This window comes from Myxocyprinus asiaticus, chromosome 25 (assembly GCF_019703515.2).
Source record: "Myxocyprinus asiaticus isolate MX2 ecotype Aquarium Trade chromosome 25, UBuf_Myxa_2, whole genome shotgun sequence".
Classification (NCBI taxonomy): domain Eukaryota; kingdom Metazoa; phylum Chordata; class Actinopteri; order Cypriniformes; family Catostomidae; genus Myxocyprinus; species Myxocyprinus asiaticus.
The window spans coordinates 42,318,656-42,607,013 of NC_059368.1; the positions used below are offsets into that span (position 1 = coordinate 42,318,656).

The 288,358-nt window shown below is 41.4% G+C and overlaps 3 protein-coding genes and 1 long non-coding RNA gene across 7 annotated transcripts; 2 read left to right on the forward strand and 2 right to left on the reverse strand.

Moving 5' to 3' along the window:
* The first annotated feature begins 1,655 nt into the window (after window positions 1-1,655).
* On the forward strand, window positions 1,656-51,036 carry LOC127415891 (uncharacterized). Its single transcript, XR_007893008.1, has 3 exons — window positions 1,656-1,824; window positions 49,234-49,360; window positions 50,841-51,036. It is a non-coding gene; the product is annotated as an uncharacterized LOC127415891 (long non-coding RNA).
* Window positions 51,037-72,835: 21,799 nt separating this feature from the next.
* Window positions 72,836-74,965, reverse strand: LOC127415853 (uncharacterized). Its single transcript, XM_051654851.1, has 3 exons — window positions 74,917-74,965; window positions 74,462-74,533; window positions 72,836-74,168 (listed from the first exon to the last, which is right to left on the reverse strand). Exons 2-3 carry the CDS (start codon window positions 74,518-74,520, stop codon window positions 73,100-73,102), a joined length of 1,128 nt encoding a protein of 375 aa, XP_051510811.1. The 5' UTR covers window positions 74,521-74,533; window positions 74,917-74,965; the 3' UTR covers window positions 72,836-73,099.
* A 4,147-nt stretch (window positions 74,966-79,112) lies between these two features.
* Window positions 79,113-210,880, reverse strand: prkg3 (protein kinase cGMP-dependent 3). 3 transcript variants are annotated; one of them, XM_051654760.1, is made up of 23 exons: window positions 210,839-210,862; window positions 210,641-210,689; window positions 183,311-183,402; window positions 183,131-183,193; window positions 172,698-172,824; window positions 170,709-170,875; window positions 153,279-153,392; window positions 151,738-151,843; window positions 143,404-143,467; window positions 143,199-143,276; window positions 140,928-141,016; window positions 136,381-136,446; window positions 136,150-136,197; window positions 131,824-131,865; window positions 119,154-119,265; window positions 118,895-119,031; window positions 118,691-118,780; window positions 116,858-116,999; window positions 109,025-109,188; window positions 107,606-107,722; window positions 89,052-89,114; window positions 80,805-80,880; window positions 79,115-80,257 (listed from the first exon to the last, which is right to left on the reverse strand). In XM_051654760.1, the coding sequence occupies exons 3-23, from the start codon at window positions 183,396-183,398 to the stop codon at window positions 80,171-80,173; spliced, it is 2,040 nt and encodes a 679-aa protein (XP_051510720.1). In that variant the 5' UTR covers window positions 183,399-183,402; window positions 210,641-210,689; window positions 210,839-210,862; the 3' UTR covers window positions 79,115-80,170. The 3 variants fall into 3 exon arrangements, with proteins under 3 accessions (XP_051510722.1, XP_051510720.1, XP_051510721.1); XM_051654761.1 differs by lacking the exon at window positions 210,641-210,689 and having other exon boundaries at window positions 210,839-210,880; XM_051654762.1 differs by lacking the exon at window positions 80,805-80,880 and having other exon boundaries at window positions 79,113-80,257; window positions 210,641-210,849.
* Window positions 210,881-274,494: 63,614 nt separating this feature from the next.
* nrl (neural retina leucine zipper) lies at window positions 274,495-284,289 on the forward strand. 2 transcript variants are annotated; one of them, XM_051654839.1, is made up of 5 exons: window positions 274,495-274,601; window positions 277,007-277,806; window positions 279,545-279,826; window positions 282,019-282,234; window positions 283,698-284,289. In XM_051654839.1, exons 2-5 carry the CDS (start codon window positions 277,210-277,212, stop codon window positions 283,845-283,847), a joined length of 1,245 nt encoding a protein of 414 aa, XP_051510799.1. In that variant the 5' UTR covers window positions 274,495-274,601; window positions 277,007-277,209; the 3' UTR covers window positions 283,848-284,289. The 2 variants fall into 2 exon arrangements, with proteins under 2 accessions (XP_051510799.1, XP_051510800.1); XM_051654840.1 differs by having other exon boundaries at window positions 274,522-274,601; window positions 277,013-277,806.
* Window positions 284,290-288,358: the final 4,069 nt, after the last annotated feature.

Here is a 288,358-nt window from a genome sequence, read left to right on the forward strand (position 1 = left end):
CCAAATCCTGCTGGAAAATGAAATCAGCATCTTTAAAAAGCTGGTCAGCAGAAGGAAGCATGAAGTGCTCCAAAATTTCTTGGTAAACGGGTGCAGCGACTTTGGTTTTCAAAAAACACAATGGACCAACACCAGCAGATGACATTGCACCCCAAATCATCACAGACTGTGGAAACTTAACACTGGACTTCAAGCAACTTGGGCTATGAGCTTCTCCACCCTTCCTCCAGACTCTAGGACCTTGGTTTCCAAATGAAATACAAAACTTGCTCTCATCTGAAAAGAGGACTTTGGAACACTGGGCAACAGTCCAGTTCTTCTTCTCCTTAGCCCAGGTAAGACGCCTCTGACGTTGTCTGTGGTTCAGGAGTGGCTTAGCAAGAGGAATACGACAACTGTAGCCAAATTCCTTGACATGTCTGTGTGTGGTGGCTCTTGATGCCTTGACCCCAGCCTCAGTCCATTCCTTGTGAAGTTCACCCAAATTCTTGAATCGATTTTGCTTGACAATCGTAAGGCTGCGGTTCTCTCGGTTGGTTGTGCATCTTTTTCTTCCACACTTTTTCCTTGCACTCAACTTTCTGTTAACATGCTTGGATACAGCACTCTGTGAACAGCCAGCTTCTTTGGCAATGAATGTTTGTGGCTTACCCTCCTTGTGAAGGGTGTCAATGATTGTCTTCTGGACAACTGTCAGATCAGCAGTCTTCCCCATGATTGTGTAGCCTAGTGAACCAAACTGAGAGACCATTTTGAAGGCTCAGGAAACCTTTGCAGGTGTTTTGGGTTGATTAGCTGATTGGCATGTCACCATATTCTAATTTTTTGAGATAGTGAATTGGTGGGTTTTTGTTAAATGTGAGCCAAAATCATCACAATTAAAAGAACCAAAGACTTAAACTACTTCAGTCTGTGTGCACTGAATTTATTTAATACACGAGTTTCACAATTTGAGTTGAATTACTGAAATAAATGAACTTTTCCACAACATTCTAATTTATTGAGATGCACCTGTATGTATGATTCTCACAATACCACTAATAACAGCAATAACAGTTTAACCTTCAATAACTGCGGCTTCATGCAGTTGCTTTATAATTAGTGATTTGTGTTACAACAATATTATAAATATGGTAAACTAATCATAGATATTAATGATTTCTCACTGGAGCAATTTTTGAGCTGGTGGTGGATAAATCTCTCTCATTTTAGAACATATATCTGCTGTGTGTGATACTCTCATGGTGTTTACTGGCTGCCAGTATGTAGGGGTGTCGGACAGGGAGTAATAGTATATCTGAGTAACAGCGACCCTGGCTGGAGGAGGGGCCATATAAAGACTAGATTGATAGTCCCTGATATTATCATGAAAATGTTATATATAGCAATAACATTCTATTGATAGGAATTGAACGTTATTGTCTATGAGTTTTATTGTCAATTGACAAAAAAAATTTTTTTAAATAAAAAATAAAAAATGTTGAAAACAGAGCAATCACTGACGGAACTGTATGTGTATTGAACGCAACTTATTTTTTCACATTAGCGCCATAACACTTTCTACGGCAAGCCCCGAGGGGATAAATGCACAATCACACACATACAAAGGGAAAAGTTACTTTATGACTCGCATCCTTATTCAGTCTGTTATGATTGTTTATGTTCATGCGGTACTGCTGTTGTTATTTTGCCAATCTCCACGTGACATGGAAGCAGAGAGAAAGTTAGAATGAGCCGGTATGTCTCCCAAATGCCATTCTGAAACTGTGTGTGTGTTTGACAGAGCTCCGGCTGAAGAGAACGAGACCTCAAGCACAATATTCGGTAGGTGTGTGACACTTTCGGCCAAAATCAAGTTGTTCTGAACCGGCTAGTGAGATGCCGGCTTTAATATACTGTAAAAAGAATAATTGTAGACCTATTTGTTGACTGCGCTGTCTTGCGTGACGTCGCAGAAATAGAAACCATTCCAAAAATAGAAAGCCCTGTCGCTCGACGTGTGTTGCGGCTGGTTAGGACATGGTGTAACAATCAAAATGGCGAATAAATAAAACAAACATAATTATTCACCAGTTGCACGTTAACGTTATTAGCAACTGCATCATTAGATGTTTTTTTAAAACAACTATTTTAAATAAAACAAAAAATATAAATTTTATATTGGTTTAATAATATTTTAGGTTAATATTGGACCCTGTGTAAATGTCAGTTAGCAAATTTAGACTTGCTAAAACTACTTGAGAGCAGTAATGCCTCACAATAGACTGAACAACCAGGCACTTCTCTGATTTCAGAGATCTTATGGTGAGCCAACAAGAAAACTTCATTTATACATAATTTATTTTGTTAGCAGGCATTGTTTTGTTTTGTTTTTTCACTTATTTATTGCTTGGTTTTAAGCAGTGGTTCTCAACTGGATTTGCTTCAGGACCCAGATTTGACACTGGACATCAAATGGCGATCCACCATAGTAAAAAACATAACCTGTACTTAATGTATCCTGGGTTGCATTTTCTTTTATCTTGCATAGTTTTGTTCATGGTTTTCCAGTATAATTGCATGCATCGTGATATTTTTGTTGTTGACAAAAAAAGTTATCTTCCTTCTTTTAAAAGTTTATGAGCATATTGATGAGTCCATTATATTTATTATCCAGTTTATTTCCTAATATCAAACATCATTCTAACAGAACATATATTACACAGGAGGAAAACTTTATTCAGAATTTGTCCACAAGTCTACTACTGTAAAATCGTGAAATATTTTTGTATGGGTGTAATTTTAAAAACAACTTTATTTTGGCGCATAGCAGTGTTGCTCTGTTCCATCTCACTGCAGTTTATAATGTCGGGGCTGCCTGTTTGAGAGGTTTGACTTCCTCCATAGCGATTTAAACTAGAACAATTCTCACTAGAATTCAAATGGGTGTTGAGGCGTGGCGGGCAAGCATTGCGCGCCAGAGATACAGTGTATCAGAGAGCAGGTCATTGGCGCGAGTTGTTCCATTACACTCGCGTGAAAAACAAGCTTTAATCGCACCGCGAAAATATCGCATTGCAGATGAGAAGCCTTTTGCGTGTATAAAGCTCTGAAATTTTACTTAGGCGGCTGGCGAAATAGTTTCAATGGGAGAATCATGCATGTTCTTTCCCTGTTGTCCACGACCCAGTCCGAACAGACCTGTGACCCACTTTTGTGTCGCGACCCACCAGTTGAGTGGTCAGATGAGAAAAAGGGAGGAAGAAGCAGTAAAATCCTCCTCATGGTTTGAGCAGCTGCAGCCCCACCCCGAAAATTCATCTGACCAAGGTAGACTGTTTGTGGTCACTGCCTGACCACAAACAGTCTACCTTGGTCAGATGAATGTTAAAGGGACAGTCCACCCAAAAATTAAAATTCTCTCATTATCTGCTCACCCTCATGATATCCCAGGTGTGTATGACTTTCTTTCTTCACCAGAACACATTTGAAGAAAACTAAAACAATATATCTTAGCTCAGAAGGTCCTTAAAATGCAAGTGGATGGTGATCCGATTATTGAAGCTCCAAAAATCACAGACAGGCATCATAAATGTCATCGATATGACTCCAGCAGTTAAATGAATGTCTTCTAAAATGATACGGTCGCTTTTGGTGTGAAAAAAAGATCAGTACTTTTTAACTCTAAATCATCGCTTCCGGTAAGATTCACAAGAGGGTGGAGTCCAAGCAGTCTCTCGTGTGATGTATTCATGTTGCCAAGATACCAACGTAATCTCACATTATCCACACGGTTGAGACATCCAGGATAAGCACACAAACGCACCATTGTGAGTAAAGAAACAGGTAAATACAGATCTAATCCAAATCCAACCAAGCTACTGTACAGCGTTCCTCCTCTCTTGTAAACAGTGCTGCTCTTCCAGCTGTGACTCACGTGCCCCAGTTCTCGCGTGTTTCAAATGGCAATGCCATTATGTCAAACGCACTTACTGCTGCAGAACGGAAGCATGATTTAGAGCAGGGGTCGGCAGCCTTTTTGACATGGAGTGCCATTTTTTATTTTCCTGATCAGTGGCTGTGCCGACACATGCAAATGTTTGCGTCCACTTGTGAAAATGTTTCTTTTTTGCATTTTTCTAATTTAATCATTTATTTTTCATTACAAATTATATTAACAGCATAACAGTTTGAGTGAAAATTTGGTGCAAAACCCAATGATTATGATATAATCATGATTCTACATGTGAATTTTCACAGAGCATCTTGTGAAAGTGCTTTAATGAAAGAAAACCTGTCCTTTTGAGTTACAGTTAATGTCACAAATTTGCTTATTTGATTACTGATCATGAAATTGCGTGGAATCTTAAATATTTCTTAATAATCATGTAATCACTAGTATGCAAACAACAGCGAGAGAGGAGCAGGCTATTTTATTTATATGATGTTTTTTGCACCTGCATTCCATTACATTACATTTACATTTATGCATTTGGCAGACACTTTTATCCAAAGCGACTTACAGTGCACTTATTACAGGGACAATCCCCCTGGAGCAACCTGGAGTTAAGTGCCTTGCTCAAGGACACAATGGTGGTGGCTGTGGGGATCGAACTGGCAGCCTTCTGATTACCAGTTATGTGCTTTAGTCCACTATGCCACCACCACTCCATTCCAATCTACATCTTGATGTAATCCTTCCTTATGATCACACAGCATGTTTTCTTCAGCTGAATGGGATGCTAAACACTTATAAATTGTGACGAGAATCGCACTGCGCGTGTAAGTCATTCACGCATCACAAGCCGATCAACTATTTAGCCCTTTTCGGTGAATCTCACTTGCAAAATCCTAAAACTTTATTTCCAGGTTTAATTTATATTTTGAATAGACTTGAAAAGATTTTTAAATCCCATGATGTGGGTTTATGTTTTCTCTTTTAATCGTTTAATGCAATTTTGAGTGTGACCATAGTTTAAGGAAGGTTTACCTTATTATTAATTTCCTTATTACATCACGTGTTGTTCTGAAAGCAAAAAGAAACAAATGAAATACAGAATGTAGGCTGTCATCCGCGCAGCCTGACTGAAGCAAAGCGGACGCGCTGACTTGCGCCATTAACCAAAAGTGAAGTGCTGCCAGCTCGTGATGCACGTATGACTTGCACGAGTCAGTTGGGTATACTGCAGTCTCGTCACATTTTAACTTTTTATTTAGCCTCCCATTCAGCTCATGAAAACAAACTGCATGATCATGAGGAAGGATTACATCAAGATGTAGATTGGAATGCAGGTGCGGAGTTTAAATAAATAAAATAGTCTACTCCTCTCTCGCTGTTGCTGGCGTGCCACTGATTACCCCTCATTGGCACACGTGCCATAGGTTGCTGTCCCCTGATTTAGAGTTTTAAAAAGTGCTAAATATTTATCTTTTTCACACCAAAATTAGAATACATTAATTTAACAGCTGGATTCTTATGGATGACGTTTATGCTGACTGTCTTTGATTTTTGGAGCTTCAAAAATCGGATCACCATCCACTTGCATTTTAAGGACCTACTGAGCTAAGATATTTTTCACATTTTCTTCAAATGTGTTCTGGTGAAGAAAGAAACACAGACCTGGGATATCATAAGGGTGAGTAAATAATGAGAGAGTTCATTCATTTTTGGGTGAACTATCCCTTTAACATGTTGTTCCAGAGCAGCTTTAGGCTGGAGACAGTGAACCAGAGGCATTTACAGTATATAACTTCAGCTAACTTCCTCGAAGCTTGTGAATGAGTGAAGCTTTATTAATTAATTAATTATTTTATTTATTTATGTCTTCTGTTAAAGCAGCTGTTTTAACACACAATATAAGCTGTTATTATCAATACAAATATGTATATATATAACCCTTTAAACAAAGAGTAATACACTTGTGCTAGATGAATTTGCAAATTTTAAATCATTTCTGCAAAACTCTTTTATTAAGACACGATAAACCTCGCAAACATTGCAAAGTCTAGCAAATATTTTTTCTTATAAGCACTTATTTTAGCATATTTACAGCCTGTTATCTTCTAAACTATGTTAAAACACCAGACGAATTAATGATAAGCTATAAAACTGTCAATTGTACACAATGTGCAGTGAACAAGGAAAGGCATAAGGGATAAAATAGTGTTTTTTAAACAACATTTTTAAAATACATAGTATTAAAAGCATGCAATTTCTGATCTTTGAGCAGCATTTCTGAGACAAAAGTGAGTGGGACATTTTATTTTTAGTTTCAGTCATATTTAAATATTAATTACATAAATGACACCTCACAGATGTAACATTTTTTAAAAAGTGTTTTATATTTGTAGATTTCATCAAAGGTACCTTACGTATCCACAGCGGTCCAGGCTAAGCCTCCGAATATCCACTGACCCTAGAAACGTCCCTAGTATGGAACACTGAGGATTTCTTATGTGCTTCAAGAAGGTCAGGTGTTGGCCCTATACTTAATATACATGCAATGCCGATGCCACTACCGTAGTAGAAAAACACTAAGCTGCGTCTGAAATCGCTCTCTTCAGTATTTCCTATATAGTGGATGTCTGTGAGTGCCCTATATCAGGCAAGGAGTGAATGGAATGAGTGAGTGAATTCGGATGCTGACGTATAAACGGAGCGTTGGAGAGTGCTGGAGATGACACAGAAACAACTTCGTCACATATGTACTTTTATCTTGCATGTAGGATAATAATAAACATAATAACAACAAGAAAAATAATTGTTACTCTTATAAAATAATATACAATAAATCTTAATTCTGTTTTTCATGTTTAACCCATTAATATCCATTTTCACAATGATTAAAATATTAATACTGCTAAAAAATGCCAAAAACAATAAAAACATTTGGTCAAGCGTACGTTATTGTATTTCTTTTTAATATTTTACCATCTTGACACTCTCCCATCCAAACTCGGCAGCATTTCTTAGTGCCGAGAAGACATGACGTGCTCATGGCGCCCTCATGCGACTGTAATACAGTACTAAAGTTATTAATAACAACATCCATTGGTTATTAGTGTGCAGTCTTCTGAGCTAGCAATAATATCACCTCAGTGAATTAGTGAAGAAAGAAATCACTTAGCATTTTAATGGCAAAATAAAAAACTATCAGATATTTAATCTAAATAAATAATAAATTGTTCAATATATCTGTATGATTTAGGATTGCTATATTTTATTATGTTATTTTGAATCAAGTTTTGATATATCAAAAAGTAAAACACTACAGCTAGCATGAAATAAAACATTGCAGGAATTAAATGAAGCTGTGAACTGGCGTCTCTTGCTCTCTCTCTCCCACTCACACTCTCTCACGTCAGTCCTCCCCGCATTGGATTATGGGCAAGATAGCGTTGACGAGTGTACATCAGCTGTACACTCGAAATCAGAATGCATTGTGGGTGAGAATGAGTGAACAAATGTAGGGAACGAATTCGGAAACTGATACAAAATGGCTGACACCCAGTGGATGGGGCGATTTCAAACACAGCTTTAATTTCTTTCATTTGTTGGAGTTTTTTTATTTATTTTTTTCTGGCCAGTTTTTCACCAAGTTTTTCTCTGTCCAGTTAATACAAAGCCCATTCTTTCCACAGTACAATCCATTTGCCCCAATCTGGGTTCAAAAGCTATGTCTAAATGTGAAAGCCACGCTTCCTCATTATCATAAAGGATAAAGAAATAATTACATAAATAAATGGATTAGGAAATAAATAACATAGAAAGAACTAAAGAAAAGTAAATAAGCAAGGATATAATACAAAAATAAATACAGAAAGAAATGTAAGACTAAATAAAAAAATAAATGTTAATAATAAATGCATAAATAAATAGATGTAAGAATAGTTAAGTGTAATAAATATTTACAGAAATTAATAAAGAAGTAAATGAATAAAAAATATATAAATTTAGGACTAATTGTGTGGAAAATTATAAAGCATTTACTAATTTTGTAGCTTTGGTTCCTTCAGAAAACTAGAATGTAACATTTAACACACATTAAAGCAGACATGACACAAGGCATTAAATTACATCAGCTAATCAGTAAATTATATCTAATAAATTGGATTCAATAAGACAATGTATTCACATGACATTGGATATTACATCACCTAATTAATATTTATGAGATAGGCAAGGGAAGGGGAGGGGGGCCGGGAAACCAACTGTGAAAGCACCCTTAAACAATTAAATAATTTTCAGTGAAATAAGGTGTTTAACCTTCAGAAAATGTCAATTGTCAGTTGTCACACTCAGGGGGTCAAACTACATATTCAGACTACATGAGTGTTTTTGCAACCCCGTTACCATAATGTAGGACTCTAAATATAAGTATTTGTGTGATTTTGTTATTTTCTAGCAATAAATATTAAATCAGTTTATATAATAATTAAAACGAGCTAATGTTGGTTTTACGTTATTGATAATAAATATTGTTTTATAGTTATTGATAAACTTATATTTCCCATGCCATAAGATTTCCCATGTTATATATATATATATATAATATTATTATTATTTTTTTTTTTTTTATAACTTTGGTAAAAGAGTTGAATGGTTAAGCTTGATGAATGCAGTTAACCATACAATTTGTAAAAAAAACAAAAAAAACAAAAAACGGAATGAGATTACTTCCCGTCTTCCTGTCACATTGTAGAAAGGGGTTTTAAGGGGATATACAGACATTTGAGGTGTTTAAAACTTAAATACTTTAAACATGTTAATTGAATGTTAGATAATGTTCTGTTTATCTAACATAACCAATAGTTCTCACTACAATTAACATGAGATTTGTGGCTCTAATGCTTTAAATAAAAGGAATGTGACACTAAAGTGTATCCTATTTATATACTGTATACATGTCTACATATACATATACATGTATGCATCAAGTCAAGTTATTTTTTATATAGCACTTTTCACACTACACATAATTTCAAAGCAGCTTTACAGAAGGTCATGCCTTGATGTCTTTAACATATGTATACATGATGGTTTCTGTTCTAATGGCCCATAACTGCTCAGCTCAATATAGCTGTATTATTCTGCTTAGTGGCATATTAAAGGCAGTAGGGTACTATGGGGCTAAAGGCTTGATGAGGTAAAAGGCTCCGTTGATTTTATTTTCTCCCAAAACACTAAATAGTATCAAAAACTACCACAGGACTTTCCTGAACACCTGTTTGTCACTATGCACTGCAAAATGTTCCTGTTCCATGAGATCATTGTGTGTAATGTCTAAAGTTTGAATTTAAGTTCATTTGATCTAACATTTAATAACATTTACATCATTTTAAAAATTATGTCGCTAATGAATAATTTGTTACACAAATTGTGCCCTATAACTATTGCCCCGGAATCTACAGGATATCACTATAAACCCCCTGGGAGCCTTTTACACCATAAATTATGTAGCTCCATTAATATATATATATATATATATATATATATATATATATATATATATATATATATATATATATATATACAGTGGTGTGAAAAAGTGTTTGCCCCCTTCCTGATTTCTTATTTTTTTGCATGTTTGTCACACTTAAATGTTTCAGATCATCAAACAAGTTTAAATATTAGTCAAAGATAACACAAGTAAACACAAAATGCAGTTTTTAAATGAAGGTTGTTATTATTAAGGGAAAACAAAATCCAAACCTACATGGCCCTGTGTGAAAATGTGATTGCCCCCTAAACCTAATAACTGGTTGGGCCACCCTTAGCAGCAACAACTGCAATCAAGCGTTTGCGATAACTTGCAATGAGTCTTTTACAGCACTGTGGAGGAATTTTGGCCCACTCATCTTTGCAGAATTGTTGCAATTCAGCCACATTGGAGGGTTTTCGAGCATAAACTGGCTTTTTAAGGTCATGCCACAGCATCTCAATAGGATTTAGGTCAGGACTTTGACTAGGCCACTCCAAAGTCTTCATTTTGTTTTTCTTCAGCCATTCAGAGGTGGACTTGTTGGTGTGTTTTGGATCATTGTCCTGCTGCAGAACCCAAGTTCGCTTCAGCTTGAGGTCACGAACAGATGGCCAGACATTCTCCTTCAGGATTTTTTGGTAGACAGCAGAATTCATGGTTCCATTTATCACAGCAAGTCTTCCAGGTCCTGAAGCAGCAAAACAGCCCCAGACCATCACACATTTTACTGTTGGTAGGATGTTCTTTTTCTGAAATGCGGTGTTACTTTTACGCCAGATGTAATGGGACACACACCTTCCAAAAAGTTCAACTTTTGTCTCGTCAGTCCACAGAGTATTTTTTCTGGCAAAAATGAGACGAGCCTTAATGTTCTTTTTGCTCAGCAGTGGTTTTCGTCTTGGAACTCTGCCATGCAGGCCATTTTTGCCCAGTCTCTTTCTTATGGTGGAGTCATGAATACTGACCTTAACTGAGGCAAGTGAGGCCTGCAGTTCTTTGGATGTTGTTGTGGGGTCTTTTGTGACCTCTTGGATGAGTCGTTGCTGCGCTCTTGGGGTAATTTTGGTCGGCCGGCCACTCCTGGGAAGGTTCACCACTGTTCCATGTTTTTGCCATTTGTGGATAATGGCTCTCACTGTGGTTCTCTGGAGTCCCAAAGCTTTAGAAATGGCTTTATAACCTTTTCCAGACTGATAGATCTCAATTACTTTCTTTCTCATTTGTTCCTGAATTTCTTTGGATCTCAGCATGATGTCTAGCTTTTGAAGATCTTTTGGTCTACTTAACTTTGTCAGGCAGGTCCTGTTTAAGTGATTTCTTGATTGAGAACAGGTGTGGCAGTAATCAGGCCTGGGTGTGGCTAGAGAAATTGAACTCAGGTGTGATAAACCACAGTTAAGTTATGTTTTAACAGGTGGGGCAAACACTTTTTCACACAGGGCCATGTAGGTTTGGATTTTGTTTTCCCTTAATAATAACAACCTTCATTTAAAAACTGCATTTTGTGTTTACTTGTGTTATCTTTGACTAATATTTAAACTTGTTTGATGATCTGAAACATTTAAGTGACAAACATGCAAAAAAATAAGAAATCAGGAAGGGGCAAACACTTTTTCACACCACTGTATTTCTTGAATCTTGAGACACTTTGTGACCAGACAAAAATCTACATTTTCTAAAGGTGTGCCTTTAGCCCCATTGTACCCTAACCTTTGATATTCCAATCACTGACCTGAAGAGGAGAGATCTTACAGTTGCCATGGAGATACGAGAACACCAGTTCAACAGACACTACTGCAAGCTGCGAGGTCGCTATGGTTACCAAGCCATGAAAGTCAATTCTGTCCTTCTCGAACCCTCTTGACATCTTAAGGTATTGACGAGACACCGGCAAATCAAGATTGTTTACCAATTAAACATGCCAAAGAATTTAAAGTCTCCAAAGATGCTCACATGCACTCTCAAGGAGGCAGAAATGTATTTTTCTCCTTTAGAGTAGTGGTTCTTAACTGGTGGGTCAAGATCCAAAAATAGGTTGCAGGTCTGCTTGATAAAGGCACAGACAGCAGGGGAAAACAGTAATCATGTAATCATTGTAAGAATAGAAAAACAAATAGGTTAAAAGGTGTCTAAAATGAAGGAGAACACACTTCCAATTTCTTTTGTTGTTGACATCAAAGGCTGTGTGTCCAATCAAATTCTACAGTATTTTGCTTGCAAAATCAATGGTCACTTGGTAGAATAAAGTAAAAATATATCTGCGAGCAGTGATGACGGGCCCAAGCATTTATCTAAATCACACATTGCACACAGAAGATGTGAGACACTGCTGTTTCCCATTTTTTTGCCATTAATTTAATGCCTCGCTTTGGCAACACCGTTCGATATTTCAAAATCTGTTTGCAATTTAGCATCTTCAATATCTTGGCATAATGTTGTCTAAATGTGGTGACAGTCTCATGAATCCCCTAGGAGGAGTATTTAAAAGTTCAGAGAATGCAATATTCAAAAAACCTAAAATGGATGACTTCCTGTTGCGTGGATCTAATAATTATAATTCTGAAAGTTGTCCAGCTTGATGAGAACTATATATGTACTAATTTTGGTGACTGTAGGTGAAAATGGGGGTGCTACAGAGACCGTCTTACATGCCCATTTTAAACCTGTTAACTGTCACTGGCCAACAGGTGGGCCATTTGAATGTGGCTATAAAAAAAATGCTTTGTTTTATATAAAAAACTCCAGCGTTCACAAACTTGGTGTCAAATTAAAGCTTAAAAACTCAACTTTCATCTTCTGAGGTATATTTTGCAATTAGAACATTACAGTGAAAACATTTAAAAATGTTAAGAGTGCATTTTTAAAACATGCGACATGTGAGCGACAGTACTTATGTTTCATGTTCTCTGCTTATGATCCAATCCAATGATTGAAGAAAAAACAGCATGCATTTCATTGTGAGGGTCCACTGATGAAAATGCAACAACCACATCAGATTGGTTAAGTAACATTATTACCTTCTAGCTTAAATTCTGTTAATATTTTTGAATCTGTGATTTAGCAGCTTTATTCACCTGAAATGTCCACTAACATTATGCCAGTTGTTTTTAACGGAAGTGTATTATACAAGATAAGCTTTTATGTATATAAATATGTTTGATGCTATTTGTTAAAATACATTTATACATAATATAAATGTGAATATCTATCAGGGGCGTTACGGTTCTCGGTAAAAAAACAAACCGCCCACGGTTTGGTAAGCATTTGCTCCGTGGTTCATCTCTAGTTTAATAACGCATCTGGATCATACACTTTGGCAAAGAAAATAAAGCACCAAATTGACATGCGCAGTTGTAACCTCCGCTAATGCACCTTTATGGCTCTGTAGATGGACACACTTTGCTTGTGTTTCATGTGGGTTAACTTTCTACAGGGAGAAGTTGTCCTATTAACTGTAAGTTTGTTAAATCAGTTGATGATTCACTGTTCTGCACTCATTAGTGTGAAGCTGAAAATGGCAAGCTGAGAAAACAAGCCACAAGATAAAAGCCCCTGCATCATTCAAGTCTCCTGTCTGGGAACTTTTTCATTTTGCGGTCAATCAAAACAGCAATGGTCAAAAAACCTTTACAAAACAGGCACTGTTTGCAGACATTGCTTGACGTGAGTGCCGTATACTGGTAATACATCGATGTTTGATTATTTATTTATGCTGACATAGCATGCGGTGCGCACAGAGCCGCAGGTGAGCCCGAAACTGCACACAGACACAGTCCCTTCCATCTTTAAACAGGCACTCGCTGCTAGTTTGGACAAACATGAAAAACCTAAAGTGCTCGGGGTGTTCATTGCCAAAGTTATGTTGCCCTTACTCTGTTGATGAAGATGTGGGATTTCCACGTATGATTAAAACACTCATGTTGCATTACGACATCTCTTCTAGCATACATTTATACAGCAAGGTTATTCATCCTATAGTGATGTACAACTTCTGAATATATGTTGAGTTGAATATGAAATGCACATTATGTTGATGCATAAATGCAGGAATTAAGTTAAATGTTGTGTTAGTTAAGCATTTTTTGTTAGTTAAGGACACTAACGAAAATTAACCATGGTTTTATTCAGTAATTTTATTCAGTAATACTGTAGTAGCCATGACTGAAGTAACAATGACTGCTGTCACCATTGTTTTCTTGGCAGAAATCATAGTTTTGATACAATTAACCATTGTTTTACAATAGTAACTGTAATTTCCATATAGTAACCTTGATTTTAGTATAGTATTGTAACCATGACAGTAACTATGTTAATTTTGTGGTTACTATGATTTTACTACAAAAACCATTTACTGCTGTAAAACCATAGTGATTTGTAGTGAGGGCAAATCCCTTGGAAGTGCCTGTTACCAAATAGAATATATTGATTTTGGGTTTGGCAGTAATATTTATTTTTCTGTACATAACAAATACTGAACCGTACTAAAACAGTGACCCTAAAACCGTGTGTAGAGCCGAGGAGGGCGGGGCCGGGCTGGAATGACGCACGCCCGGTCCCCAATCAGCCTGATGGGGCGCACGAGGGATAAAGGCAGACGGGGACGACAGTTCGAGAGAGAGAGAGAATTACAGGCAGCTGTACTGTGTGTTTATGGTTGTGTGTTTTTGGTTAAGTTGTTTATTAAATTATTATTTAAGTTGTCAAGCCGGTTCTCGCCTCCTCCTTTCCACTGAACCCCCTTACACTGGTGCCGAAACCCGGGAACGCAGAGGGGTCGGGAGAAGACCGCCGTCCGTGGGGGGAGGAGGGAAGTGACTCCCCGACTGCCTGGAGTGGTAGGGCCGCTGCCAGGGGCGGAGGAGTGTCCCAACGGGACGCCGGGAACGCGGAGGGGCGTTCTGTCCGCTGGGGGTCGGAGGTCTGACTCCGGTCCGCCCGGGGAGGAGCGGCTGCTGTCCGCCTGAGAGGGTGGAGGAGTGATCGAGGACCACGCGACGGCACATCAGAGAACCGGCGAGTTTCTTTTTCTCTCTCTCCTCTCTCTCTCTCTGTCGCTCCGTGTTGGCCTTTCCCTCGCCTATTTTGTTTTGTTTTGTCTCCTCCCAGGTTGAGGAAGGCGGGGATGACCTGCCGGCAGTCGGGGTGCAAGTCACGCCCCCCCCCCCCCCCCCGGAGAGGAAGGGGGGATGTACGTCATGCCGGGGACGAGAGAGAGAGAGAGAGAGAGAATTACAGGCAGCTGTACTGTGTGTTTATGGTTGTGTGTTTTTGGTTAAGTTGTTTATTAAATTATTATTTAAGTTGTCAAGCCGGTTCTCACCTCCTCCTTTCCACTGAACCCCCTTACACCGTGATACAAACAGAACCGTGAGAAATTTGAAGTGTTACACCTCTACTATCTATCTATCTATCTATCTATCTATATTGTTGCAAGCAGGGCATGGCAGAGCGGTGTCAGGGCAGAGCAAGGCCGGAAAGATAAGTGGTAAACGATTTCCACCTGTTTGTACACCGGTCTTGGGTTCCAGGGAGGAGCGGCGGGAGTATTTAAGGCGAGAAGACAGCAGCAGACGGGGAGAGACAGACGCATGGAGCTGTGTGTGACTGTGCCACAGTGACTGCTGAAAAGCAAGGCTGTTGAGTGTTGTTGAATGTGTTTGTTTATTGTGCAGAAAAGCACTTTTATGTTTTGATGAACACTGAAAAGTGTGGCATTAAAGTCTTATGTGGATTGTTCACCCGGCTCCCGCTCCCTCTATAGGACAGGCAGAGGTCTGCTATATATATCTCACACACACTCAACCACAGTGTATATATATATATATATATATATATATATATATATATATATATATATATATATATATATATATATATGCAAAATGAATGAATCTTTATTCAAGTCATTTCGTACATTTGAGCAGAATTATATTAAAATGTTACATTTTCAATAGCACAAATCATCATTATATACCTCTGTAATTGTGCTAATTACATTTGAAATGCAATTACATGTAAATATTTTAGTGCATAATAACTGAATATGCAGTTAGCAACCAAAAATATAAAACAAAAATAGCATACATTTAGGTGAAAGCTGTGGGTATTGAAAGACCCTTAATTATTTTTGTATTGTAATTTTCTGCTTCGGAGAATTAAATAAAACTTATCTAAGTTTAAAATAGACGTACAATAAATCTGTACTAATACAGCCGTGGCCTGTGCAATAAATTGTTTCGTCAGGGTACACATTTACTTATCAAAACATGATCCGACACTGAATGCAAGCAGCCTAATTTACCCTTAGAAAACTCCTGATGTTGCTATAACAATGCAAAAAGCACTTACCAATTTGCTTGAACTGAAAAGCAGCCTTTCCTGTTTAATTAATCAATCGCACGATCATGCAGAACATCTCAGGTTTGTAAATCCATAAGGACTCTTTCTCAACTACAGTACCAGCAGTGAGTGGCAGACTCGTCAGTAAGCTCTCGCACTCTTCGCTTTCAATTTTTTTTTAATTTATTTTTTTATTGAAGAAAATATCAAAACAAACAATACAAATACAATACAACATTTCAAATGCTAGGGGGAGGTATAAACAATATTATAAGAATACTTTAAAGAGTGTACATGCTTGTAAATTTAGAATAGCTTTTTGTTTCTTCGAGGGCAGTATTGACTCAATATAATGCTTCACTTCATTTTTAAATACTATAAAACATGTTTTTTCCCTGAAAATTTACATTTATGAATGTGAAATTTAGCCATTAAAATATATATATATATATATATATATATATATATATATATATATATATATATATATTTTATAAAATAAGTGCAGGTTTGTTTATCTTTGGAGTTTACAATAATATTTAAAAGAACATCTTTCCACTGTAATGTAACATTTTCATCAACATTTCCAACAATAAAATCAAGTACATTTTGCCAAAAAAAAAAAAAAAAAGACACATAAGGGCAGTGCCAAAATAAATGAACAGCTGTCTCTGGCTTCTGCTTGCAAAAGCTAAAACTTACATCTATGTCTTTTTTAAACTTGGCTAAATAATGTTTAGCAGGGTATATTCTGTGAAGGAGTTTAAAAGATACTTCTTTAACCTTGTTTGTTAAGAAATAGTGAATGGACAGAAGCCAATCATCACTCACAAACTGACTCCAGTATGCAATTATATTTGGTCTCGAAACAACATCCTTCTGGAAAAGGGCTCTTATTGATCTGTTATAATTATTACAACGACAGGAGAAATGTCCTGGTTACTTTCGTAAACTCCGTTCCCTGATGGAGGGAACGAGACGTTGTGTTGCTGTAGTGACACTAGGGGTCACTCTTGGGAGCCCCAAACACCTCTGATCTTTGAAAAAAGGCCAATTTGCATGCCACTCCCCCGGACATATGGGTATAAAAGAAGCTGGTATGCAACCACTCATTCAGGTTTTGTGCTGAGGAGCCGAGACAAAGTCCCGGTCATTTCAGCGGGTAGTTCAGTATTGTGGCAGGAGGGACACAGCGTCTCGTTCCATCCATCAGGGAACGGAGAGTACGAAAGTAACCAGGACGTTCCCTAATCTGTCACTCACTCGATGTTGTGTCGATGTAGTGACACTAGGGGTCCCAATAGGAAACGCCACAATAAGCTGAACTGTATTACATGGACTGGCGGTGCGAGATGGGCAGACTACTGTGTGCCTCGTAGCCAGCGCACCAGGCCATCACGTAACCTCCCCCAATGCTCTTATGAGCATCAAGCGGTCCTTCAGGAACAAGTCGACTGCCCAAAAAATAGGGACAGGCTAGCCCAGTCGTGGCCTCTTTTGTTTACCGACTGGGGCCATAAGTGTCTACTTTGGGGGGTGTCACTCCCAAGGGGAAGACACTGCGGGGGGGGGGGGGGGGGTATTTTGAGTGGAAATATGTCACATGGTCTTACCGAGTCTTGTCGGAAGTATGTCATGTGGAGAAGTCCCATGGTAGGTCCTACCTGAGAGGGGAGGAACTCTACAAACACAGTGACCGGGGCAGAGGAACCTCTGCCCAAGGAAGACACAGTTTACCAACAGGGAAACGATTTAGCGGCAGATATACATCACATGGGGCCACCTATGGAGAACCAGCACATGTGGAGCACCTACCCCAGTACAGGGCTTAGTTAACACATGTATTGGGCCGTCAGCAAGTTTCTTCGCAAACTCGTCTGCCACAGGGCTAAGGAGGAAAGTCATCCAGGGATCACCACTTTGTGAACACTACTAGGAGTCAACAGCGCACATCTTCACCTCAAATGAGGGAAAGGCACTATGCGTTAACGGTACACCCGGCCAGCTGTCCCGGAACTTACCTGTTCGAACCTGACAAAACACGGGACGCAACCGGCTCAACCTGGAGATTGTAGAACCTCGCAAAGGTGTCGGGTGTTGCCCAGCCCGCTGCTCTGCAGATGTCTGCTAGAGATGTGCCATTGGTCAGGGCCCAGGAGGCCGCCACACTCCTGGTAGAATGGGCTTATAGCCCCACGGGGGGTGGCACATGCTGAGCGTGATGTGCCATCATGATGGCCTCAATGACACAGTGGGCGATCCTCTGTTTGGAGACTGCGCTTCCTTTCCGCTGTCCGCCAAAGCAGACAAAGGGCTGCTCGGAGTTTCTAAAGCTCTGCGTGCGATCCAAATAGATGCGTAAATTGCGCACCGGACACAGCAACGCCAAGGCTGGGTCTGCCTCCTCCTGGGGCAGCGCTTGCAGGTTCACCACCTGATCCCTAAATGGGGTCGTGGGAATCTAGGGCACATAGCCCGGTCGGGGTCTCAGGATCACGTGAGAGTAGCCCAGACCGAACTCCAGGCACGTTTCGCTGACAGAGAACGCCTGCAGGTCCCCTACCCTCTTGATGGAAGTGAGCGCAGTCAGGAGGGCAGTCTTCAGAGAGAGCGCCTTTAGCTCGGCTGACTCCAACGGCTAGAAGGGAGCTCCCCGTAGTCCCCGAAGGACTACAGAGAGATCCCATGAGGGAATGAGGCGCAGTCTTGGGGGGTTTAACCTCCTAGCGCCTCTCAGGAACCTGATGATCAAGTCGTGCTTCCCCATATACTTACCATCCACTGCATCGTGATGTGCCGAAATGGCAGCTACATACACCTTCAAGGTGGAGGGGGACAGCCGCCCCCTCCAACCTCTCCTGCTTGAAGGAAAGCACCGATCCGACTGCGCATCTCTGGGGGTCTTCGCATCGGGAAGAACACCACTTAGCAAACAGATGCCACTTCAAGGCATACAGGTGCCTTGTAGAGGGAGCCCTAACCTGAGTGATTGTGTCTACCATCGCGGGTGGTAGGCCACTTAGGTCTTCCGTGTCCCGTCCAGGGGCCAGACATGGAGATTCCAAAGGTCTGGTCGCGGGTGCCAGATGGTGCCCCATCCCTGAGAAAGAAGGTCCTTCCTCAGGGTAATTCGCCAGGGGTGGGGGGGTGGCTGTCGCGAGGAGTGTGAGGTCCAAGAACCACGTCTGGGTGGGCCAGTAGGGTGCTATGAGGACGACCTGCTCCTCTTCCTCCCTGACCTTGCGCAACTCAAGGCAGTTGATGTGCCAACGTAGCCGCGGGCCAGTCCAGGAGCTGGCGGCTGCGTACCCGTTGCATATGGTGCCCCAGCCCGTCTTGGAGGTGTCTGTCATAACCATGACGCACCTGGAGACCTGTTCTAGGGGAACCCCTGCCCGTAGAAATGTCAGGTCGGTCCAAGGGCTGAAGAGGCGGCGACAGATTGGCGTGACGACCACGCAATGTGTCCTGTGGCGCCATGCCCATCTCGGGACTCGAATCTGAAGCCTGTGCTGAAGTGTTCTCATGTGCATCAACCCGAGTGGAGTGGCCACCGCTGAGGATGCCATATGCCCCAGGAGCCTCTGAAAGAGTTTCAGTGGAACAGCTGTCTTCTGCCTGAACGCCTTCAGACAGTTCAGCACAGACTGTGCATGCTCGTTCGTGAGGCGCGCCGTCATCGAGACTGAGTCCAACTCCAAGCCAAGAAAAGAGATGCTCTGAACCGGGGAGAGCTTGCTCTTTTCTCAGTTGACCCGATGCCCCATCCGGCTGAGGTGCCTGAGCACCAGGTCCCTGTGTGCACACAGTAACTCTTGAGAGTGAGCTAGGATCAGCCAGTCGTCGAGGTAGTTGAAGCTGCGAATGCCCAATTCCCTTAGCGGGGCAAGGGCTGCCTCTGCGACCTTCGTGAAGACGCGAGGGGACAAGGACAGGCCGAAGGTGAGGACCTTGTACTGGTACGCCGGCCCTCGAAAGCAAACTGCAGGAAGGGTCTGTGTCGAGGTAAAACCGAGATGTGGAAGTACGCGTCCTTCAGGTCTACCGCCGCAAACCAATCTTGATGCCGGATGCTCACTAGAATCCGTTTTTGCGTCAGCATCTTGAACGGGAGTCTGTGCAAAGCCCGGTTCAGTACTCGCAGGTCCAAGATTGGCCGCATCCCACTGCCTTCGGTACGATGAAGTAGGGGCTGTAAAACCCCTTCTTCATCTCGGCTGGAGGGACAGGCTCTATCACACCCTTCCGTAGAAGGGTAGCGATTTCCACGTGCAAGGTAGCAGCGTTCTCGCCCTTCACCGAAGTGAAGCGGAGGGCGCTGAACCTGGGCGGACGCCTGGCGAACTGAATCGCATAGCCGAGTCGGACGGTCCGGATCAGCCATCGCGACGGGTTGGAAAGCGCGCGCCACGTGTCCAAGCTCCGGGTGAGGGGGACCAAGGGGACAATCTCATCCGAAGTACCGGCGGGTGGGGCCTCGCGGCGGGGCGGAACCTGAGGTGCCACGTCGAGGGGGCTTGAGCCCTGTGGCCGTGCCGAGTCAAGGGACATCAAAGCACTTACCTGGCTCCTGATACCCACCATAGGATCGGTCGGGGAGGGGGAAGTATATCATCCCTGCAGTCCGTCAGAACCATCCTGGTGTGGGCATGCTTGTGCCGCAGCTGGGCGCGCAGGGGCGGGGGGCCGCCGCTGGAGCACCAAACCTGCCGAAATGGAATGGTGGACGTGGTTGTTATGACGGCCGTGCGCACCGGATATGTGACCCAGGGAACAAGAAAACTGCTCTTTTGTTGAACTTTGGGTAATTAAATGAACATGTGGCGAAATTAAATGAAAACGAAACAAATGATTCTTCTCCTGGCCCTCCACCGGGGGATAGAGTGGTCTGTTTACCAGCTCCAGAGCAGTGGGTCTCCTCTTCCCTGGGTCACCTGTCTCAGGGGCACTTTGAAGCCTTTCTTGGGTTCTTGGCGGCCGGCCGTGAGATGGGTGGTGTCTGCTTCCTGCGGTGGGCTCCACGCTGGGGCTGGGCTGTGGGCCAAGGCGGAGCCGGTGCTGTTGCTGCAGGAGTATGCCCTTGGCGATGAGCAGACGGGTGTGGGGTCTTGAGCCGTTCCGGGGCAGGCTATATTGAATGGCCTCTGTCTGCTGCTTCATCGCCGAGAACTGCTGGGCAAAGTCCTCGACGGTGTGCCGAACAGGCCAACCTGGGAGATGGGGGTGTCAAGGAACCGTGCCTTGTCAGCCTCTCTCATCTCGACCAGGTTGAGCAAAAGGTGGCATTCCTGGACTACCAGGGTGGACATCATCCACCCGAGAGACCGCGCCGTGACCTTCGTCGCCCAGAGAGCGAGCTTGGTCGTCGAGCGCAGTTCCTGCATCAATCCCAGGTCAGAACTACCCTCGTGCAGTTCTTTCAGTGCCTTGGCTTGGTGTACCTGCAGGAGAGCCATGGCATGCAGGGCGGAGGCGGCTTATCCAGCGGCGCCACAGGCCTTAGCCATCAGAGACGACATGAATCTACAGGCCCTGGACGGGATCTTCGTGCGCCCGCGCCAGGTGGTGGTGCTCTACGGGCACGAGTGCACCGCGAGCACCTTATCCACCTGGAGGATCCCCGAATAGCCCCTGGCCGCCCCACCATCAAGGGTAGTGAGGGCGGGGGAGCTGAGAGACCGGGATCGGGTCGTTAAAGGTGCCCTCCATGATCTTGTCAACTCCTCATGCAGCTGTGGGAAGAAAGGAACCAGGGCCGGGTGCAGCCGTGATCGGCGCTCTGAGCCGAGGGACAAATCGTCGAGCCACAAGGGTTCAGGGGAAAGTGGAGGGTTGCACTCTAACCCGACACTCGCGGCTGCCCTGGTAAGCATGTCGGCCTGCGACTGGGCGACCATACCCGAGGGAGAAAGCCCAGCCGAAGCCTCCGCATTGGACTGAACGAGCCCACTCTCCGATGCTGCGCTCGAAAGCTCATCGTATTCCCGGGACTCGCCCTGAGACGAGCCGGCGGTCTCATCCGAGAGCCTGACTGGGGCAAGCGAGCGTGCTGACAAATGGGAGGTCCCGGTGGAGGTGCTCCCATTGCGGTCCCCAAATCGCCTCCAGTGCTAACCGCCGCGGCCTCATACCCGTAGGTAGAAGGACCGAGGCGGGGAGTCACTGGGGTGGCTTGCTGTCTTATGAAGGCAAGCCGGTACCGCAAGGTTGCCATGGTCATGTTCTCGCAATGAGGACAAGACCCATCCACAAACGATGTCTCCACGTGGGCAGCGCCCAGACACGTAAGACAGCGATCGTGGCTGTCAGAAGCCGAGAGATAACGAGTGCAACCAGGAATAACACACAAACGGAAAGCATCTTTAAAAAGATGTTCCATGTGTGCCACTCTTTTAGTGAAGAAAACATACTCTTTTAGAATATACTCTTTTTGTTGTTTGTTTGTTTCTGCCAAAGCACCCAGGGGTGTTCTCTGCACTGCACCGGTGCAGAGGGGGAGAAGCCGCTGAAATGCGGCGTAAGAATCCAGCAGAGGAGGTGAAAGAAAATTGTGGAGAATTCAGCTCAATGAATAGAACCGCTTGGCTCCAAAGAGAAAATCTAAATGAGTGGTTGCATACCAGCTCCTTTAATACCCGTATGTCCGGGGGAGTGTCATGCAAATTCCACTCGCCAATTCCCATTGGCCTTTTTTCAAAGATCAGAGGTGTTTGGGGCTCCCAAGAGTGACCCCTAGTGTCACTACATCAACACATCGTTGAGTGAGTGACAGATAGGGAACATATTTTACCTACAAGGAAGTGATTTGGTGAGAGGGTTTCTTCGCTTTCAAATTACCTACATCACTTAAAGCATGATTGCGTCACTCAAGTTGAGCCAGAAGGCAAGTGGACTGGAACATATCCTAAAGACCACATCCACAAGAACAAATAAACCTGATTGGCTGTTGAAGCTGACAATCTGACTTTAGATGCCTATTCACTGCAGTGTTGAGGGATTCTGTGGAATTCTGAAGGCCTGACAGGGTGGAGCTCAAACTCACGCGCTGCATCGGGCATGCGATTTGTGAAACAGTTGTAACATTTTCTTGTAAGCATCAAGGAATAAATTCTGATTGGATACATTTTTATTTTTTGCTATTCGTTTGTAGATGAATTATGAGTGGAAAGCGATTGAAAATACACAGGCAAAAAGGTCAGTCAGAATGAAAGGATTAAAAAATATTTATTAAGCATGTTATGCAGCAGAGAAGGCTTTGCTGGCCCTGAGAAATCGCCACTGGCCATATACGAACAAATACAATTAGAGTTCATATATTTGAGCGATTATGTACACATTTAAATTCCACAAGTGTTTAAAAAACAAGATACATATGAAAATTGTCATTATTTGGTCATTAGAGCCCAACCAATGTGGGATTTTTGAGACCGATACCGATTTTAGAGAGGGAAAATTCACTGATTACCGATATGGTGGCCAATATGTTACATTTTTGAGCTGGAATGAAAACAGACCTTTTCTATGTGGATTTTTCACCGATTTTGCACCGATATGACTATGTAAAGGTACTCAGAAGGCTGCTTTCTTAAATATTTTTATCAAAGAATATTTGACATTATTATTATCCATTGTCAACAAATTCTAGAAATGAACACTGAGAAAATAAAGAATAAATAAAAATACAATAAATAGCTTAATAAACATCAGTACTGTATGTTTAGTATCAGTCAAACGCTGACTGTTTAAATAAAGATTAAATAAAAATAAAATAGCTAAATAAACATCATTACTGTTTAGTATCAGTCAAATGCTGACCATTAAAATAAAGAATAAATAAAAATAAAATAAATAATATAAATCAAAATCAAATCACTTTTATTGTCACACAGCCATATACACAAGTGCAATGGTGTGTGAAATTCTTGGGTGCAGTTCCGATCAACATAGCAGTCGTGACAGTGATGAGACATATACCAATTTACAATAACATCAAATTAACACAACACAATTTAAAGTCTAATATACACATAATTACACACAACCCAATATACAAATAATAACATACACTGTACAGTATACAATACACACAATATAGAATACACATTATACAATAAAAAAAGTATATATAGTATATATAGAATGTACAGTAGGTTGTATTGTACTGTTTTGACATTCAGGCTGTCGGTTGATAGTAAGTTGTTAAGAGAGAATATAATATAATAATAATATAATTTATGATAGTCTGGTGTGAGATATAAGAGTAAGAGTAATAAAGTGCAGTGCTGATGTATTTTGATCGTGGGAGATCAAGAGTTCAAAAGTCTGATTGCTTGGGGGAAGAAGCTATCATGGAGTCGGCTGGTGCGGGTCCTGATGCTGCGATATCGCCTGCCTGATGGTAGCAGTGAGAACAGCCCATGGCTCGGGTGGCTGGAGTCTCTGATGATCCTCCGAGCTTTTTTCACACACCGCCTGGTATATATGTCCTGGAGGGAGGGAAGCTCACCTCCGATGATGTGTCTGGCAGTTCGCACCACCCTTTGCAGTGATTTGCGGTTGTGGGCTGTGCTATTGCCGTACCAGGCGGAGATGCAGCCAGTCAGGATGCTCTCTACAGTGCAAGTGTAGAACCGTGTGAGGATGTGGCGGTTCATTCCAAACTTCCTCAGCCATCTCAGGAAGAAGAGGCGCTGATGAGCCTTCTTCACAATGACTTCAGTGTGGATGGACCATGTGAGTTCCTCAGTGATGTGGACACCCAGGAACTTGAAGCTGCTGACTCTCTCCACTGGTGCTCCATTGATGGTGATGGGACTGTGTTCTCTGTCTTCTGAAGTCCACCACAAGCTCCTTTGTCTCCTTTGTTGAGGGAGAGGTTGTGCTCCTGACACCAATGTGTCAGAGTGTGCACCTCCTCTCTGTAGGCTGTTTCATCATTGTCAGTGATCAGACCTACCACCGTCATGTCATCAGCAAACTTAATGATGGCATTGGAGCTATGTGTTGCCACACAGTCATGTGTGTACAAGGAATACAAGAGTGGGCTGAGAACACAGCCCTGTGGGGCTCCAGTGTTGAGGGTCAGTGATGAGGAGATGTTGCTGCCTATTCTAACCACCTGGCGTCTGCTTGACAGGAAGTCCAGGATCCAGCTGCACAGTGAGCTGTTTAAGCCCAGAGCCCGGAGTTTCTCATCTAGCTTGGAGGGCACTATGGTTTTGAATGCTGAGCTGTAGTCTACAAACAGCATTCTCACATAAGTGTTCTTTTGTTCCAGGTGGGAGAGAGCAGTGTGTATTGTAAATGCAATGGCATCATCAGTGGAGCGGTTGTTGTGGTAAGCAAACTGCAGTGGGTCTAGAGAGAGAGGCAGCACAGAGCAGATGTAATCTCTGATTAGTCTCTCAAAGCATTTGCTGATGATGGGGGTCAGAGCAACAGGATGCCAGTCATTTAAGCAAGTGATTTTTGATTGCTTTGGAACAGGCACAATGGTGGACATTTTAAAGCATGTGGGGACTACAGACAAAGAGAGGGAAAGGTTGAAAATATCCGTAAAAACACCAGCCAGTTGGTTCGCGCATGCTCTGATGACGCGGCCCGGAATGCCGTCTGGACCCGTGGCTTTGCGGATATTCACCCATCGGAAGGATCAAGTTACATCCGCTACAGAGACGGAGAGTGGACTATCCTCTGTAGCTTCGGTCGCGAGAGCTCTCTAGTTTTGCGGAGGGCATAACTGGCTTGTTTATGCTTCTCCGCGTTCCCGGAATTAAAAGCGGAGGTCCGTACATTAAGTGCCGTTCGAACATCGCTATTAATCCATGGCTTCTGGTTCGGATAGATTCGTATTGTTCTGGTCGGAACGATGTCCTCTATGCACTTTCTGATGAAAAACATTACGCTATCAGCGTAAAGCTCAATGTCGTCATCGGAGGCGGACCAGAACATCTCCCAGTATACCGGTGGACCGGAACATGTCCCATATAAAATCAGTGTTTATATGGAGACCAACTGGTCCTCAGTATCTTCTGTGGGCATGGCTTGGGAGGCACTTAAGGTGATTCTTAGGGGTCGGATCATACAGTATGTCCCATTTACCAAAAAATCCAAAGCACGAGAACTCGTGGAGTTGGAAGGGAATATTAAAAGTGCCGAGGCAGAGCTGAAGCACCGAATGTCGTCTGACCTGATTGAAATACAGATATAATACTATTTTGTCGCGGAAAGTGGAGTTTTGGTTATTCAGGGCAAGACAGTCATACTTTGAGTCAGGGGACAAAGCAGGGAAGCTTTTGACTAGATATATAAAGCAGAGAGAGTCTTTTTCTACCATTCCCTCAGTGAAATCTGCTGGTGGTGAAATTTTTTCCTCGGTCATTGATATTAATAATGCCTTTGAAGAATTCTATCTTGATCTCTATAGTTCCACATCTTCATCTACTGATGAAGATATTAGAAAATGTGTGGAACCATTAGAACTCCCTAAATTGACGATATCTTGATTCTGAGATAACATTGGAGGAGCTTGACAAGGCCTTACCTACAGGCAAGGCTAAGCAAAAAGGTGTTTGATATGGTAGAATGGGATTATCTTTTTAAGATTTTGGAAATGTATGGGTTCGGGAGTACATTTATTGGTTGGATTAAGTTTATAGACACCCTGTAGCAGCGGTACAAACAAATTGATTAATTTCAGATTACTTTTGTCTTGCCCTGGAACCATTAGCAGCCACGATAAGAAAGGAGGATGATTTTCCAGGGGTGATGGTGGGAGGTGTGGTGCATAAGCTTCTGCTTTATGCAGATGATATTTTATTATTTGTCTCTGACCCTACTAGATGTATGCCTTGCCTCCATAGAATTATTAATTCCTTTTCCAAGTTCTCAGGATACAAAGTCAATTGGTCTAAATCCGAAGCTTTGGCTCTGACAGCGTACTGTCCGGTAACGGCCTTCCAGCCAGGCACCTTCCAGTGGCCCAAACAGGGCATTAAGCATTTGGGTATTTTATTCCCAGCAAATTTGTCTGATTTAGTTAGAGTTAATTTTGACCCTTTAATAAAAAGGTTTTTGAGTGATGTGGACAGGTGGGCTTCATTACATTTATCGATAATTGGGAAGGTTAATGTTATTAAAATGAACTGTATTCCAAAATTCAACTACCTGCTACAGTCACTCCCTATAGATGTTCTCCTCTCTTATTTCAAGCAATTTAATAGCATAGCGAAGTCCTTCATTTGGAATGGTAAACGTCCCAGACTACATTTCTACAAATTACTTAGGCCAATTGACAAAGGTGGGCTAGGCCAACCCAAGATTTTGTTTTATTATTATGCGTTCGGCTTATTGGTCGCTTCCACCTGAAAGCTTATTGGTCGCTTCCACCTGAAAGAGCCCCTCCCTGGTTTTCTATTGAACAGGAAGTCCTTGCCCCTGTTTCTCCATTGCAAAGCCTTTCTATCAAACTAACCAGAGAAATCAAGTCACACCCCATTATCTCCATTTGCATGCGATTTGGACACGAGTAGCCAGAGTATTTAATTCAGACATTCATTTAAATGTTGCCTCAAGCATATGGCTGAACCCCAAATTATGTATCAACAAGTCCCTTTCTGTTGGTCAAATTGGATTGTGAGGGAGGTTACTACACTCAGCAACCTGTATGAGAGTGGAGTGTTGAGATCTTTTGAGAATTTGGGTCATCATTTTGGGATTCCCAGATCTAAGTTTTATAGGAATTTACAGCTGCGCCACATGCTCTGTACTGTTTTTGGGAGTAGCACACACCCCCCTAAAGTGGCAGATACTTTGGAGAGGGGATTACTGCTTTTGGAAAAGGTCACGAGGCATCAGTGTATTACTCCCTGCTAATTCAGAGTCTGAGGGATGGAGCTTTAATTTCTATAAAGAGATTACGGGAGAAAGATTTGAACTTGGTATTGGAGGAAGGAGTGTGGACTAGGATTCTAAAAAATGTCAAGTCTGCATCTAGAGATGCAAGGGTTCACCTTATGCAATTTAAGATTTTACATAGATTTTATTGGACCTCCTCTAGATTGTATAGGCTTGGTCTTAAAGACACACCCACCTGCTGGCGATGCTAATCAGAAGTTGGAGACACAACCCATGTCTTTTGGGGATGTGTTAAGATCCAAGATTTTTGGTTAAAGGTTCAGAATTATTTGTGTGACGTTTTGGGCACTCAAATTTTACTTTGCCTCAGACTTTGTATTTTGGACGATGGGGCAGTTATAAATTTGGGGGACAAATATATAAAAAATTGGGTTCTGACTACCATGATGATTGGCAGACAAATTATTTTAAGGGGTTGGAAGTCAGACAGAGCAGCACCATGTCCTGAGTGGTGTGCGGAGATGGGGAGGGTGGCGGCTTTTGAGGAGATGACAGATGGAAGGCTGGGGTTAGGGGACTTGTTTTTTAGGAAGTGGGGAAGGTATTTGGCGGTTTTGGGGGACTCTCGGGGAAGGGATGAGGAGAGAGAAGTTTAGTTTAACAATGCATGTTTATTATATATATATATATATATATATATATATATATATATATATATATATATATATATATATATATATATATTTAAAAAAAATTTTTTTGTGTGTATGTGTGTATTGTTTTATGCGACCACATGGGTGTTCTTTGGGGTTGGTGTTTGGGGAGGGATATTAGTGAGGGTTAAAATTTGATTTGGTGTGTATTTGTTGTGTTTTTCTCTGTGTTATTTTCTTTGAATCAAAAAAACTTTAATAAAAAAAAAAAAAAAAAAAAAAAAAAGGATTGTCTTTTATTTCCTCACTTCTATAGCCGTGGACCGTTTGACTGACAGTCAGGCAGCTTATATGGGTGTACTTTACATGCTCTTGTGGTAATACAGCTTATGTGAGTGTGCTTTGAGAGCTCTCGTGGTAATACAGATGCTTGTCTAAACAGTCAAAGACTCAAATACACTTCAAAATCCCACCAAAATGCCCATCTTAGCGAGGTATTAATGTAAACACAGTCAGTTATGTCGAGTGAATGTAAACAGTGGGACAAAAGTGGATTTGTATCAGAGGGAAACACTGATTTAGTCAACTTCATCTCTTTCCCATTGTGACGAGGCAGGCGAGGAATGAGGATCTAAATGCAGCTTTAATAAAACAAAGTAACTCAGAATATAAAGAAACAAAACACAGGGAACCAAGCACAAAGCATAAAACAATACAAGTGAAGACTGACAAAGAAACCAGGGGAAACAAGGGCTTAAATACACAAGGGAAAACAGGGAAAACTAATCTTGAAAATAAACTACAAAGGACTGCAAAACTAACAGGAAACAGGAACGGGGAACTAAACAAGAATTTCAACATAAGTCAAGGCAAAAACAGGGAATACATGACAGAGCCCCCCTTTAAGGAGAGGATTCCAGACGCTCCATAAAAAAAAAAAAATTGTCCATAGGGTGTGGGGGGAAGGGAGAAACAGGCATTTCAAGGGGGGAAGGGGGAAACAGGCATTTCAAGGGGGCGCAAGGGGAGCAGAGGAACAAGGCAAAGTCAGGGAGGCTTGAGACCAAGTTGGAGCCGGAGGGATTGAGAGCAAGGACGACGCTGCAGGCTCGGAGGACCAAGCTGGAGCCAGAGGTTCAGAGGGCTGAGGTGGAGCTGGAGACCAAAGAGGCCAGAGCAGATCAGGCGGACGGCCAGGAGACCAGAGCAGATCAGGCGGATGGCCAGGAGACTAAGGAGACCACCTCAGGGTAGGGACTGGGTCAGGAGTCCTGGTAGGTGGCCACAGGGTCGAGACAGGGTCAGGAGGCCTGGGAGGCGGCCACAGGGTCGAGACAGGATCAGGAGGCCTGGGAGGCGGCCATAGGGCCGAGACAGGTCAGGAGGTCTGGGAGGCAGCCACAGGGCCGAGACAGGGTCAGGCGGCGGAGCCGCTGGAGGAGGGGTGGGCAGAACCGCTGTAAGAGGAGTCTCTGGGGGAGGCTCGAGGGGCGGAACCATGGAAGGCAGAGCCGGGGGAGGCTCGAGGGGCGGTGCCATGGAAGGCGTAGCCGGGGGAGGCTCGACGAGAGTTGGCAGGGACTGGGAACAGACCTCCGTCATTGTGAGCACTGGCAGCGACTGGGAACAGACCACCGTGGTCGTGAGCACTGGCAGTGACTGGGAACAGACCTCCGTGGTCGTGAGCACTGGCAGCGACTGGGAACGGACCTTGTTGTAGAGCGTCAGTAAGAAAAATCTCAAAGTCAGGAGTTCCAAGAGTCAAAGGTTAGAGTTTATTGAGCAAAACCAACAAAACCGAGATGTCAGCTGAGATCTGACTTTCTTGGTCCAAACCCTCATTCTTTGTACAGTTTCTTGTCTGATATTACCTCATGTGTACGCCCCTTCATTATTTTTTGGTTGTCATGGATACTGTTCACCACCATTATCTCACAAGGCCTTTGATTTCTTTTTAATGGTGGACACCTGGCTTTAGTCTATTTTTAAAAATAACCTTTTAATTAAAGTAGTATAAAAAACATGACAATCTGAGCATAATACGGTCACTTTGACCACTAGTTGTTTTCATCTTTATCTTCAGCTGTGTTTCCCAAAGTCCATAGCATCATTATTTCTGTTACAGCTGAGTGCGCTGTGAGGTTTTTTGCAGCATCAGCACTTTTAGTAACCTCATATGCTCTCTTCTGGATCACACAAAGTCTAGTAACCTAACATGCCCTCTCCTGGGTCACACAAAGTTCAGTAACCTCATATGCCTTCTCCTGGGTTACACAAAGTCCTGGCTATTCTATATTAGTACTTTTCTATGTTTGATATAAAAATACTCTATGATATAGAAAAATGTACTATATATTCCCTCCTTTGAGACTTATTAAAAGTCTCACTTCTATCACCCTTTTCCCAGAGTGCAACCTCACAAGCCAGTCTCCTTCATTCCTTCCAAATGACCAATATTGCTCACACATTCCTCTAACAATGACTGCTCTTATGGAACTGCACTCTGGGGGTGAAATAAGACCAAACATCTCTCCTTATTTTACTAGAAGGAAGTAAAATATTTCATCTCCCTAGCTAAGTTCTTTTCTGGAGGGTAACAGCAATCAGATTCATGTATAAAGCATGTGTGTGCAAAGTTAGCCTTGCGTTATGTGGAATACCTCAGTGATTAAACTTATTTCAGTAGGTTAACATATTACAGTGATTACACAATATCAGTAGACTATTTCAGCATATGATATGTCCCACGGTGCCAGAGGAACTCACAGACATTTCCGGTAGCCTGGAGTGCTATCTGGTGGTGTTGGAGCAGAGGGTTTTTAAACCTCCAGTAGATTCTTGCTCTTGCTGCTAAGCACTGAGGTGCTCATCGATCCTTACTTCATTTTGTGGTGTTTATCCTCTGGCCCTCCAGTGGTACTTCCAGTGTTTTTAAAGTTTAAACATGCATACTATATTTCATTCAACAGCAATTTACTTGGCTAATAGTACCTTCAGAGATGATTTGAACAATAAATAATACTTTTAAAACATTTAAGAAGTTAATATATAATCAAAATAAACCCTCTTATCATTTCCTTTTAATTCTGTTTACATTACCTCATAACATGAATAATGATCTACTGCAAACCTTCATCATTCCCTTGCATTCACATAGCTTGATTAAACAACAAACATCATTTAAAAGAAAATAATAGTTTCAGGAAGGGGTATATGCCAAAATAATAAACATAATACCCTCTAACTTCCTGCCTAATTTTGTTATAAAAGAAAATACAATGAGTATATTGACTCCCTTGCTATCCAAAAACAAGAGAAAATTGAAAATAAGAGTTACAAAATTCCCTACCATTCTTGTGTCATTTCGAGGTTTTTTCTAGAATTCATCCAAGTCATCCAGTTCGGGGCCTGTGGAGTATATAGTGGCCCCAATGTCAATTCCAGATGGCTTTACAGACACATTGATCATCTGTTTGGCTGCAGCATTGGCCATCATTGATCTGAGGAGAGGCACAACACAAAAAACAACAACACAAAAATAACAACAGCTACAGCTATTATTATTCCTACTTTAGTAAGCCATTCTCCCCAGGATCCAAATAGGTTGTCAAACCATTTTCCAATATGTTGATCTCTCTCTGCATTGGTAGTCAATTCTTCTCATGGACTTTTCAGCTTTTTCATTGCTGTGGTAAAGGATCCATCAGGAGCTGTATTATTTGGAATATAAATACAGTCAGTTTGGAGTCAGCTCCAAACATTACACAGACACTGCCAATAGCCAGTTTAGTGCTTGTCTATTTTGCCATGTCATTTTACTTGTTCCAGCTAACTGGTCACCTAAAGCCTTTAATGCTTCATCAGTGTAATTAATAAATCTCTGCTGATTATAATAAATGTAATTGATCCATTCTGCATTCTTATTGGGAGTTATCCATACAAATATAGACTCTAAGCCTGATTTTATTTCATCTCCAGCTTTAAATTCCTATTGTATTCCTCTTGGTTGAACAATTGCATCTGTTATTACATTAGGGTCAGGCTGATATGCTCTTTTCACTCCATGTTTGTTTTGAACAGTTTTTCTAGATTCAGTCTGGATTTCAGATTCTTCTGGGTCCCATGTCAATATAGTTATTTCTTGCACTAGTCTTACTCTGGTGCATATCCCTTTCCAATTTACTGGTAATGTAGGCCGCAATCATTTTCCACCACAAACCCAAAAATAGCCTGCTATGGCTACTGTTTGTTCTGCATATATTTTTATTACTGGGGAGACTAGAGTCTGGTTCTTACAATTTATAAGGCAATTTCCCGTGAGTTTGCCCACACACCTTGTAGCTTCTAGTTGAGATGATATGCCAAATCTTGGAATGACCTCTCTGGTCAAAAATGTTATCACAGTTTGAGCTCCCTGGTCTGCTGATGGTACTGTCTCTACCCATCTACTAAATCTGTCTGTTATCACCAACATGTATCTTTTTCCTCTTATTGATCTAGTCATGTCCACATAATCCATCACCAGATGTTTAAATGGTCCTTCTGGTACTGGTATGTGACCTATTGGTGCCGATGCACCCTTACTGACATTGTTTTGGGCACAAATTTCACATTCAGCCAAAAATTCATCTACCATGGCCTGTAGATATGGGGACCAATCTCGCTGTCTTTTTATTTTCCTAATTACCTACCCCCTTGTGCAATGATCAAAACAATGTGCATCTGAGATTAAAATTGTAAGGATCAAATCATATGGCCTTCATGGGATCGCCATACACCATTGACATCTCTACTTGCACCTCTTTGTTGCCATATCCCATGTTCAAAAAGGCCAGCTTGATGTTGCATTCGTGCAATGTCATCTAATTTTGGTTTGGGCTGAAGCAAAACTGACACAGCATTACTGCTATTTGGCATCCTGAGGCCTTTTTGGCATGTAAGTCTGCAGCATTATTTCCTTGAATAACAAAATCATTGCCTTTTTTATGCGCTTGACACTTGATGATAGCCAATTTCTTTGGATACATCATGGCTGAAATGAGCTTTATTATTTGGCCACCATGCTGAATTGGTGTTTCATCAGTCTTTTTGAACCCTCTTTGTTTCCAGACTGCTCCAAATAAATGGCATACTCCATGTGCATATGCCAAATCTGTATAAATATTAACAGTTTGATTTTTATTATTATTAAGAGACAAGCCTCAGTCAGTGCTTTCAATTCAGCCAATTGTGCTGAGCATGGCTGCTCACAATGCTGCATCACAATTGGAAGAAAATTCTTGTCATCTTTTTTGACAGCATACCTGGCATGATTTCCTAGATGGTCTCTGAAACATGACCCATCCACAAAATAATCTGCTTCTGCCTCTATTATTGGTGTTGATTCTAGATCTGGCCTTAGACGAGTGAAAGCTAGAGAGTCTATGACGCATTCATGAGGTGTTCCCTCCACTTCTAGAGGAGTGAAATTGGCTGGATTTATGTTGTACATCGTTTTATGGCGATATCTGGGTAAGTTAGCAGTGTTGAATATGTCAAACATCTTGCTTGAGTTAAAACAAATCTACCTTGTTCTAATAGCTCTGTTACTTTGTGATGTGTGTAAATTATATCCCATCATCACAATGGAAGCTTTGTCATATGCAAAATACACTGCTGCAAGTCCTTGATAGCATGGCGGGTAGCCTTGTGCTACATTGTCCAACTTGGTGCTATAATAAGCTATTGGTTGCTTTTTTCTTCCACAACAGGTCTCCTGCATTAAGACTGCTGATGCTTATCCGTCTCTTCTATCTGCTACATACAAATGAAATGGTTTAGTATAGTCTGGGGTTGCTAACACTGGAGCTGTCTGAGGTTCTTTTTCAATGATTCAAAGGCTATTAAAGCATCTATATCCCATGTTAGTCGAGCTCGGAGATTTTGATGCCCTGTCTGTTTCATCAGTGCTCTTAAGGGAGCTGTTTTAATCGTGTAATCTTCTATACTAAAACCTGTCATGCCTAAAAAGGTCATCATTTGTCCCACTGTTTGTGGTTGGGGTGCTTTACTTATGCCCTCCAATTGGCTTGGTGATAGAGCTTTAGTGTTATGCGCAATGATTCATCCTAAGTACTCTACCTGTGGTAAGCAGTACTGCAGTTTCTCTTTTAAGACTTTGAGGCCCCCTTCAGCTAATTTAGTGAGCACTTTGATAGAATCTTGGTGACATTGTTCTAATGTTGTTGAACAAATCAACAGATCATCTACATATTGTATCAACACCAAAATTGTTGTTTCAATCATTATACCAATTTTAGCCAACCTTACACCCTATTTCTTAAACAATTCCATTTAGATTGTTATAAACAAACAAGACAAGCAATCTTAATCTTTAGTCACCACCATGTTTTTCCATTCATCATTACTATTAAAATGTGCATGAGTTCAATAAAAGAATAAGTAAAAGTAATGAATCATCTTCCAATCTAAATTAATTATGATACAAACATTCCCAGGTTTGTTTCATACTTCTTTAATAAGTCAGGCACTCCCTTGTCAGCAACGGCTCTCAAAACTTTACCCCCAAAACCAATCTATAAATAATCTTCTACACAGGGTATGATCCCCTGATGGCACAGTGACAGAATGCCTGGTATTTAACACTGTGATAAGTTGTTTTAGTAAAGCGGTTATTAAAATGCAGTCAGGCTGAGTGGAACTCACAATTTTCTGGCAGGTCTCTTCTAGGAATCCCTGTTGATGCTTCGGACCTAAGAGCATTCATCCACTTCCTTAAAGCCATATCAAACCTTCTTGGTCAGGTTTCCAGGGCGGTGATGCCCTGCCTTAGGTTGCCCCCCCCCTTTTTTTTCCATTGGAGAGTCTTACCCATCATTGGGTCATCACCTCTTGCCACTGGTCTCGATACCACTCAGTCCTATTGGCCAATCCTTAATAATTTGGTATCAGTAAACAGATATTTTCTTTTCAGGGAGTATCACCAGAGAACCGTCACAGCCAATGGAACCATCTACCACTGCTTAAACATGGAGACATTCAAAAACGGTTAAATTCAAAAAGCATTATTCAAAATTCAACAATCTATTAAAATTGTCCAAATAAAGTGAAATAACAATGCTAAAATTGAACTCATTTACAGATCATTAATTTCCATTCAGTTTGTATTTCTGCTACTTTAGCAAACATCACAAAAGACCATGTATCATGGTGGGGACTTACATCAGAATAAAACAAAATAAAGGGTAGCCTCTGTCAAGCTTCTAGGAAGCTTAATTTAAAAATATCACCTTAATTAAATAATAGTCTCTAGATTGTTTTAAACCTATATTAAGTGTGTCAGATCAACTTTCAACTGAATCTCTTGTCTATAGTATAAACACTTAACTTTAGATTGCCCTCTGAATATATAAAATCTTTAATCATAATAAGGAAAGCTGTTTGAACCTCTCCTTCAGATCACTGTATCTAACATTATTGTCAAATCATATCATTTTCCATATAAAATCAAATCAAAATAAAATAAAATAAAACAACTTAGAGATGTGCCTTTAAAATCTGCTTTTGTGTTTCGGTTTCAAGCTGACACTTGTCAAACTTAGCCTGAGAGTGAGAGTGAGAGATGGGCAGGGGGAAAATTAGGAGGGGGGACATTCCACTCCCTCAAGCTGTTTCTGATCTCATTACAGCTATTCCTTCTTTTTTCATTTTAGTATCTCACAATAATATATTTAAGTTATACTTCAACATTGAAAATAGTAATAATAACTCTCTTATGTTTACTTTCTCCTTTTCCTTACTCTCTCAGGAGAAGGAACTTCCATTCTATCTTAATAAAATAACATTAATCAAGTTTGTAAACTAACAGAAAACAATTAAACTTTTAAACAAGATGAAGTAGTAAAGAGGCACAATGGAAATTCAAACAAATCTCTTTTCTTGTGTCTTGAAATAATTGATCAGTAAAATACACTAGCCTTTTTAATTTCTCATGTCTCTTATTTTTTATTTCTTAATGTTTCAGCATCATTTAACAATAAGATTTTTTAGTTATTATTCTCTTATACTTATCAGCATTTCTTAACAAATTATTCAGTTAAATAGCAGAACCAAAATGCACAGTGCAGGAATTGTACGCCTCTAAAATGATACTTTCATAGATTAACTATGGCAAAAAAAAAAAAAAAAATAGTAGTAATAGAAAAAGACACTCAATCCTTTGTAGCATCCACTAACCCTTTTTTTTTTTTTTTTTTTTTTTAAATTGAGGGTACTCTCTGGAAAATTTGGGGGAGTAACCAGTCCAATAGGTAACTCTAACTTCACCGTCAAGTTTGTAATATTTACTCTTCAAATCAATAAATCAGTGGTTTGCTGCTGGATTTAAATTTAGACCCTCAGAACAATTTAGACATGGGTTTTGAACCCATTGATGGCAATCTGGTTAGTCATATAAGACTGAAATCAATTTATCCAGAGAAATGTTAATCCACATTAGAAATGGCAAATCAGAATGATTACCAGCAGTAATGAGAGCAGGAGGACCAATCAGATAATAGCCCACATCATTTTCAGTCTTCTTTTTCTCTGGACTTCCACATGCATTATTAGCAATAAATTACCTCACCCAGCCATCTGCAATGGTGAGAGACTAGTTCCAGAATGAGTTAGTGAAACAACATATACATAATTATGACAAAAGTAAGGGAAAAACATAGTTAGTATCAAAGACACACACAGAATAGACTCATGAATATGAAGTTATTAACATGCATAATTGAGGAAGTTATGATGTTCAATTTAATCTTAATGTTTCTCCATGGATTTCACCCGCCACCACCGACCAATTTTTCCTTAGCATTTTCAAGAATTTTTTTACAATCAAATACATCAAAGATATTTCTTATTTTTTAATTAAAAAAACTTCTATCACGAATAACATTTTCCATTTTATGCATTTTAAAAAAAGAAAACTTCTATTTTATTAGATATCAGAGCATCTGAGCAAAACTGTTTACAACAGTTGCTTAGCTCTGCCTCCTTATTGGAGGTTGTGACTTTATTTTTCATTTTTATGAATAGTCACAGATCAAACCCAAGGAAAAAGCATCACAATGTTGGCAAGGCTGCCACACATAAAAATCAGAAAACCAGGTATTAAGAGCACAACTTCAGCAGACTGGAACTGCAGAGAACATGAAATGATCCAAATCATTCTTAAATTTATTTTCCTTTAATTTTAGTCTCAAAGACAGCTTCTCAGTGTACCCATGACCAACCAATGCCTACAATGTGCATCTAAAACAAGAAAATAAAAGGAAAAAAAAATCTAATCTTAACTAAAAGAATCTGCTAACTTATATTTTCTAAATTCGGGGCGCCCCTGTCTGAGTGGAGACACCAAGAGAAACGAGTTTTCTGCAGACTATTATTTGCGCTCCATCCTTACAGAGTATGGGGTATAACCCCTCCCGCTCACTCAATCTCTCCATCAGACAGTCCCTAACAAAATAATAAACTCTACCTATCTTAGTTTTGTTGGTTGATCAAGTCTACGCCGATAAAGCCACAACTCACATGTAAATTTGTTCTCCAGACATACTTAAACACATAGGAAATCAAAAATAAAACAAACTATCATGGGTTCTTACATTTAGATATCAAGACTTTCAGTGTTTAATTTAATGTTGTTCAGAATTTTATTCTCTCATAAACTGGACCAGACAGAATGTAAAATAGACACATGAATGTTGTAGGGCTTTACCGGTTGTTTAGATCAGTGTTACTATCAGACATAATTAATCATTATTTCTTTAGTTATTAATTCATATTTAAATTAATTAATTGAATCTAACTCGTTAAAACCTCATATGGGGCTCCAGTAAATGTAGTGCGCTATGTTTAGGAGCGGGTTTGGTTATTAGCAATAATAAATAATTATCAAAGATAATTATTAATTATTAAAATCAATAGAACATTGATGAGAATCAATGTTAGCTTTTTTAACCCTTTAAATCAACAATTATCAAAGATAATCACCAATCATTAACATCTATGATACATTAATTAAAATTAATTAATGTATCCTTCAAAATCAACAATCATCAAAGATAACATTCAATTATCAAAAATCTATAGAATATTAATAAGGATTAACATTGACTGGGCACCACTCTGGAATCAGGGACTAATAACCAGATAGTATAACAGTCTCAATATTAGATTGTTTTCTTAGGAAAATCGACATCCAAAGAATATACATTTTCAGGAAGAAAACAATGAATGAAAGCTTGAATCCGAGCACTGACATCCCATCAGCATGACACAGGTGTATGTACAACACTTCTCTTTGTAATATAACAAAGTTTATTTATGCAGTAATATCAATTAATAATTAATACAATGCAGTCAATAAACTTCCGACTTACAACTACAAACTAAACTGTGATATGATTAGATATGGAAATCAAAATAATCCTATAACACATGAGGGTGTGTGTGTGAGAGTGTGTGTGTGTGTGTGTGTGTATGTGTGTGTGTGTTAGTATGAGAGAGAGAGAGAATTAAGTGACGGCCCCAAAGCCGATTTCACGATCGTGGGAGAGAAAGCAGCTGTTAGTTTATCACTCAGAGACATGGTAGATGGCTCGTAAACCGTCCCACGGTCTTTGATTCTTTAATGGATAAACTCAATTTGCCGGTCTCACCCGCGATGGCGGAAATGCACAACAGTCCAATGTGGTTGGACTACAATACAGCAAATCAAATTCGTGATAATTAATACCCTGAGTATTAATAATGAGCGGACATGGCGGTCCGTAAACTGTACAAGCAATAACCTTGATACACAGGAATAACACACTATAATATTCTATCTCTGCCCAGACGTAAACCTCTTACTTGAAATGTACGAGGACGTAGAATGTGTGTTCATCCGTCCTTTAACTCCGACTCGGTTCCTCGAGGCTCGGGTGATGACGGGAGGCCGTTTCCTCACTCTGTTGGCGGGTGGTACGGCTGCTGATTCTCGGCGGGCTGGCGGAGAAATCAGCGACGTCGACTTGGTTGAAGATGGAAGAGAAATCTTTTATCTCTTCACTTCTGCAGGCAAACAGATGAAGATGCGGATTGCTCGGCGGTCTCCTTCGGATCCGTTAGAGTTTTCGGTGCAACACAGAGTAATCTCAACTCGTTCAGCGAGATGGAGATTGTATGGCCACAGTTTCAAGTCGGACGTTACTTCCTTGTGCCACAATGCTGCACCTGAGAGCAGCAATGAGCTGCGTCTACGCACAGCGAGCAAAGTAGCTGGAAGCAAATCCCGGAAGCATTTCAGAGGTATTTCTACTTCTGATGATGTCATGGTTGAGGTGCGTTCTGTCGTGTGCCTCATCCAATAGGAGTTGAGAGTTCGATCCTTTAATGAGCAAGGCATCATGGGATTTGTAGTCTGTTTTGGACTCCCTTTGTTTGATTTTGGCGCGGTTTTTATCAGTAAGATTTATGACTTATGTGGGAGCCTGAGTTAGGTTTTACGACTGTGTTAGGCCTGCCTTTGTCTTCTATCTGAATACATGAGGCCCAACAATGTGACGTTTTCACATTTAAGGTTTGCCTCTCATACTCAAGTTACAAAATAGAATTTGGTTTTGGAAATGTTTTCTTAGTTACACCTTTTTTCCTCTTTCCCATTTCTTTAAGATTTTATTAATCAATTTTTACACAGTGAATTTCCACTGGAGTGCTTGCCATAATTATACCTTATTGTAATGTGACTACACTTATCTTCAATACAACTTTTGTTTAAAATCCAATTATTTAGTTGACTTTAGTTTAAAGTAATACACTGGACTCAAAACTTTATTATTTGTACAGATAATGTGATATGAACCTTAACTCTAAGCACAGATATACCACTTGCTCTTTCTCAGTTTAGTTAATCTTATATTACGCTTCCTTCATGGCATGAAAAGAACAGCCCAAGGCTGAATCTTGTCCAGCCAGCTAAGAGTTAACTTTTTGCTTTTATTCACACTTTTACAAACAATCACACTTTACAGTCACTTCACACACACACACTTTCAGACACAGATACAAACATTCTCACAAACACAGAAACTTTCACACTTTTTACAAACATAAGGCCTTTGTAAACACAGAGCTCTCAAAAAATACAATAAAATTCTAAAACACAACTATGACTTCAGCCCCTCCTTTCGCTCTCCTTCTCTGTCACATACTCTCAATCCTGTCCTCATTTACTCCCACTGTGGAAGAGAGAAACAGGTGCTTTTCTTTATTAATGATTCTCTCCAAAAATGATTACTAATTCCCTGTGTTTCTATTAATAATCTATTTCTTTTTTCGATTAGTCTCCTTTCAAATTCGGTAACTGCCTGCCTCCACATTAGGATTTCTGTTTGAGGAGGAAAACAGAGATGAGAAAGAAAAGGCTTCTCTTTTTTTCTCTGCCTGCTCACGTAGCCCTCCCTTTCTCACTCCTTCTGCTCTCAGTCACCAGCCCTCCCTCTCTCGCTCCCTCGGTCTGTTCATTCATGGTTCCCTGCACTCACACAATCAGCCTTGCGGTCTTCACTCTCACTGTGTGTGTGTGTGTGTGTGTGTGTGTGTGTGTGTGTGTGTGAGAGAGAGAGAGAGAGAGAGAAACAGAGGTTTTTCCTTACTATTAATTATGTCTGTCAACAATTGTGTTTCTCATCCAAATCACTCTAACTACAACTTGAACGGTGTTCAGACAAGCAACAAAAACAATGTCTCAAACATTTTAGTGCTTTAAATACGTTTTTGACATCTATTCATAATTTCCTCATTCATTTTAGAACCATTGAATATTAAACCTCATGTCTCTGTTGCTTTACAGTACAGTTCTTATGAGAAAAACTATATAGACACATATCAGCACACTCATCCACACACTCACAGCCTAATTTCACACACACACAACATAACATATTGCAGTCAGCATAAACAAGCACAATACAATTAACATAAACATCTTGTCCAACACAACCAACATTCAACGGCAATGCAGATACTTAGTACACAACTTAACACATCACACAACCAATATACGTATTTACATCAACTTATTCAACATATACATGTTTACACTATTCAGCACATACTTTTAAATATCAGATGTCTTAACTATCACTATGCCCCTCTTGGGTGACCACGCCTCTTGCGTGCCTGCCAATTCAGCCCAAAACGCAGTGCTATTTTGAGAACAAGGCCAACCATCAATATGGGCTCCCTGTCTCAGCCAGGTCAAAGGCCATCCATCCTTGTGGGCTCCTTATCATTTACTGGTGTCACTGCACCTTGCGGTATCCGCAGGATTTCACTACTCCCCACTTGGGAGACCTACCAATGCAGCCCATTCCCCTTCTAAGAATGCGGTATCCGTAGGATTTTCAAACTTGCCCATTCAGCCCTCCCAGGGGTGCAAGCAGTGCCATCCATCAAATTGTGCGCTCACCGCTTCTTTACCAGCTATGGGGACTCTGTCTATGCAGGCTCCCCTTCTATGCTGGCGCCCCCCTGAGAGCGGTATCCGCTAAGTTTTGTGTGCACATCAACTTATTTAAAAAACATATTTACATTTGCTTGCATACTTTTTGAAACCTGGAACCCAATTCTCCTTTTCATCTAATTAGTCATTTAAATCAGTTAGAGACTGGAAAGGCCTTTATAGAGTTACCACCTGGGTCAAAACTTGCAACAGACTGCACAAAAACACCATTTAAGCAAAACACTTACCTCAGTTTTTGGCACCAGTGAATCTGATCATTCAGTGCAAGCAAGCCCACAGCAGTTCCCCTTGGACCTGTGCCAGTCCCTTCGTGGTCGCCAGAATATGTTGTGGAGCATCAGTAAGAAAACTCTCAAAGTCAGGAGTTCCAGGAATCAAAGGTTAGAGTTTATTGAGCAAAACCAACAAACCCGAGATGTCAGCTGAGATCTGACTTTCTTGGTCCAAACCCTCATTCTTGATACAGTTTCTTGTCTGATATTATCTCATGTGTACGCCCCTTCATTATTTTTTGGTTGTCATGGATACTGTTCGCCACCATTATCTCACAAGGCCTTTGATTTCTTTTTAATGGTGGACACCTGGCTTTAGTCTATTTTTAAAAATAACTTTTTAATTAAAGTAGTATAAAAACATGACAATCTGAGCATAATACGGTCACTTTGACCACTAGTTGTTTTCATCTTTATCTTCAGCTGTGTTTCCCAAGATTCATAACATCATTATTTCTGTCACAGCTGAACTTTTATCTTCAGCTGTGTTTCCCAAAGTCCATAGCATCATTATTTCTGTTACAGCTGAGTGCGCTGTGAGGTTTTTTGCAGCATCAGCACTTTTAGTAACCTCATATGCTCTCTTCTGGGTCACACAAAGTCTAGTAACCTGGGGAACGACCTCCGTGGTCGTGAGCACTGGCAGCGACTGGGGAACGACCTCCGTGGTCGTGAGCACTGGCAGCGACTGGGGAACGACCTCCGTGGTCGTGAGCACTGGCAGAGACTGGGGAATGACCTCCGTGGTCGTGAGCACTGGCAGCGACTGGACAGAAGGTGTCCTTTTCCTTCTCCTTTTCTGGACAGCTGGGAGCATAGTCACGGGAGCGGTTGAGGCCACAGACATTGGCTCTGGGATGGTTGAGGCCACAGGCGTGAGTGCGGACTCATTGGCCGAGACGTAGGATCGAGTGCGATTGATAGAACCTGCCTCCGGATCAAATGCTTTTCTACACTCGACATTCACCGTGACCAAATCACTGCGCTGGGATCATCATTCATATTCATTTTTATCTATTATTTTAAGTAGTATTAAAGGAAATATTAAGAGTGGAAACAGGAAATCAGATGGGAAAAAGAGTGTGACAAAACGTGGATTGGAACCGCGGTCGCTAGGACATCAGTATACATTCACACTCCGTCTTTGTCATATATTTCTGTGGTTCCAGCAGACTTTTGGGGTGAAAATAGCTGGCCTGTGTGGCAGATGCTATTTACAAAGGGGTGCAAATAGACACTCTGAAATATTTGACAGACAGACAGGCAGGCAGGCAGGCAGACAGACAGATAGATAGATCCTAGACCCTATTTAGGAAGTCTTCAGCCCCCCTAAAACAGTGGAGATGATAGTGGACTTTAGGAGGAATACCCCAACATTGACCCCGCTCACCATTCTAAACAGCACTGTGGCAGCAGTGGAGTCATGCAGGTTCCTGGGCACTACCATCTCACAGGACCTGAAGTGGGACACCCACATTGACTCCACTGTGAAAAAGGCCCAGCAGAGGTTGTACTTCCTTCGCCAGCTGAGGAAGTTCAACCTGCCACAGGCGCTGCTGATTCAGTTCTACTCAGCAGTCACTGAGTCTTTCATCTGCATTTCAATAACTGTCTGGTTTGGTTCAGCTACGAAATCGGACATCAGAAGACTACAAAGGATAGTTCGGACTGCTGAGAGGATTATTGGTTGCCCCCTGCCCTCCCTTCAAGAACTGTACACTTCCAGAGTGAGGAAAAGGGCTGGAAAAATCACTCTGGACCACACTCACCCAGCCCACTTCCTTTTTGAACTGTTGCCTTCTGAACGGCGCTACAGAGCACTGAGCACCAGAATCGTCAAGCACAGGAACAGTTTTTTTCCTCAGACTATCCATCTCATGAACAGTTAAAACTGCCCCATTGAGGAATAATTATGTGCAATACACAGCTTAGTCTATTTATATTTATCCATCATATCCTACCTCTTCTGCCATACATTCCCTTGCATCTGTATATAACAGATTTGTATTTGTACATACATATATATATATATATATATATATATATATATATATATATATATATATATATATATATAAACACACACACACAGTTGAAGTCACAAGTGTACAAACACCTAAGCCAGGGTTGGGAGGGTTACTTTTGAAATGTATTCCACTACAGATTACAGAATATATTCTGTACAATTTCAGCATGTATAATAAATCTAACTGATCTTGTTTTAAGGATTTTTAGATATTTTTGCAGGAAAACAATACAAAAATTGTTATCAAGAATATGATTTTTGCCCTAATATCAAAGGTCTTACTAGAAAAAAAGAAAGTATGATCCAACGTGAATTTTCTTGATAAACAAATATGATCGTGCCTGGTAACGTAAATGCAAAATGGCTAGAAATAGCATTTTAGCTTAGCGTGAAGCTGACAATTTACACTTACTTCCAAACTTACTTCAAACTTACTTCTCTGTCTGCTCATATGAATGTAACACATCATAAGAAAGTGTTTCACCGCTGTTCAAATGCACATTGGATCGCATCATTTATATCTATAAATGTTTTCCACCTGAAAGAACTAAATATTAAATGAAACAAATGCCAATAAAATGCAAAGTAATCTCTTCAGTAATCAAAATACTTTTTGAATGCAACTGCATTCTAATTACCAATGATTTAAATTGTAACTGTAGTGGAATACAGTTACTTATATTTTGTATTTTAAATATGTAATCCCATTACATGTATTCTGTTACTCCCCAACCCTGACCTTAGCCAAATTCATTTAAACAAGTCCTGACATTTAATCGTGGAAAATATTGTCTGTCTTAGGTCAGTTAGGATCACTACTTTTTTTAAGAATGTGAAATGTCAAGATAATAGTAGAGAGAATTATTTATTTCAGCTTTAATTTCTTTCATCACATTCCCAGTGGGTAAGAAGTTTACATACACTTTGTTAGCATTTGGTAGCATTGCCTTTAAATTGTTTAAGTTGGGTCAAATGTTTTGGGTAGCCTTCCACAAGCTTCTTACAATATGTTGCTGGAATTTTGGCCCATTCCTCCAGACATAAGTGGTGTAACTGAGTCATGTTTGCAGGCCTCCTTGCTCGCACACGTTTTTTCAGTTCTGCCCACAAATTTTCTATCAGATTGAGGTCAGGGCCACTGACCTCAATTGATGGCCACTCCAATACATTGACTTTGTTGTCCTTAAGCCATTTTGCAACAACTTTGGAGGTATGCTTGGGGTCATTCTCCATTTGGAAGACCCATTTGCAACTGAGCTTTAACTTCCTGGCTGAAGTCTTGAGATGTTGCTTCAATATATCCACATAATTATGTGAAGTGCACCAGTCCCTTCTGCAGCAAAGCACCCCCACAATATGATTCTGCCACCCCCATGCTTCATGTTTGGGATGGTGTTCTATGGCTTGCAAGCCTCACCCTTTTCTCTCCAAACATAACAATGGTCATTATGGCCAAACAGTTACATTTTTGTTTCATTAGACCAGAGGACATTTCTCCAAAAAGTAAGATCTTTGTCCCCATGTGCACTTGAAACTGTAGTCTGGCATTTTTATGGCGGTTTTGTAGCAGTGGATTTTTCCTTGCTGAGAAGCCTTTCAGGTTATATCAATATAGGACCCGTTTTACTGTGGATATAGATACTTGGGTACCTGTTTCCTCCAGCATCTTCACAAGGTCCTTTGCTGTTGTTCTGGGATTGATTTGCACTTTTCACACCAAACTACATTAATCTCTAGGAGATAGAATGCGTCTCCTTCCTGAGCGGTATGATGGCTGCGTGGTCCCATGGTGTTTATACTTGCATACCATTGTTTGTACAGATGAACGTAGTATCTTAAGGCGTTTGGAAATTGCTCCCAAGGATGAACTAGTCTTGTGGAGGTCCACAGATTTTTTTCTGAGGTCTTGCTGATTTCTTTTGATTTTCCCATGATGTCAAAAAAGAGTTTGAAGGTAGGCCTTAAAATACATCCACAGGTACACCTCCAATTCAGTACAACTCCAATCAGAAGCTGTTTTTGTGTGCCGTGTAGTTTGGGCTTTTGAACTTAAAATGTTGAAATATTCTTGTCTGCTATGTGCAACGTGACATAGTAGTTGCAAAACTGACATACATTTGATTGATATTGTAGCATGTTTAAAGATTATGTGCAGTATTCTAATGTTATGAATGCACTGATGATGTAAATGCACTAAGTTTGATTGTGCCTTTGTTTTGGAATCATAATGGGATAGCCACCCTTCTGGGAGATTCGTTGTGTGTGCATGTGAGAGAGAAATAAGAGAAAGATTTTGAGAGAGAATTGTTCGTTAGCTTCATGTAGCCTGTTACCTGTTGTTTGGTCAAGAATAAATTTCACTATTGCTCACATTCATAAACAGTGATTGATACAGTCAGGGCCGTAGCTAATGGGGTGAAAGGTGGTAACAATTCTAGGGGCCCACAGGTCCAGTGGGGCCCACAACAAATTTTAGACTGCATTTTTTATATGAAAGGGGCCCAGAACAATATAGAGTCAGGGGGCCCAGAATTCCCTGCTGCAGCCTTGGTTACAGTATTATAGTAGCATATGTTATATTACAAGGTGACGTTATGCTTGGAAATTTTGTTTTTGTTTTGTTTTGTTGCAGAAACCTGCTCAAACTCATTAAAAATCGGTTATGAGGATACCCACTACTCAGTGTATTAAAGGAATAGTTCACCCAAAAATGAAAATTTGCTGATAATTTACTCACCTTCAGGCCATCCAAGATGGATGAGTTTCTTACTTCTTCAAAACAGAATTTAAGACTTTTAGGATTTCATTTCAGGCCTCCTCCTCTAAACAATGCAAGTGAATGTACTCCATTTTTTGAATGTCCAAAATGTATATTTAGGGTGCATCAAAATTGTCCACACAACTCCATTCGACAAATAAAGTTCTTCTGAACCCAAACGATTGATTATTTTGAGAAACAAAACAATACTTACATACTTTTTAACTACAAATGTTCACTTCCGTACATCTCTGTGACGCGTGCTCATGAGAGGGATGACATAAGCTCGTTGGTAAGGTCACGCGTCACGTGGAGGAGGAGTCAGGAAGTGCGTCATTGTTTATATTGTTGTTTTTTTTTTATTATTATTATTATTTGGATATTTTTTTAATTTAATTTTATATTGTTTTGAAATTGTTTTGGTTTGTGAATGTCACTTGGTCTGTGCTCTGTGCAAGTTTCTATTGTAAACAATGACACACTTCCTGCCTCCTCTTCCAAACCAAAACAATTTCAAAACAATATAAAATTAAATTAAAAAAAATATCCAAATAATAATAATAATTAAAAAAAAACCAATATAAACAATGACGTGCTTCCTGACTCCTACACGTGACGCGTGACCTTACCAACGAGCTTATGTCATCCCTCTCATGAGCACGCATCACAGAGATGTACGGAAGTGAACATTTGTAGTTAAAAAGTACGTAAGTATTGTTTTGTTCCTCAAAATAATCAATCGTTTGGGTTCAGAACTTTATTTGTCGAATGGAGTCGTGTGGACTATTTTGATGCATCCTAAATATACATTTTGGACATTCAAAAAATGGAGTACATTGGCCCTTCATATAGACTTTATTGAAAATCATAATAATTTTTTAGGCTAGTATTGCCTTTTTTTGTAGAGTTTGATAAAAAAAAAGTCTTGCTCAGCAGTTCAAAGTACAATAGATACGCTTTGTTGACATTTGTGGGGAAATGCGTATGATGCTTAAACTCTGCAGTGCTGAACTCTCTTAGTAGAATTGTTGAGACGCAAATTTTAATAAGTGATAATTCGACTTTTTCCGATCGTGAATAACTCTGCTTTTTCAAAGGGTAAAGACCATAATTTGGCTCCATCTACTGGCGCAAAAGCGCAATTTGTAAACTGGACAATGAACGAATCAATGAACTAATCTGAACGAATATTTTTGGTGAACAGATTAAAAAGACTCGTCACTGAGATTAATCAAAATCACTACAGGATAGTAAACCTATTACAAATCCTTTGAGCCAATGGATGAATCCACTGATGTAAGATGAAGTAGGCTTAAAAATTTAACATTTCACTCAGATTTTTAAGTTTTTTGTTAGCCTACAAAAAAAAAAAAAAAAACTTGGAAGTTCTGTTGAAATGACTGGACCTCAAATCTGTATGATTTGTCTGTAACCATATACAAGGATATAATAAAAACAATGCATGGAAAGAAAGTGAGTGCAACACAAGGCGCTGAGGCACTGATGCGTACAGGCAGATCTTTTTCCCTAGAAATGAGAGTTTGCCTATTTGCATGTTAATAAAATATAATAAGCAGAATTTATAGAGAGAGAGAAAAAAAAAAGAAAAAAGTATGAATGCAGAAAGACGTAGCCTACATCCCTCAGGAAAAGATGCTGTGGGTTCCACGCCGATATACATTTACAGTAATTTGCTGTATTTAGTTACAATTTGTTATTGTATTAATAAGATAAAAAGTAATTTACTGTAATAAATGAGTGACAACACAGAAATGTCCCACGATGCAATGCATATTACAGTTAAATACTGTATGATTATTTGATAGTAATTTACTGGTCATTTTAAAGTTATATACCCTTAAAAACTATAGTAAGGGTGTATTCTTGTGTCATTTGGGAGCACAAGCTTCAACCGGGCTTCCCTCGCTATCAGCACTCCAGAGATGGGATAGTGCAGAGCTGCTGATCACTTGATATCATGCCGGCTTCCCTTGATGATCACAAGGCTTACCTCAATATCATTGCGTAGACCTCAAAACTTAAGACCCATTTGGATTCAGAAAATGTCTATTTTAAAGCACTATTGAGGAAGTCAAACCTCTCAAACAGCTGGACAACCCCAACATTCTATTTAGCACTGACGAGGGAAAAAGGCAACACTGCATGCGGAAAAATAAAGTTTTTTTTGTTGTTTTTTTTAATTACACATCACCCTTGCTTACATTTGTCAAGATTTTACAGTAATAACATTAACTGTAGTATTTTGACATAAATGTTTTAAATAATTTATTATAAATTTTTATTACAACGTGGCAGGTTTACTTCGAATGGTGCCAAGAACAAAAAACATCCAGTGAGCGGCAGTTCTGTGGACGGAAGCGCCTTGTTGATGAAAGAGTTCAACAGAGAATGGCCAGACTGGTTCAAAATGACAAAGTCTATGGTAACTCAGATAACTGCTCTTTACAATTGTGGTGAGAAGAATATCATCTCAGAATGCTATTCTGAGATGCGGGTTGGCGCTGTTTTGGTGGCACGAGGGGGACCTACACAATATTAGGCAGGTGGTTTTAATGTTGTGGCTGATCGGTGTATAAAAACAAGAATCCAACCGCATGACACGCTAGCTAACAGTGACTGGCTACACACAAAATGGCAACCAACTGCACTTCCACTAGTCAACCGGAAATTCTGCCCACCTAGCGAAATACAGTGGACTCACTGAAAATATTGTGGATAGGCCTATATTTAAAAAAATTAGTGTATAAAGTGTATAAATACATAATGATTTAAACTAAAGTTTACAATGTCATTACATTGATCTGTCTTTTCATCAACCAATCACTGCACTGCTGATCATGCTTTCGAGTATTGACACATGTGCCCTTTTCAGTAAACACAGCAGCACACAATTATCCAATTACAACCCGATCTCATGAGAATTCATCACAATAGTACAAGGTGGTGAATTTGTACCAATTTGTATGAGTTAAACACTTACCAATGAGAGACGATTTCCTTTGTGTCCTTGTTTTTCCCGATATAGCATTTGTCCTTGTTAATCCAAAACATCCTTAAACCTAACCATATAGTGTAAAACCTTACTCTACCCAGACATAAACATAACCATGATATTAATGTTAAAAGCCCTGATGTGTAATACAGAAGAAAGCGACACTTCCAGGTTCCGAATGTGTGTTCGTGAAGCGTACAGATGAATCGGTACGAATTTGCAACTTTGTAGTATTGTGACAAATTTTAATGGTACTATGGATGTTGCAACTATCTCAGACAACTCAATCTAGATATTGTAGTCAAATCCACATGTGTGTTTGAAGAACCAAATTAGCTAGAGAGGAAATATCATGATTAGAAGTTCTGGAATTATTGTTTCATTGATTGATTGATTGATTGATTGATAACATATCACATATCATCTCTGATGTATTATGCAATGCATGAAAAATGGACCACTGGCTTCAAAAAACTGGAACAGAAGCACAGGAAGCACAATAGAAAGCTGTCGAAAAAGTGGAACCAACCCAACAAGGAAAAAACAGCTAAACCACAAATCGTAGCCTCACGATACAATATGATAAGATTTGATCAAATAAAATAAAAACAGTGCCCTCAAATGTTCCACTTAAACTTTATTGCAACATAAATTAAATGTATTTTAAATCTTAAATGACACAACAGTGTCTGACATTAGAAACAAAAAGTAGAGCTCTGTAATAAACTTTAACCACAGCACTGCATTTCTCAACAGATTGCAATGTCACAAACTCACAAACTAATCTCACAGAATTTTCTTGTTTTTCTTGAGAAAAATCTTATATGACACTACAGTGTCTGACACTAGCAACATAAAGTAGAGCTCTGTAATAAAGTAATTTTAACCACAGCTCTGCATTTCTCAACAGATTGTAATGTCAGAAATTCTGGGCCATAAACACCCTAAACAGCTCAGCCATGGCAGACATCTTCTCATGTGGAGCCGATGTGAACGGCTTTATTATTATTATTGACAAACAATCATGCCCAATAACATGACAATGATCACTTACTATGTCAATATATACTGTATGTCAATATGCAAAGTATATTAATTAAAAATAAAATCACCCCAGACAAACAAGTCAAGTACTTTTTATTTGTATAGCGCTTTTCACAACACACATCGTTTCAAAGCAGCTTTACAGAAAATCGTGCTTTATCAGAAAATGAAACTGTAATATCGAAACTCAGCAAAAAAAGAAACGTCCTCACACTTTCAACTGCTTTTATTTTCAGAATGAGCTTTATTCAGAATCAGATATATATCCTCTCATAATATATATATTATATATATATCCAATAATCCTCTCAACAGTCCGAACTGTCCTTTGTAGTCTTCTGATGTCTGATTTCGTAGCTGAACCAAACCAGACAGTTATTGAAGTGCAGAGGACAGACTCAATGACTGCTGAGTAGAACTGGATCAGCAGTGCCTGTGGCAGGTTGCATTTCCTCAGCTGGCGAAGGAAGTACAACCTCTGCTGGGCCTTTTTCACAATGGAGTCAATGTGGGTCTCCCACTTCAGGTCCTGTGAGATGGTAGTACCCAGGAACCTGAATGACTTCACTGCTGCCACAGTGCTGTTTAGAATGGTGAGGGGGGTCAGTGTTGGGGTGTTCCTCCTAAAGTCCACAATCATTTCCACCATTTTGAGTGTGTTCAGCTCAAGGATGTTTTGACTGCACCAGACAGCCAGCTGTTTAACCTCCCTTCTGTATGCAGACTCATCGTCATCTTGGATGAGGCCGATGACAGTGGTGTGTTGGGCCTCATGTATTCAGATAGAAGACAAAGGCAGGCCTAACAGTCATAAAAACATTCCTCAAGCCCCCTTCTTCTAATTCGTAAATTTTACTGATAAAAATCGCGCCAAAATCAAACAAAGGGAGTCCAAAACAGACTACAGATCCATGAAGCCTTGCCCTCTAAAGGATCGAGCTCTCAACTCCTATTGGATGAGGCACACCACAGAATGTCCCTCAAACATGACATCATCAGGACTTCAAATAATTCTAAAATGCTTCCAGAGTTGCTTCCAGTGACTTAGTTCACCGAATACGGACGTAGCTTTTTGCTGCTCTCCGGTGCAACCTCGTGGCTTAAGGAAGTAATGTCCGACTTGAAACTGTAGCCATACAATCTCCATCTCGCTGGACGAGTTGAGATTACTCTGTGTTCCACCCTCTAACGGATCCAAAGGAGACCGCCGAGCAATTCGCATCTACATCCGTTGGCCTACAGAAGTGAAGAGATTAAAGATTTCTCTTCCATCTTCAATCAAGTCGACATTTCTGAGTTCTCCGCCAGCCCGCCGAGAATCAACAGCCGTACCGGCCACCGACAGCGCGAGGAAACGGCCCCCGTCATCACCCGAGCCTCAAGGAATCGGGTCAAAGTTAAAGGACGGAGGAAAACACATTCTACCTGTGTCCTCATGTGATTCAAGTAAGAGGTTTACGTCTGGGCAGAGATAGAATATTATAGCGTGTTATTCTTGTGCTTCAAGGTTTTTGCTTGTACAGTTTACGGACCGCCATGTCCGCTAATTATTAATACTCAGGGTATTAATTATCACAAATTTGTTTTGCTGTATTGTGGTCCAACCAAATTGGATTGTTGTGCATTTTCGCCATCGAGGGTGAGACAGCAACTGAGTTCGTCCATTAGAGTCAAATAACACAGGACTTTTACGAGCCCCGCTCGTAAAACCGCGTCTCTGAGTGATGAACACGGCTGCTTTATCTCCAGCTATCGCGAAATCAGCTTTCGGGCTGTCACTTAATAATCTCTATCTCTCTCTCTCTCTCTCTCTCTCTCTCTCTCTCTCTCACTAACCACACTGACACACACACACACACTGATACACACACACCTTATGTGTTATAGGATTCTTTTTATTTCCATATCTAATCATATCACTGTTTAGTTGTAGTTGTAAGTCGGAAGTTTATTGACTGCATTGTATTAATTGATATTACTGCATAAATAAACTTTGTTTATATTACAAAGAGAAGTGTTTTGGTTTGTTTTGCATACACCTGTGTCATGCTGACGGGATGTCAGTGCTCGGATTCAAACCTTCATTCATTGTTTTTTTTCCCGAAAATCGATATTCTTCGGATGTCGATTTTCCTAAGAAAACAATCTAATATTGAGACTTATTTAATATTCGGTTATTAGTCCCAGATTTCAGGGTGGTGCCCCGTCAGTGTTAATCCTTATTAATATTCTATTAATTTTTGATAATTGATTGAATTTGAATGATCAATAAGCTAGTGTTAATTTTAATGTTTCATCGATGTTAACAATTAACGATTATCTTTGATAAGTGTTGATTTTAAAGGATTAAAAAAAGCTAACATTGATTCTCATCAATGTTCTATTGATTTTAATAATTAATAATTATCTTTGATAATTATTAATTATTGCTAATAACCAAACTTGCTCCTAAACGTAGCACACTACATTTACTGGAGTCCCATATGAGGTTTTAATGAGTTAGATCCAATTAATTAACTTAAATATTGATTAATAACTACAGAAATAATTATTAATTATTTCTGATAGTAACACTGATCTAAACAACCAGTAAAGCCCTACAGGTGTCATCTGCAAACTTCAGGAGCTTGACAGAGGGGTCCTTGGCGATGCAGTCATTGGTGTAGAGGGAGAAAAGTAGTGGGGAGAGCACACATCCCTGGGGGGCACCAGTGCTGATTGTACAGGTGCTAGAAGTGAGTTTCCCCTGTCTCACAAGCTGCTGCCTGTCCGTCAGAAAGCTGGTAATCCACTGACGGATAGACAAGGGAACAGAGAGTTGGTGTAATTTATTCTGGAGTATAGCTGAGATGATGGTGTTGAAAGCCGAACTGAAGTCCACAAAAAGGATCCTTGCATATGTCCCTGGTCTGTCCAGATGTTGCAGGATATGATGCAATCCCATGTTGACTGCATCATCCACAGACCTGTTTGCTCGATAAGATCAGAATACTTGCCATCACCCAAGGAAGCTAATGACACAAGTCTCATGACAATAGGCCAAATAAATCAAAAGTTATAAGTATTTATTTGTATCTTTTGACCACTATGTGGCACTGTCCCCAAAATTTTTGAGTACCTTTAGGCCATGGCCCCAATGACACAAAATACATTTTGGAATGATACGCAAATGCATATACTACAATTAAAGACAAAATTCAAAATGGCCAATGCCCACTATGGCTGACATAGGAAATTTGGGTATCATCTGACTCTGTATGCCTCATGATTTTAGATCAAACTATTCAGAAGCTATGCAATGTCCCTAGATGATACACGGTACATTTCAAACCAGTCGGACAAACAGTTCAAATCAAATCAAATCAAATCACATTTATTGTCACACAGCCATATACACAAGTGCAATGGGTGTGAAATTCTTGGGTGCAGTTCCGATCAATATAGCAGTCGTGACAGTGATGAGACATATACCAATTTACAATTACATCAAATTAATACAACACAATTTAAAGTCTATGTGGAGCCGAGGAGGGCGGGGCCGGGTTGGAATGAGACACACCCGGTCCCCAATCAGCCTGATGGGGCGTGCGAGGGATAAAGGCAGCCGGGGACGACAGTTCGGGAGAGAGAGAATTACAGACAGCTGTGCTGTGTTTTTAGTTGTGTGTTTTTGGTTGGGTTTTTGTTTAATAAATTGTTATTTAAGTTGTCAAGCCGGTTCTCGCCTCCTCCTTTCCTCTAAACCCCCTTACACTGGTGCCGAAACCAGGGAAGGAGGAGGGATTCCCGTCGCAGAGTCCTCGACACTGCCGTCCACCCAGGGGAGCGCCGCTGCCGTCCGACGGTGGACGGAGTAGCCCGACTACCCGGACGCGGGGAACGGCCGCCGTCCGCGAGGCGAGTGGGGACGGGACTCCACGACCGCCTGGAGCGAGGGAGCCGCTGCCGGGGGCGGAGGAGTGCCCTGCTGTCCCCCGGGAACGCGGAGGGGTCGAGAGAAGACCGCCGTCCGCGGGGGGGAGGAGGGAAGTGACTCCCCGACCGCCTGGAGTGGTAGGGCCGCTGCCAGGGGCGGAGGAGAGTCCCCACGGGACGCCGGGAACGTGGAGGGGCGTTCTGTCCGCTGGGGGTCGGAGGTCTGACTCCGGTCCGCCCGGGGAGGAGCGGCTGCAGTCCGCCTGAGAGGGTGGAGTAGTGATCGAGGACCATGTGACGGCGCATCAGAGAACCGGTGAGTTTCTTTTTCTCTCTCTCCTCTCTCTCTCTCTGCCGCTCCGTGTTGGCCTTTCCCTCGCCATTTTGTGTTGTTGTTTTTTCTCCTCCCAGGTCGAGGAAGGCGGGGAGGACCCGCCGGCAGTCGGGGCATAAGGCATGCCCCCCCACCCGGAGAGGAAGGGTGAGGGGGGATGTACGTCATGCCGGGGGCTCCCCGGCCTGAGGCAACGCCGGGAGGAGTGTGGAGCCGAGGAGGGCGGGGCCGGGTTGGAATGAGACACACCCGGTCCCCAATCAGCCTGATGGGGCGTGCGAGGGATAAAGGCGGCCGGGGACGACAGTTCGGGAGAGAGAGAATTACAGACAGCTGTGCTGTGTTTTTAGTTGTGTGTTTTTGGTTGGGTTTTTGTTTAATAAATTGTTATTTAAGTTGTCAAGCCGGTTCTCGCCTCCTCCTTTCCTCTAAACCCCCTTACAGTCTAATATACACATAATTACACACAACAATATACAAATAATAACATACACTGTACAGTATACAATATGCACAATATAGGTACACATTATTCAATAAAAAGAAAAAAGTATATATAGTAGTATATATAGAATGTACAATAGGCTGTATTGTACTGTACTGACATTCAGGCTGTCGGTTGATAGTAAGTTGTTAAGAGAGAATATAATATAATAATAATATAATTCAAATCAAATTACTCTTATATCTGTGTGAGATATAAGAGTAAGAGTAATAAAGTGCAGAGCTGATGTATTTTTGATCGTGGGAGATCAAGAGTTCATAAGTCTGATTGCTTGGGGGAAGAAGCTATCATGGAGTCGGCTGGTGCGGGTCCTGATGCTGCGATATCGCCTGCCTGATGGTAGCAGTGAGAACAGCCCATGGCTCGGGTGGCTGGAGTCTCTGATGATCCTCCAAGCTTTTTTCACACACCGCCTTGTATATATTTCCTGGAGGGAGGGAAGCTCACCTCCGTTGATGTGTCTGGCAGTTCGCACCACCCTTTGCAGTGCTTTGCGGTTGTGGGCTGTGCTATTGCCGTACCAGGCGGAGATGCAGCCAGTCAGGATGCTCTCTACAGTGCAGGTGTAGAACTGTGTGAGGATGTGGCGGTTCATTCCAAACTTCCTCAGCTGTCTCAGGAAGAAGAGGCGCCGATGAGCCTTCTTCACAACGACTTCAGTGTGGATGGACCATGTGAGTTCCTCAGTGATGTGGACACCCAGGAACTTGAAGCCGCTGACTCTCTCCACTGGTGCTCCATTGATGGTGATGGGACTGTGTTTCTGTCTTTTCTTTTGAAGTCCACCACAAGCTCCTTTGTCTTACTGACATTGAGGGAGAGGTTGTGCTCCTGACACCAGTGTGTCAGAGTGTGCACCTCCTCTCTGTAGGCTGTTTCATCATTGTCAGTGATCAGACTTACCACCGTCGTGTCATCAGCAAACTTAATGATGGCATTGGAGCTATGTGTTGCCACACAGTCATGTGTGTACAGGGAATACAGGAGTGGGCTGAGAACACAGCCCTATGGGGCTCCAGTGTTGAGGGTCAGTGATGAGGAGATGTTGCTACCTATTCTAACCACCTGGCGTCTGCTTGACAGGAAGTCCAGGATCCAGCTGCACAGCGAGCTGTTTAAGCCCAGAGCCCGGAGTTTCTCATCTAGCTTGGAGGGCACTATGGTGCTGAATGCTGAGCTGTAGTCTACAAACAGCATTCTCACATAAGTGTTCTTTTTTTTCCAGGTGGGAGAGAGCAGTGTGTAGTGCAGATGCAATGCATCATCAGTGGAGCGGTTGTTGCAGTAAGCAAACTGCAATGGTTTAGGACGAGTTTGAAAAAGAAGTTACTGTATAAGCAAAAATAGCAATTTTTCACATGTCCTGACCACCAGGTGGCACTATGCCGAAACACTGCGTGTACCCTCAGGTCATGCTTGTGATGACATATATCAAGTTTTGTGTCAATACGCTAAAGGGTTGCGAAGATAAAGCCTCATGTCTATTTTGGCATGTTTGCAATGAAATTCGTTGAAGCATTATATGAGTAAGTTTAAGTATATCATAATAAATCTCATAAAATTTTGTCAAGAGTGTCTCTAGATGTTATGTGTTAAATTTCAAGCGAATCGGACATACGGTCTAGGAGTAGTTAGAAAAAGTAGGTTTTTCTGAAAATTCGAAATGCCGGATAATCAAGTGGGCGGAGCTGAAAAACTATGCGATGTTTCCTTATCGGACATGACCTAAGGAATCAGAGAAAATAAGGAGTTTGTTTTTAGGACTTACGGTTCAAAAGTTATCCACCTTTTTCCTGGGGGTCTTACTGAGGAAACGAATGTTGGTGGGACTTCCGCCGGAAGTCTACAGAATTCCCTATCTCTGGCGGCAGTCATTTTAAGACCCTGTTTACAGCTGGTAATAAGACACATTTCAGATGATCTGATTGCAAAGGTCAGAGCTAAATGTAGTTGTAATCGGGGTGCAAAATGTTTTGTGATTGGATCACAAAAACCACATACAGAGGTAGTCAAAATCCACATTGCATTTGAGGTTTAAAACGGCGTCCTGATGCATCCCGGACAGCAGCAAAGCACCACCTCTCACCAGTCAATCACCCGCCAAACAGATGTTTAAACTTACGTGCGGATTTGAAAGGAAATATCCGTCCGATCGGAAAACATGAAAAAGCGATTACATACCCAAATATGAGAACTTCACAGCTCTTCCTCAGTATGGCTGTCTGATTTGAACATGCAGGGTGACAAGATGACAAGCACACTCATCTGAAGCTGAGCTAACACAGGTACCCCACTAAAACAACCAATAATTTTGTTCTAAATGCTGCGTTTGTGCTTAGATTAAATTTCAACTGCACCTGGGAGAAACAGCATGCCGGTTTTGTTCACGCTTTCACTCTTTATGACTTTTTTGCAGTTTATTATCGTTCAGTAACACACTGATATAGTGACTGATGTATGTCCATACACGCTCTCCTCAAAATCCCAACACCCCAATGAAAGAATGAATGGACGTACACCGCAACAACAGCTGTGTTTACTTGACAATGGAAGTAACGCCCATATTTCTCGCTAAGCATAACGGGATGTAGGAAAAAGGTGGATAGACTGAAATGACAGTGAAAATTTTAGCTCTTGGTGGTGCTAAAGGGTTTGAGAGACCCCAAATTTGGGTCAGTTACATTTGAGAGTGTCCTCTTTCAGTGTGCCAAATTTCACAACTTTCCTATGTACGGTCCTATGGGATGCCATAGACTTTTGGCGGAAGAATAATATTAAGAACACTAACAGCTACAGTAGGCAGGGGCATCGCACCTTCGGTGCTTGGCCCCCAATTATTGTAGAGATGATGCACAAAACTGATACAATACCTCTTTCTCAGTATTCACATTCTCTCTGGTGAGGTCATCATATGCTCTGAGCCTTAAAGCAGCATCCAGGTGAAGCAATGATTTGAACCATGGATCCAAAGCAGTAATCCTATGTAGGAAATCTTAAAGATGTGGGTGCATATCTTGGTTCTAGGCTGTTTCTGATGGCTTTCTTAACATCTCTTAATGCTGGACTGTCTCCATCACAGGCTGCCATGGATTTCAGGATCATTGTTTTTAAAGGCACTGATGGACACTGATGGGGTGGTCTCGGTGCACAACAGTGTTGTCACTATCTTCAGGGCTTCAACCAGCCTCAGATCATTGTCTGACAATGCTACAATGTCTTTGGCATTTTTCCACACAGCTTATCTGTCAATGAAGTGTAAACAGCAGCCTGCTGCTCAAGACTGACCATGTCATGATTTGAGTTCCACCTAATGGAGACATCATTTACTGTACAAGATTGTGGGCTGGAAGTTGCTGCATCTCCTGTTTTGTCTTCAAGACATGGGGCTGTTGTGCTTTTACACACACAAAAAAGAGCTCTCTGACCAGATTCTCACTAGTGTGACTCTCAACAAGGCATGTGTGAAGCACAGAGCCTTTCATTTTACATTCTGATGTGAGGTAGTTTGCTGTTATCGTCAGGTATTCTCTGTGGCACTAGATGCCCAACTGTCAGTAGTAAGAGCCACAGCTAACATTTATGACACTTTGTTTACTTTATGTCTGACTGTAGGGGTGAAAATCACAACTGGCGATACAAAATTATATAGATATCTAGGTAACAATACAGTAAAATTGTGATTATTTTTGGTGTATTGTGATTCTAAACTGCAATATATTATAATATTTTACTCACTGTTTCTCAATCTTTTTCACAGGACATCAGAGATTGTTACCAATACACCAAATGCATTGTTAAATTAATATAAAAGTTCTTGAAATAATGTGGATGTGAACCATTTATTTGTGAACATAATACTGACCCTCGAATAAGTCTTTATACAATTTTTCCCTCACGTTTTTGGTTTTTTCACATTGTAAACTCAGCAAAAAGAGCAACGTCCCTTTTTCAGGACATTGTATTTTAAAGATGATTTTGTAAAAATCCAAATAACTTTACAGATCTTTATTGTAAAGGGTTTAAACAATGTTTTCCATGCTTGTTCAATGAACCATAAACTTTAATGAACATGCACCTGTGGAACGGTCGTTAAGACACTAACAGCTTACAGACGGTAGGCAATTAAGGTCACAGTTATAAAAATTTAGGACACTAAAGAGACCTTTCTACTAACTCTGAAAAACACCAAAAGAAAGATGCCAAGGGTCCCTGCTCATCTGCGTGAACGTGCCTTAGGCATGCTGCATGGAGGCATGAGGGCTACAGATGTGGCCAGGGCAATAAATTGCAATGTCCGTACTGTGAGATGCCTAAGACAGAATTACAGGGAGACAGGAAGGACAGCTGATCGCCCTCGCAGTGGCAGACCACGTGTAAAAACACCTGCACAGGATCGGTACATCCGAATATCACACCTGCGGGACAGGTACAGGATGGCAACAACAACTGCCTGATTTACACCAGGAATGCACAATCCCTCCATCAGTGCTCAGACTGTCCGCAATAGGCTGAGAGAGGCTGGACTGAGGGCTTGTAGGCCTGTTGTAAGGCAGGTCCTTACCAGACATCACAGGTAACAATGTCGCCTATGGGCACAAACCCACCTTCGCTGGACCAGACAGGACTGGCAAAAAGTGCTCTTCACTGACGAGTCACAGTTTTGTCTCACCAGGGGTGATGGTCGGACTTGCATTTATCGTCGAAGGAATGAGCATTACACATAGGCCTGTACTCTGGAGCGGGATCGATTTGGAGGTGGATGGTCCGTCTTGGTCTGGGGCGGTGTGTCACAGCATCATCGGACTAAGCTTGTTGTCACTGCAGGCAATCTCAAGGCTGTGCGTTACAGGGAAGACATCCTCCTCCCTCATGTGGTACCCCTCCTGCAGGCTCATCCTGACATGACACTCCAGCATGACAATGCCACCAGGCATACTGTTCGTTCTGTGCATGATTTCCTGCAAGACAGGAATGTCAGTGTTCTGCCATGGCCAACGAAGAGCCCGGATCTCAATCCTATTGAGCACATCTGGGACCTGTTGGATCGGAGGGTGAGGGCTAGGGCCATTTCCCCCAGAAATGTCCGGGAACTTGCAAGTGCCTTGGTGGAAGAGTGGGGTAACATCTCACAGCAAGAACTGGCAAATCTGGAGCAGTCCATGAGAAGGAGATGCACTGCAGTATTTAATGCAGGTGGCCACACCAGATACTGACTGTTACTTTTGGGTAAAATTTGGGTAATTTTTGGGTAACTTTGTTCATGTGTTCTGGTAGTCACATGTCTGTGAAACTTGTTCAGTTTATGTCTTAGTTGAAATTTTTTATGTTCATACAAATATCTACACGTTAAAGCGCAACTATTATGGTTCCCTATCTGTCACTCACTCGACGTTGGTGTCGATGTAGTGACACTAGGGGTCACTCTTGGGAACCCGAGACACCTCTGGTCTTTGATAAAAGGCCAATGAAAATTGGCGAGTGGTATTTGCATGCCACTCCCCCGAACATACGGGTATAAAAGGAGCTGGTATGCAACCACTCATTCAGATTTTCTCTTCGGAGCCGAACGGTCATGCTCATTGAGCTGAATACTACTGTTCATTCACCTGCTGGATCTGACGGCGCATTTCAGCGGCTTCTCCCTCCTCTGCACTGGTGCACTGCAGAGAACGCCCCTGGGCGCTTCGGCAGAAAAACTAGAGAGTATATTTTCTGAAAGAGCATTTTTCCCCTCTAAAAGAGTATATATTTCTCTAAAAGAGCGCACACACGGAACGTCTTTTTAAAGACGCGTCTTTTTAAAGATGATTTTCCGATTGTGTGTTATTCCTGGTTGTGCTCGTTATCTCTCGCCTTCTAACGGTCACGATCACTGTCTTTCGTGTCTGGGCACTGCTCACACGGAGACAGCGTTCGTGGATGGTCACATTCTCATTGCGAGAATGTGTCCATGGCAACGTTGCGGTTGCGGCTCGCCTTCGTAAGGAAGCGAGCCACCCCAGAGGCTCCCGCCTCGGTCCTTTTACCCACGGGTTTGAGGCCAGCGCGGCTAGCACTGGGGGCGATTTGGGGACCCCAATGGGACCGTCTCCGCCGGGTATCCCCCGCGGACCTCCCATTCCCCAGCACGCTCGTCTGCCCCGATCGGGCTTCCGGGTGAGTCCGCCGGCTCGTCTCACGGCGAGTTCGACCTCTTATTCGGAGCCCGCGAAAGTGATGAGCTCTCGAGCGCAGCATCGGAGAGCGGGCTCGTCCAGTTGGAAGCCTCGGCTGGGCTCCTCCCTTCGGGGTCGATCGCCCAGTCACAGGCTGACGCGGAGATGACGACATGCTTTCCCGGACAGCCGCGAGCGTCGGTTAGAGTGGATTTCACCGCTCTTCCCTGAACCCTCGCGGCTCTGTGATTGGTTCCTGGGCTCGCGGCGCCGCTCAAAGCCACGCCCCGCCCCGTTCCTTTCTTCCCGGAAGTGCATGAAGAGCTGACAAGGTCGCGGGAGGCACCTTTTACTGCCCGGTCCCGATCTTTTCAGCTTCCCCGCTCTCACTACCCTCGATGGTGGGGCGGCCAAGGGTTATTCGGCAATCCCCCGGTGGATAAAGGCGCTCGCGGTGCACCTATGCCCGCAGAGCGCCGCCACCTGGCATGGGTGCCCAAAGCCCCCGTCCAAGGCCTGTAGGTTTACGTCATCTCTGACGGTCAAAGCCTACGGCGCTGCTGGACAAGCCGCCTCCGCCCTGCACGCCATGGCTCTCCTGCAAGTGCGCCAAGGCGCTAAAGGAACTGCACAAGGGTAGTTCCGCCCCGGGATTGATGCAGGTACTGCGCTCGGCGACCGACCTCGCTCTCCAAGCGACGGAGGTCACGGCGCGGTCTCCCGGGCGGACGATGGCCACACTAGTGGTCCAGGAGCGCCACCTTTGGCTCAACCTGGTCGAGATGGGTGAGGCCGACAGGACACGATTCCTTGCTGCCCCCATTTTCCAGGCGGGCCTATTCGGCGACACTGTCGAGGACTTTGCCCAGCAGTTCTCGATGGTAGAGCAGTAGATGGATGCTAGCCGGCTTGTCCTGCCCCGGCGTGGCTCAAGATCCCCCCATCTACTCATCGCCGAGGGCGTCCCCCTGCGGTGACTGCACCGGCTCCGCCGCAGCCCGCCCCTCCGGCCCGGCCCCGGCGTGGAGCCCACCGCAGGAAGCCGACGCCACCCGTCTCACAGCCGGCACCGAAGAACCCACGGAGGTCTTCGAAGCGCCCCTGAGACGGGCGACCCAGGGACAACGAAACCCGCTGCTCTGGAGCTGGTAAGCAGATCTTCTTTTTGTTACCTTTTGCATTTAATTGCGCTGCATGCCCAAGTGGCTGCAGTACTCAAGAGCTCCGCAAGAGTGGTTTCCTTGTTCCCTGGGTCACATATTCGGTGTGTACGGCTGGCATCACGACCACCGTCCACCACTCCATTTGGCAGGTTGGCGCTCCAGCGGCGGTCTCCCGCCCTGAGCGCCCAGCTGTGGCACAAATCCGCCCCCGATGTGACAGTCTCCACGGGTCATGAGGACAGGCCTCTTCCTCCCCCGTCCCAGGCTGTTCCGGGGGTGGTCACAAGGAGCCAGGTAAGTGCTTCGATGTCCTCGGACTCAGCACGGCCACGATGTGGTGTGGCACCTCAAGCTCCGCCCCGCCGCGAGGCCCCACCCGCCGGTACATCCGATGACGTTGTCCCTTTGGTCCCTCTTGCGCGGAACTCGGGTGCATGGCTTGCGCTTTCCAGTCCGTTGCGAGGGCTGGTCCGGACCGTCCGACTCGGCTGCACGATTCACTTCGCTGGGCATCCGCCCAGGTCCAGCGGTGTCCACTTCACCTTGGTGAAAGATGGAAACGCTGCTACCTTGCGCGGAGATCGCTACCCTCCTACGGAAGGACGCGATAGAACCTGTCCCTCCAGCCGAGATGAAGAAGGGGTTTTACAGCCCCTACTTCATTGTACCAAAAAAAGGCAGTGAGTTGCAGCCAATCTTGGACCTGCGAGTACTGAACCGGGCCTTACACAGACTCCCGTTCAAGATGCTGACGCAAAGACGCATTCTAGCGAGCGTCCGGCATCAAGATTGGTTCGCGGCGGTAGACCCGAAGGATGCGTACTTTCACGTCTCGATCCTTCCTCGACACAGACCCTTCCTGCGGTTTGCGTTCGAGGGTCAGGCGTATCGGTACAAGTCCTCCCTTTCGGCCTGTCCCTGTCTCCTCGCATCTTTACAAAGATCGCAGAGGCTGCCCTTGCCCCGTTAAGGGAGGTGGGCATTCGCATTCTCAACTATCTCGACGACTGGCTAATCCTAGCTCACTCTCGAGACGGGTTATGCGCACACAGGGACCTGGTGCTCTCACACCTCAGCCGACTAGGGCTTCGGGTCAGCTGGGAAAAGAGCAAGCTCCTCCCGGTTCAGAGCATCTCTTTTCTCGGTTTGGAGTTGGACTCAGTCTCCTTGACGGCGCACCTTACGAACGAGCGCGCCCAGTCGGTGCTGGCCTGTTTGAAGGCGTTCAAACAGAAAACAGCGGTTCCACTGAAACATTTTCAGAGGCTCATATGGCGTCCTCGGCGGTGGCCACCCCGCTCGGGTGGATGCATATGAGACCACTTCAGCACTGGCTCCAGACTCGAGTCCCGAGACGGGCATGGCGCCACGGGACACACCGCGTGGCCATTACGTCGGTCTGTCACCGTCTTTTCAGCCCTTGGACCGACCTCTCATTTCCACGAGCAGGTGTTCCGCTAGAACTGGTCTCCAGGCGCGTCATGGTCACGACAGACGCCTCCAAAATGGGCTGGGGCGCTTTTGGCAACGGGCACGCAGCCGCCGGCCTCTAGACGGGTCCGCAGCTGCATTGGCACATCAACTGCCTCGAGTTACTGGCAATTCTGCTCGCCCTGCGGAGGTTCCGGCCGTTGATCCAGGGCAAGCACGTGCTAGTTCGGACAGACCTGTATGCCTTTAAGTGGTGTCTGTTCGCTAAGTGGTGTTCTTCCCATCAGGAAGACCCCCAGAGGTGCGCAGTCAGATCAGTGCTTTCCTTCCTGCAAGAGAGGTTGGAAGGGAGGCTGTCCCCTTCCACCTTGAAAGTGTACGTTGCTGCCATAGCAGCACACCATGATGCAGTCGACGGTGAGTCCTTAGGGAAGCATGATCTGATCATCAGGTTCCTAAGAGGTGCCAGGAGGCTGAATCCCTCCAGGCCACTCCAGGCCACGCCTTGTTCCCTCATCGGACCTCTGTAGTTTTTCAGGGTCTACAGAGAGCCCCCTTTGAGTTTTGCAGTCAGCCGGGCTTAAGGCACTCTCCTTGAAGACTGCCCTCCTGACTGCGCTCACTTCCATCAAGAGGGTAGGTGACCTGCAAGCGTTCTCTGTCAGCGAAACGTGCCTGGAGTTCGGTCCGGGGTATTCTCACGTGATCCTGAGACCCCCGACCGGGCTATGTGCCCAAGGTTCCCACCACTCCTTTTAGAGACCAGGTGGTGAACCTGCAAGCGCTGCCCCAGGAGGAGGCAGACCCAGCCCTGGCGTTGCTGTGTCCGGTGCGCGCTTTGCGCATCTATTTGGATCGCACGCAGAGCTTTAGACTTTCTGAGCAGCTCTTTGTCTGCTTCGGTGCACAGCGGAAAGGAAGCGCTGTCTCCAAGCAGAGGATCGCCCACTGGCTCATTGACGCCATAACTATGGCATGTCTCGCCTAAAACATGCCGCCCCCGGTAGGGCTACGAGCCCATTCTACTCGTGGTGTAGCGGCTTCTTGGGCCCTGGCCAGAGGTGCCTCTCTAACAGACATTGCAGAGCAGCGGGCTGGGCAACACCCAACACCTTTGCAAGGTTCTACAACCTCCGGGTGGAACCGGTTTCGTCCCAGGTAGTGGCACGCAACACAAGCGGATAAGCCCGGAATAGCCGGCCGGGTGTATCGCTTGCACATAGCGCCTTCCACCTCCTTTTGAGCTGAAGACGTGCGCTGTTAATTCCCAGTAGTGTTCACAAAAGTTGTTCCCTGGTTGACTTCCTCCGAGTCCTGTGGCAGTCGAGTTTTCGGAGAGACTCGCTGCCGGCCCAGTACACGCGCTAACTAAGAGCCCGGTTCTGGGGTAGGTGCTCCGCATGTGGCGGTTCCCTGTAAGGCTAACCCCATGCGATCTATATCTTCCGCTAGTTCGTTTCCCTACTGGCAAACTGCGTCTTCCTTGGGCAGAGCCCCTCAGTCTCCATGTTGTAGTAACTCCTCCCCCATTGGGCAGGATCTACCTTGAAGGCTCTCCACATGGTTGGAAAGACCATGTGATGTATTCTTCCACTTAAATATCCCCCCTCACTTGGGGCGAGGTGTGGTCTCTGCGGTGTCCTCCCCTTGGGAGGGACACCCCCGACTAGACCTGGCGGCCCAGTCGGATAATCCCCCTTCTTTTTTAGGGAGTGGAAAAAGAGAAGGGGAAAGAGGCCATGACTGGGTTAAGCCTGTCTCTATCTCTGGGTAGTCGACTTGTCCCCAAAAAGGGCCGCTCGACACTCATAACTGTGTTGGGGGAGGTTACGTGTCGACCTGGTGTGCTGGCTATGAGGCACACAGCAAGTCTGCCCACCACACACCGCCAGTTCACGTAACACAGTTCAGCCTTGTGGCGTTTTGTATAGGGACCCCTAGTGTCACTACATCGACACCAACGTCGAGTGAGTGACAGATAGGGAACGTCATGGTTACTGGTGTAACCTCCGTTCCCTGATGGAGGGAACGAGACGTTGGTCCCTCCTGCCACAACGCTGAACTACCCGCTGAAATGGCCGGACCTTATATCGGCTCCTCAGCGTAAAACCTGAATGAGTGGTTGCATACCAGCTCCTTTTATACCCGTATGTTCAGGGGAGTGGCATGCAAATACCACTCGCCAATTTTCATTGGCCTTTTATCAAAGACCAGAGGTGTCTCGGGCTCCCAAGAGTGACCCCTAGTGTCACTACATCGACACCAACGTCTCGTTCCCTCCATCAGTGAACGGAGGTTACACCAGTAACCATGACGTTTTTAAACATGCCTAATTTTGTTTGAATTTTGCCTAATTCATAATTTATATTGCAGCATTACCTTTTTTTTTTTTTCAGTGTCAAAAACGACTGGTTCAATGATCCATTCTAAAGGATTCATTCTAAACTCCTCCTTTCAGAGAGCCTACACTGCTGTGATTGGTCAGATGTCCCAGTCTGTTGTGATTGGTCTACCGCTTAGTGTAGTGTTTGAGGGCGGGTCAAAGCTGTTCGCGAGCAGCCAATGAAGACCAGAGGCGGGTTTTTTGTTACCATATTACATAGGTTAGTACTGGAAGTAAGTCTGGAATTACTAACGACTCGTTTCAGGTGTTCAGAATCGGTTCTTTCTTTTGGGAGTCAATAACTCTATTTGTCGTGCACTTTGATTTTTGAAACTTTGCAGACTTTTTTACATTCACAAACAGCTATATAACACACTACATGAAAGGTCTTATTTGAAAAACCATAATAGGTGCTCTTTAAGTTTGCTGAAAATAAAAGCAGTTGAAAGTGAGAGGATGTTTCTTTTTTCGAGTTTATATGGACCTGGAATGTGGAATAGATTCTTTAGTGGACTTCTTTTGTGTTTATATTAGTTGTGATAGATTACATTACTTAGTCAATTTAAATATTACTGTAATTTATTATATATTATTGTAGTTGTTATTATTGTTATTAATAATAATAATAATAGTTATATTATACTTTAAAGCCCCCAGGCTTTTATTTTTGCAGAAACTGAAGGAAGAACTTGAGTTTCTGTCTGTGTGCTAGTTCACAGTAGTTATAATATGCTTCTTAATAGGTGAAATGCTTCTCTGGTGCTGTCTCAATTGCATATTTTAAGCGACCCAAACTATCAAGCATCTACATCTGAGATGGAGTTCAGTGGAGTGCTTACATATTGCGAATCATGAGCCGTGCACGAGTGTGCTGTGTGTGTATGTCAACAACAGAGAAGCGCTCATTCACTGAAGTGCACTGCGCATGCAGCTGTGCATTTACCTTTTAAACGCATCCTTTTGCGATTCACAAAACTATTGTATGGCTTCAAGCAGTGGCGAATTCTCAGGGCCAGCAAAGCCTTCTCTGCTGGCATAACATGCCAAATAAATAAATATTTTTCATCCTTTCTTTCTCAATCACCTTTTTGCCTATGTATTTTTAATCGCTTTCCACTCTTAATTAATCAAAAAACAAATAGTGAAAAAATAAAAGTTTATCCAGTCACAATTTATTTCTTGATGCTTACAAGCAAAGTGTGATAACTGTTTCACAAATCACATGCCCAAAGCAGCGCGTGAGTCTGAGCTCTACGGAGCCCCTAAAGGGACACGGTGGTGCAAAAATTATGAGATGGGATGAAAAAATATTTTTCAAATCTTTTGCGTTCCCCCGAGAAACTTTGCGTTCTCTCGCAAAACTTTTGTGTTCTCTCGCAAAGATATTTGCGTTCTCTCGCAAAACTTTTGCGTTCTCTTGCAAAGATATGTGCGTTCTCTTGCAAAACCAGTTGTGAGTTCGAACAAACAGTACTTCCGGTTTAAGTTCGCGCTGGCAGCCAAGCAGTGGTTCAGACATCACACGTTCACAATGGAGCCATTCATAGAGTTTTACTTTGAGCTTGGACTCAAGTATAAAGAAATAAGGTCAGTGCGAAGCACAAGGCATGGTTTTCACTTAAGTGAAAGACACTTAAAAAGGATATTATGCGATAGAGGATTATTTTGACGGAAAATTTACTCTGACTTAGTGGACCTTGTTGAGTTCACCCGTAATCAGCTGCAATACTCTATATAACTTCATGGGTACCGATGGATGGACGGCAAATGCAGAGAAAGGGGGCTGCATGTGAGAAAAGAGGATGTGCGCTTGGTGCTGAAGGAATTGGATCCTAGAGGCATTTCCGTGAGGAGAGCCAGACGTCTCAGATGGCGCAACTACTTTGCTAAAGGACCCAACTTTATTTGGCACTTGGACTCGTACGATAAATTAAAACCATATGGTATTTGTATTAATGGTTGCATTGATGGCTTTTCGAGGAAAATTATTTGGCTTAATGCCTACACAACTAGTAGTGATCCGAAGCTGATAGGAAGTTACTATATTGAAGCAGTGCAGCATTTGGAGGGGGGATCTTGGAACTGAAAATGGACATGTTAGAGACTTTCAGCATTTTCTTCACATAAATCACGCAGATGAAAGCCTTGACAGCTATTTGGAAGGTGCAAGTACTGCCAACCAAAAGATAGAATACTGGTGGAGGTTTCTGCGAAAGAAATGCATGGAATTTTGGATTTCCCTGTTTGCTGACCTCAGGGACAACGGATCCTTCGATGGCAGTTTCATGGGCAAAAGTCTGCTCCAATTCTGCTGCATGGGACTCATTCAAGTGAGTTCATCTGAAATGATGTTTTGCTATTTGCGTGTGGTGAGTGAGTGAGTGAGAGAGAGAGAGAGAGAGAATTCTGTCCTCGTTAACTTCCCATTGTTCCAAAGACATATGACTGTTTTTCTCTGGAACACAATATGGTATATTTGAAGTAGAATTTAACTTGTTTTTTGTTCAAGATGTCTGGATGTTTGGAACAATGAGGCATTGAGAAATGAAGACAGGATTTAATTTTTAAGTAAACTATTCCTATGAATTTATTAAAAGTTTTGAGTAATTTTGTGGGGGGGGTTTATTGTTACGTTTTGCAGGATGAGCTGGATGACACTGCACAGGTTTGGAATGCACACACCATTAGGCCATCAAAGAACATCAGCAACCCCAGTGGATGGCCCAGTGTGATGTATGGACTGACTGAACTCTACCTCACCAGAGACTTCCTCACCTCAGCTGACACTGAAAGTGTTCAATTGTGCAAGAATGAATGCACTTTTCAACACCCCATACCATGTGATCCAGACACTCTCAGCTTGTTTAGAACATTCAACACACTTCTCTGCCCTCCCTCTCCACCGCCTGACACATCACTGACAGCAGATGTCTTCGCCACATTTTTTACTAATAAGGTTACAATCATCAGCAATACATTCTCAGCACCACACCTTGTCAAACACCTGTCTCCTGTATGCAACTCTTCTATCTCTATGTTCTCTCCTCTGACTGACACTGAGGTCTCTAAATTCCTCCTTTCTAACCACCCCACTACCTGCTCCCTTGACCCCATTCCTTCTCACCTTCTCCAGGCCATTTCTCCATCCATCCTACCTGCACTCACACACATAATTAACACATCTCTACTTACAGGCACTTTTCCCACTAAATTTAAGCAGGCTCGAGTAACCCCGCTGCTGAAGAAACCCGCACTTAATCCCACACAAATAGAACACTACAGACCAGTCTCTCTCATCCCATTCATGGCAAAAATGGCTTGAAAGGGCAGTTTTCAATCAAATCTCTGCCTATCTCTCACAGAACAAGCTGCTGGATGACAATCAGTCAGGCTTTAAAAGTGGACACTCCACTGAGACTGCCCTGCTGTCTGTCACCGAGTCGCTGAGACGGGCGAAAGCTGAATCCAGATCATCAGTCCTGATTCTGCTGGACCTCTCTGCAGCCTTAGACACAGTCAACCATCAGATCTTACTCTCTGCCCTCTCCTCGCTGGGCATCACAGGAACTGTGCTTGACTGGTTTCATTCCTATCTCTCAGGTAGGTCCTTCAAGGTAGCCTGGAGAGGTGAGGTATCCAAGCCACATCAGCTACTTACTGGGGTACCTCAGGGATCAGTGCTTGGGCCACTTCTCTTCTCTATATACACAACATCACTGGGACCCATCATTCAGGCACATGGTTTCTCTTACCACTGCTACGCTGATGACACGCAACTCTACTTGTCTTTCCAGCCCAACGACACCACAGTGACTGCTCAAATTTCTGCCTGCCTGGTGGACATCTCGGCCTGGATGAAGGAGCACCACCTGCAACTCAACCCAGCCAAGACTGAACTCCTTGTCTTTCCAGCCAACCCTGCTGTTGAACACAACATCAACGTGCAGCTGGGTGCAACTACAGTAACGCCTTCCAAATCGCTCAGAAATCTAGGGGTAACCATCGACAACAGATTAAATTTCACAGACCACATCTCAAAGACCGCAAGATCATGTAGATTTACACTCTACAATATCAGGAAGATAAGACCCTTCCTCTCTGAACATGCCACACAACTGCTTGTCCAGTCACTTGTCATAACTAGATTGGACTACTGTAACGCTCTCATTGCAGGCCTCCCTGCATGTGCAATTAGACCCCTCCAAATGATCCAGAATGCAGCAGCACGTCTGGTCTTTAATGAACCAGAGCACATGTTACACCACTCCTTGTCTCTCTCCACTGGCTGCCGGTTGATGCACTTATCAAATTCAAGGCTCTGATGCTGGCATACAGAACAGTCACTGGGTCTGCTCCAGCATACCTAAAATCATTTATGCAGAGCTACGCGCCCACTAGAAGCCTGCGGTCGGCTAAGGAATGTCACCTTGTTGTACCAACACAAAGAGGCACCAAAACACTTTCCTGGACTTTCAGCTTCATCGTACCACGTTGGTGGAACGACCTTCCCAACTCCATCCGTGAAGCTGACTCACTCTCTGTCTTAAAAAAAAAACGACTAAAAACACATCTTTTCCATGAGCACTTAACCAGTCATTAAAAAAAAAAAACATTTCTGTTGCACTTTATTCTGTTTTGAATACTATTATGATGCTAGTGATACTTTGTAATACAGCACTTTTCATACCACTATCTCCTAAGATGATTCGCTTATGTTTTCCTCTTTTGTAAGTCGCTTTGGATAAAAGCATCTGCCAAATGAATAAATGTAAATGTAAATGTAGATGTAAATGAACTGTGCAATGTTATAATTTCTGAGTCTCAGTTGAACCTTCCAAGAGACCCATATCAAGCTGTGAACTTATACATGCATTTAAGAGATGTGATCAGGGCATTATTGTAACAAATACAAGGTTCTTTTTTTTATCTGAAATGTACTTACATAGCTAGTAGACAATACTCCTGCAGAAATCTTGCAATATCGTAGAATGTTTTTATGAAGAATTAGAATTTACCAAACCTCAGTATTGATACATGAAGAATTAGAATTTGCCACATTACAATATTGATACATAAAACTCATTAAAGAATGAAAACAACATTTGCAAAATTGTTTATTGTTCAAAGTTTTGTATAACTGGACATAAAGGCTACTGAAGAAATCTGTCCATTTCAGCCAAATTTGAACACGTAACACCATATAAACAGACTTTGTGTTTAAAGTTTATGGAATATACAAAGAGGTTAAAGATTCTGAGTTATTTCCTTACTAACAACCAACCTGGTATTGCATAGAATGGAAAACAGATTGAATTCAAAAACTTTGCAAACCCTAAAGACCATTAATCCATATTTCAAAACAATATACTCACATTTATCTTTTTGTCTGTTTACATATAAATACATACAATTTAAATAACATAAATAAAAATCAAATAACAAAAATAAGAATCATATAACAATTTATCAGTATTAATGGCTGTAGTGATGTGTTTTGAATGAAAACAACCTGACCACTTATTGTTTGTGGTTCAATGTTACATTTTATGGAATTAAAGGGATAGTTCACCCAAAAATGAAAATTCTGTTGTCATTTAGTCACCCTCAAGTTGTTTTAAACCAGTATGAGTTTCTGTCTTCTGTGGAACATAAAAGAAGGTATTTTGAAAATGTTGGTAACCAAACAGTTGCTGGTCCCCATTGACTTCCATAGTATTTTTTTTTTCCATACTATGGAAGTCAGTGGGGACCAACAACTGTTTGGTTACCAACATTCTTCAAAATATCTTCTTTTATGTTCCACAAAAGAAAGAAACTCATACTGGTTTAAAACAACTTGAGGGTGACTAAATGACAGAATTTTCATTTTTGGGTGAACTATCCCTTTAACAAACAGGTTAAAGATTCAGAGTACTTTCCTTACTAACAACAAAAGTGATTTTGCATAAGATTAAAAATTTAATAGCCATCTTTTTCAATACTTTGCATAGTAGCCTAAATTAAACATACCGGTACAGAGTATATTTCAAAACATCATACTTAAATTTCTTCTTTTCTGTGTAAACAAAACACATGCAACAATAAAACTCAAATTCAACAGTACTCAGAGTACAGTTCTGGTGCTATGCTTTGAGGAGAACAAACCATATGGTACCATATAAGAGAACCACTTATTAGAAAACTCCAAACCTATTGGAATAAACTAAACTGAATGTTACAACAAGCCAATGTAAACAAATTTACAGGATGTCCATTTCAATGTAATCACTGGACAGAATGTTATCAAACTCTGTGCGGAGGTCTGGGTAAGAACTGTAATTATATGGTAAATCAAGAGTAGCTCCACAAGTATGAGCAACTGGCCTTCTGCTGAGGCCAGATTCTGCATTGAAGCTTACCTTGATTTGATCAACACATATAACAGAAGAACCAGTGCAGAAGTGTTGAAATTTTTCTGCTTTGCTTTGGTCAGCATTTCTAACATAACGTTGCATATGATTGAATACCATCTGTTCTTTCTGAGAGCGAATCACCTGTGATGTTTGAAGTAGCAGTGCCACTTTTTTGCCAGTGGCCTTCTTTGTGTCATACAGAGACACTAGGTTTTCTTTGTCTGGTATTTTCATCAGTGCAAATTGCATGGTTTTGGAGAAGCAATCTATTATATACTTGGGATCTTGAAGAATGGCTTTATGAGCCATTGTTTGTATGGCAGCCTTTATGGTGTTTTTTGGAAGGATACAATGAGAGCCCATTCTTGTAAAGAGGTCAAGCAAGTCCTCTTCATCACATTCCTCCAGTGTGCCTTGAAGAGCCTTTGCAACGGCAGATCGTTCAATTGAAGAGAGATAGTTTTGGAAGGATGACATCAGGACATCAACATTGACTGAGTCAATTCCATGCATGCACGCTAAAATGAATACACTGGAAAGCCTCACTGGCAACACACCGAGATCAAGTAATCCTTTTACCCAGATCCTTCCTACTGCTTCCCATTCAGCTTCAGAAAAGTCTGGTCTTAGTCTAGGGACCCGCTCATCTTCCCTTTTGCACTGTTCAAGGAACTGACCCCAGAATGCAGTGTAAACTTCTCTGGACACTCCAGCATCATCGTTTACAAATTCTATTGTCAATGTAGATTTAGTTATGCTGCTATCCATGAACACAGCCACAAGATCTTCTACAACCTTTACCCTGTGTATTAAAGTGTGCACATCTTTTGGATTTGCAGAATTTTCAGATGAAATTGTAGGAGACAGGTGGTTTCCTGAATGTGATGGCAAATGTTCTGGTGGTGAAGGCATTCCGCTATCCATCAAGAAAAAGTAAGATAAAAACAATTTAGAACAGTTATTCCCACCAAGTGCCATGCATAATATATGTATGACCTATACAATCTTTGTCACACCTTTATTCCTTTCTGTGCATTCTTTTAAATAAAAAATGTATTTCTCTAAACAAACAAAAGCTGAATCTTACACAAAAACATGCAATTGTGTATTGAATTGACAGTGCAGGTCTATTAGGACTGATTATCCAATAAGAAACAACAGCCGTTTTCTAAAGGGCTTCAACATGCAAAACATGTTTTTAGCTATTACCTGCAGTACAGCATTGCTATTACTTGAGGGTGGTGATGGTGCTTCAGTTTCAGCTTCATTCAGCTCTGCATTCTAGAGGATCAATAAACATGCATAAAATCAAAGTGAGACACATTGTCAAAGCGAAAGTAGAAAAGTAGTGTCACTGATGATAACAACTGCCTAGTGATAAGGGAGTAGCAAAAAGCAGACAAAAAGACAATTAATATCCAGTAATATTATCGATTTGACTGCACTGACACTATCAGATGAGAACAAAACTTGAACTGAATTAAGCTTCTGTAGAGCAGCATGATTTGTAAAACAGTGGTCTTTTTTTGAACTGTTACATGTTGGTATCCATTATGGCAGAAATGAAGCCATCCAATTTCAATTCTTCGGGAGGTTTTTTTCTGCAGATAAATTTTTGTGTCTTGCCATCGAATACTGTTGCTTAGGGAAGACACAGGCTTTACCATGCAAAGCTTCAGCTGACTTTGATCCCAGCTTCCTTGCTTCAATTTGATCTCTCAGATTCTGTAACAGAGTTTCTTTATCAGAGCAGGCAGCAGTTTGTTGACAGAGGACAGCCAGTCGGTCACCATATGAACTGATATACTTTGCTATTTGCTCATCAGTCATAACAGAGAAATATAAAGAAGATCAGATTTTATATATTATTTCATGAAAGAACATAAATGCACCCATGAATTCATAATACATGAATTAACACAGTTTAGACTTATTAATGTGGAACTTTTAAATGTGTAACATTTACAATAAACAGTCAAATCTCTTCATCTACATGCCATGCTGAAAAATTGCAAATATTATGCCAATATTCAATATTATAATTCAAAAAATAGTTAATCTTAACTTGTAATTACAGTTAAGTGCATTGTGTGGTCCCCATCCTGCAGACTACAAGAGTTTAAAAATAATAGGGATCATAAGAATTACTAAAAATTACCAAATTTTATTTAGAACTGCCATGATAAAGCTATTTCACACAACATATATTTACATATATTCCACAAGCATAATAACAATAACTAAAAATAAATAATAAAAAAAATTATGCAATGGTTCAAAATAGTTGTTATTTTGATATGTCGCTGGATTGATGATGATCAGTGACTGTTTTTTGTTTTTTTTTCTGTTACACATGTCAAACCCCTACTTGTACCTGTCCACTAGTCACCTGTAGCTGCTTACATCAAATTTAAAGCTTTTAAGCTGACCTTCAGGTCTGCCAATGGCACCTCTTACCTAAATATACTCCTATAGGTGTATGAAACCTCTGAACATTTATGGTCAGTGAACGAGCAGTGCCTGATTGTTCCTCTAGTCTAGAACAAGGGACAAAATCACTTTCAAGAACCTTTACTCTCACTATTCCTTTATGGTTTCCAAACTGCACCCGATTTGCTGTGATTAACACAACTTTCAAAACAGCTTTTAGACACACCTTTTAAACAATCACTTAACTGATCAAGAACAAACATAATTCTTTGTAATTTAAACCCCTCTTTTTCCTTCTCATTTCTGCATTTTTAATTGTGCTCTAGCCTAGTCTAATTTGCTGCTACACAAACTTGTACTGCAGATATTGTTAATAGCTCTTATGATAAATTTATTCATTGTTTCTTATTGTGTAAGTCACTTTGGATAAAAGTTTCTGCTGAATTAATAAATGTAAATTTATAGTGGTGCATGAGTCTTTCAAGCAGTGCCTATATGAGGTTGAGATGCAGCTTTCACACTTTTATATTTGACACATGCACAACTATTATAAAAGGTGCAAACATTCATTGATGCTCAAGAAGGCAACACATTATATAAAACTATGGTGAAATAAAACTTTTCAGTATATTATCTGTGTAATTTATATATGGGATAAATTATTATATTTAGTACGGTCCTTCATATTTCCCACAAAATAATAGGTTTACACAGATCATATCCCGATATAAAATGTACCCTTGGTTGTTAAAATGCTGTGCTGCCTTCTTGAGCATCAATGAGTGTTTGTATTGTTTGTAATAGTAAATGCACATGTCTCTTAAATTGTCCTAAGTGAAAAGTTGGTTATCAACATCATATAGACAGTGTAGGGAACAGCTAAACTGTGCAGAATATGCTGGAAATCCAAACAAAGTGAAGTAGCTGGAGGATTTTCTTAGGAACAGTAAGCATTTTTACTTCTCAGGACAAAGCAGAGACACACACACACACACACACACACACACACACAAATACAGTCACTGATCATACAGGAAGCCAAACATAACAATAAACAGGAGGATGCAAAGTTTTGAACAGGCTCATTTGTGTCATTTAGGTTATTGTGAATTAAATGTAAGTATGTCATTTAAAACAGCTTCATCAGGACAGTACTAAATAAAAAAAAGTGCAATTTTAATGATCCTTCTTATTAGATTTTGCAAGGACACAATTATGACACCATTATTAGTGAACCAGTAAGTATTTAAGGTATGATAAATCAATTCTGATTTAAAAACAAAGATGAGACTTAAGAAGTGGTATGGTTATACGCTAGCTTTGGTTTCCTTGATTAGTAATAACAATGCAAACGTGTACAAATGTGGTCATGGTTTTTAACGATAATATTAAAACCTTTACACACACAGGGATACACGTCAACACATTTGGTTACATTATTATCATTAACATATCAGCTACATGTAGGTCCATTGAACTATAATGACACATTACCCACCTTGTCCCTTTTCATGTGAATGATGTCCTCTTCGGGAACATGTCGTGACCTTAAAAACTGTTGAAGATCCTCCTCCATTGTTGAGCTACAACAATTAATTGTTACAGCGTGTTGAGTATAATCACATGGAAGTTTGGTTTATTCTTCTATATACGAGTTAAACATATATTAACTTACCGCAAAAGATGGACAACGTCTTTCACCACTGCAGGAACCACCAGACAGGAATGCGATGATCATTCAGGTGATGCTGAGGAGCAAAGTACCGCGCAAAAGTCTCTTGCCATAACACACATTTCGCGAGAGAACATAACAGGGTTTGCGAGAGAACGCAAATGTTTTGCGAGAGAACGCAAATATCTTTGCGAGAGAACGCAAATGTTTTGCGAGAAAACGCAAAAGTTTTGCATGAGAATGCAAATATCTTTGCGAGATAACGCAAAAGTTTTGCGAGAGAATGCAAAGGATTTGAAAAAAAAAAATGTTTTCCTCCCATCTCATAATTTTTGCACCACCATGTCCCTTTAGGGGCTCCGTAGAGCTCCACCCCATCAGGCCTTCAGAATTTCCACAGAATCCCTCAACACTGCAGTGAATTGTTACAGCAACATCAGGAGTTTTCTAAGTGTAAATTAGGCTGCTTGAGCATTCAGTGTCGGATCAAGTTTAGAAAAGTAGTACTGCATTCCATTCAACTGGGAAAGTCGGATTTTACAATTTCCTACTAGGAAAAGTGCAATGGAATTCGTCTGTGAGTCAGAATTACAACTTGTAGGCTCCTGCAGAAATTCTCAACACCGATTTCGCCGAGATGCATGGGCATGATGTCACACAAACATGTCGACAGATATACAAAGTAAGTGATAAACGTTCACTTTATTAAGTAATATCGATAAATGAGTTCGTTTCCACATTACATGATATTAAAGCTTGTTTAATGAACGCCTGCAGAAACAGGTATATAAAACATTATAATCTCTTTTGATAATCGTACACCTGAAGCACAAATGCTAGCGCTGCAGCATTGTTTATCAGTTGGGTTGCTAGGAGACATCTAATAAGATTCAAACCCCTGCTAAGCTAATTGCAGTTCCGAATATTGGGGAATGGAATGCATTGATGGTTGGAGATATCAAGTAGGAATATCCCACATCCAACTTGAATGGAACACAGCATAACCATGTACCCTTACGAAATGAAATTTATTGCAAGCAACATTTAAATTGCAAATATTACTAGATAGATTTTTCCAGGTATTCATATGAAAAATTATGATTTTTGAATGTCTGTTTGGGAGACGTTCATTTCACAAAACAGTCATGCTGCAGTTAAAATTAGGCTTGCTTGAGCATTAAGTGTCATTTCAAGTTCTGGCTTTCATGTGTGGACATGTTTTTAAAATGTCAATTTGTATTATTTGTTAACTGTGACATAATGTATGATGCCCAAAGGCATTCGGTGTCTTATTCATTGTGAAACTGTGTTTTCTTAATGGCATGAATCACACTGAAGGCCTAGACTCTAAATGCATGGCCCGCCACTGGCTTCCAGATACACTGAATACAATCTACAAGTCATATGGACTACTTTAATGGTGCTTTCATGCTTCTTGAATTCCATAATGTAGCTTTACAGTAACAAACTGTCCATGACACATTTATTTATCATGAACGGGTAATTTTGAGTAGAAAATGGACTTTAGACTTCACAAAACATGAAGTTACTAAACCTGAGAACAATAAAAGCAGTGTAAATCAACTTGCAAACAGTGAAACCATGCAAGCTCATTAATTATTCAAGCTTCAGAAAGTTAAGTAAAATGTACAGTACCTATTCTATTTACCTGTGAAATTTACTCAAATTAGCAAATAAATATAACAAGGTTTCTAACAAGTTTAGAAGGTTACTTTATACTTGACAAGGTTACTTTAGGATTAATACATGATGACACATTGTAAAGGTAACAATCATAAATAATATTTACTTAAGCTAGTGCATTAATGTTTACCTGTTTAAATGAGTGCAAATGCAGAATTTACTTATTATTTTCAAGTTCACACTTAAATTTACTTATTCAATGTAGAAAGTACATAATCTTGTCTGCTATATTTACTTCACCACAAAATATATATATATATAATTTTTCCAGTGGGGGAGAAGACTTGTGCCATTAAAGGACCATGTGGACAGCACTCTGTGTTGCATTTACTTTTTAAGGACACTTTATATGCAGCACTACCAGTTATATATATTTTGTTTTTAATTTTCAATATTTTTTACACTCCTAGTTGTGTTCTATTGTCACAGTCTTAAGAACAAAACAACTTAGATATGCATAAGTAAAGATGTGTAAATAGTAAAAGCATGCTTACATACTACAACAAACAATTAGCAAATGTGTGGCTTTACAGACACTGGTTACAAATTAGCAGGACATTAATGAATAATTTGTAAACATGAATATTGTCTGAAGTGGAGAAAAATAAAAATAATTTATCAAAACATTTGTAAATGTAAAAACGTGCATGAGCTCATATAGGAATCATTTATTAAAAAGTATAATGACATTTGTTAGCAATCAAAAGTACATTAACAAGTGATCAGTTAATCATTATTTAACATTTTTAAAAATCATTTGTAGATATTAAAAAGTGCAAAGCCATATAGGAATGAAAGTTTAATAACACTTGTATTTAAATTTACATTAATTAATGCTTAACAGATCATTAATGTATGTTAAATTCATTAGGAAATATTAACAAGTGCTTTATCACTACCTATGCATTATGTAGAATATACATTAACTAATTATCTGTTTAGCATTACATAATGTTTGTTAATAATTTAGTAATGAATGCTATCATAAAGTGTCACCCAAGAAAGAATATTAAACTTTGACAAAACTTTCTACAGTATTAAGTGGCTGCTGCTTTTAGAATGAGAGCTAAAGATTGTTATGAACTTGATAAACCATGAGACTTGATGGTTGTTCAGAAATCTCGATCCCAGCCTGAAAATTCCTCCTCCGCTTGGGTCTTGTCATAAGGAAAGCGGTCAAAGTTAATGTAGCAGGGACCCTGTAAACCAAAAACCCAAACACAATGACAAAATCAGCAAATCTGTCTTTGTTACTAAGGATTTGTTCACACTGCCCCCAATTCCGATTTGTTTTTCGAATCCAATCTTTAGGACTGACTGTCCACACTCTCATTTTGTAAATGATCAAATCAGATCAGTTTGTTCAGACACTGTAGTCGATATCTGATGTATCTACATCCGTTGCAAAGAGTACCTTTAAGTGTTGAAAAGAGAGAACGGAAAACTGAAGGTTAAAGTTTGAGTGATCAGATTTTTGTCCATCTCAGATTTGTTTTGGAGGACATTTACACTTGGTCTTTAAAAAAGCAGGAGTAAAAAAAAATGCATGAAGTGACCAAGTGTAAACACCCCCTTAATTACAGTTTAGACAGTTAGAAAAGAAGCAAAATATTTGGGCACTGATGCAATGTAACATAAATTAATATTGTGACAGATATTTTTCATTTGGCCTATGGAGAACTGCTTTGGTACAGACAGTAATAAACAAGCCAGAAGACCTAATAAGGCAAACAATGGAAACGTGACCTTTCTTATGAGTCGAATAGTTGGTGCCTCAAGTTGCCCCATTCTTAATTGATGCCAGTTAATGCTGTTAAACCACCTGAGAAAAAAATTAGGAAAACATAAAAACTATTTCTCATATACTGTCATTAAGACAGAGCAGTGTCAAAGTCACATTGCTAGTGTGTGGTGACGGTGTGTAGAAAACAGCACAACTTCTACACAACCACCAACACTGAATGGTGCTAGGCTGTTAAATTATTGTGGAGAAATTACAAATAAATACATCTTAAAGGTGAATTTTGTAATTTCTGTGCCACTAGCAGTGACAAACAAACTTACAAAAATAATAATTGGCTATGTTTGGAATAGTATACTACTCTTTCTGTAGTATATAGTATGCACACTGTACAATGTATGGGAATTTTCTGTATGCATAAAATACCCAGAATACCTACTACATCTGGTCTTCAATTCAGCCACGATTTAAAAAAAATGTCAATTTTGAATCACTGTTTGATTGGATTGCCAAAAGACCCTATGAAAATCTTTGCTTTGAAAAGCTTTGTTACTTTTAGCTCATGTCTACAGTGACTAGGGCTGCAACTAACAATTATTTTGAAAACTGATTAATCTAATGATTATTAGAATGATTATTTGACTACTTGCTCTTATCATCTGATAGCGGCTGAATTTCACTTCAAGTTCTTTAGATCTTAGTGCTGCCTTTGACACGATAGATCACGACATTCTCTTGAACAGGCTAGAGAATTATGTTGGCATTTGTGGACTTGCGTTAGCATGGTTTAGGTCCTACTTAGCAGACCGCTACCACTTTGTCTATGTAAATGTGGAATTGTCAAACCAAACAAAAGTATGCAGTGCCACAGGGATCAGTTTTAGGGCCTCTGCTTTTCTCTTTGTATATGCTTCCCCTGAGAGATATTATCAGGAATCGTGGAATAAATTTCCACTGTTATGCAGACGATACCCAACTTTATATTTCTTCAAAACCTGACAAATTTCACAATTCTCCAAATTAGCAGAGTGTATCAATGAAATCAAAGATTGGCTGGCCAGAAATTTTCTTCTACTCAATTCTGATAAAACAGAGGTACTAATTATTGGACCAAAAACCTCTAAAAACAAGCCGCCAAAATATAATTTGACTCTCGATGGATGTATTGTTACATCGTCTTCAACAGCGTAGAACTAATTCAAGCGTTCATGACCTAAAGACTAGATTATTGCAATGCATTACTGGGAGGATGTCCAGCAAGATCAATAAATAAACTTCAATTGATTCAAAATGCAGCAGCCAGAGTGCAGACTAGAACCAAGAAATATGATCATATTAGCCCCATTTTATCGTCATTACATTGGCTACATGTTAAATTTCGTATTCATTTTAAAGTTCTGTTAACTACTTACAAAGCTTTGAATGGTCTATCTCCACAGTACTTAAGTGACATTCTAACACGCTATATTCCATCACGTTCATTACAATCGTAAAATTCTGGCCTGTTAATAGTTCCTAGAATATCAAAATCCACAAAAGGAGGTTGATCCTTTTCATATTTGGCTCCTAAACTATGGAATAGTCTCCCTAACACTGTTTGGGATGCAGACGCACTCACTGAGTTTAAGTCTAGACTAAAGACTCATCTATTTAGCCAGGCATACACCTAATTTATCCTTCAACTCACAGTTAGGCTGCTTTAGTTAGGTCTGCCGGATCCAGAAACCAGAAACATTGATCATGATCTATAACTCTGCAATAAATTGAATGGCATCTATGCTAATATTATTCTATTTGTATCCCTGTCTCAACCTCGGGACTCCTATTCTGAGGTCACCAGAACCGTCTGGATCCAGCTCCATTTGTGCTTCATGTTGGACTCCACTGCTACATGTCTCTGAGTGATGATGACTAAATGCAGGCGGTGCCAGCCAAACATCACTTCAGTCTATTGCGATGGACTTCAGAAGATGAACTGATGCCAACTCCAACCATAAGACATGGGATACATCATATGCCATTCCCTGAACCTTGGATTTAGGATAGACCTCACCAAAATTACCGGCCGTTTGAACTGCGATGCACCTTACTGATCTCTGCCTGCATCACCTTGGTCTAATGATGGACTACACTCTTATAATGGAATACACAGACTATCAATTAATTGCTAACAAAAGCCTACATCAGCCAACTAACAAAGAATAACGCATCTACGTGAACTTCTGCAGTTAATCCAGGATGAACTTCAAAGACATTAGTCATTAATCTTATAGTTCTTACAAAATCTTTGTTTAAACACTGACCCTTAACACTTACTTACTTAAATAATTTTAAACCATGACTTGCACTATACATAATTAAGTAATATTGGCATTATATTCATGATGTTAGCCAGAGGGCAACTGGCCCCCACAGTGAGCCTGGTTTCTCTCAAGTTTATTTTTTTCCATTAACCAACATCTTATGGAGTTTTGTGTTCATTGACACAGTCGCCTTCGGCTTGCTCACTGGGTTTCTAAACACAATTATTATTTAATTACTTATTATTAAACACAATTCACAATCGTATTTTAACAAACTACACAATGATAACTCTTAAGACATTATAGATATTACAGTTTCATTTTCAGTTAATGCATGATTTTCTGTAAAGTTGATTTGAAATGATGTGTGTTGTGAAAGGCACTATACAAATAAAAATGACTTGATTTGACTTGACTATTCTGCGATTATTGCAACTATTAGTCATTAGCTCTTAACCGATTATTCAGCTGCTGCCCGACTTAAAAGGTTGTATTAAACGTGCTTACTAACAATAAAGAGGACAAAATCATCTTTTAAAATGACCTCTAAATGACATTCACTGAATTAAAGGGGGAAAAAAATACTTTAAGTTTAATTCAGTAAAGAAATTCACTGCAAAAAAAAAAAAAAAAAAAAAAAAAAAAAACTATTGTTATCAAGTGTTTGTCTTGTTTTCCATTTAAAATTTTCTAAAAATCCTTAAAACAAGATACATTTACTTGAGAAGCATCATATAAGATATTTAGACTTGCTTTAAGAGAATGTATCATAAATATAAGTGTATTTTGTATATAAGTGTATTTTTTCACTTGGTTCTATACTTCAAGATCTATTCTCTAAAAGCAAGTCTAAATATCTTATATGCTGCTTCTCAGGTGAATGCATCTTTTTTAAAGGATTTTTAGATATTTTAATATATTTGTATTTTTATTTTTTTTATATTCAACATTCTCAGATAACATTTTGTTCTTCAACAGTATAGCTCCTAAAGTAAATATACATTGTTTTAAAGGAGTTTTAGATATTTATATTGGAAAACAAGCCAAAACAAAAACAAATCAAAAATGTATTTTGTTGCAGTGTATAATGGGGTGAAGACTACCTCTCTCACCTTTCTATTCACTTCAATCCATCTCTAACTCACAAAAAAACAAACTCTCTCTTATTAATAAAGCTGCGTATTGCCAGTTTTCTTCATGATAAGAAATGCACAGTGACACATATATTATGATTCAATAAGCTGCGAGCCGTCATGTTATAATCTAGCTGCAGCAAGCGTGCGTGAGGGGGATGAGCGTCCCCGCACCAGAGTGTTCATCAGCCGGATGCAGTTTCAATTTCTCCCCCTTTAGATCGGGTCACTTCACGCAACTCATAGAAGCGGCACTGACTGCACAGATAAATGCCAGTTTCAGAGTTTTTAGTTATTTACATGACCTGCTTCCATTTTATTTTAACTTTATTAAAGCTATAATGCATGAAATATAATTGCATTAAAGATGTAACACTGGGGTGTTTCCTTTAAAGACGCTCGACACGCAAGTTTTGCTTCAGCAGAGCGGCAGCTCCAGCTCCACATATTCCACAACGAGAGTGCTTCTTTATTTACTTATTTTGGATTTTTGCATTATAATTTCCTCATACTTTGTGATCTACAGCACCGTACGCTGTTTGGAGTGCATCTGGACTGTGAGCTGTGTAATTCTTCCTCTCCTCAGTCAGTTACGAACTGCAGTGCTGCTCTCGCGTGTCATCATTAGATTTTAATGTCATCTCATGTTATGTTAAATGAGGTCAAACGACAATTCGACAACGAAATTTTTTGTCAACAATTTTCTATTGTCGATGTTGTCAATTACGTCGACTAATCGTTTCAGTCCTAACTGTGACATATATGTTATCCTTGTATCGTTGTTGTGTTGGAGTGTTCCTGTCTTTTGTTTCCTAAGTTTATAGTTTCTTGTGTTTTGTTTGTATACCCAGCTAGCACAATTAGGTTACTACAGATGGTCCAGAAGGCAGCCGTGCATCTGGTCTCAATCAACCAAAGAGGGACCACACCACACCCCTCTTGATTTCACTCCACTGGTTATCAATATAATGCAATCAATATAATGCCTGCCTTAAATTCAAGCACGTTAACTTTGACCTTCAGGAAAGCCAGTGGAACAGTTCACATAATACTTCAATTCACTCCTCCTGGTCTATGTCCCCTCTCGCTCTCAGCAGTCAATGAACGAACGAAGCCTGGTGGTTCCATCACTATGAGGCACAAAGTCACTAGCCAGATTATTCACTTTCTCTGTTGCTCTGTGGTGGTATGAGATTCCAACCTCCACTCGATCTGCAAAGACTATCTCAACATCTGACGACACAAGCACTTAACATAAGCCTAAAAGCACTTCCTATTTAATGGTTAAAAATCCTTTCTCTCTTTGTCTGTTTCTGACTTCTGCTCTAGCTTCTGTACTACTGTAGCTTCTATTGGAACTTAGCAGTGTGATACTGCAGATATTGTTGACTTTTGTATGAAAAATAGTTTGTTGTATTGTTAATATTTATGCATCTGCTGAATGACTAAATGTGAATGTATCTCAATGTACCTTTAACATGCAACATGATGAGGTCATGTGACAACAATGTAGCATACAAACATTTGCAAAGTTTATAGTTGCATATTGCATACTGTTTCACAAAAAGTAGGCAGTATATGTACTGTTCAATATACAGTATGCCATTTTGTATATAACTACTGTTTTCAAATAGGTTTCCAAACATCCACTTCTGCCATTGTACAAATAAATAAACATGTCTGTCCACTCAAACAAACTCAGCTATGGTTTAAAAGCGCCAAAGATCCACAGTGTTTACACTCTTCAGCAGGGATGGGTTGTAACGGAATACATGTAATTTGTATTTTATGTATTCAGAATACAAAAATTAAATAACTGTATTCAGCCCTTGTTATGTTTTGAAGCATTTGTATATTGAGAATACAGTTACTGAGAAGTGTTGCCAGGGTCGTGCTTTCACAATAAATTGGGCTAATTAAAAAACAAACAAAAAAAAAAGCACTATTGCAGGTTAAAATGATAGGATTTTCTATAATCAGGTTGCAATTTTTGGGATACTTTAAACCTTGGTTACTGTTCGGGTCTTTTTTGACCCGTTTGAAAATTCTTTTTATAATTAAAAATGGTTTCCTTCATCAGAGCTGCACAAGGCTTGGTGACTTTTCCTCCACTTGCCATCTGAACAAACACACACACAAAACTGGACTTGACTCTAGCACACAGTGTAACTACCAAAAATCAATGTATTCTTTTTTTTTGTATTTACATTTTTTTATTGATTCAAAGAAAAAAACACAACAGAGAAAAACACAACACACACACAAGTCAACATTTAAATTTTAACCCCCACTAATTTCCCTCCCCAAACACCAACCCGCCCTAACACCCAACGAACACCCCTGTGGTCACATAAAATAATAAACTTGAGTTTAAGAAAAGAAATAACCTTCCTTCTTTTTATGGGGTGCCCCAGCCCATTCACATTCCACGTGGAGAGAGATAATCCACTCATATTAACATTTGACATTTTTACATATTATAAAAAATGTATTGTGTGTCAAAAATAAAATTATAAAGAGCACATTCCAACATTAGTGCAACAGTCAAACCCAGAACTTCCCCCAGAACCCCAAAAAAAACGGAAAAACGTGTGCATTAACCCCGAGCACGGCAGCGCCAATCAGCGTCCATCCCTCTAAACTCAAAGTCAAAGTCCATGTACGCCTACGAGAGTCCCCGTGACAACTTTGCCGTCGGATTGCTCAAGTCTGGCGCTTCTGTACAAATTTTGTGAGACAGAATTACATAACAGAAAATAATCTATAAAACAAACTCCAGCCAATAGGCAGAATAAACACAAATAACGTGTTGATTCATTCACAAAACTGTCTTGAAGCTGTGTTCCTCCACAAAACAATTTCCAGCCGCTAGCGGAACCAGCACATATTTTATTTTTTTAATAAATAGATAAATAATAATAATAATAATAAATAAAGCCATTCAGTTTCCTCAGACAGACAAACGAATGTTCAGTGAGCCGGCTGTTTCATAAGTGCAGCAGATGCCCTAATACTTCCAATCTCCTGCAAAAAAAAAAAAAAAAAAAAAAAAACTCCAGCCAATAGGAGGCATAAGCACAAAGAATGAGCAGTTTCATCCACAACTGTCCCGAAGGAGTTTTATTCAACAAAACAAACTCCAGCCGCTAGGTGGAACCAGCAAAAAAAGAAACAAAAAAGGTGCCCAGCTTCCTCAGACGGTCAAGTGTATGTTCAGCGAGACAGCTCACCTGGAGGCACGTGAGAAACACACCATGACTTCCTCAGTTCATTGATTTTATGAAATACATCACTTGTTCTGGGCATGAAAATATTTTGCAGCCATCCTTAGTATCTATTCGCAATTTGGCCGGGAACTTCAGTGTAAAACTAACATTTCATCGATGCAAAAGTTTCTTGAAGGAGTGTTATTCCACAAAACAAACTCCAGCCGCTAGGCGGAACCAACACAAAAAGAAACAAAAATGGCGCCCAGCTTCCTCAGACAGCCGAGTGTATTTACAGCAAGACAGCTCAGCTTGTGGGCCACATGAAAGTCACCAAATGGTTTACTCAATGCTTGTTGTGGGTATGTAAATATTTTGTGGCCATCCTTAGTATCTATTCTCAATTTGGCCGGAAACATCAGACCAAAAGCGAGCTTCCGCTGATGTTCTTGCATTCCTTGAATCGATCACATTTCTCTAGTTGAATTCGCAAAAACTGGGAACAAGAAAATGCCATGATTCTTCCAAGAAAGCTTTCCTTTGCTCCTTGTCTTGTGCAACATGAGCTCCTTAAAAGATGATCTCAGAAAATTGGCCAGAATTGATCAGAGCCTGTCTCCCTCAGCAGATCTGCGAGCCAGGACTCTGTGAGCTCACTCGATTTCCAGCTGATGGCCTGTTATGTCGAGCAGACTCGGGAAGAGCTCGTCTAGGAATTTCACCATATCTCGGCCTTCTTCATGCTCAGGAATTCCAACAATTCGGACGTTATTTCGCCGGCTACGATTCTCCAAATCCTCCAGTTTTTCCAAAACGCGTTGCAAATCTACTCCAGATAATCGATCCGTCTCTCGACGGCCCCGATTCTTGTAACCAACTCAGAGAATTTTGTTTCCATCGCAGTAATCGATCGACATATTACAGCAAGATCCTCTAAGTCAGCAACGACTTTCATCAGCATCACAGACATGCTCGCCAGTTGCCATTGGATTTCTCCTGCCACACCATCCAAATTGAGCCCCTGGTCTGCGGGCCCGTCCAGAGCCAGAGGATATTGAATTCTTTGCCATGTTGACTTCAAAGAAAAGATATGTAGCAGAGTGTATCGAATCTCACCGGTGTATGACATAAAAATCATTAAAAACTAGCAAACACGTCCGCTCCTCGCATGGTGTCACGTTACTCATCAAATCAGCTTATTCTTAAAATCTGACAATGCAAGAAAACCATGTTAACATGAGATTTTAAGTAATAAGGTTATTCTCTGCATCTGACTTCAAAATAAAAAGAAGAGTGAAATCAGAGTAATGGACAAAACTCTATGTGTGCTGATCGGTTCATGACTAACTGTTTATGACTTTACCCTGATAAAGAAATAAAGTTTAAGGCATGACCACACATGATGATGCCCTTAGTTGTTGTTAGATTGTGCATGTACTGTAAATGCACTTAATGGTTTTCATAGTTGACGCTGCATATTTAACTGGGATTCAAGATAATATTAAACACATCACCTTGAACATAACAAAATAAATACAATTATTAATATAAATGATATACTATATACTATAATATTTATCTGAACTAAGCTCCATACTGATACACATTACCTGTGATGTCGAACATCTTTGATTCCATTTTTCGTGTTTCCCAACCGCTGTCCAGGTCGTGACCTGCAATGATGTAAACACAACACACACACACTGAATATGGACATTACCAATGTTTATAAATACTTAACTGCTTATAAATACTTAATGGGTATCGGTTCTTTAAAGTGGAAGTATGTCATTTCTGCACCACCAAATGGAATTGAAAAAATAAACAATGTTTTCACAACAGTTTTCTGAATACGCCCGCAACCCCCCCAATCAGCCTTTGGTCAAACAAAGATATAGTCCCTCCCCCAACTCATGCCATTGGTTGAGTAACGTTGACGAGGCAGGTCTAAGCGGGTTGCTCAAAACAAACAGAGCAATTTTCTGAGGTCACAGAAAGACAGTGCTGCTAGTTTCAGAGAAAATTAACCTATGAATGGCTTACTTACTGTACTGCAGTGGTTCTGAACTGGTTTTGCTTCAGGACCCAGATTTGACATTGGAAGTCAAGTGGCGACCCACTATAGTAAAAACATAACCTGTATTTAATGTATCCTGGGTTGCATTTCCTTTTATCTTGCATAGTTTTGATCATGGTTTTCATATTGTCATCATATTGTCTAATTGTGCAGCAGCACCATGACCTATGTTTGAAGCAGCATGTCTTATGTATGTCTGTGTGCAGCAGCAGAATGTCATACAAGCTCAAAAAAAGCATTTCTGTTCTAGCAATAACAGGTCTTCACACTTGTTCTGCAGCAGCAGCACTATAAGGAGATCTTGGAGATTTAAGGTGTTATAATGGATACGACAAGTTGGCAGGTTTCTATAACTGGTATAATTGATTGATCAGGGCTGTCAATCAATATTTAAAAAAAAAAATCTAATTACGATATGCCAATCACAATTAATCACATTTATCAATATTTGCAGAGAAAGGCCCCCCAAAAAACACTGGATGCTACTTTACATTATAGAAAAATTTGATGTTAGAAAGACACAAGTTCAGAATCTCAACTACGTGATGAAACGACTGACGCATTTGTGAACGCGTTAAGGGAATTGGCCAAATCTTGTAAGTTTGGAGCTTTAGAACATGATATGATAAAAGATCAACTCATAGAGAAATGTGCACATAGACAGTTGAGAGATAAACTGTTGCAGGAAGAAGGGCTTACATTGGAAAGAGCAAACTCAAGATGAGTAGAGCATGAGCAAGACGAATTATAAATGTAAAAAAGGAAAGCTGGAGATGATTTGTTTCCAAAATGACAATAAGTACTCCATCATACAAAATATGGAACCTGATACAGAAAATGAAGGGAAAAAAAACAACGGTCCTCAAATACAACACGTCAAACAGCACGGCACACAAGAAATTGCAAACATTCTAGCAAAAACTTTCGAAAACAATTCATCTATTGAGAACTGCCTTCCTGATTTTCGAACTTATCTTGCTCAACAAGAAAAAGAAAAGATTAACTTCGGCTCCAGTAACACGCAGACATACAACCAACCTTTTCCTATGGAACTACAGCGAGCCATTAAAAAAATCCCACGGCACAGCTTTTGGACTGGATAAAATCCACTATCAATTTTTAAAGAATCTACCCCACCTTTCCAAGAAAATGATCCGTAGAATTTTTAACCCCATCTGGATATCAGGAAAAATCCCATCTGCCTGGCATGAAGGAGAAATAATACCTATTCCAAAGCCAGGAAATAACCATAACGACCCCATAAACTACCACCCTATAGCTTTAACCAGTTGTTTATGCAAAACAATGGAGAGGATGGTCAATGATTGCCTGGTCTGGATACTGGAATCTAAACACCACATAAGTAACGCCCAATGTGGTTTCAGGAAAGGTTGAAGCACTACAGATCACCTTATTTGTCTTGAAAGCTATATTCGTGACGCCTTTACCAGAAAAGAATATGTTGTAGCTGTCTTCTTTGATTTGGAGAAAGCCTATGACACGACATGGAAACTTGGAATTTTAAAGGATTTGCACCAAATGAATTTTAGAGGTCAACTGCCAATCTTCATTGAAAGTTTTTTATCGAATAGACTTTTTAGAGTTAAAATAGCAAACACCTTGTCTAACCTACTTAAACAAGGACTTGGAGTACCTCAAGGAAATATCCTATCAGTAACCCTCTTCAGTAATAAAATAAACAGCATTGCAAAAGTCATTGGCTCTGATGTCCTCTGTAGTTTATATGTAGATGATATCTGCATTTGCTACAAGAGCAATACTAATGAATACTATCGAGCGAAAAATCCAATTGAAGATAAACAAAATGCACTCCTGGTCAACAGAGAACGGTTTCAAGTTCTCACAAACAAAAATCATCTATATGCATTTCTGTCAGCTTCGTTCGCTACACAATGAACCAGAGCTGTTTATGGATGGAGTCCCCATTAAAGTTGTTAAAGAGAACAGGTTTCTTGGTATCACTTTTGACAACAAACTGTCTTTTATTCCTCAAATTAAATCACTAAAAAAGAAATGTTTTATAGCTATGAATGTTTTCAAGGTTTTATCCAAAACCAAATGGGGAGCAGACAGCTCAACTCTCATGAACTTGTACAGAACCATGGTACGCTAAAAGCTGGACTATGGAAGTATCATTTATGGATCAGCTAGGAAGTCATACATACGACTTTTGGACACTGTACACCACCAAGGTATACTACTAGCTTTGGGAGCCTACAGAACATCCTGGTTACTTGCATAACCTCCATTCCCTGATGGAGGGAATGAGACATTGTGTCGATGTAGTGACAATAGGGGTCACTCTTGGGAGCCCGAGACATCTCTGGACTTTGATAAAAGGCCAATGAAAATTGGCGAGTGGTATTTGCATACCACTCCCCCGGACATACGGGTATAAAAGGAGCTGGTATGCAACCACTCATTCAGGTTTTGTGCTGAGGAGCCGAGACATGGTCCCGGTCATTTCGGCGGGTAGTTCAGCATTGTTGCAGGAGGGACACAAAGTCTCGTTCCCTCCATCAGGGAACGGAGATTACGCAAGTAACCAGGATGTTCCCTATCTGTCACTCACTCGACGTTGTGTCGATGTAGTGACACTAGGGGTCCCTATACAAAATGCCACAACTGGCTGAACTGTGTTACTTAAACTGGCGGTGTGTGACGGGCAGGCCACTGTGTGCCTCGTAGCCAGCGCACCAGGCCGACACATAACCTCCCCCAACACAGTTATGAGTGCCGAATGGCCCTTTGGGGACAAGTCGAGAGACGGGCTAGCCCAGTTGTGGCCTCTTATCCCCTTTTTTTTCCCCCACTCCCTAAAAAAAGGGGGATTAACCGACTGGGCCCACCAGGTCTAGTCGGGGGGGGGGGTGTCCCTCCCAAGGGGAAGACACCACGGAGACCACACCCCGCCCGGGGGGGGGTATTTAAGTGGAAATACGTCACATGGTCTTGCCGAGCTATGTCGGAAGTATGCCATGTGGGAAAGTCCCAAGGTAGGTCCTGCCCTATGGGGGAGGAGTTACTACAAGACTGTAGGCAGAGGGGCCTCTGCCCAAGGAAGATGCAGTTTGCCAACAGGGAAACTAATTAGCAGAAGATATACGTCGCATGGGGTTACATACAGGGAACCACCACATGAGGAGCTCCTACCCCAGTACAGGGCTTAGTTAGCACGTGTACTGAGCCGGCAGCGAGTCTCTCCGCAAACTTGTCTGCCACAGGGCTCAGAGGAAATCAACAAGGGAATACAGTTTGTGAACACTATTGGAATGGCGCACGTCTTCAGCTCAGGGGAGGTGAAAGGCGCTATGCACAAGCGATACACCCGGCCGGCTGTCCCGGACTTACCTGCTTGTGTGTGCCACTACACGGAACGAAACCGGTTCCACCCGGAGATTGTAGTACCTCACAAAGGTGTTGGGTGTTGCCCAGCCCACTCCTCTGCAAATGTCTGTTAGAGAGGCGCCCCTAGTCAAGGCCCAGGAGGCCGCTACACCCCTGGTGGGCCCGTAGCCCTACCGGGGGCGGCACGTTCTGGGCGTGATATGCTATAGTTATGGTGTCAATGAGCCAGTGGCGATCCTCTGCTTGGAGACAGCACTTCTTTCCACTGTCCACCAAAGCAGACAAAGAGCTGCTCAGAAACTCTAAAACTCTGCGTGCGATCCAAATAGATGTGTAAAGCGTGCACCGGACACAGCAACGTCAGGGCTGGGTCTGCCTCCTCCTGCGGCAGCGCTTGCAGGTTCAAAACCTGGTCCCTAAAAGGGGTCATGGGAACCTTGGGCACATAGCCCGGTCGGGGTCTCAGGATCACGTGAGAGTAGCCCAGAACGAACTCCAGGCACGTTTCGCTGACAGAGAACGCTTGCAGGTCTTGATGGAAGTGAGCGCATTCAGGAGGACAGTCTTCAAGGAGAGTGCCTTAAGCTCAGCTGACTGCAAAGGCTCAAAGGGGGCTCTCTGTAGACCCTGAAGAACTACAGAGAGGTCCCATGAGAGAACGAGGCGCGGTCTGAAGGGATTCAACCTCCTGGTGCCTCTCAGGAACCTGATGATCAGGTCGTGCTTCCCTAAGGACTTACCGTCCACTGTGTCATGGTGTGCTGCTATAGCGGCTACATACACCTTCAAGGTGGAAGGGGACAGCCGCCCTTCCAACCTCTCCTGCAGGAAGGAAAGCACCTAACCGACTGCGCATCTCTGGGGGTCTTCGCGTCGGAAAGAACATCACTTAGCGAACAGATGCCACTTAAAGGCATACAGGCACCTCGTTGAGGGGGCCCTAGCCTGAGTGATCGTGTCTACCACCGAGGGTGGTAGACCACTTAGGTCTTCCACGTCCCATCCAGGGGCCAGACATGGAGATTCCAGAGGTCTGTTCGTGGGTGCCAGATGGTGCCCCATCCCTGAGAAAGAAGGTCCTTCCTCAGGGGAATTTGCCGGGGGGGGGGCTGTTGCAAGGAGCGTGAGGTCCGAGAACCATGTCTGGGTGGGCCAGTAGGGTGCTACCAGGATGACCTGCTCCTCGTTCTCCCTGACCGAGGCACACTGGGGGAAACGAATATTTGCGAAGTCCAGGGGGCCAGCTGTGTGCCAGCGCGTCTATACCGAGAGATGCCTCGGTCAGGGTGTACCAGAGCGGGCAGTGGGAGGATTCTTGGGAGGCGAACAGCTCTACCTGTGCCTGTCTGAATCGACTCCAGATCAGCTGGACCACCTGAGGGTGGAGTCTCCACTCTCCCTTGAGGGTAACCTGCCATGACAGCACGTCCGCTGCAGTGTTGAGGTCGCCCGGGATATGAGTGGCTCGCAGCGACTTGAGGTGCTGCTGACTCCAGAGGAGGAGACGGCGGGTGAGTTGTGACATACAACTGGAGCGCAGACCGCCTTGACGGTTGACATATGCTACCGTTGCTGTGTTGTCTGTCCGAACTAACACATGCTTGCCCTGGATCAACGGCCGGAACCTCCGCAGGGCGAGCAGAATTGCCAGCAACTCGAGGCAGTTGATGTGCCAATGCAGCCGCGGGCCCGTCCATGAGCCGGCGGCTGCGTGCCCGTTGCAAACAGCACCCCAGCCCATTTTGGAGGCGTCTTTCGTAACCACGACGCGTCTGGAGACCTGCTCTAGGGGAACGCCTGCCCGTAGAAACGTGAGGTCGGTCCAAGGGCTGAAGAGGCGGTGACAGATCGGCGTGATGACCACGCGATGTGTCCCACGGCGCCATGCCCATCTCGGGACTCGAGTCTGAAGCCAGTGCTGAAGTGGTCTCATATGCATCAACCTGAGCGGAGTGGCCACCGCTGAGGATGCCATATGCCCCAGAAGCCTCTGAAAGAGTTTCAGTGGGACTGCTGTTTTCTGTTTGAACGCCTTCAAACAGGTCAGCACCGACTGTGCGCACTCGTTCGTGAGGTGGGCCGTAAATGAGACTGAGTCCAACTCCAAACCGAGAAAAGAGATGCTCTGAACTGGGAGGAGCTTGCTCTTTTCCCAGTTGGCCCGAAGCCCTAGTCGGCTGAGGTGCGAGAGCACCAGGTCCCTGTGTGCACACAGCATATCCTGAGAGTAGACTAGGATTAGCCAATCGTCGAGATAGTTGAGAATGCGAATGCCCACTTCCCTTAATGGGGCAAGAGCTGCCTCTGTGACCTTCATGAAGACGTGAGGGGACAAGGACAGACCGAAAGGGAGGACCTTGTACTGATACGCCCGACCCTCGAATGCAAACCGCAGGAAGGGTCTGTGTCGAGGTAGAAACGAGACGTGGAAGTACGCGTCCTTCAGGTCTACTGTCGCGAACCAATCTTGATGCCAGATGCTCGCCAGAATGCGTTTTTGCGTCAGCATCTTGAACGGGAGTCTGTGTAAAGCCTGGTTCAGTACTTGCTGGTCCAAGATTGGCTGCAACCCACCACCTTTTTTCGGTACAATGAAGTAGGGGATGTAAAACCTCTTCTTCATCTCGGCCAGAGGGACAGGCTCTATCGCATCCTTCCGTAGGAGGATAGCAATCTCCGCACGCAAGGTAGCAGCGTTCTCGCTCTTCACCGAGGTGAAGCGGAAGCCTGGCGAACTGAATTGTGTAGCTGAGTCGGATGGTCTGGATCAGCCATTGCGATGAATTGGAAAGCGCAAGCCATGCATCCAAGCTCCGAGCGAGGGGGACCAAGGGGACAATCTCGTCGGACATACCGGCAGGTGGGACCTCGCGGCGGGGCGGAGCTCGAGGTGCCACGCCATGTTGTGGCCGTGCTGAGTTCAGGGACATCGAAGCACTTACCTGGCTCCTTGTGACCACCCCCGGAACAGCCTGGGATGGAGGAGGAAGAGGCCTGTCCTCGTGATCTGTGGAGACTGTCACATCGGGGGCGGATTTGTGCCACAGCTGAGCACGCGGGGTGGGGAGACCGCCGCTGGAGCGCCAAACCTGCATGGATGGAAAGGTGGACGGTGGTCATGATGACGGCCGTGCACACCGGGTACGTGACTCAGGGAACGAGGAAACCGCTCTTTTGCTGAACTGTTGGGTACCGCAGCCACTTGGGCATGCAGTGAAATTAAATGAAAAAGCAACAAAAGATTCTCCTCCTGGCCCATCACCGGGGGATGGAGTGGTCTGCTTACCAGCTCCAAGGTGGGTTTCGTCGTCCCTGAGGTGAATGAACAGTCAGCTCAGTAAACATCGACCGTTCGGCTCCGAAAAGAAAATCTGAATGAGTGGTTGCATACCAGCTCCTTTTATACCTGTATGTCCGGGGGAGTGGTATGCAAATACCATTCGCCAATTTTCATTGGCCTTTTATCAAAGACCAGAAGTGTCTCGGGCTCCCAAGAGTGACCCCTAGTGTCACTACATCGACACAACGTCGAGTGAGTGACCGATAGGGAACATCACCAATCCAAATTCTCTATGCGGAAGCCAATTAACCTTCCTTGGAAATCAGACGCCTAAATTTGGCCTTACAATATGCAACCAAACTTAGAACAGATAAAGAAAACCCAGCCTATTCAGCAGTTTTCCCACTTCAGCATTCAACAATATATATAAAAAAAGTTTTATTCGTCCAATTGGCCTACGTATAAAAACCCAACTGGAGAATCTGAAAGTGGATCTAAACAGTGTGGAACAGACACATTTCTGCAAAATTCAAGGAACAAGGAACCAAAAATCCAAAACGCATCCGAATGATTTCCATCAACAATTTCTGGACATAAAAGCAGTATACCCACAACATATCCCAATACACACAGATGGATCTAAATCTGGAAATAAAGTGGCAGCAGCTTTTGCAACAAACCAACTGTGTCAGGGTATCCACATCCCTGACCAAAGTTCAGTTTTCATTGCAGAGGCAAACGCTCTACTACTGGCACTGCAGTTTATTGAGACTGCTCCACAACATTTTTTTTTAATAATAACTGATTCAAAATCATGTCTTGAAGCATTGGAAGCAACAATTGTGATGATTTTAATCAAACTGTCATCTCTTGAAGCAAAGAGTTTTAATATTATTTTCTGCTGGGTACCTGGACTCTCAAGAATCTCCGGTAATGAACAAGCAGACAGAGCTGCCAGAGATGCACTATCTACTGAACCAGTAAAATGTCCTATACCTTCCACAGATCTGAAACCAACTCTGAATGTGTATATAAAAAACAAATGGCAGTCGGAGTGGGATCAATGTTTAAACAACAAATTATGAGAAATAAATCTTGTTGTTGGAACAAGATATGTGTTCCCTTTTAATAATCGCTGGGATCAAGTCATGTATACACAATGCCGGATAGGACATAAAAGACTCACACACCAGTTTTTACTATCAGGAGAAAATTCACCAAAGTGCTCATCTGGTCAGAACCCACTATCCATTAAACATATTTTACTGGACTGTCATACCTTGATTCTTTTGAAAAGGTTTTTAATCAAGTGAATCCAAATTTAGTTTTAAGGTTTTTAGGAAAAATGAATCTTAAACACCTCATTTAACTTATTTAACTATTAAATTTAACATTAACTATTTTAAATAACTAAACCTGGTTCCCGCCATGAATATAGCCATAGAAGCTGGCATGGCATAAAAATGAAAGAAACAAACAAACAAACATTGGAAAGAGCATTGATTGTTGCTAGAATTTTTGAGTCAGCCCAAGCAGAGTCTAAGGTGCTTTCAGAGAACAGTACCAGATAAAAAGACAATCACGTAAATTTTACTAGAGGTACAAGAGCTGCTAACGCAAATGTGAAACCGCAAAATGCGAGCAGAGTGCGATTTGAAAAGAACAACAGCGACACCAAGTGTTACAGATGTGGACTGACAACACATAAAGAAATGACTGTGGTGTCAAATCAGCAACCTGCCTGCACTGCAGAAAAAAACGGTCAATAAGCACGTTTGCAGAAAGAAAACAACTCACATAAATACTCGCATACAAATATAAGGCCAAAGACAAACCAGACCATAAAGAAAAACTAGAGTGAGCAGTAAATGATAACCCTGATTCTGATGAATTTGTGTATTCAATTAACCCAGAAGGAAAAGAGACCATAAGGGTAAATGGACAGAAATTGAAAATGGTCATAGATACAGGCAGTTGAAGAAATGTCATTGGGGTAGAACTGTATCAAAAACTGTTTGCACAAAAAGTTGAATTAAAACAAACCAAGAGAAAATTCTATGCCTATGCACAGACACACCCTCTCCACTGTGTTTTTTTTTTTTAAACACCGTGAGTGGAAGGACAGTGAGACAACGGATGACATTTTTGTGATAAAATGAAATATAGAGCCTCAGCTACGAAACAAAATCATGCTTTGACTTAAAAATTCTGAATACAACAGACCAGGTCAGTGCAACTGAACAATCTACGGGAAGATTTTTGAAACTTGAGGATGAATATCAGTCTTTGTTTAAAGGACAGGGACAAATAAATGGTTACAGCCATAAAATATCTGTGAATGACAAGGTCACACCTGTAGCTCAGGCTTTTAGGAGAGTACCTTTCCCAATGATGGAAGCTGTGAATCAGGAGTTGTATAAAATGCTGGAAGATGGAATTATAGAGGAAGTACACGAAGGATCTGAGTTGGTGTCCAACAGTCTTCTTATTCCAAAAAAATACAATAAAGAAGTGAGACTTTGTGTAGATCTGAGAAAGCAGTGGTAAGAGAAAGAAACCCAGTACCAACAATAGACTGTATACTGCAAGCAATGCAGGGATGTTTCCAAAACTAAATGCCCAGAAAGGCTTCTGGCAAGTTGACCTGGCACTTGAATCCAGACAGATGAACACATTCATTCATGGATTCCATGTTATGTGGCATGCCAGGTGTTGTGTGCTACATGGATGACGTGGTCATATTTGCAGAAAATGACAAAGAGCTGGAACAAAGACTGAGAAAGGTCTTTCAAAGGTTCCAAGAAAGGGACTAACCTTGAATAAAGACAAATGTTTCTTTGGACCTCAGCAGATTGAGATTTTAGGTCATGTTGTCACAGCAGACAGAATAAAACCAGATCCAAGAAAAGTAGAAGCTGTTTGTAATACTCCTAGGCCTGAAAATTTTGCACAGCTACATTCGTTTCTAGGCACCTGTGGTTTTTTTGATTAAAATCATTCCCAACTACGCAAATCTATCTGAGCCTCTCAGAAAACTAACCAGAAAAGGACAAGAGTGGCAGTGGACGTCTGAAACAGAAAAGGTGTTTCAAGGACTGAAAAAATAATTAACTAGTGACCCATGTCCAGCATACTTTAACATAAATTCTCCAACAGTTGTAATCAGTGATGCAAGTCCAAACAGACTCAGAGCAGTTTTGATTCAGACACAAGACAATGTACTCAAGAAGCCTGTAGCATATGCAAGGCGCTCTCTGACCCCCACAGAAAGGCTTTACTCTCAGATAGAGCGAGAAGCCCCAGGATGCGTATGGGCAGTGGAACACTTCGAAGCGTATTTATGGGGAGGCAAATTCACTCTTCAAACTGATCATCACACTCTCATTTACATACTCAATCCAGAAAAGGCGAAGCTTTTGCCACCTAGGATACAAAGACTTGGACTGAGACTGTATCCATATGACTACAAGATTGTCTTTACCTGCAATGTGTTCAATGTTGCAGACTCACTTTCTAGATTTTCTATACCAGACACTGAAGACAATAGTTATGTGGACATGTACATGGACAGAGTGCTGTCTGTAAATATGATTGATGTCCAGGCCATGACTCTTAATGAGCTCAAATGATGGATAGTACCCTTGATGCAATTGATTTCCATAGTGGAGACAGGACAATGGCCTGCTTTAATTCCTGAAAGCTTACAACTGTATAAACAATGCTCAGCTGAGTTGTCATCCCATGATGGTCTTTTGCTGCAGGGATAGTTCTGCCTTCTGCAAAGATCCACCAAGCTTTAAAAATCACACGAGACACATCAAAGTATAATTCGCACAAAGCAATTCTTGAGAAGCAAATTCTATTGTCCTAATATGGACATGGATGTAAAAAGACTGATAAAAAATTGTAATGCTTGTGTTCTGAATCAACCCTTGCATGAAGATCAACCATTGCACCCATAAGAGCTACCGCCTAGACCCTGGACTAAGATAGGTGTTTATTTGGTGGGTCCTATCCAGAACGGGTATATACTTACCATTATAGATTACTACATTTCATACCCTGAAGCAGTAGTCATTACTGACATAACATCTGAGACTTTTACCAAGGAAATTATGAAAATATTTGCCCGATTTGGATATCCCTTGGACGTAGTCACAGATAATGGGAAGCAATTTTTAGGCAAAGTCTTTGAGGCATTTCTGAGTAGTTGTGGAGTTAAGCACATCAAGGCTTCACCTTACTAACCCAAAAGTAATGGTAAAATAGAGAGGTTACATCACTATCTGAAGAAAGCTTTCAAAGCAGCCACAAGTGAGGGCAGGAATTGGAGAGAGGATCTCTCAAAGACTCTTCTTGCTTATCTAGTCCACACACGCATCAGGTGAGACACCAGCTTATCTGATGTTTGGAAGAGACATACGCACAAAGTTGCCTAGTCTCGTCACAGACAAGAAAGTAAAAAAGACATTGAAAGTCATCACAAAAGCTACAAAGAAAAAATGAAACAATAAGGCCACCTGACAAATCAAGCCAAAGAGCTCAACTTCAAGTTGGGAGACGTAGTCTATGTGGCAGGTATGGACGATAGTAAGCTGGATTCTAAGTATAGAGATACTTGCTACGAACTGTTGAAGCACACATCAGACAGTTCCTTTGAATTGGTCAGTACAGAGGATGGTTCTAGGATCATGAGAAATGCGAAGCACATTCGTCATGTTCCCCTCCAATTTGAGATTAGCATACCAGAGCCTGCAGAAAAACATCTTGATCAAGGAACTCAAGAGACACCGGTATCTTCAGATGCATCAGAAGGACCACACAGCTCTTCTGAAGCAATGCCAGACTCCTTTAACAAGCCCTTAACTACCAGGAGTGGTACAGTGGTTAAGAAACCAACTCGTTTCAAGGACATGATTATGTAAATATAAATATAAATGTGTGCAAAGTTATTGACTGTTTAGTCTGTTCTGATCGCAAAAAAAAAAAGTTCTGAGTGACAGTAAAAAAATAAATAAAATAATAATAATAATAATATATATATATATATATATATATATATATATATATATATATATATATATATATATATATATATATATATATATATTAAAAATGGAAGATCATTTGTTTTGGGATATAAAAGCTCTTTAATACTAACAAAGGGAGTATGTAGTGTAGTGATATAATGAGAACTGTGAGAGAACAGAAGAAGAGGGGAAAACCCAGGAGGCAGATGAATGCAGACTGTAGTTGAGAATTGTTAATAAAGTTGCTAAAAAGACAATGAAGACTGACTATTGAGTCTTAACAACACAACACCTGCATTCGGAGTTGCACTCCATCCAGCTGTGTTTGAACTCAAGAGTGTGTCCTTATCTTTTTTGGGTGTTTACACCTCAAAAAGAGCAAGATGGCGCCAGGTTGTGTGTCTAAATGCCATTGCTCCTTGTCCAGTTTATCTGTTTTTGTTATTTATGTGGTTGGTGTGTGTTTTATCACCCACTCGGTTTGCTCCCTTTTGGTCTATGACTGATTGACTTTACTAAATGTTTGCTCATCAGTTATGGAGCACTGGACTCTTGACACTAGAGGAGAGTGTTTTTTTCATTCTCAATTCGTACCTTCTGCACCGGGTGCATTTGAGACTTATTGTAATAAAGGTGCCACAGTATTTCTCAAGGCCCAGAACTCGCACAAAAACAATGTAATATGACATATGCAATGCAATGTAATGCGATATCATTAGGTAGGGCTGGGCAATTTGGCCAAAAAAATTATCACAATATGTTTTTCATATCGTTCGATATCGATATTTATCACAATATATACTGTACATTTCATATCATTAATGGGGGCAGAACTGCATTCTGCATGTTTGTTAGATCTCAAGAATTAATGAAACATAACTTGTTTGTTTACAAGTAAATTCCATAGAGTTGGCTATCTTTAAAGTACACTCAGTTTTGGATTTAATCCTAAAAAGGTGTATGACCTCTTTTTGATTAAATTTAGCCAATTTCATTATCCTCAGCTGATGTTTGACTCCACTGGAAGACCTTCTTATGACGTTTCACTGTCCAGCTCAGTAGGTGGAGGTAATGCACCATAAACTGGATTGCCATCACTGGCAATAAACATCACCGGAAGAAAACTTTCTTGCCTGTGACAGCGCTATGGATCATGAAAAAACATTCAACTAATAGTACATAAATAAACTGTAATATTGATGTCGGAGTTGTTGTGTTCAGTCGACAGCTGTTGAATTGCATTGTCAGTGCTGTCTTGTTCGGTACACAACAATATTAAATTAGCCGGATAGCTAGCTAATGGCTAGTGGCTACTGAGCCTGACTGGTTTCCATGTCAGCAGGGCTGCCTGCTAATACTTCCTAACAGGCTGATTTCGTGTCTGTGATTCAGGTAGCTAGTTGTATTACTTTGCCGAACTGCTTGTGTTTTTAGTGACACATACCCGTTTCGATCAGCTATTCTAGATGTAGAACATAGGCATATAGAAAATTACTGAAAAGTTTATCATCGATATCAAAACTTTTTCAATAAATATCAATATTGTTTTATCGCCCAGCCAAATCATTAGGTATAATTTTGACAAAAACTTGCCAGCTGTTTTAAGTCCACAAAAAACTGTACGCGTGCTGATTGCAAGACGCTAAAATATGGGACAAATCTCTCTCTCTCTCTCTCACACATACACACACACACACAGACAGACAGACAGACAGACAGACAGAAATGGGGGGGGGGGGGGGGGCATATATACTACAAAAACATTAACAAAAGTGCTACGTTTAAATTTACGCAACCTCTGGACACCGAATCGATAATCCTAATGATCTATGTAGCTATACTACCCAGTGTTTGCGATATTATAAATATAATATTAACTAGCTTTGTGTTAATTCATGTGACTAACCTTTGAAAATGTCTTCTTTCTGAAGTTTCTGCTTCTAGGGCACAACCAAATGGCACGGCGGGTGCCGTCATGTTTAATGGAACTTATCACATTTCGGGGTATACGCGGAAATACATCATCGAATTCTATGATAAGGGTCAGATCGATCATGACACATGGGAAAATGTGAAGCAAATGTAACAAAACCATACAAATAAAACACAAATTCTTCCTTTAAGATATTAATAGTTAAGGTTAAAAGACTCAAGTCTTTTTTGAAACATTCACGAGTCATTTGTGTCAAGTAGGGTCAAGTCTTAAGTCATTTTAGGTCGAGTTAGGAGTCGAGTCTGAAGTCTATATAAATGCGACTCGAGTTCGAGTCTCTTACTCAAGTCCCCATCTATGGTACATGCAGCTTTTTTTTATTTTATTATTAGTGTTTTAACAAAGATCAATATTTTGTCAAGATTTCAGTCAGGTTTTAGAGTTGGACACAGCACACAGTCAGCCCTACTTAGGGTTACAAATGACATTCTGCTAGGAGTTGATTCTGGAAATCGTGTTACTTTGATGTTATTAGATCTTAGTGCAGCCTTCTACACCAATGATCATGCTATCTTAATTGAATGTCTGAGGCTAAGCCCTTGAGAGGTTCTCTTCCCATCTTCAGGATAGAATGTTCTCAGTTAGGATTGGCAATTGCTCATCATCACCTGCTCCAGTTACTTGTGGGGGTCTGCAAGGCTAAATTCTGGGACTGGTTTTATTATCATTGTACAGTATATGCTCCCCTTATGCTTAATAGAGAAAAACAAAAAAATACATGGTATCTGTTATAATTTTGATGCTGATGATACACAAATGTACCTGCCTTTGAGGAATGGGAATTATCTCTCTGTTAAATCTCTTCATGATTGTTTAGTTGATGTTAAATCTTGGTTGGCTAATAACTTTCTCCAGCTGAATGAGGATAACACAGAGTTTATCCTTTTTGGTCAAAATGGATGTGGCAAGAATATTACAGACAGTTTTGGATCACTGCCTGTTAATAGGTACTCCCATGTTAAACATCTGGGTGTAATTTTTTATTTGCCGCTCATATTTGATCGACAAATAAATGCTGTTGTGAAAAAATAACTATTTCAAGGCTGAAATCCATCCTCTCTCCTAGTGATCTGGAGAAAGTTATACAGGCCTACATTTCCTCCCGTCTAGATTACTGCAATGCCTTGTATTGGGGCATTAGCCAATCCTGTTTATTTAGATGCAGCTTGTGCAAAATGCAGATGCAAGACTTTTAACAAATACAAAGAAAAGGGACCATATTTCACCTGTCCTATCCTCACTACATAGGCTACTGATACAATACAGAATCCAATATAAAGTGCTTCTATTTGTATTTAATTCCATGTATGGATTGGCACCAGGGTACATCTCAGACTTAAACAGCCTTCACCAATCCCAGAAGTCTCTTCGTTCTTCCGACCAGCTCCGCTTTACTGTCTCCCGCTCTTGTCTGAAGTGGAAGGGTGACCACACTTTTTCTGTTGTATCTTAGATTTTCCACCACTATTGACATATTTATTATCTCTGGCTTTTGATAAGTTGTTTTAATAATGGTCTATTAAGGCGTAATGTTTTGTTTTTATTAATGCAATGTTTGTTTTATCTTTGTACAGCACTGTGGTCTACTTTGTAGTTTTGAAAGAGCTTTATAAATAAAGTTTGAGTCGAGTTGAGTTTGTATATGTGCTTTGTTGCCCCTACAATTGCCTATCTGTACAGCTGTATTTGCGCTTACTGCCCCCTGCTGAAAACAGGTGGTACTTCGACCTTGAATTGCATCGATGGTTGGAATATTTCTGTACATGGTTCAGGACCGGGTGTAACGTAGCACACAGACACAGATGGCTGGTTAACCCAGATGCGGGAGTTTTATTGAACACACAGATCAGAGAGCAGTCAGTTTAGTAAGGAGGTAAACTTTGCTTGTAGACAGCGGAGTTGGAGATCGCAGGAAAGTTGACGAAGAGTGAGCACAGGAAGTCTCTGGGAGACGAAGGAGCTTTAGAAGGACTTGAAGGATGAAGGTTAGCGGAGAGGAGTTCTGCTTCCGAGTTCAGCTTTACTTTTAGAACAGGGAGACCTAGTGAGTCTAGGTTTCCTTGCAGAGACTTGACAATGATGAAGTGGCGGAGTGAATATTTATAGTGGAAAGTGATGAGCAATGGATTGGGAACAGGTGCGGGCAATTAATAATCGGGGGAGAGAGAGCGGAATGTGGAATGGGAATGGGAGTCCGGTGTGGATGTGACACCGGGGGCATAATAACTTGAGTTGTTTTTTATATAATTAATCACACTGAATTAACATGTGAAATCGACAGCCCTAAAATATATATACACTGGCGCCCAAAAGTTTGGAAAAATGTACAGATTTTGCTCTAATGGAAAGAAATTGGTACTTTTATTCACCAAAGTGGCATTCAACTGATCACAATGTATAGTCAGGACGTTAATAACGTGAAAAATTACTATTACAATTTGAAAAAACTACTTAAATTACTTCAAAGAGTTCTTATCAAAAAATCCTCCACATGCAGTAATGACAGCTTTCCAGATCCTTGGCATTCTAGCTGTCAGTTTGCCCAGATACTCAGGTGACATTTCACCCCACGCTTCCTGCAGCACTTGCCATAGATGTGGCTGTCTTGTCGGGCACTTCTCACACACCTTACAGTCTAGCTGATCCCACAAAAGCTCAATGGGGTTAAGATCCATAACACTCTTTTCCTGTTGTCCAATGCCTGTGTTTCTTTGCCCAATCTAACCATTTCTTTTTTTTTCTATTTCAAAAGTGGCTTTTTCTTTGAAATTCTTCCCATAAGGCCTGCACCCCTGAGTCTTCTCTTTACTGTTGTACATGAAATTGGTGTTGAGCGGGTAGAATTCAATGAAGCTATCAGCTGAGGACATGTGAGGCATCTATTTCTCAAACTAGAGACTCTGATGTACTTATCCTCTTGTTTAGTTGTACATCTGGCCTTCCACATCTCTTTCTGTTAGAGCAAGTTGTCCTTTGACTGTAGTGTACACCTTTGTATGAAATCTTCAGTTTTTGGCAATTTCAAGCATTGTATAGCCTTCATTCCTCAAAACAATGATTGACTGACGAGTTTCTAGAGAAAGCTGTTTCTTTTTTGCCATTTTGTCCTAATATTGACCTGAAGACATGCCAGTCTATTGCATACTGTGGCAACTCAAAAGCAAAGACAATGTTAAGCTTCATTTATCGAACCAAATAGCTTTCAACTGTGTTTGATATAATGGCAAGTGATTTTCTAGTACCAAATTAGCAATTTATCATGATTACTCAAGAATAAGGTTCTTTAAATTAAATAAATTAAGACCCTGTCATGGTCAGCCCAATCTCCACACCTGAATCCCATTTAAAAATCTGTAATGTGATCAAAAGGAAGATGGATGGCCACAAGCCATCAAAAAAAGCCGAGCTGCTTGAATTTTTGTGCCAGGAATGGCATAAAGTCACCCAACAGCAATGTGAGAGACTGGTAGAGAGCATGCCAAGACGCATGAAAGCTGTGATTGAAAATCAAAGATATTCCACCAAATATTGATTTCTGAACTCTTCCTAAGTTAATACATTAGTACTGTGTTGTTTAAAAATTAATATTTTGCAGTGGTGGCTCAGCGGTTAAGGCTCTGGGTTACTGATCAGAAGGTCGGGGATTCAAGCCCCAGCACTGCCAAGATGCCACTGTTGGGCCCTTGAGCAAGGCCCTTGACCCTATCTGCTCCAGTGGCGCTGTATCATGGCTGACCCTGCACTCTGACCCCAGCTTAGCTGGGATATGTGAAAAAAAAAGAATTTCACTGTGTATGTGCAAATGTATAACATGTGATAAATAAATACAATTATTATATTAAATTATTAATTATTATAATTATTATTAATTATTATTAATCAAGGTCTGAAAACACTGCATCATTTTTGTTATTATGATCAGTTGTCATTTTCTGCAAATACATACTCTAAATGACAATATTTTTATTTGGAATTTGGGAGAAATGTTGTCAGTACTTTATAGAAAAAAAGAAACATTTTCATTTTACTCAAACACATACCTATCAATAGTAAATCCAGAGAAACTAATAATTTTGCAGTGGTCTTTAAATTTTTTCCAGAGCTGTATATATACTGTACATTATATGCAGTATTATTATCTATAGTAAAAATGTTTAACAATAATTGTAGTCAAATATAATTACATAAAAGGAGCAATAATAATTGTAAATTATTGGTAATGAATGTTGTGTTTTATTGGTGTTTTCTAATGATTGTTTATTTATTGTGTCAAAAAGGAGAAATTATCTGCATATTGGTTATTATACACTTAAACCTAAAATAATCAGTATCAGTATTATATTGAAATATAATATTGCTTGATCTCAAATTACTACACCAAATTATTTGTTACATTCATTAAAAAAAACAATTACCTGCACAGTTTACTGATGAGAGATTTGGCACCTTCTCCCAGATATGTAGGGTAATTCACCACACCGTCCAAAATCTTAGCGTAGATCTTCTGTGGTTCTGAACTGGAGAAGGGTGGGCTTCAGCACAAATCAAATAATATCATTAGCATAAGCAAATTAGCAAGATTTTATCTAAAAAAAAAATTTAAAAAAAAAGGCAATCGCTCATTCCTTTGCACTTACAAGGTAAGTCTTGTCACTCTCTTTAGTGTAATATTTAAACATGCTCTTGTGCAAAAGATAATGAGTAGCCTATGTAAGCAGCATTTTAAGGCATCAAATGCATGCTCCCAAAATGAAGGCAGCTCTTACAAGTATTGGCAAAGGAATTATGCCTTCTTTAGGCCAAATTCTAAGGCAGCATTTCATGTATCCTTCACATAGTAGGCAATCCCAGAATGCATAGGTGAAACAATGCATCCGAGATAATAAGCCTGAGAAATATTGATTGTAAATACACGTATAATCCATTCGATAATTAAAGTAGTTCAGTGTAATTACAAATTGAATATTTTACGCAACATTTGTGTGTGCTATGCATTTTTTATGCTTACTAACATGGACGGGATTCATTTTCCAGACAAACACTATGTCTGTAAAGTAATTATTATTGCGGACATCTATGTTTAACATCAATTCACATGGGATAAGCAATGTCTCTATGAAATCACAGAGATGGGTGTCTACTGCATTTACACACTGCTTTCACACGTAACTGTCCTGCCAGAAAATGTATAGCTGTGCTGATTAATTATGCAGGAAATATTAAACATGATCATATACTCTATCTGGAATTATTATAAGAAACTCTTTGGAATATATGGCAAAATACAACAGAACTGAAGACATTTGCAAGCCTGTAATCCTCTATTACACTCTTGAATTAGAAATATGAACAATCAGTTCATATTATGTAATTTTATTTGTCAATTTACAAGGAATTAGTTTAAGATTTGAAAATTATTACATTACCCCACATCCCCATTTTAAACTAATCCCATCCAAATAGGGTTTTAGAGTGTGACATTGTTAGCTCTGTATGTAGAGTCTTCACTTGAGGAGCTCTATTTGTGTGGTTCACAGTGTTGCTGCCAGTGTGGAGCTTTCAAAATCATACACTTATGAGGTTCCGTTTGGGTAAGGATGCTGCCTTAGAAGCAGCTGTCTATGTAAACAGTGGGCAGCAAGGCAGCTCATTGGGGTTTTGAAAAGTCTGTCTTTCAGAACTCAAAACACCCTGCCCAGTGATAAATGCTGCCAAATTGTACAATATGGCCCTTTTAATTCATTGATACATAAGAAGTTAGAAGAATTGCAACATAATTTACATGGTTGGGGAAGAACATTTAGACAACAACAATGGTGAGATAACTTTTTTACCTGCCTACAAGCAGCTCGTAAACTAGAATGCCAAGTGACCAGAAGTCTGCAGCAAAGTCATGACCCTGATTCTGAATGATCTCTGGAGACATGTACTCAGGAGTGCCACAAAAGGAATATGTCTTTTCCCCCCGAGAAAGCTCTTTTGCAAAGCCAAAATCAACCTGAAAGAAAGAGAAAGTAAGAAAAGAAAGAAAACAAGAAATACCACTAATGTTGCTTAAACAGCTTCCTTGCTCAAGCATCCTTGGTAAGCTTCCTCCGTCCTCAGTCCTCGCCACTTTGCGGTGCATTTAAAGAATTGATACATCATTAATGATGGCAGACTTTGATCGGTTTCCGATTCAAGGGCTTGAGGACGGAGGTGCAAAGATACGAGAATGCACTATTAAAGAAATGAGAAGCATCCCATGAGTAGTTGTCACTGCGTCTTTTTTAAAAGCAAAATATTTAGGTAATTGCAGCAGTTTATCACCATGTTTTCGATATAGTAATATAAAATAAAAAAAGTGTTCCCTATCTGTCACTCACTCGACGTTGTGTCGATGTAGTGACACTAGGGGTCACTCTTGGGAGCTCGAGACACCTCTGGTCTTTGATAAAAGGCCAATGAAAATTGGCGAGTGGTATTTGCATACCACTCCCCCGGACGTACGGGTATAAAAGGAGCTGGTATGCAACCACTCATTCAGATTTTCTCTTCGGAGCCAAACGGTCGATGTTTACGGATTTTACTGTTCATTCACCTCTGCTGGATCTGACAGCGCATTTCAGCGTCTTCTCCCTCCTCTGCACTGGTGCACTGCAGAGAACGCCCCTGGGCGCTTCGGCAGAAAAAAGAGAGTATATTTTTCTAAAAGAGTATATTTCTCTAAAAGTGCGGCATACACGGAACATCTTTTTAAAGACGCATCTTTTTAAAGATGCCTTTCCGTTTGTGTGTTATTCCTGGTTGCGGTCGTTACCTCTCAACTTCTGATGGTCACGATCGCTGTCTTTCGTGTCTGGGCCCACGTGGAGACAGCGTTCGTGGATGGACCATGTACTCACTGCGAGAACATGACCATGGCAACGTTGCGGTCGCGGCTTGCTTTTGTAAGAAAGCAATCCACCCCAGCGGCTCCCCGCCTCGGTCCTTCTACCTACGGGGGCACTGGGGGCTATTTGGGGACCCCAATGGGACCACCTCCACTGGGTATCCCCCCACAGACCTCCCATTCACCAGCATGCTCGTCTGCCCCGATCGGGCTTCCGAATGAGTCCGCTGGCTCGTCTCACGGCGAGTTCGACCTCTTGTTCGGAGCCCGCAAAGCTGATGAGCTCTCGAGCGCAGCATCAGAGAGCGGGCTCATCCAGTCGGACACAGAAGCCTCAGCTGGGCTCCCCACCTCGGGCACGGTTGCCCAGTCACAGGCTGATGCGGAAATGACAGACATGCTTTCCCGAGCAGCCGTGAGTGTCGGGCTAGAGTGGAACCTTCCGCTCTCCCCTGAACCCTCGTGGCTTGATGATTGGTTCCTGGGCTCGCAGTGCCGCTCAAAGCAGCCACGCCCCGCTCCAGTCCCTTTCTTCCCGGAAGTGCATGAGGAGCTGACAAGATCATGGGAGGCACCTTTTACTGCCCGGTCCCGATCTTTCAGCTCCCCCGCCTCCACTACCCTCGATGGTCGGGTGGCCAGGGGCTATTCGGTGATTTCCCCGGTGGATAAGGCGCTCGCGGTGCACCTATGCCCGCAGACCACCGCCACCTGGCATGGATGCCCAAAGCTCCTGTCAAAGGCCTGTAGGTTTACATCATCCCTGATGGCCAAAGCCAACAGTGCCGCTGGACAAGCCACCTCCGCCCTGCACGCCATGGCTCTCCTGCAAGTCCACCAATCCAAGGTGCTAAAGGAACTGCACGAGGGTAGTTCCGCCCCAGATTTGATGCAGGAGCTGCGCTCGGTGACCGACCTCGCTCTCCGGGCGACGAATGTCCACCTTAGTGGTCCAGGAGCGCCACCTCCCAAGAATCCTCCCACTGCCCGCTCTGGTACGCCCTGACCGAGGCACCTCTCGGTATAGATGCGCTGGCACACAGCTGGCCCCCTGGACTTCACAAATATGCGTTTCCCCCAGTGAGCCTACTTGCACAGACCCTGTGCAAGGTCAGGGAGGATGAGGAGCAGGTCGTCCTGGTAGCACCCTACTGGCCCACCCAGATGTGGTTCTTGGACCTCACACTCCTCGCGACAGCCCCCCTCCCCCCCGGCAAATTCCCCTGAGTCTTTCTCAGGGACGGGGCACCATCTGGCACCCACGACCAGACCTCTGTCCCACAGGGCCATTCGACACTCATTACAGTGTTGGGGGAGGTTACGTGTTGGCCTGGTGTGCTGGCTACGAGGCACACAGTGGTCTGCCCGTCACACACCGCCAGTTCACGTAACACAGTTCAGCCAGTTGCAGCGTTTTGTATAGGGACCCCTAGTGTCACTACATCGACACAACGTGGAGTGAGTGACAGATAGGGAACATCCTGGTTACTTGCGTAACCTCCGTTCCCTGATGGAGGGAATGAGAAGTTGTGTCCCTCCTGCCACAACGCTGAACTACTCGCTGAAATGGCCGGGACCTTGTCTCGGCTCCTCAGCACAAAACCTGAAGGAGTGGTTGCATGCCAGCTCCTTTTATACCTGTATGTCCAGGGGAGTGGTATGCAAATACCACTCGCCAATTTTCATTGGCCTTTTATCAAAGACCAGAGGTGTCTCGGGCTCCCAAGAGTGACCCCTAGTGTCACTACATCGACACAACATCTCGTTCCCTCCATCAGGGAATGGAGGTGTCGCAAGTAACCAGGACGTTTTATTAGTTGTATAGAATAAATTAATTTGTTAAATTTAGTAAGTTTTATTTAATAGGCTATGAATTTATTTGTTCAATTTAATGTTAGCACTTGTTTACTGTCGCTCTAATTGAGATAAAAAAATTCAACATTTTCTTTTTTTAATAGCTTCAATGTAGTTAGCTGCTTTTGTGTTAGCTGCTTGTAGTGCAACTGCCTTCTTTTCCATAGAGTACTGTACCTTGACTGTAGTTTAGTAGCCATTTTAAAGGGTCAAGAAACACTAAACTACATTTTCTGAGATGTTACCAGATATGTATGTGTTACACATGATAGAAGACAAAGTAAGTACCCATTAATTTAAGACGAAAGTGTTAATTTAGGGATTATTTGTGCTATTTTAATCTTCGGGGTTCAAAATCAACATCGAGTCAATGTCACATGATGTGACATGTCGCTGTACTATAGTGCATTGTTGCATCATCAGTGTCTCATAAGTATGAGACTGCATGTCCTTATCCTATGAGAAAGGGCTGTCTCATGATTTTTCATTAAAACTACGTGACCAGTGCTTCAAACTCTCAAGCACCTCATTGGGTTATGTCTAGAAAGGATCCCTCTTTTGTCAACTCCTCGCACAGTCTGTTATGTATAATCTAAGAATGTGTAACTAACTACGCTCATCAGTTAACCATATTTATCAAAAGAACGACATAAAGATCAGTTCAAGATGGCTAGCAAAATAACAACAACATGCTTTTGAGCTACTTTTACAGTCTTGAATTTATACAGTATTAAGAAGATAGCAACATATATGCCGCAGTGATGTACTTGAGGAAACGAGAATGGCCGGCGAGTGCTCCTCGTTGCTGCGAGTTCCACTGCTTGCGCTTTTTTCCAGTCAAATCCCATATAAAAATGAAAACAAATGTGTCCTCACTCAAGATTTACATCCACTGAGGTGCGGATGCAATCTTTGTTCATTAAAATATAAAGTTGCATATGGGCAGATTAGAACCCTAAGCCTCTTAAGCATGGGGCGAATTATAATTTTTTTTTTTTTATAATTATATTTATTTTTCACACATTATACATTTGCACATATACAGTGAAATTCTTTTTTTCCACATATCCCAGTTAAGCTGGGGTCAGAGTTAGTTATCACTAGACCATCTGATCAGACTCCTACTACTGGCACTGATTGATGTACTTCTCCACTGACTTACATTATCTCATGACTGACAATAACACACTGTAACAGTACAAGAATGGGCAAGGAGGAGGTGGGAACCGGCTGAACAGTCAACATAAAGTTAATGGTAAACATAAACTTAAACCAACATAAAACATAAGGACACACAATGCGACCACGTGCGTCTCTCTCTTTCTCAAACCGGAGTCTCCGGCTCCCCTTTATCTCGCTCTCCCACTGATCAGCTGATTCAGCACCGGCCATGCAGCCTCACGGCCTGGCCACAGCCTCCTCCTTGTCACACACACATAGAGATGAAGTCTGCCACAGGGCTCAGAGGAAGTCATCCAGGTAACACAGTTTGTGAACACTATTGGGAGTCAACAGCGCACGTCTTCAGCTCAGGGGAGGTGAAAGGCGCTATGTGCAAGCGATACACCCGGCCAGCTGTCCGGGCGTGGGGGACCAAGGGACAATCTCATCGGACGTACCGGCGGGTGGGGCCTCACGGCTGGGCGGAGCCTGAGGTGCCACGTCATGCCGTGCTGAGTTCAGGGACATCGAAGCACTTACCTGGCTCCTTGTGACCACCCCCGGAACAGCCTGGGATGGGGGAGGAAGAGGCCTGTCCTCATGACCCGTGGAGACCATTACATCGGGGGCGGATTTGTGCCACAGCTAGGTGCGCAGGGGCGGGGAGACTGCCACTGGAGCACCAAACCTGCCGAAATGGAATGGTGGACGATGGTCGTGATGATGGCCGTGCGCACCGGGTATGTGACCCAGGGAACAAGGAAACCATTCTTTTGCTGAACTCTTGGGTACCGCAGCCACTTGGGCATGTGGCGAAATTAAATGAAAAGGTAACAAAAGATTCTCCTCCCGGCCCTCCACCAGGAGATGGAGTGGTCTGCTTACCAGCTCCAGAGCAGCGGGTTTCCTCGCCCCTGGGTCGCCAGTCTCAGGGGCGCTGCGAAGCCTTTTTCAGGTTCTTTGCGGCCGGCCGTGAGACGGGTGGCATCTGCTTCCTGCGGCGGGCTCCACGCCGGGGCCGGGCCGCGGGGGCGGGCTGCGGTGGAGCCGGTGCAGTCACCGCAGGAGGACGCCCTTGGCGACGAGCAGACAGGGTGTGGAATCTTGGAATCTCTAGTGCAGAGGGGGAGAAGCCGCTGAAATGCGCCGTCAGATCCAGCAGAGGTGAATGAACAGTCATGAGAATTCAGCTCAGTGAGCATCGACCGTTCGGCTCCGAAGAGAAAATCTGAATGAGTGGTTGCATACCAGCTCCTTTTATACCCGTATGTTTGGGTGAGTGGTATGCAAATACCACTCGCCAATTTTCATTGGCCTTTTTTCAAAGACCAGAGGTGTTTCGGGCTCCCAAGAGTGACCCCAAGTGTCACTACATTGACACAACGTCGAGTGAGTGACAGATAGGGAACTACAACTTCATTCATTTATATTTTTGTACCCAGTTGTTATTATTATTATTATAACCCCACAATTATTTATTGTTGTCCATTTAAGTTTATCATTATAATATGATACTGAATAATAATTATTATTATTATGAGGATTTGTTTTATGCAGTCAATTTATTTTGCATAATATTTGTATAGAAACATCCTCTCACTTTCAACTGCTTTTATTTTCAGCAAACTTAACATGTGTAAATATTTGTATGAACATAAAAAGATTCAACAACTAAGACATAAACGGAACAAGTAATGGAATAATGTGTCCCTGAACAAAGGGGGGGTCAAAATCAAAAGCAACAGTCAATATCTGGTGTGGCCACCAGCTGCATTAAGTACTTCAGTGCATCTCGTCCTCATGAACTGCACCAGATTTGCCAGTTCCTGCTGTAAGATGTTACCCCACACTTCCACCAAGGCACTTGCAAGCTACTGGACATTTCTGGGGGGAATGGCCCTAGCCCTCACCCTCTGATCCAACAAGTCCCAGACGTGCTCAATGGGATTGAGATCCGGGCTCTTCGCTGGCCATGGCAGAACACTGACATTCCTGTCTTGCAGGAAATCACGCACAGAGCAGTATGGCTGGTGGAACTGTCATGCTGGAGGGTCATGTCAGGATGAGCCTGCAGGGAGGGTGCCACATGAGGGAGAAGGATGTCTTCCCTGTAATGCACAGCATTGAGATTGTAGGCAATGACAACAAGCTCAGTCCGATGATGCTGTGACACACTGCCCCAGACCATGACGGACCCTCCACCTCCAAATCGATCCCGCTCCAGAGTACAGGCCTCGGTGTAACGCTCATTCCTTCGGCGATAAACGCGAGTCAGTTCACCCCTGTTGAGACAAAACCTTGACTCGTCAGTGAAGAGCACTTTTTGCCAGTCCTTTCTGGTCCAGCGAAGGTGGGTTTGTGCCCATAGGCGACATTATCGGTGATGTCTGGTAATGACCTGCCTTACAACAGGCCTACAAGCCCTCATTCCAGCCTCTCTCAGCCTATTGCGGACAGTCTGAGCACTGATGGAGGGATTGTGTGTTCCTGGTGTAACTCGGGCAGTTGTTGTTGCCATCCTGAACCTGTCCCACAGGTGTGATATTCGGATGTACCGATCCTGTGAAGGTGTTGTTACATGTGGTCTGCCACTGCGAGGATGATCAGCTGTCCTTTCTGTCTGCCTGTAGCACTGTCTTAGGCATCTCACAGTATGGGCATTGCAATTTATTGCCCTGGCCACATCTGCAGTCCTCATGCCTCCATGCAGCATGCCTAAGGCACGTTCATGCAGATGAGCAGGGACCCTGGGCATCTTTCTTTTGGTGTTTTTCAGAGTCAGTAGAAAGGTCTCTTTAGTGTCCTAAGTTTTTATAAATGTGACCTTAATTGCCTACCATATGTAAGCTGTTAGTGTCCTAACAACTGTTCCACAGGTGCATGTTCATTAATTGTTATGGTTCATTGAACAAGCATGGAAAACATTGTTTAAACCCTTTACAATAAAGATCTGTAAAGTTATTTGGATTTTTACAAAATTATCTTTAAAATACAGCGTCCTGAAAAAGGGACTTTTTTTTTTTTTTTTTGCTGAGTTTATTTGTGTTGTATTTACTTTACCTTCACCTGGAGCTTTTATTTTGACGACTGGTAGTGCACTGCTGCGTATATTGTTCACCATGTTCCTCATTACAAAATCTGAAGAAACGCTGTCACCTCCTCTATGTCTGTAATACTGTGTCAAGTTTTTAGAGTTGTATAATCAAGTAGCTTCAAATTTTTTGGAATTGTGCAATGCACCTGCAGCACTTTGCCTTCACAATGCACGTGAACCACTCCAAGATGGCTGAAAACAGCCTATCCATGCGTGAACACATTCCTTGAGCGTTTAGCACAGCTTATCAACAGTAACGCCCCCCCCCCACACCCCCCCCCCCGCAATTGCATTGTGATTAACACTGCTACTGCTCGCTGAGATTCTCTTTGGTTAACAGATCAGATTGTATTCCCAACAGAAGCTAAAAACTTCTCAATTTTTGGTTGCATGACAAAGTGAAACTTTCACAAACTTCTGGGTTTTTCCTGTGTCCTTGCTAAGTTTCCATAAATGTTGATTTGGTCTTAAGTGCACTTTGAAATACAGAATGGAATGTATTTTACACTGTGAATGTTTGTAATCCATTAACACAATCTACCTCAACTCTAACATGTTGACATATTAAATCAATTGATAAAAGGCCAAAAATGACAGTATATATAAATCATATGCACTTAATAGCACTCCAACTATATGAAGTTATCATGATTTCAGATAGAATTACTTTTCATGTATTTATTTTACCAGTTTCACATATCCTTTGGTGTCCATCATTAGGTTTTCTGGTTTTAGGTCTCGATACAGGATTCCTTTCTTGTGCAGGTATGCATAGCCTTCAACCACACACGCTGTTACAAACACAGCTATGTTTTCTTCAAATCGCCCTCTGCAACAAAACAAAGCAAACACCACATGTAAAAATATGCACCCACATTTAAACAACACTAATGAGAATAAACACTAGCAATATACAGTTGAAGTCAAAAGTTTACATACACTTACTGTAGGTTGAATTCATTAAAACTCATTTTTAACCACTCCACAGATTTAATATTAGCAAACTATAGTTTTGGCATACTATATGCATCTACTTTGTGCATGACACGAGTAATTTTCCCAGTTGTTTACAGATAGATTGTTTCACTTTTAATTGACTATATCACAATTCCAGTGGGTCAGAAGTTTACATACACTAAGTTAACTGTGCCTTTAAGCAGCTTGGAAAATTCCAGAAAATGATGTCAAGCCTTTAGTCAATTAGCTTCTAATAGAAGGTGTACTGAATTGGAGTTGTCCCTGTGGATGTATTTTAAGGCCTACCTTCAAACTCAGTGCCTCTTTGCTTGACATCATGGGAAAATCAAAATAAATCAGTCAAGACCTCAGAAATAAACAGGTAGACAAGTATCTCTATCCACAATAAAACGAGTCCTATATCGACATAACCTAAAAGCTCAGCAAGGAAGAAGCCACTGCTCCAAAACTGCCATAAAAAAGTCAGACTACAGTTTGCAAGTGCACATGGGGACAAAGAGCTTACTTTTTGGAGAAATGTCCTCTGGTCTATTGATACAAAAATTGTACTGTTTGGCCATAATGACCATTGTTATGTTTTAAGGAAAAAGGATGAGGCTTGCAAGCCGAAGAACACCATCCTAACTGTGAAGCATGGTGGTGGCAGCATCATGTTGTGGGGGTGCTTTGCTGCAGGAGGGACTGGTGCACTTCACAAAATAGATGGCATCACGAGGTAGGAAAATTATGTGGATATATTGAAGCAACTTCTCAAGACATCAGCCAGAAAGTAAAAGCTTGGTCGCAAATGGGTCTTCCAAATGGACAATGACCCCAAGCATTCCTCCAAAGTTGTGGCAAAATAGCTTAAGGACAACAAAGTCAAGGTATTGGAGTGGCCATCACAAAGCCCTGACCTCAATCCGATAGAAAATTTGTGGGCAGAATTGAAAAAGCGTGTGCGAGTAAGGAGGCCTACAAACCTGACTCAGTTATATCAGTTCTGACTGGAGGAATGAGCCAAAATTCCAGCAACTTATTGTGAGAAGCTTGTGGAAGGCTACCCAAAACATTTGATCCAAGTTAAACCATTTAAAGGCAAACCAAATACTAATAAAGTGTGTGTACACCTATGACCCACTGGGAATGTGATGAAAGTAATAAAAGCTGAAATAAATAATTCTCTCTATTATTCTGACATTTCACATACTTAAAATAAAGTAGTTATCTTAACTGACCTAAGACATGGAATGTTTTCTATGGTTAAAAACCAGGAATTGTGAAAAACTGAGTTTAAATGTATTTGGCTAAGGTGTATGTAAACTTCTGACTTCAACTGTAGATATTATATTTTTTAAATGAACTAGATTTTTTCATTCTTGGCATCATTCATGCAACATCAGGCTAATTCATGTCTGTAGCACAAACTGTGTGGGACGAGTTACACGCTGAAGTTTAATTCTCAGAGTCTGTTCAAATCACTATCCCTCTGTATGAGCAATAGTAATAGTGATGATTGACTTACAGTAGCACACACCAGCAATTAATTTTTGAAAATCTTACACTTCTTTCAACTTGGTCCAAATTTCTCCACCGGAGCAAAACTCCATTATCATATAGATGTAGCGAGAATCTTTGAAGGCAGCATGCAGCCTAAACAGGATGAGAATAGTCACATAGAAGTTTAAATGTGAACACTCAAATGGTCATCTATTGGCTGGAAAAGATTAAGACAAATGTAGAGCTTTTTCCAGTAGCAACACCAACCTGACAATGAAGTCACATCGGATTGCCAGAAGAATTCTTTTCTCAAGGAGAATGTGTCCTTCTTGCCTCTTTGCAACAATGTGCTTTTTAATGATCTTCTTCATAGCGAAGTACTTTCTGTGGTGTAAGGTAGTTACCTTGTAAACAAACAACCAAATAAAATGGTATGTGAGGAGGTCAAATTTTTAAAAGTCAAACATTAATCTGGACCAAATAGTGTGTGCTGTTCACTTGTCACAGCACTTCCCTCCCGTCCTACCAGCTCGACTCTTCCAAACCCCCCAACTCCAAGAGTGACGGGTTCTCCTTGATAACGCCCCTCTTGATACAGGACAGGAATTAGATCTTTCAGCATCAAAGATGTGTTTGACCTGAGGGGAGCAATATATAATTCAGATAAAAATTAATTACAACTTATTTCTTTATATTTAGAAGTAGGAGGACCAGGCAGACAATAACAATTCCTGCTGTATGCATTAGGAAAATCTAGATTCATACAAACTCATATTCAGAAAAAACAACGTTATTTTACACTGAAATATTACAAATTAGCACAGAAAATATTATACATTCCTCTTATAGTTTAGTTTGGATTTGATATGGAGATTCTGTTGATTTGTTCAGACAGGTAGCATAAATCCGTTGTTTGTAGTTTGAACAACAAATCAAACCACATGAAATCGAGTGATTGAAATCTGATTAAAATCATATTTTTGTTAATGCATTTTAGTCTGAACGGTCAGACAGGACTTAGAAAAAGGATTTAGTACTTTTTTCATGTTTTGAGACTCAATTTGTATATGTGATCTCATGAGTATTCCTATCTATTCTTACGTAAAGTGTGGTCCTAGCACATGTACATTTTCTTACATTTGCACTGACAATGAAATGTACAATACTGACTTATTGACAGTACCTAAAGCACAAACCATTTTGTATATGAACAACTTTAGACACCTACAAATGTTTACAAATCCTTATTGCATCCATAAATATTTCATTCCTGGAATTAATATTTTTAAAAATATTTTTTAATATTTATAATCAATGAGATTATACATCCATCACATTTATTGCCATATCAATGCCATCGCATTTATTTAACTCAGTTGAGGCATTTACCTAATTTGACATTATAATGGATTTACTGTAATGAACTCAGGCTTGGTGGTGGGTTTGAATCCATTTGTAGAAGTTTAACAAATCCAAATCAACAGGCTACAGGATGGTCAAAATTACAGGCAAAGGTCGAGGATCAAAATAGACAGTCCAAATGGGCAAACAAGACAAAAACAACAATCCAATAAATGTGAAGTCCAATAAATAAACAAAAGGTCATAACATGGAGCAGTCACAATGGCAATGGAGAAAACACTCAGTAAGGCAGGTAAGACTGGCAATACTTCACAATGTGTTGTTGGAAAGCATGGCTCTTTATAGATAACAAACAGGAAATGACTGTAGAAGAAAATGGAGTGTGATCAGTATTTGGGTGAGCACTCTCTCTGGTGGTTGGAGGAAGCAGATGTTAAATAACCCCCCCCCCCCCACGAACACCTCCCGGTGTTCTCTGACTGGGGTGTCCCCTTGGTCTGGGTGCTGGGCAGTCAGGGTGTGTTCAGTGGAAATCATGGATAATGGAAGGATCCAGAATGTCCTCGGCAGTTACCCAGGATCTCTCCTCTGGTCCGTAGCCCTCCCAGTCCACCAAATAGTGCATCTGGCCCCCTCTTCTTCTTGAATCCATGATTTCCTTTATCAAGTATGCTGGGGCTCCATCAATCTCCAAGGGTGGTGGAGGTTCAGGTTCCGTGGTTTCGGGGCCAGATGCAGGGTGGACCAGTTTCAGCAATGATACATGAAATGGAGAGATCCAGTAATTAGCAGGAAGCTCAAGTCTATACGTCACAGGATTTATTTGTCTGATGATACGAAATGGACCTACATACCTGGGACTGAGCTTCCTGCTGGGTAGCCGTAGACGCAGGTCTCTTGTGGAAAGCCAGAACCTCTGGCCTGGCTGGTAGTTGGGGTGGGGAAACCTCCGGTGGTCCGCCTGGATCCTTTGAGCACGAATGGTAGTTGGAGCCTCACATGAGTTAAGTCCTGTGGATGAATGAGTTAACGAAATTTGGGCATATTCTGCCCATGGAAGGAATTCACTCCACCTCTGTTGTTCATGACTACAGTATGACCTGAGGTAATGTCCGATCTCCTGGTTCAATCTCTCCACTTGCCCATTAGTCTGTGGGAGGTAGCCTGAGGTTACATTAATGTCCAACTGTTTGCAAAATGCCTGCAATACCCTTGACGTGAACTGAGGGCCCCGGTCCGTGACAATGTCCTCTGATAATCCATACACCCGGAACACATGATGGAACAGCGCAGTGGCTGTTTCCATGGCTGTGGGAAGACCTTTCAGTGGAACAAGACGACAAGCTTTAGAGAAACGGTCAATGATTACAAGAATTGTGGTGAAATTGGTGGAGTTGGGTAGATCTGTGACAAAGTCTACTGATAGATGGGACCAGGGTCTCTGAGGAATGGGTTGGGGCTCCAGGAGGCCGGCAGGTAGTTCTCTGGGTGTTTTCAACTGAGCGCATACTGGACAAGACTTGACATATGAGGTAACATCTTTATGTCTGACCACCAGAATGTTTGTTTGTTTGTTTATTTAGTTTTAATGCCATGTCAGAAACTAGGCTATTCACATGGCAAACAAAGGTTCGTCAATACATATTTGCAATATTAGATAAGACACTTTAAGTTTATACAAGATAAAAACTGTAAAATCTGTTCAGATGGCACTTTTATCAAATATTTTATTAAGGAAGTCTTTGTACAGAAGCGTTGTCTGATAGTTCCAAAAGTTTTACAGTTCAATAGAATGTGCTTGATGGTAATAGGGGTTTGGAAAGGTATACATATGGGAGGATCTTCACCAGTCAGTAAAAACACGTGTGTTAGTCTTGAATGGCCCAGTCGGGATCTGGTAAACACTAAAAGCAATTTAAAGCAATTAAAAAGTTTCGTCCTCGGTCCTGCTCAATGTTTTCCAGTACCAGTAGCAGCGCTTGGGCCTCAGCTGTGAAGATAGAGCTCTGTTCTGGAATACGTATGCCATATTGTCAATCTCCAATCACTACTGCTGCTGACACACTGTTATCCGTTTTGGATCCATCCGTGAATACTGTACTATGGAGTGGGAGACTACATTTCAGTACCAAAAATTCTTGTTGATACACGTTGGGGAGAGTTTCTGCCTTTTTTAGTTGTGCCAATGCCATAGAAATAGTTGGGTATTTTCCAGGGGGGGACAGGCCAAAAATTATACGGTTTTATGTTGTCCAGATTAGTGTTCAAGTTCTCCAAGTATGGTTTAATCCATATTCCAAAAGGTTTGATTGCTTTAGGTCTAGCTTCATACAGATGAGAACATTCTGGTTGGAATACTGGTATAGAGGCCGGATTACTTAGATTTGCTTCGAGTTTGACTGCGAATTGTAAAGCCAGTTTCAGATGCCTATTTCTGGAGGGAAGGTTCACCGGCTTCTGTATAAAGGCTTTGAAAGGGACTTGTTCTGAAGGCTCCAAGAGCTAAACGTATTCCCCGGTGGTGTATTGTGTCAAGTGTTCGAATGTATGACTTCCTTGCTAGACCATACACAGTACTCCCGTAATCCAGTCGGGATCTAATTAATGTTCTGTAGAGAGGTAAAAGAACGGTAGCATCCGCACCCCATTTTGCATTGACCAGGACTTTTAAAATATTCACTGCTTTAAATTTTTTTCCTCAACATCTTCATATGTGGGATAAAGGTGAATTTATTATCAAAGACAAGGCCTAAGAATTTGAAGTCATTCACTACTTTGATGGGCTCTCCCTCCATACTCAACTCTGGGTCTGGGTGCAAGGATCGGAGAAGGCAAAAATGCATACAAACTGACTTTGTTTTGGAAAATCTGAATCCATTCTTTATTGACCAGTTTTTTATTTTATTTATGCATAGTTGTAGCTGTCGTACAATTATATTCATATTTTTCCCCCTAAAGCATATGCATAGGTCGTCAACATATAGGCTCTGAAAAATGTGGGGGTCAATAACTTTGATTATACTATTGATTTTGATGCTGAATAAAGTCACTGAAAGGATGCTCCCTTGTGGAACTCCCAGCTCTTGTACATGTGGGTTTGATAATGTACTTCCTACTCGAACGCGAAAACTTCTGTTTGTCAGGAAGTTGGAGATAAAGATGGGAAGGCTGCTTCTGAGCCCAAGTTCGTACACGTCTTTGAGTATTCCATATCTCCAGGTGGTATCATAGGCCTTCTCAAGGTCAAAGAAGACAGCTACAGCAAGTTATTTTTTAATGAAGCTGTCCCGGACAAACGATTCAAGTCTGATGAAGTGGTCCAAAGTGCTTTTGCCTCTTCAAAACCCACACTGGTAATCACTAATCTTATGCTCTGATTCCAGAATCCTTACCAGATGGTCGTTGATCATTCTCTCAATGGTTTTGCAGGGACAGCTAGTCAGAGCTATTGGACTGTAGTTGTTTGCATCAGAATGATCCTTACCTGGTTTGGGGATGGGAATAATTATTGCTTCTTGCCACGAAGGTGGTATATTCCCTGTTTTCCAAACACTGTTAAAAATCTCCAGGAGGATTAGTAGTGTTGTATGTGGTAAGTGCTTCAAGAATTCGTAATGGAGTCTGTCTGGTCCAACTGCGGTATTATGGGAACGTTTGATAGCCCTTGTAAGTTCCACTATAGTGAAGGGTTGATTATATGGCTCAGTGTTATTTGAGTGGAAATTCAGGAGTTTCTGTTCCTGTTGTCTACGTATCCTATTGAATTCTGGTCGGCAGTTGTCTAATGAAGAGTTCTTTTTGAAAGATTTTGCTAGAATGTTGGTTATTTCTTGGATTGTAGTTACAAGAGTGCCTTGATGCTTGATGTGTCAAATTTGAGTTTCTTCATCTTTGTTTTTCATCTTACGAATCAGGTTCCAGATTTTTGGTGATGGTGTGTTTGCTGTTAAGTTAGATACGTATTTTCTCCAACTCTGTCTTTTTGCATTATTTATAATCCATCGTGCTTGTGCTCGGCATATCTTAAATCTTACCAGATTTTCTTCTGTTGGATGTCTGTTGAAGATTCTCTCTGCTTTTTTCCTAGCTTTTATGGCTTTTTTGCAGTTGTCATCAAACCATGGGTTATGCCTGCGACTTGGTTTTGGTGATGTCTTAGGGACAGTATCATTTGCTATTTCTATCAACTTGTCTGTGAAACTTGTAACTGGGTCTTGGCTGTCTAGGGTTGCTGAATTAAGTTTATTGTAACATTTGGTCTGAAACAGGTACCAGTTGGCTTTCTTGAGATACCATCTTGGAAAATGATGTTGGATATTTGATCTTGTAGATGTAATGAGTAGGGGAAAATGATCACTTCCACATAGATCATCCCAGGTGCGCCATGAGAAATCAAGCAAGAGATCAGGTTTGCATATTGTTAAATCTATTTTTGAATATGTTCCATGTCCTGGGTGTAGGTAAGTGTCCGAGCTGTCATTGAGGATACACAGTTCATTGTTACTAATGAAGTCTTCAAGTATTTTTCCCTTCCTATTTGTGCGACTTCCTCCCCATAAAGGGACCGTTGAAGTCGCCTGCAAGTATGTAGGGGGTTGGGAGTTGATCAGCAAGATTGCTCAGATCTTGAAGTGTGACAGGTGTATCTGGAGGCAAGTAAATGGAACACAATATGATGGCCCTATGCAGGGTTAAACGTACAGCTTTTGCTTGGAGATTAGTGTCCATTGTGACTTGACTGTGAATTACGTTGCGATGAACTAAGATGCTTACTCCTCCTGAAGGACGTTGTATGTTCGGTCCATTTGTGTTAAAACTTACAAAACTTTTTAGGGATATTTGACTATTTGGTGATAAATGTGTTTCTTGGATACAAAATGCAAGAGGCTTGAGTAACATGGCTACTCGTTGAAGTTCTGCAAAGTTTGCTCTGACACCTCGACAGTTCGATTGAATGATACTGTTGCTTGTAAAGTTGGTAGCACCGGAACTTGAACTCTACTCCTACTCTTAGGAGAGGGATTCCGACTGCGGGGTTCTAAGATCTCCGCCATATCTATATCTTTTATATGATCAGCTTTCCGTGGCATGTTCTCCTGACTAGCTTTTATGGTTGTGCTTTTGTGCTTTGGTGTGGCTTCTTTCCTTTTGATATTAGGGAATGTTCCATTGTTGGATTTGGTTCTTCGCTAGCTCCAGTTTGTGTTTGACTGGTAGAGGTTTGAGTGCTTTGCGCTTTCTTTTTTGACGAAGGTGGGTTTTTGTTGCTGATTAACTGAGGTTTGTCTTTTGTTAGCCAGGTCACATCTGTCTGGCACTCAACTGTATGTTTGGTTGGTAATGTTACAGATGCAAAGGATTCCTCAAACTTAAAATTTGGGAGCTTTTCCACATCTTTGCGTGCTTCTACATAATTCACTTTTTTTTTTTGTTTTTTTTTGACATTTTACTTTTTTAATTTCTTTTTCTTGAATCCATATAGGACAGTGTTTTGATGAGGCCGGGTGATTCCCTGAGCAATTTCGGCATTTTTATGGTTTTAAACAGGTTTCTTCATGCCTATCCTCTCCGCAATTGTAACAGGTAGGATTGTTCTTGCACCCAGCGGAGCTGTGACCAAACCTCTGACAATTGAAACATCTTAGGGGGTTAGGGATGTATGTGTCAATTGGGACCCTCAAGTACCCTAAACAGATCCATTCAGGTAATTGAGGTTTGTTGAATGTCATAATATATGTACCGGTCTTTATCATTTGGTCTCCTTTTTTTACTGTAATCCTCTTTACACTTGTAACACCTTGTTGTGCTAGTTCTGAAGCCATTTCAATCTCATCTATGTCATGTAGTTCTCTGGTTCTTATTATGCCTTTGCTGGAGTTTAGGTATGGGTGTAAAAATTCCTTCATAGGGACACCAGCCAAAGTGTTTGCACGCAGTAGATTATCTACATGAACTTTCTTTGTACGTTCGACCAGAATCTGGCCTGACCTCAACTTTTTCGTGTCTTTGACAGTTCCTACAATCCCTGCAATTCCTTTTTAAATTGCAAAAGGGGAGAGTTTTGTAAGTGCCATGTCAGGTGATTGAGATTCTAAAATTATAAATCTCTCCCAGTTTTCATTTTTTGAAACAAGTACACATCTAGCATTCAAGTCATCATCCAAATTTTGTTCTAGTATCCGTCTTTTGGGGGTTTGTTTGTTTGCCATATTTGTTATGTTTTATTTCATCATTCTTGCTCCCCACCCACCTCGGAGCCCAACAAGGGGATGCAGAGAGCCGCAGAACTCCAGCAGATATGCACCAGGGATACAAGAAGGGTATACTCTTAGGGGCCTGGGTGGTAAGCTCAGTGGTAAAAAGACGCTGGCTACCACCCCTGGAGTTCGCTAGTTCGCATGCTGACTCCAGCCAGGTCTCCTAAGCAATCAAACTGGCCCGGTTGCTAGGGAGGGTAGAGTCACATAGGGTAACCTCCTCGTGGTCACTATAATGTGGTTCGTTCTTGATGGGGCGCATGGTGAGTTGAGCGCGGATGCCGCGGTGGATGGCGTGAAGCCTCCACACGTGCCATGTCTCTGTGGCAACGCGCTCAACAAGCCACGTGATAAGATGCGTGGGTTGATGGTCTCAGACGCGGAGACAACTGGGATTCATCCTCCGCCACCTGGATTGATGCGAATTACTACGCGACCACAAGGACTTAAAAGCACACTGGGAATTGGGCAGTCCAAATTGGGTGAAAAAGGGGGGAAAAATCCAAAAAAAAAGAAAGGTATACTCTTGCAATGAGAGCTAAAAGCTCAAATTGCTTGATTGAACCTATGCCACCGCCTTCAGGAAAAAATGTAATTGTGGCTGATTTAAATGCTAGTAATTGCCCAGGGCACGTCATGACTAGCCGCTTGATTGGATCGGGTCCCTCCAACTGCCCTTCTCTATGAAATTAGAGCCAAAGCATTGTGTTGGATCTGGGGGAGCCACAACTGCCCGCATTCCTCAAATGCCAGGATCTCTTCTTCCACAGACACGGGTCGCAACTTACGGCCAACAAGTCACCCAATTCGTCGCCTTTTACGAACAGCAAGGGGGTGCAAGTGACCTATTCTACCCTGGGTCCCCACGGGGTACCACCAGAATGAGTTGCGTATTTAGGTAATTGTTTGCTGAATACCTGGATGTCCAGCACTGAGAGATGTATGGACCCATTGGATCACACGTTGTCAGTGAATGCTTGGGACTTACTGCTTGGTTGGTGGGCACTTAGGTGGAGGAGGATCTGTTTGTTGTGCCTGTTGGATCTCTTCCATGATGAAGCAAATGGGGGCTACAACCACTGATGGGGGAAGGATGGAAACTTTGTTATTTTGAATGTATGTAGGGTCATACCTTCTAGAGAGAGCATCTGCCTTGATGTTCATGCTTCCAGGACGGTAGGTAACTGTGATCTGGAATCTGATAAAAAGTGACCAACGGGCTTGTCGTGGATTAAGTCTCTTGGTACTCTTGATGTATTCCAAGTTCTTATGGTTGGTTATAACTTGAAATGGATGTTCCGCTCCCTCTAGCCAGTGTCTCCATTCCTCCATTGCAGCTTTCATGGAAAGTAGTTCTTTATTGCCCACATCGTAGTTTCTTTCAGCAGCCATGAGTTTTCTAGAATAGAAGGCACATGGGTACATTCGGCCTGGTGTACCGTGTCTTTGAGAGAGAACAGCCCCAGTTCTGCAGTCGGAAACATCTACTTCAATGATGAAAGGTAAGCTTGGGTCAGGATGCTTAAGAATGGGTGCAGTAGTGAAGCTGGTTTTAAGGGTGTTGAAGGCAGTGTTAGCAGATTTGTTCCATTGAAGTTTCTTGGGTTTGTCCTTGAATAGTGATGTTAGTGGAGCTGCAACGATGCTGTAATTCCTGATAAATCTTCGGTAGAAGTTTGCAAAACCAAGAAATCGTTGAAGTTCTTTGATGGTGGTAGGCTGTGGCCATTCGGTGACTGCTTTGACTTTGGATAGGTCCATCTCCACACCTTGATGGCTGATCATGTATCCTATGTATGTGGTACTGGTTGTATGGAACTCACATTTTCAGCTTTGATGTAGAGTTGGTTCTGTTGTTAGGGTTAGGACTGTCTTGACATGTTGGATGTGTTGTTTTGTTTGGGAATAAACAAGAACACAACTGTGTTCCAGTATCTTGAACCGGTATGCAATGAAAAACTGGTTCAAGAGGTCTCTGAAGATTTCATTGATGAAATACTGGAAGACAGAAGGCGCATTAGCAAGGCCATATGGCATGACCTGATATTCATAGTGCCCCCTAGTGGTGAGGAAGGCAGTCTTCCATTCATCCCCTTCTGATACGAATGAGGTTATAGGCACTTCGAAGATCTAGTTTGGTGATGATACGTGGCTCACAGAGTTGTTCTAGTGCTGAAGGGATGAGGGGAAGTGGATATCTGTTCTTTGTGATTATATTGAGACCTCTGTAATCAATGCATGGTCTTAGCCCGCCATCTTTTTCATCTGCTGGAGATGTAGAGGGACGGATAAAGCCTGATGCTAGGGTTTCTTCAATGTAGTTTTCCATAGCCCGAGTCTCAGGACATGACAAGGGGTAAACTTTGCTTTTGGGAGGTGCAGAATTCAGGAGAAGTTCAATGGCACAATCCCATGGACGATGGGGAGGTAGTTGGGTTGCCTTTACCTTGCTGAAGACCTCGGAGAATTCAGAGTATTCAACTGGAATAGCTGTAGGTTTGTGAGCCTCTGGGCTTTCCACGCTCATGGTAAAATATAGTAACGTGATCTTTGAGTTAAAACAGTGTTCTTGGCAGTAATGACACCATTTACTGAGTTCACCTTGATTCCAGGAAATGCTAGGGTCATGGATAGCTAGCCATGGATGGTCGAGAATGATCTGGTTCTTGGGAGAAGATATAATGTAGAGTGAGATCTTCTCAGTGTGAAATAGTCCAACTTGTAGAGTGATTGAGATAGTTTGTTGTGTTCTGTGGGAATATTCCCTGTCCTATGGGTTCGTTGTCGACTGCTGTAATACTAATTGAAGGGATGCATGGCATAGTAGGGATTTTGAGTTCCTGAACGAGATCATTGTGGATTAAATTGACTACAGCCCCAGAATCCACTAGCGCTGAAACATAGTGTGTTGAATTAGAAACCTCAATGGAGACGGACAGAGTGAAATTATAACGAAGGGGAGTGAGAGAGTGTTCATTACTCACCCTTTTCTTTAAGGTGCTGTTGACTTCGTTCGGGCAGGTATTGCTGTGATGGTTGGGTTGACCACAGTAAAAGCATAGATGTTCCTGTAGACGATGTCGTTCTTCTAGTGAAACTCTAGTATAGCCGATTAGCATGGGTTCTGTGTACTGAGGCATAGAGAGAGCAGCATCTTCAGTAGAAAAGGAAGCCATTTTGGGTTGTTTGGAGTGGGGGTTATTACGAATTAGATTATCCAATTTAATAGCCATGGTGATAAACTGTGATAAGTCCGTGGTCTCATTCTTGCATGCTAACTCTGCTTGTAGTTCATGGTTAAGTCCCTCTCGAAACACTGTTTTTAGTGCCACATCATTCTACCCACTCTGAGCTGCTAGCGTTCTGAATTGGATGGCGTACTCAGCTGCTGATCGATTGCCTTGGCGTATGTGCAACAGCTGTACTGAAATATCCTGTCCTCCTGCAGGATATTGAAAGACATCTTGAATTTTCTGAGCAAAATAGTCAAAAGAGGTTTGTAACTGATTATCATTGTCCCACACAGCCGATGCCCAATCCAGCGCTTTATCAGTGAGCAGAGTCATCATAAATGAACATTTAATAGTGTCTTGACGAAACGCTTCTGGTTGATTAGAGTAAATTCTACACTGACGTAGAAAACCTCTGCATTTATCAGCAGAACCATCAAATTTATCGGGTAGCGCAAATCTTACCGACTCAGCTCTGTTTGACGGGAGTGATTGAATGTACTGGGTTAGATGTTCGTTGGCTGCTTGTAGGTTGGCGAGTTGGCTTTGAAACCCTTGTAGTATCTCACTCTGATATGCGTAGGCCGTCTGGAGCTGTGATACTTCTGCTGGATTCATTTCAGGCAAAGTATTCTGTAATGAACTCAGGCTTGGTGGTGGGTTTGAATCCATTTGCAGAAGTTTAATAAATCCAAACCAACAGGCAAAGGGATGGTCAAAAATTCAGGCAAAGGTCAAGGATCAAAATAGACAGTCCAAATGGACAAACAAGGCAATAGTCCAATAAACAGGCAAAAGGTCATAACATGAAGCAGTCGCAATGGCAATGGAGAAACCGCTCAGTAAGGCAGGTAAGACTGGCAATACTTCACAATGTTTTGTTGGAAAGCATGGCTCTTTATAGATAGCAAACAGGAAATGACTGTAGAAGAAAATGGAGTGTGATCAGTATTCAGGTGAGGGCTCCCTCTGGTGGTTGGAGGAAGCAGATGTTACATTTACTCTGTGTGATTTCTGGTGCTGTATTCAACTCATTTTAAATGATAATATCACTTCAACCAAGACTAAACTTTACATGTTAAAAATTTATAGAAATTCTGTAATTGTTTAATCACTACTCAGTCATTTAATTTTTAATTTGTTTGCCTCGGGTCACAAAAGGATAAAATATATTACATTAGCATCATTAAACAATAATAAAAGTAATACATGAGTGCACTATGATCCTATTATAGCTCTGTGTGAGGAATAGACCCAAACGTAAGTCTTTATTGAATGATCTTCATCTCTATCCATGAGCTATGACACAGAGTGGATCAGGAGAAGATTTTCAAGGATTTACAATTCCACTCTCTATGCACTTAAAGCTAGTGTGTGCCATCAAAGAGCACTTCCAATGCAGCATGTTATTGTTTGGACTACTTTTATACTGCTTTTTTACTGCATTTTGCAATATATTATTTTGGTTACATTCATCTGCCTTTTACTTTTTTTAGGTTAGGTTTAGGGATAAGTCTGGGATTAGCAACTCAAAAATATAGATATATATTATTACTACACTGTGTCACTGAATATTTATCGGTTATGTTTTTTATATTGTTAAAAAGTAGTTATGTTTAGTGGTAGGGTTAAGTGATCTAAAGATAAAAATATACAAATGTTTAAAGAATAAGTATATATTTTTTACATTTCTAAAGCTGTATATATGTAAAAATGTTTACATTTTAGATGCTGTCAATACATCCATATTGTACATTTCAGCATCTATCCCAAGATGCAAAAATGTATGTTAAAATAGCTACGAACAATAATGAGATCAGTCTGGTACAGTATGTAACGTAATACAAAATGTGCAGTAGTGCCTACAGCTGGGTCCAAATTCATTCATTTACACTCACATGCGGCATTCACTATGTACTCAATGGTGAGTGAGTGGTTTTGGACATAACATAAGGATGAATATATAAATACATTAATACCTCTGACGCCTATGTTCTCTCATGTGTCTCCTGAGTTCAGCTCTTTTTTCATTTTCTCTTTTCACACTGACAGCTACTCTCTTTGTGTTATGTTCTTGTGCTGACATTTAAGTCATTACAATGGCAACCAGCAGATGTACACTGGATATTGACTGCACTGTCTGAACAAATGGATCAGACTTTATCAGCTGCAAAATGACCGAATGATATTATGAAGTACGTCCTAAAAATTGTTTTTGAAAACAAATCTGATTTAGGTGCAATGTGAACAAAGCCATAGAAATATCTTTCTAGAGCATTAAAAAAAACTGTAAGTTTGTTTTGTTTCTTATGAAAAGTTTTTTTTTTTCATCAATGAAAAACCATACCCCACTTCCTCTGGCTTTTTAATGTCCTCCAGGAGATCTGAACTACAGAAAAAAATAAAATAATTCATGATCAAGCTATTTTTCAGCACTACAATAAACGACTGATGCAAAACATTATAACAATAATAATATAGGACATATTTTGGCATACAGTATATAGGCAATTTTGAACATGCTATTTAGAAGAGTGCATCATAATAGGTGATAACGAGTTACCTGTACATAGGTCAGCATTGCACAATAGCAATGGCTTGGTCACTTAAAGGGAAAGAACCATATCAATACTAATTGACAGCTGACAACCCAAAATCCTTAATCTGTCTTGTTTGCATGCAATTAACCACATGCACTTGCCTACATTAAAGATGGCTACATCAAAGGCCACCAAAACAACAGGGGTTATTTCAACCCAAACATTTTCAATAAGCAGGGACGATGAAGGCACAGGCAAGACTGAGTCACACCTAGGAGCTATTGATGATGCTGACGTGCATCCACGTGGAGACTGTGCATCCACTGGAACGGTAAAATACTCTTGTATCCTCTCAACTGTATCAGTCTCTGAAAAAAAGAAGCTATGCAGCACCTGCACAGGTTGTGCCCTTTCAGAGCATTGCAAATATATCTTGTTCATGTGCGGGACTGCCGTAAATCGGACCAGATGTTTGTCTCTTTTAGTGAACGCTTACCAAGGTTTGGCAAGGTTTGACCATTACCTAACAGAGGCCCTCCCAGAGTGCAACAGTGCCAGCCCACTTATTCTGGTCATGGGTCATGGAGGCAATCATGCAGACCTACGAAGTGTGTTGCGTTGCAGCGAAGCCACATAAGGAGATTAATCAGTATAACCACGGATAAATGTGTCCATATGTGGTAAAGATAATTATGCTGTTTTATTCCTGTCATTTTCTGTTTGCCCTAATATGGTGTTTGGGTCCTGTGCTACTTCCCGCGAGACTTCAGTCACGTGCATTCACGTGAAGTAAACAAGGATATAAAAGAAGCTGGTAAAGCGGCAAGAAGGAAGTGGTGTTTTACATTCACGAGTGTTATTGGATATACATACGTTCTAAGGATTACTGTTTCGCGCATTCGAGTTGGAGGATAGAGGACTCTATTTGTCTCTTTGTGGAGTTTTCTACCATATTGAATTACTTACCAGAGAGGAACATTCAACATCGCGCTGGTTGGATTTTGCGCTCCCGGGACATTAACTGTCATTACGGTGAGACCGAAACAATCTCACCTTGTATATATTGTGCACTGGAACTTTGGAAAGCTTCACACTCACACACACATGCACACTTGCACTTTGTGTACGGTATTGGTAATTGTTGTGATCACTGTTTGTTTATTGGTATTTACATGTTTAATACACTTTGGGTTTTTCGTACTGCTTGTGTCTGGTCTTTTTCATTGTACGTTTTAACATTCATTCACAGTAATAAAGATAAGTCCCTTAATTCTTGTGTAGCTACGCTAGTGAAGCGGAACGTTACAGTGTGCCTTGCTCACTTGGTATTTGAACCCATTCAACGAGGAGCATTGTGTCCTCGTGGGTCTGGTCTAAGTGCGTGGCTGGATCATCGCCTCACACTTTCATCATATTTTATAACTTGGACGTGTCTCCTCTTGCTTCACAAGTGCTAGCTTGAAAGTAAGGGAAGGGGGCGTCTCGGTTATGTATATAACCCTGGTTTCCTGAAAAAGGGAACGAGGTGCTACGTAGCTGAGTGAAAATAACGGATTTCATGCTGCCAGGGATGTATTATTCTCCCTTCAGCAGAAAAATCTAACGAAATGGCACGGAGCATGCTCAAGGAGGCAGAGCTTGAGCGCCATCTGCTAATGAATAAGCATGATTCTATAAAGGCTTCAGTATTCATTACACCTGATGGTGTTCCCATAGTGTCAGCTACTGAAACAGCGTCTTGTTCCCTTATTCATGCAACCAGTTATATATACATAATGACCCAGACTTTTTCAACATATTGCAGATGATGATTGCCCCAGACTAGGATAAAAGAATCACTTCTCCCTCAAACATTGGACAGGGTCATAGATAACGGGGTGTAACTTAACTTCTCTGGTTAGTTTGAAAGAAAGGCTGTGCAATGGCGAAATAGGGACAAGAATCACCTGTTCAATACAAAATCAGTGAGGGGCTCTCTCAGGTGGAAGTGACTAATGAGCCAAATGTCTGAGACCGAACGCATAATAATAAAACAAAATCTTGGGTAGGCCTAGCCCACCTTTGTCAATCGGCCTATGCAGCTTACTGAAATGTAATCTGGGACGTTTACCATTCCAAATGAAGGACTTCGCAATGCTATCAAATTGCTTGAAATAAGAGTGGTGGACATCTACAGGGAGAGATTACAGCAGGTAGTTGAATTTTGGAATACAATTCATTTTAATAACATTAACCTTCCCAATCATAAATAAATGTAATGAAGCCCACCTATCCACATCGCTCAAAAACCTTTTTACTAAAGGGTTAAAATTGACTATAAATAAATCACACATTTGCTGGGAATAAAATGCCCAAATACTTAATGCCCTGTTTGGGCCACTGGAATGCGCCCGGCTGAAAAGCCATTACCAGGCAGTACGCTGTCAGAGCCAAAGCTTCAGATTTAGACCAATTCTGTATCCTGAGAACTTAGAAAAGAAATTAATAATTCTGTGGAGGCAAGGCATAGATCTAGTAGGGTCAGAGACTAATAATAAAATATCATCTGCGTAAAACAAAGGTTTATGCGCCACACCTCCCGCCACCACCCCTGGAAAATCATCTTCCTTTCTTATTGCAGCTGCTAATGGTTCCAGGGCAAGACAGAACAATAATGGGGAAAAAGGGCAAACCTACCGGGTGCCCCTATCCAAAGTAAAATACATACTGTAGTATTTAAACATAGTTGTTAAAAAGGGCATCCACAATGGGCAATTAGGCAAAGAAATGTGTGATGCAGCAGTTTCCTTCAGGTTCCAAGCACGTTTAAATTTTACGGGGCAACATGAATGGTGTAGTTCCAAAAATGTACTGTGATAAACCCTTTGGCCTTTAGTTTCATGAGAAAATTATTGGAACCAAATTAACCGGTTATAACCGGTTACCAGCATTTCAAAATAACGTTTTCACTCCGGAACAATTGAAAATCACCTTTTTCCGGTTTTCGGTTACATTCTGCCAAAAATTTTGTTTGTTTTCGGTTTTTGTTCCTTGAACTGTTTTTAGTCCCTGATTATTATTATATATAGATATATTTTAATATATATTAATTATTATAATAATTCCTATCATGCAAAACTTTTTGATTTCTCAATTTCTTCATTTAATTATCTATTATTTTCATGTAAAATAAATAAAATAATTGGTAAAAGAAACCATTTGTAATGGCATATATTATTATGCAACAATCTAGGGTGACCATATGTCCTATTTTTTGGACCTGAACAAAGCGAACAAATATTTGTAGCGCAGCCTATGTATTTGACCTGTAAAGCTGCACTTGCATGTCAATGGCAAAAAAAATCTGAAAATACAATGAACAAGGACACAGGTGAGGGGAGAAACAAGCACTGAGTCTCTGTTCACATATTATCCATACTAAATATTATGTGAAAAGCACAAAATGTCAGCCCAAGGAGAGTTTGTCATAATAATGTGATCTTTAGGGAAGAAGGTTACACCTGGCCACATCAGGAGGACTAAAAAGTGTGTAGTATAAAAATTTTTTTATTTATGGTGTCTGATCTTTCTTGTTTTTATTTTGCTGTATTTTATTTTATGGCCATTATTAACTGTATTCATGTTACAATTCATTAAATACATTAAATGAACTTTTTCAAAAGGGTAGCTTGACTGTAGCTTAACTAATTTAAATAATGAGTAGCTTGTTGCTTGTCAAGCTACAGTTTCAAAGTAGCTTCCCCAACACTGACAGAAACTTTAATTTTCCACAGGAGGTTTCTTATCCAGGTACTGACAAGGGTCAACTCTGCTTTCTTTAGTGGGAAACCAACAAAGAGCTGCAAGTTGATAAGCTGCTAACAGCTTGCTTCGAGGCAACAAGGCAGCCACCTTCCGTTTTGGACTGAAGGAGTCTCTGTATTGCAGTTAGGTGAACACATTCTCCACATTTTGATGGCTTTATCCTCTTCATTAGAGATAGAGACACCAAACCCGTCAAAAATTTACAACACAAATATTGGAAGTGAAATTTTGTGTAACTGATTCCAATTATTCTCTAAATCATTACAAATGTAAAAATCACAAAGCACGAAAAACAGATCTGTGATTATTAATATTCAGAAATATCTTACTCGTCATGGAGTTCAAGACTTTCAATAGGAATGGTCTCTTCAAAGACCCTGTGGGGAAATAAGGACACATAAAATGAGTTCACAAATGTAAAATTGAATAAATCCACCTTAAAAAATATTTAATGTGATGTCAGTGTACCTTAATCAAACTGATCCTAAATTAAAGAAATAACATGTCTGCATTTATGCAAGCTGAGTTCAGCAATACTTTCAGCACTGAATTTAACTTACTCTTTATCAATGGAGAAGCATGTGACAGCTCCCACAGCTGTGCAAGTTGCTGTCCTATGAATCTCTCTTGATTACACAAAAGAATAGGTGGTTAACTTTCAACATCGACCAACATTCAAAAATGATTTTGACAACAAAATTCAAATTTCCTGCTGAAAATAATAAACAGCCTAAGCTGGTTTACTGGTGTTAACTGGTTTAAGATGGTCTAACTGGTCTCCCAGCCTGGTGAAGATGGTCTTCAGCTGGTTGACAAGCTGGTCTCCCAGCCTGACCAGCTAAGAACTGCCCAAAACCTTTCTAAAACCATCAAAACAGATCAGCCTGACCAGGCAGGGAGACCAGCAAACCAGCTTGAGCTTTTTTTCCTCCATTTATTTAATTTTTTTTCAGCAGGAGTGTGGGCTATTTAAGGCTAAATTATCAGTGTTGGGTAAGTCACTCAGAAAATTCACTACAGATTACAAATTCCTACTCTAAAATTGTAATCAGATTACTGACTTTGCTAATTACGTCATCAAAACATAATCACATTACTTATTACGTTTAAGTTACTTTATAAAACACTTCACAGAAAAGCTCACAAAAATGCAAACAGTTGTATAAATGAACATAATTCATGTTTTAAATATATTTACATATATGTATTATTTTAGAAATATGTGTAAGCCAAGTAATTACAAGTAATTAACTGATGAAAGTCAGTAACTATAATCTAATTACAAGAATTTGAAATGTAATGCACTACACTACTTTTGTACCAAAAAAGTAATTGGATTACTGTAATTAATTACTTTGTAATTACATTACACCCAACAATGTAATTTATTTACAGAGGTGTCTGGAAAACTGTCTTTTAAAAACATCTAAAATAATCCAGTTGAACAATTTTATATATATATATATATATATATATATATATATATATATATATATATATATATATATATATATATATATATATGACATTCCATGAGCACTGATGGTCTGACACCATCAGCATTTGGACGCTTCACTGTGTGTATCATGCCGTTCTAAACTAAAGTGTAAGAGCAGTGCAGATGGGGGGGCAGTGGTGGCTCAGCGGTTAAGGCTCTGGGTTACTGATCAGAAGGTCAGAGGTTCAAGCCCCAGTACCACCAAGATGCCACTGTTGGGCCCTTGAGCAAGGCCCTTGACCCTTTCTGCTCCAGGGGCACCGTATCATGGCTGACCCTGCACTCTGACCCCAGCCTAGCTGGGATATGTGAAAAAGAAGAATTTCACTGTATATGTGCAAATGTATAATGTGTGATAAATAAAGAAGATTATGATTATTATGAGATGTGTTGAGAGCTACTGTTTGTCTTTTTTTGTGTGTGACATTACATATGTTAGCCAGCAGGTGGTGGCAAAAGATCATTTTTTTGTGTAATATGAGCCAGTTAGGTGACGTGAAGTGAATGGCTTCAGCCAGTGTTTACATACAACACTATATGATTGCTTCTATTAAAACTACTAAAGCTAGGAAACAGCTTTAAACGGCTTTAAACGAACAACTTCAGCATTACGGCTCATCACAGCTGAGAGAAACAACAGACTGATTAATTACATAAACTGAAGGCGCTTACCTCTTATCGGACTTTCCACATTGGAGCGGACACGCTGTTTAAAATGGAGGACATTGCGGTTTCTATAGTGAAAGACTCTTGCGCACCGGCTACCGCGAAATAGGTAGAATTACCAACGCTTGGACAGCTATTTTTCCATTGAGAAAGTTGATCTTCAGAAAGCTGACAGCAACTCTGCTTGGGAGTGGCAACAGGTGATCGCACACGCTGGCTCTCTCTCTCTCTCACACACACACACACACATACACATACATCCATTCATCCTTGTTTATCCAATAACTTGTTAGAAACAGCACAAGCCCTAATACTATTTCTGAAGTGACATTTTTTAATTACTAAGGTTAGCTTGGACGCATCATTTGGTTTGAACCAGCAATGGCAGATTCTGATCCGTCGCATAATAAAGTAGTTCCATGCACAAATGCGTTTTTATGATCGTACTTAGTTTTATCTCATTTTTTTATTATTTACTTTTTCATTGAACTGTTGTTTATAAGCAATATCACACTCGCAAGCGTGCTATATGGCCCTAAATCAGCACTGCTGTGATTACCTACAGCACTCGGCCTGCAGCCGAATCACAGCAGTGCTGATGTAGGGCCATATCGCACTCTTGCTTGTGTGATATTGCTTATATATATATATATATATACACACACACACACACACACACAGTATGTATATACCTATACTGTATATACCTTTGTTTATGCTGTTATGGACCTCAGCCAGGGTTTTTTCAAATGATATTCGGTGCTGGCTTACATACATGTTCATCCATACGTGCAAAGTTGGTTTATTACATAATTGCAATCAGTTAATATTTAATGTAATTATTTAGTTGCATATCATGTATAAATTGGATATACTAGTAATGTTGAATCATATAATTATCTGAAACATTTTGAATCTGACATTTTTTACTTCAAGATGCCATTGTAATTTAAACTAAACTTAATTTAAGTAATACATTATTTCTATAGGGCTGGTTATAACATTATGATGGTACATGAATATAAGACCTTAGTGTGGCATCACCTTCCCATGTCTGTCTTCTGTTTCGTTGTCTGTCTTTGTGTGAGTACACGGTTTTGGTTGTATTCCCTGCCGTGCGCTCTTCGGTCTGTCTTGTTTCATGTCGGGAGCACGGTGTCTGGATCCTGACTTCCTGTCTGGTTCAGTTTCGGTCTGTGTCAGGATCCGGACACTCGTGCTCCATGTCTGTCTGTTATTGACGTGAGTGCATCACGCTTATGTCATCTTGGCAGCATGCATTCGCATCAATAGTTTGTCTGTCTCTCGCGAACAATGGTGCGCCTTGCTTCGCGCTCACGTTGCGTGCCTGGGTCGCGAGATGTCTTCATGTCGTGCTGTGGTTCGGTCACTTCGGCCTAAGGTGTCTGGTGTATGTGTGGTCAAACTCTCGCACAGGTGTCCTGTCTTGTTTTTGTCAACTCGCGATGTACGCTCAGGTTTATGAATGTGTGGCATCACTTTGTTTGGTGTTGCTACGCATTCTCTCATCTTGTTTGTCGGTTGGCATGGGCGTATATTTCCTTATCGTCTTGGTGATGTGCGCTCATGCCATTCGGGTGTTTTGTTGTCTTGTGAGAACACATGGCTTTGTTTTGTTTCTGTATTGCTGCATCTCTCTGTCTTAAGTCATACCCCGCCTCTTTGTTTGCTTATTATTAGTTCATTTGCCTCACCTGTCCCGTTAACCCATTTGATTGCTCTCCCTATTTTAGCCTCCTCGTGTGTGCTGTCCAGTGCCAGTTCGTCTTGTTTCCAGTCTTGTATGCTTGGTTTCCGGATGGTCTTTTCTGTATGTTGGCGGTGTTTAATCTGCCGTTTCATCCCTGTTCCTGTTCTCGGTCTGGTCGGTCCTGTTCTCAGTTTCCCTCTGCCCCAGCTCTGGATTGTTCATTTTCCCCTACGGGGTTCTTTGTGTTTGGTTTTGTTTCCCCTCCTTGTGGGAGTTTTATGTTGGATTATTTTTGTATTAAATAAACCTTAATTTTTTTACTCTGCATTTGGGTCCTGAGCCTCTCTGAACCATGACATACTGAGGTGAGACTGTGTTTTAGTGAAATTGTTTGTTCCTACATCTTAACAGATGTTAATTCTTTTCATCAGGCTCTTACCGATTTAAGTAATCTATGAATATATGAAGGCAAACATGGTCATGTTTTATCAATTAAAACCTCATTAGAACTGAAAATATATTACGCAGGAAAACTTTGCTCATTTCTTTATAATTCTTGGAGGTCCAGATTTTAAAGCCTTTTAATCTACATTCTGTTTGCCCTCATGTTTACAATAGTTCTTCCATTTGTAATATCATGCACAGGTAAGACCATGGATGCCTGGTAATGAATAAAATAAAACAGCCTAATAGTAAAATAGCCTATAATTTAACTCTCATAGATTCTCCCTGAGTGATAATTTAGTGCTAAATTCTAGTAAGGGTGATGATGTGTACTTTTAAAAACCCCTTATTTTTATGCAGTGTTGTAGCTGTTTTCCATATCAGTGCTGTTCATAATTTCTGGGTTGTCTAGCAATTTGAGAGTTTTGACTTCCTTTTATAGCCCTTTAAAGTTTAAAAAAAAGAAAGAAAAGAATTCCGCAGAATTTAAATGGGTCACAATTTTTGTGGTCTAGGACGAGATCTTGAGAGAAGCTTGACCGAGTCTTGCAAGTATTCCCTCTGAATCCTGGTTGATGCACGAGCACCTGTGTGTTCCAGAGATCACGCAAAGCATCGGAGGGAGTGATGCACGTTTCTGATAAGAAGCATTTTTAGCGCTTATGAAGCATTAAATCCAAGATAAATAATCTTTAATTTGCTTTTGATTGGGCAGCCGCTGAACAGTTGTGCTCACTTTTGAAAAATAATTGTTAAATTTGTCACTAAGTAACATTGACTATGGTTACCGTATAAGTGCCAGTTCTCCAAAGTGCTCCCCCTCACCCATCTTACGAATGATTTTCTGCTGTCCACTAACATTTTTGGTCACTAATACCTGATGGGAAACAGACAAAATCATGACAAGTTTTAACCCTCATGTTTTGACATTTTTGTCTGATAAGCCCTGCTTTTATGTATAAAACTGGTATCCAACATCTGAAAGGAATAGAACTTTGTGACTTTTCCTCTTTTTACTATCTAAACTTTTTTGGAAAACCACCTAAAATATTTACTCTCTTTGTATTCCCTGACAAATTTGTCCAACCAAAGAAATGAATAGGGAAAGAGTGGTTGAGACTACAATATAGAGCCAAAATGCTCTTCACACACAGATATTAATTATTGAGACTATAACACTGCCATAGTGCAGAACACCCACAACTACAACCATCACACAAACACACACAGAGATGCAGACAAGAATGATTGGAAATGAATGGGTTAGACAATAATACAGTCACAATGCAGGACACACACACACACTTCCAGAACTTTACAAAGTTGACCCTTCCATATAAAACACTGCATCTTTTTGTAATGGAAACACTTGTATTCCTTTGCAAAAAATTTCACACAGCTCTGAGTTTATTGAAAGATGCTTGCAAAAGCCGCTAATAGCAGGTAGATGACAAAATACTTATTCTAAGGCCCCATTTACACCTTGCATCGCTATTGGATAGCACTTCACCACAATAAATGACAAGTTTAAATGCACCCAAGATGCATTGTGATCAGATCGAGATCACAGCAACCACATTCAGAGGTGGTTATGGACAGATTCTGACCACATTCAAAGGTGTAAATGCAAATGCATTTTTGTTACATGGTTACAACTTTTTGTAAGTATTTATGTGATGAGGTTACGCTACAGTCATCCATTGTTAAAGTGCTGTGCTGCTGTTTCTTGCCTTTATCTGTTATTCTGCCATTGCAATGTGTAGAACACAACCATCTTGCAATATTGTCACAGGAACAATGAACAATATCCTATGAACTATTTCATTGGAATACACTCGGAATATCTCTTTGGTATCCTCGAATCCCCACTTGCTTGCGTCTCTCTTACAATGTGCCGAACGCAAGATGAACATTACATTTGCTTCAGCAATGGCCGCCAAAAAAATTCTCGAAGGTAAACCCCTTACTGTCAAAGTGATGGAAAGTATTTGAGTTATCTATTAATGTTTTAAAAATTTGCTAAAAGACTGAGAATTTCAGTTACCACAGCCTCTGATGTAATATATAAGTAGCATTTTTCCATTTTGCGCAGGTAATTTTGTCGGGATCTCTATCCGATCACAGTGGAGACGCATTTGACTGCAAGGTGTAAATGCAATCCAGACCAAGAATATTCAGATACTATCTAGATATGAAATGCACATTATTGCAAGGTGTAAACGGGGCCTAATGAATGACACATAGCAGCTTTTTAATAAAAAAAATACTTTGCATTCATTAAAGTTGAGGTGCTAAATGTGCTAATTTTATTTAAAAAAAAATGAATGGTTTCATTCGAGTTTAATGAGGTATAAATACCAAAGTCCACCCCCTGAAAATGCAAAAATTGTTAAATACCTGTGCAATAAGTTAGTTCAGACGTAACAAACAAAACGTGTCAATAACTTGTTACATGTACTGGAAAAAAGGTGTTAACACTAACATGTTACAAACATGACTGGAACATGAAGTGTGGTACCCCAATATGAACAAGCCACAATGGTACAAATAAAGATTTTAAAATGTAATTTATTTCTAAACAGCTCACTCTGTGGTTAATAGTGTTTCTAGTGACAATGTAAAAAAACATGAAAAGTAACTCATTTTAATATCTGTTGCACTGAATAGTTTAGGGAAATGCATACAAATACTTCTATGATTATTGATTATTATGATGCTTTTAAAATTCTTGTGATATTTATTGTGTATGAGACTGATGTGTGCATTTCTCTAAAATATATTTGAAATATTAATTTTGGTGGGATTTTTATATAAATGGTTTCTTAATGTTTCTAAGTACAGTGGTATCTTCAATTGGTAAATGGATCAAACAATAAATGTTATTCATGTTTTTTTTTTTTTATGTTTCTTATGCTCCAAACAATATAAATATTAAAAAACCTTAAATGCCAAAATTATTTTTGCTAGGTCTCAGGATAAAACTAAACAGCCATATGAATGTTGGGTTATTAGGGGACAGTTTAGTAATTTATAGATGTTTAAATGTTTTTTTCTTTTACCTCTCCTTTGAGGATGATATAAAAAGTATTGCCCTCTGCTCCTTCTCGGACAATTACATCTTTTTTCTGAAACTTCACCTTACAGGGTGAACATACAAACATAGACAAAACATTACAAGGAATGAATCCAAGAACAGTTATTACGCAGACATTTACATTAACAAACGCTTTACTCTAGTATAGACATGAGTAAAATCGCACTGACCTCTTCCATGGAGTCAATGATCTTGGAAAGTTGGATATCGTTCAGGGCCTTCAGAGTGCGAGCTCTGATTGAAACAACAATAATGCAGCTGTAATACATATGCAAACAATATACATACAGTGATGTAGTTATCCAAAGTGCACATGATGCAAAACTTTTAGGTGCAAATTCACACTATTATTGAATTGATATTATTTGCTTGGAAAGCACCAAGCAAACACAAAAACATTGTAAAATATATATATTTTTTTTAGGTTATAAAAAGGTTATGTTTTATCCGACAGACTTAATACAACAGATGGCAGCTTTTTTTTCTCTCTCTCTCTCTCATTATAAATGTATTTTCACAACATTGCAGGAATGTCTTTTCCTTGCAACATTTTAGGGACCTACTTTCCACATCCAACCTGGTACAAGACATGCTGTCGTCAAAGATGTATTTGCAATGTTATCTTCCAAAGCAAAGTTTTTACCAAGAACACAAACAGTACTAGTGAGATCAGATATGTGACTAAAGTGGTGCCTTTTTATATTTTTTCATAATATTTTTGCAGAATTCAAACTGTCATAGGCTATATCAGCACACAAAACACATTTACTTACTCATTTTGTTATTCACAACATATAGATAGGAAACTTTGCCTTAACACTTCTGCACTGATAAATATATGTAGGGGTGACTGCTACTGATTTTAACACAAGTGAGTTGTCACAAGATCTTCCATATACCTTAGTACTATAAGATCTGGAGTCAAATGTCCAACTGCATAAATATGTGTTCCCTTTCAAGAAGTTAACAGTATGGGAGTACCTCTCAGGGTGTGGTGACCATGAAACCCTATACCATCATGTCATTTTGATTTGCTGGTGAAGCTTGAAGCTCTGCCTATGCTGATGTCATAATGAGCATATAAGCCAGAGCCTAGCTTCACACCATCAGAATTTCCTCTTTTAGGGCAGCATAGACATCTCGCTTGCCTCTGAAACACTTAACCAGTGCTTCGTTGTTTGTTTTGCACCCGGTCAGCAGGAACGAGTTCCACACTTCTCTCTGTGTGCATCAGCAAAGAAGCATCTCTTCAAAAACTTTTCTGGGTTTGAAGTGTTTACATTGCACTCCTAAAAATGGATATTGAAGAAAACTAAAAGAGCCTCTTGCAGAAAAGCACGCCTTTTTCAAGACGGCAGTGTTTGCAAGTATTTTCCATTTGTGAGTGATACATTCTTCTATTCAAGCACTCTTTTCTGACAGTGCTTATTGAGGCTGATTGTGTTCAATGTGAGCATATGAAACACATGACGCTTGGCTCTAGCAGCTTGCTTTCGTTCTGAAAGCCGAAGCCGCTCCCCTCTCCTCCCACTGGCTTTTCTGCAGCTTCCGAGTTTCCGTATGAGTGAGAAGCGTGAGGAAGGGATATAGAACACGAAGATTATAGGAGGGTTTTTTTTTTTTTTTGCAAGCTCAAGTCTTGCGTGCCTCTATTTTCAGCTTCACCTGAAAATGTTGATCTATGCCCCACAATCGGCAGGCATGATACGTGCATGTTAGGTGGCGCCGCGGAGATGAAGGGGATGCTATATCACGGGGATCTAATTAGTGAGACAAGTATGCACTCTGGTGAGGCACTTACCATTTTTTTCCCTGAGGGTGGGAAATGGGACAAAAAGACACCCCTGGCTAAAATTATCAGAAATTCAGTTATTGTTTCCCTGCCATTGTGAGCCCGGAACAAGAGTGTGACATATCCACAGTAAAACAGGATGGGTAGCCCTGTTTTAACTGTTGTTGAAGCCATGCCAGAAGATGGCTGTCACATAGACATAGATGGTTGTGTCATAGAGACACAGATTTTAGGTGTCGCCTAAGCAGCAATCTCGCTGTTGCAATCCGGAGTTTGTGGCATGACAGGTCATTTTGATGCCTGTTTTTACCGTGTTGATGCCATGCCAGAGAACTGCCATATCAGAACACAAACTTAGACCTCGTTGCAAAACATGTATGCTGGGTTTTTTTACGCAGGACAATGCTCTCACTTTCCCTGCCGCCGTATGCCGGGAACAAGAAAGATATTTCAGTGTTTGCTGTTGAAGGTATGCCAGAAGTCTGCCATGCTCCAACACGACTGACAGACCTTGTAGCCGCTGCACAAGGCACAAACATGTTCACAAAAGTGAGTGAAAATTCAGTTGCACTGAGCCACCACCCACCACTGGGTGGGCGACCACACAATGAGCACAGTCAAACACAACTATGTGCTTTGATTTGTAAGACGACCACCTAAACCCAATTGCATTCTGGCCTCCAACGTAGGGTGCGGGACTCACCTTTTTTACACTGAGAGGTAAAATACCTCTCGCCAAAGATACAATAGAGGATGTACCGGCGTGCCCGGCACAGAATGGCTTTAACAGCCATTAATTTTCTGGTCGCCAAGTAGGACAGTGGGCTGTATATATACTGGATTTGAGGTGCTTGAATTGGACACTTATAAGTCTCCATTAAAAGTGGTTACTCAGAGACAGGCTTTGTCTCATGTCTGTCCACTGGACTGTTTTTTGTCAAGCGAATTGCAGATGCATATGTGCAGATACCCTTCACTGCAGGCCATTCTTGAGATTTGCCTTCAACGGGACTGTATTCCAGTCCAAGTTCCTACCCTTCAGGTTGTCCTTGGCCCTTCACACATGTATGAAATATGCCAATGTGGCACTTGCTCTGCTATGGCCGAGTGGCATCCGTGTTACCTCAACTAGTGGTTGTTGATAGCTCAATCGTAGGTACAAGCATGCAAGCACAGCAAACTGTTGGAAGCAGACTGGGGCCTCAATGACAGCTGGACAAAGAACATGTGAGTGGCCAGTCAGCAAGTTTCCTTCTTAGGACTGAAACTCGACTTTGTAACCATGTCGGCACCTGATCCACAAATTTGTTCATACCATTCTCCTATACTAGACAAGTGTCAAGCTGCGGAGAACCCCGCTGTCACCTTGCTAGGCTTGCTACCTTATCATGCTTGGCAACATGGTCACCTGCGCCTCCTGGTGACGTATCACTGTTTAAGCCACACTAGCTAGTGGAGGAGAGCCGGGTTTGTCAGAAAGATGTGGCATTGCCAAGATGGTCAGATGCCCTATACAACTGGCATCCAGCATTTGGCACCTGGAAAGGTGCACAAACTGTGTGGCCAGTTTTATGCTGCAACCCCCCAATGTTCAAGCCAAATCTATGCCCTTGTTTGTGGCACATAAATTGCCCGAAACTGCTTGTAGTCCTTTTGGCTCTGAGAGCCTTTTGGTCAGACATCAAATTTCATGTACTGACCTGTTTGGACAGCACTGCAGTTGTGGCATATAAAAACTGGAAAGGACCCAATGTTAACTTGGTGATCTGATTTCTCCTCTGGAGCGAGTCATGTCTCCTATCAATACATGCGACATAGGTCCCCTGCCACCTAAACAGCAGGGTGCTAGAACAGGGGAATGGAGACTTCACCCTCAATCAGTTCAGAGGAATTTGGAGACCCCGCATTGTCACCTCTGGTACTCCATTACAGCGCAATCTCCACTAGGTTTGGACGCCTTAACTCCCAGATGGCCAAATATGCATTTCCCCCATTCGTTTGTTACGTAGAGTACTATGTAAGATACGAGAGGACAAGGAAACAGTGATACTTATTACACCAAAATGGCCCAACAGCCACTGGTTTAGAGTTAGAGCTTAGAGTTTGGAACAGGCCTATCAAAGGTCAATCTCAAACCCAGAGAGGGTTATGTGCCTAAAGTACTGTAAACCTCCTTTAGGACTAATGCAGGCATTCTGTCCTCCTCCCCTTGAGTTGGACGAGACTAAGAGACTGCATACACTCTGCCCTGTGAGGGCATTGAGCATATATATTGATCGGACAATTCAATTCAGGGTATCAGAACAATTCTTTTATTTATTTTTTTTTTAGTTTTTTTGTTTGGAGTGATTGGCTGTCTCCAACCAAAGAATTCCCCACTGGGTCTTGGATGCTACAGTGCTTGCAAATTATTCACAAGGCATACAATGTCCCATGGTCATAAAAGCTCATTCTACCAGGATTATGGCCTCCTCCGGGGCATGGGCAAAGGGTGTGTCTCTAGAAGACATACTGTACTATATCTGGCTGCAGGCTGGCACTAACACATTTTCCAGGTTTTAAAACCTGCATGTATCTTCCCTCTCTTCCCAGATCTTTACAGAAGAAGAAGGTTGATCATTGACCAGTTGTTTAGTGTTGGTGTTCGATCAAAAAACTTTGGTCTCTCCATCCCCACTGCTGCGAATGAGAGCATGTGCGCAATGTTTCAAAACCCTGTTGACTAGTGCCATTGTGCAAAAGCCCTTGGCAAGATGATTGCTCTGCCTCCCTCCTTGCTAACCAGGAAGATTTACTGAGAAATTGCTCTACTAGCTGGCATGACTAGTGTCACTGTCTTGGCATTGAGCTGTTGGTTTATTGTCCCCGCTTTCCCTCCTATTTCTCAATATGAAGGGGTGGCAGCAGCAATGTTTTTGACTACACTGTAAAGGCTAACAGTCACTGCAAATCAGTGCTATATTGTTGTAGTATATGCTCCCATACGGTTACCTTTTTGAAAGGGAACCAATGTTACGTGAGTAACCGAAACGATAATCACCATTTACTTTAGTTAAAAAAAATTTTTTTTAAAGAAAAACCATAAGACAAATAACGTTCCATAAATGTTGTAATTTGGCCTGGTTCTATTTTGCCATTTTCATGACATATTTTAAACATCTTCACATTTTTACACCGAAATAAATCATTGTAATCTGGTCTGGTTGTTTTTTTGTATTTTCATCACGTATTTTATAAGTCATTCAAACATACGATTTATGTTGTTTTGACACCAAAATAAAACCCACAAAAGTTGCAGTTTGGTCTGGTTTTATTTTTTGTATTAAAAACACGTTATATTTACATTTTGTGGCTACCTAAAAAAACATACCAGGTTGGTACTTTTACAACATTGTTAAAATGTTTTATATTGGTTATGTTATTCAGGTATCTTTTCAGAAACAGAATAAGAATCAGAATGAGCTTTATTGCCAAGTATGCTTACACATACAAGGAATTTGTCTTGGTGATAGGAGATTCCAGTGTACAACAATACAAAACAATACAAAGACAGCAGCAAGACATATATAATAATAAAAAATACAAAATAATTATACACATACGTACAGACACTCACATACATGCATACACACATACACATGGGTAGTGCAAATCTAATACAATCTGTTATGTACAGTGTAAATACAAATCTGTTATGTACAGTGCAAATGTTTTTTTTTTTTTGTTTTTTTTTTTCAGAGGAATGAAATGGCAGAAGAGGTTGGATAAATATAAGAAAGAATAAACTGTGTATTGCACATAGTTATTGCTCAATGGGGCAATTTAACTGTTCATGAGATGGATAGCCTGAGGGAAAAACTGTTCCTGTGCCTGACGGTTCTGGTGCTCAGAGCTCTGAAGCGTCGGCCAGAATGCAACAGTTCAAAAAGGTAGTGGGCAGGGTGAGTGGGGTCCAGAGTGATTTTTCCAGCCTTTTTCCTCACTCTGGAAGTGTATAGTTCTTGAAGGGGGGGCAGGGGGCAACCAATAATCCTCTCAGCAGTCTGAACTGTCCTTTGTAGTCTTCTGATGTCTGATTTCGTAGCTGAACCAAACCAGACAGTTATTGAAGTGCAGAGGACAGACTCAATGACTGCTGAGTAGAACTGGATCAGCAGCGCCTGTGGCAGGTTGAATTTCCTCAGCTGGCAAAGGAAGTACAACCTCTGCTGGGCCTTTTTCACATTGGAGTCAATGTGGGTCTCCCACTTCAGGTCCTGTGAGATGGTAGTGCCCAGGAACCTAAATGACTCCACTGCTGCCACAGTGCTGTTTAGAATGGTGAGGGGGGTCAGTGTTGGGGTGTTCCTCCTAAAGTCCACAATCATCTCCACCGTTTTAAGCGTGTTCAACTCAAGGTTGTTTTGACTGCACCAGACAGCCAGCTGTTCAACCTCCCTTCTGTATGCAGACTCATCGTCATCTCGGATGAGGCCGATGACAGTGGTGTCATCTGCAAACTTCAGGAGCTTGACAGAGGGGTCCTTGGCGATGCAGTCATTAGTGTAGAGGGAGAAGAGTAGTGGGGAGAGCACACATCCCTGGGGGGCACCAGTGCTGATTGTACAGGTGCTAGAAGTGAGTTTCCTCTGTCTCACAAGCTGCTGTCTGTCCGTCAGGAAGCTGGTAATCCACTGACAGATAGACATGGGAACAGAGAGTTGGTGTAATTTATTCTGGAGTATAGCTGGGATGATGGTTTTGAAAGCCGAACTGAAGTCCACAAAAAGGATCCTTGCATATGTCCCTGGTCTGTCCAGATGTTGCAGGATATGATGCAATCCCATGTTAACTGCATTATCCACAGACCTGTTTGCTCGATAAACAAATTGAAGGGGATCTATAAAGGGTCCAGTGATGTTCTTCAGGTGGGCCAACACCAGTCTCTCAAATGATTTCATGACCACAGACGTCAGGGCGACAGGTCTGTAGTCATTAAGTCCTGTGATTCAAGGATGTTTTTAAAATGTACTGCAACATTACCTAACTGCAACCAAAATGCAACGTTGTGAAATGTTGTACATACAGTATATACTGCATATATTTATTTACTGTATACATACTGTATATTGCTGCTCACTAATTGCAGCACAATTTGCAGCACAAAAAACACCACAAAAATCTTATTATACAGAATAAAAATACAATCATCTGCACAAAACCATGTCTTGTTTTTTATTTTATTTTATTTTTTATCACTAGCGAACTACCATGAAGCTTTCCATAAGAAAGGACCTATAACTTCCATTAGACAAACTGAACATATGCCTACCTACATATACACCAGCATAATACTGAATGGATTGGGGGGAAAAAATACAAATACAAAAGTATGAATAGACAAGGACAGGTAGCAGCTTACAGGGAAATAGCCTATATGCAACTTTATAAAAGACAAACAGATGCCAAGAGTTCCAACAAAATAATGCGAGTACAATAATTACAGAGGTTATTTTCAATTACCTAAACACTGTATCAAAACAAATGCTTTGGCAGGCATTTGAATAATAATAGACTGATAACTTATGGCCTACCTTTTGACACATCTTTATTTTGTTGAGGGGGCTACTTTTGAGTCGAAGGTGTTGGGACTTCCTGAGATGACAGCCAGAGTGAACAGAGATTTGTGCACCTCAGCTTTAATTTTCCACAACAGCGATGCAGCGCATTTAAGTGGTTTGTTCTATATTTCAGGACTCGAGTGGCCTTTTTTAATGCTGAAGACAGATCTCGCAGTGTCTCAATATTTCCAAGGCACGAGGTTCCAAGGGTAAGGCATGACTTTAGGCAAAGCTGCTTTGGAACAACTTTGTGACAACTTGCCCCATATAGTGTTACAATATGCCTAACTATTGGGGTATGTTTTCACAAAAGATTAACATGTGTTCAATGAACTGTATCTTTTTTTTTCTGGGCAAGAACGGTGAAAATGTTTAATGACTTTTTTTGACTGAAAATAAGCCTTCCCAAAAAAAACAGGAGTAAAAAGTGTGACAACTTAACCAGTCCACAAGCATATAGGGGAGACTGGTTAGTCTCCCCCATATATACTTGTGGACTGCTTAAGTGCTTGTGGAAGAAATCTTCAGCTGTTCCCAGGTAGTCTCTCAAATAATATGAGGAATAAAATCTGCCTAATATAATAATTCAATTGTTATATGTGACAAGGAGGAGGGCGGGGTCGGGCCATGACTATGCACGCCCGGCCCCCAATCGGGCTAATCAGCCGAGGAGAGGGATAAATGCAGCGGGATGCATTTATTTAGGTATTTATTTATTTATCCCCAAAAAAGGGAAAGGAGGAGGCGGGAACCAGCTGAACAGTCAAAATAATATTTAATGAGAAATTAAAACATAAAGACAAAACATAAACACAAACGCACACACTGCAGCTGCATGTGGCTCTCTCTCCCGAACTGCCACATCCCGCTGCATTTATCCCTCTCCTCATCTGATAAGCCCAATTGGGGGCCGGGTGTGTGTAGTCACGGCCCGGCCCCACCCTCCTCCTCGTCACAATATAAAACAATTATCAAAATGCTATTGAAAATAGTTTTAGATTGAGTACAGCATGTCCCACCACAGGACATGTCAACTTCCCAAACGTATTTCATCATGTCAACTATGTACTGTTCATATTGGCTTGAAGTGTAGTGGTATCAGAATGTCTTACGTCTTCAGGAAGCCCATAAGTTGTTCTCGTTTTTGCTTGGATTTGTTGGTCATGATGCTTCGATACGTTTGTCTCTCTATACACCACAACTTCACTGAAGTGATAGCTGTAAGACAACATCAAAACACTCATTCATTACATTTGCAAAGGGATTGACAAAACTGTTACAACATGACACATCATCAGCAGTCAATCCAGCCTGTAGCGATGTTTGATATAGCATACTAGCATACTACCTGTGCTACAACATTTCTGTAGGCATAGAATATTTGGATGACCTACTACTGCTATTTGCTCAAATATGTAGATACAATAGAGGACGCTTCACAGAATACCGTGTCTCACAATGCAATACGCTTGACTGGACTTTCCATTTACAGGATGATTAATGAACTGGAAGTAATATCAACCACAATCTCTTTTTTGACCAAACCTAAAGACATTTTAATAAAAAAAAAATAATTATAATTAAGAATGCAAAATATCTGTTTTATTTCCAAAATAACTGCTGGACACTCTTCATATGCAACATTATGGCTGTGTCTCATTTGGAAGACTGCGTCCTCCGGAGGTCGCATTTGTCGGCCGCATACGTCATTGAGGCTGTCTCATTTCAGAAAAGCGAATAGGACACTTCGAATGCAGCCTTCGAATGCGACCTTCTTTCAAGGGAATTCGGAGGATGCATGAGGTGTATCCTTCGTGGGCACTTACAACCCACAATTCTTTGCTTCAATGGAATGTCTAAAAAAATGATGCCAATTTACATTTACATTTTACATTTATACATTTGGCAGACGCTTTTATCCAAAGTGACTTACAGTGCCCTTATTACAGGGACAATCCCCCTGGAGCAACCTGGAGTTAAGTGCCTTGCTCAAGGACACAATGGTGGTGGCTGTGGGGATTGAACCAACAACCTTTTGCTTACCTTTTGCTTACCAATTTGCCCCTAAATATGATGTTCAAACGCAAGGAATGTTAATTCCCAAGTTGAAGTACCTCAGTAGATAGGTGCATAGTATATAATATGGATAATTATATTAATATATAATTAAAATAAAGTAATAGACTAAAACTACACCTGTAAAATCTATTTTCTTTTCTCTTTACATCATTATAACTCTCCTAAAATGTACCTAATGCTTTCCCTTCCAGAGGGACTTTGTTCCCTTGTCACTCAAAGCGCTCACACTTGTTAAAGAGTGGCATGCTGTCGTAGCAACCATGTTACGTTCCGTTTCCGTTTGTCCTATGAAGGCCGTCTCGTTTAAACGAGGCTTGTTTAAAGGAGGACACTCGGTATACTGCAGCCTTCAAAGGACGCGTCCTACCTAGCACGCAGCCTTCGAAACGAGACACAGCCTATGAGTTCCTGTGACAACAATGTAGTATAATACTGCTTAAGACATAAACGTTTATCATTACTGTTTAATTCTCTTTCATAGTAAGCAGTATACAGTCACTGCACAGCATTCAGTATGTAGAAATATATTTGTTCCATTTTAAACATAGCCTGTGACCAAATCCTGAAAACCGACCTTTGACAGATGCTGTGCGTTTGCAGTTGTATAGAATGGCCAGCTCCCCAAACACATCGCCAGAGGTCAAATTCCGCAGGTCACGCCCAGCCTGTGTGACCCTCAGCTCCCCCGCTTGCATAAAAATGGAATTAAAGTGCCCATGAATTCATCCTTTAAAACTCATATACTCTCTTTCATACACACAATGGGCCTCATTCATTAAACTTTCGTAAAAATATGAGTAAATTCGGAGTAATTTGCGCGTAAAATGGACCTTTCCTAAAACTTTTGGCCGGATTCACAAACGCTTCATATTCCCCAGATTTGTTAGTAAAACGTGTGTATGTTAGTTAAAAGCCAAACATTTGTAAAGGGGGCGTGTGCATGTTCATTAACAATTATCATAATCTCGCTACAAGACTCGCTAGTAAAGGATTTTAACATCTATGAGGAACAGTAATGAAATCGATTTTATGAATGACGTATATTCATATCATAAAATTTCAATTTAGCAAGCACAATAGCATCTCAAATAAAGTGAGGACATCATATGTTTTTGCTGTCATATGATGCTCTTTTGTGAATCAAATAGTTCAAGAAGTCAATAAAAATGGTTTGACATGAGGGTAAAAAAAATTCCGTTTACGCCGGGATGAGGATGTTCACCACATTAATCTTCTCTGGTTTATTTCGCAGCGCAAAGCCAGTATCATTTGTGAAACTTCTCGGGTAATGATGGTAGCAGTGATATAGGCTACCTGCAACTGGGAGAATCTTCAGAGAAATTTAAAAAATGCCTGAAGATGATGACCGATTTGCAAGCTATAGCTACGACAATGTACAGGCTTTTTCTATTTTTTTCCCCCATTTTACTGTGTATGCACCTGCCTGCGATGTGTTCATTTATGAGTAATAGCTTTACCATTGACCATACGTTATAAACTGAACGCGATTTACCAATGCCTATACTAAATTATGGAGCTCAAATAAAAAACAATAAAAAAAAACTGTCCAACCAGTCACATTAGAGGGCATTAATTATTTCGAGAAAAATCAAGCACTTCTGCTGGAAAAACAATAAGCAGAGTTGGGAAAAAATATACTTTGAAAAAAAAAATTAAGCAGTAAAGAATCATTTCTAAATAAGTAGAGGCCATGATTTAAAAAGAAAACAAATATTTCATCTTGTTCTTCTTCTTCTTCTTTACTAATTTATGTTATTTTAAGGTTAATTTTACTTATTTAATAATTAGTCCATTTTTTAATTATTTAATTTCACTTCTATCAAAATGTAGTCATTACAGTTTGCCTGAAAGATCACAACAGGTTCGGATGTCTTACGCACGATTTACACGTGGTCGGGAGCAGGTGTAAATTTTGATCGTACTCACTAACGTTTTGAAATTACGAAAACTTTCATGAATCCGATAATTTACATCAGAGCGGCTTTACGAACGATTTACACAAAAATTCATTCTGCTCATCTTTCATGAAAGAGGCCCATTGTTTTTTAACAGTAATAAACCCTTGACTTTCCATATTCATGACGTACACCAAACACTCAATGAAAAACACATAGCAGGATATACATACAATTTTGTTTTATGATTTTGTTCATTTTATATTGATCTTGACACATCAAATAATTTAGAAGAGCACAATAACCATGTATCCAGATGTGTGGTTTACTCGAGCGAGTTGATTCAGGATCGCAGTGGTGTAGTGATGCTGTACAGTCCCAATTTAGTTTGCGAGTGGTATAATGCATACTCCAGAAACTAGCACTCAGAACCGGGAGAACTGAACAGAACCGAACTGGTATTTATAGCAGACAGCACTTTTAGCTTTGCTTTTAGTGGGTGCAATTCATTCTTTGTAAATGTAATTTTCAATACTGTTGATTAATATTAACAACATAATAGACAGCCACTGCGAGGTCTGATGCTCATATCTGATGTTTTTACACATACCTGCAATCACTCGACTGTGTTAAAATTAATACAGCATTTAAAAGCTATTTTGACCATGAAGCACATTTGACCGCTCATGCGAGCAGCCACATGACCATATTTACCATGAGGCACTAGCACTCTTCTTTTAAACATTCTCAGTTCCTTCGGTCGAGCACCGGATCTGACATGACAATAAGCACCATTTTAGTTTAAAAGTAGTAACAGATAGGGCTGTAACGGTACATGTATCCACACCGAACCGAACGGAAACAGGGTCTTCAGGTCCGGTACACTCAGTCAAACAAATGATTACATGTCTTAGCATGCGTGAAACCAATATTAAAACAACATATAACAAACAACACAAACCCTGTAGAGCTAAAATGAAAAAAGATTGCAGCGCAACACAGGACCGCATGGATTGTTTGTTTTCCCTGCTGTACCTAAACCGTACCGAACCATGACCCCAAAACCAAGGTACGTACCAAATTTTGTGTACTTTTGCAGCCCTAGTAACAGAGCATGCGCTCAAATAAGCCTGTGAGTATTTGAAACCAGTCATGTGTCAGATTGCGTGTACATGTACCGAATAGGTTCTGTACTTGGTACTACTGGTACTGCAGAAACAATGGTTTTGTAACATCTTATTTTAGTGTCGCCTTGGTACTGAAGTACATCTACTATTGACATCCCTAATAAAGAGTATCCTATAAGAGCTCTAATTTCTTGACCTCGCTAGGCGCAGCTATTGGTAACTGCGTCTTTTCCAATTTTTGTGTTGGGCCTCATGTATTCAGATAGAAGACAAAGGCAGGCCTAACACAGTCATAAAAACCGAACTCAAGCCCCCACATTCCAAGTCGTAAATCTCACTGATAAAAATCGCGCCAAAATCAAACAAAGGGAGTCCAAAACAGACTACAAATCCATGAAGCCTTGCTCATTAAAGGATCGAACTCTCAACTCCTATTGGATGAGGCACACAACAGAATGTCACCTCAAACCATGACATCATCAGGAGTTGAAATACCTCTGAAATGCTTTTGAGATTTGCTTCCAGCGACTTTGTTCACCGAGTATAGACGTAGTTTATTCGCTGCTCTCCGGTGCAACCTCGTGGCACAAGGAAGTAATGTCCGACTTGAAACTGTAGCCATACAATCTCCAACTCGCTGGACGAGTTAAGATTACTCTGTGTTCAACCGAACACTCTAATGGATCCGAAGGAGCCCGCCGAGCAATTTGCATCTTCATCCATTTGCCTACAGAAGTGAAGAGATTAAAGATTTCTCTTCCATCTTCAATCAAGTCGACATTTCTGAGTTCTCCGTCAGCCCGCCGAGAATCAACAGCCATACCGTCCGCCGACAGAGCAAGGAAACGGCCTCCCGTCATCACCCGAGCCTCAAGGAACCGGGTCAGAGTTAAAGGACGGAGGAAAACACATTCTACCTGTGCCCTCATGCGATTCAAGTAAGAGGTTTACGTCTGGGCAGAGATAGAATATTATAGTGTGTTATTCTTGTGTTTCAAAGTTTTTGCTTGTACAGTTTACGGACCGCCATGTCCGCTCATTATTAATACTCAGGGTATTAATTATCACAGATTTGTTTTGCTGTATTGTGGTCCAACCAAATTGGATTGTTGTGCAATTTCGCCATCGGGGGTGAGACAGCAACTGAGTTCATCCATTAAAGAGTCAAATAATGCGGGACATTTACGAGCTGTCCACCGCGTCTCTGAATGATAAACTGACAGCTGTTTTCTCTCCCACTATCGCGAAATCTGCTTTAGGGCTGTCACTTAATTAATTCTCTCTCTCCCTCTCTCGTACTAACCACACACACACACACACACACACACACACACACACCTTATGTGTTATAGGATTATTTTTATTTCCATATCTAATCATATCACTCTTTAGTTTGTAGTTGTAAGTCGGAAGTTTATTGACTGCATTGTATTAATTATTAATTGATATTACTGCATAAATAAACTTTTCTTTATATTACAAAGAGAAGTGTTTTGGTTTGTTTTGCATACGCCCGTGTCATGCTGACGGGATGTCAGTGCTCGGATTCAAACCTTCATTCATTGTTTTTTTTTTTCCCTAAAATCGATATTCTTCGGATGTCGATTTTCCTAAGAAAACAATCTAATATTGAGACTGTTTTACTATTTGGTTATTAGTCCCTGATTCCAGGGTGGTGCCCTGTCAATGTTAATCCTTATTAATATTCTATTGATTTTTGATAATTGATAATTATCTTTGATGGTTGTTGAATTTGAATGATCAATAAGCTAGTGTTAATTTTAATTAATGTTTCATCGATGTTAACAATTAACGATTATCTTTGATAATTGTTGATTTAAAGGATTAAAAAAAGCTAACATTGATTCTCATCAATGTTCTATTGATTTTAGTAATTAATAATTATCTTTGATAATTATTAATTATTGCTAATAACCAAACTTGCTCCTAAACGTAGCACACTACATTAACTGGAACCCATATGAGGTTTTAATAAGTTACATTCAATTGATTAATTTAAATATTAATTAATAACTACAGAAATAATTATTAATTATTTCTGATAGTAACACTGATCTAAACAACCAGTAAAGCCCTACATTTGTAAGAGCTCTAATTCTAAGCGCAACTTTCATACCAGCGCAAGTAGTGGTGCTTGCGCTATCTGTCTGCGTATTTTCCTGAGAAATAGGTAATTGATGTGTCAAGATGTCTGAGAACTTTGCCTGTTCTTGGCGCAAACTCAGTTCCTGCATTTGTAGTTTGGGGATTCCACCAGCAAATGATACAGTATCATAGAGCTATTGATTACATTTAATACTAGCCATGGGTTGTGTGTCAGCAGATCAGTATGATTAATTATACTTGCATTCTTTATAATTTAACGCAGCCTAAAGTACATAAAAATAATTATTGACGAGCACCACATTTTCCATGCCTATATAAGAAGTGTGTAGTTGCCATATAAATATGTCTGACATTCAACAAGGATGTAGTTAATACATAAAAGAACCTTTGTGTAAGTCACACGACGAAGGCGAAGGAGTTGGATCCATGTGCATGAGTGTTTTATTATCGAAAAAGTAAATCCAAAGACAGAGATGTAATACAAATACAGAGCAAAGGGTCAAAACACCAAGCACCAGTCCAAAAGTAGGGCAAACAAATCCAATACGTGAGACAAGAGCTAAATCCAGGGCAGCAGGCAGAAATAATCCAAAAACAGTAGAATATTAAGTAACAGAGCAAATCGCTCAGAAATTGCAGTGTAGAAACATACGATACTTCGCAATGAATCCTAGTGAGAACTGGGTATTTATACACAAGCAGAGTCTGATTAGAGAATGAGCAATAGGTGTTTTGAATGAAGTCCCATGTGATCAGTAATCAGGAGACTGCAAAGGCGCAGGAAGGGGGGTGCTGAGGGTGCTGAAGCACCCCCTAGTGAGCAAGACTGGAAAAGAGTATCAACGAAATTTCATATATTTCATTCTATTTATGCAGTATATATAATGCAATTTTCACTTTCAGTGTATGATTTATGTTAATAAAAATGGCATCCCGTTTCGGAGAGATCATGCTTGTGGAACTGAAGAGAGCCCTTATGATGGGGATGGATACTAGTGAACTTTTTATTCTCCCTTTTTTAATGCACAAAAGATAAAAAATGTGATAGTTAACAATGAAACAGTAATTTGACAATAAATTACAATTAAAATGTGGTATAGTATCATTACTGTTGTTTAATAATAAGTATTGTAGTGTAATATTACAGTTTATGAATAAAAACAAATTAATAAATCCTCAATATTAAGTATTTTTTTCAGAAGTATATTGCGCTTTACTCGTGTAAGCTCATCCTTTGAAATTATAATAATTTATGCAAAAAAAAAACATTTTTGGTGTTTGTTTTTGTTTAACATGAATCGCTTGGATATAGAAAATCTCATGAAGACATTTATTAGCAACAATCCTGAGCACAAGCCCACATTTGGGGTCTTCAAGTAACAGGTAGGACATTTCTTAATAGCTTAATATTGTAGCATATGGGTTCATTTTAATAGCTGTTTTGTCTGAATATTTATATTGTGTTTTATGGTTATTTCTCATTCACACTTACACAGTGTACTTAATTGCAGGTGAAAACGTTCCATTGCATTTTGTGTGTGTGTGTACAGTGATCACGATGGGAGAAAGGTGCCTCTTGTTGTTCCTTGCAGAGTACTCAGCCTTACAGGCTCCATATTATTAGGATTACAGTGGGAGTGGGGTTAGGGCATCTTCTGACTCCCAGGAACAAATCGAGGCCCCTTTGTGCAATGGGTGTACAGTAATAGGGAGACACGTGGTTCTCTGATGCCCTTGTTGCGCATGCATGATGTGTAAATCGTCCACCAAAACCTCAGCACCCCATGCCAAAAATTAGTTCCCGCGCCTTTGGGAGACTGAGACCTTTGCAGTTGCAGTGGATATGACACTAAGACACAAATGGTCCATATTTCTTATCTTCTAATGCATCTTTATTTAAATCAATGTTACTTGACAAGGAATGGAATATATAATAGGATGCAGGTGGCACAATAACTGGAGGAGAACCTCAGAATTAAATTACACTTGACCAAACCCATTCACACTTTGAGCTATCTCGATATCCCACTAATGCCAAAGACTTAGCACATGCTTGCACGAAAATACCAAAGCTTCATTGCCATGCCACTGAATTTGTGTGTATGACAATATCTCACATAGCACTAATATATACTCTGATGTGTGTGCAAAATTTCAAGTGTTTTTACGTATGTTAATTACCCCAAAAGTACCAAAAACCTTGAAAAGAATAATAATAATAATACTTAGAAGAACAATAGGGTCTCCACACTTTTAGTGCTTGGGCCCTAATAATAATAATCATTAGAAGAACAATAGGGCCACTGCACTTTCAGTGCTTGGGCCATAAATAATAATAATAATCCTTAGAAGAACAATAGGGTCTCCGCACATTCAGCACATGGGCCCTAATTATAACATTTGGCCTAATGTTTATAAGTGGCCAATCATCAGTGTGCTAACCATTTCTAGCATTTGTTTCTCTTCTCTGTTTCCTTCAGCAACGGCAGTGAAGGATGTTATAAAGGAGACGGAAGAGCGGTCCTGCTCCAGCGCATGAGATTCCAACAATTGAGGCCCTTCCAATCCCTGTTTCTGGAGACACCTGCAATGGAGGCCTCTCTGAATCCTGCTCCGGTGGGCCAAGAAAACCATGCTATGGAGACCTCTCCACTCCCTGCTCCAATGATCCAAGAGACCCCTGCTTCTTAGATCCCTACATATTCTGCTCTGTTGGTTTCAAGAGAACTCCTGAGTTTCCTGCCTCGTCTGAGTTTCCTGCCGCGTCTGAGTTTCCTGCCTCATCTGAGTTTCCTATGACCCGGTCTGAGACTTCTGCTGCCCTGCTTGTCTTGTCTGACCATCATGCCCTGCCTGTATCCTCTGGTCACACTCTGCTCCTGTGTCTGAGTCTGCTCCATCCAGTCCAGTATTTTCTCCAGTTGTTATTTCTATTCCAGTCCCTTTTGTGGTTTCTGTACCTGTTCCTGTATTTGTCCCTGTTCTTGTGACAGTGTTTGTGCAATTCTCTGTCCCCTATAAAGTCCACTCCTGACCTGAAACCTGAACCCACATTGGCCTCGTACACTGAGTCTGTTTCGCCTGAGTTTCATGCTGCTGTGGCCTTTTTTGAGCAACCTGACCCTGAGCCCTCTGCTGCTGAGTCCCTGCCAGACCCCTTTGAGTCTCCAGAGTCCATATTCTCAGAGTTCAAGGGCCCCTCTGAACTCAAGTCCCCTGTGCCTGAGACCTCCAGTGTGTTCCGTGTCTCTACCGATCCTGTACCCAAGTGTCCTGTCTTTGACAGTCATGTCCCTTAGTTCCCAGTCCCTATCACTCATGAACAACCTGTATAGGCCTCTACTGACCCAAAGCGCTATGAGCCTGGTCCTGTCCTGGAAACACCTGAATCTGCTCCTTATCTTGCCCCTTTGTCTGTTCCCCAATGTATCTCTCGTACTGATCCACCACCTGTCCCTGACCAGCCTAGTCCAGTGCCTCGTTCATCTGCTTCGTTACCTCGACCTTTTCCAGTACCAGATTATGTAACATGTCCTGTCTGTTAATGTCTAGTTTACTGTCTTGTATTGTTTTTGATTTTTTTAGGTCATGTCTTTTATTTTTAATGCTGTCATTTGTTTTCCTGGTTCCTGTCATGTGATTCCCCTGTTTTGTCATGTGACCTTAATGTACTTTTAGGTCTGGTCTTTGGTTCAGTCATGTGCAGACCAATCATCGCAGGACATGAAGAAGTGCATGTCGATTATAAATTTTGACTGACTTGAGATGTCGCCATCGCCGTGTCACTATGATGTATGCCATCAAAGTACTGCAAGAGTGACTAGAGAGCAGCCACCTGGCTCAGCCAGTACAGTTGCTTCAAAGCGGCTGCACAAGCTCTGAATAACGACACAGCTTATTCACGATTGGCCAGACTCACAAAGTGACAACGGTTGACGTGTATTTCATTTGCTGAGTTCACAATGGCATACTTCACATACTACTCCTGCTACTACTGCAATATCAGTCTATGGCAGAAATAGTAAGAGTAGTATGGTAGTATGCCATTACCAAGGTGTTTATTCTGACACTTCCAGTTAGGTGAAAAACTATCACAAATCTGTGTTTTTATAACAGTACATCATGTTTATAAACAATTAAAATATATAAAAAATACTGACACATTTATTGGTATTAAAATTTTATTGGACTTTCTTCTTGTACAAACAGCAGGCACTGTATTGACCAGTAAACAACCTTGTCAAATGAACAATGTTTCCAGATATTTTATGTAAAATTCAAACCTCTGTCTATCTGAATTTCACTTCGTCTGCAATAAAGAAACCGTCATGGTTACTTGTGTAACCTCCGTTCCCTGATGGAGGGAACGAGATGTTGTGTCGATGTAGTGACACTAGGGGTCACTCTTGGGAGCCCGAGACACCTCTGGTCTTTGATAAAAGGCCAATGAAAATTGGCAAGTGGTATTTGCATGCCACTCCCACGGACATACGGGTATAAAAGGAGCTGTTATGCAACCACTCATTCAGGTTTTATGCTGAGGTGCCGATATAAGGTCCGGCCATTTCAGCGGGTAGTTCAGTGTTGTGGCAGGAGGGACACAACATCTCGTTCCCTCCATCAGGTAACCATGACGTTCCCTATCTGTCACTCACTCGACGTTGTGTCAATGTAGTGACACTAGGGGTCCCTATACGAAACGCCACAATTGGCTGAACTGTGTTACGTGAACTGGCGGTGTGTGGTGGGCAGACTACTGTGTGCCTCATAGCCAGCACACCAGGTCGACACGTATCCTCCCCCAACATATTTATGAGTGTTGAACGGCCCTTTTTGGGGACAAGTCGACTACCCAAAAGATAGAGACAGGCTTAACCCAGTCATGGCCTCTTTTCCCCTTCTTTTTTTCCACTCCCTAAAAAAGAAGGGGGATTATCCGACTGGGCTGCCAGGGGAAGAACAATAGGGGGAAGACACCACGGAGACCACACCTTGCCCAAAGAGTGGGGGGGATATTTAAGTGGAAAAATATGTCACATGGTCTTTCCAACCATGTGGGGAGTCTTCAAGGTAGATCCTGCCCAATGGGGGAGGAATTACTACAAACATGGAGACTGGGGCAGAGGGGCTCTGCCCAAGGAAGATGCAGTTTGCCAACAGGGAAACGAATTAGCAGAAGATATATAATCGCATGGGGTTAGCCTTACAGGGAACCGCCACATGCGGAGCACCTACCCTAGAACAGGGCTCTTAGTTAGTGCGTGTACTGGGCCGGCAGCGAGTCTCTCCGAAAACTCGACTGCCACAGGGCTCGAAGGAAGTCAACCAGGGAACAAAGTTTGTGAACACTACTGGGAATTAATGGTGCACGTCTTCAGCTCCAAGGGAGGTGGAAAGCACTATGTGCAAGCAATACACCCGGCCAGCTATCCCTGGCTTATCCGCTTGTGTTGCGTGCCACTACCTGGGACGAAACCGGTTCCACCCGGAGGTTGTAGAACCTTGTACAGGTGTTGGGTGTTGCCCAGCCCGCTGCTCTGCAAATGTCTGTTAGAGAGGCACCCCTGGCCAGGGCCCAGGGAGCCGCTACACCCCTGGTAGAATGGGCTTGTAGCCCTACCGGGGGCGGCATGTCCTAGGCAACATATGCCATAGTTGGTGTCAATGAGCCAGTGGGCGATCCTCTGCTTGGAGACAGTGCTTCCTTTCCGCTGTGCACCAAAGCAGACAAAGAGCTGCTCAGAGATTCTAAAGCTCTGCGTGCGATCCAAATAGATGCGTAAAGCGCGCACTGGACACAGCGACGACAGGGCTGGGTCTGCCTCCTCCTGGGGCAGCACTTGCAGGTTCACCACCTGGTCCCTAAAGGGGTGATGGGATCCTTGGGCACATAGCCCGGTCAGGGTCTCCGGATCACGTGAGAGTAACCTGGACCGAACTCCAGGTACGTTTCGCTGACAGAGAACGCTTGCAGGTCACCTACCCTCTTGATGGAAGTGAGCGCAGTCAGGAGGGCAGTCTTCAAGGAGAGTGCCTTAAGCTCGGCTGACTGCAAAGGCTCAAAGGGGGCTCTCTGTAGACCCTGAAGAACTACAGAGAGGTCCGATGAGGGAACGAGGCGCGGTCTGGAGGGATTCAGCCTCCTGGTGCCTCTTAGATACCTGATGATCAGGTCGTGCTTCCCTAAGGACTTACCATCGACTGCATCGTGGTGTGCTGCTATGGCGGCAACGTACACCTTCAAGGTGGAAGGGGACAGCCTCCCTTCAAACCTCTCCTGCAGGAAGGAAAGCAATGATCCGACTGCGCATCTCTGGGGGTCTTCCCGACGGGAAGAACACCACTTAGCGAACAGTCGCCGCTTAAAAGGCATACAGGGGCCTCGTAGAGGGGGCCCTAGCATGAGTGATCGTGTCTACCACCGCAGGTGGTAAACCGCATAGGTCTTCCGCGTCCCGTCCAGGGGCCAGACATGGAGATTCCAGAGGTCTGGGCACGGGTGCCAGATGGTGCCCCGTCCCTGAGAAAGAAGATCCTTCCTCAGGGGAATTCACCAGGTGGGAGCTGTTGCGAGGAGCATGAGGTCCGAGCACCATGTCTGGGTGGGCCAGTAGGGTGCTACCACGACGACCTGCTCCTCGTCCTCCCTGACCTTGCACAGGGTCTGTGCAAGCAGGCTCACTGGGGGAAATGCATTTTTGCGCATGCCAGGGGGCCAGTGGGGAGGATTCTTGGGAGGCGAACAGGTGCACCTGTGCCTGTCAAATCGACTCCAAATCAGCTGGACCACCTGAGGTTGGAGTCTCCACTCTCCCCTGAGGGTAACCTGTCGTGACAGCGCGTCCGCTGTAGTGTTGAGGTTGCCCAGGATGTGAGTGGCTTGCAGCGACTTGAAGTGCTGCTGACTCCAGAGGAGGAGATGGCAGGCGAGTTGTGACATACAATGAGAGCACAAACCGCCTTGGCAGTTGACATATGCTACCATTGTCGTGTTGTCTGTCTGAACTAACATGTGCTTGCCATGGATCAATGGCCGAAACCTCCGCAGGGTGAGCAGAATTGCCAACAACTCGAGGCAGTTGATGTGCAAATGCAGTCGTGGACCCGTCCAGAGGCCGGCGGCTGCGTGCCCATTGCAAACAGTGCCCCAGCCCATTTTGGAGGTGTCTATCATGACCACGACACGCCTGGAGACCAGTTCTAGAGGAACACCTGCCCGTAGAAATGAGAGGTCGGTCCAAGGGCTGAAAAGACGGTGACAGACCGGCGTGATGACCATGCGACGTGTCCCGTGGCGCCATGCCCATCTTGGGACTCGAGTCTGGAGCCAGTGCTGAAGCGGCCTCATATGCATCAATCCGAGTGGGGTGGCCACTGCCGAGGATGCCATATGCCCCAGGAGCCTCTGAAAAATTTCAGTGGAACCGCTGTTTTCTGTTTGAACGCCTTCAAACAGGCCAGCACCGACTGGGCGCACTCGTTCGTAAGGCACACCATCAAGGAGACTGAGTCCAACTCCAAACCGAGAAAAGAGATGCTCTGAACCGAGAGGAGCTTGCTCTTTTCCTAGTTGACACGAAGCCCTAGTCGGCTGAGGTGTGAGAGCACCAGGTCCCTGTGTGCGCACACCATGTCTCGAGAATGAGCTAGGATTAGCCAGTCATCAAGATAGTTAAGAACGCGAATGCCCACCTCCCTTAACGGGGCAAGGGCAGCCTCTGCGACCTTCGTAAAGACTCGAGGAGAGAGGGACAGGCCGAAAGGGAGGACTTTGTACTGATATGCCTGACTCTCGGACGCAAACCGCATGAAGGGTCTGTGTCGAGGAAGGATCGAGACATGGAAGTACGCATCCTTCAGGTCTACCGCCGCGAACTAATCTTGATGCTGGACGCTCGCCAGAATGCGTTTTTGCGTCAGCATCTTGAACGGGAGTCTGCGTTATGCCTAGTTCAGAACTCACAGGTCCAGGATTGGCCGCAACCCACCGCCTTTTTTCGGTACGATGAAGTAGGGGCTGGAAAACCCCTTCTTCATCTCGGCTGGAGGGACAGGTTCTATCGCGCCCTTCCGTAGGAGGGTAGCAATCTCCACGCAAGGTAGCAGCATTTTTGTCCTTCACAAAGGTGAAGTGGACACCGCTGAACCTGGGCGGACGCCTGGCGAAGTGAATCGTGCAGCCGAGTCAGATGGTCCGGACCAGCCCTCGTGATGGATTGGAAAGTGCAAGCCATGCGTCCAAGTTCCGTACAAGGGGGACCAAAGGGACAACGTCATCGGACGTACCGGCAGGTGGGGCCTCGTGGTGGGGTCGTGCTGAGTCTAAGGACATCGAAGCACTTACCTGGCTCCTTGTGACCGCCCCCGGAACAGCCTGGGATGGGGGAGGAAGAGGCCTGTCCTCGTGACCCGTGGAGACTGTCACATCGGGGGCGGATTTGTGACACAGCTGGGCACTCAGGGGCAGGAAACCGCCGCTGGAGCGCCAAACCTGCCAAATAGAGTGGTGGACATTGGTCCTGATGATGGCCGTGCACACAGGATACGTGACCCAGGGAACAAGGAAACTGCTCTTGCTGAGCTCTTGAGTACTGCAGCCACTTGGGCATGCAGTGCAAGTAAATGCAAAAGTTAACAAAAAGATGGAGATCTGCTTACCAGCTCCAGAGCAGCGGGTTTCATTGTCCCTGGGTCGCCCGTCTCAAGGGCGCTTTGAAGCCTTTCATGGGTTCTGGGGCATCAATCCCGGGGCGGAACTACCCTCGTGCAGTTCCTTTAGCGCCTTGACGGACTTGCAGGAGAGCCATGGCGTGCAGGGTGGAGGCGGCTTGTCCAGCGGCACCGTAGGCCTTGGCTGTCAGAGTCGACGTAAACCTACAGGCCTTGGATGGAGGCTTTGGGCACCCGCGCCAGGTGGCGGCGCTCTGCGGGCATAGGTGCACCATGAGTGCCTTTATCCACCGGGGGATTGACGAATAGCCCCTGGCTGCCCCACCATCGAGGGCAGTGAGGGCGGGGAAGCTGAAAAGATCGGGACCGGGCAGTAAAAAGTGCCTCCTGTGACCTTGTCAGCTCTTCATGCACTTCCGGGAAGAAAGGAACGGGGGCAGGGCGTGGCTTTGAGCGGCGCCGCGAGCCCAGGAACCAATCACCGAGCCGCGAGGGTTCAGGGAAGAGCAGTGAGTTCCACTCTAGCCGACGCTCACGGCTGCCCGGGAAAGCATGTCATCATCTCCGCGTCAGCCTGTGACTGGGCAATTGACCCCGAAGGGAGGAGCCTAGCTGAGGCTTCCGACTGGATGAGCCCACTCTCTGATGCTGCGCTCGAGAGCTCATCACTTTCGTGGGCTCCGAATAAGAGGTCGAACTCGCCGTGAGACGAGCCGGCGGACTCATCCGGGAGCCCGATCGGGGCAGACGAGCGTGCTGGGGAATGAGAGGTCCGCGGGGGGATACCCGGCGGAGGCGGTCCCATTGGGGTCCCCAAATCGCCCCCAGTGCTAGCCACGCTGGCCTTATACCCGTGGGTAAAAGGACCGAGGCGGGGAGCCTCTGGGGTGGCTTGCTTTCTTACGAAGGTGAGCCGCGACCGCAACGTTGCCATGGACATATCCTCGCAATGAGAACATGACCATCCACGAATGCTGTCTCCGCGTGAGCAGTGTCCAGACAGGAAAGACAGTGATTGTGACCATCAGAAGGTGAGAGATAACGAGCGCAACCAGGAATAACACACAATCGCAAAAGCATCTTTAAAAAGACGCGTCTTTAAAAAGATGTTCCGTGTGTGCCGCTCTTTTAGAGAAATATACTCTTTTATTTCTGCCGAAGCGCCCAGGGGCATTCTCTGCAGTGCACCAGTGCAGAGGGGGGGAGAAGCTGCTGTAATGCGCCGTCAGATCCAGCAGAGGTGAATGAACAGTAGAATTCAACTCAGTGAGCATGACCGTTCGGCTCTGAAGAGAAAATCTGAATAAGTGGTTGCATACCAGCTCCTTTTATACCCGTATGTCCGGGGCAGTGGCATGCAAATACCACTCGCCAATTTTCATTGGCCTTTTATCAAAGACCAGAGGTGTCTCAGGCTCCCAAGAGTGACCCCTAGTGTCACTACATTGACACAACGTCGAGTGAGTGACAGATAGGGAACAAGCATTGTGTGATCTGCCGTGACTAATATAGGTTCAGCACATGATGGGAAGCACAAAAGTGTCTGGCTTGATGGCTCTCTTTTCCACCGACTGCAACTGGCAATCGGTAAATTTTCAGGCAAGGCGCAGTTTAACACACCTTCTGTCTTAGGTTCATTAATCATGTCTCATCATTGGTTCTTGTTTCTGTCTTTCATAACTCAAGCTTGTTACTGGCCTACAGCAATATGTAAATTTTGCAATTGAATTCGTCAATCAGTTTGAGATTTTCTAAGGCTTTTCTAAGGATGCTTCTGTGTACACGTGTCAGACGAATGCTTACGGAGTATCTCAATTTGGTTCTGTCACGTTATATACAGCGTAGAGGAGACTATGTCAAGCTAAACATAGTTTGAAACTTAGAAAAACACATCTTGAGACCCCTGCATTCAGTTGCGCTCCGTCAAGTAATTTTTATTTGTATAGTACTTTTCACAATAGACAACGTTTCAAAGCAGCTTTACAAGAAATTTTACTAAAACAGAAAAAAAGCTGTAATGTCTTGGAGTCATTATTGTGCGATTTGATAAAAATGTGTGTGATGAGGAGGAGGGTGTGGCCGGGCCATGATGGAGCATGGCCGGCACTGAATCAGCTGATCAGAGGGAGAGCGAGATAAAAGGCAGCCGGAGACGCTGGTTCGGGAGAGAGAGAGACGCACGCGGCCGTGTTCCATGTGTGTCTGTGTTTGTTTATGTTTGTCTTATGTTGAGTTTCTTATTAAACTTTATGTTGACTGTTCTGTCAGTTCCCACCTCCTCCTCAACCATCCTTATAATGTTTCAACGTGATTCTAGATTGCACCTAAATAAGTAAATAATGTTTGTATTTAGACCCTCAGTGAGCAAGCCAATGGCCAGCCATGTCTGAACACAAGAAAGCATCCTCATCTTGTGCTGTCTGCTGTTAGTTTGGTTGGATGCCGGAGTAATTCTGGATGCAGCCGTTGGTCTTAAAGGTCAGGTATCTGAATCTGCAGGTTGTACGGGCGGTGTAGGGTGTGTGTGATATCCGATGCTATTAAAGTTCCTTTACTCACTTTGTATTTACTGTAGATGCTGCTAAAGGATACCTGGTCCAGACCTATTATTTTACTGCTCATCCTTAGGATCTTGTGCAGAGGGGTTATGTGAATGTTACTCATTCCTTCAAACCAAGCAGATATATTAAAGTTGAGTACTGATTTGATGAAACACTTATCGAAGGCTTGTAAAACTGATTGATGAACCTGGAGCTTACAAAGTTTTCTAAGGAAGTACATACAGATGCTGTTGATGCTTGGAAAAGATGATAATCTGTAGAATGCACTTGATAAGTCAACAAAGACTATCCTGACACAAGACTTGGGCCTCTCAAGGTGGGTCTACGTACGAAAGTGTGAGCGGCAATGTAACATAAAGGGGTTCACACATCGGATACGTCTGGTGGATGGCATGGCACATTCTTAAATTCAAAATAATTATTTTCTATAAAAGTACACACACTGCCCCAGCCATGACTCCAGAGGCTAATTGCATAATAAACGTCTCCATTTTGAATCATTCAGTTTGCGCAGTTACACCAGTTTCATACACTAACCTGACTCATAACGTCACTTTGTTTATTCTTGAAGAAGTACAAAAACCTTTGTAACTTTTGTGCGTATAGTGACTAGATTTACAACTTTGGACGGCCACCTGCACCGCATTGACGCATCCTATGTGATACCTGTGCCTTGACCTACCCACAAAGCGGCGCTTCTCCTCCGGTGTGTGACCGGTTCAGTATAAAGTACAGTAGATGTTATTTCACCACCTTGTCCTTTCCCAATGCTATTACGCCAGACTACATTAAACAGAATGCCACCTGACAGTGAATTAGAAAGCATACAAATTTGGCTTCTGATTTAATTGCTTGCTAATGTTAATATATCAATGCCTCAAAAAATATAGAAAATAATGTGCTGATCAATAATTGATGTATCAGTATTTTATGACATTCCTAGTGTCTAAATTGTATTGGTAAACATCCTGAATCAGCTGAGCTTGACTAACATAATCTGACTGAATTTATGTGATGCTTGATTTGTTATAATTTTATGTTCCACTGTAATTCCAGAAGTTGGACATTCACTTTAATAGCACTTTCTGGTGGAATCCCCAAACTGCACATGCATTGACTGAGATAAGACTTTATGCTGAGAATAGACGTGTCTTTAGCGCAATGATTTATTTCTCACAAAAATAGCAAATTAAGCTTTACTGGACTTAATTTCCACGGACCTCCAATATATTTGTGAGAATTCACCCACTGTTTGAGTGCATATTTCCGCAGATCACCCAGTTAAGTGTTGCCCACTATGGAAAAATTCCACTTAGATTTAGGGCTATCATGAAAATGGGATAAGACAGTTGTAGCGCATATAAAAAAATATACAAAAAATAAAGCCCTTTGTCTTCAACACTTTTACTGTTTCATACTGTTTTCAACTGTTTCATAAAAGAAATAAGACACTTGAGGTTGTGCTGTATTGTGAATATAGTCACTCCACTGTGTGTGGTGCCTAACAACGCCCTTTAGACATTACTATATTCACAATATATCACAATCTCTCATACCTTATTACTTTATTAATAGTTAATTAACTGGTCACACACATACGCACCAGCAACAATGTACATGCTGTTTCCCTCTGTGCCCTCTGTGATGATGGTATCACCAGGACAATGATCCAGAACCTTCATGAGCTCCACCATCATACTGATCTGCTCTTCATCCAGACGGCTGAGGAAATCATTCTTACTGATGGCCTTCACGATCTGAGCTGTCTCACTGTACAAGACACATAGACATACAACTTTCTGTATGCTTTTTTTTTTTTTTTTTACTGTGGAACACAAAATATATTTTTTTTAATAAATCATCATGCAGCTCTTTTCTACACCACAAGTGTTCAAAATGACCACATCTGACCAGTGCACGTACCCAAATGCCAAATGTCAAGGCAAATCACCCCCTCCCCCATATTTTAAGTTTACATTTGTTTTATATTTAAATTAAAAATATAACAAACTGCCAAAAATGTATAACATTTAGTGTGCTCTTGGAACCTGTTGTGATCTGTTGTTTCTATTGCTATGGTGAACCTGTTTTAAGATAAATAAAATGAGTTGTCACTTGAACGCCCTATTTCGCCAGCTGGGCTGCGTGAACTGTTGGTCTCGTGCAGTCTCACAGAGGAGACAGAGGAGATAAAACATTCGATTTCGGTTTGTTTCTCACCAAATCTTATTGTATGCTTTCATAACAATCATGAGTCTCATGGAATAATTTATTAGACTTCTGAATTATACTTTTGCGTGCTTTTGAAGCTTGAAGAGGTGGTCACCATAAACTGCCACTGTATCACTGAGCAAAAAAAAAAAAAAATTAAAAATTCCTCCCTTTGTGTTAAGAAAAAGAAAGCCAAATGGGGTTATAGCAACACAGGTGTGAGTAAACAATGACTGAATTTTCTTTTTTGGGTGAACTAACCATTTAAGTTTGAAAAAAATCTTGATTTTTTATTTTTGTAGCACCACCTAACTGGTGGTACTACAGAGTTGGCTGACTCTCCCTCTCTCTCTATCCATTTATGCACTGCTGTTTTCTGTTTAGCAATATCAAACAGCAAACATGTCAAAAGTGGAACGAAACCACTCTATCCGATACCCAGATCAATGGACAGAGCAGCGTGAGCACTGAGTACTGTAATATGTACAGACAGAAATGATCAGACTTATCATATCACGTCACAACCTTTAAAAAAAATACCACAAATTTTCTATAGTAACACTAACTGTATAAACTACAGTATTTTAGGCAGAAATATATTCATAATATATATTATATTACTAATATGGCTCCATTAGCTACATGTTACATTAGCGGAGTGAGAAAATATCATTGTTCTTTGTTACAACTACGGCAGTTTATAAATGTTTATAGTTTTTAAAAGTTTTCAGGGTACTGTTTTTCACTACAAAAATGCCATAGTTTTATTGAAATCATGTTAAATCTAATCATTGTAGTAACCATTTGTGGTGATGTGGGCATGGCCGAGCGACGTCTGTGGAGAGCAAGGCCGGGAGAGGAAGAACGGTAAGGATTGGCACCTGTGTGTGTGTGTGTGAGAGAGAGAGAGAGAGAGAGAGAGATCGTTTGGACTGAAAAGCCAGTGGTGTGTTATATAATTTATGCTTGGTTTTACCAGAGATTACCTTGTTACAAATACCACTGTTTATAACAATAACCCCCCACCAGTGCTACCAACTGAGATGCTGGTGACACCAGCTGTAGAACTTGGTGGCAACAGTGCCACCGCTCTCAATATTTGTCTGGAGCCCTGCATGGTTACTCTGAACTGTCCTTTTATGGAAAAGAGCAGCTTAAACATTCTGCTAAACATCTAATTTTGTGTTCTGCATAAAAAAGAAAGTCATGGGTTGAGAACATCATGAAGGTAAGTTAATAATGACATTAAGTAAATTTTTTGGGTGAACTGTTCCTTTAAACAATTGATTTAATTTATTTACTCTGAGACTGGTAAATGCCACTGCAACTCAATTGGATTTTGTCACAGTGCTCTTGATAATTATAAGTGTATAATTATAACCTGGCAGATTTTGTGACCCTGTTGGCAGTGATTTCAAGCTCTGCTGGTATGGGCTCCGAAGCTATGACAGCTGCCCGACTGTGTCGAACTTCAGGCACTTCATTACTGTTCTGTTGCGATGGACAATCTGAAAGACAAACATTAGAAGACAGTTGTAAATCTTAACATCAGTATGACGAACATCATAACAAACAAGTGTACAGTTTTTTTTATTTATTTATTTATTTATTTATTTATTTATTTTTATGACACAGGAGTCAGCATGGTAAACTCCTACATTTATTGCAGGTCTTCCATAATATACAAAAATGACTCCTTAACTCTCCCTCTACTGCCCTCTAGTGTCTACTTTCTATTATTCTCCTTGTGCTACCGAGATCTGTCATTTATAACAATCACGATTCTTTAGGCAAATATGCTAAATATTACATCCCCCTTCTGTAGATAAATGTACTATACTAAAAAGTACTAAATGTACTATACTAAAGTACCAAACTCAACTGAAATTAAGTTCTGCATTGTACCTCGTAGTCAAGTCATTTTTATTTGTATAGCGCTTTTCACAACACATCGTTTCAAAGCAGCTTTACAGAAAATCATGCTTTAATAGAAAATGAAACTGTAATATCTATAAAGTCTTAGAGTCATCATTGTGTAATTGTAAATTGTGTATAAAAATAAATAATTAAATAATAATTGTATTTAGAACCCTAGTGTGCAAGCTGAAGGTGATGGTGTCAATGAACACAAAACTCCATAAGATGCTGGTTAATGGAGAAAAATAACCTTGGGAGAAACCAGGCTCAACGTGGGGGCCAGTTCCCCTCTATATTCATGCTGTTTAGCCAATGCCAATATTAGTTATTTGTGTGCAGTGCAAGTCATGGTTTAAAATTTGTAAACTAAGTGTTAAGGGCCAGTGTTAAAACAAAGATTTGTTAGTAGGGATGGGACATTTCGGTTCTATATACGATATGATGTTTACGATTCGATATCTTGATTTGATATAACACTTTAATGACAAATTATGGAAGAAAATTGTTTATTTTTTTAATTTTTGTGCAAAATACACATTATAATTGCTCATCAAAATAAAGTTCTTTAATTCACAATATAAATCTTCAAAGTTTAAATAATAAGAGTTTCTCATAAACCTCTCTCTACAAGGAAAGATCACAAACAAATAAGGCTTCAAAAATAGTAGATTACATTTAGGCTGATCAGATGCAGAACAAGCAATATAACTGAACAGAACCTGTCCTGAAAGAGTATGAGTATATATTTATTTATTTTAATTAGTTTTTCTTGATTATTATAATCACATTTGTACTTTTTAAAAATGTAATAAATTATACTTTCTACCAATTAATATTATTTCTTGAAATTGTATATATAATTATATGAGCTGTCAATGTTTAAAATAATGTGTACAATTTACAAGTAATAACATTAAGTTTACATTCATTTGTATAACAAGCACTATAATGGTACTGTCACTTTAAGAGTGTAACGCGCATCTCACAGACTCACAAGCGTTGCGGTTCATTAAAGAGAGAGAAGCATGCATTCGGGCTATTTGTGATCAAAATTAATATTTATGTTTACTTTTTATCTGACTGTAAAGAACAGAAAGGATGTTAAAAGTCACATTCAACGACAGTGGAGTGCAGGATCTCATCTTTGACGGCCACACATTACACAGAAGAAATGGTCCATATTAATCTCAAGCAGTTTTCCACAAAACAAGGAGATTTTCCAGGTATTCCAGTCCTTAAATTTGTAAGCGCTAAATTCAAGCACGTTAAGCACTTCAAGGACCTTGTGTGAAGTGCAGTAGGGGTAAAATTAGATTATTATGTTTGACATGTCATTTCATTTATGATCACATGGACCGAAAACAATGTTTAAAATTTAGAAATATCGAGCTGTCTCGATATGGTTCGTCATTTTTTTAATTTAATTTTTTATTTAGTACCTAGGCTTAACATAACACTGTAAACAAACATAAGTTAGAATGAAGTATTGAAATCAATATTCAAAAGTTAAACATATGTGTGTGTGTGTGTGTGTGTGTATATATATATATATATATATATATATATATATATATATATATATATATATATATATAAATTAATTATAAACACCGATCGGCCACAACATTAAAACCACCTGCCTAATATTGTGTAGGTCCCCCTCGTGCTGCCAAAACAGTGCCAACCCGCATCTCAGAATAGCATTCTGAGATGTTATTCTTCTCACCACAATTCTACAGAGTGGTTATCTGAGTTACTGTAGACTTTGTCAGTTCGAACCAGTCTGGTTATTCTCTGATGACCTCTCTCGTCAACAAGGCATTTCCATCTGCAGAACTGCCCCTCACTGGATATTTTTTTGTTTTTGGCACCATTCTGAGTAAATTCTAGAGACTGTTGTGCTTGAAAATCCCAGGAGATCAGTAGTTACAGAAATACTAATAAATCCATTATTTATACATTAATTTTTATAAATCCTTATGTGTGCGCGGGAAATTACGTATGCACATTTCAACGGCCATTTTATGCATACACAATTTCCCACACAAACATCAGGATTTTTTAATAAAGTTGGCCTAAATATGTGCACCGTCTGCTCACTCTTGACTGTGCGTACGCATCTTTTCTGGTTTGTGTGAATTGGCGACTCCAACTGGATAAGTAATGACCTGAACAGACTGATTCCAAATTCTGCTTTTCATTTAATACAAAACAATTAGAATAAAAAGGTATGGAGTTAAGTAATCAAATAATTATCATCGAGCTGTTATGCTATATTAATTTAACATAACTAATTAAAAAGACTTTCAAATATAAACTGTAAAAATTAAATATTGGTGGTGCGCTGCTTTTGGAAGATTTTCCCATGGCATCATGCGGAGGGAGCATACTTTTAATGACAGCAAGGATGTTTTGGCTTGTGATACTTTCTGTTACCAAAGGCTGTGCGCTTCAAATTGTGTTGTACAATACAGAAATCAAGTTTTGAGGATTGCATTTGAATAAATATAATTCTGTGATGTGCACTTGACTGACGTGGAATGGCCTGGTAAAACAGATGGTATAATGCAGGACACTGACAGACATTCAGAAGTCGAACAGACCATTGGATAGACTGGGGGTCGGGTGTCTGGATTTGTCTGGATAGGTCAGAAACACAGTACGGTACAGCTTCACACAGCTGCAAAATTTGTGCATGAAATGTGTTGCCTGTAACACTTCATCCCGACCCAATTTGCTTGAAAAAAACAGTTTAAAAATACCATTGTCATCCAGCAGTGTTTTTGGTTTATTAAGTTGAATATAGAACAAAAAAAGCTTCCACATTTTATTTTTGTGATCCGATGTCAGACAATAGAGTTCTCACTGCGGAAATATTTACAAAACATTTTAAAACAATTTAATGACCTGAGAATCAAAACTGCTTAAGGTTAGATTTCACTAATCTAACTTTATGCTTACAAAAATCTATTTATTTGCCAATGGGATGAGAATGATACATTTTCCCTATAGCCTATTTAAATGTATTCTCTGAAATCATGTCTTAAATTGATCTTATTGAAAGGATGTTTTAGTATTTTTACTATTAAACAAGACAGATAATTTAATTATTTTAGCTGCAGCGTCTAAGGCACATGTGACATTTACAGACTGTATTATCATCTATTCTCCTTGTTTCTTGTACTGTTAAACGCAGTAATCATGTGCCTGGATGGTGAAATGCATATGGCAATTGTATGCAGATGAGGATATGCATAGTAAAAGCAGGCGTTGTACACTCCATATGGTTATTTTGGGGAGGAGACGGGGTGGGGAATGAATCACGTGCATGTACACACAATCTTCCGCTAGATGGGATTTATCAAGGGAACTATGCGCAGGTTCTGGCGTATGTACAGTTTTATAAATCGGATGTATTTTTTTGCGTAAGCAAAATCTGACTTTTGTACTTACGCACACATTTAGGAAGAAATCTTAGCAGAGTTTTATGCATGAGGGCCCAGGTTCTGTAGACGTCACGTCCTTTTTCCCCAAGTCAGTTAAATTGTGATATCAACCTGTTCTCACTCCCAAGGTGTCAAATACTGCCATTTGTGCAAGAGTCCTATACATCACTATGTAGATGCCAAAAGTTACCCTTTTTAGTGACCCAGTCATTAAGCCCATTGCATTCGGTGAGAAACCTTTGTCGTCAATATACAAAAGACGAAAGACAATTTTTACAATCATGTTCTAGCTAAAATGTGTCCACGCTCGTAATTCTATGTGTTTACTGTAGTTCTTATAAAGCTGTATTATATTTTTTTACACATTTAATTCTACACATATATTCAGCTGTTCCTGTATCTGAAAAAGTAGGAGAGATGATATGTTGGGGTTTATTTTTCATTTTGATTTATTAGTTCACAGTGGTTAATGTTCTAAAGAAGTTCATGTGGCATCACATTTGTGTTTTTGTTTTATGTGAAAGTTTTGATCCCAGTTGACTTGCATTGTATGGAAACAACCTCAGACATGCTGCCAAATATCTATGCCATATGGGTTTGGATCCTGTGGACTCAAGATGGCGCCGAGTATGGCTGCTGCGTTGCGAGCTCCGACACAACATAGCAATGGTTTGTTTGTTTTGTTTACAATTCTTATGTTTTTTGTCTTGGATGTTGTCTGCCTTATTGTCTACGACAGACAAACACTTTTGGACATTGGTTCAGCGATCTCACACCGAAAACCGGACTTCACATTCCTCAATGCCGACCCGCTGTTTACAAACACGCAAGCGGAGCCCTTTGTCTGGGCAGCACGGCCGCGGAAACGCAGGAGGAAAAGGGGAAGGAGAGCCGGCGTTCTCATCAGAGTAAGACGCCGCGCAAATCGACCCCCGCTACCCACTATTCTACTGGCAAATGTTCAGTCTCTGGATAACAAGCTCTGCGAGCTGAAAGCGCGGATCTCTTTCCAACGAGAGACGAGGGACTGCTGCATTATCTGCCTTACGGAAACTTGGATGTCTGCGGAGATTCCAGACTCAGCCATTGAACCCGCGGGGTTCTCCATGCTCCGAGCGGACAGAGCGAAAGACCTCTCAGGTAAAACTAGAGGAGGTGGTGTATGTTTTATGATCAACAAATCCTGGTGTGATCAGAGGAACGTACATTCCATCAAGTCTTTCTGTTCTCCTGATCTGGAATTTCTTATGCTTCTGTGTTGACCATTCTGGCTACCGAGGGAATTCACAGCGGTCATTATCACTGCTGTGTACATTCCCCCACAAGCCGACACAGACCGGGCACTCAAGGAACTGTATGGGAGTATAAGTGAGCAGGAAACCGCGCACCCTGAGGCCGCGTTCATTGTGACCGGGGACTTTAATAAAGCCAGTTTAAAATCAGTCGCACCAAAATATCACCAGCACATTAGTTTCAACACACGAGGGGACCGGGTTTTGGACCATTGCTACTCTCCGTTCCGGGATGGCTACAAATCCCTCCCCCGCCCACCATTTGGCAAATCGGACCACTCTTCCATTCTGCTTCTGCCCGCTTACAGGCAGAAATTGAAACAGGAAGCACCCACCCTCAGAACGATCCAGTGCTGGTCGGACCAATCAGACTCTACGCTACAAGACTGTTTTGATCGCACGGACTGGGAGATGTTCCGGTCCACCTCTGATGACGACATCGAGCTTTACGCTGATAGTGTAATGTGTTTCATCAGAACGTGTGTAGAGGAAGTGATTCCGACCAGAACTGTGCGAATCTATCCGAATCAGAAGCCGTGGATCAATAGCGATGTTCGCGCGGCACTTAATGTGCGGACCTCCGCTTTTAATTCCGGGAACGCGGAGGAGCATAAACAAGCCAGTTATGCCCTCCGAAAAACTATCAAAACAGCAAAACGCCAGTACAGGAGCAAGATTGAAGGACAGTTTAACACCACCAACTCTAGAAGCATGTGGCAGGGAATTAACATCATCACGGACTTTAAAGGGAATAAAAACTCCGCCATGAACACCGCTGCCTCTCTACCGGATGAGCTAAATACTTTTTATGCTCGTTTCGAGGGAAATAACACCGCCCTCGCGGAGAGAGCTCTCGCGGCTGAAGCTACAGAGGTTAGTTCACTCTCCGTCTCTGTAGCGGATGTAACCCGATCCTTCCGACGGGTGAATATCCGCAAAGCCGCGGGTCCAGACGGCATTCCGGACCGCGTCATCAGAGCGTGCGCGAACCAGCTGGCTGGTGTTTTTACGGACATTTTCAACCTTTCCCTCTCTTTGTCTGTAGTCCCCACATGCTTTAAAACATCCACCATTGTGCCTGTTCCAAAACAATCAAAAATAACGTGTTTAAATGACTGGCGTCCTGTTGCTCTGACCCCCATCATCAGCAAATGCTTTGAGAGACTAATCAGAGATTACATCTGCTCTGTATTACCACTCAATCTTGACCCGCTGCAGTTTGCATACCGCAACAACCGCTCCACTGATGATGCCATTGCATCTACAATACACACTGCTCTCTCCCACCTGGAAAAAAAGAACACTTATGTGAGAATGTTGTTTGTAGACTACAGCTCAGCATTCAACACCATAGTGCCCTCCAAGCTAGATGAGAAACTCCGGGCTCTGGGCTTAAACAGCTCGCTGTGCAGCTGGATCCTGGACTTCCTGTCAAGCAGACGCCAGGTGGTTAGAATAGGCAGCAACATCTCCTCATCACTGACCCTCAACACTGGAGCCCCGCAGGGCTGTGTTCTCAGCCCACTACTGTATTCCCTGTACACACATGACTGTGTGGCAACACATAACTCCAATGCCATCATTAAGTTTGCTGATGACACGACGGTGGTAGGTCTGATCACTGACAATGATGAAACAGCCTACAGAGAGGAGGTGCACACTCTGACACACTGGTGTCAGGAGCACAACCTCTCCCTCAACGTCAGTAAGACAAAGGAGCTTGTGGTGGACTTCAGAAGAAAAGACAGAGAACACAGTCCCATCACCATCAATGGAGCACCAGTGGAGAGAGTCAGCAGCTTCAAGTTCAAGGAACTCACATGGTCCGTCCACACTGAAGTCGTTGTGAAGAAGGCTCATCAGCGCCTCTTCTTCCTGAGACGGCTGAGGAAGTTTGGAATGAACCGCCACATCCTCACACGGTTCTACACCTGCACTGTGGAGAGCATCCTGACTGGCTGTATCTCCGCCTGGTACGGCAATAGCACCGCCCACAACCGCAAAGCACTGCAAAGGGTGGTGCGAACTGCCAAACACATCATCGGAGGTGAGCTTCCCTCCCTCCAGGAAATATATACAAGGCGGTGTGTGAAAAAAGCTCGGAGGATCATCAGAGACTCCAGCCACCCGAGCCATGGGCTGTTCTCACTGCTACCATCAGGTAGGCGGTATCGCAGCATCTGGACCCGCACCAGCCGACTCCATGATAGCTTCTTCCCCCAAGCAATCAGACTTCTGAACTCTTGATCTCCCACGATCAAAATACATCAGCCCTGCACTTTATTCCTCTTTTATCTCACACCGGACTGTCATAAATTATATTACTGTTATTATATTATGTCTCTCTAACAACTGACTATCAACCGACAGCCTGAATGTCAATACAGTACAATACTGTACATTCTATATATATATATATATATATACAGGTGCAGCTCAATAAATTAGAATGTCGTGGAAAAGTTTATTTATTTCAGTAATTCAACTCAAATTGTGAAACTCGTGTATTAAATAAATTCAATGCACACAGACTGAAGTAGTTTAAGTCTTTGGTTCTTTTAATTGTGATGATTTTGGCTCACATTTAACAAAAACCCACCAATTCACTATCTCAAAAAATTAGAATATGGTGACATGCCAATCAGCTAATCAACTCAAAACACCTGCAAAGGTTTCCTGAGCCTTCAAAATGGTCTCTCAGTTTGGTTCACTAGGCTACACAATCATGGGGAAGACTGCTGATCCGACAGTTGTCCAGAAGACAATCATTGACACCCTTCACAAGGAGGGTAAGCCACAAACATTCATTGCCAAAGAAGCTGGCTGTTCACAGAGTGCTGTATCCAAGCATGTTAACAGAAAGTTGAGTGGAAGGAAAAAGTGTGGAAGAAAAAGATGCACAACCAACCGAGAGAACCGCAGCCTTATGAGGATTGTCAAGCAAAATCGATTCAAGAATTTGGGTGAACTTCACAAGGAATGGACTGAGGCTGGGGTCAAGGCATCAAGACACAGACATGTCAAGGAATTTGGCTACAGTTGTCGTATTCCTCTTGTTAAGCCACTCCTGAACCACAGACAACGTCAGAGGCGTATTACCTGGGCTAAGGAGAAGAAGAACTGGACTGTTGCCCAGTGTTCCAAAGTCCTCTTTTCAGATGAGAGCAAGTTTTGTATTTCATTTGGAAACCAAGGTCCTAGAGTCTGGAGGAAGGGTGGAGAAGCTCATAGCCCAAGTTGCTTGAAGTCCAGTGTTAAGTTTCCACAGTCTGTGATGATTTGGGGTGCAATGTCATCTGCTGGTGTTGGTCCATTGTGTTTTTTGAAAACCAAAGTCACTGCACCCGTTTACCAAGAAATTTTGGAGCACTTCATGCTTCCTTCTGCTGACCAGCTTTTTAAAGATGCTGATTTCATTTTCCAGCAGGATTTGGCAGCTGCCCACACTGCCAAAAGCACCAAAAGTTGGTTAAATGACCATGGTGTTGGTGTGCTTGACTGGCCAGCAAACTCACCAGACCTGAACCCCATAGAGAATCTATGGGGTATTGTCAAGAGGAAAATGAGAAACATGAGACCAAAAAATGCAGATGAGCTGAAGGCCACTGTCAAAGAAACCTGGGCTTCCATACCACCTCAGCAGTGCCACAGACTGATCACCTCCATGCCACGCCTAATTGAGGCAGTAATTAAAGCAAAAGGAGCCCCTACCAAGTATTGAGTACATATACAGTAAATGAACATACTTTCCAGAAGGCCAACAATTCACTAAAAATGTTTTTTTTTATTGGTCTTATGATGTATTCTAATTTTTTGAGATAGTGAATTGGTGGGTTTTTGTTAAATGTGAGCCAAAATCATCACAATTAAAAGAACCAGAGACTTAAACTACTTCAGTCTGTGTGCATTTAATTTATTTAATACACGAGTTTCACAATTTGAGTTGAATTACTGAAATAAATGAACTTTTCCACGACATTCTAATTTATTGAGATGCACCTGTATATATATATATATATATATATATATACACTTTTTTATATATTTTTATTTTTTAATTTTTATTGAATAATGTGTATCTATATAGTATCTATATAGTAAAAAACAAAAAAAAACAAAAACAGCATATTGTATACTGTACAGTGTATGTTATTATTTGTATATTGTTGAGTGTAATTATGTGTATAACAGATGTTTAAATTGTGTTGTGTTAATGTGATGTTTTAAGTTGTGTAATTATGTGTATAACAGATGTTTAAATTGTGTTGTGTTAATGTGATGTTTTAAGTTGAGTGTAATTATGTATAACAGATGTTTAAATTGTGTTGTGTTAATTTGATGTTATTGTAAATTGGTATATGTCTCATCACTGTCACGACTGCTATGTTGATCGGAACTGCACCCAAGAATTTCACACACCATTGCACTTGTGTATATGGCTGTGTGACAATAAAAGTGATTTGATTTGATTTGACAATATGAAGGGTGAGAAAATAAAAAAAAAAATTTGTTGTTTTTTTTTTTTTTTGGTGAACTATTCCTGAGCAATTTCACTGTTCTATACAATTTCTCTCTGCTCAAGGACATACAGTAAGTTTAAAAAAAAAAATTCTGCATCCTGAGTAAAAAATATGAATTGTCGGCATCCTAAGTTTGATTCATACATTGATAGATTGTTCATCTTGTTCATGATACAGTATGATATGTCATGCACTGCTGTTATTTTATATGAAAACGCCTTCCCCTTAATGATGTTTAGCAGCAAGAAAAAAAATTGTCAATTTACATTCACATCTTAGTTTTATCAGCAAGACTCATTTGATTTGTCAGATTTTCAAAAGCTTGTGGCAAGTTGTGCAATCCTAGAGACCTCCCGTGATAAAATCGCTGTCAGTGAAAATGGGGCACAATGCTAAAGTTAATTGTTTTAGCCAATTCAATTAAATTTATTTAGCTAAAATAACACTATTTGCAAATCTAAGTAAAGTTAACTTGCAACTGTAATGCAATATTAAGTTAATTTGCTGTGAAGACCACAATGGGTGATACTTTTTAAAGATTCTTTATTTATTTTAATGCAATTAATGTAGTCTAATTCCTTGAGTATATTCAACTGATTATGTTTTTGATTATGATTATGTTGAGAACTGCTGCCTTACCAATGTTATCCAGTCGGGTCTGCAGCTTCTGCAAAGCCCTCTCTTTCTCCTCAAGCTGTTTCTCTTTAATGAGGAAAGAATAAAAAACAAATAGAAAGATCAAATTTTCATGCCTTGTACTCAACATCCCAAAAGCAGTGATTGTATTCAGCAGCAGTGATATGTATATTGTGGTCTTACTCAGGTCATGGTTCTGTTTCTGGAGGTCTTGGTTGAGCTGGCATTGTTTTTCAAGCATGTGTTGGATCTTCTCAAGCTGGGCTTCCATTGACCTGAAAAAATTCAACTTTAATAAAGCAGCATGATGCTAACAAACAGCAGTAAAAATACTCATACAGTACAGCACACTGATAACATAAAGACCCCATGACATCAAAATTGAAGTTTTGTGGTTTTTAGTTCATCTGCAGTAGTGTTGTCAAAAGTACCTGTACTTCGGTACCAAGTCAATACTAAAATAAAAAAGATGTAACGATACCAGTGTTTCTGCAGTACCGGTAGTACTGAGCACTGACTCTATCCGGTACCAGCGCAGTATGACTAACACATGACAGCTTTCAAATGCTCACGCTTATTTTGAACGCATGCTCTGTAACTCCTTTTACACTGAAATGGACAATTAATCAAATTAAAATTGTAACATGTCCTAGTGTGATTTATTAAACCACTAAAGGCTGCAATCTTAGTTTGGATGAACTACGTATTTTAAATGCTGATAAGAGAGCAAGACGCAATGGCCAAAGACCTCCACCTACTGTAAGGGGCTGTTCACACTGAACGCTTTGGCAACCATCCAGTTTACCATTTGTTTTTCTATGTAAACGCGCTAGAAGAACGTCTTTGTTTCACTTTGTTTTTGTTTATTCAGTGTTTTTTAGATGCCATGTAAAGTTAAAAAGAACTTTAAAATGCGTCTCGAGACACCTGGTTTCTGTTAAACTGTATTTTTTACGCTTCATCTAGCCTTTTTTAACACAAGAACACGATCGGTCTGAAGTCGTCACCAATGCTTGGCACACATCCTAAATTTGAATGCGCAGTTTTAGCGTATCGTGTATTTTTCTTAAATTTGATGAATAATCTAATTTCGAATTTTTATTTGACATCCCTGCTTCCTATCTGTAGTTCAGATAAAAATGCGGGGCCTGGGTAGCTCATCGAGTATTGACGCTGACTACCACCCCTGGAGTCGCAAGTTCAAATCCAGGGTGTGCTGAGTGACTCCAGCCAGGTCTCCTAAGCAACCAAATTGGCCCGGATGCTAGGGAGGGTAGAGTAACATGGGGAAACCTCCTCGTGGTTATGATTAGTGGTTCTCGCTCTCAATGGGGCACATGGTAAGTTGTGCATGGATCACGGAGAGTAGCATGAGGCTCCACATGCTGGTAGTCTCCGGTGTCATGCACAGTGAGCCATGTGATAAGATGTGCGGATTGACGGTCTCAGAAGCGGAGGCAATCCACCACCCAGATTGAGGTGAGTGACCACGCCACCACAAGGACCTACTTAGTGGGAATTGGGCATTCCAAATTGGGAAAAAGTGGATAAAAAATTAAATTAAAATAAAAAGATAGGATAATGTAAAGTGAAGCTTCTGGCATAAAAAGCACGATTCAAAATAAAAGCTAGATGCCTGAAATTTAAGAAATTGTGACAGATATATTACAACTTTATTGTAAAATGTACTGCGATATTCAGTGTAGTAGTAATAATAATAATATTAATAAATATAGCTGCAAGCAGCGATACCGGGGTCAAGCCAATTATCAGCACCGTGAGCAGCAAAAGAAACTTTGTAACATGTTTTTGGTTAGAGTCCGATGAACCATGTATGAGTTAGAAAAAGTTAACTTTCAATCATAAAAAACCCATTTATTTTAAAAATAACAAAAAATAGCTACTACTTAGAATTTTTGTCCAGTATGTGGCACTGTTCTGAAACTGCTCTGGTAGTATCTGGGCATGATGGTTATCATGCAGGAAAGCGTTCAAGGGTTATAAGCCAAAACAGCCATTTTTCTATCTCCTGACCAGTAGGGGGCAGTGCACCAAAACGCTGCAGGTAACCTCAGGGCCTAATGGTGATGACACGTACAAAGTGTTGTCCCAATCCCTCAAAGCGTTGCAGAGATACAGCCTCAAGTTAAATTTTACGCGTTCATCGAATTTGTTGAAGCGCCATTCAGAAACGGTATGGTTTATCAAAATTCTGTGAATACCTTTTTGTCGTGAGTGCCTCTAGATGATGCAGGCCTATTTTCATGCAAATCGGACAAACGGCCTAGGACGAGTTTGAAAAATTAGGTTTTTTAAAACATTTAAAAATGGCGGACAGGAAGTTTGCTCGATCATGACATAATTGGTATCATTGTTCTTGGCATGAACCACGAAATCTATCAAGACCAGACTCATGACAGTTTTTGTTAAGAAATTATGGGCTTATTTGTACACTTGACCACGCCCATTTTCTAAATGACACTGTTATAGCTACCCAAACGGTAAAGTTCAATTTATATATATATATATATAATTATTGACCTAGAGAGTCCAGAGAATTGTACTGCATTGGTTTTGAGGTTGAGCGAAAAACCTAGGACTAGTTCACAAAAGTAGGTTTTTTACATAAAGGTGAATATTTAATGAACGATTTGATTGAATCAGTGGTTCTTGAGGCAAAGTTGTTCAGTATGAGGAGATCTAACAAATGATATGAATTATAACTGCGTCCCAATTCAGAGGCTGCATCCTTCAAAGGTCGCATTCGAAGGCCGATTGCGTCACTGCTGCGCGTCAAAGGCTGTCCCAATTCAAAGGCACCTTCAAATGCGGCCTCCAAATGCGTCCTTCGTTTCCCGTGAAATGAAGGATACAACAGATGGATCCTTCATGGCCTTGCCTACCCCAGAATTAATTGCACGCCAGTGACGACAGGATTGTTTTGAGAGAAATTGCCGAATTACACTTAAATGTAAGTATTGGGTTTCAGCTTACTCAAATATCTAATGATACAAATGTAAAAAAAAAAAAAAAAAATTCAAATGTTGGCATATTGCTAAGATGCAATTATATAGTTTATACTCTTTATTATATACAGAAATGGACCATGGTGAAAATATTTAGACAGTTTGTGAACTCTGTTTTTTTTTTTTTTTCAGACAGTTTAATATAACTTTAAAAAAAGTCCAGTACAAATGTTACAGTCACTCGGCAGCTGTCACAGTTGTTAGGCAACAAGAACAGTCCACCGTAGGCTAGACTGTCCCAATTAACAATGCTCAGTCTGAACTTCGTGGCCTTCGAAGGCGTGGCCTTTGAATTGGGACACATCCATTGTGTGTATGTGTGAAACACCACGTGATTACAGAGTCGTAAAACTCGTTAGCACCATCCATTGGCCGATTTCTTTCAAATTTCTCACAGACCTCTAGAGCCAGGAGTCGAACAGCCCACCGACTTTTGTGCTGATCGGCCTCCGTTAACCTTGTCTAATAGGTGCTCAAATTTCATTGGCCAATGGCGGCCATGTTTTTTAAGATACGCCATTGTCCACTTAGACAGTCATGGCACCTTAGACAAAGACACTGCATGCTGATTTTCAACTCAATCAGATTAACGGTTGTGTAGTCAGAGCTGTTTTCATGTTTTTTTTTCCTGTTATAGCGCCACCAAGTGGCCAAACTCCACGTTCTCAGATTGAGCTCATACACATGTACCAAGTTTGGTGAAAATATCTCATTTCGTTCAGGCGTTATAGCCATTTTAGTAAAAATGGCCCACCCTTTTCAAACGTTTTGGCACCCCTTAGTGACCGTGAGTCGAAATTTCAACTTTTTTGCTAATTATTGATAATCAGACTCCAGAGTATATTTCTGCACTGGTTTGGTTCCGATCGGGCAAAAAACCTAGGACTAGTTCGCAAAAGTAGGTTTTTAACATTTTCTGAAATATTTACTGAATGGTTTGACAGACACCAATGCTTCTTGAGGCAAAGTTGTTTAGAATGAGAAGAGCTATCAGGTGATATTACTTGTGTTTTTTCACAACAATGCTTTATGTACAACCGTTAACACCTACAAAAATCGTGATAGCACCACCTAGTGGCCGATTTTTTTTTTTTAACTTTGCACAATGCTCTCAGACCAAGAGTCAAATAGGTCCACCATGTTTCGTTCCGATCAGTCATTGTTAACCTTATGTAATAGCTGCTGAAATTTGATTGGCCGATGGCGGCCATGTTTTTCAACATATGTGAATGTCCATATAGACAATGATGGCAGCCTATACAAAGACAATGTAAGTCAATTTAATGTTTTTTTTTTGGTATTATAGCGCCACCATGTGGCAAAACCATGCCAACTTTTCTGGGCGACCAAAGATTGACCTCTTACATAAGCATGCCAAATTTGGTGAAGATATCTCATTTCCTTCAAGAGTTATAGCCATTTACGTAAAATTGGCCACTCCTACTTCCGATGTTTCTGCATACCGTAGCTAGCTCGAGTCGAAAGTTCAAACTTTTTTGATAACTTTTGATATTGAGACTCCATAGAATCGTTTGGCACTGATTTGGTCCCAATTGGATGAAAAACCTAGGACTAGTTCGCAAAAGTAAGTTTTATGAAAAATCCAAAATGACGGAAAATTTTTATAGGCGGAAATGAAATCGGAGATATACATTTTGTTTGGTTTGAGTCAAGGATTCCAATTGTATAAAGCTTATAGACTTGAGTCTATGACAAACGGTCTAGGAGTTATGAGCAGTTTCGCGTTTTTGATTGCTGTAGCGCCCCCTATTGTCCGATTTGGCCGAGTCTGTGTTTCTGAATAGCGAGCAACACTACTACCATCTGACCAAGTTTCAAGTCTCTAGGCCTTACGGTTTGCTCTGACCAATCAGTTTTATGTCAGAATAATAATAATAATAATAATAATAATAATAATAATAAAAATCTTAACAATTACAATAGGGTTTCAGCGCTAAGCGCTTGAGCCCCTAAAAAAAATAAAAACATTAAATCTTTCTGAAACACGTCACAAAAATGAACTGAAACTCCACGAATACTTATCAGACAAACATGAAACATATGTCTAAAGAAAGCTTAAAATGTCTACTTTTAAATAAAACAATTCAAATTTAAAACAAATATTCTCCTGCAATGTAATCTCTATGAAACAAAGCGATATACAGTTTCTCCTGGCTCAGCTAATTATCGCTAATGTGATCACACCCACCAGCAGAGCGCACTATTCATACGGTAATGTGCTGAGGCGATCAATGCAAATGGTAAACGCTTGAAAATGCATCAAGTTCATCATCAGATTCATTCACTTTTCTGTGCGTTTGGAAGATGGCACGCTACACAGGTGAGGAAGCTCTACAGATGGTCCTGGATAGTGACGAAGAGTTCATATTTTCCTCAGAAGAGTGGGAATCCAATGAGGAATGTTTGAAGAGTGACTTGATCCAGCCGAGGATACAATTTCGGATGAGTAAGACTTTACTTACATTAGTTGACATGCTATTTATATAAACATGTACATATTTTACTAGTTGGACTATTTCCAGACTTGCCAACCAGGATTCAATGTATTGAAATTTCAAATATGTCCTATTAGGCAAGTTTTAGTTACATTTAAATGTTTCGGCTAAAGCAGGTATTTAAATTGTATGCTGTATGATATAAATATGATATGTAATATGATATAAAAACAATATGAATGTTTAGATTATATTTTAACTAGTGTTTATGCTGCCTCATTATCATCAACGAAGCTTGTGCTGCAAATATCTGTTCAGGTGTAAATGTGTAAAATGTGCTGTAAATATGCCCATATTAGAAAATCAGCATATTAGAATGATTTCTGAAGGATCATGTGACACTGAAGACTGCAGTAATGATGCTGAAAATTCAGCTTTGATCACAGGAATAAATTGCATTTTACAATATATTCAAATAGAGTACAGTTATTTTAAATTGTAAAAATATTTCACAATATCACTGTTTTTGCTGTATTTTGGATCAAATAAATGCAGCTTTGGTGAGCAGAAGAGACTTCTTTTAAAAACATTAAAAAATCTTACAAATCTAAAACTTTAAATGGTAGTATAGGTCTAAAGTTTAAGTCTTTATGTAAAGAAAATGTATAGTCAGATTACTTAACTTAAACTTGTGAATAAGCTACAAACAATACATTCAATCATTAAGTCTCCTCACATTCATTCTCTCTCAGGGGAGGGGTCTTTGTCTCCTCAAGTGTGAATCGCATCAATATTCATGATCACCCACGCCTCCTCGCATATGGCCTTTCTAACACTAAAAGTGTCTTACAAAAGTTAAATGACTATATTGTTTTGTATGAATGAGTGATCAGGATTTTTTTTTTTAATTTTTGTAGCAAAAACTCTAGGCTACAAGATCCAGTTCTCAAAAGTCTTGTGAACAAATGTTTAGTATGTGTTATATGGCCTTATTTCAGTGACTTAAAATTTTAGTTTTTTCAAAAACCATGCATAAACATTTTCTCAGAAATACAAACATGTACATGTTGCTCACATATTACTGTAGCCCAGTTTGTGCTGAATACAGTGTTATCAGACTTTAGCCATTAATGTGTTTTTAAGCAACTGAAAAAAGCACAAATGTCAAGGCATGTCAAAACTTCTCCAGGGCCCAAAACACCCCCAGACCCCAGAGGGTTAACACATGAAATTAGAAATATAATTAAATGAAGAACGTAGCTACACATACTTCATATACATAACATACGAAAGAGGGATCCCTTCTAGAGACAACACGAAAAACCTTCTCAGTGTTAGTTTGGGAATCATTCAACAGTGGAGCTTGGATGCCCTCTATTGGAAATATTTTGTAATTGCCACTCTGAGTGGCAATTACAACACACTGGGTTAGACATGGGTTTTCTAGTATTTTTACATTTCAGTTGATATTTTTATTATATTTTATTTATATAAAAATTAACAAATGTTTATTAACAAACTTTAAAATTCAAACATGCAAAATGCCTCAAAACATTTGAATATACACAAAAAGGAATCATGAGATTTAACGCATTGCCATGGAAACAGTATTTAAGATATCAAGAATCCCTTCAGAATTCTTCAGAGACATAATAGGGATATTTCAAAGTCTGTTAAAAGTGACACACTTCCTTCCGCCAGTTGGTGGCACTAAGACCATGACCCACAGTAGTCATCAATATGATCAGCCTGCAAGGACAAACATTTGGCTCAATTTTGATGTTTTTAATGTTCTGTATGCAGAAGATAAGAGACATTTCCTTATTCCATTTTTTTGACATTATTTGATCGCTTCGTCATGGCAACACTGTTCGATATATCAAATCCTTTCGCAATTTAGCATCGCCAGTGTCTTGGCATGATGTCGGCCACGTTTGGTACCTGTAATGTGACATGAAATATGTTTGAGTTACAACAACTTCCTGTTTCATGGCGAAACATCGAACTTTGTCAGGACACCACGGACACACCGTTCAAAGAAAACTCAAAAGCTTTGCAATTTAGCATCGCCAAGGCCTTTAGATTAGACTGACTGAATATGATGTTGATCTGATTTAATCTCTAGGAGGAGTTTGTTAAAGTACGAGGCCTGGAAATGGCAAAAACTGAGTAAAACTTTAAGAGAAAAATCACAATGGCTGACTTCCTGTTGGGTTTAGTATATGGTTCTAAGAGACTTTTGTACGTGCTGACGTTACATATGCCTTCCGATTTTCTTATGTGTAGGTGAAACGTGGCGTGAGGGCTGCTTCATTGAAATTTTGTAGGTGGCACTATCGAGCCATTTTGCCACACCTCTTTCTGAAACCCATATCAGTTGTACATTTTTGCCACTTCTGACGCATGTCCAAAGTTTCGTGAGTTTGAGTATGTTTAGGCCCTCAAAAATGTGATTCACTTTGGAAAGAATACGGAATAATAATCATAAATATAGCTGCAAGCAGCGATGACGGGCCCAAGCACCATGGGTCCATTTCCAATCGGTGGCTTTCAGAAAACAAAGCATGATGAACACAGCAACAAACCAACATTAATGCAAACTTGGACCCTAATCATACAATGGTATAGGCCATCATTCCAGTTTGACTACAACTTCACAAAATTTTCCATCAGCAGTGTTTAAACAATTTAAGCAATTTGGGTAAATGTAAGAACTTTTTCAAAGACTGTTGTAAGTGCCACACTTCCTGCTGCCAGTTGGTGACGCTATGACCATGACCAACAATAGCCACATCCATGTGATTAGCCCCCAAGAAAAAAACATACAACTCAATTTTAATCTAAATCACACAGTGCACGTTGAAGAAATTAGACTATTTTTGCCATTAATTTAGTGAATCGCCATGGCAACACCGTTCAATATTTAAAAATCTGTTCACAATTTAGCATCTTCGATGTCTTGGCATAATATTGTCTAAATGTGGTGACAGTCTCATGAATCACCATTCAGAGAATCTATCTACCTATCTACAGGTGCATCTCAATAAATTAGAATGTCGTGGAAAAGTTCATTTATTTCAGTAATTCAACTCAAATTGTGAAACTCGTGTATTAAATAAATTCAATGCACACAGACTGAAGTAGTTTAAGTCTTTGGTTCTTTTAATTGTGATGATTTTGGCTCACATTTAACAAAAACCCACAAATTCACTATCTCAAAAAATTAGAATACATCATAAGACCAATAAAAAAAAAAACATTTTTAGTGAATTGTTGGCCTTCTGGAAAGTATGTTCATTTATTGTATATGTACTCAATACTTGGTAGGGGCTCCTTTTTGCTTTAATTACTGCCTCAATTCGGCGTGGCATGGAGGTGATCAGTTTGTGGCACTGCTGAGGTGGTATGGAAGCCCAGGTTTCTTTGACAGTGGCCTTCAGCTCATCTGCATTTTTTTGGTCTCTTGTTTCTCATTTTCCTCTTGACAATACCCCATAGATTCTCTATGGGGTTCAGGTCTGGTGAGTTTGCTGGCCAGTCAAGCACACCAACACCATGGTCATTTGACCAACTTTTGGTGCTTTTGGCAGTGTGGGCAGGTGCCAAATCCTGCTGGAAAATGAAATCAGCATCTTTAAAAAGCTGGTCAGCAGAAGGAAGCATGAAGTGCTCCAAAATTTCTTGGTAAAGGGTGCAGTGACTTTGGTTTTCAAAAAAACACAATGGACCAACACCAGCAGATGACACTGCACCCCAAATCATCACAGACTGTGGAAACTTAACACTGGACTTCAAGCAACTTGGGCTATGAGCTTCTCCACCCTTCCTCCAGACTCTAGGACCTTGGTTTCCAAATGAAATACAAAACTTGCTCTCATCTGAAAAGAGGACTTTGGACCACTGGGCAACAGTCCAGTTCTTCTTCTCCTTAGCCCAGGTAAGACGCCTCTGACGTTGTCTGTGGTTCAGGAGTGGCTTAACAAGAGGAATACGACAACTGTAGCCAAATTTCTTGACACGTCTGTGTGTGGTGGCTCTTGATGCCTTGACCCCAGCCTCAGTCCATTCCTTGTGAAGTTCACCCAAATTCTTGAATCGATTTTGCTTGACAATCCTCATAAGGCTGCGGTTCTCTCGGTTGGTTGTGCATCTTTTTCTTCCACACTTTTTCCTTCCACTCAACTTTCTGTTAACATGCTTGGATACAGCACACTGTGAACAGCCAGCTTCTTTGGCAATGAATGTTTGTGGCTTACCCTCCTTGTGAAGGGTGTCAATGATTGTCATCTGGACAACTGTCAGATCAGCAGTCTTCCCCATGATTGTGTAGCCTAGTGAACCAAACTGAGAGGCCATTTTGAAGGCTCAGGAAACCTTTGCAGGTGTTTTGAGTTGATTAGGTGATTGGCATGTCACCATATTCTAATTTTTTGAGATAGTGAATTGGTGGGTTTTTGTTAAATGTGAGCCAAAATCATCACAATTAAAAGAACCAAAGACTTAAACTACTTCAGTCTGTGTGCATTGAATTTATTTAATACACGAGTTTCACAATTTGAGTTGAATTACTGAAATAAATGAACTTTTCCACGACATTCTAATTTATTGAGATGCACCTGTATATCAATTTTTAATTGTAATTTAAAAATTTTTGCTAACTGATTAATTTAACATTTTTGCTATAATTTAATATAATTATTTATTGAAGAAAATATGTTGATCTAAAGATTATATTGCAATGAAATTATTTACCATTTTTATTTATTCATAAACTGGCTTTCAATTAAATTAACAAATTTAATTCATGGCATAAGGTGTTAAGGTAGTCTAAGTAGATTTTAATATGAGCACTGAAGTCATTTAGGTTTATAATTTCTTTGTGATTCTGTCTTTGCATTTTTTTTCTCTGTGCACTGTCAAAATAAATTTTACATATTAAATTTGAGTCTGCATTCATTAATTCATATGCACAACTGTTTAAGTAGCCTCTAAATTAACGTTGGGCAAATGAGGACATAAATTAGGTTCGAATATTGCATGTTCGCCAATAGAATAATTATTCAAAGCATAAAATACCAACTGGTTACCAACAAAACTATTTGTCACGGTTCCGGCATTTGTGCAGGCTCATAATGTTGTTTGTTTTTCTCTCTCCCTCGTGTCTCACAGGTGGAGCCAGCACACGATTGGCGTTTCCATGGGAACGGTGATCGATCTCGGGGAGATGCTGATCACTGCAATGATTTACTCACCCGTTACCATCTGCTTCACTCTGATTGCACTCCCTACTTATTCCTTTGTGTCACCTCGTTATTTGCCCGTTTATTGTTAACTGTCATGTTAACTGTGCTCTCTTGTGTAGTTGGAGCATGCTCGTGTGTCTGGCTGCCCCTCTGTAGAGGTGCGGTTACCTTCCTGTTTGCCATCGCCCGTCGCCAGTTCTGTGCCCAGTTCATGTGAAGGAGGATTCCTCGGTCTGTGCCCGCGTCTTGGGGAATATATCATCTGGGCTTTGCGTCGCACCACACCAGCTTCAGCAGTCTCTCTTCAGATTGTTCCTGACCTCCACAAAGCACACTCATACGAACACACCCTTCAAGACTTTCACCCACTGTTGTACTTGTGCATATGGTTGTGTGACAAAAGTGATTTGATTTTTTTTTTTCACTAGCCCATTGCGGCTCGCTGGATTTCAGCCTTCTGCAGCCGGAGCCAGGTGCACCTTATCTTTACATCGAGAACTTTCTTAATAAAACCATTTAACCGTCATCTCTGCTTTTGGGTCCTTTGTCGCCCCGTGACACTACTGATCCACAACCTTGCCACAGCGTCGTCATGACGGACTGGCACCATTCCAAAGTTACGTTGTGCCAACGAATACGGGAATTTAACTTTTCCGGTTGTCGCAACGTAATCAGTTACATTGCCACAACTAAAGTTTGGTCATCAAATTACGGTGTAGTTAGGAAGTGGCCATGTAATTTGGTTAGCTGGGATTACAAAATGGCTGAATTTGCTGCTGCTTTTCTCACATTTTGCAGTGCAATTTGCTGCATTTTTTGGGGTTGTTTTGCAGTGAAAACTCAGTCATCATTATATACCTCTGTAATTGTGCTAATTACATTTTAAATGCAATTACATGTAAATATTTTAGTGCATAATAACTAAATATGCAGTTAGCAACCAAAAAAAATAAAATAAAAATTAAACGCACACAAAAATATCATACATTTAAGTGAAAGCTGTGAGCATTGAAAGATCCTTAATTATTTTTGTATTATAATTTTCTGCCTCAGAGAATGCAATAAAACTTAATCTAAGTTTAAAAAAGATGTACAATAAATCTAAGTTAAAAACACAAATGAGGATTCAATAATTAGGCCTGTTGCCATTATTACATTGTCTTTAGGGCAAGGGGGTTATTAGGCATGTTATGCCAGCAGAGAAGGCTTTGCTGGCCCTGAGAAATCGCCACTGCGAACAAATATAATTAAAGTGCATATATTTTAGCATTTATATACACATTTAAATTCCACAAGTGTTTAAAAAAACACGTTACATATATGAACGTTGTCATTTTTGTCATATTGTCATATTCTGTATATTGCATAAATCTACTGTATATAACTGACATTTTTATATCAGTAAAAACATTTATGAACACTTACTTTCAGCATACAAGTATTCAGCATATATTGCCATTTTCGGATTCGTAGCCTAGGGGAGCGTGGGGCACAAACTAATGCGGGGTTAGTTGTCACACGCATTGTTTAAACGTTTCCACACACGCTGGTGAGACAACTTCATTTGTTTACTTGTTGCCATATTAACACTGTGTAGATGAACTTTGGAAAATATCGCCAAAAGTTCATTTTAATGTCAATTTTCATCTCTGTTTTTACTGTTTATTTAAAATGAGGCAAACTTGGTATAATTTTAATCTCCAATCTTTTAGCTAGCATTTTACATAGTCTTTTAATTCTCAGATAGCCAGCAGAAGTGACCAGCCAGGTTTAAATCCCAGTTGTGCCGACTGGGAACGTTGTAACACTGCGTTACAATGTGCCCCAATTCCAAAAAAACTATATGCAATTCCATGCAGTCAGATATGTAATTTACATAATTCCCCTTAATGTGTGTGTGTGTGTGTGTGTGTGTGTTTTGTCATCAATCAATGCATTATTTCGGTCAATGCTGTGGCTTTGTTGTGTATTTATTGTCAAGTGTCAAAATTATTGTAAAGTTAATAAATGGCTTTTATTGACATGAAAATTTTGTTTATCTTCTGGGCTTTTTAATTAGATCAGATACAGTTGTTAGAGGGGGGTTTTAAGATGTTATATGGTCTTGTTACAATGTGCCCCTATCCTGTTTCACTTTCTTTTTTTCAAGGTGGATTGTGAAAAAAGTACACGCTGTTTTCATGAAACAAGACCCCATATGTGTAATAGACAAGTGTGAAATGAATGTGAACAAAGAAAAATACATCGAACCCCAAGTACATTTACACAAACGTCCTGGTTACTTGCGTAATCTCCGTTCCCTGATGGAGGGAACGAGACGTTGTTTCGATGTAGTGACACTAGGGGGTCACTCTTGGGAGCCCGAAACACCTCTGTTCTTTGATAAAAGGCCAATGAAAATTGGCAAGTGGTATTTGCATGCCACTCCCCCAGACATACGGGTATAAAAGGAGCTGGTATGCAACCACTCATTTTTTATGCTGAGGAGCCGAGACAAGGTCCGGCCATTTCAGCGGGTAGTTCAGCGTTGTGGCAGGAGGGACACAACGTCTCGTTCCCTCCATCAGGGAACGGAGGTTACGCAAGTACCCAGGACGTTCCCTATCTGTCACTCACTCGACGTTGTGTCGATGTAGTGACACTAGGGGTCCCTATACAAAATGCCACAACTGGCTGAATTGTGTTACGTGAACTGGGGGTGTGTGATGAGCAGACGACTGTGTGCCTCGTAGCCAGCACACCAGGCCAACACGTAACCTCCCCCAACATAGTTATGAGGGTCGAACTGCCCTTTGGGGACAAGTCGACTACCGAAAAGATAGAGACAGACTAACCCAGTCGTGGCCTCTATTCCCCTTCTTTTTTTTCCACTCCCTAAAAAACAAGGGGGATTATCTTTGACCTCGCCCAAAGAGAGGGGGGGATATTTAAATGGAAGAATACGTCACATGGTCTTGCCGACCATGTGGAGAGTCTCATGGTAGATCCTACCCAACGGGGGAGGAGTTACTACAAACATGAAGACTGTGGCAGAGGGGGCTCTGCCCAAGGAATATGCAGTTTGCCAACAGGGAAACGAATTAGCGGAAGATATACATCGCATGGGGTTACCTTATGTGGTACTCAAGATGGCACCGAGTATGGCTGCTGCGTTGCGAGCTCCGACACAACATAGCAATGGTTTGTTTGTTTTGTTTACAATTCTTATGTTTTTTGTCTTGGATGTTGTCTGCCTTATTGTCTACGACAGACAAACACTTTTGGACATTGGTTCAGCGATCTCACACCGAAAACCGGACTTCACATTCCTCAATGCCGACCCGCTGTTTACAAACACGCAAGCGGAGCCCTTTGTCTGGGCAGCACGGCCGCGGAAACGCAGGAGGAAAAGGGGAAGGAGAGCCGGCGTTCTCATCAGAGTAAGACGCCGCGCAAATCGACCCCCGCTACCCACTATTCTACTGGCAAATGTTCAGTCTCTGGATAACAAGCTCTGCGAGCTGAAAGCGCGGATCTCTTTCCAACGAGAGACGAGGGACTGCTGCATTATCTGCCTTACGGAAACTTGGATGTCTGCGGAGATTCCAGACTCAGCCATTGAACCCGCGGGGTTCTCCATGCTCCGAGCGGACAGAGTGAAAGACCTCTCAGGTAAAACTAGAGGAGGTGGTGTATGTTTTATGATCAACAAATCCTGGTGTGATCAGAGGAACGTACATTCCATCAAGTCTTTCTGTTCTCCTGATCTGGAATTTCTTATGCTTCTGTGTCGACCATTCTGGCTACCGAGGGAATTCACAGCGGTCATTATCACTGCTGTGTACATTCCCCCACAAGCCGACACAGACCGGGCACTCAAGGAACTGTATGGGAGTATAAGTGAGCAGGAAACCGCGCACCCTGAGGCCGCGTTCATTGTGACCGGGGACTTTAATAAAGCCAGTTTAAAATCAGTCGCACCAAAATATCACCAGCACATTAGTTTCAACACACGAGGGGACCGGGTTTTGGACCATTGCTACTCTCCGTTCCGGGATGGCTACAAATCCCTCCCCCGCCCACCATTTGGCAAATCGGACCACTCTTCCATTCTGCTTCTGCCCGCTTACAGGCAGAAATTGAAACAGGAAGCACCCACCCTCAGAACGATCCAGTGCTGGTCGGACCAATCAGACTCTACGCTACAAGACTGTTTTGATCGCACGGACTGGGAGATGTTCCGGTCCACCTCTGATGACGACATCGAGCTTTACGCTGATAGTGTAATGTGTTTCATCAGAACGTGTGTAGAGGAAGTGATTCCGACCAGAACTGTGCGAATCTATCCGAATCAGAAGCCGTGGATCAATAGCGATGTTCGCGCGGCACTTAATGTGCGGACCTCCGCTTTTAATTCCGGGAACGCGGAGGAGCATAAACAAGCCAGTTATGCCCTCCGAAAAACTATCAAAACAGCAAAACGCCAGTACAGGAGCAAGATTGGAGGACAGTTTAACACCACCAACTCTAGAAGCATGTGGCAGGGAATTAACATCATCACGGACTTTAAAGGGAATAAAAACTCCGCCATGAACACCGCTGCCTCTCTACCGGATGAGCTAAATACTTTTTATGCTCGTTTCGAGGGAAATAACACCGCCCTCGCGGAGAGAGCTCTTGCGGCTGAAGCTACAGAGGTTAGTTCACTCTCCGTCTCTGTAGCGGATGTAACCCGATCCTTCCGACGGGTGAATATCCGCAAAGCCGCGGGTCCAGACGGCATTCCGGGCCGCGTCATCAGAGCGTGCGCGAACCAGCTGGCTGGTGTTTTTACGGACATTTTCAACCTTTCCCTCTCTTTGTCTGTAGTCCCCACATGCTTTAAAACATCCACCATTGTGCCTGTTCCAAAACAATCAAAAATAACGTGTTTAAATGACTGGCGTCCTGTTGCTCTGACCCCCATCATCAGCAAATGCTTTGAGAGACTAATCAGAGATTACATCTGCTCTGTATTACCACTCAATCTTGACCCGCTGCAGTTTGCATACCGCAACAACCGCTCCACTGATGATGCCATTGCATCTACAATACACACTGCTCTCTCCCACCTGGAAAAAAAGAACACTTATGTGAGAATGTTGTTTGTAGACTACAGCTCAGCATTCAACACCATAGTGCCCTCCAAGCTAGATGAGAAACTCCGGGCTCTGGGCTTAAACAGCTCGCTGTGCAGCTGGATCCTGGACTTCCTGTCAAGCAGATGCCAGGTGGTTAGAATAGGCAGCAACATCTCCTCATCACTGACTCTCAACACTGGAGCCCCACAGGGCTGTGTTCTCAGCCCACTACTGTATTCCCTGTACACACATGACTGTGTGGCAACACATAACTCCAATGCCATCATTAAGTTTGCTGATGACACGACGGTGGTAGGTCTGATCACTGACAATGATGAAACAGCCTACAGAGAGGAGGTGCACACTCTGACACACTGGTGTCAGGAGCACAACCTCTCCCTCAACGTCAGTAAGACAAAGGAGCTTGTGGTGGACTTCAGAAGAAAAGACAGAGAACACAGTCCAATCACTATCAATGGAGCACCAGTGGAGAGAGTCAGCAGCTTCAAGTTCCTGGGTGTCCACATCACTGAGGAACTCACATGGTCCGTCCACACTGAAGTCGTTGTGAAGAAGGCTCATCAGCGCCTCTTCTTCCTGAGATGGCTGAGGAAGTTTGGAATGAACCGCCACATCCTCACACGGTTCTACACCTGCACTGTGGAGAGCATCCTGACTGGCTGTATCTCCGCCTGGTACGGCAATAGCACCACCCACAACCGCAAAGCACTGCAAAGGGTGGTGCGAACTGCCAAACACATCATCGGAGGTGAGCTTCCCTCCCTCCAGGAAATATATACAAGGCGGTGTGTGAAAAAAGCTCGGAGGATCATCAGAGACTCCAGCCACCCGAGCCATGGGCTGTTCTCACTGCTACCATCAGGTAGGCGGTATCGCAGCATCAGGACCCACACCAGCCGACTCCATGATAGCTTCTTCCCCCAAGCAATCAGACTTCTGAACTCTTGATCTCCCACGATCAAAATACATCAGCCCTGCACTTTATTCCTCTTTTATCTCACACCGGACTGTCATAAATTATATTACTGTTATTATATTATGTCTCTCTTAACAACTGACTATCAACCGACAGCCTGAATGTCAATACAGTACAATACTGTACATTCTATATATATATATATATATATATATATATATATATATATATATATATATATATATATATATATTTATATATACTTTTTTTATATATTTTTTAATTTTTATTGAATAATGTGTATCTATATAGTATCTATATAGTAAAAAACAAAAAAAACAAAAACAGCATATTGTATACTGTACAGTGTATGTTATTATTTGTATATTGTTGAGTGTAATTATGTGTATAACAGATGTTTAAATTGTGTTGTGTTAATTTGATGTTTTAAGTTGTGTAATTATGTATAACAGATGTTTAAATTGTGTTGTGTTAATTTGATGTTTTAAGTTGAGTGTAATTATGTGTATAACAGATGCTTAAATTGTGTTGTGTTAATGTGATGTTTTAAGTTGAGTGTAATTATGTATAACAGATGTTTAAATTGTGTTGTGTTAATTTGATGTTATTGTAAATTGGTATATGTCTCATCACTGTCACGACTGCTATGTTGATCGGAACTGCACCCAAGAATTTCACACACCATTGCACTTGTGTATATGGCTGTGTGACAATAAAGTGATTTGATTTGATTTGATTACAGGTAACCGCCACATGCGGAGCACTTACCCCAGAACAGGGCTCTTAGTTAGCACGTGTACTGGGCCGGAAGCGAGTCTCTCCGAAAACTTGACTGCCACAGGGCTCGGAGGAAATCAACCAGGGAACATAGTTTGTGAACACTACTGGGAATTAATGGCGCATGTCTTCAGCTCAGAGGAGGTGAAAGGCCCTATGTGCAAGCGATACACCCGGCCAGCTATCCCGGGCTTATTCGCTTTTATTGCGTGCCACTACCTGGGACGAAACCGGTTCCAACCAGAGGTTGTAGAACCTTGCAAAGGTGTTGGGTGTTGCTCAGCCCGCTGCTCTGCAAATGTCTGTTAGAGAGGCACCCCTGGCCAAGGCCCAGGAGGCCGCTACACCCCTGGTAGAATGGGCTCGTAGCCCTACCGGGGCGGCACGTCGTGGGCGTGATATGCCATAGCTATGGTGTCAATGAGCCAGTGGGCAATCCTCTGCTTGGAGACAGCGCTTCCTTTCCGCTGTGCACCAAAGCAGACAAAGAGCTGCTCAGAGATCCTAAAGCTCTGTTTGTGATCCAAATAGATGCGTAAAGCGCGCACCAGACACAGCAACGAAAGGGCTGGGTCTGCCTCCTCCTGGGGCAGCGCTTGCAGGTTCACCACCTGGTCCCTAAAAGGGGTCGTGGGAACCTTGGGCACATAGCGTGGTCGGGGTCTCAAGATCACGTGAGAGTAGCCTGGACCAAACTCCAGGCACATTTCGCTGACAGAGAACGCTTGCAGGTCTCCTACCCTCTTGATGGAAGTGAGCGCATTCAGGAGGGCAGTCTTCAAGGAGAGTGCCTTAAGCTCAGCTGACAGCAAATGCTCAAAGGGGGCTCTCTGTAGACACTGAAGAACTACAGAGAGGTCCCATGAGGGAACAAGGTGTGGTCTGGAGGGGTTCAGCCTCCTGGCACCTCTCAGGAACCTGATGATCAGGTCGTGCTTCCCTAAGGACTTACCGTCCACTGTGTCGTGGTGTACTGCTATAGCAGCAACATACACCTTCAAGGTGGAAGGGGACAGCCGCCCTTCCAACCTCTCCTGCAGGAAGGAAAGCACCGATCCAACTGCGCATCTCTCGGGGTCTTCCCATCGGGAAGAACACCTCTTAGCAAACAGACGCCACTTAAAGGCATACAGGCGCCTCGTAGAGGGGGCCCTAGCCTGAGTGATCGTGTCTACCACCGCGGGTGGCCGTGACAGTGCGTCCGCTGTAGTGTTGAGGTCGCCCGGGATGTGAGTGGCTCACAGCGACTTGAAGTGCTGCCGACTCCAGAGGAGGAGACGGCGGGCAAGTTGTGACAAACAACAATAGCGCAGACTGCCTTGGCGGTTGACATATGCTACCGTTGCCATGTTGTCTGTCCGAACTAACACGTGCCTACCCTGGATCAATGGCCGGAACCTCGGCAGGGCGAGCAGAATTGCCAACAACTCGAGGCAGTTGATGAGCTAGTATGATTGTTTATGTGTGTATGCACACATAGGAGACCAAACAATATGGCAGTGGATAGCTATGTCTGTTGTGTGAGAATGTGTGTGCATTTTATTTTATCACCTGTCTCCTCAATGGTGTTATTTTGTCATAAACCATACATCTTCATATGGTCTCTGTTTAAACACTATAAAAATATAATCTTAAGTAAAATTTGTTTTGTTTAGTTTGCCCATTGCAAACAGCGCCCCAGCCCGTTTTGGAGGCATCTGTCATGACCAGGACGCACCTGGAGCCCTGCTCTAGGGGAACACCTGCCCGTAGAAACGTGAGGTCAGTCCAAGGGCTGAAGAGACGGTGACAGACCGGCGTGATGCCCATGCGATGTGTCACGCTGCGCCATGCACATCTCGGGACTCGAGTCTGAAGCCAGTGCTGAAGCAGTCTCATATGCATTAACCCGAGCGGGGTGGCTACAGCTGAGGATGCCATATGCCACAGAAACCTCTGAAAGAGTTTCAGTGGAACCGCTGTTTTCTGTTTGAACGCCTTCAAACAGGCCAGCACCGACAGTGCGTGCTCGTTCATGAGGCGCGCTGTCAAAGAGACTGACTCCAACTCCAAACCGAGAAAAGAGATGCTCTGTACCGGGAGGAGCTTGCTCTTTTCCCAGTAGACCCGAAGCCCTAATCGGCTGAGGTGCGAGAGCACCAAGTCCCTGTGTGCACAACATGTTCCGAGAGTGAGCTAGGATTAGCCAAGCATCGAGATAGTTGAGAATGCGAATGCCCACTTCCCTTAATGGGGCAAGGGCTGCCTCTGCAACCTTCGTGAAGACGCGAGGAGACAAGGACAGGCCAAAAGGGAGGACATTGTACTGATACGCCTGACCCTCGAATGCAAACAGCAGGAAGAGTCTGTGTCAAGGAAGAATCGAGACATGAAAGTACACGTCCTTCAGGTCTACCGCCGTGAACCAATCTTGATGCCGGACACTCGCCAGAATGCGTTTTTGCGTCAGCATCTTGAACGGGAATCTGTGTAAAGACCGGTTCAGTACTCGCAGGTCCAAGATTGGCCGCAACCCACCGCCATTTTTCAGTACGATGAAGTAGGGGCTGTAAAACCCCTTCTTCATCTCGGCCAGATGGACAGGTTATATTGCACCCTTCCGTAGGATGGTAGCAAGGTAGCAGTGTTTTCGTCCTTCACCAAGGTGAAGTGGATACCGCTGAATCTGGGCGGACGCCTGGTGAACTGAATCGCATAGCCGAGTCGGACGGTCCGGACCAGCCATCATGACGGATTGGAAAGCACAAGCCACGCATCCAAGTTCCACGCAAGGGGGACCAAAGGGACAATGTCGTCGAATGTACCGGCAGGTGGGGCCTTGCGGTGGGGCAGAGCTTGAGGTGCCACACCATGTCGTGGCCGTGCTGAGTCTAGGGACATTGAAGCACTTACCTGGCTCCTTGTGACCACCCCCGGTACAGCCTGGGATGGGGGAGGAAGAGGCCTGTCCTCGCAACCCGTGGAGACTGTCACATCGGGGGCGGATGTGTGCCACAGCTGGGCGCGCAGGGGCGGGGAGACCGCCACTGGAGCGCCAATCCTGCAAGAAAAAACCCGTGGATGGTGGTCGTGATGACGACCGTGCGCACTGGGTATGTGACCCAGGAAAGGAGGAAACCGCTCTTTTGCTGAACTGTTAGGTACCGCAGCCACTTCGAAATCAAATAAAAAGGCAACAAAAGATTCTCCATCCGGCCCTCCACCGGGGGATGGAGTGGTCTTACTACCAGCTCCAATGCAGTGGGTTTCGTCGACCCTGGGTTGCCCGTCTCAGGTGCGCTTTGACGACCTTCGTGGGTGCTTAGCGGCCGGCCATGAGACGGGTGGCGTCTGCTTCCTGTGGTGGGCTCCACGCCGGGGCCGGGCCGAAGGGGCAGGCTGCGGCAGAGCCGGTGCAGTCACTGCAGGGGGATGCCCTTGGTGACGAGCAGACGGGGTGCGGGATCTGGAGCTGCACCGGGGCAGGATATGCCGGATAGCCTCCGTCTGCTGCTTCACCGTCGAGAACTGCTGGGCAAAGTCCTCGTCGGTGTCACCAAATAGGCCAGCCTGGGAGATGGGGCAGCAAGGAACCGTGTCTTGTCGTTTCACCCATCTCGACCAGGTTGAGCCAAAGGTGGCGCTTCTGAACCACTAATGTGGACATCGTCTGCCCGAGAGACCGCGCCTTGACCTTCCTCGCTCAGAGAGCGAGGTCGGTTGCCGAGTGCAGTTCCTGCATCAGATCTGGGGCGGAACTACCCTTGTGCGGTTCTTTTAGCACCTTGGCTTGGTGGACCTTCAGGAGAGCCATGGTGTGCAGGGCAAAGGCGGCTTGTCCAGCAGCGCTGTAGGCTTTGGCCATCAGGGACGACGTGAACCTACAGGGCTTGGACGGGAGATTTGGGTGTCCGCGGCAGCGATCTGCGGGCATAGGTTATCTACAGGGGGAATCGCTGTATAGCCCCTGGCCGCCCCGCCATCGAGGGTAGTGAGGGCGGGGGAACTGAGAAATTAGGACCAGGCAGTAAAAGGTGCCTCCTACGATTTTATCAGCTCCTCGTGCACTTCCGGGAAGAAAGGCACTGGAGCGGGGCGTGGCTGCTTTTCTTACGAAAGCAAGCCACGACTGCAACGTTGCCATGGTCATGTTCTCGCAGTGAGAACATGAACCATCCACGAACGCTGCCTCCGTGTGGGTCGTGCCCAGACACAAAAGACAGCGATCGTGACCGTCTGAAGTTGAGAGGTAACGACCGCAACCAGGAATAACACACAATCGGAAAGGCATCTTTAAAAAGACGCGTCTTTAAAAAGACGTTCTGTGTGTGCCGCTCTTTTAGAGAAATATACTCTTTCAGAAGAATATACTCTCTTTTTTCTGCCAAAGCGCCCAGGGGAGTTCTCTGCAGTGCACCAGTGCAGAGGAGGGAGAAGCCGCTGAAGTGCGCCGTCAGATCCAGCAGAGGTGAATGAACAGTCATGAGAATTCAGCTCAGTGAGCATGACCGTTCGGCTCCGAAGAGAAAATCTGAATGAGTGGTTGCATACCAGCTCCTTTTATACCCGTATGTTCGGGGGAGTGGCATGCAAATACCACTCGCCAATTTTCATTGGCCTTTTATCAAAGACCAGAGGTGTTTCAGGCTCCCAAGAGTGACCCCTAGTGTCACTACATCGACACAACATCGAGTGAGTGACAGATAGGGAACGAAAGAAAACCAAAAAGTGTTAGTTTGTGCCCCACTCTCTCCTACTGTATTAATAACACTTCAAATTATAATCACATTTCATTGCACAACTAATGGGGATTTTAAGTGAATGTTAGGGATTCTTTGTATAAATGCAGGTTTTTGTGTCTCATTCTCTGCACGCAGGGTGAAGATTAAATGCGAGCTGTGATGTATGTGTGCTATCTGCGGTGCCACGAAGGATACACCGTTAACAGGATACACAGATTATACAAACAGCTGCTGTATATTTGGAAATGTTGCGACTGCTTCAGACTTTATGTTTGACAGCGGCAAATCAAATGCTTAAAGGAAAGAGATATGATTCCCATAATAACATAATACATTTGAGAACTTCATGTGTGCTATTGTCGGTCATGAGATATTGTACTTCAGTGGAGAATTACATAAATCAGCGTTGATAAAAAGAGTCTGACTGATTGGTCTAGTGGTAATTAATTCGCCCATTGCATAAGAGGTTAAAGGTTCTAATCCATCCATATAAAACTATATGTTTTAATTAACAAAGATTGCATCCGCACCTCAGTCGATGTATATATTGAGTGGGGACACATTTGTTTGCATTTTTCTATGGGATTCGACTGGAAAAGAGCTCAAACTCAAACGCGGGGTTAGTTGTCGCACATGTGGTTTAAATGTTTCCACACACGCTGGTAAGATGAAACTTCATTTGTTTACTTGTTGCCATATCAACATTGCCTAGATAAAAAAAAATTGCAGGAAAATCCACTCCGGGAATTTGTGTGAGAGCACCGGTGACCAAGATGGCACAGCTCACGAACCCCCATGGCACAACAGAGCCATGAAACACTCGATTTATATAGGAAGAAAACACTGCGTGCCGGCGCTGCACATTAACACTCAGATCACCTGGTTACCCCACACCTGAGAGCGATTAAGAGAGAGAGAGAGATAAAGACAAAACACATGCTCTACACACACACACACACACACACACACACACACAAACAATTCAGCCGAGAAGGCAATCACAATGGGGGACATATTTCGCTTTTCTATTTCCTGGAAAAGAGCGCGAGCTGCAGAAAATACTGCTGACACTAAACAACTCTGATAACAGCCAGAACAAACATTTATCATAAATTCAAAATAACATATTCCAGCGCCGAATCGGCAATCAAAACATACACAGATCAAAAGAAAACTCCAACTCAAGAACTGGAGATGTTTAACACATGAAATGAGACATATAATTAGCTGAAGAACCTAGTTACACATACTTTATATACATAATGTACGAAAGAGGGATCCCTTCTATATAGGACACACACAAAAATCTGTGTTATTTTGGGAATCATTCATGGAGCTTGGATGCCCTCTATTGGACATTTCTTGTAATTGCCACTCATTACATATACACATAATGACATAGTTTTCTATTATTTTTACATTTCAGTTTATATTTTTATTATATTTTATTTATATAAAAAATTAAGACATATATTTATTAACAATAAACTTTAAAACCAAGCATGCCAAATACCTCAAAACATGTGAATATGCACAAAAAGGAATGATGACATTTAATGCATTGCTATGGCAACAGTATTTAAAATATCAAGAATCCCTTCAGAATTGTAAATCTATCTTAAGTCTTGACATTATTAAAAAAACTAATTTAAGCAATTCAGGTTAACATAATAGGGATATTTCAAAGTCTGTTAAAAGTGACACACTTCCTTCTGCCAGTTGGTGGTGCTACGACCGTGACCCACAATAACTACATCAATGTGATCAGCCTGCAAGGACAAACATTTGGCTCAATTTTGATGTTTTTAATTTTCTGCACACAGAAGATGTGAGACATTTCCTTATTCCATTTTTTAACTTTATTTTATCGCTTCGCCATGGCAACACCATTCGATATCAATTTAGCATTGTCAGTGTCTTGGCATGATGTCGCCCACATTTGGTACTTGTAACATAAAATCCCTAGGAGGAGCATATCAAATTCCTGAGCATGCATTTTTCAAACAATCCAAAATGGCCAACTTCCTTTTGGGCAGAGCTTATGACTGTCAGCGCAAAAGCTGTCTGGCTTCATGAGATCTATATGTGTATAAAGTTTGTTGACTGTAGCTCAAAAGGGATGTGCTACATAGCCCCCCGAACATGTCCATGTTCTAGGTGGTGCCGCAGAGCGCCCCCCCATCTGTAACTTTGCCACGGCCTAATGGCCAGCGACTCTGATGTGTGTACAAACTTTCAAGAGTTTTCATGCACGTTATGTACCCCAAAAGTAACGAAAACCTTGAAAAGAATAATAAAAAATAAAAATAAAAAAAAAAATTAACGCTGCAAGCAGCGATGAATGGGCCCTCGCACCCTGGGGCACATTGGGGCTGCTGTGCCAGGGGAATGTCACTCCAATTTTTTTAGCATTTTTTAAATGTTAAGAGTGTATCACAGTGTAAAACATGTCATTTCCTGTTGCCAGTAGGTGGCGCTATGACTATAACTCAATATTGGCATATAGAAGTGTTCAGGCCGGGACTCTTATAAAACATGTAAAGTTTGGAGCAGATTGGACATTTTATGTTTGAGTTATAACAACTTCCTGTTTCATGGCAAAACCTCGAACTTTGTCAGGCCACCACGGACACACCGTTCAAAGAAACCGTTCAAAAGCTTCACAATTTAGCATCGCCAAGGCTTTTAGATTAGACTGACTGAATATGATGTTGATCTGATTTAATCTCTAGGAGGAGTTCGTTAAAGTACGAGGCCTGGAAATGGCAAAAACTGAGCAAAAATTGAAGAGAAAAACCAAAATGGCTGACTTCCTGTTGAGTTTAGGGCATGGGTCCAGACCTTTTTTGTAGGTATTGGCACGTTACACATGTGTACCGCTTTTCGTACGTGTAGGTGAAACATAGTAAACCGCACATCGTTGAAAGTTTGTAGGTGGTGCTATCGAGCCATTTTGCCACACCTAATTCTGAGACCCATATCAGATGTAAATTTTCGCCACTTCTGATGCGTGTGCAAAGTTTCATGAGTTTTCGGGTATGTTTAGGCCCTCAAAATGCGATTCATTTGGGAAAAAAATTATAAACGCCTAGAACAATAGGGTCCTTGCACCATCAGTGCTTGGGCCCTAATAATCCTTAGAAGAACAATAGGGTCTTGCACTTTCAGTGCTTGTGCCCTAATAATAAAAATAATAATCCTTAGAAGAACAATAGGGTCTCCGCACTTTCAGTGCTTGGGCCCAAATAAACGCCTAGAAGAACAAAAGTGTCCTCGCACCCTAATAATCCTTAGAAGAACAATAGGGCCTCCGCACTTTCAGTGCTTGAGCCCTAATAAACGCCTAGAAGAACAATAGGGTCCTCGCACTATCGGTGCTCGGGCCCTAATCATAATAAACGGAGCAGATACAATAGGGTCCTCGCACCTCGGTGCTCAGGCCCTAATAAACACCTAGAAGAACAATAGGGTCCTCGCACCTCGGTGCTCGGGCCCTAATAATAAGAAAACGATAGGGGTCTTTCGGCCCTTCGGGGCTTGACCCCTAATAATAAGAAAACTAATGAAAACAATAGGGGTCTTTCGCCCCTTCAAACCTGATGCCAAATTTGCTGTGGGAACAGATCAGACTGTCCTCTATCTGTGTACCAAATTTCATAACTTTCCCGCAAGCGGTTCTATGGGTGGCCATAGACTCGAGCGGAAAGAGAAGAATAATAAGAAAACTAACAAAAACAATAGGGGTCTTTTGCCCCTTCAGGGCTTGACCCCTAATTAAGCAATATACCACAAGCAAGACTGCTGTTGAATAAAAGTTTGGCAAAAAAATGCAATGACATGTTAAAGTTCTATTTTCACTTGTTAAAAGTTTTAAGAATTAATTGATTAGACACTATTTTGATGATGAAATTAAATTAAACTTTCAAACATGGTGTTCTGGAAAATAATTATTAAATTAATTATGAAATTATTAAAAATAACTAAACTGTTGTGTTCAATAGCACATTATTCTCATATTAGCATATTTTTGTTGTGGTATCGAAATAGGTATCGAGAACCATGAAATCCGTGGAATTTCACTGGTATCAGTACCGACTACTGAAATTTTGGTCTCGTGACAACATTAATCTGCAGTATACTATATGCTAGTATCCACCTTTTTCATGAACATGAAAGTATTCCATGATTTATAATGGAAGCCTGTTTTCATTTTCTGTCTCTAGTGTTTTCACTCGCATCTGCACATGCCAAGCAAGTAACAGGAAGTTTGACAATAATTATGTTGTTTTTTTTGTTTTTTTTTTGACAATTATTTTATTGTTTTATGTATATAATTCTAATCAGTGGACCCCACTTCAGTATCACTAAGGGGTCACAGACCTGCACTTAGTAGCAAGAACTGTATAATCTGTACTTATTACTTTGATTATTTGGACAGAAATTCTGATTACAAAGTCATATTACAAAACACATATTTATTCTGTGCTTTCAGTACAATCAGTTGCGAACCAACACATTTTTGTCTCTCTGCCTGTCTATTATTTAAGTAACTACTGTTTCAGATAAACCTGCCTCTAAATGTCATATAAAAACAAAAACAAAAAAAACTGTGAACTTCCTGTCTAAGTGGGTTCTTGGCCAGAATAAACTGCAAAGTGGACCAGACTTTATGCCAGTAATCAGAAGTCTGGCTATGTGATCAGAGGCGGAGCTAGGGGGTGGGCAGGGGTGGCCGTGGCCACCATGGACCGAAGCCTGGCAACCCCAATGGCCACCCCACTCGCAACTGCCGTTTTGGTTATTTTTATCGCCGTCCGACGATACAAACAACCCTCCCCCATCCCCCTTCCCCCCGTCTGACAATCCGAAACCCCCCTCGATGTGCCACCGCAGACTGATCGATGGACTCTGCCCGGCCACCCCTGTGAAAAACTCCTGGCTTCGCCCCTGTATGTGATTCTACTACTAATATAATTACAAATGACTTCCATTTTAAATGGCATCCATTTTATGAAGCAGTATTTTTCTCTTTTAGCAACAGTGAGTTTAATAGCAGCTTTTTAAAGCCTCTAGGAATGATTAGCTGGTGTTATTACCCTTTGCAGTTTATGACTAGAAGGGCAGTCAGGGCCAGCTCTATCGTGATAGTACCTGGCCATCAATGCTTGCTACAGGAAATTGCTTGGTTTAGACAAAGTTAGTAGCCAATGTGACAGATAAAATAATTTCTTACCTGTGAAGATATAACACGGTCTTCAAATTATATGTCTCTGTTCCATCATCTGTTAAGAATATTATCAGTTGTGAGGCATACTAGGCCAATAGAAGGCCCTTGACAGGTTTTCCACAGCGAGATACACTTTGTTTATCCATGCAAACCCTACTTTTATCACCAGCTAAATCTCTGTTTTAATTCCTTAATGAAACCTACCTGAACACTGTATGCTCAGACTCTCTCCAGATCACTGTGTGTTCTGATAAAAAGATCAGCCCGACGGATGTAAATCATTAACCTGATGCTCCACCCCTCTCCACAGGTAAACCAGACAGGGTGGAGATACAAGCCTACTGTAGATCAGAATCAGAGGAACATTTTATTGCTTAAAGGTTTTCCTTGCAAAATTCAAGAAACTTACTAGAGATATTTCATTTAAATATTAACTTTGTCTCAGATGTTTCTCCTAAATTTCCTTGGGAGAAATACAAATGTATACAAAAGAGATAATTTACTCTTGGAAAAGTTTGTTCAGAAATGTTTCTAACTGAGTTCATATTGAGATATCAGGCTTTTGATTGCTTAGGTCAATTAGGTTCTTGTCAATGTGAGACATTGTTGAGATCTCTTGAAATTCTAGAGCAGTGGATCTCAACTGGTGTTTGCTTTAGGACCCAGATTTTGCATTGGACAATAAAGGAATACTTTGGGTTCGATACAAGTTACAGTGAGCTCAATCAACAGCATTTGTGGCATAATGTTGATTACTACAAAAATTACTTTTGAATTGTCCCTCATTATAAAATCTAGGTTACAGTGAGGCACTCACAATCAGGGCCTGAGTGGCTAATCGAGAGGACTTATCATCTCACACCTAAAAACAAATGAGAGAATGAGCACATTGGATGGTTCCCTTGTCAGTGGGGGACAAATCACAGAAGATACATCGAGAACAGATACAATTAGCTGAATGGATGAAGTTGCTTCAGGTTGCAGAACATCACAAGTTCAATACTGACTGTTATCTCACAATCTCAGTCAGTTTATCTCTGAAATCCTCATTCCTTGCAGTGCAGATTGATCATGGCTGGGTTTCCCGATAACGTTGCAACTTAAGCTTTACAGTCATCTTAACTAACATTGCTTGTTATTTTACGATGGAGTAATGCCTGTTTCCCAAACAAGCAAGTAGATTGCTCATTATAAAGTAGAATTTAAGTGCTTCATTACTGGAGCTGTCTGGTCCAAAGGTGCTGAAAATTTGGCTAATATGTCCAGGAGTTTGTCTTCTCAACATCAAAATAATGTGGAAATACTAACAAACATGGAAGTTGTTTGTATCCTTGTCAAGGCAGACGAAATGTATTAATTATTAATTATTATATTAATTTATTACAGAACATAAAGAAATAACAATGGCTTTTTATAGAGATTTATAAAAGTGAAGCAAGAAATGCATGTAATGTGAATAGACGCAATGTGTACAGTGTATCATAATGAGGGACTCTCAGGTAGCCTAAAGTTTTGTTTCTTTAGCTGGAAACTGAACAGATTACTCACATATGTTTTCTTAACAAACACGTCATCTTTCCATTGCCATTATAGTTGTGATTATAAAAGAAGGCCAATCGTTAACGTTATACTGTATTATGTGTCATGTAAATTTAGACCTTAGACCTAATTTAGACCTACCGTGTTGCATGCAAAGACTGTGGAGACTCCCTGTTGATTTCAATGCAATTTTTCAACACATTTTTTATCCTCTAAAATAGTCTACAATGGCTTTCCAATTATCAAAATATATTGATATAATTTATTAAATGTCCCTTAGTCTCTGATAAACTGTGAAACATGCGAGAAAGATATGTTTAAGTTGTACTTAATGGACTTATAGAGCAGCTCTCATTAATTAGGAATGTTTTTACATACTACTTGGATAACGATGTGTAACGGAGTTCAGATTTTTAGGGCAAATGGAGGAGTCAGGAGGCAACGGAAACAGTTAACATGAGTATTTTATTACTCTTCAGCATCGTTCACAAAACTCAAACAAAAGGGAACTCAGTGCCCAAGTAATCACACACAAACGAGACATTCGAGACATAATTCTTGTCAAACACACAGGAACAGTCTCTCTCTGGTCTCCCTATTTCTCCCAACTAGGATTGCAGCGGTATACCACGGTATGAAAATTGACGGTTATCATACCATGTACATTTGCTTAACTACAGTATTGAGAAAAAAAATGCAACCAGAGAATCTCACCTGCGTGTGCGCATCTCCTTTCCTCCTCGTCTGCCTGTCAGACTCGTCAACTTGCACCACACACACACATGCAGCAGAGAAAATGTCAGAGAGAAGTGAGGTGAGGGGGTCTGAAATAAGTGAGTGTGTGAATTAAAGCAGCGTTTCTCAACTGGTGGGTCGCAGGTCTATTCGGACTGGGTCGTGGACAGCAGGGAAAGAACAATGCCATGGTTCTCCCATTGAAGATATTTCGGCGGCCGCCCAAATAATAGCCTATTTAGGACTGCCGAGGCAGATTTAATGATAATCTCGCAATCAGCTAAAGGCTTCTCATCTGCACTTTCACACAAGTGTAACGGAACCAGCTTGCGCCAATGATCTGCTCTCTGATGCGTTCATGCAACAACCGGACTTCCCTCGATATTACAGAGCGCAGACCTCAAAACTGATGTGACCAATTTCAGTTCTAGTGAGACTTTTCTAGTTTAAAGCATTACAGAGGAAAACAAGTCGAACCTCTCAAACAGTAGGCAGCCCTGACATGCCAATAATCACTGAGGAGGAAAAGAGCAACACTGTGCTATGCGCTCTTTTTTTTTTTCATTATACATCATCGCCTTTACAAAATTGTTTCACGATTTTACATGAGTAAAAGTAACTGTTATATTTGACAAAATGTTATAGATTCATATGAAATAATCTAAAGGTAGAATCGTCATGGTTACTTGTGTAACCTCCGTTCCCTGATGGAGGGAACGAGACGTTGTGTCGATGTAGTGACACTAGGGGTCACTCTTGGGAGCCCGAGACACCTCTAGTCTTTGATAAAAGGCCAAAGAAAATTGGCAAGTGGTATTTGCATGCCACTCCCCCAGACATACGGGTATGAAAGGAGCTGGTATGCAACCACTCATTCAGGTTTTATGCTGAGGAGCCGATATAAGGTCCGGCCATTTCAGCGGGTAGTTTAGCGTTGTGGCAGGAGGGACACAACATCTCGTTCCCTCCATCAGGGAATGGAGGTTACACAAGTAACCATGACATTCCCTATCTGTCACTCACTCGATGTTGTGTCGATGAAGTGACACTAGGGGTCCCTATACAAAACGCCACAATTGGCTGAACTGTGTTACATGTACTGGTGGTGTGTGGTGGGCAGACTACTGTGTGCCTCGTAGCCAGCACACCAGGTCGACACGTAACCTCCCCCAACATAGTGATGAGTGTCGAACGGCCCTTTTTGGGGACAAGTTGACTAAACAAGAGATAGAGACAGGCTTAACCCAGTCGTGGCCTCTTTTCCCCTTCTCTTTTTTCCACTCCCTAAAAAAGAATGGGGATTATCTGACTGGCCGCTAGGTCTAGTCGGGGGGTGTCCCTCCCAAGGGGAAGGCACAGCGGAGACCACACCTTGCCCAAAAGGGGGGGGGGATTTAAGTGGAAGGATACGTCACATGGTCTTTCCAACCATGTGGAGAGTCTTCAAGGTAGATCCTGCCCAATGGGGGAGGAGTTACTACAAACATGGAGACTGGGGCAGAGGGGCTCTGCCCAAGGAAGACACAGATTGCCAACAGAGAAACGACTTAGCGGAAGATATATATCGCATGGGGTTAGCCTTACAGGGAACCTCCACATGCGGAGCACCTACCCCAGAACTCTTAGTTAGCACGTGTACTGGGCCAGCAGCGAATATCTCCGAAAACTTGACTGCCACAGGGCTCAGAGGAAGTCAACCAGGGAACAAACTTGTGAACACTACTGGGAATTAATGGCGCACATCTTCAACTAAAAAGGAGGTGGAAGGCGCTATGTGCAAGCGATAAACCCGGTCAGCAATCCCGGGCTTATCCGCTTGTGTTGCGTGCCACTACCTGGGACGAAACCGGTTCCACCCGGAGGTTGTAGAACCTTGCAAAGGTGTTGGGTGTTGCCCAGCCCGCTGCTCTGCAAATGTATGTTAGAGAGGCACCTCTGGCCAGGGCCCAGGAAGCCGCTACACCCCTGGTAGAATGGGCTCGTAGCCCTACCGGGGGCGGCATTTCCTGGGCGAGGTATGCCATAGTTATGGCGTCAATGAGCCAGTGGGCGATCCTCTGCTTGGAGACAGCGCTTCCTTTGCGCTGTGCACCAAAGCAGACAAAGAGCTGCTCAGAGATTCTAAAGCTCTGCGTGCGATCCAAATAGAAGCGTAAAGCATGCACCGGACACAGCAACAACAGGGCTGGGTCTGCCTCCTCCTGGGGCAGCGCTTGCAGGTTCACCACCTGGTCCCTTAAAGGGGTGGTGGGAACCTTGGGCACATAGCCCGGTCGGGGTCTCAGGATCACGTGAGAGTAACCCGGACCAAACTCCAGGCACGTTTTCCTGACAGAGAACGCTTGCAGGTCTCCTACCCTCTTGATGGAAGTGAGCGCAGTCAGGAAGGCAGTCTTCAAAGAGAGCGCCTTAAACTTGGCTGACTGCAAAGGCTCGGTCTGGAGGGATTCAGCCTCCTGACACCTCTTAGGAACCTGATGATCAGGTCGTGCTTCCCTAAGGACTTACTGTCGACTGTGTCATGGTGTGCTGCTATGGTGGCAACGTAAACCTTCAAGGTGGAAGGGGACAGCCTCCCTTCCAACCTCTCCTGCAGGAAGGAAAGCACTGATCCGACTGCGCATCTCTGGGGGTCTTCGCATCGGGAAGAACACCACTTAGTGAACAGACGCCACTTAAAGGCACACAGGCACCTCGTAGAGGGGGCCCTAGCCTGAGTGATCGTGTCTACCATCGCAGGTGGAGAACCACATCTGGGTGGGCCAGTAGGGTGCTACCAGGACGACCTGCTCCTCGTCTTCCCTGACCTTGCACAGGGTCTGTGCAAGCAGGCTCACTGGGGGAAATGCATATTTGCATAGGCCAGGGGGCCAGCTTTGTGCCAGTGCATCTATGCCGAGGGCAGCCTCAGTGAGGGAGTACCAGAGCGGGCATTGGGAGGATTCTTGGGAGGCAAACAGGTCCACCTGTGCCTGTCTGAATCGACTCCAAATCAGCTGGACCACCTGAGGGTGGAGTCTCCACTCTCCCCTGAGGGTAACCTGCCATGACAGTGTGTCCGCTGTAGTGTTGAGGTTGCCCGGGATGTGAGTGGCTTGCAGCAACTTGAAGTGCTGCTGACTCCAGAGGAGAAGACGGCGGGTGAGTTGTGACATACAGCGAGAGCGCAGACCGCCTTGGCGGTTGACATATGCTACCATTGCTGTGTTGTCTGTCCGAACTAACACGTGCTTGCCCTGGATCAACGGTTGGAACCTCTGCAGGGCGAGCCAACAACTCAAGGCAGTTGATGTGCCAATGCAGTCATGGACCTGTCCAGAGGCCGGCAGCTGTGTGCCCATTGCAAACAGCGCCTCAGCTCGTTTTGGAGGCGTCTGTCATGACCACGATGTGCCTGGAGACCATTTCTAGAGGAACACCTGCCCGTAGAAAGGAGAGGTCAGTCCAAGGGCTGAAAAGACGGTGACAGACCGCCGTGATGACCACGCGATGTGTCCCGTGGTGCCATGCCCATCTCGGGACTCGAGTCTGGAGCCAGTGCTGAAGCGGCCTCATATGCATCAACCCGAGCGGGGTGGCCACCGCCGAGGATGCCATATGACCCAGGAGCCTCTGAAAAAGTTTTGGTGGAACCGCTGTTTTCTGTTTGAATGCCTTCAAACAGGCCAGCACCGACTGGGCATGCTCGTTCGTAAGGCACGCCATCAAGGAGACTGAGTCCAACTCCAAACCGAGAAAAGAGATGCTCTGAACCGGGAGGAGCTTGCTCTTTTCCCAGTTGACCCGAAGCCCTAGTCAGCTGAGGTGTGAGAGCACCAGGTCCCTGTGTGCGCACAACATGTCTCAAGAGTGAGCTAGGATTAGCCAGTCGTTGAGATAGTTGAGAATGTGAATGCCCACCTCCCTTAACGGGGCAAGGGCAGCCTCTGTGACCTTCGTGAAGACATGAGGAGACAGGGACAGGCCGAAAAAAAGACGCATCTTTAAAAAGACATTCCATGTGTGCCGCTCTTTTAGAGAAATATATACTCTTTTAGAGGAAATAAAGCTCTTTCAGAAAATATACTCTCTTGTTTTTCTGCCGAAGCACCCAGGGGCGTTCTCTGCAGTGCACCAGTGCAGAGGAGGGTAGATCCAGCAGACATGAATGAACAGTCGTAGGATTCAGCTCAATGAGCATGACCGTTCGGCTCTGAAGAGAAAATCTGAATGAGTGGTTGCATACCAGCTCCTTTTATACCCGTATGTCTGGGGGAGTGGCATGCAAATACCACTCGCCAATTTTCATTGGCCTTTTATGAAAGACCAGAGGTGTCTCGGGCTCCCAAGAGTGACCCCTAATGTCACTACATCGACACAACGTCGAGTGAGTGACAGATAGGGAACTATTAGACCTCATTTTATATCAACAGTGGCAGTTGTAGTTAAAGTTAAGATGTGATTCAGCTAGTACTTATTTTTTTTCATAAATACTGTAATTTGTTATTATTATTAGTAGTGCAAATCTAATACAAATCTGTTACCTGTTATGTACAGTGCAAATACAAACTGTTATGTACATTACAAATGTTTTTTTTTTCAGAGGAATGAAATGGCAGAAGAGGTTGGGTGTGTTGGATAAATATAAGAAAGACTAAACTGTGTATTGCACATAGTTATTGCTCAATGGGGCAATTTAACTGTTCGTGAGATGGATAGCCTGGGGGGAAAAAACTGTTCCTGTGCCTGATGGTTCTGGTGCTCAGAGCCCTGAAACAGTTCAAAAAGGTAGTGGGCAGGATGAGTGGGGTCCAGAGTGATTTTTCCAGCCTTTTTCCTCACTCTGGAAGTGTATAGTTCTTGAAGGGGGGGCAGGGGGCAACCAATAATCCTCTCAGCAGTCCGAACTGTCCTTTGTAGTCTTCTGATGTCTGATTTCGTAGCTGAACCAAACCAGACAGTTATTGAAGTGCAGAGGACAGACTCAATGACTGCTGAGTAGAACTGTATCAGCAGCGCCTGTGGCAGGTTGAATTTCCTCAGCTAGTGAAGGAAGTACAACCTCTGCTGGGCCAGGAACCTGAATGACTCCACTGCTGCCACAGTGCTGTTTAGAATGGTGGGGGGGTCAGTGTTGGGGTGTTCCTCCTAAAGTCCACAATGATCTCCACCGTTTTGAGCGTGTTCAGCTCAAGGTTGTTTTGACTGCACCAGACAGCCAGCTGTTCAACCTCCCTTCTGTATGCAGACTCATCGTCATCTCAGATGAGGCCGATGACAGTGGTGTCATCTGCAAACTTCAGGAGCTTGACAGAGGGGTCCTTGGTGATGCAGTCGTTGGTGTAGAGGGAGAAGAGTAGTGGGGAGAGCACACATCCTTGAGGGGCACCAGTGCTGATTGTACAGGTGCTAGAAGTGAGTTTCCCCTGTCTCACAAGCTGCTGCCTGTCCATCAGAAAGCTGGCAATCCACTGACAGATAGATATGGGAACAGAGAGTTGGTGTAATTTATTCTGGAGTATAGCTGGGATGATGGTGTTGAAAGCCAAACTGAAGTCCACAAAAAGGTTCCTTGCATATGTCCCTGGTCTGTCCAGATGTTGCAGGATATAATGTAATCCCATGTTGACTGCATCATCCACAGACCTGTTTGCTCTAAGCAAATTGAAGGGGATCTAGAAAGGGTCCAGTGATATTCTTCAGGTGGGCCAACACCAGTCTCTCAAATGATTTCATGACCACAGACGTCAGGGCGACAGGTCTGTAGTCATTAAGTCCTGTGATTTTTGTTTTCTTTGGGACAGGAATAATGATTGAGTGTTTGAAGCAGCATGGAACTTCACACTGCTCCAGTGATCTATTGAAGATATGTGTGAAGATGGGGACCAGCTGATTAGCACAGGACCGAAGACACACTGGTGAGATGCCATCTTGGCATGAAGCTTTCCTTATCTTTTGTTTCCAAAAGACCCGGCTCACATTATCTTCACAGATCTTAAGTGCAGGTTGAGTAGCAGGAGGGGGGAGGAGGGGGGTTGCAGGAGATGTTGGTGTTTGTGTGAAGTGAAGGTAAGAGTGGGTGTGGGGTGTGAGATTGGGCCTTTCAAATCTGCTGTAGAACACATTCAGGTCATCAGCCAGTTGTTGGTCCACCACAGGGTTGGGGGTAGGAGTCCTGTAATTTGTGAGTTGTTTCATGCCACTCCACACTGATGCAGGGTCGTTAGCTGAAAACTTGTTTTTCAGCTTCTCAGAGTATCTTCTTTTAGCCACTCTGATTTCCTTGTTCCGTGTGTTCCTGGCCTGATTGTACAAGACTTTATCCCCACACCTGTAAGCATCCTCTTTGGCCTGACGAAGCTGCCTGAGCTCTGCTGTAAACCACGGTTTGTCATTGTTGAACTATAAATAAGTCCTAGTAGGAATGCACATATCCTTACAGAAACTGATATATGATGTGTGAGCTCGTCCAGATTGGTGTATGCAGCCTCAAAAACACTCCAATCCATGCAATCGAAGCAGGCTTGTAGTTCCCGCTCTGCTTCACTGGTCCATCTCTTTACAGTCCTTACTACTGGCTTGGTTGATATAATTTCTGCCTGTAGGTTGGAAGAAGATGAACCAGACAGTGATCAGAGAGTCCCAAAGCTGCTCTAGGGACAGAGCGATATGCATCCTTTATTGTTGTGTAGCAATGATCCAGTATGTTCCTGTCTCTGGTGGGGCGTGTTCACGTGTGAGATTTGCTTTGTTAAAATCCCCAAGAATAATAATAACTGAGTCCGGGTATTGTTGTTCCGTGTCTGTGATTTGATCAGCCAGCTGTTGCAGCGCGGCATTCAAACACGCGTTTGGCGTGATGTAAACACTCACCAGAATAAACGAGGAAAACTCCTGCGGCGATTAGAACGGCTTACAGTTAATAAAGAGCGCTTCCAAATTAGGACAGCACATCCTCTTTACCATTGTTACATCTGTACACCAACTTTCATTGATGTAAAAGCATGTTCCACCGCCTCTTGTTTTCCCCGTTAACTCCGCGATGCAATCCGCTCTGAACAGCTGAAAGCCCGGCAGATGTAACGCGCTGTCCGAAATGGCTTCACTCAGCCAGGTTTCTGTGAAGCAGAAGTTTGAAAAGTCCTCGTTTGTGCAGGTGAGGAGATGTAGTTCGTCTGTTTTGTTAGGAAGAGAGCAGAGATTCGCTAGATGAATTCTCGGCAGCAATGTTCGAAGCCATGCCGATGGAGCCTGACCAGCGCGCCTGCTCGTCTCCCTCGCCTGCGTCTCCTAGCGCATTTAAACAACACAGCCGCGCCTCCGACTAAAATGTCCAGCAAAATGTCTGGTATATGCTGCCGAATGTTCAGCAGTTTGTCCCTGGTAAAACTGACTGGAAAAATATTACTAAACACAGGACAAACAAACAAAAACAACAAAAGAACTGAAGAGCTACACACCGAGGCGGCCATTCGTGGTGCCATCTTGTAAAGATATAATGGGCTCATATAAGTAAATATGTTCTTCAAATTTTAAAAGGGGGAGAGAAAACTTCCTGTTGCTTTTGTTGTTGACATCAACAACAAAAATAATGTCACTTGATGCATGTCCTTGTACTGGAAAACCATGAACAAAACTATACAACATAAAAGCAAAATGCAATCCAGGATACATTAAATACAGGTTACATTTTTACTATGGTGGGTCGCCACTTGATTTCCAATGAAAAATCTGGGTCCTGGGCAAAACCAGTTGAGAACCACTGAGTTAAAGGTACAGACAGGAGGTCTGGCTGTGCTGTCGTGCACCTATGACATATCCCCCCACCACTAAGGGGTGGCTCCCGATGCCCCAACACATAAATAAAACACGTAAAACATGACATAAATTCAAAGTTCTGTAGGGAGCTGGGGGGGGTGTCTTGAGGTGTGGGGTGTGGTGTGGTGAGAAAGGGCGAGGGGCAAGGGACCAGGGCAGAGTCCGTGGGGGGCGGAGCCATGGAACTCGGTGCCAGGTGAGTAGCCGAAGACTGGAAGGGCCAGGGTGGAGCTGATGGCAGGGAGGACCGAGGGGTTGCTGGAGGCTCGGAGGAGCAAGGCAGAGCTGGTGGATCGGAAGACCAAGGTGGAGCCATAGGAAAGGAGCCAGGCTGAGGGGACTGCGTCCGCCAGGCATCAAGGAGGAGATCGGCTCACTTAATCCAAATCTGAAAATGTCTTTGAGGGCTGCCTCATTAAAGTTCACCTGGCAGGCGTCCTCAACATACTCCTCCAGGGGACGATTCCCCTGACGTAGCCGTATGAGCAAAACTGCTGGGTTCATGGCTGTTCAAGTATTCTGTAACGATACTGGCTGCTGGCAATGACGATGACGATGATGAGAAGAACCCAAGTGCAGTTTATTTACAAACATGATAACCAATAACCCTAACTACAAACGTGAAACATAAAACATAAACATGAACTTGACTATGACTTGACTATAAACATAACATGGCTTGACTTGGCTAGGAGCAAAACACATCCACATACATTCAATACTCGACAAAGACACAATGGAAAACACGAGGGCTTAAATACAAGACATGGGAGAACATAAACCAATGAAAAGACAAGACTAATAACAAAGTAATCAAACAATGAACCAATGAAAACATGACACATGAACATGGAGGGAAAACATGAAATCACATGACAAGGGAAACAGGAACTAAACATTTCTAAATAAAAGACATGAATCAACAAAATACACATGACAACCTACAGTATATGTTAGTTATTAATAATCATAGGACATTACTTTAAAGCTCACACAGCTGATATTATTTTTCATTTAGTAGTTAATTTAACATGCTATGCTAACATGTAAACTAACATGCTTTAGTTATATAACATGTTATAGTTACATGCTATTTTTTTTAATGTTTATAATTTGGTTTATTATTATTTTTCTGTTAGCTTTCTTATTTATTCTATTTATTTTATTTTCAAAAGGGAGACCTTTTTTTTACACATACTTCAGTTAAAAAAATGGTTTCAATTATAATAAAGTGTTTGTTCAACTAATAACAATGTAACACGACGGAACTTTGACACAAGTGCAAGATAACAATGAGAAAACACAAAGCCAAGTGCACTCACACAACAAATGACAAGACACAAGAACACATGGCAATGAAAACCAAACAAAGCCATGTGTTCACAAAACATGAGTGTCAGAATTCAGCCTCAAAAGATATAAACAAAACCAACAGAAGTAGCTGAACCCTGACAAAACCTGTGACCCATTTATGGGTCATGATCCATCAGCTGAGAACCAGTGCTTTAGATGAAACACATTTTCCTCTTTGAGATTACTAAGATTACAGGGGTCTTTTACTCAGGAGAAACATGGACAAGGAGACCTAAACAAAAATCTCCAATTGTCTCCATTTGCTGTCCATTAATCTCATTACTGTCTTGGAGGAACAACTGAGATTTAAAAAGACAATGACTCTTCTCTATTGCTATAAATGAAAACACTCAAACCAGCACAAATGTGAATTTCACAGTAGAGGGATCAGGAAAAACAAAATACTGTATGAACAGCAACAGTTCTTGAGCCACATCTACACAGTTATATGTTAAAGAAAGTGAGGGAGAACATTACAGTCATTCATTTGAATTTATTACTAACAATTTATAAGAAATATGATTTTAATATAATTTTAAAATGTTTTAATATGTTAATTTTATAACTTTAAACTTTATAACAATTATTGTTGTTTTTTTACTCTAGCATAAGAATCAAAGTTTCAGATGCACCGTTCTACATAGGAGGATAAAAGGATACTGTCAGAGACAGTATATCAGTAGATTAAAGAGGTCTGTGAGTAAAAGAGAGAAATAAGGTGGAGTGGAAATTAGCTGCTTTTATGGACCCTTCACTGCCAGCAGTTAATAATTAATGTCTTATGTGTTAATCAACATACACACAGATCCACTCAGTAAAGCTCTGACGTTAAATTAGCTACATGCATAGTAAGAGAATACACTTATGGCCACATATTTCACAAAATGGTTTGAAACTTTTACATAAAAACACATCTGGTGCATCTTTGAAAAGTGGGCGTGACTTGTTTTGGACTACTTCCCTGCTAAAACACTGCTGGCACCCAATTTCAGAGTTTCTCTTTTCTTTTGAGGTTTCTATTTCTTTTGGGAAGTTGCCAAAGGCTCACTGAAATGTCACTAAAAGTAGCTAAATCATGTGATAATGTAATTTATTAAGTAAGATGAATAATCAAATTTACATACTGTACATAAAGGAATTGCCGTAAATAACTTTTTTTATTGAACTAATCATTTAACAATTAGTGTTTAACGTCATGGTTACTTGCTAACCTCCGTTCCCTGATGGAGGGAACGAGACGTTGTGTCGATGTAGTGACACTAGGGGTCACTCTTGTGAGCCCGAGACACCTCTGGTCTTTGATAAAACGGCAATGAAAATTGGCGAGTGGTATTTGCATGCCACTCCCCTGGACATACGGGTATAAAAGGAGCTGGCGTGCAACCACTCATTCAGGTTTTATGCTGAGGAGCTGAGACAAGGTCCGGCCATTTCAGCGGGTAGTTCAGCAATGTGGAAGGAGGGACACAACGTCTCGTTCCTTCCATCAGGAAAAGGAGGTTACGCAAGTAACCATGACGTTCCCTGTCTGTCACTCACTTGACATTGTGTCGATGTAGTGACACTAGGGGTCCCTATACAAAACGCCGCAACTGGCTGAACTGTGTTACGTGAACTGGCGGTGTGTGACGGGCAGACAACTGTGTGCCTCGTAGCCAGCACACCAGGCTGACACGTAATCTCCCCCAACATAGTTATGAGTGTCGAACGGCCCTTTGGGGACAAGTCGACTACCCAAAAGATAGAGACAGGCTAGCCCAGTCGTGGCCTCTTTTCCCCTTGTTTTTTTTCACTCCCTAAAAAAAAAGGGGGATTATCTGACTGGGCCGACCAGGTCTAGTCGGGGGGTGTCCCTCCCAAGGTGAGGACACCGCGGAGACCACACCTCGCCCAGAGAGAGGGGGGGGTATTTAAATGGAAAGTACGTCACATGGTCTTCCTGATCATGTGGAGAAGTCTCATGGTAGATCCTACCCAATGGGGGAGGAGTTACTACAAACATGGAGACTGTGGCAGAGGGGGCTCTGCCCAAGGAAGACACAGTTTGCCAACAGGGAAATGAATTAGCAGAAGATATACATCACATGGGGTTACCTTACAGGGAACTGCCACATGCGGAGCATCTACCCCAGAACAGGGCTCTTAGTTAGCACTTGTACTGGGCCGGCAGCGAGTCTCTCCGAAAACTCGACTGCCACAGGGCTCGGAGGAAGTCAACCAGGGAACATAGTTTGTGAACACTACTGGGAATTAATGGCGCACGTCTTCAACTCAGAGGAGGTGAAAGCCGCTATGTGCAAGCGATACACCTGGCCGGCTATCCCGGGCTTATCCGCTTGTATTGCGTGCCACGACCTGTGACGAAACCAGTTCCACCTGGAGGTTGTAGAACCTTGCAAGGTGTTGGGTGTAGCCCAGCCCGCTGCTCTGCAAATGTCTGTTAGAGAGGCACCCCTGGCCAGGGCCCAGGAGGCCGCTACACCCCTGGTAGAATGGGTTCGTAGCCCTACTGGGGGCTGCACGTCCTGGGCGTGATATGCCATAGCTATGGCGTCAATGAGCCAGTGGGTGATCCTCTGCTTGGAGACAGTGCTTCCTTTCTGCTGTGCACCAAAGCAGACAAAGGGCTGCTCAGAGATCCTAAAGCTCTGCGTGCGATCCAAATAGATGTGTAAAGCAGCACTCGCAGGTTCACCACCTGGTCCCTAAAAGGGGTGGTGGGAACCTTGGGCACATAGCCCAGTCGGGGTCTCAAGATCACGTGAGAGTAGCCTGGACCGAACTCCAGGCATGATTCGCTGACAGAGAAGGCTTGCAGGTCTCCTACCCTCTTGATGGAAGTGAGCGCAGTCAGGAGAGCAGTCTTCAAGGAGAGTGCCTTAAGCTCAGCTGACTGCAAAGGCTCAAAGGGAACGAGGTGCGATCTGGAGGGGTTCAGCCTCCTGGCGCCTCTCAGGAACCTGATGATCAGGTCGTGCTTCCCTAAGGACTTACTGTCCACTGTGTCGTGGTGTGCTGCTATAGCAGCAATGTACACTTTCAAGGTGGAAGGGGACAGCCGCCCTTCCAACCTTTCCTGCAGGAAGGAAAGCACCGATCCGACTGTGCATCTCTGGGGGTCTTTCCATCGGGAAGAACATCACTTAGCGAACAGATGCCACTTAAAGGCATACAGGCGCCTCATAGAGGGGGCCCTAGCCTGAGTGATCGTGTCTACCACCATGGGTGGTAGACCGCTTAGGTCTTCTGTGTCCCATCCAGGGGCCAGACATGGAGATTCCAGAGGTCTGGTCGCGGGTGCCAGATGGTGCCCCATCCCTGAGAAAGAAGGTCCTTCCTGAGGGGAATTCGCTGGGGGGGGGGGGCTGTCGCGAGGAGCATGAGGTCCGAGAACCATGTCTGGGTGGGCCAGTAGGGTGCTACCAGGATGACCTGCTCCTCATCCTCCCTGACCTTGCACAGAGTCTGTGCAAGTAGGCTCACTGGGGGAAATGCATATTTGCGCAGGCCAGAGGGCCAGCTGTGTGCCAGCGCGTTTATGCTGAGAGTTGCCTCGGTCAGGGCATACCAGAGCGGGCAGTGGGAGTATTCTTGGGAGGCGAACAGGTCTACCTGTGCCTGTCCGAATCGACTCCAGATCAGCTGGACCACCTGAGGGTGGAGTCTCCACTCTCCCCTGAGGGTAACCTGCCTTGACAGCTTGTCCGCTGCAGTGTTGAGGTCGCCCGGGATGTGAGTGGCTCGCAGTGACTTGAGGTGCTGCTGACTCCAGAGGAGGATACAGCGGGCGAGTTGTGACATACAACAAGAGCACAGACCGCCTTGCCGGTTGACATATGCTACCATTGCCATGTTGTCTGTCCGAACTAACACATGCTTGCCCCGGATCAATGGCCGGAACCACCGCAGGGCAAGCAGAATTTTCAGCAACTCGAGGCAGTTTATGTGCCAACGCAGCCATGTGCCCATTGCAAACAGCACCCCAGCCCATTTTGGAGGCGTCTGTCGTGACCATGACGCGCCTGGAGACCTGTTCTAGGGGAACGCCTGCCCGTAGAAACGTGAGGTCGGTTCAAGGGCTGAAGAGGCGGTGACAGACTGGTGTGATGACTACACGATGTGTCCCGTGGCGCCATGCCCATCTCAGGACTCGAGTCTGAAGCCAGTGCTGAAGCAGTCTCATATGCATCAACCCAAGCGGGGTGGCCACCGCTGAGGATGCCATTTGCCCCTGGAGCCTCTGAAAGAGTTTCAGTGGAACCGCTATTTTCTGTTTGAATGCCTTCAAACAGGTCAGCACTGACTGCGCGTGCTCATTCGTGAGGCATACCATCAACGAGACTGAGTCCAACTCCGAATCGAGAAAAGAGATGCTCTGAACCAGGAGGAGCTTGCTCTTTTCCCAGTTGACCCGAAGTCCCTGTGTGCACACCACACATCCTGAGAGCGAGCTAGGATCAGCCAACCATCAGGATAGTTGAGGATGTGAATGCCCACTTCCCTTAGCGGGGCAAGGGCTGCCTCTGCGACCTTCGTGAAGACGTGAGGGCATGAGGGAACAAGGACAGACCAGAAGGGAAGACCTTGTATTGATACGCCCGACCCTCGAATGCAAACCGCAGGAAGGGTTTGTGTCGAGGTAGAATCGAGACGTGGAAGTATGCGTCCTTCAGGTCTACCACCGCGAACAAATCTTGATGCCGGACGCTCGCTAGAGTGCGTCTTTGTGTCAGCATCTAGGACGGGAGTCTGTGTAAAGCCTGGTTCAGTACTCGCAGGTCCAAGATTGGCTGCAACCCACTGCCTTTTTTTGGTACAATGAAGTAGGGGCTGTAAAAGCAGGAAGCAATCATCAAGCCACAAGGGTTCAGTGGAGAGCGGAGGGTTCCACTCTAGCCCGACACTCGCGGATGCCCGGGAAAGCATGTTGTCATCTCCACGTCAGCCTGTGACTGGGCGACCGCACCTGAAGGGCGGAGCCCAGCTGAGGCTTCCGCGTCTGACTGGACAAGTCCACTCTCCAATGCTGCGCTAGAGAGCTCATCACTTTCGCGGGCTCCGAATAAGAGGTCAAACTCGCCGTGAGATGAGCCGGCGGACTCATCCGGAAGCCCGATTGGGGCAGACAAGCGTGCTGGGGAATGGGAGGTCCGCGGGGGGATACCCGGTAAAGGCAGTCCCATTGGGGTCCCCAAATCACCCCCAGTGCTAGCCGCGCTGGCCTCATACCTGTGGGTAAAAGGACCAAGGCGGGGAGCCTCTGGGGTGGCTTGGACATGTTCTTGCAATGAGTACATGACCCATCCACGAACGCTGTCTCCACGTGAGCAGTGCCCAGACACAAAAGACAGTGATCGTGACTGTCAGAAGGCGAGAGATAACGAGCGCAACCAGGAATAACACACAAAGGAAAGGCATCTTTAAAAAGACACGTCTTTAAAAAGATGTTCCGTGTGTGCCGCTCTTTTAGAGATATATACTCTTTTAGAGAAATATACTCTTTTAGAGAAATATACTCTTTTTATTTCTACCGAAGCACCCAGGGGCATTCTCTGCAGTGCACCAGTGCAGAGGAGGGAGAAGCTGCTGAAATGCGCCGTCAGATCCAGCAAAGGTGAATGAACAGTCATAGGAATTCAGCTCAGTGAGCATGGCCGTTCGGCTCCGAAGAGAAAATCTGAATGAGTGGTTGCATACCAGCTCCTTTTATACCCGTATGTCTGGGGGAGTGGCATGCAAATACCACTCGGCAATTTTCATTGGCCTTTTATCAAAGACCAGAGGTGTCTCGGGCTCCCAAGAGTGACCCCTAGTGTCACTACATCGACACAACGTCAAGTGAGTGACAGATAGGGAACTACTAATCATTTAGTTATTACTAATTGAACTTTCAGACATTCAGCAAGTTGTGGTGGGAAGTGGGATGGATTTATTTTTTTTTTATTTTTTTGTAATAAAGCTATTTTAATGAACATTCATGAACAAGCTGGCCAAAATTAGCCTATCAAACTCTGCACAGCAAGCAGGGGAAGACAGTGGAGGATTTCTATTACATTTTTTAAATAATTTATTTTGTTTTGTAATTGAACTGCATTACTGAATGATGACAAGCTGGCCAAAAATATCCTAGCAATAGCAACCAGGGGTAGGTAGCGGTGTAGTATTGGAGATGCTTTTTATTATTTATTTATTTATTTATTTATTGTAATTGAACTATGCTACAAACTGAATATCAACAACCATCAGTGTTTCTTACTTGTACCAGTGTTACTATGTCTTTTTAATGATTTTTGACAGTGACACCTCATCTTATCTCTATACTTTATTATAGATCAGGGGTTCATATCCGCTCTCTTCTCTTATTGTTGTAGGCTGACTTTTCTCCTGTAAACGGAGAGCATGAATGTGAATTGAGGTTGAGGCTGTCACAACAAATACCAACAACATGAAAGCTCGTCAGTCATTCAATTTATAGAACATCCGTTTGCAAGTAAGTCCAACTGCTGATGGCATGCAGGTCAATCATATTACTTGAAACGTAAGGGGGCAATGGAACACAGAGAAAAATGAATGAGATGACACATCATTCATGATAGAGCTAATAGTTTTTTCTGTCAGCAGTTGTGGAAGATTGGCAACAGTGCCCAGTTTTGAGGATGCTTTTTGACCGAGAGATAGAGGATGAAAGTCAAATTTGTGTATCTATTGCTTCTTTTTCAAATTTATAGGTATTTACTTTTATTGCCGTAGCCTTTATTACATTAACATTAACTGGTATATACTGAATTAACTACTTTTCAGGAATGAAGATGGAGACTTCACTGAGGGATATTATCAGTAACCCAACTGCAGGGACCTTTAATGAAGTTCATTGGAGCACAACAGGTAAGATGACTTTAAATGCATGACATATAACACTACATGTGGAGACAAAGATAATAACGAGCTCTATGGGAAGAGCAGCACAGTCTGTACATAGAGATGAGACTAGACAATGAGTGTGAACCAAAGGAGAGTACACTCAGTGACCACTTTAGTAGGTACACCTGTACACCTACTTATTCATGCAGTTATCTAATCAACCAATCATGTGACAGCAATGCATAAAATCATGCAGATACAAGTCATGCAGATACTAACTACAGCTGTACAGAAGGGTCATCTGAGTTACTGTAGCCTTTCTGTCAGCTCGAACCAGCCTGGCTATTCTCTGACATGGAGGAGTAGGAGAAAGAGAGGGCAGATAAGGTTTCAATAACGATACGGGGAAGGTCAGTGATATGTGGTATTGAGAAGGGAGTTGTAAACGATATGTGACTGCATTAATTTGTTCTCCTATGGGGAAGGGACTTATGTAACAGGGACTTCACTTTTTACAGGGAAGACAGAGTTGGATATCCCTGGTGGACAGCCACAATTTTTGGCCTGGTTGGTACTGCAGAGTTTCTGAGCATCGGGCATCGGCCTGTACCTTTTGGCAGCAGAGTGCTTGCAGCAGGTGGACATGAGTGGTGTTTCAGGTTCTCTCACTGTACTTGACCCAGTGGTCCATCGCCGGTACTTCTGATTAGAGGTCTGCGTTCCTGCTGAACTTGTTATTTTATATAACATAAAATAAATGTGCACACAGCTTGTGCATTCAATTATCCAATATTTAGAGCAGGCAGGTAGTCAACGGGCTTTAGAAGAATGGCAGAGTAAAGGCGCACACTGTCTCATCAAAGATTGTGAAACTCGGACTAGAAAATTGTCAATTTTGTGTTAAGAAACCAACAAATCAAGTTGGTGTCATTTTTACAAGTCATATGATAATAGCAATAACAGAAAAATAAAATGTTCTTTGTGCACAATTGTCTATTTGTATGGCTATTTCTCTATGTGGAAATCAAATGCGGGTTTGCAGGAAAGGAAGAATGCATGTATGACCCCTGGAGGGAAGAAGCCACCAGAATGCATGTATGACCCCTGGAGGGAAGAAGGTCTGTAATGAAATCCACTCCCAAGTGAGACCACGGTCAAGGCAAGGGTTGCAGTTTACCGGCCAGGAGGCAATGTGGTACCTTGGATACCGCACAGTCCAGGCAGGAGCAAACATAATTGATGACGTCCTGGGAGAGTTGGGGCCACCAGTATTTGTTTTGGGTGAGCGTGAGTGTTTTGGAGACTGGTGGTTGGAGCAGGTTCGTCAATGGTGGCTTGGGGATTTCTGTTCCCAATGTCATAATCTCTGCTGATGACAACTTTTTGGAAAAGAAGGCACAAGGATGGAGCTTGGGAGAAGAACCTTGACATTGTGACAACACTGCCCCAACATCAGTTGTGGAAACATCTACTTTAACAATGAAGGGCAATTTCGGATTGGGATGCTTGAGGATGGGTGCAGTATTGAAGGTGGTTTTGAGATGTTGGAAGGCTTTGGTGACTTTGGAGGACAAGGGAAGGTACTTGGACTTGTTTTTCAGAAGACTGGTGAGGGGAGCAACTACCATGCTGAAGTTTCTGATTAACTGGCAATAGAAGTTGGGGCATCCTAGAAATCGCTGCAGTTCCTTTAGAGTGGATGGCTGTGGCCAGGAGGTGATGGTCTATGCCTTGGCAGAATACATCTGAACGCCCTCGGGGCCAATGATATACCCCAGGAAATGGATGGAGGTCTGATGGAATTGACACTTCTCGACCTTCAGGTACAGGTGGTGTTCTTGGAGGCGCTGTAGGACCAATTTCACATGATGGATATGCTCCAGCAGAGTGGATGAATAGATTTCATCAATGTACACTAGGAAGAAACGATGAAGGTAATCACAGAAAATCTCGTTCATGTATGACTGAAATACTGAGGGGCATTGACCAGGCCATGCGGCATGATGAAGTACTCATAGTGACCACAAGAGGTGATAAAGGTAATCTTCCATTCATTGTGAATGTGGATGAGATTATACATGCTCCGTAGCTCCAGTTTGGTAAAGATGTTGGCCCCTCTCAGAAGTTCTAATGCTGCTAGAACAAGTGGTAAGGGGTATTTTAATTTCACAGTGATATTGTTTAAGGCACGGTAAATGAGTTCCTGTCCTTCTTGGCTACAAAGAAGAAACTGGTTGTGGCTGGAGAGGTGGATGGTCAAATATATCTTTGTTGAAGGGCTTCAATGATATATTCTTCCATCACCTGTTGTTTAGGGTGTGACAGCTGATACACCCATCCACAAGTAAGAGGGGAGCCAGGCAGAAGTTCAGTGGTGCAAACACAGGGTCTGTGAGGTGGTAATTGGGTGGCCTTCTGGGGAGTGAACACATCAAGGAATTCTTCGTATTTGGGTTGGATGTTGGTTGTTTGGGTGATGGTAGGGCACTCGACTGTGGAAGTGAGGCATGGAAGAGAGGCAATCTTAGGAATGGACTGACGATGAAGGAGGTAGGTACAGGTGGAGAAGCATTGATCATCTCAGGCACATACTTCCCCCAAGACTACAAAAAATAACATGCACAATACAATAAGGAACATGTATTAAGAAAGTACATCTATTGTAATCAGTTAAGCTTTACATCTCTAGACAATACAATGTGTTTTTACCATATGTGTGTTTTAGTTTGTCAAACAGGTTTCCTGAACTCTCACCCTGTCTTCCATTTGTCGAGAGAATTGTTTTGGGGATACAGAGCAGTATTCCAGCCTTCCTGAGAAGTCCTCGCTTTATGGTCTATGGACCATCAGGAGCACTAGAAGAAGGTTTTCTGCTGGGAGGAGAGCTAGAGAGCAGGATTTTGCATTTTCAGACATGGCCGCTGGAGCCTCACCGCCAGCTCAGTCTCCGCTTCTGGGGAAGAACTAGAGTACTTTGTTTTGTAGAACGCTGCTGAGGAACAGCACGAGAAAATATACTGGGCTGCAAACAAAGGCTCACTTCGGCAAGATGTACTTGTCGGTAATCGATTGCTTCTTAGCACACTAGAATCTGTCAGTGAAAGCACTCATGGCATCACCAAAGAGTCCCAGCTGTGACACCAGAGTATCATGCAGAATGGCTTTGTCCTTGTTACGTATGTCTGAGAAATTCAGCCAGACATGACGCTTAACAGACACCAGGCGTCCCATAGACCTGCCAATAGCTTGGACTGTGATCTTGGTAGCCCAGAGTGTCAGAAAGAGACTGTAAGAAACCTTTTAAAGGTCTGCTTGTTAGGCCTGCAAGACCACCAGGTGTGCAGGGCCAAACCAGCTTGGCCCACCATAGCGTAAGCCTTGCAGACCAATGAGGATGTTAGCCTACATGGCTTGGACGGATACACCAGCTTAAATTTCCACACCAGTGCAGAAGAGGAAGAGCACAATTGGGCCACAACAGCCTCTTTGACTGGGGGAAACTCTAAAACGTTTCTCTGTGCTACGCGATCAAACAATGTAAAGGCCGTAGCACCAGAGACATGCATTCTTGCTGAGTAGGGAGAGTGTCATGTCTTGACCTGCTGGTCGTGCAGCTTGGGAAACAACGGCACAGGGTGGAAAACATGGAATCACCTCAATTGGACTTGATTCGATAAGTTAAAGTGGTCATAAAAATAATAAAAACAAAGAAACACTTGTACTCTTTGGGTCAAAATTGACCCCCATAGGAAATTAATGGGAAAGACTAAAATACAGGGTATTTTTTTTTTTGGTCAAATACAATCTACAAATCTGCCACAATGTAGAAAATCACATGTAACATATTAATAAACTAACTATAAGGAACTATACATAAGTACATCCTATATAAGCCTGTCAAAAAGTAAGGGGGGCAGAAGACAGGAACTTCTCCCTCGGCCGGTGGTACGAATTAAAAGGTTTGGAATCAGAACTTTGCGTCTCCAGAAATCTTTGACTCGACTGCACTTCGATTGCTGTTTTGAAGAAATCTACCACGAAATAATTCAGTGGTGTCAGAAGTGAGATTGGTTCAGGAGTGGAGTGAAGGCTGCCACATCGGGATGGCTGTTGGCAAGCTATATACAAACGAGTGGCCACTTGTGGTAAGCATTTTTGCTTTTAGTATAAGGGTTTGTGTTAGCTCGCCACAAAGTCTGCCCATAGTGGTAAGCTCATTTTTAAAAAGGCAAGAACAGACAAGTTTCTGATTCCAAAGCATTGACTTGCATGCAAAAAATTTTGTTTTACTGTGGGCCTTGATGGATAATAGTTAAAATTTAAGATAAATTAATGTGTAGAAAGTCCTATGGATACTGCTCTATTGCGTAGCGATAAGAGGGCTGCACGGGTAGTCAAAAATCCTAATAATACCACTTTCGTCATGTCGAGGAAGTGAACTGGCGAGAAGGGCTGCGTATTAGGTCACCTAAGAGAGGTGATAGAATAGTTGTGTTTTAGAAGTTATTGTATTTGAGAGCTGTGTTTATGAAGGCCTTGTGTTTGTAAGAAGTGTGAACATTTCTGTGTTTGTGAGAGATTGTGTATGTAAGTGTGTAATTGAGTATAAACAATGAGCCTTTATCTAAGGACAGTGTGTGAATGAATGAGCCCAGTAGAGGGACTGGAATGTATGATGAGTCCTTAGAAATAATAAGGAACACAGTGTGTATGTTTTATGAGCCCTATCAGTAATGGGACAGGTGTGAATCGAATGTCACATGAGCCCTAAGAATTAAAGGGACACGATGAATTGAGTAAATGTTGTCTAATAAAGAAGGTTTGTCTTTTATATGTTGAATGAATGTTGGGAATGAAAGCCTGTCTCTTGTGAACATTTTAAAAATAATTTTCTTTGTTAACACAGAGAAAACTAAAAACGTTCTGAGATATTGGTTTTGTAGGTTATTTGGTCAAATTTCAAATTGTAGAATTTGTGATCCAGATAGAGAGATATATATAGTATGTATGTAATTTACAGAAAAGAAAATCTATTTAGGCCTATTCTCAACCTTCCATCAATATATGAGGTAGAAGAGATCTGACCATTAGAGGCAGAGAGGGCACTAAAAATATTCTGGTTGTGTGATAGTGGACCAATGAAAGAAAAAAATAAATATGGAAGGGTAAATGTAATACAGTATAAATTGACAACAGGAAAAAGAATAAAAAACGGTAAGACAACACAGCTGTAAAACTAAATGTGCATGAAAGCAAAAAGTTAACTCTTAGCTGGCTGGACAAAATGTAGGAAGTGTGAAATAAGTTTAACTAAACTGAGAAAGAACAGCTGTTGTGATTGTTGGACGTGTGCCAGATCATAACTCCTAAAACTAGACTGTAGCATAGAAGCTTATTTGACTTTATACAGAGAATTTATACAGTCAAGTTCTATATCTGTGCTTAGAGTTAAAGGTCATATCACAGTGAGAAGTAAGAATACTGAAATGATAAAGAACTTTAAAGTGATTGAATTCCATTTGGGAAATCACATTATCTGGATAAACAATAAAGCTTTGAGTCCAGTGTATTGCTTTAAAACTAAAGCCAACTAAGTAATTGGATCTAAAGCAAAGGTTATATTAAAAATAAGAGTTGGTATAATTATGACCCAAAATCTAGAAACCCAATATGCAGAGAATTGATTGATAAAATCTCAAAGAAATGGGAAAAAATAACCAAAAGTTTGAATACAAAATGGCCATAAGTGGGAACATTTGCTGTGACAGTTTGTGAGGAGATGGAAACATTAATAAAGAACTATAAAGTCAATGATAAGAGTAAAAAGAGAATGATTAAAAGAGAAAGAGAACAGGAAGTGTTGACAATGTTTAAAAAGGAAGGAGTAAAATTCTTGAGAAACATAAAACATGCAAGAAAAATGCTAAAAGATTAAGAAAAAGACAGACGAAAAGTTAGCAGAAGTTCTTGCCAAACCACCTATTATGTGCCCCCAGGTGGTCAGTTTCCAATGATGAGAGGAAAAATTGAAGTAATTGGAGAGGTAGACGTAAAAGGGGAAGTAGAAATAGATGAGGGTCATGTAAACAAGGAAAGAACTCTAGAAAGCGAACAAGCTGAAGCAAGACAGAGGGAGTTACATTTGGATTGTTGTAAGCAAGTGAAGGAGGCATTGAAGAAGTCACAAGAACAGTACAAAGAAGATCTAAGATGGGAGACAGTGGATGAAGAAGGAAGAGAAGATGAAGATAGTAATGGGGAAATGAGAGAGATAAGGTCAGAAAGATATTATAACACCGGTGGTACAAACCACGTCAGACGTAGCAATAGACTAAGACAAAAAAGAGAGCAGACAGAAAGACTTTGGGAAAAAAATCCAGATGGAAGGAACAGGAGGGGCCAGGTTTAAATAAAGTCCCATTATTTGTTTAAGGAACACAGGCACAGTGTGTGCCATGGGCCACACAGGACGTGGAGGGGCTGGTCTCTCGAATCCCTGACATCCATGTGGGGGCTGGAAAATGGATTAAGGCATTTGAAGAAGAGACAATGTGTAAGCTCTTGGCAATTGGTGACATCAAGGCACTTCTAGCAAAGATACTGGGCAGAGCAAAGATGGAAGAGATCCTCTTTGAATCCCACTTGGGAAGAGCTGTGGACACAACCACTTTAGATGGCACAGCCTTCGATCCTACCCGACCAGACATGTGGATGGAATTAAGAGCTGAATACCCAACCAGAATTGATCTAAAAGCACTGAAAGGAGAACAGCTGGGGGAATCAGAAAACCCAACAGCATATGTACAGAGACAATTGAAAAGATGGAAGCAAGAAACTGAAGGGGATCCAGAAAGAGACCCATTAATGATCACACTCTTCAGAAATGCAGTGGTTGATGCCATGCCACAAGCAGTCAAGAGTAAGCTGGAAGATGTGGTAGGTCTGAACTCTAAGACACACAAAGAGTTCTGTGACCATGCTGTAGATAAATACAGAAAGAATGAACAGAAGCTCATATATAATCAAAGAGAGCTGCAAAGAAAACTGACACAGCTGCAACTTGAAGAACTGACAAACAAGAATAAAAAGAAGATACTGCTTTCTGTAAAGAAAGAAGAGGCGAAGCAGATGGCAGTCATGGAGTGGAATGACTGTCATAGCTCCCCATGTCTGGAAAATTTGAAAAGACAGAAGGTTTCTAGGGTAAAATGCAGCTAATTCCTATGATAGCCCAGTCAGTCTATAAACCAAAAATAAAACTGTTTCTCTGCCAATTCTTGTATCAGATCTAACTCCTATCAACTTGTTAGGAAGAGATGCATTAAGTAAATTGGGACTGCAAATTTTGTGTACTCCAGAAGGAGTCTATATTTTGATATGGTAACAAACAGTATACTTATACCAGAATGCCACAAGGTTTCAAACATTCACCACATGTGTTCAACCAAGCACTTAAGGCTGATTTGTTAGATCTTGTGATAGACAGTTACTGCAATATGTAGATGATCTGATGATTTGTTCCACTTTGTTGGAGCAGTGTCACAGAGATTCCATAGCAGTGCTCAAATTATAGGCTCAAGGAGGCCACAAGGCTTCTAAAACTAAATTGCAGTACTGTCAACCACAGGTAGAATACTTAGGACGAATGGTAGCCTATGGAACAAAAGCCATAGCTCCAGCCCAATTGGAAAGCATAAGTAAAGCGCCATTGCCTCAAACAGTAGGTCAAATTATGACCTTTTTGGGAATGACTGGTTTTAGTGCAGACTGGATAGAGGAGTATGCTGTAAAAACTGCACCATTGTGTGAAACCATGAAACAAGCAGGGTTAAAGAATTTGAAAATTCCATTAACATGGAATAATGATCCATTACACGCATTTGAGTCGATAAAGAAAATACTCCAAAAAGCACCTACTTTAGCTATAACAGACTACACTAAACCATTTCATTTATATATTGCTAATAGAGTGGATGGGTATGCATCAGCAGTGTTGATGCAAGGAACATGTAGTGGAAGGAAAAAGAAGCTCATAGCTTATTATAGCACAAAATTGGATGGTGTAGCTCAAGTTTACCCCCCATGTTTCCAACAGGGCCCTGCAGCTGTACATTATGCATATGAGAAAGCTTCAACAATAACTATGGGATATCTAGTGATTATATATACTCATCACAAAATTGTGGAACTAATGGAACAGGACAAATTTGTTTTGACTCAAGCTCATATTCTAACATATGCCTCGCTCCTGACATACCCAGATGTCACTATCAAGCGATGTAATACAGTTAACCCAGCTGAACTGATTCCTTTAGCCCATGAAGGAACACTGCATAATTGCATGGCTAATTCATTAGCATTTACTAGGTTAAGGCCAGATCTTGAATCTATACCAATCCCTGAAGCAGATGGCACTTATTTCATAGATGATTCTTGTTTTAGGGATCATTTGGGAGATCATGCAGTATATGCAGTTGTGAAACAAGACGGAGATGATTTTATATTGGTAGAATCACAATATTGTTTTCAACATTGTTCTGCTCAACTAGCAGAATTAAAAGCTCTTACTGCTATGTGTCAGTTAACTAAAGGACAAACAGTTAACATTTTCACTGATTCTGCTTATGCTCATGATGTTTGTCACCTGTTTGGAGCAGTATGGAAACAAAGAGGTTTCATAAAAAGTGATGGAAGCCCAATTCAACATGCAGAACAGATTGGACAGTTGATTTCTGCAATGATGTTACCTAAAAGCTTGGCTATCATTAAATGTCAAGCCCACAAAAAGGGCCATTAAGGGAAATAATGTAGCAGATTTAGAAGCCAAAAAGGCTTCTGGCTGTCAAGTAGCAGTATTAGCACCAATGGTTCTTATTGAACCACAAGCACAAATGGACGATATAATTTGAATTCAACAGGAAGCAGGTCCATATGAACATACTACGTGGGAACATAGGGGTGCAAAGGAAGATTCACAAGGTATATGGCGTTCACATGAAGGACAGATTGTTGCATCAACTACACTTCTTAATGTTCTTATTTCAGATGCACATGATTTTGACCATTGCACAAGGAGGGAAGTGATAAGAAGAATTAAACAACAGGGATATTGGTCTCCATTTTTGCAAGCGAAGGTTGATGAGTTTTTGTCCACATGTGAAGTCTGTGCTCAAAACAATGTCAGAAAAAGGAATAATAACACCCATAGGTCATATACCAGTGCCAGAAGTACCATTCAAGCATTTGGTTATGGATTATGTGGACATGATAAAGAAAGTGAATGGAAAGTGTTATATGCTTGTGGTAATATGCATATTTAGCAGATGGCTGGAAGCAGTACCATCAGTAGATCAGGGGTCAGGAACAGCAATCAAATTTCTAACAAGTGAGGTAATACCTAGATTTGGAATACCGTCAGAAATTAGTTCAGATAATGGATCAGCATTTATACAACAACCCGTAAAGAAGGTATTGCAACAACTAAGAATAAAATAGAGGCTAGGATGTGTTTATCATCCACAATCACAGGGAATGGTAGAAAGGGTAAATGGTACCCTCAAGGCTAAACTTAACTAAATATGTGCAAGCACTCAGCTCAACTGGACTGATCCTTTGCCTCTTGCTTTAATGAGTTATTGTATTCAAACTAACAGAAATACGCATCTAACTCCGCATGAACAGACATAAGTATGCCTTCATCCCCACTGCAATTCAGTTATTAAATATGAGATGTTCCTTTTTAGTATTCGTCTGTTGCTCATGTCTTGTGTTATTATAAGCAGTTATTGCTTTCAATGTATTTTTATGTTTTATCACACTCAAACTGCCCAATGTGCTTGTAATAAACAATAAACTGAACTAATTATATTGAAATAATTACTTAACTAATAACAAGTACCAAAACTGTTTAAGTTACAGTAACAGTTATCAGTTGTATTTCTCTGATTTCTTTGAGCAGACGCTCCTCATTCTGACAATACCCAAATACAGCATGATATGATACACAGATCTTGATATAATTTTTTATTGTTTCTAAGTGGCTTGAGAGAAGTCAGCCACCAGACCCAGGGTCCTAACAACCCTTGAATATGTGATGTGTTCCTTTCATTGAAACAAGGTCCTCAGCATGGTAGATGCTTTAGAGCTTCACTTTTTCATTTGTTTTGGTCAGGTTTAGACAATCGATTACCCGTTAACAACCCTAAATGCTATTGTTGGTTAATGCTGGTATTTCTGCAAATGCATAATTACATCTAATATCCATAATTTTTTAAAATGCAAAGTTATGTTTTGTTATGCATTTATTAACGCTGTCGGTTTAATGCATTAATTCAGTGAAAATTTTAAAATTGAGTGACAGCCCTAGTATATATATTTAGCAAAATCCTTCATCCAGGTGCTTACAGGAGTTTGACACATTATTCCTCTATTGCCTCTACATTACAGGTGTTTACACATTTGACCTGATATACAGAATCTGCAGGTTCCCTTTATCCCAACCTACCCTTTCAGTTACGTGTTGGGACCTTTAACACTCCTTTGCAGGTGTCCATGGATCTTACTTCACAATTGTATCTGCAGATTCTCTTATTGCTTCTCCCATTTAACTTATATGGCAGTTTTACTTAACTTGTTTGCATAAAGTGTCAGTAATTTCATTCAGCTCCTGCAAAGAACCATTACTACTGTCCTAACTACCCCACTGCTGCCAGTGTTTTCACTCCCTGCTCCCACAGGAGCACCTTTTCTGTCCTGTCTCAACTACTCCAATGCTAAAGCAGTGCCTTCACTCAGCTTTCAGAAATGTGGTAAGCCAAACCAGTTTAATCATTTACAATTACGTCAAGATTATATTAACATGTAAACTCAAAAATTGAACTCAGGAAAAGCATGTTCATCTAATATCAGAGTCACCACCAGAGAACATAAGATTCCCATTGTGAGTGTTATATAGTCACGGGGGGGGGGGACTATTCTGTCAGATTTCCTGAAAATAATGACACCTCTCATTCCTGAGCTTCATTTGAGCTTCTCTTACTCTGATATTGCAAAATTTTTGTTAACATTGAATGTTGAAGCACCACTTGTCACATTGAACCCTCTGGGGTTTTGGGCCCTGGAGAAGTTTTGACATGCCTTGACATTTGTGGTTTTTTCAGTTGCTTAAAAACATATTAATGGCTAAAGTGCACAAACTGGGCTACAATAATATGTGAGCAACATGTATGTACATGTTTGTATTTTTGAGAAAATAATGTTTATGCATGGTTTTTGAAAAAACTAAATTCTTAAGTAACTGAAATAAGGCCATATAACACATACTAAACATTTGTTCACAAGACTTTTGAGAACTGGATCTTGTAGCCTAGAGATTTTGCTACAAAATGATATGAAAACCTTCCTAATCACTCATTCATACAAAACAATATAGTCATTTAACTTTTGTAAGACACTTTTAGTGTTAGAAAGGCCATATGCGAGGAGGCGTGGATGATCATGAATATTGATGTGATTCACACCTGAGGAGACAAAGACCCCTCCCCTGAGAGAGAATTAATGTGAGGAGACTTAATGATTGAATGTATTGTTTGTAGCTTATTCACAAAATCAAGTTTAAGTTAAAATGTAAGTAAAGACTTACTCATCCAAAATTGTATCCTCAGCAGGATCAAGTCGCTCTTCAAACGTTTATCGTCGGAGTCCCGCTCTTCTTCTGAGGAAAATGTGAACTCTTCGTCACTATCCAGGAGCTTCCTCACCTGTGTAGCGTGCCATCTTCCAAATGCGCAGAAAAGTGAATGAATCTGATGATGAACTTGATGTTTTTAAGGCATTGTTGGGGGCGTTTACCATTTGCATTGATCGCCTCAGCACATTACCGTATGAATAGCACGCTCTACTTTTGGGTGTGATCACATTAGCGATAATTAGCTGAGCCAGGAGAAACTGTACATCACTTTGTTTCATACAGATTACATTGCAGGAGAATATTTGAGAATATTTGTTTTAAATTTGAATTGTTTTATTTAAAAGTAGACATTTTAAGCTTTCTTTAGACATATGTTTCATGTTTGTCTGATAAGTATTCGCGGAGTTTCAGTTCATTTTTGTGACGTGTTTCAGAAAGATGCTCGTGGAGACAGAGACGGTTGAAAGCGCACCTTGTATATTTTCTATATTTTACAAAAGCACAAGGTTTTGTTGTTATTGTGAGTGTATACAAATAAAAGTAGACCCTTAATAGTCTCTAATGATGTTTTACACTTATCTGTATGCCCAAAAATGATGGAGTATTTTAAGTTGTTTCCGCTGATATGAAGAAAAAAATCCAGCAGGACGAGCCGGAGCATCCGTCGACACCTGAGGGTTAAAAAGAGACCAGGGTTAGGTCTCTAGGCCTAAGGATTCAAGAGCTAGAGCTATTTTCCTTTGGATAGGTCACTTTCTGCATGTTCCCTTATTGTAAAATGAGGAAACATGTGTGTGTGTTCTGCACTGTAGCTGATTTCTTATTTTATTTATTTGACAAATTTCAAAAAAGTTGCTTTGTGTTGTAGTTTTGGCAGTTCATTTTGTGCGTGTGTGTGTCTGTGAGTGGGTGTGTATTATTTACACTATAGATGTTTATAGTCTAACACCTTCATTTCTGTGTGTGTTTTTCTCCTCAGCAGATTTCCATGTGATATCAGCAAAATATCTTTTAGGATGCATTTGTATACATTCTATATTACTCCAAGTTTGTCATATGATCAGATAATAAGGCGCATGCTCTTTATAATAAAGAGACATTTGTCTTTTGCTCAAAAACAAGATGTTCCATTTGAACTCATGATCACAATACTATAAACATAATGCTTTTTCTAGCTGCAAAGTATCTAACTATTATATTTTCTTTCACACTAGCTAAAGCATAACTATTTCAATTTATATGCATAAAACACACTATAATCACTTCATATAGTTACATACTAAATGATTAAATGAAAATATACCATACTTCCTCCAACCCCAGTAGTCTCTCTATCAAGGGCAGCCTATATACAGTATATTCACCACAGCCATTTTGTCAGTGGGTGAGGGGAGAAGAAGGACCCAAAAGCATAGATGACAGTTCAATTGGATTTATTAACAAAGAAATCAAAAGTCAAGGTAAGGCGCACCCGGTGCCGGCTGCAGATGGCAGAGATCCAACAAGCTGCTGTGGGCTAGTGAAGAGTGTGTTCGTGTGATGAGTGTGTGCATTGTGGAAGTCAGGAGCAATCCAAAGAGAATCCGTTGAAGCTGGTGTGGTGCAAAGCATAGCCCAGATGATATTCTCCCAAGACACGGGCAGAGTCCGAGGAATCCTCCTCAACATGAACTGGGCACAGAACTGGTGAGAGTGACAGCAAGCAGGAAGGTAACCGCACCTCTACAGACAGGCAACCAACAGAAACACGAGCATACTCCAACTACACAAGAGAGCACAGTTAACACTGACAGCGAACAATAAACTGGCAAAGAAAGAGAGGAAACACAAGGAATAAGTAGGGAGTGCAATCAGAATGAAGCAGTGGGAATGGTTGAGTAAATCATTGCCGTAATCAGTGTCTCCCCGAGAACGATCAGCGTTCCCACGGAAACACTTCACTGGAAGGGTGATAACCCCATAGACAATGACGGCAACGAGTTATGAGCATACTCGACCCCAACTAAATTCTCGCTCCAAGAAGAAAGGTTACAGGAGGCCATACATCGCAGGGTCTTTTCCAGTTTTTGGTTAGCTCGCTCCACCTGCCCATTTGTCTGGGGGTGAAACCCAGAGGACAAACTCACTGTAGCCCCCAGCTGTCGACAGAACTCTGCCCAAAAACGTGACACAAACTGGGGGCCTCTGTCAGAAACCACGTCGACCAGGAGGCCATGAATACGGAAGACATGATTAATGACTGCTACTGCTGTCTCCTTCACTGAGGGGAATTTGGGGAGGGGAATAAAATGAGCCGCCTTAGAGAACTGGTCCACTACAGTGTTACCATGGGAGGGAGGGAGTCCAGTAACAAAATCCATGGCTATGTGCAACCAGGGTCTCGAAGGCACTGAAAGTGGTTGGAGGAGCATGGCTGGGGGTTACAGGAAGTCTTATTAGTCGCACAAATAGGGCACGTGGCACTGAACTGGTGAAGTCCCACGCTAGCGATGGCCACCAGAAATGCTGTCTAATGAGCGTTTGGGTACGAGCAGCCCCAAGGTGACGTTAGACGAGTGACCCCACTGAAAGATGTGTGTTCAAACTGATCGCAGAACAAACAGTTTTACCGCTGGGCAGATGGTGGCTGCGCTGTGTTTCATAGCGCTGTGCGGACTTTAGCCTCCACCTCCTAGGATACCATGCCCAGGAGGATGGAATTCACTGGGGCGGTGGAGGTCTCGATTTCAAAATATTGAGATAAGGAATCAGGCTTGACGTTCTTGGAGCCCGGGCGATATAAGAGGGTGAAATCAAAACTACTGAAAAATAACTCCCAGTGAGCCTGCCTAGAGTTAAGATGTATGTACACTAGGTACTCTAACCTATGACGGCACTCGCCAAAGGCCAAGTTGGTGCGAAAAGAATGCACATGGATGCATCTTTCCATCCAAGGGAGAGCGCTGTGAGAGGACCACTCCAACACCGACCTCAGAAGCATTCACCTCCACCACGAACTGACTAGCAGGTTCGGGGGTAATTAAAATAGGTGCGGTGGAAAAGCGTTCTTTAAGTTTAGCGAACGCGGCTTCAGCCCATGGAGACCAACAAAAGTCAGTGCGCACGGAGGTGAGATCCATCAGAGGCGCAGAGAGTTGGCTATAATTACGAATAAATCTCCGGTAAAAGTTGGCAAACCCCAGAAACCTTTGCAATGCCTTGCAAGAATCTGGGGTTGGTCACATAGAGACGGTTTTCACCTTGGCCGGGTCCATACATACTCCCTTGGATGAAACGATGAACCCCAGGAACGGAACAGACTATGCATTAAAAGCGCAATTCTCTGCCTTGACAAACAACCAATTCTCCAACAGCTGCTGAAGCACCTGCCTGATGTTCCGAACATGGTCCTGCATATTCTGGGAGAAGATCAGAATATCATCATGATAAATAAAGACAAAACAATCGACCATGTTTCTAAGCACATCATTCACAAGCCCCTGGAAGATGCCAGGGGCGTTGACCAATCCGAAAGGCATGACCAAATATTCAAAGTGCCCCCCATGGCTGTTAAATGCCGTCTTCCACTCATCCCCCTTCCTGATATGAACCAGGTGATAAGGTGGTATGAGCCAGCACAAATGCCGGAACGTGACACATTTCTTCCAGCCTACCCAAGCACTTGACAACAAACCCACCTCCTCTCCAGCTCTACCTTCCATATGCATTAGTCTCCATTGTCCATCTGTTTTATAGCTTTAGCCGGCCTTGTTGTTCTCGTGCACTCTTCTGTCCTGTTGCTTTATGTTCCAGGTGACAGCCGTCATGATCAGATCTTCTAGCAGCCCAGATGTATCACCTTCTGAGCTGCTCCTCTTCATATCAGCAGCCTCCTTTTTCTCGGATATTTTGTCACAATGTTATGTTTCCCTTGCTGATGGTTCTCGTATGGGGTGGGAGGGGGGGGGTCATGTAGACCCTCCCTCTATTTCATTTAACTGCAGGAGAAGAATAGGTCTGAGTGACAGGGACAAAGCCATCCTGCTTGATGCCCCGGTGCGTCAGCAGGGCCTCTTTGGTGATGCTATTGATGCTTTTACTGGGAGATTCCAATGGGCTAAGAAACAATTGCTGGCTTACAGACACATCCTGCTGAGATGGGGTAGTTCTGTAACTCAGAGAGTTCGTTCATGCTCTACTTTGGGACATCGTCCAGCCAAACAGTGTCAAGTCATTTTTATTTGTATAGTGCTTTTCACAACACATATCGTTTCAAAACATCTTTACAGAAAATTGTGTTGTAACAGAAAATTATGCTCTAATGTCTATAATGTCTTAAAGTCCTCACTGTGTGGCTTAAATGAATAACAAGATTGAAAATCATGCCTTTAAAATCACTGTCTTTAGAGTGCTGCCATCGCTAACTCTATTTCTTCCCACAGAGTGGAGACAGAGCCGCCAGTGACAAAGAAAGCCCAGCAGCCTGTGCTCAGGAGTAAGGTGGCACTTCCAGGACCTTATCTCAGCAGTAAAGTTCCTTCTGGGAGGGCCAAGTGCTCCCAATGGTTTAGCACCAACTAAACGTGGTGTTCGTACACAGACCACCACGTTCCTTCTCCGAAGAAAGCCTGGATCACTTTGCCGCATCCCTGCAGCATTCCTCAATGCACAAACAAATTCACAAAAACTGGCAACTTTCCAGCTCTTACCAACCCCGGTTATTCTGATCGACCACCCCCCGAGGTTTGGCAGCGCTCAGACCCCACTGGTCATAGACCAACCTCTGCGGCCTCTTATACGCTATTTGGACACATATCAGAGTCTTCTGGGAATTTCAGGTACTGAGCACAATCCAGACAGGATATGTGCTTCAATTCAAAAAGCATCCTATACTCTCCAGTAAAGTTCTCTTTTCCACTTTGCCGGTGTGGAGTGCACCAAATCTACACTCAGAGGTACAGATTCTCCTCGGCCCATACTGGACTTGAGACCCTTGGATCAGACACTCAGGAAGTCTCTGTTCAAGATGGTAACTCAGAGAAAAATTTTGTCTCATGTCTGCCCTCTGGACCGGTTTGTATCTATCGACCTGAAAGATGCATACTTTCATGTGCAGATTAACCCTAGTCACAGACCATTCTCAAGCTTTGCATTCGAGGGGTCTGCATACCAGTTCAAGGTCCTACATTTCGGGTTGTCCCTGACTCCTTAAAAATTCACGAAATGTGTAGATGCGGTGCTTGCTCTGCTGAAGCAGAGCGGCATATGCACATTGAATTACCTCGACGATTGTCTGTTACCAGCTCAATCAAAATTATAGGTGTGCAAGCTCAGAGATCTGTTGCTTACACATTTGAGGCAGTTGAAACTCAGGGTCAACTGGACAAAGAGCATGTTGGTGCCCAGTTAGAAAGTTTCCTTCATAGTAGGGATGCACTGAAATTTCGGATGCTGAAAATTTTTTCGGTCGAAAGAGAAAAAAAGGCTGAAAATCTTGGCCAAAATATTTTACAGAAACTGTGTAGGGCTTTACTGGTTGTTTAGATCAGTGTTACTATCAGAAATAATTAATAATTATTTCTGTAGTTATTAATTAATATTTAAATTAATCAATTGAATCTAATTCATTAAAACCTTATATGGGGCTCCAGTAAATGTAGTGTGCTATGTTTAGGAGCAAGTTTGGTTATTAGCAATAATTAATAATTATCAAAGATAGTTATTAATTATTAAAGTCAATAGAACATTGATGAGAATCAATGTTAGCTTTTTAAAATCCTTTAAATCAACAATTATCAAAGATAATCGTTAATTGTTAACATCGATGAAACATTAATTAAAATTAACACTAGCTTATTGATCATTCAAATTCAATCATCAAAGATAATTATCAATTATCAAAAATCAATAGAATATTAATAAGGATTAACATTGACGGGGCACCACCCTGGAATTAGGGACTAAAAACCAAATAGTAAAACAGTCTCAATATTAGATTGTTTTCTTAGGAAAATCGGCATCCGAAGAATATCGATTTTCGGGAAAAAAACAATGAATGAAGGTTTGAATCCGAGCACTGACATCCCGTCAGCATGACACAGGTGTATGCAAAACAAACCAAAACACTTCTCTTTGTAATATAAACAAAGTTTATTTATGCAGTAATATCAATTAATAATTAATACAATGCAGTCAATAAACTTACAACTTACAACTACAAACTAAACAGTGATATGATTAGACATGGAAATCAAAATAATCCTATAACACATAAGGTGTGTGTGTGTGTGTGTGTGTGTGATTAGTAAGAGAGAGAGAGAGAGAGAGAGAGAGAGAGAGAGATGATTAAGTGACAGCCCTAAAGCCGATTTCACTATCGTTGGAGAGAAAGCAGCTGTGTTTATCACTCAGAGACGCGGTGGACGGCTCGTAAAAGTCCCGCGTTATTTGACTCTTTAATGGCTGAGCTCAGTTGCTGTCTCACCCGCGATGGCGAAATTGCACAACAGTCCAATTTGGTTGGACCACAATACAGCAAAACAAATTTGTGATAATTAATACCCTGAGTATTAATAATGAGCGGACATGGCGGTCCGTAAACTGTACAAGCAAAAACCTTGAAACACAAGAATAACACACTATAATATTCTATCTCTGCCCAAACGTAAACCTCTTACTTGAATCGCATGAGGACACAGGTAGAATGTGTTTTCCTCCGTCCTTTAACTCTGACCCAGTTCCTTGATGCTCGTGTGATGACGGGAGGCCGTTTCCTCGCTCTGTCGGCGGGCACGGCTGTTGATTCTCAGCGGGCTGGCGGGGAACTCAGAAATGTCGACTTGATTGAAGATGGAAGAGAAATCTTTAATCTCTTCACTTCTGTAGGCAAACGGATGAAGATGCAAATTGCTCGGCGATCTCCTTCGGATCCGTTAGAGTGTTCGGTTGAACACAGAGTAATCTCAACTCGTCCAGCGAGATGGAGATTGTATGGCTACAGTTTCAAGTCGGACGTTACTTCCTTGTGCCACGAGGTTGCACCTGAGAGCAGCAAAAAGAGCTACGTCTATATTCGGTGAACAAAGTCGCTGGAAGTAAATTCTGGAAGCATTTCAGAGGTTTTCAACTCCTGATGATGTCATGTTTGAGGGACGTTCTGTTGTGTGCCACATCCAATAGGAGTTGAGAGTTCGATCCTTTAGTGAGCAAGGCTTCATGGATTTGTAGTCTGTTTTGGACTCCCTTTGTTTGATTTTGGCGCGATTTTTAAATTTACGACTTGGAAGGTGGGGGCTTGAGTTAGGTTTTTACGACTGTATAAGGCCTGCCTTTGTCTTCTGTATGAATACATGAGGCCCAACAACTGTTACTTTAAAATCCGGTAGCAGAAACACTCACATGGAGAAAAAGCATTGTTTATGTTGAACATTAAAGTCCACAACCGCATAAGGGAAGTGATCGCTTTCTTGGTCATTGGTGCATTAATGAAAAGTAATTTCCAGTGCTCCGATAATGTGTGTTATTTTGTGCCATAGCTGTTACTGTCAAGCTCCAATATGCCATTGAAGAAGCTTAAAGGCACCATGAAAGTAGTCCATATGACTTGTGCATTATAGGAGTGGCTACAGCAATGCTTTTGACTATCCTGTCATGGCTAGTTGGCATTGAATATCAGCACTAAAGCGTTACAGCTCCCATAGTGTTTGGTTCTGAAGCAGCGTCGAAGTTACCTTCTTTAAAGGGAATGTCTCAGTTACTCTCGTAATCTTGGTTCCCTGAAAGGATGGAACGAGACGCTGAATAGCTGTGCAGCAGCTACGGATTTTTCGCTGTTAACGGACCAAGAGATGTGATCCCTTCCTTCAGTTGGAAAATCCTGATGGTGTGATGCTGTGCTTTGGATTATAGGTTGAGCACCAAGCTTTCCAGCCAATCAAATTGGCATGATGTCCCAGTGGTATAGGGTTTCAAAGTCAATGTCCCCTGAAGGGTGCTCCTGTAGCATCAGCTTCTGACACAGCATCTCATTCCCTCCTCTCAGGGAGCCAAGGTTGCATGAGTAACCGAGATGCTCTCATTTGCTTACATTAATTAAGTAGGGTCAGAAAACTTTGGAGGCAAAACTTAAATGAATTTTTTTCTGGATTAGGCTGGGTCTGGGTAACAGCGCTGTTGGTGGAATTATTTTCAGATGGTCACTTACATAGGGCTTAGGCAATAAAAGCGCATCAGAGCATTTTCAGGTGTTATTCTGCCGCTACAGCAAACGTTGACTGTTTTATGAGTATGTTTTATGTCCATGTAATATAGTTATACTGTATACTCTTTAACCTAATTGTGCAACTGATATCTTTGTAAGAATGTTGCCTCCACAGAGTGAGGGTAGGAGAAACCGAATGTCCAAATTTTAGCATCTTGGACCTGACAGTTCCTGTGTTCTGTGTGCTGGTTTGAGCAATTGATTTCCATCATGATAAAAAACAAAAACGTAAATTGAGATTACTTTTTAAGATGACCAAATTAAGATTTCCAGAGTTCACTGTTTTAAAATAGAGGAAATATTTGTGTATGTGTGTCACGAATCCCGCCTCTGTAGTTCCTTCCACTCACCACCAGAGGGCGCCATCACCTGCGTATTGACTTTAACTCTCTGAACTCCATTTCCCATAATCCCCGTACCTGGCACTGATTACCTGCTCACCTGTTTCCCATTTACTCAACTATTTAAGACTCACTCTCACTCTGTCATTGTGTTGCTTTGGCTGACATTTTTGAGTGTTATCTAAGTTTACTGCCTTACCTGTGTATGATCCTGGACTGTTTACCCTGTTTTGACTCATTGCTGCCTGCCTACTGTTACTGCTTTTTTTACCTGGATATAACCTGTGATTGTCTGCCGCCTGTCCTGACCTCTTGCCTGTTTATTGACTACCTCTCTGGATTGACTTGGATATTACTATTGCTGGTGACTGACACCTGCCTGTCTGTATTACAACGTTTTTTGTTATTGAAGCTGCACATGGATCTCAACTCCATTGTCTGATCATTACAATGTGAATGTTTTTCAGGTTTCCATTCTTGAAACATGTATTGTAGGTATGGAATAATGGTAATATTATGAGGTGATTTTTACCAAACATTCACCATTATTTTATGTTTTGCACTGTACATTGATATGATCATTACACTCCTCAGTTTATTGGGGTAGCTGACATGAAATCTTTTTGAGAAGTTGGCATGTCCTGTGGTGTAACATGTTATACTCCATTTTTTTTTTTTTTTTTTTTAAACAGCATTTTCTGATTTTAGTATTTAATATAATTATTATACTTTATAATTATTGTGCATGATTTTCTCTTTTTTTACCTTATTGTAAATTTGATACTATATGCAGTGCCAGCCCTACCTATTAAGCGACTTATGTGGCTGCATAGTGCCCCGGCGGTCACCAGGGCCCCCCAGCACGGGTTCAGTATAACCAAATAATTATTTTCAATATGTGTAAATAGCACTGGGCACACAGCACAGATATGCATGCCAATAGTCCGATGGAACCTATTAAAAATATTGCATTTGCTGTGAAGAAAAGATATGGAGTGATAAGTATGTGAATTTGACAATCTCCAGTCTTAGATCTGATGTGACAACATTAGTAAGACAATTGTAATGTTGTGTGGTTGATCCAGGTCCAGTCCATCTTTTGCCAATTTCACTATTCTCCCTTTATCGGTCCATATAATCAAGAACAGACAGTACATGCTCTACTGTGCCACGCCTTAATATGGTAATTTAATTCTTTCTTATTAATTTCCAAAGAATTTCATTAAATATATTTATTAATCTGTGCATGTGATGTGTTTGTTTAAAAAGTTATGTTCTTTTTATGTACTTCTGAAGTATTTATAGCTGTGCTGATAAACTAGTTGAAAAATTAGACTTGTTTATTTGCACAATATAAACTTGCTTAATTATTAATGTTGGGTGTGTTTTGGAAAGGTGTACTTGTAAGTTGGGGGGGCCCATTTTGAAAATCTGCTTAGGGCCCCCACTGGCTGCATAGGGCCCCCACGACCACCAGGGGGCCCCCTAAAATTGTTTAATTATAGACAAATAATTATTTGCACTAAGTGTAGAACTGGCCACACAGCCTGGCTATATGCACCCCAATAGTCAGATGGAACCTGTCAAAACTAGGAAAAATATAATGTAAAAAAAAAAAAAAAAGGATGAAAACATATAGGCCAAGACATAAGTATGTGAATTCGACTCACGATCACTCAAGAACTGGAGAGGCGAAGTTAGTATGATAGCTGTCAGTCTGTGCGAGCGACCTGGGTTCAATTTCACCTTTTGCCAATTTCACTCCATATCCTTTCCAGGTAAGCAAAGACAGACAGAGTCATTTATTTTAAATGACGTGACAAATCAGGTGAGTTGCGTCCCACTGCCAGTGATGTATTTAAGTTCTGTCACAATACTTATACTATATACACTGAATGCTGTTCAATTATATACTGTTTTAGAATACACTGTTACACTGCTTTGCAAATCATTATTGCCACAATTTACAACAGGCTGCAAGTAGCATATGTGCCACTATTTTCGAAGCTGGAGTATTACACCATTATCTAACCCAAAAATCCCACTTGCAAATCAACCACTGCGTATACTGCATGAATTCTAACCTAAAATTTTGATGTCATTAATTTTTCCGCATATGTCATCCTAAAGGACAACATGGCTTACAGAATATAAGGATGTATGGACACACACATATATCATGAGCATTTCTGTTCATCATTTTTACTCAGTTTTGCTTTGTAAATCTTTCATTGTCTTAAAAATAAATTAACAACTGTTAAAATAGCAAAATGTTGCTTTATACTTGTACAAAGGTATAATGCATTTTCCATTTCACAAGCACATCAGTGAAGTGTCAAATAAACAGAATGTACAATAATCCCTACTCTAGAGAGCACATCCATGAAAAGATCTAATTCCCAGACATTTTTTGTCAATTTTGAAATCTCTGAAGCTTTTTCAGGTCCGAAAATGTCCAGGAAAAAGAGGATGTAAGGTCACTCTATTTTCAAGGAGTTAATTCCACAAGGCCTAAAGTGCTCATAGTTAAGAGAATGCCAGTGTGCAGAGTTTGGATTTATTGAACATTATTTGGTCACTACATACTGTATTTCCCATACTTCCATTTGTGTTACTTTATAGTTTTGATGACTTTACAATTATTACATAATGTGTAAAACAAAACTGAGGAAAAGAGGAGGGACATTAACTGAAACTAGTGGTTTTTATTTCTGGTCCTAAATACATTTTTAAAGAGCCAATTGAGATTTTAAATGTTATTCTTAGCTCCAACAATTTTTCATAACTTGGATTTTAAGATAATTAGTAGGTGTGTCCGAAGTTTTGACTGGTCTTGTATCTGAAATTAACCTGTAAGAGCATTGACAGATAAAGTTGTTGGGAGCTGGGTGTAAAATAACATATCGACCACACTAATCCTCTCATCTCTTCCTCTCTTCTTTTCTTCCTCTAACCCTCTTTTTCCCACTGTATTACTGTCTGTCACCTATAACTGTTTTTCTCTCTGCTTTGGTCTATCCAGATTAGAGCTAATGCGTGTGTTTGTGTGGATGTTTAGAGGGTTGAAGAGTCAAATGCAGACACTGTCACCAGACAGAGATAATTAATTCTAGACAACAGCACACTTAAGCAGACGAAACAAAATCCACAAGGACTAGGACGGTGCAAGAATGTCTTTTCTCATTTCTGTCCAGTAGATTGTGACAATCCTAGATATGTGCTTACAGCCTTGCAATGTGTCAATATGTATTTATCATTACTAAGCCTAGGTATACTAACCCCTAAAGCACAGCATTATTTCATCCCTATCAAATTAGCTTTGAAATTAATATATTTTCAATAGATAAGAGTAAATGTTGGTAATATCACAAATTGTATGTACAGTATATATGAAAAATACATTAAAATTTTTTTGAGGTTAAATGTTCCAGGGTTCATAGTATGGAGGACGAAACCTGCAAAAATAAGAAATAAATAAAGACACAAATACAAATATAAATAAGTATAACAATTCCATATGTTTTTGCATAAATAAATTTGTAAATAATTAAATTTGTGAGGAGATATATAAATAGTTAAATAAATAAATGCACCCATTAATGCTAAATAATCAAATATAAAACAGTAGGGGAGATGCAAAAATGTTGAAAATGCAAAATAGATAGTTGATTTTTAATTCTATATTTTTTTTAGTCATTCATTTATTTCTGTATGTAGTTCCGTATTTATTTTTTTTATAGAGGATGGTATCGATAGTTTGACTGTGATGCCTGAACAGCTGTTGACATCCTCTCATTAGCATGTTGTGTGAAGGAAAAATAAATGCGGAACAGCCTACAGAAATAAATGAATGATTAAAGAGATATAGAAATGTGGAATAAAAAAATCTACTTTCAGTTTAGCATTTCATTAAACAATGTGCAGTTCCCCAACCATTTATTTATGTTTTATTTTGTATTATTTTTGCATTGATCAGTGTTTTTATTTATTTATTTGAATATCTTATCGCACATTTAATTATTTATATATTTATTTATGCATGACTATGCATATTTATTTTTTTATTTTTTATTTATTATTTTTGCAGGTTTTGCCCTCCATAGGGTTGAAGGTCATTGTTTAAAATGTATAACGGCAGCTTTGGCTAGCAAATATCATTGCACCAAATCACATTATTTACAGTCAGAATTCTTGATAGTTTAACTATCAAGCCCAATAGAAGTGTAAACACAATGAAATACGAATGTGTTTGAAGCTGTTGGGATGTTTGAAGATGTTGAACCTCTGTTTGAAACATCTGGTGAGAATATTTTAATGTCATTCCCTCAAAAATGATGTCAAAAAATATCAAACTATTATTTTTAAAGGGGGAAATGTCACAGCATAACAGGATGGAACAGAAAGTGAGAGAATGAAAAAATCTGCATAAAGCATTTAAGAAAATAAAATTCATATATTTAAAATATATTTTAATTTGACTAAGAACAAAATTTAAGTAGAATTCATTATTTTATATTACCCATTAAAATGCAGTTCTGATGAACAGGGACATGCAAATTTTCTGACATTTTTATGAAAAACAAACATTATTTAACATTTGAAATAAAATACATTTTTGCTAAATTATTATTATTATTATTTGCTTTATTTATTAATTCTCGCATTACATCCTAAAAAGAGCTTAATCTATGAAATACTAAGGGCTGTTAATTATGTGAGTTATTATAGTAAATCAGTGCTGTTTAAAATGTTTCCTGTGTTATAAAACAGTATACAAACTAAGCTGTAAATGACTGAAAAACAGCAATCATGTGATCCTTTGAGAGGGGGGAGGGGTGTCTACATTACAGACAGTTTACCAAAGCAGTCATATCTGCTAATCTGACACCAGATTACTGTGGTACAATCAGACTCTTAATCCAATAGCCCGTTAATCACACAGACACTGCTGCGTGTTTCCTGCATACAGAAACACATGCATATTCATAGTCATACAAAAGCACTTCAATACAGACACACTAAATACTCTGTCATGTCATTTATGTACATATTCACACACACTTACATCCACACACAGAGATGCAGAAACACTTAAACCAGAAACATTTTAGAAAACATTAACATTTATTGCAGCTGGAAAACTGACATTCATCAAGGTCTGTCTAAATTTTACATGGGATATTCTAGAATTACGGATGCTGTCAAGGATGGAAAGAAATCAAACTGCACACAATGTACACAATTCCTATAGAAAGCCATTCATGTTTGTAAAACACTTTTGAACTGTAACATGGAATAAAATAAGCAATGCAGTTGACTTACATTATGTTATTACTAATATTTACAGCCATTTTAATTTTAAATAGTAGATACTTATTTCAGTTTAAAGAAAGTAATAAAATCATGAAATTTCTCAGCAGAGATTACTGTCATTTCTTTTGCCACACCACTGACAAAAGAGCATACCAGCCAACACTGTAAAAAAAAAAAAAAAATCCTGTTGTTTTTACAAAAACCAAAACCTGGCAGCTGTGGTTGCCAGAATAATTATGTAAAAAATACAGTAAAAATGTAAACAAATTTACAGAACAACCTGTAAATCATACAGTTTAAAACTGTTGTAATTTACATGACCACGCTGGCACTGTAAAAAAAATAAAAAATACATTCTGTTAAATTTACAGTAAAAAAATGTCATTGTCACGCCTCCCTCGGGCTCTCTACCTCCCTTAGTGTTCTGCTCCTCTTCACCCGATTTCTAATACACCACACCTGCACTCAATCAGCTTACTCATCAAGGATTGCTTAAATAGGCCACTTTCACCTCAATTCACCGTCAAGTCACACTAAGGACTATAGTTTGACCGTGCTGCTCCCATGCAGTGTTTATTGCTCCTTTATCTAAATTAATCTAAGCCTGAAGATTTACCTTACCGCTTGTTTATTGTAACCTAGTTTCTCTACCTGATTTTTCCTCCAAAGTATTGTGGATGATATTACCTGGATTCTCACCTTGCTGTTCCCTCATCACCCTGAGAAGTCTACTTACCATAACTTACCTGTTTACTTACCTGTGTCATCTCATCTGTGTCTTGATCTCACCATGCATACCCTGTAACTCCTGTGTGTTCACATTAAACACTCTCACGCCTGGTTTCAAAACAAAGCTTGTGTGGATTGAGTCCCTGACATATGACTTGACCTTCTATGGAACCAGCGAGATCCAACATGAACCCAGTAATAAGACTCTTCCAGCTGTATCAGGAGGACCGCTCGCTGGAAGATTATGTAGTGGAGTTCCGTGAATTGGCCTATGAGGTGGACTTCAATGATGTGGTGTTGAAAGCCAACGCCCACGCCTGCCACGGCCAACAAGCCAATGCCCATGCCTGCCACGGGCAATGAGCTAGTTCCTGAAGCCTCGTCCATCCCAGAGCCAGCTTTCATACCAGCTCCAACCCTAGAGGAATTTTTTTGGGGGGGCCACTATGGCTCCAGTGGTCTCCGAGCTCCCATTAACGGAGACCACTTTCTCCCCAGCCTCGGTGGTCCTGGAGACAGCCCTCTTCGAGCCTCCCATCTCTCTGCCCTTCGAGCCTCCCATGACTCCACATTTCGAGCCTCCCACAGCTGTGCTCATGGCGGTCCGGAGACGGAAGCGGAGAAGGGCTCCTACTCCCCTGTCACTGCCCGTGCTTACAACCACGGAGGTCGTTCCCCTGTCACTGCCAGTGCTAATGACCACAGAGGTCATTCTCCAATCACTGCCCATACTTGCGACCATGGAGGTCGTTCACCTTTCACTGCCAGTGCTCCTGACCATGGAGGTCGTTCCCCAGTTGCTGCCGGCACTCCTGACTATGGAGGTAGTTCCCCAGTCACTGCTGGCACTCCTGACCACGACAACTCTGCCCTCTGAGTCTTCCACGACTCCGCCTGCTCATCTTGCGGCAACTCCTTTCGTGGCTCCACCCAATCCGGTTCATCCTCCTGAGTCTCAAGTCCCTGCTCTTCCTGCAGCTCAACCCGTGTCCTCCTCCTGAGACTCCTCATCCAGCGGTTCTGTCCACTCCGCCAAAGGATCCTCTTCCCGACACACAAACCTCTGCTCCTCCTGCAGCCACCTCCCAGGCCTCCTGACCCTGTGCCGGCTCTGTGGCTGCCTCCAAGGCCTCCTGAACCTGTCCCTAACATGTGGCCGCCTCCCAGGCCTCTTGACACTGTCCATGCCTTGTGGCTGCCTCCCAGGCCCCCTGATTGTCCTCTGGCTCCTCCCTGGCCTTCAGTGTCGTCCTCTTCATTTTGGGATTTTGGGAGCTGCCCCTTTTGGAGGGGAGGAGGTACTGTCACGCCTCCCTCAGGCTCTCCACTTCCCTCAGTGTTCCGATCCTCTTCACCCAATTTCTAATTCATCACACCTGCACTCAATCAGCTCACTCATCAAGGATCGCTTAAATAGGCCACTTTCATCTCAGTTCACCATCAAGTCACTCAAAGGACTATAGTTTGACTGCGCTGCTCCCATGCAGTGTTTACTGCTCCTTTATCTAAGTTAATCTAAGCCTGAAGATTTACCTTATCACTTGTTTATTGTGACCTAGTTTCTCCACCTGATTCTTCCTCCTAAGTATTGTGGACGATATTACCTGGATACTCACCTTGCTGTTCCCTCATGATCCTGAGAAGTCTACTTACTGTAACTTACCTGTTTACTTACCTGTGTCATCTCATCTGTGTCTTGATCTCACCGTGCATACCCTGTAAATCCTAATAAAAAACACAAACACTAAACACCATCAGGGTAACACATGTGAAATTAAAATAATGCAATAAACATTAACTAAACTACATTAAATATCAAATAGAACACCCCAATGTTTGTAACTGATATTAAAAATAAGAAGAAACATAACTATTCCCATAAAATATAATGAAATATGATGGCTCATGCAGGGAATTGTGGGAATGGCCGATTATTGTTTTTTACTGTAATTTTAACAATAATTTACTTTAAAAAGTACATGTACTCTCTTGTTAAACAATGTACATTTTTACCATTAATTATACAGGAAAATTATACATTTTACATCTAAAATGTTTTTAATTTTACATCATTTTATTGTAAAAACTACTGTATTGTCTTTTAAAATATATTAAAAATTGTTACTGTATATTTTACAGTTAATATTCATTAATCAATTCGTAAAGCATTTTTACAGTCTTTTACTGTTAAATTACAGACATTTTTTACAATGAATGGTAATATACATTTACTTTTATAAATTAAATAGTTTATTGTGACCTTGGATGAAAAGAGACATTAATTAATATAGCACAATAGGTTTAATGTGTTGTTTGTTGAAAAACATTTGAATTGTAGACTGACCCATATATGCCATTAGAAGCCAGTCCTTACAGTATGTACTCTATTAGCAGAGCCTTATTTTGTAAATGACAATAAGTATCTCATATTGCTATTTTTCTGCCATATCTAATTATTCACAAATGAAGGACAGACTTACAGTATGTTCAATGGATTAGACTGTTGTGTACCTTGGAGCACATCATTCAGCCGATAAAATACAGAAAGTATATCTTTACAGAGATTTCCAATTTTTTACATTTCACAATAAAAATGAAATATACCATCTACCACAAGTAATGTCCATATCAAACCAGCTTTCAGCAATCACCATCATTTTGCAAGACATAAAATCCAAGGTCACTGCTTCAATTCCAGACTAATCTCACTGGAAAATTGGCGACAAGTGGTCTTATGTTTTGTCCGGTAACATTGGTCTATACTTTTTGAATGCCCACACTGTAGTCGTGCGCATCTGCAACAGTAAGTGGCTTTCTTTCAGTTACTTCTTTGAATGGATTTGACATGAAAGCTGAAGTGTGAAATTTCTGCATCACTAATGCCAATGAATGGAATTGCTCAAATAAATTATTTTCAAATAGCCTTCTGAATACACCCCATCTTCTGTTGATCGAACATACACAGAGTCACAAACCAAACTCACCTCTTTCAACTCACCCAAACTTACTCACTTACTTAAAATAAATTAAAATGTAGTAGCTCCCTGTAGTACAGTATGTCAAAGGCACAGTGCGTGCAATTTTTGGGGCATGAACAGTTGCTGCATGGTGGCACTTGTACGGAGTTCAGCACATTGGGTCCGACTTTAGGTGGAAAACATTTGAAACTAACACACAACATTCACGTGTGATCGTGTTTTCAATTACCAGGTAACACACATAGGGTACAACAGGGCCAAAAAGAGATTTTACTGTAATTTTATTTTCTCCTAAAACACAAAATAGCAACAAACACCACCACAGTACTTGCTTAAAAACCTGTTTGTCATTGTGCATTGCAAAATTGTCCCAATCCATTATTTAATCGCATGAAGTGACAAAAGGCAGATTTTGATCATTAACATTTTATATATATATATATATATATATATATATATATATATATATATATATATATATATATATATATATATATGTTGCAGATTTACAGTATATATCAACAGTTATGATAATCCCTGAAATTATTACAAATTTAAAGACGAAAGACTTATTTATGATTTTCAGTTTGTTGGTGATTAAAGGTGATTAAATCAGCATTTGTATTTATTTATTTTATTTATTTATTTATTTATTTTTTTTTTTGCTTTATCACTATTATATTTATATAGACACCTCCATAGCCCACACAAGAGCCTTTTGCTGCCTTTATATTTGCAGTTATATTGATTTTTTTATCCATGCAAGCTAAACTTTTGACCTTTTCATACAAAATATTTTGCTATATCAATATAAAAAAAAAAACTATATTTATATATACTGTATAGTTAGCCCCATTGTAGCCTGATAAAAGATGAACCTTGAAGAAGCTGTAAGTGTCAAACTCATAAAATGTAAGAGATTTTAACACAAATGCACTACTGAAATGTGAAGAAAGATGTAAAGTAGCATAGGAACCTGAGTGCTCTGTGAGTTGGAGTGGATGATATGGTTAAGCTGTAGCTTGTGACAGAGTTAGCGTGGATTAAGACATGTATCTGCAGGATCAGTGTATGTGTGTGTGTGTGTGTGTGTGTGTGTGTGTGTGTGTGTGTGTTTGTGGGGGTGGGTGGGTGGGGGACAGGTTGCTCACTTTGGAGACTGCATTAAATGCATCATACTAGACCTTGTGTTTGTAAAAACAGCCACCACTAAGCTGTATTTTACTGAAGAAAAAATATAAATTTTATTAAAACTTAACTTTTGAATAATAACTTTTGCTAAGCATTTTCCTCTTTCTACAGGCCATAACCTCCTGAGATCTGAGCATGAATCCTGTGTACATTTTCCATTTCCACTAGTAACACCTAATAAACATGTAAAATAAATAAATAAATAAATAAATTTAGAGCAAATAGATTCCTAAAAACTGATGTCCTCATATGTGGACAGCAGGACTAAGTTGTGACATTTTAAATAATACCAAGCTAATGTATATCATTTTTTTAATGTATTTTTTTAATGTATATAGTTTATTTTGTTTCCATGAGTGTTGGTTATTCATGTTTTTGAGACGTTACAGACATTACAGCTAATTTTCTGTAAAGCTGCTTTGGAACAATGTGTATTGCACAATATAGTTAAAAGATTCAAGGAATCCGGTCAAATCTTGTTGCGCGAAGGGCAAGGCCAAAAACACTTCTGAATGAATGTGATCTCCGATTACGCAAACATCACTGTCAAAAAGATCATGACATGGACTCAGCAATGCTTTGGTAAAACTTTGTCAGTCAACACCATTCATCGCTGCATCCACAGATGAGATTTTACTATGCAAAGCAGAAGCCATACATCAACACTGTCCAGAAGTGATGCCGACTTCTCTGGGCTCAGTCTCATCGGAGATGAGAAGTAGAACAGTGGAATCGTGTTTTATGGTCGAGTCCACATTTCAAATAGTTTAAAAAAATACTGCCATCATGTTCTCCTGGCCAAAGAGGAAAAGGAGCAAACAAACTGTTATCTGCATCAGGTCCAAAAGCCAGTGTCTGTCATGTTATGGGTGTGTGTCAGTGCCCATGGTGTGCTTAACTTGCACATCTGTAAGGGCACCATTAATGCAGAAAGATATGTACAAATTTTGGACCACATATGTGGCTATTCAGACATCACCTTTTTCAGGGACATCCCTGCACCCCCACATACTGCCCAGATTACAAGTACATGTAAGCAGAGAAAGCAGGTACTAGACTGGTCTGCCTACAGTCCTGACCTGTCTCCAGTTGAGTATATGTGTCGCATTATGAAGCGCACAATACAGCAATGAAGGCCCTGTACAATTGCACAGCTGAAGACTTGCATAATGAATGAATGGGGGACAATTTTGCTTGCTAAACTTAACAAAGTTGTGTCTTCAGTGCCCAAATGCTTCATAAGTGTTATTAGAAGAAATGATGATGTTTCATGGTGGTAAGCACTTGACTGTCCCAACTTTTTTGGAGCGTGTTGCAATCATGTGATTTTAAATGAGTGCATGTTTATAAAAAAAATAAAATAATTAGGTTAAATTCAAAAGGTAAAACATAAAATATGTTGTAGTGCTTTGAATGTATAGCACAGGGTAAAAATAATTTATAAATCACTCCTTTTTGTTTTTATTAGCATTTTCCATACTGCCCCAACTTTTTTTGAAATTGGGGTTGTACTTGTGATCTGAATAGATAACGTCTTGGTTACTGATGTAACCTGATGGAGGGAACGAGACGTTGTGTCGATGTAGTGACACTAGGGGTTCGATCCTGAGAGCCCCAATCACCTTTGCTTAAAATAGAAAAGGCCAATGAAAATTGGCAAGTGGAATTTGCATGCCACTCTCCGCCCCGGACATACGGGTATAAAAGGAGATGGTGTGCATCACTCATTCAGATTTATGCTGAGGAGCCGATATAGAGTCCCGGCCATGTCAGTGGCCTGTTCAGCACCGCGGCAGGAGGGACACAACATCTCGTTCCCTCCATCAGGGACCAGAGGTTACATTAGTAACCAAGACTTTCCCTGTCTGTCACTCACTCGACATTGTGTCGATGTAGTTTCACTAGGGGTTCCTATAGGAAATGGCGCAGGTGCTGAAACATGTCACGAGGCACGGAAGAGTGGACATGGGCAAGCTGCTGCGTGCCTTGCAGCGAGTGCTCAACCATGTCGTGACCTTCCAGCGAGTTAGGTAAAGCGTCTCCTTAGTCCCGATAAGGGGGGAGAAGGCACTTACCCAAGTAGGCTACCGGCGGTGCCTTTCTTAATTTTGCTGTTAAGCAATCTCCCTCCGAGCACTTTATAGAATAGCGCTGGGAAGTGCTCTTCCCTCTCCAGGAAGGAGAGCACTATGGAGACCACATCCTGCCGGAGGAAGTTTAACATGTGGAGCATACCTCACATGGACTTACCAACGGGGAAGTACACATATGGAATGATACCACAGGAGAACCCTATCTACAGAGAGGGTACGCAGTACAGTGGCCGAGACAGAGAAAGCTCTGACAAGGGTCGAAACCAGGTCTATGCGTAGGTTATAAAACCTCGCAGAGTTACTGGGCGTAGCCCAACCCGCAGCTCTGCATATGTCTGCTAGAGAAGCCCCCCTTGCCAGTGCCCAGGAGGATGCAACACCTCTAGTGGAGGACCCCAAGGGGCACGGCAAGTCCTGAGACTGATATGCGAGAGAAATGGCATCCACAATCCAATGGGCCAACCTCTGCTTGGAGACAGCTTTCCCCTTCTGCTGTCCTCCAAAACAGACAAAGAGCTGCTCCGAGCGTCTAAAGCTCTGTGTGCAGTCCAGATAGATGCGCAGGGCGCGAACTGGACACAGCAACGACAAGGCTGGGTCTTCCTCCTCTGAAGGGAGCGCTTGCAGGTTCACCACCCTCTTGATGGAAGTGAGCGCCACCAGGAGGGCCGTCTTCAGAGACAGAGTGCTGAGCTCGGCCTGCTCCAGGGGCTCAAACGGTGCTCTCTGTAGGGCAGGTAGGACCACAGAGAGATCCCAAGAGGGGATCAAATGTGGTCTAGGAGGATTCAATCTCCTCACACCTTTGAGGAACCTGTTGATCAGGTCGCGCTGTCGTGAGGAACTGCCATCCAGTGTATCGTGGTGAGCTGCTATGGTAGCCTCGTACACTTTCAGGGTAGAGAGAGACAGCCATCTCTCCAGCCCTTCCTGAAGAAAAGACAACACAGTCCAGACGGCGCATCTCTGTGGGTCTTCCCCACGGGAAGAACACCAGTTAGTGAAAAGAAACCACTTCAAGGCATACAGCCGCCACGTAAAGGGGGCCCTGACCCGAGTGGTCGTGTCTAGCACCACTGGCGGAAGACCTGCTAGGTCCAGTTGAGCCAGTATGGTGCAACGAACAGGACTTGCTGCTCGTCCTCCCTGACTTTGTACAGAGTCTGTGCAATGAGGCTCACTGGCAGAAATGCATACTTGCATGGCCCCCGAGGCCAGCTGTGTGCCAAGGCATCTGTGCCGAGGGGGGCCTCGGACAGGGAGTACCAGTGAGAGTGAGAGGAGTCTTGGGAGGTGAACAGGTCTACTTGTGCCTCCCTGAATCTCTCCCAAATCAGCTGGACTATGTGGGGGTGGAGCCTCCACTCCCCACGGAGCGTTACCTGCCATGAGACCATGTCCACTCCACGGTTGAGGGCGCTCGGAAGGTGAGTGGCTCGCAGAGGAGGAGGCAGCGGGCGAGTTGTGACATGCAAAGTGAGCGTACGCCGTCTTGGCAGTTTATGTACACTACGGTCGCCATGTTGTCAGTTCAGACCAACACATGCTTGCCCTGAATCAACAGCCGGAGCCTCCTCAGGGCCAGCAATACTGCCAGCAACTCTAAGCAGTTGATGTGCCATTGGAGTCAAGGCCCCATCCAGAGCCCCAACACTGCCTGCCCATTGCACACAGCGCCTCAGCCCGAGTTCGAGGCATCCGTCATGACCACGTTGTACCTTGAGACCTACTCTAGGGGAACACCTGCCCGTAGAACGCCAGGTCCGACCAAGGGCTGAAAGTCTGATGTCACTGTGGCGTGATGATCACACACCAGGTGCCATGGCGCTATGCCCACCTTGGGACTCGAGTCTGTAGCCAGTGCTGAAGCAGTCTCATATGCATCAACCCGAGGGGGAGAACCACTGCCGAGGATGCCATATGCCCCAGGAGCCTCTTAAATTGTTTCACTGGCACCGCTACCTTCTGCTTGAATGTCTTCAGGCAGGTCAGCACTGACTGAGTATGTTCAGTCACAAGACGTGCCCTGAGAGTGACCGAGTCCAACTCCATACTGAGAAAAGAGATGTTCTGCACAGGGGAGAGCTTGCTCTTCTCCCACTTGACCTGAAGCCCAAGTTGGTCGAGGTGTTGAAGCACAAAATCCCTGTGTGCACACAATAGATCTCGCAAGTGAGCTAGGGTTAGTCAGTCATCGAGATAATTGAGAATGCGTATGCCCTTCTCCCTTAGCGGGTCCAGGGCAGCCTCTGTGACCTTGGTAATGACACGAGGGGACAGGGACAGACCGAAGGGGAGGACCTTGTACTGGAATACTCATTCCCTCGAAAGCAAACCGAAGAAAGGGTCTGTGTCGTGGAAGGATCGATATGTGAAAGTATGCGTCCTTCAGGTCGATGGCCGCGAACCAATCCTGATGCTGTACTGATGCCAGGATGTGCTTCTGCGTTAACATCCTGAACGGAAGCCTTTGTAAGGCCTTGTTCAGGGCACGCAGGTCCAAGATTGGGTGCGACCCTCCCCCTCTCTTGGGCACGATAAAATAAGGGCTGTAGAAGCCCTTGCGTAACTCAGATAGGGGAACGGGCTCTATTGCTTCCTTCACCAGAAGGGTGGTAACTTCCGCCCAAAGGACGGAGGCACCCTCGCCCTGCACCGTAGTGGAGATCTCTTTTTTCTTTTCTTTTTTTTCCTCTTTTCTGGGGTTCTTGGGGGCCGACTGATGGGCGGGTGGAGCTGACTTCCCACGGGAGGATCTTTTTCTCTGAGGCCGGCTTGCGGACTCCGATAGTAGAGGAGCCGGGGCCAGCACTGCAGGGGAATGGCTTTGGCGAGAAGCAGACGGGGTGCGGAACCTCGGTGGCCTGAAGGCAGCCAGGTCACGCTGCGGCAGGATGTGTTTAATTGCCTCGGTCTGCTTTCTCTCCGTCGAGAACTGATGGGCGAAATCCTCAATGGTGTCGCCAAAAAGCCCCCCTTGGGAGATGGGTGCATCAAAAAAGCAGACTTTCTCAGCGTCACGCATCTCCACAAGGTTGAGCCACAGGTGCCCCAGGGCACATGCCGTGACCTTCGTCCTACCTTCGTGCAGGACTTTTAGCACCTTGGCCTGGTGGACCTGCAGGATGGCCATGGCATGCAGGGCGGAAGCGGCCTGACCCGCGGCCTTGTAAGCCTTCGTCATTAAAGAGAAAGAGAACTTACAGGCCATGGAAGGGAGCCTTTGTCGGTCGCGACAGGTGGCTGCGCCCTGCGGTATAAATGCACCGCTACGGCACGCTCTACCTGGGGAAGCTCGACATATCCCTTAGCCACTCCGCCGTCGAGGGTAGTCAGAGTGGACAAGCCCACGAAGAGTGTAAGGGAAGTAAAAGGTGCCTCCCACGACTTCGTTAGCTACTCGTGCACTTACGGGAAGAAAGGCACCGGGCGGGTGTGGCCATGAGTTGCACTCCGAGCCTGGAAATCAATCATCCAAACAGGAACGCTCAGGGCAGGGTGGAGGGTTCCACTTCAGCCCGATGTTCGCAGCCGCCCAGGCAAGCACGGCTGCCATCTCAGCGTCCGACTCATCCTGTGCTCTACCACCTGTGGGCAGGAGCTCAGAAGATTCATCCACTTCTGATAGCAGAAGCCCACCCTCCGATGCCGCGACCGAAAGCTCATCCTTGTCGTGAGCCGCGAACGACACATTACACCCGCCCTGAGGCAGACCGCCTGCATCGCTCGACAGCTCGTCCGGACAGAATGAGCATGCTGGGGGATGGGATGTCCGCTTGCCAACCCGGCCAGCTGAGCATCAGCCCAGGACGGACTGGGTTGGGGAGCAGCCCCATGGCTCCTTGCTTCATGAAGAAGGAAGTGAGCCAGGACCGCAACGTTCTCATGCGCATGTTCTCGCAATGAGAACAGAACCCTTCCACGAAAGCCGCCTCGGCGTGCTGGCGCCCCAGACACTCGAGGCAGATTTCATGAGTATCCGGAGGGGAGAGATAACGGCCACATCCAGTAGCACAAATGCGGAAGGACATCTTTAAAAAGATGGCAAGTGTTTGCGCGAGCTCTTTTAGAAGGAAATATACTCTTTCTAATATACTCTTTTAACACCTGCAGACTCAGGCTGCCGAAGCCCAGGGGAAACACAGCATTCAATCGTGTGAGGGTGACCACTGATATGTGCCGTAAGAATCCAGCAGTGTAGCAAAGAGTGAGAGGACGAACACACATGCATTCGGCTCCGAAGAAAAATTCTGAATGAGTGATGCACGCCATCTCCTTTTATACCCGTATGTCCGGGGCAGAGAGTGGCATGCAAATTCATTGGCCTTTTCTATTTCAAGCAAAGGTGATTGGGGCTCTCAAGATCGAACCCCTAGTGTCACTACATCGACACAATGTCGAGTGAGTGACAGACAGGGAACTGAACAATATCTAGTAGTAGTATCATTTAGTTTCAGGGTGCCCCAAAAATCACAATAATTAAAAAATAAATGATAAAATATAAATTGCATTAAAAACATTAATAACTCATGACATTTCACTTTCAAAACATGTTTGTGTCAAAATATCAGTTGAATGTTACAGGGTTAAAGATCAGTACAACAATGTCTATCAGTGACAACTGTGGCTTTTTCCCCCATAACAGAGAGCTATTGAGCTTGTCAATGAATAAAGTCAATGATAAGCAATTAAAAAACAAAAGAGCTTTATCTTTCATCATTATTATTTTTAACTTTTGGAGAGTAAACTATTAAATATTATTATCATTCAGTACTCTAAAAAAATGGTGTCTTTTTAGAACTCAAAATAACCCCAATGTATAGACATACTCACCGAACAGAAGTGTTTCCAGCAATCATTTTCACTAAACGATGTACAGTTATTTTTTATACACATATTTATCTTAATACTTGTGCACACTTTGGTATGCTCACAGAGAAAAAATAAAATAAAATTCAGTGATATAACCACAACAATGACACAAAAAAAAAAAAAACATAAATAAAACAACACATTCCATTCCATTCTTTAAACTGTGTAAAGAAAACAAAATAAAGAAGCATTTTTGTTTAACTGTTCTGACTGCAAGTCTTGATTATTTATTAATTCCAAGAATAAGCCCCATGTTTTATCAAATATATAAATCTTATGCTTTAGAGCATTTGTAAATTTTTCAACTGATAAGCAAACTGATAATTATCTTAGCCAATGACTAAAAAAGGATGGGAGATATTTAGCATGGAAATTAATTGTGTAGAATGAACAGACATAGTTCGACCAATTTATCTTATCTAATCATGTTTTATCTTCCTAGAGGTTTTCCAAGAGATCCAGTGTGGCAATCAAATGGTGCTTATTTTTATTTATTTAAACTAGTGAGTTAGCAACTTTTTGTAAGTAATTTGGAGTGCAACAGTATTTTTTTTCTAAAGAGTAGCTTGACTGTAGTTGAGCTACTCTAAATTATGAGCAGCAGTTGCTTGGGAGGCTTCAGTTTTAAAGTAGCTTCCCCAACACTGGTGTGCTCCGTGAGTGTTTGTGTGTGAGAGAGATTACACGTCTCCACTGTCTAAATCAGATTTACTCAGACATTATTAACGCATTGATTCCTCAACGAGACATTATTAGGAACCTCAGATTAACAAGTTTAGCCTCACAGGATCATTAAAAGTGCTAGTTTGGCAGTTTTTGGCCAGTAGTAAACCTCTTGAATTACAGTGTGCTTAACACATGAAGCCACAAAAACACAAGCTTTATCACACAAGACTACTTATTATTATATCTGATTCACTGTAAATATGTATAGGATTTCTATTGCAGAATTTCATAATTTGGAATCTCATAAATTATCTTAAAGGGATCAAATAAGAATTCTGTAAGAATTAGAATACTTGATAGAAAGAAATTCATAAAGTTTTTTATTTTTCTATTAAAGCTCCTTTGGAACAATATGTTTTGTAAAAGAAGTGCTGTACAAATAAATAAATTATATACAAATACAGTATATACACTTCCGGTCAAAAGTTTTGAAACACTTGACTGAAATGTTTCTAATGATCTTAAAAATCTTTTGATTTGAAGGCATATGCTTAAATGTTTGTGATTAGTTTTGTAGACAAAAATATAATTGTGCCACCATATTAATTTATTTCATTATAAAAATAAAATGTAATAAAAAAAAAAATTTTTTTTTTTGAAATTGATGACTTGGACCAAATAATAAATAAAAGCAGCCACTAAGTGCCCAGCATATAGATGGGAACTCCTTCAATACTGTTTAAAAAGCATCCCAGGGTGATACCTCAAGAAGTTGGTTGAGAAAATGTCAAGAGTACATGTCTGCAAATTCTAGGCAAAGGGTGATTACTTTGAAGATGCTAAAATATAACACAATTTTGATTTATTTTGGATTTTGTTTAGTCACAACATAATTCCCATAGTTCCATTTATGTTATTCGATAGTTTTGATGACTTTACAATTACTCTAAAATGTGAAGAAGGAAAAAATATAATAAAGAATAAGTGTTCCAAAACTTTTGACCGGTAGTGTATATAATTTATTTATTTGTACAGCACTTCTTTTACAAAACATCTTGTTCCAAAGGAGCTTTAATAGAAAAATTAAAAACTTTAGGAATTTCTTTCTATCAAGTATGCTAATTCTTACAGAATTCTTATTTGATATTTGATTGATTTATATATATATATATATATATATATTCTTGATGTTAAACGCAAAAGAAATATTTTAGATTCTGTACTATTTCTGTGAAATTTGGTGAAGGATCGGTGATGAACTGGGGGTGCTTCAGCAAGGCTGGAAACGGGCAGATTTGTCTTTGTGAAGGATGCATGAATCAAGCTACGTACAAGGTTATCCTGGAAGAAAACTTGCTTCCTTCTGCTCTGACAATGTTCCCCAAATCTGAGGATTGGTTTTTCCAGCAGGACAATGCTCCATGCCACACAGCCAGGTCAATCAAGGTGTGGATGGAGGACCACCGGATCAAGACCCTGTCATGGCTAGCCCAATCTCCAGACCTGAACCCCATTGCAAACCTCTGGAATGTGATCAAGAGGAAGATGGATGGCAACAAGCCACCAAACAAAGCCGAGCTGCTTGGATTTTTGTGCCAAGAGTGACATAAAGTCACTCAACAGCAATGTGAAAGACTGGTAGAGAGCATGCCAAGACGCATGAAAGTTGTGATTGAAAATCAGGGTTATTCCACCGAATATTGATTTCTGAACTCTTCCTAAGTTAAACATTAGGATTGTGTTGTTTAAAAATTTATATGAACTTGTTTTCTTTGCATTATTCGAGGTCTGAAAAAACTGCTTCTTTTTTGTTATCTTGACCAGTTGTCATTTTCTGCAAATAAATGCTCTAAATGACAATATTTGTATTTGGAATTTGGGAGAAATGTTGTCTGTACTTTATAGAATAAAATAAAAATGCAAATTTTACTCAAACACATACCTATAAATAGTAAACCTAGAGAAACTGATAATTTTGCAGTGGTCTCTTAATTTTTTTCCAGAGCTGTATATATACTGTATTGTGGCAGCGGGGGCGTGGTCGAGCGTCCGCCCAGAGCGAGAGAAAGCGGTAAGGGTGCATACACTTGAGCCAGGTTACTGTGAAGCTAAAGGGTTAATGTCAAGCTAATGACTTATTGTGAAGCTATTGACTTATTGTGAAGCTGTAAGCTCAGAAGTGTTGATAATTAAAAAGCCTTACCTGTGGCTGGAGAAACCCGGTTCCCTGTGTCCTCCTTCCCTCCCTGTGTGAAGTTTTGTTACATTGGTGCCGAAACCCAGGACATGGAACCGAAGGAAGTACACCCCATGGAGTCCTTGCCAGTGGCTGAAGTCCTCAAGTCCCTCACCGGCCTGCATCACTCCCACCAACAGGCCCTGCTTGAGCTATGTCAGGACCAGAATCACCGCTTCTATGAGATCCTCAGGGCTCAAGCAGAGGACCGGCAGGCGATCCGAAGCCTCCTCAGCCAGGAGAAAGCCCCGGCTGCGACCCCAGACAACACTAGTCCCTTGCTCCCACCTTCGCTCATGAAGATGGGTGCGAAAGATGACCCCGAAGCCTTCCTTGACCTGTTCAAGCAGATCGCCGAGATCTGGCATTGGCCGTGTGCTCACTGGCTTATTCCTTTGTTGTCTGGGGAGGCCCAGCTTGCAGCTAACAACTGCCGGCGGCTAGTCTCCTGGCCTATGATGACTTGAAGAAAACCATCCTGCAGCAGGTTGGCTGGAGCCCAGAACAACACCGCCAGCTCTTCCGGTCGATGAAGTTGGAGAAGACCGGCCACCCGTTTGCCTTCTCTCCTGGCTACTGGCGGGGGACCACGACGTCGAGAGAATTATCGACCAGGTGGTGCTGGAGCAGCTGATCCATTGGGTACCGAAGGGGACAGTGGAATGGGTCCAGTGCCATCACCCGGCGTCGCTGGAGGAAGCGGTTCAACTGGCAGAGGACCATTTGGCGGCAGCTGGAGGGTACAGGATACCGGTATGAATCAAGGGGAGTACATACCAAGCCTTGGTGGACACGGGTTGTAACCAGACCACTGTCCACCAATGCTTGGTTCAACACGAGGCTTTGGGCACAAGCAGAAGTTTGAGGGTGAAGTGTGTGCATAGGGATATTCAATTACCCCATGGTGACCCTAGTGATCAAATTTTGGGGAACAAAACATAGAGTGGAGGCCGTGGTTAGTTCCCGCCTCACCCATCCGCTGATTTTGGGGACTAATTGGCCAGAATTCAGAAATGTATTAAAGGGAATATGCACAGATGGGTCCTGCACAAAAGCGATGAGATGTGCAATGTGCGTTGCTCTGGCAGGGGACATCAGATAAGATGCTAAGACAACTGTCAGGCACCTCTTACAGGGCAGAAAGGGGGACCTTCTGCCCCACCAATCTCATTTCTAAGGTTTAGGCAAGAACTGCCATAAATTCCTTCAGGACCTCCCAGATGCAACAGCAGTGAAGAGCCACAGAGGCCTTAAATTAATATAAACTGCAACACATCCACTCCATCTTCATGCAAAGCACAGTTTATGTTAATGGTTATTGACTGTTAACACAACAATTCACAGGACAGACCTATTAACAGATAAACGAATGCATGGATGATGACTTAACCATTTCTTATCGTGTTTGGTCTCTATCTGTTCCATACGATGCCTTTAATAATTTGAAAGAGGTTTGGTAAAGAAATAATGCATGAGTAAAATGTTAAAGACACTGTTTTAACACTGTACTTTATGCTATGCAAATGAGTTCCATACTAGGGTGAGTACTAGTTAATAACTTAACTAGGGTTAAGTTATTGGCAGATCCCCTTGACACCAATTTCCCGTGAAAAAACAGCCTTCTCCACACCGTTTGGATTACACCAATTTGTGACGCTTCCGTTCTGTTTGTTCGGGGTCCCAGCTACGTTTCAGTGTCTCATGGACTGAATCCTCAGACCGCATTCAGCTTACGCTGCTGTCTATTAAGATGACATAATCATTTACTGCAATGATTGGCAGCGGCACTTTCCACTTGGGCCACGGGCAGGTACGTCCCCAAATTGACAAGACTGCAGTGATTGTGACCTGCCCGTGGCCCAAGACCAAAAAGGGGGTGAGACAGTTCCTGGGGCTGGCTGGATATTATAGGAGGTTTGTGCCTAATTATTCGGACATCAACAGCCCGCTGACTGATCTCACTAAAATGGGAGCTCCAGACCCAGTCCAGTGGACGGAGCAGTGTCAACAGGCATTTACGCAAGTGAAAGCCGCACTTTGCGGGGGGCCTCTTTTACATTCACCCGATTTCTCTCTCCCCTTTGTCTTACAGACGGATGCTTCAGACAGAGGGCTGGGGGTGGTGCTCTTACAGGTGGTGGAGGGGGAGGAGTGCCCGGTGCTGTACATTAGTCACAAGCTCTCGCTGAGGGAGTCTAAGTATGGCACCATTGAAACGGATTGTCTTGCCATCAAATGGGTGGTCCTCACTCTCCGGTACTACCTGCTGGGGCAGGCCTTCACTCTCTGTTCAGACCATGCCCCACTCCAATGGCTCCACTGTATGAAGGATCACCCGTTGGTATCTGGCTCTTCAGACGTTTAAGTTCAAGGTGGTCCACAGACCGGGAGTGCAGATGGCTGTCGCCAACTTCCTTTCCAGAAATGGGGGGAGTGGTAGACAGGCCGGATGACTCCCCGGCCTGAGTCGGGCGGTGGGGATATGTGGCAGCGGAGGCGTGGTCGAGCGTCTGCCCGGAGCGAGAGAAAGCGGTAAGGGTGCATACACCTGAGCCAGATTATGTTTAACACATGTTTCTAATTGCAGTGAGCTTGGGGAGAGCGGTATAAAAGGACCACTCCACCAATGGGGAGAGAGAGAGAGCCAGAGAGCCAGAGATCAGGGGTCCCGCTGAGCAGTTGATGTGTTATTGTGAAGCTAAATAGTTAATGTGAAGCTAATGAGTTATTGTGAAGCTATTGACTTACTGTGAAGCTGTAAGCTCAGAAGAGTTGACAATTAAAAAGCCTTACCTGTGACTGGAGAAACCCGGTTCCCTGTGTCCTCCTTCCCTCCCTGTGTGAAGTTTTGTTACACATATATACTGTTTATAGCCTATTCTAAAATTTTACTTATGCAATTAAACTTGGAGAAAATACTGCATATTATTGCACCCGTGCTAGTTTTTGATACTCTTCTCATATGCTGAGCAACTGTTCCCATAATTATATCTTCTTCTTTTTTTTTTCTTTTTTTTTTTTTGCCTATTACTGCTGTCAGTGGTGCCTTTTTCTCGTGATAGTAAATAATTTCAATTTATATTTCTAAGTAGGGAAAAAATTCCACTATACACTGGAAAGCACATTATAGTACACAAATAGAAGGAATAACCATTAATTCTTATGTAGGCTATATCCTGTATGGTAATACAAGATAACGTGTTAACTTGAACATTATACTACACACATGTACTGTACACCACCCCAAACTTACCCTGATACACATTTTGTAAACTCATATGGGACTATAATTACAACAGTCTTTTTTAGATATGTAATGTATATAAATACATATAATGAATAGTATGTACAAACTATTCATTAGTAGTTTATAATTTGAATAGTAGAATAGTAGTTTATAATGAATATAAACAGTTTCTTCCCGTCTGCAGCTGGCCTCATAAACAAGGCCTAGAACCTTTGACACTGTCTCTTATCCCACCTCCATAGACACTACACGTTACATTAACATAGTTTCCACATCTGTCTTGCGTCAATGTAAAGAACATTTATCTGGTCTGTTGCACTTTTTATTATTATACTCAACCTGTGAACTTTTCTGTGAACTGTGAACAACTGTGAACAGTGAACATTTGCACATTCTTTGGTTCATATTCTGCACATATTTTGCACATCCCTGCACAACTGCACATATTTTGCACAACTGTACAGCTCCTTTATTAAAACCAGTCAGTTTACTTTTTCTCTATATATTGTATCTTAAATATAGTTTATTATGTATCTGACTATGTTTATTGTTTATTGTTATTGTATGCACCAAACACCAAGGCAAATTCCTTTTATGTGAAAACTTATAAAGTCAACTCTGATTCTGATTGTGATTCTAAATGTAAATATAGTTCTGTAGGTCCATACAATGCTAGTGAATGAGTGCCAACATTTTGACACTCCAAAAAGCACATAGAGGCATCATAAATATTTCATGAATTCACAGTATACCCACCTCTTCAGACACTACTAAACCACTGCATGTATCACAGGTGAAATAAAGATCTGATGGCCTTTACCAACCTTCAAGTTGATTTTGGTTTAATGTGTGATGCAGTGGAATTATAATGTTGTGGGTGATGATAATGACAGCAGTATTAGGGACAGTATTTTTAATTTATAAAAAATACTCAATATACACATAAATATCAGATTCATCAAATATGATGTAGTTCTAATGAAAATGTGCAATATAGAATTTCCCTGATTTTTACTCTTTCAATTACGTTATAATAAATAATAGTCCCATTCATCAACACTCAAATTATAAATACATAATAATATACAATAAAAAGTTTAATGCCATTATAATAATACTTCCTTAGAATTATTGTATTTAAAATAAAATAAATAAATAAATACAATTTTCTTTAGAATTATCCCCGGGGACAGAAAAGTTCCCCTAATTGAAGAATCACCCTGCTACACTTGAATGTGAATTAATAAATGAATGTGAAAAATAGCACAATTCACTGGGTTTGAACACTGATGTATCGCTCATTCCACTAGATGGCAGTATGGAACGATTCTCTGATTGGTGTGAATCATGTGAGATTATTAGTTATGACGATAAGGCCTGTTTACTGTATGAATACCATAATATATCCGTTGGAGACGGTATGGTTGAGGGTCATAAGAAGAATGCCTAAACCTTTGTGTATTCGTATTAATATTTCACGTCATTGTTTCCTTATGTATTTTATATATTTCAAATTTTTGTGAGTAGTTGACATGAAGTACTGTTTTAAAGTTTAAACAGTATTTTGCTAATTCTTTTATAATTAATATGCATTATGCAACAACTATTATATTTTTTTATAAATTGAGAGACTTTATGGAATATGGTATATTTGTACTTTTAAACATTCATTTGTCACACCGCAGGATTATTTAATTTATCCTTGAGTGTGATGAATTGTTAAATATCAAAACATTCTATTAACATTAGTTTTTAACATGAATAGCTTGTTTTACTGTTTACAGCTGAAATCAAACAATTTTTGAGTATATGTGCTGTTCGTTATGCAGTTTACCATGTTCAGTATAAATCCTGCTGCTCAGTGGGAAGAGAGAGAGAGAGAGAGAGAGAGAGAGAGGGATGGATGGGGATTTGGAGCAGTGGGGGGAAGGGGGGTGCTTTATTAGTGACAATCAGCTCCAAAGTGGCTCACACACACCAAACATAAGCTCCCACACACATTCATATACTCACACATGGCAGGAATCAAACTGTCAGTCAATAACTGAGGATGTGTGTGAGCTGTTCACCCCTACACATGAACACACGGTAAGAAATGTGGACATTTAAAAAACTTTTGTCCCTCCTCTGCTGTTGTTTATCCATTTCTGATTCTGTAAATTTCCTCCCCGTCTTTTTCATGACTTTATCTCACTCTTCTCATTCCATCTTCTCTTTTCTCTGATAAACATTCATTGTCTTCTAACTGAAAGTTAGTCATTTTTAAAGCATTCATCTAAAATAGTGATTTTAATGACTGGGGCTTTACAAACTGTTTATAAAGTTTATTGATTGACCATGTTGTTTTCTAACAGTTGCTAATATTAAAATTAAACTTGTAAAATAGGAATAATAACAATAGACTTATAATAATTTTATCTTTATATGTGTTTGTGTATTGTAGTGTATTATCCAGTCCCTTGATTGATCAGATTTAAGTGTGTCTGTTTATGTCAACTGAAATATTATCTATACTTTTCAAATCATTTAATTACACGTGGAATATAATTTCCATAAAGTTGAATCTTGCTTAATGAAAATGTCTTAGTATACCATTTTTAGCACAAAAATACCTTTTGTAGTACAAAAATGCTTTATTTTCTCTCAAATCAAGATGATATACTGCTTATGCCTTGCTAATATTGGAATTCAAGTTTGGTTTCCTTAAAATGTGAAATGTTCAATTATAAATGTATTTTATTATGTGATTGTCGATTTTAGTGCTTAGGTGTAGGTGGTAATCTAACCATCTAACCCCTTATTTCACTGAATTTATGTTGCTTTGTTTAGTTTGCTATATACAGTCTTACATAATTTAAATATTAATATTATCATTAAATGTAAATTTCAACATATGGAATGTCAATATCATTCTTAGCACAAAACTGATTTGAATTATTATTTTCTCTAGAGACAACATGTAATACATTTTAACCCATTTATTGTTTTATTTAAAGTTGGAATTACTTAAATGCTTAATCATAATTGTATCTTTATATTTTTTAGTTGATTTTCAGTAAATTCTGTTTAAAATCTAACCATCTAACCTCTTAATTTTGCATCAAGTTTGCTGTATATCAATAATAATAATAATAGTAGTAATTATAATAACTTCATTTCTACTTGGAAATTGTTGTAAATTTCAGCATATCTAATGCCTGTTCCAAAAAAAAAAAAAAAAATGTAACCTTGTTTAATCTCAGGATGCTTCAGATTTTTAGAACGAAAATGCTAGGAATAATAATTTGTTCTATAGAAAATATGTATTTGGTTTATGTCTATAACTCTATAATTAATATATATATATATATATATATATATATATATATATATATATATATATATATATATATATATATATATATATTTACATTAGTATTAACAAAATTAATTGATTTTAAGAAGTACGCTATAACATTTGGGAAATGTGTGATTGTACTTTAATATGAATGTAAACTAAAAGGAGCAGTCTTTATGTGGAAAAACTAGATTGTGGGATTAAGACTGCAGGATTAGATTTAGACCTTTCCTCTATTAATCTGAAACTAATTTCAAGATGCACAACAACAGATTCATAAATAGTCAATGAATAAACATCAATTTATGTTTTGTAAAATGTTTGTAATGTTTCATAAAAACTGTAGATGATAATTGGCTTAAGGCAGAAGAATGTGTTACATCAATGCTAGACATTTTCCTTGTTTCACTTTAATTCTTTATTAAACATTCAGTCAATGTTAGCATTTATTGTGATACCAAGAAGGTCCTGGGAATTTTCTTATATAATGTGGCATTGCTGGTTACTTACATATCCATTATAAGTAAGTTAGTATGTACCTCTCAATGCTGACGTGTGCAGTCTGTGGGGTTGAAATGGGCCATTACCGTCAAGCTGCTTTTGATTTTTTTTTTTTTTTTTGTTTTCTTTGTGATATTAAGTGCTCCTCAGTAAAATGAAAACAACACAGCAACTTGAGACAAATTACATGAATTACTTCAGAGAATATTTAGATAAACAAGTAATATTTCACCCCAAAATGTTAATTATTATTAACAATAATGACTGGCATGTCCCTCTCAGTGTCTGTAGTGATTATGACCCTTCACCCAAACAGCCTATGACTAATTTACTGATGAAATGCTTAAGGTATATATATTTGACAAGACTGATCTTACTGTAAATTTGGCGACGGTAGGCTTTAGCTTACCGTTTGTAAGTCTGTGCCTAACTAAATTTGAACCACTGCCCCAATGGCTGAAGCGGGAAGTGTTTTTGAAAGTATAGGCACATGTGGGAGTTGGCGCTTGTCAGTAACACAGCAGCATGGGGTCGATGTCAGGGTACTGGAACATTCGATAGCAACATGTTGACTTCCTGTGTGTGATCATGTTGATTTGACTGTTTTCTTCCTGCTGTCCACTCACTGGTTTACCACTGTCTTCCTCTCTGCCAGATTCAGATGATAAAGCAGGAAGCCCTCAACACACAGAAACAATAAAGCACCAATCACAGCCACAGATATTCAATATCATTTGTTTTGACCAATCAGAGCTCTGCAAAGGGACATCACGTGTCTCATTAGGACTTTGGCACTTTATTGCTGCTGTGAGCCTTGAAAACTGAACAAGAGTCCAAGGAATTCCTGTTCACACAGTGATGTCATCATCTCTGCCATTGCCCTCTTTGCCCCCAAGCCCTCTGGCTATGGAGTATCTCAACGACTTCGACCTACTCAAGTTTGAAGTGAAGCCTGACACTCCTCCGCCACTTCCACCCTGTCAGTTCCCCAAACCAGTCATCCAACCGGAGACGAGCAGTTCTCCATATGCTCTTCGCCCTCCACCTGACTCCAGCCTCAGCTCCAGCCCCTATACCTCACTTCCCCCATCCCCTACACTCAGTGATGGACACCCACCACCATCTGCATCTTCCTCTTCTTCTTCACTCTCTTTCCCACTGTCCGTTTCCACCGGATACATGTCAGGCCAGAGCTCCAGCTTGCAGGGAAATCCAGAAGGTAGCCCAATAACTGGAGGCCCTGCAGTATGTTCGAACCCCACCTCGCTGGAGGACCTGCTGTGGTTAGCCGCGCTGCAGCAGCAGTTCGTTGGTGAACCTGGGGGTACCACGTCTCTGTTGGGAGCTCTAGGTGGTGTGCCAGAACGAGGGGACCGGGAGCGAGGAGGGTTTCTTGGATGTGAGGATGCCGTGGAGGCACTGTTGAACTCTGCTGCAGTAGCCGTAACCTCACAGGTATGACCTAAGCTTTCATTCGAACCTTTCTTGTAGGGATTGCGCCGAATACTTGCTTAGTTCTGTCATAACGATGGCATTGTATCTGTAACAATCAGTGTTTGGTAAGTTACAAAGAAAAAGTACTCCAATACAAATTACAAATTACTTCTCTAAAATTATAATCAGATTTCACTACTCATACTCCATGGGGAAAGTAATCACATTCATAATTATTTTATTTTTAAGTTACTTTCTAAAACACTTTTTACAGAAATGTCTTTGTTTTTCCGTTCAACAAATTCAACATAATGTCTATATTTTCTTCTTGTTCAGTGTCACATGCAAGTCATATACTCAGCAATACCCGTTTCACCCTTAAGCCAGATTTATACTATGGAAGAAGCCAAACTTTTTTCTTCTGGACGAACTAAAGTACTCTAGGTGAACGAAGCCGGCGTTTATACCACGCGCAACGTTATTTTAAAATTAGTTTGTTTAGGGTGATGTCACTGTGTTTAACGTACTGTTCCAACCACAAGTAAAGCCAATAATGCAGTTTTTTTCTCCGTGGTCTGCCGCTTTTAGCACTGTGTTGCTTCTTTTCTTTATTAAACTTGTCACGGCCCCTTCCACTTTTACAATCCCCTAAGCTCTCTCTACTCATTTGTCGTGGCCGCGCTGTCTTTGTAGAGTTTGTGTTGCAAATCATGGAATAGAAGTATACTCTGCACAGTCTCTGAGAGATGGGCTTCAGTTATCTTTTTTAACGACAGTAACCGAACAACTCATTAGCTGATACATGATACATTACATACATTCATGTCACTGCATTTTGTCATCATTTACAGGCAAACTAAGCGAAGCCTGTTTGCCCAGTAAGTATAAATTTGCCTTTATAGTGACTCGTTAGTGACTCCTCAGCTGTCACAGAAATGCAAACATACATACATATGGACATAATTCATGTTTTAAATATATTCTACATAAATAATATTATGTGTAACCTAAGTAATGTTCTTAAAAGTAATTTACTGAAAGACAATAACTGTAATGTGATTACATGAATTTAAAATATAATACGTTAAACTATCACCATTTTACTGAAAAAAAATAAATAAATATTAGCTAATTAATTAATAACCTTTCACTTGACCATCACAAAATAGATTTAGATTTAAAGCTAAGAAGCTGGGCTTTACAATGCATATAGGTAGTATCACCAACACTTATCAAGTGCTTTTTAATTCGCTAGAAATTAGAAGTGTTCCGTTTTCATGATTTATTAAATATGATTATTTACTGTACATCACATTGTCAAACATACGATCGAAACATCATACTGATATGATGCATAGATTTTTTAAAAATCTTGGAGAAATGCAAAGCTACATCAGATATATTTTAATCATCCTGTGGGATAGTGCCTAGTTACAAAGAAGACCAATCACAGATGTAGTCGTCTGCATAGATGTGATGTGTAGTTACATTTTTGGAGACGTGAAATATAAATTAAAAGGTGGGTTGTTTACTTCTAAAAAAAATGCATCATTGCTGGTCACAAGCATGGTGTCATGGTGTCCACACCAGGCTTTTAAACTAGCTTAACCAGCAAGAGCTCTATGGTAAACCATGTTACCCAAAAGGACTGTGTGTGTTATGCTCAAAACATGGACCAGCATAGACATTCATGCTGGTCTTTTCAGCAGTTTTCATTGTAATCTCTAACTACTGTCCTTTCCTTCTCTTTGACCCTCAGTTCCCGGGGTTGTCTCAGAGTTCAAGCAACAGTCACATGGGCGACTCGAGCAGTGACAGTGGTGCGGATGTTGTGCTAAATAAGTCATCAGACATGTGTCACCGGCCTGTACTGGTTGTGTCCTCCACCCCACCATCTCTCTCCAGCATCAACACAGCTGCCAGTCCCTACCCACAACCCCTCAGTCCACAGAGCCGCCTCCATCACCCCCACCATCCACATCATTCAATGCATGGTCTTTATCATCATCACCACCATCATCACCATCTGCAGGTCGCTCAGGTACATGTCAATATCTTTAGATTTATTTATTTATGCTCCTGAAAGTATTGCCAACAAAGTCTTGTACATCTACACTCAACAGTGAGCGCCCACTTTTCTCAGTAGGCTGGGTTCTGGAAGTATGTTTCCCATTTCTGTTTTTCCACAGGTATTTCACAAAAGAGTTGGAAAGCTGCTGTAAGAGATTTATTTAACGGTATGCATCAATTGCATTAAATATGTTGTGAGAAATAACACCTGTCTCTGTGACAGCACTTCACTCTGACAACAGCACACAAGAGTCAAGGAGTGGCCCATTCTTTTTAAATCCAATCAGAAAGCTAGAAACACTTTCTGCCTATCAATCTTTGTGCATGTTCAGGTTTGCTGACATCTGGTTTGTTGCCATTTCTTTGGAGGGCTCAATTATAATATTTTTGATTTGTTGAACATTTGTGTTATTTCTTAGCTTTGATGACAATCGCAGTTATTCTAAAATGTGGAAAATAGTCAGAATACAGAATGAGTTGTTTTAGGTGTGTCCAAACTTTTGACTGGTAGTGTTCATCTTGTTGGATAACTTCTGAGATTGTAATGGAACCCCAAAGAGCATGACGTTTCCATCACTTTTCCCTGCTATATATGGGCTGTGCTGGGCTGTGTTGGGGTTTGGCTAGTGATATTGTAGTAAAGCATGTTGGACTGTGACTGGTGAATGTCTGTCTAAATGTGGAGCAGCGCTATGAGTTTATAATAATATCTGCTATTATTGTGATGTAATCCTGATCACTGTCACTGTCACTCAGTCAGATTATGCTGTATGGAAATGCACTACCAAAATTACACATGCACAAAGACAGGCACACACTATAGCTACATCTATATCATAGCGAAATATACACCTGCAAATGGTCATACCATCTCCATTCATAATTATCAAAATTTCACAACAGATAATGAAAATGCATCACCATCAGTCATGTTCCTTATCTAAACTTCCTTACATCATTCATTATTTCACAGATTCTCAAGATTAGTTCTTAAGCAAATTGCCTCCACTGATAATGCTGTTTCAAAACTTAGGGGGGAATTCACTAAACACCTGTATCACTTTTGCCCCCTTTATTCCAGTGCAAAAACCTGCATTTTATTCACAAACCTTCCACAATCCAGTTTTTTTCAGTTGGTATCTGTGCTAGATTAGTTCTGTGCCATGCATTTTTAAATTAAGTCAGTGCCATTCTTTTAAGCATGAAAACAACTCTTTTCTTATTAGTATATTAATAATATGTAATTATTTTAGTCCTATTATAGATTGTGTTTCAGTCACGTTACTTTTTCCTCGCAGCCGCCATATTTATGACCATCAGTGGCAATGGCTGTAAATTCAAAAACGGTCAAGAGGCAATTTCAAGAAAAACAATATCTGGTAACGAATATTGCAAAATTCGAATTTCACTGATATTTACTTATATTTTAACCACAATTAATTTCCGTAGTCTGATGTGTGACCATTGAGTACACATGCCTACCACCACATCATTGAAAACATGTCTCATTCAAAAGTTACAAATGTTTTTGTGTTGTTTTTTTGGTCACAATATTACAAAACATCTGTGATGATCCAGTCTGTATGAATGTAAGAAAATAAAAGCTAATGAAGAAAACACAGAAAGCAACCAAGCATAACACATCTGTAGATGAAGAGTAGAGTTAAACAACATTTGAGTTCTACTTTATGTTGTTATGCATTTAAAAGCTCTTTTAAACTCATTTAAAAGTTAATTTAATTATAAGTTTATTTAAAAATATACAGTATTTTCATATAAATGCAGCATAAATAAGACTAATAAGACTACTACCACCTAGGAAAAGCAGAATTTTGTTTGAAAGAAATGTTTGTGTGCATTTTCTTTTGAACATGGCAGCAGTAATTCATCAAATGAAAGAAAAGAGCATTATAACCAAGCATATATCCAGTGTAGTCAAGCACACTTTCAGCATTTTAAAGAGTTGATTCAGGTGTCTGGATCGCAGTGGTGGAGTGATGCTGTACAATCCCAGTAAAGTATACCAGATTTCTGGGCATGTTTGAACTGTTACCTGAGAGTTTGATTAAGCTATATTTGAAGTGCATATAACATGATGACACATGATAATTCTGCAACAGTTCTCTCTGAAGTGGCTTCTTTCTCTGTCTCTCTCTCTCTTAGTGTGGAGTGGACGAGCGTTTTTCTGACGAGCAGCTGGTCAGTCTGTCTGTTCGCGAGCTGAACAGACATTTGCGTGGAGTGAGCAAAGATGAGGCGGTCCGTTTGAAACAGAAGCGCCGGACACTGAAGAACCGCGGTTACGCTCAGTCCTGCCGTTACAAACGACTGCAGCACCGGCATGCGCTTGAGTCTGAAAAACACATTCTCACACAGCAGGTACACTATACTATATATACTGTACTACAAACACACTGACGTGTGGCAAAACTGAGACACATACTGGACTGTACAACCCCCAAACAACACAAGTTGAAAACATAGTAGCTCTGTTTCAAAACCTAGTGAGCTGCCTAACTAGACAGCATTTCTAGGTATCATAGGCCATTCTTTTGGCCTAGTTCAAAGGCAGGATTACATGTCCATTGATACATACATGCCACAAATGATTGAGCTTAACTTGTTTTGAACCTGGAATATTAATTTAAAGACAACTGGACTCTCTGTTCTAAAGTAAAAAATGTACCTATTCAAGTTGTTGGTTTGTTTAGCATTTATAAGGTGGTATTCATGTTAATTTATATATATATATATATATATATATATATATATATATATATATATATATATATATATATATATATATATATTAAGACAGTAATTATGACTTATTATTGATTTTACTAAGTTGTAACTAATAAATGAAATGAGAAAAAAAAAAAGAGAGAGAGAGAAAAACTGACCCCATGTTAAGTTAAAGTTTAATCTGCTCAAGTTATTGGTTTGTGTTGCACTTTAGTTGGTATTTTAAGTTTATTGAACTATATTAAGCCAGTAATTAAGGCTAACTAGTATTGTCTTTACAAAACTGTTACTAATGAATTACTAAAATCTTCTATTAATGACAACTCAATCCCCTATTCTAAAGTGAAACATTTATTTACACAAGTTATTAATTAATCTTTAGGTGTTTACAGTTTTTGCAGTAAATTTAAAAATGTTTAGAGAGTTTTATTGTAATTGAAACATGTGAAAAGCAAACCAATAACTTAGTCAATTAAAAAAAGATTTTAGTCATTTATAAGTAACAGCTTTCTAAAGCTAATACTAATTAACTTAAATGACTGACTTAATGTTGTTTAATAAACTTGATATGATCTCTGAACCAGAGCATTAATTACATTACTTTCTCTACACAAAAATAAGATGTTTAATAAATTCAAATTATGGCTTGGATAGCCTTACTATTCATTCAGCTAATTAGAAATAATACATTCATTACATTACTTTCTACACAAATAAGATGTTTAATAAATTGTAATTTATGGCTAAGCTAGCCTTACACTACATTCAGTTAATTATTAATTGCTTAACTAGTGAATTATGTAGACCCTTAACATTTACTTTACCATTAACAGTTTTTCTTATCAAGTAAATTTATATTGTTTTAAGGGTGTTTTTGAGTGTTTACTAAAAAACTAAACATAAATACTGATTAAAAAATACTTTTTTTCAGTGACGTAGCTGCCTATTTAAGCAGTAGACATGAGACAGCTTACTAGGTTTTGAAATAGAGCTATTGTTTCTAGTGAAGTCAATATGACCATTCTTCCATTGAAATGATAAATCAATATACCATTATTTCAATATTTTTAATAAAGTCTCTCTGTTGATTTTTCTAGCTGGAGCAGTTGCAGTGTGAGCTGTCTCGTGTACTGAGAGAGCGCGACACATACAAAGCTCGTTACGAGAAGCTTGTGAACTCAAACGAGACTCAGCCTTCGCATCCCAACACCTCATCCTCTCCCGCTCCTCCGGATTACTTTTTGTGACAAAATGAACATTGAATGGACAAGAATGAAAGAAGAGCTTATTGCAGTAATTAAGTAGAGCTGTAACTTCAAACTGTCTACAGAATGAGCTATTTAACCAAAGCGGGTTGATTGTGAGGTTGACTGGATCCTTGATTGTGACGTAACGGCGCAGTGTTGTGTGATGCTGATGCAATTTTGTTTTTCTCCATTATGAGCTTGTGTAGCACCAACATGATATCATTAGTGTTCATTGGTATTTGTATGTAAAGTGTGGCACCAGCAAACATGCATTTTTGTGGATAGACACGGAAACGTATAGTACTATCAACCTATTGACAACATCTAAAATGTAAACCCTTTTATGTATGAACAATTTTATACATTTACAAATGTTTAAAAATCCTTTGGGGTTCATATAATATTTAATTTGTCAAGAGTTGATTTTATTGTATTTATAATAAATGACATTAATTAAACATCTCTAAAGGCAACATTTATTTAACATAGTAAACACATTTAATTTGACATTACACTGTGTCCTAAACAGTCGAAACCACAACAAGCGACAGGACATATTTTAAGAGTTGTCTGAGCCTGAGACAGTAAAGCTCTTGGAGGTTCTCTGTATACATTCTCTATATTTGTGTGAAATTTAAAATTGCAATCATTAAATCTTTTAAATTAATTATTTTTTATTTAATGTTTACTAATGTTTAATGAAAGTAGTACTTAATACATTTAAAGTTAATGATTAGATTGATCAAAACATGCAAAGAGTAATCCAAACGTAATAATATTAGATCACTTTAAAGTATAATCTAAAAGATTACATTAATGACTATAGTTTTAGTTTACGTGTAATTTGTAATCAGCACCGTATTACATTTCAGAAGTAATCTACCCAACACTGTATGTGTACACTTTATGTACATATATCTATGAATAGTAATGAGATCACTAGTAGCACAAAAGACTTGCTAACTCACTGTGTTAAGATATTTGTTATGAGTTTCATTAGCAACACTCCACAATGAGGTTCCATTTGTTAACATTTGCTAACAACATTAGTTAGCATGAACTAACAATGAACAATACGTTTACAGCATTTATTAATCTTGGTTAATGTTAATTTCAACATATACTAAAACGTTTTCAAAATCAAAAGGTGAATATGTTAACATTAGTTAATGCACTATGAACATGAACTAATAATGAACAATGGTAGTATTTTTAGTCACTAACATTAATAAAGATTAAGAAATGCTGTATAAATAAATATATATATATTGGTAATTGTTTGTTCATGATACCTAATAAATTAACTAATGTTAATTAATGGAACCTTATTGTAAAGTTTTACCATTTTGTTATCTCAAGAGTTTAATGAATATATGTTTTTGGCATTCACCAAAATGGCAGAGATGTAACTCTTTGAGGAAAAACATCTAAGGTTTCGAGAAGGAGAAAAATGCATATAATAGTTATGAGTGTGAATAAGCCATCTGTGTGAATTGTGTGATTTTTGCACTAAGGGGTTCATGCAGTAGTAGCTACTGCAGAAAAACCCAACACAAGGGGAAACGATACAGTCAACAACCAAGCACATACACTATCGCTGAAACAACTTCATCCCTGCATGATGATGCAAGCCTAGTGGTATCACGACATAACTGAGTGACTGTCTCAAAAAAAAAAAAAAAACTTGTAATGGCAAAATTATGTAGTAGTTAAAAATCAACTGAAAATTATGTTATCATTTACTTACTCTAATGTCAGAACACAAAAGGAGAAATTTTAAAGTCTTTTCTATTGTGTGACTTCAGAAGACTGACAATATAGCGAGTATGGACCACTTTTATGAAACTTTTGTGTTGCTTTTTTTGTCATTTTGGACATAAACAGCCTCAACTGACTTTTATTATATGGATTAAGAGGCCAGTATATTCCTCAAAAGATCTCCTTTTGTGTTTGTCACCAAGGTTTGGAAGGACATGAGGGTGAGGAAATTATGCTAGAATTTTCATTTTTGGGTGAACTATCCCTTTGAGGGTGTAAAAACAAATTCACCTCACATTTATATCATTATTAATTTGTAGTCTAATATAACAAAGATTATATTTATGAAGAAAGCATTATTTTTTGTTTATGCTCCGTTTGTAGTGGTTTCCTGTGAAATAAACATACCTTTACCATCAATAGTTGTGTAAAGCATTTTGGACAGCAGGGGCGGTTCTAGGGTCATTGGATTTTCGGGGCATAGCCCAGACCTATGTGGATACGTATGTAGCCATCATTTGATTAAATATCGGAATATAATAAAATTTATTATAAAAGTTTAAATGTAACATTTGTGAGGTGTCATTTATATAGTAAATCTTTAAATACTGAAACTAAAAAGTCCCACTAACTTTTGTCATGCTTTAAGTTGCATGCTTTTAACACTATGTACTTTAATACATAACTATTTTGTTCCTTCCAGCTTTCCATAGTTCAACGCACACAGGCGCCAATTTACTAAAGGTTTGCATGTATAAAAACACTTCCAAACAATGTTGGACAACTGATCCACTAACGCAGTCTTATGAGGACTGCATTTTTCAAATGTGCAAAATAGCACGTCTTGGCAAATTTTGCGCATTTCCCCGAAATAAATATGCAATTAAGAGGCGTGCCTCCAAATGATCAGAAAAAGATGCAAATTAACTCAATTGCTTCCGTAAAAAGCCAGAAAGTCATTTCAGAAATGCAAACCGCAAGAGCAAATTTATATGAAAGGCAGGTATTAATCTGATTTGCACTGTGTATCATGCTGTCATTGTGGCAAAACAGAGACTTTAAAAATACAGAATACATAGAAAACCCATTTATGATACACATTAATGTTATATTAAATTATTTATAAATCATAACTGATAACATAGGCCTTCTGATGATCATTCAACTCTTAATTCTAAGATCAAAATAGCCTACTAACAATTTATGACCAAACTATGTAATATATCAATGTATTAAACATTATTTTAAACTGGTGAAATATTCTAAGTGGTAGTTCTCTCCAGTGCTTGATCGAAGTCAGCCAGTGCACCCGACAGACCCACGCCAAACCAGCCTGATCTCACATTAAATTCGGCAAGTGTGTGCCGATTTTTCCTTAGCCTAAATCGGTATACGCTGACCGAATTTGAAAACACTGCCTCCAATGGCTAAAGCGGTAAGTGTTTCAGAGCACATAAACAAGTGTGACATCCATTTATTTCCGGAGAAGCCAGCTGTAAAAATAATTGTTTTCAGCTGAACAGAGTGTAAAACAGTGAAGAGAAATGCTTATTTTATTTAATCTACCCCCCAAACACAACCCAAATCTAACCCTAACTATTAGTAGAGACAAAATGCAATGCTAGGGATAAAAATGCAACTTCCTTATCAGGCTCGTGATTGTTTATACAAACATAATTATTTCCTTGTTTGAATGGGGATTGAACTGTAGTCTCCCATGTAACTGACACAATGCGCTAACAGTCATGCCATTAGGGAAAGTAATTGTTGTTGAGCCGTTCCAAATATGTCCGATGGGAGATAGGTCATGTCAGTGAAAGTAATTGTTGTTGAGCCGTTCCAAATATGTCCGATGGGAGATAGGTCACGTTAGTGAGTCAGCATACTGTTGCCGATCCTAGGGTACCGGAACTTTCAGAAACAGCATGCCAACTTCCTGTGTGATCATGTTAGCTGAACAGGTGTGTCTTTCCCATTGATATATGATTTTTAATGGGAATGACAATGAGGCTGACTTACAGTCTCTCCAATGGGCTTTAATGCAGTTTAAAGTGTTTTTGGATCCTTCTGCGGATAAAACATTGAAAAGCATATCTGTCCAAGAACATTCAGTATACAAAGAATTCCAGACAACATGATTTGTGGAAAATCAGATGTGATCTAGGAGCTTTATACAGCTTTATACCATTCGTGCCATTGTAGAGATGGTAAGTGTAACCCTCACAGTCTCGTTGTCATTCCCATTAAAAATCAAAGATGGTTCTAGCATGAAAAAGTCTATAGAATTGTATCGCTGATACAAATGTTAAACTGCCAGCAGGAGGTGAAGCCACCAGAAGTGTTCGAGCGGCCATCTTGTTATGTCCAAACTCTCATAGAGCATCAATGACTGATGGGCGAAAACACCCGTTTTATCATCTCCGACCTGTGAATACGACAGTTGCATTTCACCCTCTAGTGACAATCATGTTTAATTTTTTATTTGCTTGTTATGGATAATATTTGTTACAAGGGAGAAGATATACATGGATTGCGATGTCAGAGCATTCACCTGCCCCGGTGTTCAGTCTATCAGTGCAGCACAACAATCACCAGATGAAGCAGCAAAACTGTCCAAATGTTGTAATGTAAGTAGGAAAAGCTGTGATATCTGCTTATTTAGGGTGACAATATGTCCTTACCCCAAGAGGACTTTAAAAAATCCAACCGGGATTTCTAAATCCCCTTTTAATTTTTATTAAATGACCTTGCTT

Excerpts from the sequence above, each read along its gene's own strand:
- LOC127415853 (XM_051654851.1), bottom strand. The coding sequence starts at position 74,520 with ATGAAGCTGAAACTGAAGCACCATCACCACCCTCAAGTAATAGCAATG. Across the intron at positions 74,169-74,461 it reads ATAGCAATGCTGTACTGCAG|CGGAATGCCTTCACCACCAG; the intron begins GTAATAGCTAAA and ends CTTGATGGATAG.
- prkg3 (XM_051654761.1), bottom strand. The coding sequence starts at position 183,398 with ATGGAAGCCCAGCTTGAGAAGATCCAACACATGCTTGAAAAACAATGC. Across the intron at positions 119,266-131,823 it reads AAAAAGCCAGAGGAAGTGGG|GTCAAACACATCTTTGATGC; the intron begins GTATGGTTTTTC and ends TGCTCCCCTCAG. Across the intron at positions 107,723-109,024 it reads TACGAGCTGCTTGTAGGCAG|CCCACCCTTCTCCAGTTCAG; the intron begins GTAAAAAAGTTA and ends TTTGTGCTGAAG.
- nrl (XM_051654839.1), top strand. The coding sequence starts at position 277,210 with ATGTCATCATCTCTGCCATTGCCCTCTTTGCCCCCAAGCCCTCTGGCT. Across the intron at positions 279,827-282,018 it reads ACCATCTGCAGGTCGCTCAG|TGTGGAGTGGACGAGCGTTT; the intron begins GTACATGTCAAT and ends TCTCTCTCTTAG. Across the intron at positions 282,235-283,697 it reads AACACATTCTCACACAGCAG|CTGGAGCAGTTGCAGTGTGA; the intron begins GTACACTATACT and ends TGATTTTTCTAG.